The 243,793-nt window shown below is 43.3% G+C and overlaps 1 protein-coding gene across 2 annotated transcripts; it reads right to left on the bottom strand.

Annotated features, from left to right (window-relative positions):
- Positions 1-202: 202 nt before the first annotated feature.
- Positions 203-113,026, bottom strand: SMAD3 (SMAD family member 3). 2 transcript variants are annotated; one of them, XM_073304419.1, is made up of 9 exons: positions 112,887-113,026; positions 25,261-25,454; positions 24,266-24,400; positions 23,391-23,465; positions 21,100-21,150; positions 13,453-13,665; positions 11,793-11,930; positions 8,955-9,099; positions 203-5,262 (listed from the first exon to the last, which is right to left on the bottom strand). In XM_073304419.1, the coding sequence occupies exons 1-9, from the start codon at positions 112,931-112,933 to the stop codon at positions 5,139-5,141; spliced, it is 1,122 nt and encodes a 373-aa protein (XP_073160520.1). In that variant the 5' UTR covers positions 112,934-113,026; the 3' UTR covers positions 203-5,138. The 2 variants fall into 2 exon arrangements, with proteins under 2 accessions (XP_073160520.1, XP_073160519.1); XM_073304418.1 differs by lacking the exon at positions 112,887-113,026 and adding an exon at positions 105,181-105,744.
- Positions 113,027-243,793: the final 130,767 nt, after the last annotated feature.

Raw genomic sequence — 243,793 nt, 5'->3', positions numbered from 1 at the left:
ACAGTGCAATGCTCCGGAAGTAGGTGGTTGCCTCGGTACTGTGGACACACTCTACCGACTACATGCACTTAGAGCATTTGTGTGGGGACACACACAATCGACTGTATAAAAACGCTTTCTACAAAACTGACTTCTTTAAATTCGACCTAATTTCGTAGTGTAGACACACCCTAAGTACAATGACATCTACTTGCTAAAGAGCCTTGTTTTCAAATTAAAGTTTATTAAAATGACAAAAATAGAAGTTTCACATATGAAAGAAGAGGGCATACATGGTACAGGCCTTTAGTAACAACAGGTGAATAATGCTTAAGCTAAAGCACATAGGCAGCTGAACCATTCATTAACATACAATCTCAGGGTAAGAAAATCTAAATACTAATGCAAACGTGCTCATAGGCAGCTACAAAAGGGGGGAATAAGTCCCTCCAGAAACAAAGAGATGGGCCTCCTCCCGCCTCAAGATGGAACAGGCTGCAATGGTGCAGATTGGTCTAGTAGTCACAGATGGGAGGAAGCAGAAGATTAACCAAAACATTTACTGAGTAATGCTTTCTTTCATTATTTTTAAAGTCTCATTTTGTTGTAAAATAATCAAACTAGAAGACCTGAAGAGCGCAGTGCAATGGCCCATCTGTGTATGGCATTTATTGCTAAAAGACAAAAGAACAGCCACCCAAACAAGTGCTTCTGCAACATAAACTGAAGTAAATGGAACAAAAGTCAATGTATTGTTTAATTTGCAAGGGTCTGCTGATCATTTCTTGGACAGATGTCTAGCTGCTCTCACATCAGTAACATCCTAATTATTAACAATCATCAGAGAGGAGCATATGAGAAACCTCAGATCTTTAATAGGAACCCTTGAAGCGCTCTGTTAAAAATTAAATATTTGATTCATCTGAATATTCAAAGAAAGTAGATAAATATAAAAACATGTATAAGAATATACTGAATTCCTTAACCATACAGCTCAATCAACTACTATATAGTGACTAATAATTTCTCATTCTAGCTTAGACCAGTTTATTCTTGATATTCTATTCCTTCTACCTATCCAGTGCCTCAGAGTACCAGGAGAGCTCACACTGAGACATTTTATTGTGTTGTTGAAGTCCTCCACAGAGCTATGCTCTACCTCCTAGTGCTTCTTCCAGTTAGTAACTGGAATGAGATATGGACATCTACACTAGCTGCTTCAGACTCAGCTATGAAAATCTGTCACCCTACAGTGTCTCTGTACTGTTCCAAGTATACTTCCCTCTAAGAGGAGAGAAAACTGGTCGAATAGAAATTATTTCTTTAAGGTCACCCACCCATCATCATTCCTTGACTAAATGTTTGTAGCAAGAGCCTTGAGAAAAGTTGGAGATGCTTCCAATTCCTCCTGCTTTGCACACACACATACTTTATAGCTGTTGATTAAATCAAAGGTATAGCACTGGATTTTAGTCTAAGACAAGCTAAACACAAAATACACACTGCAATTCAGTCCAATACATTAATAAAAAAAAATTCACCACAGTCATTAAAATCACAAGGCGATCTGTAACGTCTGCCAGCAGCCGTGCCCTTGTGTATGGCAATGCCAATTAAAAGAGAGTCAAAGTTCCTGCTAATGACTCTGAGCTTGTAACAAAAATGTATGAAATCCTGGTAAACTAGCCAAGACTACAGCTAAATGAGAGGATATTCCAGTACACATATGTAATCTAAGCTAAGGCATGGTTGACTGCATACATTTGTGCTACATATCAAAGCTACCATAATAAAGTTTTAGAAAATAAGTAAAAAACAAAACAACCCACACATGCACCTCTGGAGCAATGCTGAGTACAATAAGCTACGCTCAAGTGCTACCTTTCAGTAGTGTCACCCACAAATGGCATGATTAAGACACATTAAGTACGTTTCAAACCTGATGGGGAACAAGGTTTTATCTGTACAATATCCACTTGAAACTGTGCAACACAAAACCCTTGAATCACAATGTTTCTCTCCTCCCCTAGTCTTTTCAGCTGTTTAAATGGCACAGTACTCTCTACTTGAACTTAAAAGGTGACTTTAAAACCATAAAGCTATTATGAATTAGTGAGAAGGCGAAGAAAGGAAGTAAGTTAAGATAACTTTTTTCCTCATTATTTTTCTCTAACTGTACTGACTGAGAGATTTGTTTTCTAGTTGAATTCATTTTACAGGAATGATGATGTTGCTAACCACAGTTTACCATCATGATCTGCATACTGCTTTCTGTGCTAAATATTAATAAAGGTTAGCAGGTTTTAACCCTCTGCCAAATAAAACAGATACCTGCTTTGCCAAGTAAGTCCACATGAAAATCAGATTTGGAGAATGAGATTCTCTCTGTGAACTTCATATAAAAAAAGACAATCAGCCCCTTCCCCTAGCTGCTACCCTGCTAACTCAGTTTGGAATCTTAAAGTCAAACTGGATTCTTTCCGTTTTACACCATCACTAGTTATAAAGATTCAACAATCAGAAATTTAAGATGTCAGTTTTGTTGCTAAGGCACCAGAAAGAAGAGAGGCCAGCTTCCTCCATGATTATGTAAGGAGGTAAAACAGGGCTTGTGCAGTGAAATAAGCAGATCCAACTACAGATGCTCAGGGAAGAAACCTGGGGCTGTTTTTACATAGCAGTTTTTTTTTTTTTAACCATAACATCCATTCAAAACAGCTCTGTAACAAGTTCCAGAATAGATCTTTCCATGCAGTTATGTCAGAAGCCCATATCTGCAAGTAAAGAAGCCAACATATAACAAATCAATCCACAATGACAGTCAGACCTATTCTTTTTAAATGGCTTGCGAATACCATATTACTCAGATCCCCTCTCCATGCATGCATCACAGGCATTCATAGTTAAACAAATTCAGATGCACTGCAGAAATACTGAATGACAGAAACCTCCAGTACTCTGATTCAAGCACTGATGCTCCACGAGAGCTCCAGTCAAAGCTGTAGGGGAAGATTCTTCAGTGGGAGCATCAGTCCCTCTGCAAATCTGCTCTGGAATTCTCGGTCACAAGCATGAATTACACACTAGAGGTCATTCCTCACGTTTGATGGAAAGTCGTCCTCCAAGACATCCCTTTATTTGCTAGGAGAAAACAATACTGGCAAGGAACCTCCTGAAGGGCATTTTGAGTGTGAAACTGACAGCATAGTCACTCTCCTGCACATAGGGACAGAAAGCTTGTGTAGCAGGGTAAATCTAGGAGAATTTGTCTGGTATGCATACTAAAGAAAGGTTCCCTTGTAGCCTCCCTTGGTGATGCCTCCAAATACAAAAGTGTGATTTTGTAAACCAATTATTTTGGCCAGTACATAAATGGGTACCAAGGGAATAAGTATGTAATAAAAGCCTTAGTACATAGACAGACCAGACACACGCAGACACCTGAAATGCATCTGTGAAATGGTATCAAAAGTTCCCTGCCCAGTTAGGAGACTTAGGCTGTGATTCTGCAAATGCGCACTCACAAGACTAGTCACATGGAGTTCAAAGGAACTACTCACAATGTCTAAAAGTTAATCGTGTGCATAAGTCCTTGCAGGATTGAGGCTTTATTTATCACAAAGCACTGCAAAGAGCATTCTATACTTCCCAGAGTCAGACATAGATTTGTAATTCACTTTCTACATCAGATTTCCATAGGAAATTCTGAATGTGGTAGGCTTTTTTCCCTGACATTTTGGCACAAACATGTATGATATTTAACAGGAACAAAACGAAACAGATGATCGAGTGGCAAAGAAGTAGTTATGAAATGTGTATGGCAAATTTTAGCTTGTAACAAGCAGTGTGTGTGTGTGTTTTTTCCAGTTGTGGAAGTTATTTCTGCTTGCCATGACAGTCATTACTGGGAACAACTACCATTATAACTGTCAAGTGAGGATATTTAAAAAAAACAAAACAAAACAGAAGAATTTTATAATACACGTAAAAAACACGCTCTCCCCTTATACTTTCTTCTAACAGGCAACAAAACACCTTGACCATAGGTTTTAACAACAGAGAGTATTTCTGTATCTGAGATATTATAGCTAAATTTGTAGAGTGGCATGTGATGGCACTGTATGCTCTAAATCAGGTTACTCCCATGTGCTCTTTCTGAATGTGGCAGCAAGGACTGGGTAGCTCTCCTCTCTAGGGCCCACCACTAAGTTCACTGAGCCCATAACATTTAAAAAGTGTAAGATACCATTCAACATATCGAGAGGATACAATACAGAAGTTCATGTAATTAATGCAAATGGACTACCTAGCAAGGAAGGCTTAACTCATCCAGATGTGGCAAGAGCTCATTGCAATGAGTTACACACACTTTTCTGAGAGCTGCCCTAGCTAATCAATATCACTGCAGCGACATTAAAACAAACCTTAACATTGGTCTTTTGCTTCACGTAAATCCAGTCTCCAAGATTACGATATTAACTATACATCTCATGCACAAAGCCAGGCCTGCCTCATTGTCCGCTGTCTGACAAGGGAAAAACACTCTCTCTGGGGGACTCCTCAGTGCTTTTTTGGAGGAATCTCTTTTGTGAGTGTGTTGTTTTTATTTAACACCTCTGCCCCTCTGCTGTGGTTGGCCCATTCAGAAAGGGCAGACACATGCCTGTCAGGCTGTCGGAGAGCAACACAGAAGCGGGGCTTAGCAGCAACGTTCAATGGTATCTGCTTTACAGAGATGCTATGTTGCATTGGGCTGAAGTTCAGTAACACAAAGAGAAAACCTCCCCCAACCCAGCGAGCACCTGATGAAAGCAGCTTCCCCATGCTCGGAGCTGTACATAGCAGAGGCAACATAGGCACTACAAGGATTTAAATGAAGAATGTTTGCTTCACTCCACTAAAATGGAAGTCCGTGTTCTTAGCATGAAAAATATCAGCTTCAAATTCTTACTCCAATAGCCCATAATATGTGCTAACATAGTTTCAGGGAAGTGGCTTAAAATGAGCACTTCATTTAAAAACAACCTCTTGTTTTTGCAATTGATGTTTTTTCTGATCACGTGAATACTATGGAGAATTTATTTATTATGCTTTTTGCAAAGGGTTAAACTGATTCCATTTTCCAGAGTCCTTGTTTTGCCACTCAAGGAGATGTTTCCTTAAGATACACTGGAACAACGAATGCTTGGAGAACCCATTTGTGTAAGGACCTTGTCTAGCCATTGCAAAGGGCCATTAAGATGCAGTTCAATCCAGCAGGGGGTACTGGTCACAGTCTGCCGCCTAGAAGAATGAAAAAAAGAACAGAACAGAAATGTGACTTATAGAACTTTAAAAATATGAAGAGATTTTACAGCTACTAAAACATTCTTTCCTGCTTAGACAATAGCCCTGCATGTTACCCCAAAGGAATGTCTTTCTTCTCTACAACAACATGTTTTGTGCATATGCTGCCAAATTGTTTTTACAAAAAAATTAAAAACCCCAAAAACCCTTTCCCCCTTCCATATGCTTTATGATCATGGCAGGAGATAACTGCAATAGCATCTACTTACTACTTAAAGATTTCTGAAAGGAGGCAACATTTGATCCTCTAGATAGAAAGGAAGGCTACTGTCTAAATGCCTTTCACAGACCTTGTCTCATAATTAGATTGGATCGAACACTTCACTGTGTGTGTAATTTAAAAATAAAAATAAAAATCAGGACACTCACTCAACCAAAGAATTGGGTTTTAGCAGCTGGTTAAAGTTCAGATATGGCAGAATTTTTGAAAGATGTATGGGGATCTCACCCCATCATCCAGATGACATCTACACCCACTCTGAAGGTGTGGCTTGGTCTGCAGAGAGGGTTCAGACCCATGCATTGGATCTCTGCATTTCCCACCCTTCCCCATTCCACAGGCTCAGGGTCCCTGTAGGTTCAATAATTGGTGCAGTTATGCTGTTTCCAGGGCTGTTGCGGGGAGGAGAAAAGTTAAGATTTGACCAACTGAATAAAAGGAGCAGCTAAGAAGCAGAACTGCCAGGCACTGTACAAATAAATTTTTATTTCACACACACACACACACACACCCCCCTAGACCAGTAGGTATTTCAGAAACACATCATCATTAACCTGTAGGCTGCCACTAACCTGTATCTCCTGAACAATTCAAGAGCAGAGAGGTGGAAACTGTAGTGAGTAGATGGAGGAGGCTTAGCCAGAGCTGTTGCCTAGTGGAACTTCTATCCTGTCCTGCCTCCCCTTCCTCCCTCAACCTGCCCTCCTACTAAGTCTTTCCCCCACAGGCCAAATGCCATTTGGAGCAGGTGATGTGCCTCCACAAGGCTTAAGGGCCATGAAGCAGGGAGAGGAAGGCCAAGGGACGGTGTGGGGGAATCTCTCCTCCTGCTTGAGAGTATCAAGTTGGATTTCAGCTTTTCACCAAGGGAAGGCTCAGGGGGCTTGTTCTGGGGCCAGGAGGCAGGTGCAGCTGTTGCAGAAAAGAAGGAAGAAGAGGGAGAGGTTGGAGATAAGCGTACTCTATTTCTCAGCTTAGAACCCATCCTCAGAGTTTTAAGCGTTAATCGTTTAAGAGGAGGAAGTCAAAGCCTCAGTGGCCTTGGGAAAAACTGCTGCTGAATCAAGACCCTAGCTGGTGTTGGGGTAATCTCCGAGGGGCTGCTAGATGAATCACGCAACAGCTATTTGAGCTGCAGAATAACAGTGAGGAGACCCCTTCTTCGTTGCCTACATGAGCGAGAGCTGCAACCTATTCTATCTATGAATGTATATCCATTACCCTCTGGTCTTAAAATGGAGACACTGCCTGGAAGGCACCACACCCATTTCCAAATCAAGCATGGCTGACCAGAGTTGGCAGCATACTGTTTGCTGCCACAAGAGTGGGTGTATTGGCAGGGTTTACTCTGTGCAGTGGCCCAAGGGTGAGTCTTTTTTTACTAATGGAAGTGTCCTGAGCCACCTGGACAGAAGGATTGCAAGGGAGAGTGGAACAACTGTCTCGCTCATTCTGACATTTCAGTGAAGCACACATCCCCTTCATGGCCAGCATGAAATTAAAACACTCTCACTGAAGTTAAAATGGAACATTTGTCCGCTCCTCAAACACTGGCTGAAAAGGGCATGCCAACAAATAGCTCAGCACCATTACATACAAATCTATTCTTTAGCATGCTGTTTCCCCCCATCCCCAAGTCTATAACATCATGCTTTATTTTGACACTCTATCAAGACAATCAGACTTCACTGACAGCATGTCAGCTTGAAGATGGATTTCAGTAAGTTAGACCAGGGATGCCTTCTGTTGCTTTTTGGCTTGCCTGCGTTAGGCTCTGCTGTTAGAGAAGAGCCTGTGTGTCATGGCCTTCTTATGCAATTGCCCCCCTGATCGCTGGAACACAAAAACACTCAAACATCCTGCCAACAGATTGCTCAACTGGTTAAGCAGCTAAAGCACAGATTACTAAAACAATGCTCTAGATGCAGCTTTCAATGAGATTTTCATATGAATCAGTTCAACAAATAACTGTGCTATGACAGACAATTAGATGTAATTTCTCGTGGCACGGAAGCAAATGTTGGGCTTTGCTACAGTAAATGTGAGCATAGAGTTTCACTGACTACAATACTCCAATGAGATAGCCGACTTCCAGTAAGTCACGCTCATCTGGATTTCATTAGTGACCATGGCCAGGAGCCACAGCTGAAATGGTCTGGCCTGGGTGCAGAAGATTTAAAAACAAAATGGACTCCAAACATCTGGAGAGATGAAGGAAGAGAGTAACGTGAGAGGCCTGGGCTCCAGCTGATACTATAGCATCACCCCACCCCCCATTGCCACCCAACCCCTTCTGCTGCAGGAGACTGTAAAGAAGAACCAGCCAGGCATGTCTGCAAGCATATCCTGAGATGGTAAATATCACCACAGAATCTTTAAATAAGGCTGCAGATTTAAAGGAACACCATCAAATAATTATTTTTAAGAGCAGATCTTGTTTTAATCCTTTGCATGTTGTTCTGTCACAAAACAATCTTTATTTTCTGACAAATTTCATTTCCCCCATTTGGCATTAGCAAATATTGTCTTTCCTCCCTTTGTGACTTACGGAGCATTTATAAGCTCTGTTTGCTTGATAAATGCAATGCTACTCAGGATGGCAGTATAAGCTCTGGCATTTATTTTTAACCTGTGCTTTCTGTACGAGTACTGTAGTATTAGGAAACACCACACTGTATGTCCTAACTACAGTGGTCATTATTAATTTGTCCTCTCAATACTCCTTTAAGTTATGGAAAGGACAGCAAACAGATCAGTAATTACAAGGACATTTAAACAACTGCCATGTGGCAGGCAATGAGAATGGGGCAAGAAGAATTTGATTTTACAGTAATTTTTCAACGACCCTAACCAATATCTTAAAATGTAAATTTCCAAGACCATCTGCTTTCAATTTAATCCCACAAGTCCCTGACAAAAGAAATGTTAAGGCTAAACCTAATCCACTAATAAATGCTCACAATGATTCTGCTCATTAGAAACGCCAGCCATCAAATTTAAATCTAACTTCAAGAAATAAATAACTTATAATTTTTCTTACAATGTCCATCTGGATTCACCTACAGTTAAGCTCCAGTTAGAGATCCTGTACTGTCCAACACTGTAACCAGATACACATCCTCCCAATGAGGAATGGTGCAGCTTATACTATATTGGATTGATCTGCTTTTTCCTCTCATTTCTCCAGTTATGGAAACAAAATTAAAACATTTGAAAAACACATTCTTAAGAAATGCATGCTATCTGCTTTAATAAAACTACTGCTGGCTTAGTCTCCTACTCTAAAAGCAGCATATAAAGACCTTGTTGAGCACTCTGACTCCCAAAATCAAGGACTGCAGCATGCATGATTTGTGGTAATAAGCACAAAATGTGCTGTCTACTGAAAGATGAAGACAAAAGATCTGACCTGTATTCAGCTCCCCAGCCCTTGACAAAGCTCATTCGGATTGTGCACATTCTGGTCAGCTGATACACAGCCTCGAAACCCTGATTCACAGACTGAGCCAAGAGGGCTGCAAATTCCTGGTTGTTAAAAATCTTCAAGTTGCACCCTGTCAGGAACATGACAACATGGCATTAGTGTAACTAAATTAAGAAATCCCCTTTCTTTCTGCCTAAGGAAAGAAACCACTTAACTCTGCTCTCCCCATCCCCAAACCATATTACGTTATGGACAGATTGCATAAATAAGAAGCAAACTTCTAAAAGAAATTAAGTTTGGTTATAAATGCAACACCCCCACAATTCAACCCCTAAAAAAGTAAGGAAATACCAAGTTATGGGCCACAATGCTGAACCCTACTGCCCCCTCAGCATGTTTATGTTGATGAAAACAGACTGCATCACCACATGGCACTTCCTTCTACCTCCAAAGGATAAAGAAGGTGCACTACACAAAGCACATTCATCTCCTCTGCATTACAATGCAAACCTTGATTACAACCACAACTCTTAATATTTGCTAATTTTTCTGACAGTGTAATTAAGGAATTAGTAGAAATGTACAAGCTAAAAACAAAAGAAACCATAAAAGCTGAATTTAGATGGTATCCATTAGCAGAAGTCATCACCACCCCATCCTGTAGAGAGCCAGTTGCCAAAATAGCTCTTGCTGTCAAAAGTCAGATGTCAGGACTACACTATATAGTTTGGTAGCAAGTACTATAGTTAAGAATGCGGAACTGTTTCAGTTATAACACTCTTTTCACTTGTTCATAACGTTCCAAGGATTTCCCCTTTCAAATTGAAATTTTCCATGATTGGTCCCAGCTGAAAGCTAAAGAAGAATCCATTCAGCGGGTTTTGAGTTCTGGGTAGTTGAAAAATAACAAGTTTCCCAGAGTAAAACATTATTGCCACACTTTTTTTTAAACCCAGAAAACTTAAGTGCTGGACTTAGAAACTTGGCACATGACTAGTGTTCATTTGGGAGTATGTCCAAGTTTGAAAAACAAATGCTTGGATCAAGACGAATTATAAGTGATTAAAAAAAATGACGCTTGAGCATGCTTTGTGAGCCTGACCATAACTCATATTGTCATCTGTTTGGGGATCAAGCCATTTTTGCTGGGAGCATGTCCACATGTAGGGGCCCGGCGGCTACAGGACCTGGCTACCCATTGGTTGAGTCTGTAAGAGTTCCACTGGGAAAATCAAGGAACAGGCCATCCTAGAATAAATCTTGCTCGAAGATATATGGCAGCTTGTGTTCAGTAAGAGGAGAAGCTTCAGAGAGAGCAGATCTGGGGGCAGGGAGATGCTCCATTAAAAAGAGAGAGAAGAGCCAGGAAAAGGCCAGTGAGGAAGCCAGGCAAAGCACATACAAAGAGGTCCTGGAAAGGAAAGACAGGGCAGTTTGTATTACGGGCAGATTGCCCAGTTGTTTAGGGTTCATGGACTGGAAACCCATAGCATGTAGTGGGCATGAGTTCCCCCTATGCTGCAACTCTCTGAGGCTGTTTGGAGGTCAGAAAAGGCTGGACGCTGAGCCCAAGAGGAGGGCTAAAGACCGTGGTGGAGGAGTGCAGACCTGCAGAGGAAGGTCTGTGCCAGACACAAGCCTGGAGCAGAAGATTGGGTTGTGTTTGCTTATGAACTTCAATTAATTTTGGAGCCTGTGACAGAACAAGGAGTAATGGTCTCAAGTTGCAGTGGGGGAGGTTAAGGTTGGATATTAGAAAAAACTTTTTCACGAGGAGGGTGGTGAAGCACTGGAATGGGTTACCTAGGGAGGTGGTGGAAACTCCTTCCTTAGAGGTTTTGAAGGTCAGACTTGACAAAGCCCTGGCTGGGATGATATTCTATGATTCTAGTGGACTCTTGTGATTTAGCCAGAGGGTTAAGTCACCTCAGCAACCTAAAAGCACTGGAAGCTGCTGGTGAACTATCTGAGAAGGGAAACGGAGGCCACGGATGGGCCCAAAGCCACATCAAGTGTGTGAACCCTCCAACAAAAACCCTATCTCAAGGGTGGGCTTGCTCATTATTTCCAAATATTATTTTCTAGATACTTTTGCCATAAAAATTTTATTTTTGAAAAAGCTTAATATGCTCACACCCTGACTTAACTAACGCAACCCACCCATGTATATCTGACACAAGGTTTATAAATGTATTTTTATTTTCTAAGTAAAGCCTATTAAAATCCCCCTGTGACTTTTCAGTAGGTTTTAGATAGATATAAGTACTACAACCAAGACAATGAAATTGCCTCTTATGTGGTTTCCCTAGAAGAAGAACATAAAATAGAAGTAGGAAAATAACAGAGAAGAACATAGATGCATGTAAATTAAAAGGATTTTCTTCATATATTCATTCAGCAAAAGGTTTAAAAACATTTACTACTACTATTGTATTACTTATTTGTACAGTACCAATAGTTTGCAAAGCACATCCAGACTAGGAGCCCGACTGTGTTCTTGCTTAAACGAATCAGAATCTATTTAAGGTACCTTACACATTTACCTTTATGAACCTGGACACTGGTGATGATGGCTGGATATACAGTAGAAACTCTCATAACAGTAACTTTACCCTTCATGCTATCAAGGAACACTGCTGAAGTTGTGGAAATGGCATAAAATATGTTTATAGTAATCAGAAACCTAAAACCAATAGTATTTATCAAATCCAGTTCATTTTGTTGAATAGCTCAACTTCTGTATGCAGAGCTCCCATTCTTCACATGTAAATGTTACACAGGACAGTGCATACAGCATAAGTGAGTAAGGCTAGGCTTGGTTACCTGGTGGAATCTTGCAAACAGTTGCGGGGTGCCAGCCGTACCGTTGGTTACAGTTAGGAGACTGGACAAAAATGGCACTGTCGCTAAGGCACTCGGCAAACACCTCTCCTCCAATGTAGTACAGCCTTACTCCTCTTCCTAGAAAACACATGGCACAGTTTCAGTTTAGTCAGTCAGCAATGAAGCATGCAGAAAACATTTATCATCTTCAAAACCTCAAACATTTGGAAGAAGAGTTTTTAGAAATCTGGTTTACTTCTGAATCAAAAAGGGAGGAATCAAGCAAGGTCAGTGATGATGGGAAAAGAACATAGTAATTTTGTTTTCAATGGCTGTTGGGAACAACAAACTTCCGTGAGGACTTCAAGCTGAGAGAAGTGGAAGAGCAATTTATGAAGCCAGAAGTGCATTCTCCAGCCACATGATCCTTTGCAGCATGCACTGCACAAATCCGCCACTTTGAGAAATGCCTCCCCTTAGCCACTCCGATATTCTCCATATGAACATTTCATCAGTTCAACATATGGTTTTCAACCTCCTCCTAGAGTCACCACAGATGTATGGCACTATTTTAATTGATTTAGAATAAAATTATATAAGGCTTCTCAACCGTTACGTTTAGCCTGAGATAACATTCACTATATCCTGATATAAAACGCTTTAATTCCCATGGGAAATACATAAATGAATATAATAAATACAATCTGAGTTGAAAAATCCTAAGTTTCAGGTATCAGTCTATGTAACTCTGATAAACCTTTGCTGTGCTCTCACACTGCTAGTGTGGAAACTTTGCATTCAGTCTTGCTTGAAGCATATGGAACCTGATGAACTTAAGGATTAACTTTAGACTCTTGGGATTTCTCACATCAGGAACCATTTTAGTAATGAAAAAATTAAACACCTGGTAAGTGAAGGAGCCACTGGTTCTGCCCCAGAGAAGGGTACAAAGAAGAATAAAATCTGGTCGAAGAGGGTTTGCTTTTCTGGCAGGAGGTAGGGAAACTAACTTGTACCATTAAGTCGCATTCGAAGGGCCTAATACTGCCCTCATCAGTGTAAATGGGGAAAACTCCACTAACTTTTACACCAGTTAACCAAGGACAGAATCGGGCCCTAACTTGCTATTTAACATTCAGCACTGTCAGGACCTGAATCTCCTCTTGCTTTCCATGGTGTAAATCAGGAATAGCTCCACTGAAGGAAATGCAGTTCTACTGCTTTAAAATGTGTGTAGGTGATGGATTATCTTATAAAAGCCTAGATAGGGCCCATTGAATCAACGGCAGTCTTTCCATTAATTCCAATGAAATTTGGATCAAGCCACTGCTTTCTATTCATGAGGGAACAGGCATGAAAGAGTAAAAACACAAGAGATCTCTCATAAAATTTAGAAATAAATTTCTTATCGATAGATACAATTCAGCTTCTATGATGTATAATAAATCCATTCTAAAACATCTTTTTATTTTACTGTTGTAACATTAATTTTACTTTTATATTATGGAATTTTAATGTGTTAAAATAATGAAGATACTTAACTAAAACTGATCAAGTTACACAGATGGCTGATTTTAATCTTCAGCACTCTGTATCCAACCCTCTACACATTCCCCTCCCACTCAACAGATGGTAACAACAACAAGAAAATAGGCATTACCAATGTGTCGTCTTGTGAGCTCCACGGCTGCGTTTCGGTTCACATTAGACAATAAGCCAAGACAGAAGCGTTCTGAGTTAGAAGGGTCGGTGAAGCCATCCACGGTCATAGAAGGCTGTGAAGCATGGAATGTCTCCCCTACTCGCTGGTTGAGTTCATAGTAGGATATAGAGCACCAGAAAGCTGGCTCGCAGTAGGTAACAGGCTGCAGATCTGCACAAAGCAAAAGAAAGAAAGAAATCAGAGAAGTCCTTTGAAGAAAATGAAACATTTAAGAATATTATTCAGCTCCACTGCCTGTGTTTATTTAACAACCAAGCTTTAATTACTTGACAGATTTTAATGGGTTGCAGCAAGAAAGTTACATCAACCCCAAAGCAGTTGGCATGCAGAATAATCACAAATAGCCAACACTACCACTTAACTGACTTCATCTTTACCACCTATAAAACTGAACTCACATAAACAATGAAAACACAACGTTAATTTCAGGTAGCTACTGTGCCTTACCTAAAATCAACGGGCTAAATTCTGCGCTCAGTAAGATGGATGTAACTGAGCAAAATTTTGGCCCACTGGTCCAGCTTCTGAGTTCACTGGCCCTAGTTTTAAGCCTGTCTAGCTCCACTATCTTCAGTGGAGACACTCCTGATTTACACCAAATGTATGTGGAATCCGTGTCAAGGTTACTGGGAATACTTATTTCTCATCATTCTTCTATCTGGAAAGTTGTAAAAGGGAAATCTACTTTCCTTAACAGATAACAAGTCTTTGGTTTTAGTCTTGTGGCAGTGGTTTGATTCAGCCGGTGGGCCCAACTGAAACTGGTTGCACCATCTTATTGCACCGAGTCATTTTGAAGAGGACAGTACTAAATATGCAAGAGGGGTGTGATTGTAAGAGTAAAGAAATTGAAATTCTTCTACTCCTGCTAAAGTCAATTCCAGTAACAGTCGATAGTAATTTAATCTCCTCATCCCCATTCTAAGCAAGTGAGGATATCTTCAAAACACCCGATTGCTGCTCCTTAGTTGGGGAGAAGATTTAATAGTGAGCAACAGAAAGCACCATCTTTCCAGCTCCTACTGCTAGGTTCCCCCCTATGGTATTTCTTCAGTGCTCCAGGCACAGGGTTAGAGACCACCAGCTCTGACAATCAAAGACAGGCCCCACCTCTCTTCCTCCTCTCCTTGCAAAGACGAGCAGCCCAAGAAGATAAGTTCAGTGTCATTTCTTATATAAAAGATCTGTTACCAGCTCCTTAGAGAAAATGAAGCTGCTATCCAACTATATCCTGTCCAAGTCCACACTCAGCTATACCCAAAAATGCAGCCTTCACACTAGAACAGTCCAAATGATCCTTGCATTTATCTGAACCAGAAAGACAATACAAGTGTTAACATATCCCAGTAAGTGGGATACAGATGTGAGGATAGCCACATACCTCAAAAACACCAGCAGCACCATGTGGAACTGCTCCTCCTCCACTGAAATCAATGGCAAAATTCCTACCGAGTACAGTGGCAGCAGGACTGAGCCCTATTTTATACTCCTCTAAACCAGAATGAGTACCAGTACAGATGCAACATTCTTTCACTGTTTCAGGTATTGTGTAAATAGCGCCCTTACTTTCCTGAACATTTAATGTGTATCCTCACCACTCAGTGGTGGGTCTCATATTAATAGAGTACCAGACCAGGAGACTTGAGTTCTAGTCCCAACTCTGCCACTGGCCTGCTAGGTGACCTGGGCAAATCACTTCTCCCCACTCTGTGCTCAGTTTCCTCATCTGTAAAATGGGGATAATGATATTGGCCTCTTTCGTATAGCGTTTTGAGATGTACAGATGAGAAGCACTAGATAAGAGCTAGGTATTATTACTCTGCTGATTGTTGTCCTCTTCTCCCACTTCCACAGAAGCCAGCACCAGTTATTGCAGATAGTCTGTAATAACTTGCACTGTAATAACTTATCTCCACAATTTTTGAGGGGAAAGCGTTCTCAGGGCACCCGACAACCTGCTGCTGGTTTCTCAGGAGATGTGCTGTCCAAGTGCCACAGCACGCCAGGAATCCAAGCAGCAATGTGAAGGCAAAGGTCCGCTCTGCGAAAGCCACTTGACCCCAGCAAATCCCAGCCAAATCCAGGAATTTTGGAAGGGTGGGAGCCCATTTTTATCTTTTTCTATTGAGGGGCAACCTATGCTCCCTTCAGTGAACAAATTAAAAGGAAACTACTTCCCAAGCTAAGGCTGACATTTCTGCTCTCCTAGGTGGTGTATGCCTGCCTGCATAAGGGAAAGTGAGGCCCAAAGGAATCAGAGTGTAACCCTCAAAGCATAAATTAATAGAAAGTAATTCCATAAAATAGAGTATTTACATACTTACGGGGGGCCCTGGCCTCAACTGACGAGATTTTTATTCCATAACATTCTTATGAGCATAAAACTTAGGTTTCTTCAAACTTAAAGCAAAAAATCTTTGAATATTTCCCCTCACATGTTCACATGCCATTGTACAAATCCACGAGTCATCAAGTACAATACATGCTGTTCCTTTTCCACCTCTGCCTTTTTCTGCTATGTTACTCATTTAACTACTACACTGGGATTGCCATGTGTCAAGAGTGTGTCTACAATTTTCACCGATTAGCAGTTTTGGACTACGGCACCTATCTGTGAGTGTTGTAACCATTCTGACAAATGTATAGCAAAGAGCACTGCTAATCAAGGTAAATTAGATCATGCTCATTTGCTTTAAAAAAATCTATGCTTGCTCTTATCCAAGAGCAAACATTTCTAAATAAGAGTCTATTAAGTTTCATAAAAGCAAAACAAGTTTTTAGCCCGGCAAGCGGTATCTTCAGAGTGATGCTGCCCTTGGGTTGTAGAAGCATCCTCAACCTGTGGGACTGTATATACTTTTGTGGTACTTTCCTTCAGCAACCACCTCCACTTGGGTTGTGTCTCAAGGGGACTGCAGGTCCCCACTGAGGAATGTACGGAAATTTCACTTTCAGCTTGATTTGCAATTTGAGGAAAGACAGAAACCAACAAACTCACCACTCATGAATCTTGTTGGAAATGCACTAGTCTCTAAGAAATGCAGCTGAATGTTTAATGATGCTGCCTTCCCTATGATTGTGGCATAAGGCTTAGCCTAAGTTTTAAGCCACCATGGAAAGAGTGAGTTACCTCTTGAGTTAGAAGTGGTCTGTATGTATCATTTTGATTTTTGTGGATTTGGTGCTCACGCAAGTAAGGAGTTGTAGTAATGCTAGAGCCACACAGTGCCCACAGGGACTGTGCAAACAGCTAAATAAAGGATACATCGTAACCAGGTAAACCCTCCTTCTATCTTCCATGCACGGCACTGCCAATCCATTTAAACTCTGATACACAAGATGCTTGCTTTTTCCTGTCCCAGGTCCCTCTCATGAAAGGATCCCTATCATGCTGAATCATGAGGTCAATAAATGTCCCGAGTACTGGGATGAGACCCATCCAACTTATTCTCCCATAATCTCTGAGCTAGACCTCTAGCAGTATTTCTGTTGGCTCAGCTGCAGAGAACAACTGCAGGCTCTTTACATCAATCTAAGTAAAAATATAAAGTGAATTGATACAACAAATCATTTCATGCTATTCCCAGCACTCACCCTGCAGTGAGATCGGTCACTGAATTTATCTCCGATCTTATTTCATCGAAATTTGGTGAAGTACTTGATACAACAAGATGAAATGAGACTGGTGGCTCCTTTCTGAAAATTCTTGCATCAAGCAAGGAACAGCACTTGTAATGTATGCTCAGAGCAGCTAGCATTCCTCCTGTATATACTACACAGAGCTTGCTGGAAACCCAGCATTTATCCCACTCCAAACTTTGTGGGGGAAATGGCCATTTGAAACGTCTGGTCCAAAAATTTCACTTTTCCACAGCAAATATTGAAAATCAGTCAAAACAGAAGTTTCTCAAAGGTGTGAAAAGGTTAAAAAAAACAAACAAACCCTACATTTTTTCATTCTGTTTTTCAGTTGGAAAAAAGTGTGAAAAGGGGTTTTCCCATCACCCTTTCCTCACAATTTTAATGTAGGGGGGCGGGGGGAACTCCCGAAAATCCAAAAACTGTCAATTGAATGTTTAAGTTTCTCAGTTCAAAAAAAAAAAAAAAAAAAAAACAACCTGACATGAGATGACAGTCAAGGCAAAAATTTATTTAATTTTTGAAATACTGACTATTCATTTAGAATCTACCAGTAGGGAAAATTTTATCAAAATCGATATTTTTCTGTGGAAAATTTCAACCAACTAATGATATTCAAGAACTACATTAAATTACAAAGATGCTGGCCAGGAAGGTCTGTACTGGACTAGGGCAGGTGAGCAGAAAATATTAAAGGCCTCTTATTTCAGATCCTAACATTTAGATTAGTTATTTTTCTTTTGTAAGGCAACACCATCACTGGATTCTCAGATGAGACAATCTCTGCCAGAAATTCTGTATTTTAATCCATATGTACCAGTTATGGCTGCAACATCTCTAACTTCATCCTTAAAGCAAGACAGAGAGAGAAAGCAAGCGAGACTGTGAGCACACTCTCCTCATTATCACTACATTCTATAACCACTGAACTTTCAGAAAGGCTTGGGAATACCACTTTTTTTTTTTTTTTATTTTGAGTAGCAGCGTTGCACCACAGAAACCAGCTGAGGCCTGTATTACTAACTCATCTGACCATATGGTATGTGGTTATTTCACTTGCAGTGTGTGTCTGTGTCAAGCCTCTTGTAGAGCCAACACTGAGGAAGAGGACAATGGATTTCCAGTATACCAAACTCCTAGATAACAATATGCATATCCAATTCTGGCCCTTTGCTGTATAAACTCCCTGACCTCAATCTGAATATCTACAGAGCACCAGAAGCCATAGATTTGTTTTGAGGCTTTTTTTTTAGTTTAAATAAAAGAAATAGGAGATCACTTGGTATTCGTAACTTTCACTAAAAACGTGTGCTTGACAACTAAACCTTTGAACCAAAAAAGTTCTTTCAAGTGGACTCCTTGCCAGGTGCACTCACATTCCAAAACATTCCCTCTGATCTGGAGAGACCATCTGCAGTGCTGGGAGAAGAGAGTTCAGTTCCCATGGCCCATTCAGTCCTTGGCTTGTCTGCTGACACGGTCAGTTGAGGGAGGAAGTGGGTTGGGTTTTTTTTGTTTTTGTATTGTCATCTACCCTGTAACCACCACCAACTCTTCATTTTGGGCAGATCACCCAACAGCGTGTAGATGGCAGCAAGCTTTCCATCACTACTGACACAGGACAGGTTTGATCATCAATGTGTCATTTCACTTATTTTAAAATTACCCACAACTCAACACCCCACAATAAACTTTAAAAAAGATATGTATTTTTTGAAACCTCCACTTGCCAAAGAACAACAAATGTTCATCTTGTAACTCCTGGCTGTGTCCCTTTCATTTTATTTCAAGTTATTACACTTTCTGACTCCAATTTCAGAGACTACAAACGGATTACTTGTGGTTAACATGCTTTGGCTGCCCTTGTTTAGTCTTTGCTACCAGACACCACATTAGACATCCTACAGACCAACCAGCCAAGCAGCACATTTTAATAACCATTGCCTTTGTTGGAAAAAACATGCACTGAAGCCTGATTCCTAGAGACTCCTTACTCATTTGGGTGAGGTGATTGCTATCTGCAGCAACAAAAAGCAATCCGGATTGGGGTTTTTGTTGTTGTTGTTGTTTAAAATGTTGATAAGAAACATGGGAAATCCCAATTGACTCACAAGCAGCACACTTGAGCATAAAGGATGCAGTCAAAAAAACCAAACACCCAAAAAACCCCTCTTCCCTCTTAGGCTTTGACAGTTAAGCCAAGAAAACTGTTAGTACCACCCAGATATATATATAGCACCCTCTTTTAAAAAAAAAAAAAAAATTGACTAGCCCGAGACATCCAAAAACAAGCCAGCCAATGCCTGAAATTCTGAAGTGCTGTCAAGATACTCTGTGCCAGGGCTGTAAGCATATGTAAGCTTTGTGGCTGTGGCATTTTAAGAGTAATCTGAAGTAGTCTGTGCCTACTGGCTTAAGTAACATTTAGAGAATGGATCCTGCAGTATGCAGGGTTGTAAGGGTTTTCTATGAGGGTGACTGCTCAGAGTAATTTCAAATGGGGTGAGCTCAACAATATGGTTAGATCTGACCCCTCTGTCAGTCTGCATGAAAATACAGAGCACCATCAGATACACATTGAAGAGATAATACAAGTTCAGAAATACATTCTCAAAATCTACAAGGCTTATCTCAGGGAATTATACAACCCTGATCTCTACATCTTTAGTTTTCCTCTTATTTATTATTTTAAATATCTCTAGTTGACAGGATGAAAACAGAACCACTGATGTGTTGGTATAATGCAATGGTCTGGACTATGCTCTTGGTGCCTACAGATGAGCCCAGGGCTGCAGAGACCTACACTGCTGCCTAGGTCCCCAGATTGAATTCGGCTGTTCTGGCCAGTGCAAAGGGCCTGCCTTAAGCCCATCCCTGTGTTCAGGTAGAAGGACATACACGGGAACCAGAAGGCTTGCATCAGCAACATAATGGTCCCTGACCTCACCTTGTGCGTCCATGGAGAGGTCAGCTACTATCTGGCCCTAAGCTTTTCAGTGCAGGGACTGTCTACATCTGATAGGAGTGCTTTGCACCCTGCAGGACCAAACCAACAGAACAACTGATCCGGTACGTGAGCACCATGATATCGACAGTCATCAATTCAAGTATATTGAACTCACTTCTGTAATCTGCCTCTCTCGTATTTTAAGTGCTTCAGCACGCCACCTGCTTTTTAGCCTACTACTGTTTCTTCTTTCCACCCTTTCCCGGTCTCATCTTCCCCACTGTGCCCTTGTGCTCTCCAAAACTCCATCACTCAACATCCCATTACCAATCTCATCCCCTACTCAATTATCCCAATACACAAAATTTATAAGGAGAGTCGGGTGGCTAGGGCACTAGCCTGGGATCTGGGTTCAGTTCCCTGCTCCATCAGACTTCCTGTGTGACCCTGGGCAAGTCAGTTAGTCCCTCTGTGCCCCAGTTCCCCGTCTGTATGATAGGGATATTCGCACTGCTTCACAAGGGTGTTGCGAGGATACAATTAAAAAGATTGTGAGGCACTCAGTAAGATAATGGTGGTCAGATAATCACCTTAGATAGCTAATAAGCAACTAAAATTATATAGGTGCTTTCTAGAAGAGAAAGTTTAATTTAAAACACCTTTATTAAAATAAGAACCAGCAGGATGCATTCCTGGCAAACCTGGGTGATCACCAGATCATATTTTTGTTATAGCCCTCACACTCATTCACCCTGGCATTACCCCCCCCACCTTTTTTTTTTGGTCTGTCACTGCATCTTGTTTTATATCCAACCCTATGTTGTAAGCTCAGATCTCTGTACTAACTTTGAGCTATCGTGAATCTCTGTTGCCATAATAATGGGAATTAGCACAAAGAAGCATTAAATAATGCCACAACATCAGTAATGTCATCATTAATATATACTCGATATGCCAAGCATTATAATTACACACGGTTATGAAGACAGCATACTTACCCAGATTATTATGTGCTGGGGACATAGGATTTGGAGATAAATTTGGAGAACCTGAAAATCAAGATGATGATGGTTAAGCTGGTAACTGCATAGAAAAAACAGTAAAACAGAGACATCAGTGCTGACATGGGTTTTTGGTTCTAAAGATCAAACCAAGGGCACTTATGTTTTTGGTTTGAGACTACTGTGTTTGCTGCTTAAACCCAATGGATATATATGAAATATGTAACAATCTTGGAATTCTTAAGCATCCCATGCCCCAGATGAACTTCATTCTGTGATCTGGGAAAGTGAGACTTGCAGTTTCCTCCACAGCCAATTATTATTTATACAGGCTCAGAGATACTATCATTATGATACAAAGTAATATTGCTAAGCATCTTCATGCTGCTCCAGGTCTTCATTTACAAGAGACCCGATTTTCAAAACTGTGCACGTAGGCATGTGTGCTTCATTTGCATATGCCATTACTATGACTGCATGTACCATCATGGTAACTACACACAAAGGTAACTACTTAGACAACTACAGCTTTGATTTTCTGTTGCCCTGCACCTTATGTATTTATTTACTCTCGTGCAAAATTATTGCAAAGTGAATGTAACTCACTATCATAAGTATGGTAGCATGTTATGCTCACTTTGCCCTGGTGTAAATTCCCATATAGGTAAAGGCCATGGAGAATCAGGTGATCAAAGGTAAATCTGCATGCACAATTACCAGAGAGTTGTAGGCTTTATCATTCTAATTCTGTATGGAAAATATGCACATTCATTTTGAACATCTGAAAGAATTTGTTCCAATAAAAAAAGGAGGCATTACACTGGAGCTTTGCAAGAAAATATGAAGACTTGGCAGGTATGAGAGCACGTTGCAGAACCTTGCCTTCCACTGAGCTCTGTTAGCTTTTTTAAAAATCTGTGCTTATAAAAAGAACAAAGTCCATGACGTTTGAGGGAGTGGAGGACCCGCAGAGAGAACAGATATAGCATTTGAACATAAACTGGGCATTTATGGTATCTTCTCGGCCAACTCTGTTCCAGTATTTTATCCCCAAAGGCCCTATTTACAGTCCGGATGTCAACCACAGTACCAATAACTGCATGCACAAAAATGGATTGCGTCAGTAGGCTCACGTTTGATATGGACAAACAAACCCACGCTTGCCTTCCTCCATGTGTATCGTGGAGAAAGGCTATAAATCTGTCATTCCTCTTTTAGAATCCCACATGCACTCTAAAGTCCAAAACATTCACAGAAAGGGAGCCGACTGTGTGCACTATTTGCATTAACTAGGCCCTGCACTCCTATCTTTGTTTGAATGCAGCCCATATTTGTGTATTTCTCTTGTAAAGCAGTAACCATTTTAACCAGAGATGTGTCTTTGCTTTTCAACCACAGCTTTTACAAACTAAGGGATGGATTCAGCAACTCTTATTCACGAGGGTAACTCCAACATCAACAGGATGTCTTGGGTAAGGATTACTTATGTGAGTAAGGACTGTAGGCCCTCATATGTTTAACTACCTTGTGTTCATATATTTTAGCACAAATTCCAAGAGCAAATAATCTGATACACAGTATTTGTTTAAATGCCACAGAGAACCTGAGAAGAAGGGGACTGATGGTTTACAGGGAAGCACTTGCTAAACACTTCTTTCTTCTTTCTAAAGAAAGAAGTCTCTGAACGTTTAAATATTCATGGCCCAATATTCAAAAACACTTACTTGGCCATTTGCAAGGGCAAACACTTGGTCTAATCACACCATTGCTTGCAGTGAACGTGCTGACTGGGTAAACGATTTGTGCATGCATGCATTTCTAATAATAAGGACCCAGACTAAATGCTGACACTAGAACTTCTGACTGCAAGGAAAGGTGGAAGGCCAGTGGTCAGTGTTCCTCTCTTCTGCTTACTAGTGTCTAGCAGCAGGTGCTCTGGGGCACGGGAGTGCACGGTGAACCTTTTTCCAGTGGGTTTAAGGCGTGTTATACAGTGTAGGCCATCTTGCGGAATCCAAACTGCATCTGTCCTGCCCTATCAGAAAGCCTCCAACCACAGTCTACTCATCAGCACTCAAAAGAGAAGCCTAGATATAAAAATGGCCCCAAAACCACAATCCTCTACATGTTATAGTGTAACAAATAAATATGCACTATAATAACATATTTAAAAATATAGGGTCAGATGCCAAGGCCCTTAGTCAGGGAACTCGCGGTGGCATAAGAACTAAGTAAGAGTCTCAGGATTTGACCCAGAAAGCTACAGGAAATGGCCAAAGATGACCCACCTGCATCCATGCTGTGGTTCATCTGATGGTCACTGGTTTCTCCATCCTCACTCAGATAACCTGGAGGTGGTGTCTCTGGAAATCAGGAGATTAAGTTGTCATTAGAGTTGATTGCAGAGTTCATACATTATCAAAATTAATTTCTCTGACCTCTGTTCATAGCAGACCAATGAAATACTTTATCAAAGGGGAGGGAACACAAGAAGGTGAGTGGAGGCCTTTTTACGGTAACGGAGCAGATGGTCAGGATTTTAGTTTCAAATAAAATTTCACAATGATTTTGCAGTTTTCCTTCCTCCTGTTTTTCTCTTTTCTGAACTGCACCTTCCTGGACTGCCAGTATAGCTGAGCTGTAGGTCTATAACACACCCTTATGCAGTTATACAGTAAGATACGCTAAATAGCTTTTTCAAAGTCACAAAAGCTTATCCAAATGTGAAATGGCTAAATTTTGTCTGAATATGAATTTGTTTTCAGAAAGTTTTCTCAACACTAGACTCTACAATGTATTCTAAATCTATCCCACCGAGGGGGCAGAACAGAATGTACAGCAAAACATTTAAGCAGCAGTACGTGTGTTTTTGGCTGATAACAACGTTGGTTAATATACCACTGTGCTAAAATCAGAGATTAAGAATGGGTTCTGTTTACCTCCAGATCTGAACACAATCTGGTTCAGTCAGTTAGGGAGCCCAGGAGTTCTAAAGGTTAATGAGGAGGGTAATGATGGAATGGAGAAAAACAGAGCTCAGCCAATGCGCCACATAACCCTTGGGGCCTAATATTAAACCTACAGGACATATGTATCAGTCATTTACTGGGCAATAGATCCTTTCTTCACCCCCTTTGTTTGCTAGATGAAGGCCATACAGTACCTGGAATGTAGTTGCTTTGTGGCTCAATACCTGCCGGGAAGTTAGTGTTCTCTGGAATGGAATGACTATAATCGTCTAATGGCGGGAACTCTGCTGGAATCTCTGTGTGCCTCGGTACCAGCACTGGAGGTAAAACTGACCACATGAAAAGAAAACAGAGCAGGACAGTGACATTAGCAGCAAGTTTATAACATGTCACCTTACATTGAACCAACATGAAATACTGGAAAATGAGGAGAAACCCACTTCTTGGAATAACACTCTTACAAATGCAGATAACTCCAATTACCATGCAAGTGGCTCCAGGAAAGGCTAGTGGTGAAATATTACTGTCTATTAGTAAGTGCTGACAAGATGTTTGGTGCTGTATATGACACAAAAATAAAGACAATCCCTGCCCTGAGATACTAGCAACCTAAGAGAGACAAGATACACCGAGACAGAAAAAGAAAATTCTAAGTTAGAGCAGAGTTATACTATTGGTCTCTGTATAGAAATCTAGGGCTGTTCTGCTGACTGACACTGAAAGATAGCAGCTAGGTCCTATTAGCTACAACTATGGATATAAGAGTGTTTAAATCTCTAGGAGGCACAGGGAGCAATCCTTAGAAACAGCTACTCTCATCAGCAAAATCTGGCAGGAACTTTATTGTTATTTAAGTAAGTACAGAACACCCCTGGAAGAGAATTAAAGTTTGGACCCTATCTATATGCACACACAAATAATATGTTTGGAGCTTGGCACGAATGCAACCTGCGTAAACTTATATTTTGTTGATTTGTGTGTGCTGAACTTTCCTTCTCCATAAATAAAGCTGTAGATAGATGCATTATTTCACCACAAGAAGTGGGAGGGACTCAGGGAGGGGGTAGCTAATAATAGAAACCTTTTGGTTTTAAAACACCACTCATGCTATTTTTATTTTGTCCTGAAACTTTAAACAGACTCCTGCCCTTGCATGGAGAAGCTGAAATATCCAGAATGTCCACAATACCTGGTGTCTCCACTCTTTGGTAGTGATAGGGGTTGACACAGACTTCATCTTTCTTCATGTTAAAGGCATACTCGCACATCTCCATGGCACGCAGCTCATGGTGGCTATGAAGGTCTGGCCAACGCCATAGCCGGCAGTAGATCACATGGGGAAGTCCTTTACGATGGGATACTTGCAACCGGCCATCTAGTGATCTGCATTAAGAAAATAATGATGATAATGAACATCCGTGTGTTTTGCTTTTCCTCACCTCAGAGATGTACAGCATTAAAGAAAACCAACAAAAGTCGACAACCAGCCTGGAACTAATGTATATGTAAAAATACACCCAGATTATTGACCAGGCTCTGGCAAGTACTGTGCAAAGGTACCCAGCAGGAAGGCTGCAGCTAGCAGCAGAAGAATGAAAGCTGCCCTGATCTGGCTCTCCTCAAAATCCAGAGGCCACTTCTCTGCAACAGGAGCTGCAAAGAAGTATTCTGGGACAAGGCCTAGATATGTAAGGAAGTCTAGGGATGTGTCAGTTTCTCTGACTCAGAAATGGCTTTATTCATTAACAGTCCTGGGGCAGATCATTCATGCTCCTGGCAGGAACTAATTTGGGGGAGGCTGCTGCCTACCAGAATACAGCACATGAATGGTGCTTCTGAAGCATGCTTACTTGCCCTATTGAAGGGACTCTGGATAGCTCTAAGAATTTGGCCCTACACATGTAAAGACCATATGTTTGAAAAACATATTAATGAAAGGTTATAACTTTTAAAAAAAACATAGAAAGACATTGTAGTCTATTGCATTGTAATCATCCACAATGAAGATGCAGAATAAAATTAATACAGGCACTCACATTTTTAAATGGCAACAAAAAGTGACTGTATGCCAATTTCCCACACTTAAGATGCCTAATTAAAAAGGGAGTGGGAAAATGAAACCAGAAGACCTACTCCACAGTCTGTAGGTAAGAACATGAAGCATATGTTTAGGGTTTTTTAAAAATTATTATTCCTACACTGCATTGACCCCAAAAATCTAAAACAAACAATTGTTTTCCCACTAAATCTTCTGTCTGGGTTCAGGCAGTAGTGATCTCCCCCCACCCCCCAAAAAGAGTTATAAACTAGTCTAAAAAAACAGGGTGGAGAATGGCAGTCCAACAAGACTCTTCCCAACAGAAGAGCTAGGGGGACTGTTATAACATACACACACCTCTTGTAAACATCTTTATAACAAAGAGTGATGTGACTAATACTGGCTATAGCTGACGTGCACTTCATTTAGCAAGGAAGCAGAGCTCACAGGTTGCAAATAACTGTATGCAGAAAGCATATAAGGAATCTGTACCACCGAGGGGCCTGCTCTCACAGGTTATAAAAACACTCAAAACCTGTGATTATGTTACAGCCCTGAAATATGGCTTAGAGCCCATGGGGTTTATTTATAGTATACACACATTTCTTTATGGTGCTCCTCTGTTATTATTTATGGATCACACATTCTCTACGTGCAAAAATAGAGCAAGGGTGTATCCCACTCTTTAGATTTTTCCATGAAGGGAGGTCAAACACTTGAATATCTGGCATATTTTCCAAATCTCCTCTCAGGCTGAGTTTTGCTGCTAACAATCTGCCCCATTCCTTCTTCGAGCATTTCAAGCAGGAAACATGATTTTCAGGTGAAAGACTCAACAGAAGGCCAAATATAAAATGTTTCTGAGGAAACAGGAAGGACTTGCATGTCAGCATAAAGGGTTCTATCAAAACGCAAGTGACTGGTGACCAGGGATGGTATTCGGGCACGCTGGGGGCTTGATGGAAGAGAATTATTAGAAAGGGATTTATCCAGCAATGCCCCTCTGCCATGTACATTGGCCAAACTGGACAGTCTCTACGTAAAAGAATAAATGGATACAAATCAGACGTCAAGAATTAGAACATTCAAAAACCAGTCGGAGAACACTTCAATCTCTTTGGTCACTCGAGGACAGACCTAAAAGTGGCAATTCTTCAACAAAAAAACTTCAAAAACAGTCTCCAAGGAGAGACTGCTGAATTGGAATTAATTTGCGAACTGGATACAATTAACTTAGGCTTGAATAAAGACTGGGAGTGGATGTGTCATTACACAAAGTAAAATGATTTCCCCATGTTTATTCCTCCGCTCCCCCACTGTTCCTCACACGTTCTTGTCAACTGCTGGAAATGGCCCACCTTGATTATCACTACAAAAAGTCCCCCCCTCTCCTGCTGGTAATAGCTCATCTTACCTGATCATTCTTTTTACAGTGTGTATGGTAACACCCATTGTTTCATGTTCTTTGTGTATATAAATCTGCCCACTGTATTTTCCACTGCATGCATCTGATGAAGTGAGCTGTAGCTCATGAAAGCTTATGCTCAAATAAATTTGTTAGTCTCTAAGGTGCCACAAGTACTCTTTCTTTTTCCAGATTCTAGAGCAACGAGTTCAACAAAATCTACTTTACCTAAAGTTATAGGGTCTGACCAGGTTTCCAGTGAGATAAATGGGAGCTTTGGCATTTATTTCAGTGGGAGCAGGATTAGATCTTTATTCTCCATCTACCAGTTGATGATAACGTGGAAAATTTCTAAGTCAATATCAACAAGTTCAAAATAATTATTTTTGTACAGGAGGAGTTTATTTATTAAAGTTAAGCAAAGAAACAAGGAATTAAATCAGACCACTTTTTTTCCCACTTCCTTGATACTGACAATGTATAAAAAGTCAATGTCTGCTAAGAAGGACAAAGTTATTTAGTGTAATTCATCACATCTGGATGGGGGCAAAGGACAGAGGGGGGGGAAAAAAGCACGTAGATTATCCCAATCATCCAGAGTCCCACAGAAAGCATAATCCTGACACACTTTCCAACAAGTCCCAATCACTGTTGCCATCACAGCAGCACAGACAGAGTTAGATTGACATTAATAGCTGTCTGCTGTACAAACTGAAGGGGAAAGTTAATCCATCTGTTTCCTCATGTGTCTTAACTTCTTCAGCAAGCTTTCAAAGAAAGAGAGAAGGTCTAACACAGAGCATGCACCAACTGGTGAATGATTGGTGAACAAGGATCATTCTCCTATACATTTGTCAGGATGGGACAGACTTTTTATACCTAGAAGGAGAATTCTTCAATCAGTTGAAGGAAAGATTAATCTCCTCCCAGTACTCCACGTACCCTTGGTAAAAGGTGCTGAGGGAGATAGGGGGAGGGGAGGTGAAGCAATGCAAATGAGTTGGCCTTGTATGTCTTACTCATTTCCTGGATGCCATGTGAGAACACATGCAAACTTTCACAGAGTTTCCAAATATCCAACAAGAACAGCCAACACAAATCAGGAAAGCTGTGAACAGCTTTTCCCTGTTGCTTCCCCTGACTGTCTGTACTTATGTTCCCATTGTGGCAGTAGAGCATGTGGTATACAAGAGAGGATGAAGATGCAGGGAGGAGGTTAATTTTATTTATTTTTAAATCAAGTATCCTTTACCCCATACATGGGCCACTGGATTTTATCACATGTTAAATGAGATACACACTTGTGTATCATTACATGTACAGTGACTGGTAGAGGGATTGAACCTGGAACCAAAAGCCTTAGCCTTTGCTATCTGACTAAATGAGTAAGTCTGCCAGAGAACACTAAGGCCTTGTCTATGTTTCCAGGGTAAGTTGACCTAAGTTACGCTACTCCAGCCATGTGAACAACATAGCTGGAGTTGACATAGCTTAGGTCGACTTACCGGGGTGTCTACACTACACTGCATCGGTGGGAGGCGCTCTCTCATCGATAGAGTGACCAGACAGCAAGTGTGAGTATAGCTCCATTGTGAATATGTGAAACAACAACAACAGGTTAAAAACAGTTAATTCACAGTAACTTCTTCTGAAGTTCCATATTTTTGTTAGATATTATGCAAGCTGTAGAAAGTGTGCTTGGTATCTGAAGTTACTTGCAATGTGAGTGCTATTTCTGTGATAGAAAAGGAGGAGAGATGGACCAGTCAAGGGTCTTATCTAAGGAAAACCTTTTGAAACAGAGCAGAATACATTTTATTTCAAAACACAGTAATAATGAAAGGCGATAGAGGGAGAATTAAGATTGCACAAAACACTCTTATGGGTTAATTATATTTTCATTCTTGTGAAATCTCTCCTCAGCCCTCTCTGTAAAGGGATTTGGGATGAGACAGCCCCACTTATGTCTTCTTGGGAAGAACTCCAGCTGGGTGGGAGGGCAGCCTTGCTTCTTCTGTTGCCCCATCTAAATTCCCCTAAGACAGCTGATACTGGACACGGTCTGAGACAGGATACCAAACTAGAGGGACTGATCCAGTATGCCAATTCCTATTTTCTTATGACTGAGGGGTTTACTGGGCTATAAACATGTTGTTCAGTAAGCTACCACAATCTGCTTAGCACCTCACCAGGTGATGCACTGGAATGGTCCAAATAACAGTCATTCAATTAAATCCTTCTGCACTGGTCTAAAGAAATATACTCAAATATACCTTTGGCTTCCATTTTGTTTATCTCTAGTTTATTATTTATTACTAGTTTTCGGCAGCACCCATAGCGTGCTAGGTGCTGTGCAAACATAAAAGAAGGCATGAGCCCTGCACAATAGGATAGAGGCAATTCTCACTACCAAAAGAAGCAGGACTGAGGAGACTATTATATCCTCCCCTCAGTGCTTGGGTGATATTATGATGCATGGTGGGGAAGTGTTACATTTGTGACCCAGACGGGAGGAGTTAATCATTAGGATTTCTATCCTCCTGTGACAGGTTTCAGAGTAACAGCCGTGTTAGTCTGTATTCGCAAAAAGAAAAGGAGTACTTGTGGCACCATATGCCCTGTATGAGTCTTCTCCCTGTGCTACTTTCATCCCATTCAAATGCACCAGGACACAGATAATGCTATAATACATCCTCAAGCATTTCTCAAAGATGCTCCCTTCTGTAAGAGGGTTGGAAGAAACACATGGTGCCAACCAGCAGAAGCAGATGTCAATAGAAAAAGGCAGTGGCTTTTGGAACAGCTAACTGCAATAACACAAAGCCTTTTGTTTTTTAGCTTGCTTATTTAACAATGCTTTCCAGCATAGGTGGTCTGCAGTCTGAGGCATTCCTGGTTTGTACTAAGTAGAGTTCTGCTTGGTTGATATGGAAGGATATTTAGAGGCTGAAGCACTGAAACCGAGGCAGTAACTGGAACATGGGAGCCTGATTACCATACGCAACAGAAGTTTACTGACAACCCAAGTAAGCAGATCTCTCTCTCTCTCACACACACACACACACACGCGCGATCTCTCCACTAAGCAGGTGCCAAAATCTCCCTCCCTGCATCCTCACCAGTGACCTTTCATAAACTATAACCTCAACTCTAAGGCTGAGATTTTCCAAAGCTGCCTAAGGCATTTGGACATCCCGTTTCTATAAAAATGAATGAGATCTGGGCAGTCAAATCTCAACCACAGTGGCCATTGTCATGGCAAATATATTCTCAGCTGAAATGAAGACAAGTGTCCATCGTAGCCTTTCTCCAGTTCTCTGCGAAGCTGCTCCCCCATCTTCCATTTAACCAACCTCTGTTGAGCAGCTCTCCACTTGTAGATCGACTTGATGCCAGCCGGGATACAGTTCCACACTCACGGCTACTTGACAGGATCTTCTTTCAGTGCTCAAGCTCCTTAAATGAGGTCGTAATGTTGGGTGATTTTCTCCAACTGCAGTACCATTTCCTGTGGCAGGAAATTATGTTTCCTACCATTGGCTGCAGCTGAACCTGTGAAGTGTCCCAAAATTGCGTGCTGGGACTAAGCAGCAAAGGATGTGGAAACAACAGTCTCCTATGACGCAGACATTTCATAGGTGGAGCTTCATGTGGTTGTTCCGGGCCGTTGCCCAAGAGCAGCACATTTTGGTTTACCCAACATAGCCAGTGTGTATTCAGAAGCAGCAATATAAGAATAAGTGAACGTGATACATGTGAACTTGAGAATGGACTGAGATGTTTCCCCCATGGACCATATCAGTCATCTAATAATCAGTCATAGGTGGTAAAATACCAAATGAGATCTAGATTCCAGAATACACTCATTACATTTGTATGCTTGAAGAAGAGCATAAATTACAGTCAACACAACTGCCCAGCAGCATCAACAGAAGTAATATTTTAGACTACACAGATTTAAGAACGACCCCATCCTTTTTATGTTGTTCAGACTCCCTTTTGTTACATAACTGAGAAAGTCTACTGGACTCAAGAAAGTGTTACTTCAAACTGTATCCAAGCTATTTGCTGCCCAAAGAGTACAGGGCAGTAACGAGAAAACACTAAAGAAAACACCTAAAGCAAATATTTTTCACATCCCGCTATAGCTTTCTGCTGACTAAGCAGAGAAGTAAACTCTGCAAAAGTTGAGCAGTGAGTAGGAGAATGTTGCATTGCAGAATGGGAACTTGGTTTGGAGGACTAATGCATAAAATGTGGTTGTGCTATTAAACTGTTCTCTTCATTGTGAGATGCTGAACGCCCTCTTACCCCCTGAAGTCAATGAAAACTGAGCATGCGTCCCACCTCACAGGAGGACTCAGCACCTTTCAGGAGTGGGACCTCTGTCATTTCCACTTTTCCTCATTTAGCATTTTCAGGTTGGTCTTTAAAAAACAAACAAACAAAAAAAAAAAAACCCCAAACAACACACACCAGACTGGATTATTCAATCCTTTCCCTCAACCATCTACCATACAATTACTGGTCATGGCAAATTCAATCCCTTTAAAGCAAACAAAAGTCAGCAATGCTTAGTACTATACATGATGCACAGTTGTAGTGAGATTACTATCAGGGTGGCTAAATTCAAAATTTGGCTTACCTTAAGTCCATCCTACACAACACTCCCCCTCCTTGCAAAACATACTCTAATTTGCAAAGTGCATAACACTTTTATATCCATTCCCCTCATTTTCCAAAAAAGCCAAATGCTTCAATACTCCTTACAACAAATAAATACAAACCAAATCTAACTGCCAAACTGTACAATAACAAACCAGTGTGCATGTGGAATGAAAGGGTAAGGATGGAAAAAGAAAATTGAAGAAAAATTATTTAAGTCCCAAGCTTCCAAGGGGTTCTTATTAAAAACAGCGAGCAGAAGTCTGTTTTTAAAATGACAAGTGGATTGTCAGTATGCTTTTAAAATGCACCATTACCAAGAATTATATCTACAGGTTGTGTTTTTCTATTAAGCACCAAATGTGATAAGTAGCTCCTTACTGACCACACACCTGGTGTACTCCAGGAAAGTAAGTATTTATTCACAAAAATCTGGCTTTTGTTTGCAGAGAACTGAAATAGCCATAGAGTTTCACAGAAAAGTTGGATAAAATCTCAGCTTTCCCTGAATACTGGCCAAATGAGCAACACTGAATGAAAAATGACCCATGCAGCACATTTGTAATTCAAAAGTTGATCACTTGCCATTTCTTTCTCCTCAACATGTGATTCATCTTAACAATGATATTACTCAATTTCTAGAAATGGGAGTAAACGTATTCTGTTAAGGGTTGCAATGTTGATATATTATGTGTGCACAAGCATATAGGAATCCAATACTAAATTAATACTGCTTCTACTTAGCACTTCTGACTACCTGACAAATATATAATTAATCCTTATCACATCTTTGTGGGGAAATTACGTATTTGATAGTCCCATTTCAAAGATGTGAAAACTGAAATGACGGAAGTTAAGTGATTTTCCCAAGGCCAAATATGAGTCAGTGTCAGAGCCAGTATTAGCTCTCAGGAATTCCTTACACTCAGTGCTGTCCCAAGATCACAGCTCTCTTTCTATAACCTCAGAGTTATTTCATCCTGGTAACCATCTCTCTTATCTGCACCTATGTATATCTAAAGGCATGTCTGCATGCACAGCACTGCAGCGGCACAGCTGCACCAATATAGCGTGTCTACTGAAGACACTCCATTCTGACAGGACAGAGCTCTCCCATTGGCATAATAAAACCACCTCCATGAACAGCAGAAGCCATGTCGGTGGGAGAAGCTCTCCTGCTGACCTAGCACTATGCACATGAGCGCTTATGTCAGCATAACTTATGTCACTAAAGGGGTCGTTTATTCACACACTGAGCAACATAAGCTATGCCAACATAAGCTGTAGTGTAGCCATAGCCTAAGAAATTCCCGTTCCTCTTGCTCTTCCCACTGAACATTCCCTCCTTCTGAATCAGAAAAAATATCCAAGGGGTAAATCCAGACCCACTCATCTGACACTTCATGTACATTGTTGATCTGTTAAATGTTCTTCAGGTACTAAGCCTCTGAACATTACCAGTCCTTTTAAATTTGCTGCAAAAGGCAGTAGAACCAGTGCAGTTAGTGGTGTGAGGTGGTGGCAGGTGACCAGGGGCAGCTCTACTAATTTTGTCACCCCAAACAGTCGCCACCAAATTGCCACCACCGCAACAGCGGCGAAGCTGCCGCCAAATTGCCGCCCCCCTAGAAGAGCACCCAAAAGCCGCCGCGGGACACAGACTGCTGCCCCATTCTCAATGCTGCCCCAAGCACCTGCTTAGAAAGCTGGTGCCTGGAGCCGGCCCTGCGGGTGACACAGTCTAGAGCCCCCTCAGGATTACTGCCCCTTCGGGCTGTCACTGTGCAGTTTTCTGTGGGTCTTCATTCATCTCACTGTACAGCAGAGGTGGGCAAACTACGGCCCGCAGGCCACATCCGGCCCATGGGATCGTCCTGCCTGGCCCCTCTCTCGACCGGGGAGGGTAGTCCCCAGCCCCTCCCCCACGGTCCATCCTCTCCCCCAGTCATGCGGGCACTCCCAGGCTTTCAAATAGGGGTGGATAAGGGACGGAGGCCAGGCTGTTTGCGGAGGCACAGCCTTCCCTACCCAGCCTTCCATACTGTTTCGCAACCCCAATGTGGCCCTTGGGCCAAAAAGTTTGCCCACCCCTGCTTTACAGGGTCATAGCCAATGGGTGGCACAACTAGGTGTATCATCTGGCCATGAGATCCTGTGCAGAGGGAGTGCTACCTACAGGGGCTGCCATACTAGAGGCAAAGATTTTGACCTCACAGCAGTTGCAGCCTGCTTGACACTACAGGAACAGTCAAGCTGGCCTTTGCATATTTTATCTCCCAGAGTCTTCATTACCCTTTGAAACGTGCTAGTCTTGATTTTTGAGATTTGGTTCTTGTTTTTTCTGGTCAACAGTTAACGAAGTACAACACACAAAGGTGATGTCAGGATCATATTATGACAGCATGAGTCATTTATTAAGCTCCCAGCAATGCTAAACACTTTAAAAGGGGCCTTGGGACCATATTTTTCAATGTCCAATTTCAGATTCAGACATCAGTATGTTTTTAGGATTACCATAAACTGTCTGTCCATTGTTACTTTGTTAAGTTTCCCTCAATTCATCTTCTGTTGTGCAGATGTTTGACCACTGAGCTTCACCTACTTGTTTTCCGTGCTGGCATCCATTCAACAGGCTATTCTTAATTTAATTTTATTTAAGGCTGTGGCTATATCTTGCTCATTTCACTACCAGATGGTTATATCCTAATAGTTTTTCCTCAGTACTATTTATTAATCTCTTTATTATTTGTGCCAGTTTGGTACGCAATGTGCTACACCGGTGGCATAAGGTGACAGCCATACATACCTTTCTTTCCCTTTTAAAGTATGGATTATATGTTTATCTATTGTTCCACCTTCCTCCACTGCTAGACAGCAACATCAGACAGACATAATCTAGGGATCCAATCCTACATTCCTTAATTAGCATCTTTGGGCCTGATGCTGTATTAGGGCTGATTAACTATGGACTCTGGCTTTGAACTTCTCAATTATTAGACCTATACTCTTCCTGGGTTGAATTCATTGTCCAGTAGAATATATACTGCAGGGAAGATTGTAGATCTCAAAATATACCATTAACCTTTGGGAATGTGGGGGACACATTTCCCAAGCAGCGCACAGAGCTGTAGACACTCGGCATCTAATGAGCGCAACTGAGAACTATGCAGTTAAGCCAGCACACAATGCTTTTGAATTTGCCCCTTGCCCACTGTTTTGTAAATGGTTCTCACTTGCGGCAGCCCATGGTTGCCAATTATTAGGAATCAAGAAAGTTAACAAACCACAAAAGCTTTTCATTGCAGAAAGCAAATTTTATTTCACCCAGTAAGTGATCATTTTAAAATCAACCATGCTCTCCACAAGTAGAAATTGGCAGAGTAAGGGAAGAAGGTGGAAATTGTGTCCAGAAATATTTAAAAGGTTCCAATTTTAGTTGTTTTCTTAAACAAAAACAACAAAAAACCCCCAAGATTTTAAAAATATATTTAAAATATCAAATAAAGGACAACTAAAGAAAATGCAAACACAAATTTCAGATCTCCATCTACAGTCCCTTGCGTGGCTGAACTCCCCTCAGGCAAACCTGACATTTAGTACATTTTTCCAATATCTTAACTTTAGGTACAATACTTCTGAACAGCCCTGGTCCTTTTACTGTTTTGACTGTTTTTATTTACTAACCTCTGCACCAGATTCATTTAAATTTATTTGTATTTCGGCCTGATGGTGGTTGAAGTGGGGAGAACAAGACATTGTGAGAAGTTCAGTCTCTCAAAAAGGCATATCCCTCTTTGAAAGCACGTTAATGAATGAGCCAAAGCTTACCATTACCACCCCAAAGTCATGGGTCTAACGCCAGTCTCAAACTCCTGAAAGTATGCACTCTCATCCCAGCTGTACCAGCAGGCTTATTCTTTCAAAGGAGGCTCCAGGCATACTGATGGGTGCGTTTGCAGGCCATGAAGAAAAGTTTCATAAGGCAGGGGAAAAAAATGTCAAAATGACTCAAAGCATTTTGTATAATACTTGGTGCATTCAATGCAAAAGTCTTTAAAAGGAGGGCTGTGTAATATGCCTACACAATAACACTACCTAGCTGACAAAAATTTAAGGACCAGATCTTAAGCTGCTGTAAATCAGCATGGATACAATGATTTCCAATGCTGCTATACTGATTTACACCTACTGAGGATCTGGCCCTAAAATTTCTGACTATTTAAACACCAAGTGGCAAATCTTCAGCTGGTATAAATTGTCCTAGCTCCCCTGAAGTCAATAGAGCTAGGAAAATTTATGCCATCTGAGGAGATTTCCCTAAGTAGTCAGAAACAAAACAGAATACAAGGATTAATATGCATGCTAAGCACTGAAAGAAATTACTACATTGCCTAGTTTTCAACTGGTGGAGAAAATTGTTACCTCAAAAACACACATGCTGTTTAAAACAGAAAGGATGAGTGGGTGATTAGCAGTATCACTACAATTACAATTTTAAGGCCCTGGACCATTCTCCTCTACTTGTTCAATTCCCACTGTTTTCAATGGGAACTTCAAGGCTGAGAGCAGCATATGGTTGTTAGGAACTGACTCCTCAAATAAGTGTTTGTGTTCTACCAAGCTGGAATTTATCCAACCTTTCCACTGGAAACACTTTGGTGGTTTTGTGCAGAGAACACGTGCTTTAGAACAGAAATAACTAAAAATGCACTATGCAACAGCCTCTATCTTTTTTGGATTAGTTTGAGGCTACTTGAGCTTCATTGGTGTTATTTTCTTTATTATATGGTCAAAAAAAGCATCACAGCTTTCCTTTCAGTTTGAAAAGTAGGTATTCCAAAATGTGATGTTCTGAGCCAAACTTTTTTCTTGGACTGAGTAACAGATCAAGGGTAAAATTTTCAGAAGTGCCTAAATCCAATTTTCAAGAATGACTTATGCATTGAGGAGCTTATATTTAATTGAAAGTTAATTCATCACTCAGGTGCCTTTGAAAGTTTTACCCCAAATCTCACCTGCTCTAAATTATCCTGGTTTTCAAGCAGCTTTAAAAAGCAACACAGATGTCCAACTATCTGCATAATTCATATTAACGAAAATGCATCAGAAACATAGGGCTTGATCCCACTTTTGCATGTACTTAACTCTACTCATGCAAATAATCCCTTTGAGCTAATGGAACTATTCACGAGTTACAAAAGCAACTCCCTGACCATTTTAATGGAATTAGCTTGCTTTTACAACAGTCAACAACTTGCTCTTTTTACCAAATTTAAAAAAAAGTGATTACAGAATCTTTAAAATGAAATGACTAAGCAGTTTTCCCCCAGCAAAGCAAGAATCAGACCAGCAGTTAACCACCTCTTTCTTCTTTTCCAAATGAGTTTTCCCATCTTCCAGCTCACTCTGGTCTTCACCAAGTTTTAATGAATCAGTTTTGGATGAATCATTTCCTGTGTGTAGACTGCACGCTTCATCACAGAGAGGATTCTCACAGACTTCCCTCTCTGGTCAGATAAAGCAGATGATAAAGAACTCCCTCTCACTACCAAAACAAGCCTTGAAGTTTCCAAAGAGTTAAGAGCAAATGCCTACATGTATGAAAGAGCAGGGAGTGGGGAGGTGAAAAGGCCAGTTGTGTTAATTTTACAGCTCCAACTTCCTCAATTATGACTCACCATCAATGCAGGAGAAATCTAGTTTCACAAATAAACGTAAAAAGTGCACTGTGTAAGGGGAACGCTGCAGCTCTCAGATGAAAAGTCTTGTAACGAGTCCACAAAAGTTAACCTTTTAGAATCTCTTGCCTTTGTAATTACTAGTGAGATGTGGGACTCAAGACCACAAGAGAAAAAACAAAGAATCTTTCATAATTTTTTCTCTTACAGCTAAGTATTACAGCACACTTCTAAAAGCAGGATGTTTTTAAAACTCTAGCAGGATTTGGCAAAGCTCAATGTATAGTAATGAGCAAGGGTATTTTTCTTACGAGAAGGAACTGGTAAATTCCTGGGAGAAGGAGCTGTACAGAAAGTCTATGCAGGGGTGAGGCTTGCGGAAGGTAGAGTTGAGTTTTGTGAATTATACTTGTATATGGAAACAGACTTCCTAAAAATAAGCTGACTATTCAATACTTGGGTAGTGTTATTTTCAGGAAATAGGTGCATAAAATTTCAGCTGAAATGGACACATTTTCCATAAATAGCTGCTTTATCAAAAAATAGAAAAAAAGTTAACTCTGCTTACCTGAAAATTTCCTTTCCTCAAGAGAGAAGGTTCACAGATAATGGGTACTTCACCCTGCTTTCAGCTTGGGGGCAGAACCACACCCTCAGTCACTGACAGCAAAGAAAGGCCCTCAGGTACCTCCCTAGTTGAGATAATTATCCTTACTGTTGAAGTTCAAGTCTATTTTCCTAAATTAGAGAGTCTGTGGAATATACTTAGATGAAAAAGCATAGTCATTTCTCCTACTGCAGTGCACAGAAAAGTTCCCCTAACGAAACAAACCCAAATCTTTGGATGTCAATTTCCATCTCTATTCTGTTGTCTTCAGGGTGGGCTGGATATTTGGACTTTGTTACTTGAAGAAAGGAAATTTTCAAGTATGTACACACATATTTTTCTACTCTTCATTGTGCAAAGGGTGCAGAGATCCATCCAATGGGGTTTTTACAGCAGTGTGACTCCATGGTGGGCATCCAAAATCTTAAAGCTTCAGCTACTGAGTTATGTGAACATATGAGAATATCAGGCCATATCTGCACTGGAGAGCTTTTATAGTGGAACAGCTGTACCAATGCAGCTGTGCTGCTGTAAGATCTTCCATGTTGCTGCTCTATGCCAACAGAAGAGAGCCTTCCGGTTCACATAATTAAACCATCCCCAACGAGCAGCGGTAGCTATTTCCACACCATTGTCCACACCGGTCCATCTGTTGGTGTAACTTATGTCACTCACTTGTGTCATATCAACAAAGGGAGCTAGTGTAGACCTAGCCTTAGCTTTCATTGGTGGATGGGGAGGAGTCAGTTACTAGCTCTAACGGTTGCAGAGAAAAAGAACGAAAATGTATCCCCTGTGTACCCTAAAGGTTCAAATAGCAGAAAGATAATAAATGTGTGGGGTTTGTTTTCTTTCAAATCTCATGATTTTTTAAACCAATCTCAATTTTGGGGGGGGGACTGACTTCTGATTTGGTAACATTCGAGGTTGGCAGCTCTGTAGTTGATCTTTGTGTAAACTCCCCATTGACAGCAGTAGGAGTTCATCTGGGGCAGGAGAACAGATAAGTTCATGGAGAATATTCAGACAGACCAGATGGATGAGGTAATATCTTTTATTGGGCCAACTTCTGTTGGAGAGAGAGAGAGAGAGAGAAATTTCTGAACCACACACAGCTCTTCATCAGTACTCCCAGCATCATCGCAACTGCAAGATGGAACATACTGTTTGCTAAAACAGTAAGTTAGCGCATATTGTACGGGACCATTCAAGGTAGAGTGGCCTACCTCTGTAATCATAGGGCAAATAGAGAGGGTTAATGGGTTACAGATTGTTGTAATAAGCCATAAATCCAGTGTCTCTGTTCAGTCCATGATTTTTAGTGCCTAGCAGAATAATGAATTTAAGCTCCGAAGCTCATCTTTTGAAAGTGTTGTGCAGGTTTCCTTTGAGGATGAGGACTGATTGGTCAGATGTAGACTGATTGCTCTGTGGAAAGTATTCACCCACAGGTGATACGGCATTTTTGTCTTATTTTCCAGTGTACATCCATTTGAGACTGTAGTGATTGTCTGGTTTCACCCACATAGTTGTTATGGGGGCATTTTGTGCACTGGGTGAGGTATGCTCCCTCACCAACAGAAGTTGGTCCAATAAAATATATTACCTCACTCACCTTGTCTCTCTAATATCCTGGGACCAACATGGCTACAACCACACAACATAACAATTCATGGATGATAGGCTATTAGCCAAGATGGTCAGGGACACAACCCCATGCTCTGGATGTCCTTAAATCTGTGACTGACAGAAGCTGGGATTGGATGACAGGTAGGGTGGCCAGATGTCTTGATTTTATAGGGACTGTCACGATTTTGGGATCTTTTTCTTTTGTAGGCTCCTATTACCCCCCACCCCCGTCCCAATTTTTCACACTTGATGTCTGGTCACCCTAATGACAGGGGAGGAATCACTCGGTAATTGCATTGTTCTGTTCAATCCCTCAAGTATCTGGCACTGACCACTGTTAAAAGACAGGATACTAGGCTAGACAGACCATTAATCTGACCCAGTATGGCCATTCTTATATTGTACCATACATAGCCCTGAATTTATACTTCAGCCCATGGACCATAAATTATAAATAGAATTTGACCCTCTCCCCTAAGAGTCTGACACTCCTGATATAATGTATTTAAAGCAGCAATAAATTACATTTCATTGGGTGACAAAATGCAACAGATCAAAGAAACAAAGAAACGTTCACTTAATGTTGTGCTTTCTGTTTTATGCCACATCAGTATATCCTGGCTTATTAATGCTTAAACGCTATTGAGCCCAAACACAAGGAATTTCAGCATGAAGGGTCCTACCAACCACTACAGAGGTTACACATGTACATGAGGCAGGAAACACAGAAAGGGGCTTTCATACTATGAAAAATTCCCCCTGCTTCTGTGGGATTGGGGGAGGGAAAAGCACTCCATCCTCAGGAGTTCAGCCCCCCCAAACTGATCCATCCTTTAAGAACTATAGGGATTCGGGGGGATGCTGCAGAAGCAAACAGTTTCTGTGTCTGCATTGCCTCAGCCCTCCCACTCCAAGTCCTCTACAGCTCCTTGGCATCCCTCCTCCTCTAAAGTCCATGCTGCTCAGGACCTCCGTATTACCCAATGCCCAGAGCCTAATTCCAAGGCATTGCGGAGAGGGAGGAAAAGAGGGAAGGAGGGAAGAAGCAGGTATATTTATGTTGACATGGGCATTAACAACTTACTGGAAGAATTCCCATGAGGAGCCTTGACCATCTCCTTGCCCCCTTCCACACACGGTATTCCTTTATCCATTGAACCCACTTACACTAGGCTTCCTCAGAGTCAGCAAAGATGACTGACTATAGAAGGACTAATAAAAGCTAGAGCGAGGCATTCTCTCTCCCACTTCATTCTACCCTCACTTCCCTAGGCTCTAGATCCCTTGCTGCATGGTAGCAGCGGGATCAACAGGGCCACACACTGAAATTAACAAGGAGTATTGCATAAGCATTAATGAGATGTACAGAACTGCACCATTGGGATGATCCACACCCGTCTTCCCCTTCTTGTTGGGGACAGGATACTGGACTAGATGGACATACTGGGTCAGACCAATGGTCCATCTAGCCGAGTATCCTGTCCCCGAAAGTGGCCAGTAACAGAGCTTCATGGGGAGTGTACAGAACAGCGCTATTGGAGTGATCCACCCCTGTCTTCCCCTCCTTGTTTCTGGCAGTCAGAAGATTTAGGCTCAACCTTGCATCACTGACCATCTTGGTTAATAGTCATTGAAGGATTATCCTCCAGGAAGTTATCTAGTTCTTTTTTGAACCTAGTTATATTTTTGGCCACCACAACATCCCATGGCTATGAGTTCCACAGTTAATTGTGCATTGTGTGAAAAAGTACTTCCTCTTGTTTATATTAAACCTGCTCACTATTAATTTCATTGGGTGACCACTAGTTTTTGTATGTGAGAAAGGGTAAATAACACTTCTCTATTTAGTTCTGCCACACCATTCATGATTTTATAGACCTCCATAATAACCATCCCCCCCATTTGTCTATTTATTAAGCTGAACAGCTGTAATCTTTTTAGTCTCTCCACATGTGGAAGGTGTTCCATACGCCTGATAATCTTTATTGCCCTTCTCTGAACCTTTTCCAGTGTCACTATATCATTTTTGAGAACTGCACACAGTATTCCAGGTGCGGGCACACCATAGATTTATATAGTGTTTATTTTCTATCCCTTCCCTAATAGCTGCACACTGAGCTCAGGTTTCCAGAAAACTATCCACAGTGACTCCAAGATCTTTTTCTTTAGTGGTAACAGATGTGGTGCAAGATGCAGAATTTCTCAAGCTCAGAGTAACTAATATGGAGAATGAGGCAGGCGATGAGGGGCAGGAATAATATTCTATGAAAACATCAAGGCCTGGGCATATCATTAGAAAATTAAATCCATCCTTGTAAAGGATTTTGTCTTTGCCAAGGGTGTCAGCTGATATCAGATACAAGGGATTAAGAGGGAACAAGCAACCAGAAGAGTTGAGCTCATCAGAAACAAAATATCCCATATTAATGCAAATGTCATTAGTAATTAAAACCCAGGGAAGAGCCCATTAAAAAAAACAAATACACACACATAAAAACAACCCCCTCCCCTAGTCCCACCACAAAGAGCCACTGCCCCTCCCATGCCCACCGCGCCCCTGCAGACCGACAAAGGCAAATTTTTCCTAAACTAAATGTTTTTCCAAACTTTTCCATGAGGCCTCCACACAGAACAGCTGAAAACATCAACTGCATCAAAAGTCAGACAGACATTTGAAGCAGCTTTCTTGTTGTCATCCCCTCCCTGCCAAACTAGAGGAATATCTTTTATTAGACCGATTTCTGTTTGTGTAGCTCAAAAGCTTGTCTCTCTCACCAACAGAAGTTGGTCCAATAAAATATACTACCTAACCCATCTTGTCTCTCTAAAATCCTGGGACCAACACAGTTACAACTACACTGCTTAGAATCAGAGGAATGTTATTTAATACCTGTACTGGGAACCTCACTGGATGAATGCTTCTAACCAGGACTTTCGAAAGCTTGCTGCAAAGGAGAAGGGGAAGCAGACTCACTGGTAAATATTAGTTTGTACTGAAAAAGCCAGAGCATGTTTTAAAACTGCTTTTGATTTCTGTGCCAGCTTCACATCATTCCCAGTCAAATTTGGCAGGGTGGGGAGACATGGGGGAAATGAGGATGCATGCCATAGGGAGCAACACTGACTTGGCTTGTCCAGGAAACTGGCAGCCCTACCGGCAGAATTATAAAAAAAAAGTTTAACATCCCAGAAATATGGACTTTTCAATCCCCCTTCCCCTCCATTTTTTAAGCCCTTTTCCTTTGATGCTCTCCAGCCACAGCTCCATAGGAGACAGAGGGGAGTTAATACAGCTCAGAACTCTGTCCATAGCCAGTCCGACGGTCATGTGGAATTGTAGCTGGGTTGCAAGCAGATGGTGCTGTGGAGTTCAATTAATTCATCCTCGGTTCCTCTATTCCTACTAAACTGCCCAGGCAAATCCTCCACAAACAGGGTCCCATAGAGGTGGAATTCCCATCTTAGCACAGGCAACCTTCGGGGCTTTAATGTTGCTAAAAGATGCTGGACTGACAGCCTATTTATCCACACAACAAGTACAGTATGGGCTGTAACAATACAAGACTACCCTTCCACGGCCTCAACCTGAACCTGAAAGGAGTACACATAGTGGTATGGGTTCAGTCTCCATCCCTGTTCATTTGGCAATCGCCACATTGACTGCCAATTACTGCCAATAGTGGTGGTTTCCACGATGTTGACCCCGTCCTCTGAGAATTAGACACTAACCAAGCTCATTTCACAAAGAATTACCAAACTGAATTTAAACTCCTTAACCATCCCCTCCTATTTACTGCTTATCCTTCAATCCTTGGGAATCACAAAATACTTTGTAAACTAAACATGTATAAGAATCAATTAATTCATTACCGAAACACAGTCAAGTCTGGGGTGGAACCTAGAACCTGTTAAACAGCCTATAGAAACACTATGCAGCAATTTAGGGCACAAAGTGAAGAACACAACCACTGAAACCGATTGAAGCTGGAGGGGAAACTTAGGAGGCAAAATATAATTACTCAAGATGAAATTTAGACAGGAGCCCAAGGCACAATGTACTTCTCCTAAAAACACCAGGAGGCACATCATGGCAACAAGCAATTAGAGCCCTATTTTTACATCTCATTTCCAGCAGCACAGTGCACTTGCTAGGTCCCTAGTTCAGCAATGACTCAGAGGGAGAGTGCCTCTTACTGAATCACCAAGACCACTTCCCTGGATGGGAAATCTCACTACCCACACCTCCCCTAAATAATGACCAAGGCTGTCGCAGCTTAATTTGAGATACACAACGTACATGAGGGAATGCTATCTACACACACTGCTTTAATCTCTTCTCATTTCTACATTGTTAAACGAAAAGAACTGAATTGACATATACAATTAAAACAATAGGGAAACAATGTGCTGGTAGTGACAAGCTTATGCACAAATATTTGGGCAAAGAAGTCAAGACAGCTTTCCCACCCCCAGTGACTAAGCCTTTGGTCCGCACACCCACTCAACCCTCAAAAACAGCTCCATGAAACAAACTTGCTCATTCTAAAATACACACAGGGAATGACCAGTCACACCTCCTCCTCACAGCACTAAGTCTATTTACTAAGAGTCTACACAGACTGTCTGCTTTGCAAAAAACAGAATCCAACTCTCTCTCTCTCTCCCCATGAGACATTAAATGCTAGAAAGGGTCCAAGTCCTTCGCCCCTTCATTTTCTTTATTCCATTCCCTAACCTCTGAGTTCACAGACTCTGCAGAATTGTTCAATTACAGGGTGTAGTCCGAAGAAATTATGTCAAGCACCCAGCGCTCCGAGGTCAGCCATGACCAGGCTGGCTGGAAGGGGCATAGACGATCGAGGAAAAAGCAGGGGGGTGGATTGTTGGCAGTGGCTGGGGCACCGTCCTCGAGCACCTCCTCAGAATGCCCGTTTCTGGCTGCTCTGGTCTCTGGAGGGCCCAGGCTAGGCAGAGGAGCGAGAAGACAAAGGGTGCCGTTGCTTAAACCCCTTGTCTCTCTCCTTTTTGTAGGAGCTGAGGGACACCCCATGACCTTGACGGTGGAGGCCAGGATGGCTTTCTAGCCTGTTGAGGGGTGTGCAGGCCCAAGGACCAGAGGGTGGCACAGGAGTCTTTAAGGCTGTGGAGCGTGCATCGGTTGCTCTGAGAAGAGCCCTGCTCCCTCAAACAGGAGATCCTGAAAGGCAGTCTGCATCTCCTGGGACAGCCCAGAGGACTGTAATCAGGAGCTGCACTTCATGGCCATTGCAGAGGTGACCACCCTGGACATAGCTTCCCAGGTCATCTGGAGGGCGCCTCTCGCCACCACTTTGCCCTCCTTCAGTAAGGTGGCAAACTCCTGGGCTTGATCCTGTCGAAGGCCCTCCTTTAACTTGCTGATGGAGTCCTCCAAGCTGAAGTTGTACCTGCCTAGCGGGGCCTGATGGTGAGACACCCGAAATTGCAGGCTGGCTGTTGAATAAATACTTCTTCCAAACAAGTCCAGCCTTAGCATCTTTATTTTTGGCTGTGTCACTGGCCTGGCCCTGCTGGTCTCTTTCGTTGACAGCAGACACTACCAGGGACCCTGCTGCTGGAGGATGGGTGTACAGATATTCAAATCCCTTTGCCGGGACATAATATTTCTTTTTCTCTTTGTTGGAGATAGGCAGAATGGACGAGGGGATCCTACCACACCAACTTGGCAATTTTCAGGACCACAGGATGGATGGGCAACGCGACCCAGGCCAAGTTGGAGTAGGGTATGACATTGAAGACGTTGTCAGACTCCTCCGCTAGCTCCTTGACCTCCAAGTTCAGGTTAGCAGTCACCCTTTTGAGCAGGGCCTGGTGCTCTTTGAAGTCACTGAGGTGGTGGGGATGGGATGGGAGACGCTGCTCGTTTGTGAGGGGCCCACCACCGCCTCATCCAGAGAGGACGAAGATGACTGTACCGCAGGGGGAGGGGCAGTCTCCCCTTGTCTGCCAGAGGACGGCTCATTGGGCATCGGGGCCCGCTGCAACGTTCCCACAAAGGACTCAGCATTGTGCTCCGATGCCAGTGGCAGTTTGTCCGATGCGGCCCGAGAGGAATGGTGGGAATACAGGACTGGCATGACGGGTACATCCCACGGTCTCCAGTACTGCTACTGAGTGGGCCACTACCCCTGCTGCCACGCTGCTGCAGCTGGGGTCATGCCCATCTTGCGGGCTGTTGGCGATTCGCTTCTCCTAGGTAAACGGCTGATCTCTCCCTCCGACTCGGACCACTGCCCTTCTGGCGACCAGGGCAGAGCTGTAGATGTCTGAGTCTGTTGGCTATCCCTCGCTGGTGACTGGTAAGGAAAGGGTGAGGAGTGGTGCCCGCCCAAAGAGCGGTACCGGAGAGTCGGAGACCGGTGCCACGACCAGGAATGATCCCACACAGAGGGGGAATCGAAGCCAGGGGACCACTTAGGCCATGGAGATCTGTGCCACAGTGATCTCTGACGGGAAGCCCAGCAGTATTGTGGGTACGGGGATTGACGTCGTGCCTCAGGCGTCCCATGCTCCGTAGGTGGCGACCTTGGTTAGGGACCTGGGTCTTCTAACCAGAGACTGAGGCTGCAGCACCAGGGTCCTAGGCTGCAGTGACGGGGATCGACGCCTGCGGTCCAAGGACACTCCGTTGCCTTAGATGGAGATCACCTAACCGGCTTGCCCTTTGAGGTCTGGGCCTTAACCGGGTCTACTGCCTGGCCTGGTGTCTGCAGTACCAGCTGGCCTACTTGCTCCTGGGCCGCCAGTGGCCCTACAAGGGGCTGGGATCCCCTGCCACTCCTGGGAAGCGGATCCCTGGCTGGGCTAGGGGGTCCAACCACAGCAGTACCTCTGTGTAGCTCTGGGGCAGCCACGTGGCCTAACAGGTCCTTTGCCCAAAGCCCCCTTATTCTGTGGTGCCGATGGGACCTTCAGCTTCAGCCGCTTCTTGGGCGCCAGCGAGGGGGAATGATGCCAGACGGATTCTAGTGCCAGCGGTGGCTGTGTGCCAACACAGATGTACTAAGCATGGAGTCCGATCAGGAGGGCTCTGAGGCAGAACAAAACGCAGCCTCTGGGAGGAGGGCCCTCAGCAGAGATCCTGCTCCTTTTGAGTTCAAGGGCAAGAGTTCTGGCAGATCCTGCACTTGCCTTTTCTGTGTGACTCCCCCAGACACTTCCAACTGCTCTCGTGGGGGTCACTTATGGGCATCAGCCGGGTACACGGTGAACACGGCTTAAAGCCTGGGGAACGGGCATGCCCCAGCTGGGACTCTAACTACTAAAACTATTATCTAACACTTAACTTAATGGTTGAACTAAGTATCTAACAACTAACTACAAAGGAGACAGAACAATGGGGTGAAAGAACCACTAACGCTCTTGCAATGCAAGATAAGGTGCTCCGACCAACTGTCAACCAATTGTCACGGGTGGTAAGAAGGAACTTAGAGGGCGTTCGGTCAGCAGTGCCTGATACACCAATGCATGAGCATGGCACTCAAGGGGGCGCTGCAGCCAACCCTACGGATACCACTAAGGCAAAAGTCTCTGACGACTGTGCACCTGGATGCACATGCACACTAGAACAGAATTGACAGAAGCAAGCACTCAAAGAAACAGGAGTTTGACTCCAGCATGCACAGGGCCATAATACGATGACCCAGGTTACATACAGTGCTGGAAGTTGTTAAAACTCCCAAGCTCCCAAATTTTTCAAACATTGTTCACCTCCTGAAGTTTTCCTGGGTTTCTCATTCACTCTCCCCTGTCCACTCAGTCTGCTATCAAGTTTTGATACATATTTCTGCACAACATTTTTTTCGTTTTTTAAATAAAAAGTATCAGACCAGTCCTTTCTTTCACAACAGCTAAAACATTTACCATCTCATCGAATCTCCTCCTCCTCTCTGGCACACCAGATTACTGCTTTGCTCCCATCAAAAACACAGCTGCTAAAATTATCTTCCTGACCCTTCAAACAAACACCCCATCTCATCAGTCTACTACTACTACTATCTTCCCTGAGGTATACATTTTAAATACTGCTCAAGACCTCGTCTTCAAGGCCCTGAAGAACTCTGCCATGCCCCATGTCTGAGATCTCATCCCTTATTGTGATTTCTATCCTCCTCACCCTGCTGAGGATACTTATCGTGCTCCTCCTCTTAGTTTCCTGTTCCCACTCCTGCCTTTGTGACTTCTTTCATGGTACACCAATGCCCAGAACACCCTCCCAACCCCAACAAGCCAGACTCTCATTCGTGAACTTGTTTCTTCTGGGATGCCCAATTAAATCAAGTGCCAGCTCCACTACCAACCTGACACAAGAGAAAAAAAAAAAAAAAACTTAACACATGCTGTGGTTGCACCTTCCTCTGGGTCTCCCAGTGGCTCTTATCTTGTATCATTTAGACTGGAACGCTCAGGGGGAAGGATGGTCTATTCCCCCCACCCTTTACAGGACATTGCCAGCAGTTAAATAATTAATATGAATAAAAAAAGCAATTGACATATAGTTGAGCCTATGCAGAAAGGAAGTGCATGTCCTCTTTCAGCCAGTTTAAGTCATTATTCCTGCACAGCTCTGTCCCAGTGCTGTGTCCACTGAAAGCTCCTGGTCTCCCACTCACAACAGTAACACAACTTCCTCAGTGTCCAATTATCTATGAATTTATATGGCTCCCCACCTCTGCAGTATCTGATCACTAACCAGATATTTCAAAACAGATACAAAGAGTTAACTGTTATTTCTGTTCCTCTTTCTTCTCAGTTGGTAGGAGAAATGGCTTCATTACTTCGTACGGTTTTACTTCCATATATATTGTGAAAATATAATTGAGGGACAGAGTTCTGAATGTCCTGAGCTTAGTGGATCACATTTCTCTCTCTCTGCTGCTGGCAAGTTCCACAATTCTGGCCCAGTTCCTACACAGAAAGAGGACATGTCCTACCCAGACCGTTGTAGCTCATGTACCGAACCCCTTACTCCAGCTCCTATTGTACTTCAGTGAAGTAAAAAAGTGGGGAAGGATTGCATTTTGGGTCTCTCCCCAACTATAACGAAGATGGTGCATGGGGGGGGGGGGAGAGAGATGTGAACTGATACAGTAACAACAGACAGACAGACGTTTATTATAATTAGCAGCACCATCCACATTTGCCACTGCTTCATAATTCTGTGTGTTATGCGGTTGGCCTGAAGAATTCATCAGCAGTCAGCTTACCACAAACCCAATGTGTGTAAGACGGGGCCATGGTTTTATTAAAAGCAATGCAGGGCTTGTTTCTATAAACACTGTCATGTAAAATGTGGTGTTACTGCTTAACTGTTGGCTGAACCTCAGACAAACTGTTAGATGAGGCAAAACACAGACCATCAAAAATTTGCACTCAAATATACTATCACCAAATATTTTGTCATATTAGCAGTACCCTAAAAATGTAACATACACAGATATCACAGAGACATGACTGCGTATATACTACCCATTCTCTGTATTCATAATATTACAATAAACATACTTTGCACTTATGTAGACCTTCCATAATGCACAGCACTAATTTTAACTATTGTACACACATGGACCCCAGTCACACAGTGGGCTATTAATTTCTAATAATGCATAGTCCTCCCTAGGGCCAAGATGAAGGGCTATAGCGGAGTCTCTTCTCTGGCCCTTTGCCACTACTCCAGCCTTAGTCCTGAGCAAACACAGATTCTTCTCCCTTTGCTGGAACAGAATTGCATACACTGATGCCCCCCATTTAATCATTTAAATAAATAAATAAACCAACCAACCAACGGTGCTGCCATCTGTTCTTCCTTAAACAAACCAGAACCTGTGGGAGCATCACCTTTCTGTCAGTGACAGAAATGCTGACTCACCACAGCATGAGTCCTGAAAGCAGGTAGCAGAGTTTTAAAGACTTCTAAAAACTAAAATTTGCACAGGGTGTAAAAAGGAAGCTAAGCAAAAGGAGGGCGAGATTACTGCTGACTTCTGCTTTCTCTCTGAAGCACCATTCTATCTGTGCACTAAACAAAGATAGGAAGATGACCAGGCTCCAGTTAATTACATTCTTTCTTCCTCATCCCCACTTTCAAATATGAAAATGAAGGGGGGAAGTCATTATTCAGTGGAAGTCAGGGAAGAATAGAGACTTCTCCAGTTGCAAAGCAAGTTGGTCCCATGGTCAGGACACTAAACTCTGACTCAGTAGTCCCAGGTTCAATTCCTGCTCCACCACAGACTTCCTGTGTGATTCTGGACAGTCATTAGTCTCTCTAGTCCTCAAAGGACACCTGTATTTGTTACAATATCACTTAGGAAGCTCAGGGTTATACTGATCTAGGATCTGTACAAGAAAGACAGTCCCTAACCCAAAGAGGTTATGATTTAAGTTTATGACAAAGTGCAACAGGTGGATTCAATAGACAAACAGGAAGGAGGAGTACACAATATGCTAGAATTAACAAAAAAGGGTGAAGCAGCCCAATGAAAAACGACATCCCCTTATTTGTCAATCAGGTTTCATTTCCATGGCATCTGTGATGATAAACTTACTCAATTTGCTAGTCTTCTGGGGAAATCAGGATAGAAAAGACCGGGGGGGGGGGGGGGATTTAAATGAAAGAGAGGGGAAGAAAAGCTGAGAAAAAATAAATGCAAAAAATTTAAAAGTATATAAAAATAAAAGGAGAGGGAGTGGAAGAGGAGGTTAGAGACTTCTAGCCTCTTCATATGTAATATTGAAGCAAAAAAGAGCACACTCCCATTTGCTTTGCAGATCACCTTATCTATATACATCTATATTTCTCTATCGCCCAACCAGTAGCGTAGCCAGCGGGGGAAACGGCCAGTCCTCCTCTGAGCACAAGTGGCGCCTTTTTAATTTATAGGTGCCTTTTTAAATTTTTTACTCACCCGGCGGCGCCCCAGGTCTTCGGCGGTGTGGGCCTTCACGCACTCTGGCTCCTCGGCGGCACTGGCTTTCACGCACTCCGCCTTGGCGGGGGCCTTCACTCGCTCTGGGTCCTCGGCAGCATTTTGGGGGCCTTCAGTGCCACAGGGGACCCAGAGCGCCATGTGGTGAGTACAAGCCGGTGGCACCGTTTTTTATGTCCGCTGCCCCTGTTCGCGCTACCTAGCTACGCCACTGCTCCCAACCTGCGTTATGCCCGTTTCTTAAAGTTTTTTCTCCCTACATGGGGGGGAAGATAAAATTTGTCTCCACTTCTGCAATTGGATCTAAGGCGCACACCTTTACACCTGTATGAATCCAATCACAGTGGCTGAGCCTTTTTTATTTAGATTTAATCATGTTTTAAAAAAACATGGTGGTACCAAAAACCTCTAGACACTGACTATTGTCTAATTATTGCTACTAATCAGTAGACTATTGCTACTAATCAGTAGCAGCACTGCAGGCACATAAGAGGGGAACTAAGACCCTGTAACATTCCTAGGTGCACACTTACAAAGAAGGCAATAAAAAAATGTAACCTACAAATGACTCACCCACAGAAGCCACTGCTGGCTAAGTGGTATACCTCCATACCGCACCAACTTAAAAACATACTTGCTTCCACAAAACCTCTGTGACTTTGCCGTACATGGGAGGAACAGGAGCGCTGCATGTGGCTGGTTAGATAGAGATGACAAGGCCAGTACCTAAAATACATGCTAGCCTTGCAAATGTACATAATTTCTGCAGAAAAAGTAGTATGATAAATTTTTAGTTGGCAATGAACTGCAACACCCTGGAAGGTGGAGAAAAGCTCCATGAGGTTTTCCTGAACCAAGTCCTGCAGGTGTCCATAGGAAAAGTGCTGGAGGAAGGCCAAAGTCCATACCAGTGGTAGAGGAATCTCCATATGACCAAGACTGTGGCTGGTGCACTCCTGACTCCTAGGCCAAGGTGCGTCCGGTGGCCATGCAGAGTGCTAAGCTGGCACTAGCATTCCCTCAATATTGACTTCTTAATTGTTTTCGGAAGTTATGCCATCTCTTCCAGAGAGGCTGTGAAGCCAGCACATTATTTGTGAAAAATTGGTGTAAAATGCTAACATCGTTACTTCCTGTCCGTGCCTCTTATGTCTGTCCCTAATTTACATGGAAAGGTACAATATGGTCCTCAGTGAATAATTCATAAATACCTACACGGACACTCAAAGTGCCCATTTCAGCAAAACATTTAAGTATGTGCTTCAATCCCACTGACTTAATCTGTGCTTAAGCACTTTCCTGAATAGGGATGGACTTAAGCAAGTGATTAAAATGCTTTGCTCAACTGGGGCATAAGAAACTATGAAATCTTGCACAGTACTATTCCAATAGATAATGGAGCAGATTTTTTTTAAAGCAAAAGATCTTCCTATTATTTTGTTCTCACACACAGCTAGATCATTTCAGTGCTTGAGCAGGTAACACTCAAAAGCTATCAGGAGGAACCATCAGAGAAAGAGGCCATGAATGACTGTTTATAAGCTAATATCCCTCTTCTACCCAATTCTCAAACCCTGACTGAACAAAAGCCAACATAATTCATATTTTGCTTCCTGCTGTAAAGTTCTGGCAACTGTAGATCTAGCATTTGATTGATGAAAGGCAAAGCAGGATATCAAGTGTCACTGACTTGATACACTATATGCAAACCAGCAGTAACTGAACAGCAGAAGAGAGCAGGGGTTTACTTTTCTTTACCTAACTTAGGCTTCATGCACCATCAAATAATGAAAAAAACCCTTCATTTGTAGCAACTCTTTTTTACAGGTCTATATGAATAGAAATCCCTTTAGAACTAATTCATTTGAACGTATTTAATTTTACTTTGTGTCGAAAACTGTATGCAATCATCTTGATCAGGGGTCTCAAACACACGACCCGCAGGCCAGTTATTTTCTGCGGCCTGCCAGCTCCCCGCAGCCCCCCACCCGCCCAGCATTTACCTAGAGCAGCTCCCGGCCCGGCACGCACTGGGGGCAGGGCAGGTTCCCCATTCCTGGACAATGAGAGCTTTGAGGGAGGTACCTGGAGGAGCGGCCAGGGCAACACACAGACCCCTGTGCCCCCCCGCCCAAGGTCCCGGCTGCTTCCCAGTGTGCGCTGGGCTAGACCCGCCCCCCGAACCCCTCCTGCAGCAGAACTCCCTGCCCTGAGCCCCCTGCCGCACCACGACCCCGTGCCCTAAGCCCCCTGCCACACCCCAACCCCGTGCCACACCCTGACCCCCTGCCGCACCCAACACCCCTCCCGCACCCTGACCCCCTGCCCTGAGCCCCCTGCTGCACCCCCCACCCCGACCCCCTGCCGCACCCCACATACCTCCTGCACCCCAACTCCCTGCCCTAAGCCCCCTGCTTCACTCCACACCCCTCCTTCACCCTGACCCCCTGCCCTAAGCCCCCTACCGCACCCATACCCTGAGCCCCCTACTGTACCCCACACCCCTCCTGCACCCTGACCCCCTGCCCTAAGCCCCCTTCCGCACCCCAATCCCCTGCCCTGAGCCCCCTGCCACACCCCACACCCCTTCTGCACCCCGACCTGAGCCCCCTGACGCACCCTGCACCCCTCCTGCACCCCCCTGGGGGCAGGGAGGGAGTGGAGCTGGGGTGGTTATTTCAGGGAAGGGGTTTGAATGGGGGCAGGGAAGGAGTGAGAAGAGGCGGGGCAGGAGCAGGGCCTCATAAAAAGGGTGGAGTGGGGGTGGGGCCAGGGCAGTTGGGGTGGGGGTGGTCAGTGGTGGGGCCCTCGGGCCAATGTACTAGTCCTCATGTGGCCCTCGTGGTCATTTGAGTTTGAGACCCCTGATCTTGACTATAATAGTAATGCTTTTCAAGTTTATTTTAGTGGCTGCCTCAGACATGCCTAAGATGATTTTACTGGCCAACTGAGGACTAATGCAATACACATTCTTTGAATAAATGCATTTCCAGAACTTCAGTCTCAGAAGGTGATCTTGCGAACGAGCAATAAGAAGTGTCTGCTTTGAAGTCTTCTTGGAATCAGCTACAGTTGCTTAACCACTGATCAAATTCTAACAGAAAAGGCTTAGAGAAATGTTACTTCAAACTTAGTTTATCTGCGATAATGCAATATCACTGCACTAAAAACAGAACTCTCTCTCTCTCATGAAGTATGCACTTACACAACTTCTGAGTATTTAACTATGATGTTTGGGGGGGAGGGGTACTTCATCCTGTCCACCCAACTGTTCCAAGAAGAAAACACCCATACTGAATGGAAAAAGGTAACTTTTAAAGTTTTCCCCCTTTTCAAAAAAATCAGATTATCTGCACATGCTAAGGATCAGTTCTGTTACGTTTACTGGCAAAGGATTAATGATTGCTTTGCTCTACTGGGCTGTGTGCAGCAGTTCTCAGTAAATCACTCTCCGTTTTCCTTTCAGCTAGACAGCTCATTCTCCTGTCAGTACACAGGGGATTTCGGCACGTTTGGCCAAAATCAACAACCTTAACCTCAGTCAAAGCTCATTTGGCCTGATTCTCCAATGCCTTGCACCATGAGTAGTCATTGGTACAAAGTGGGCGAGATTCCTGGTCCCTATACTACTACTTTGTGCTGCACAACCAGCATATAGACTGTCTTTATAGCCTAACAGGGCAACAGACAACTAACCCAGCATGAGGGATCTGTAGAAGGAATAGCGGCGCCAGTGTAGCCAGCTCAATTACAACCCCCTTCCAGCCCCAAGCTTTGGGGATGTAGCTGACAGGGAGAACACCTGGAGGGCCCCTGCACTCCAGCAATTCCCAGATGCTGGAAGAACCCGAGAGGCCTATTTGCAATCAGCATAGATTAGAAGCAGCTCTGGATCTGCCCCAAATTATGCTGGGGACCTGGCTGATAGAGAACTGGCAGTGGAATCAAGGTGCTGCAAGCAGCTTCTTTGTGCACCCTTTCCTAACTTGCCCCAGCTCGTACTGTGAGCAGCAGAGATCTGGGCCACTGAGTTCAAAGGTTGGTGTGAAATGCTGCCCTTGTGTGAGTGAAGAGTTCTGATTTGACAGTGTTTCCTGATTAATTGTACAGATGTAAATGACTATATAAAGTGCAAGACAATGGAGAATTAAGCCTAGTATCCTCAATAAAAGCTGCTGGGTACTTAGCACTTTTGAAAATCAGGCCTCTTAGGTGCCTGAAGAAGGAATTAATTAAATTAAGCATTTATTTTAGAAATCTTGACCTTTCTTTTTCCTAGGTTCACACAGGTTGGTTACAATAATAAGGCCCCAAAGTCTACTTCACGCAAAATTCATTATAGAAGACTGCTACAAATACACAAGTTATTTTTATAACATAACATAAGAATGGTCATACTGGGTCAGACCAAAGGTCCATCTAACCCAGTATCTGGTCTTCTGACAGTGGCCAATACCAGGTGCCCCAGAGGGAATGAACAGAACAGGTAATCATTAAGTGATCCATCCCTTGTCACCCATTCCCAGCTTCTGGCAAACAGAGCGGGGCGGGCAAACTTTTTGACCTGAGGGCCACATCGGGTTTCCAAAATTGTGTGGAGGGCCAGTTAAGGGAGGCTGTCTCCCCACAGACAGCCAGGCATGGCCCAGACCCCGCCTCCTATCCAACCCCTTCCCCTACCCCCACGTCTCGCCCCCTGACAGCTCCCCTGAGACTCCTGCCCCATCTAACCCCCCCACCGTTCCCTGTCCTGACAGCCCCCCGGGCCTCCTGCCCCATCCACCACCCCCTGACCACCCCTGGGCCCCCCCCCCCGACTGCCCCCTGCCACCTGATCAAACACCTTCTCTCATTCCTGACTGCTCCCCTGGGTCCCCTGCCCCATCCAACCTCCCGTTCCCTGCCCTCTGACCGCCTCGACCCCTATCCACACCCCCGATCCCTGACCACATCCCTGAACTCTCCTGCCCTCTATCCAACCCCCGCTACCACCTTACCACGCTTCCTTGGGCACCGGTGCTGCAGCCGTGCCACCCAGAGCACCGGGTCAGGCCACGGCTCTGCAACTGCGCTGCCCAGCCGCCCAGAGCATTGCACCAGCGGCTCAGTGAGCTGAGGCTTCAGGGGAGGGGGAACAGCAGGGGAGAGGATGGGAGCTAGCTTCGCAGGCCAGAAGCTCAGGCGCTGGGCAGGAGGGTCCTGTGGGCCACAGTTTGCCCACCTCTGGGCTACAGGCACCATCCCTGCCCATCCTGGCTAATAGTCATTGATGGACCAATCCTCCATGAACTCAACTAGTTCTTTTTTGAACCCTTTTATAGTCTTGGCTTTCAAAACATCCTCTGGCAAGGAGTTCCACAGGTTAACTGTGCTTTGTGTGAAGAAATACTTCCTTTCGTTTGTTTTAAACCTGCTGCCCATTCATTTAATTTGGTGGCCCCTAGTTCTTGTGTTATGAGAAGAAGTAACACTTCCTTATTTACTTTCTCCACACCAGTCAAGATTTTATAGACCTCTATCATATCCCCCCTTATTCGATTATTTTCCAAGCTGAAAAGTTCCAGTCTTATTACTCTCTCCACATACGGCAGCCATTCCATACCCCTAATAATTTTTCTTGCCCTTTTCTGAAACTTTTCCAAATCCAATATATCTTTTTTGAGATGGAGTGACCACATCTGTACTCAGTATTCAAGCTATGGGCATACCATGGATTTATAGATAATTTTTTAAATTATCTGCCTGATTTATTTTGGAGGTAGGGGAAAGGGAGATATTAGATAGGAGTGTATATTAAAATTTTTATTTACATTTATTTTGTTCTGCTCCTGTAGCTCAAAGAGACTCCATACTGTATAAAATATATTTCACAGGAAGTAATTTCATAATGTGAAACAATTTATGCAATGACTTTTTATTTAAAACTTTGAAAAAAATAACTATGGTTTACTACATATTCGTGGTCCTTTCAAGGAAAAAAATATCATTGCTTTCAACATGCATTATGGCACAAGAATGGCCCACCTTACAGATCTTAATAGATCTCAAGTGACCACATTAAGGCCTTCTTTTGCTTTAAGTTCTTCCCTGCCCATCTGAGAAGCTAACATAACTGAAGAGAGAGTCAAGAGAATCCACATCCGTGTCAATGAAGTTTCATTCAATTTAGGAACTTTCCGACTAGTAAAAGCGGAAAGGGCTGGGAAAACACTAAATAAAGGAAGCTGGAGTTGGTACAAGAGCAAGAAGGTACCAGGCAGAAACTGGAGTAGATCATGGCAACTGACCCAGAACCTCAGCTGTGGCACGCATGGCTCAACTCAGCACCAGTGGAGGGAGGAGACAGGTCATCTTCCTGTGGCAGCTATATCAGCATTAGGAGCATAGCCCGAAACAACCCCAAACACAGGGGAGAATCTGAGCCATTATGTCTCCTCTTAAAGTCATGTAAAGTTGATTCATCTTGGGATGTTTTATTTACACACAACCAGGGCACAATTCACATACTACAAAGGCTAACAAAGGCTAACTCACTTTGACGACTTCCATTCAGTAACATCAGGCAGACTTCTTGAAGCAGCTCAAAGACAGCGTAAGCACCTCATTTTGAGTTATGAAACTTCATAAAGGAAGCACACACACAAGCAATGGCAGCTATGCCCTCTATGGAACGTTCGTTCTAGTCTGGGACAGGCCTGCTTTTTTCTTCTAAGAATCAGATTAGGTGGTCATGAATTCTCAAGGTGCCCTCTCTGGATAGCAGCAGCTTCCAACCAATGGTGTCTCAAACATTTTCAAGGCAGAAGGGGAGATTTTCAGCACTCCTCTATGAAATGTTACCTGGGCCCTTTCCAAGGTGGAGCTATTGGCTATGCTCCTTGGACATATGCCTTTGCCTCTCTCACTTTGCTGTGGTTTCCCTGGTGTTATGCTTACATGGGAGACTTTTTACAGTAAGTTCACGGGAAATGACATCATCAGCTCTCGGCTCAATCAGTTTAGTAGAAACAGCTGCTGTCAAACAAGCTTTTCTATATATATATATATATATATTCAATGGCTCTAGAGCACCTTAAAATGCAAGTACACCCAAGCCTATAAAATCTCAAAGAACTTCCAGTATAAACATCCAGACACTGATTCATATTCACCCACTGCACCACTAATTAACCACAAGTGGATTTCCTTTAGAGAAGATGTTTACTTTGAACATATTGTCACTGGACATCTCTAGTTCCAAAACAGAGCAGTAACAATGTTTCTTACAACTGATATCTGTGTGTTTGTTGCTATTCTGAAAAATATCAATTACGAATGAATCAGTGTCTCAACTCACACTGAGAGCATAAAGGCTTTCCAGGTGGCTAAAGTCTCTACTAAGAAACAAGAACAAAAAACGAAACAAAAAACATCTCAGAATGACACTATCTTTCCTTCCTATCAGATAAATTACTCCTCCTACTAAGCACTTCATACAAATGATTTCATAAATCCTCACAGTAGCCTTAGGAGGTAGGCTAGTATTACTCTCATTTTAAAGATTAGGAAACTGAGGCACAGACTGTCTAAATGACTCACCGAATCCCTAGTGAGTATCAGCAACAGAACTGAGAAGGTCCTGTTCCTACCACGGGGTTTGTGCCACTGGACCAAACCTCTCTCTAGATGAGTGTTTCCGAGTATGGAGCAGGGAAGGACCATACTAATGAACAGCAGTAATAGCATGTGAGCACTGGGAGGCATAGGTTTCAGAGTAGCAGCCGTGTTAGTCTGTATTCGCAAAAAGAAAAGGAGTACTTGTGGCACCTTAGAGACTAACCAATTTATTTGAGCATAAGCTTTCGTGAGCTACAGCTCACTTCATCCGATGTGAGGAGAGTGATCACTTAAGATGAGCTATTACCACAAGGAGAGCGGGGGGGCGGAGGGAGAAGAAAACCTTTTGTAGTGATAATCAAGGTGGGCCATTTCCAGCAGTTGACAAGAACATCTGAGAAACAGTGGGGCCGGGAAGGGAGGATGTGGGGGGGGGGGGGGGAGAATAAACATGGGGAAATAGTTTTACTTTGTGTAATGACTCATCCACTCCCAGTCTCTATTCAAGCCTGAGTTAATTGTATCCAGTTTGCAAATTAATTCCAATTCAGCAGTTTCTCGTTGGAGTCTGTTTTTGAAGTCTTTTTGTTGTAATATTTCGACTTTTAGGTCAGAGATCGAGTGACCAGAGAGATTGAAGTATTCTCCAACTGATTTATTTCCATCCCACCATCAACCTCAGCCTGGACCAGTTCACACAAGAGATCCACTTCCTGGACACTACGGTGCTAATAAGCAATGGTCACATAACCACCACCCTATACCGGAAACCTACTGACCGCTATTCCTACCTACATGCCTCCAGCTTTCACCCAGACCACACCACATGATCCATTGTCTACAGCCAAGCTCTATGATACAACCACATGTGCTCCAACCCCTCAGACAGAGGCAAACACCTACAAGATCTCCTTTTCTTTCTGGGAGTGATAGAAGAAGCTGCAGTAGTAAAGGACAGAAAAGAGTTGTGGGGAAAGTTGTATAACTCTTGTTCTGTAGCCCCTCTCTCCCCACCACTCCCATTGTAAATATGCCTCCATGGCTGTGTGGGAAGCTGTCCATGCTCCTCTGGCTGAATGCAAAGCAATGGACAGCTCTACCTGTCTCATCGCTGTGTCTTTTGCATCTCCCTGACACAGCCAGCTCTGGTTGCAGCTCACACATGCAGGAAGGAACACAGACTTAGGCAGCAGAAAAGCATGACAGCCCAATCTTCTTTTTGAGAGAGCACGAGTGCGCATGCAGCTAAGTGCAAATGGAGCCACCTCCCGATGGATGGCCATTCTCCCGACATAAGCAGGATGAAACCTTCTAAAAAAAAAAAGGTATCGTTAATAAATATAAATACTAGAAAAACAAAGACTATACAAAGGAAAAGGGACAGGAGGGAGAGAAACAATGGATAGAAAACACAAATGATAGAGCAATTTTGCAGAGGCAGGATGCCTGGGGACAGGAGGATGGCCATCCACACTTTGAAGGTGGGCTCCAGCACAGAAATGGTTACAACAAGGTTCGGTGGTTGTGTACTTCATACTGTGAGGCTGCATTTAACAATCGCTAGAAAGGACCAAACATCACTAATGGCGCTCATGTACATAAACACATACACACTCACTCTACAGGAAGTGAACTTTTATCTTTGAACCACTTTGGCTACATTCCCAACCCACATTATTATTTAGAGTTTGAACTTCAAAGTCTTTTTTCAGGACTAATTAATCCTTTTAAAACAAAAAAAAAACAAAGCATGTTTGGTAAGGGACTTCTAAAGTCAGTAATAAAAACTAATGGCACTTAGAATCATAGAATCATAGAATATCAGGGTTGGAAGGGACCCCAGAAGGTCATCTAGTCCAACCCCCTGCTCAAAGCAGGACCAATTCCCAGTTAAATCATCCCAGCCAGGGCTTTCATAGGTATTTATTAACATGGATGAATGTAAATTCTACCTAGATATTTTAAGTGATTTAGATGTACAGAGAGGATGTGGCTTTCAGGCGAAGTCTAAAGTGTACTGTATTCTGTGAATTATGGTTCAAAACTCCTAATGATGAAATTAATTTCCAGTTTGGATGGGTAATTTCAGGAGACATTAGAATACTTAATGCATTTATTTGTGCAGTGCACATAAACTCTGTCTCCCTTAGGGTACTACACAGTACAGCCAATTATGTTTTTTCTTGCGATATGAAAAATCGCCACTAAATCTAAAAGCACCCACAAGCACACCATAGGGAACGCGTCTGCACTTGCACTGTGCACTAGCTTTTCCCATCTTTATTTTCTACCATTCTAAACAAACTAGTGATTTTGGGATCAGGACTGGAACCAGAGAGCCAGATTCTGATGCCTTTACTCATGCTGAATAGGTCCTTTCTCCACAAATGGCTCCACTGACTTCAGTGATGCTGGTGGAAGTTACTGTCACCGGTGGGGGCAATGGATTCACAGTTAGGCCCAGAAAGTTACTGTGGCAGTCAGTAGAAAAACACAGTCACTGTGTAGGCACTCAACTCTGCCACTGATGTAGGTAGATCATTTCATTTTTTCCCTCCACACACCCCATTTACCCATCTGTAAATTGCAAAATAGACCAGTATTGTTATTTCCAAGTTAATGTTTGTAATGTGGCTGGCGAGTCTTGGATGAGATGTGCTACAGAAGGCCAACATACCCTTTCATAAACAACATTACTACTAATCTCACTGATTTTTTTAAAATGCACCTTTTGAAATGTTCCCAGACTGAGATTGTGTATAAGCACTTTAAGCCAGGAGCAAATTTTGACAAGTGAGTAGAACCATCTCTGAAATATGGGGTGATAAAGTGAAGGCTGATAGACAATAAGCAGAAGTGAACCTAATGGGTGGCACTATGCCAGAAAATTAAAGTATATATTTTTCACTGATGCAAAATATGTACTTCTCCGTGACTGATATCTTAAGAGCATAAAGTAAAAACAACTTGCATTGCAGGAAAAAAAACTTCCTATAAATGAATGCTTTAAACCTCCTCAAATTTGTGGGCAGTACATAGTCACCACTCCTTCTGGGACCTGCAGTCCCAAAGAGCAAGCCTTCCCTCATGTGTGGGGTTTCTGGTTAAACAGTTTATTAAGTTATGTTGTGTCTTCTCTACCACCAAATATTGCCCACATTCTGTTTCTGCAATCAAATCACTCCACTCCTAATAGTGATCTAACTGCTGTGTAAGCTAACATATGGGTCTTATACTACATGCTGCTACACAAGCAAGCACAAGACCATATGTCAAGTTGGCAGTGATCCCATGCAGAACTTCGTGATCTCCCCCTGCCCCCACAAGGTATTTTTCAAACTTCCTATTTCTGCTCACAAAGCACAAGCACAGGCACATTTCACAGTATCGTACCATTATGCAACTCTCTTTGTTTTGCTCTGGACAGCTTTTGTAAAGCTTTGTCATCTCTTGATGAAAATCTCTCTGAGGTGGAATCTCAGCTTTTTTGACTTTTGGTGTCACAAAAACCAGGTTTCTACCAGTATCTTTTGCCGATATAGTAATGTCAGTTAGGGATGTGATTTTTTTTTAATAAATATTTTTAATACTGGCAAAAGCCCAAGTGTAGCTGCAGTTATACTGGCATAGCCTAATCTGCTTGGAGAATTGGCATAAGATAGATATACCAGCAAACTATACTGACAAACATTTTCCTAGTGAAGATTAGGCCTCAGTGGAAGCTAGTTTTCTTTACAAATCCTGAGAACTATACTTCTTTGGTAGCTATTCATTCTTAAATGCAGGTGGATCATCTACGGTACAGAGACAAGTGTTGCACAGGATATGTATTTTACTATTGTTTTGTACTGAATACTTTTGCTTTCATGAAGCCCCTTTTTAGCAGGGGTGAATTAAGAGGAACTAAGGCCCAGAGCCACCAAAATGTCACCCAGACCAAATATCAAGCTGATCTCTTCCAAATTGTCCCTTGAGAGCTTTCCTCTTCTGCCAGTTCCCACCTCAGGAGGAAGCTAAGGACAAAAAGCAAAGTCTCCTCCTAGACCTCTGGTTTTGCGAAGAGAAGGAGCTCTCCCTGGCTTCTTCTCCAACTCCACCAGTGCCAAGGATGGTCCTTCTCTGTAGTAACCAGCAGGGGGCAACTATGAGATTTACACGCAGTACTGTTTGCCAACAGCAGGAAGCACTCTCAACCAGCCTTACATGAAGACTACAGAATCTCGATACATCCCAAATTCTGAGTAGGGACTCCTCTATCCAAACCCTTCCATCTCCCTCCACATTTTGTCTGCAGCCTAGACTTGCACAACATGCACAGCAGGGTCAAGTTAGAAAGCTACCTGTAAGTGGCAGGGCCCAGATCTTCACATGCTACCGATGGATGGTTAATGTGCTACTGCCTACACATTCATTCTCATCTGTAGACCTTCTCTCAAAAGCAGTAAGGGTGAGTTAGGATATGTATTTAACCAAGGCCCTAGTGTACTATACTGCATGCATCAAGATATATGTTGCAGAGCTGCACTGAATTATTCAGCAATGTTAGTTGATTACAAAGTCATTCAGCAGCCAGCAGGTCTATTGGAATAATTCTAAAAATACGTATACAAAAATATAACTAATGTCCATTACTTGCCTGGTAAACCTCTTACTGAGTAATCACTTTCTTATCATCACTCTTATCCTTCCGCTACTTTTCCATTCAACGTATGTCATGCTGCATTTTGCTTGCATGCTCATGGGACAAGGGATGGCAGATGGGATTTTCAAAAGCACCTAGATAACTTAGAAGCACAAGTCACACTGAAAGTCAATGGACTTTTATGCTCCTAGGTCACTTAGGCACTCTTTGAAATCCTACCTCATGTCTTCACATGTTGTGAGGTCCATGGCACATTTCTTGGTGCTTGGGGGGAAAAAACCCTAGCAACCAACAGCAGCAGCCTCCCAGCAGATGGGCCATTGTAACCCCATGCAAAGCAGGGAAGATACCTGCATTCCAGCTCTCTAAAGCCTCTAGTTGTCCTGTGGACTTAAGTGGAACTACTGAGGAGTGTAATGCATGCACCTTTGCAGGATCAAGGTCTAGCTTCCTTAGCCCTGCATGAATGGAGTCTGAGAGTGGAACAATCAAGGGTGAATGGGACACAAGCTCTGGTGAAACTGGAGGATGCAGGACTAGGTGGGGAGGAGGCAGCCATGAGCTCCTGCCATGTAGAACTCCTACATCCCCAAGAAGGGAGCCTCCACTCCTCTGCAGTTTCACAACTTCGTACAGCACGACAAATAGGAGTGCTAGGATGAGACTGTTTTTTAATTTCTGGCCCCAATCAGATAACGAGTGAAGGTTACAAAAGGTTATATCCCTGTCCTATGGCTACTGGTGCAGCATCAGTCTTCCCTGCTGTGCTCGGGATAGCCCAAAGCCTGCAGAGTTTAGTAGATTATGCAGTGTCTTTTTTTTTTTTTATATAAACAGAGAGGGGTAAGTTATGCAACCTTGGGCCCAAGTATAGTCATTGCTTTTGCTAGTTCAGGGCTATGAAGTTTCACAAGCAATAGAGACCATCACTAACAGCATGTACATTTCCCTCCTTAAATCACTAGTTTTGCAATTCTAAAGGATATCTGAGGCCCATGTTGAATCCCTATATTTACTTTACCCACCTTATGAGAACTTTTATACCTAATTACAATACGTAATAATACAGCTCCCTTTTCGGTAGTATCTGAGTGTCTCACAAACACTAATGTATTTATCTCCAAACAACCCTCTGCATTTTAAAGAAGGGAAACTAAGCCACAGAGAGATTAAATTACTTGCAGATGGTCACACAAGGATGTCTACGGCCGAGCTCGGAAACCAAATGCAAATCTTCCAGATCCCAGTCCAGTGCCTTAACCACTTAATCTGCCCAATATTTAGTCGTAATTTGATCCTTCAACGTTCATCCTTTACATGCAGGTAATTTATTATGGGGGAGGGGCCCTACTAAGAACGCTACAAACAAAAATGATGATTTTCTTATTGTGATATATGCCTTATTCCAGCAAGATGAGAAATTCTTCTTTTCTTGCAATGGGAACTCACGGTGTTAAATTTTCACAGCTCAAGAACTGCTATTTGGCACATATCATTTCTGTGTTTCATAGATTAACTCTGTGGGTCTCCCTTTGCCAGCAGATAGCACTGACCCCTCTGGCACTTTCAGTTTTCATTAAAATATTACCACCACTTGTGCACCTGTGCACTCCTTGTCCTTGATTCACAACACTATTTTTATGTGGTTTAATATACAAATATGAATTTGAATGAGTTCACATCAGACTACACACTTGGTATCTTTTATTAATTGCTGTTATCAAAAATAATTGAACTCCCTCCCTCATGAGGACTCTATGCACTTGCTCCTGGGGAGGAGTCCTGAGGCTTTACTCAGAGATTAACTTTGTGGGGGCTTCTGCAACAGGATAAATAGCATGCAATGCCTCCTGATGGAAATGTGTTGTGCAGGGGTGGCCAACCTGAGCCTGAGAAGGAGACAGAATTTACCAAGGTACATTGCCAAAGAGCCACAGTAACACGTCAGCAGCCCCCCGCCACCATTAGCTCCCCACCCTGCTCCCAGTGCCTCCCGCCCACCAGTAGCCCGACCTATCAGCACCTCCCCCTCCCTCCCCGCACCTCCCGATCAGCTGTTTCGTGGTGTGCAGGAGGCTTTGGGGAGGAGGGGGAAGAGCAAGGGCCTAAAAAGCTTTGGTAAAGTGGAGTTCTCTCATGAATCAACCACTCTCTCAGGTTGCCCTAGTATAAAGTCCCAATGTCAAAATCAGTCATCTTTGCACATCCCATTCTTCATCTGCAACTCTGGATCCAGGCCACAGACATATCTCTACATTCACCGCAATCCATATTGTTGGCTGACCTTGTGAGGATTTACATTCATCTTGGTGGCATTTCTGAACTGGACGTGGTGTTCAAGAGTTAAAAACCCTGCCCCCACCCCCCAACTTATATTTTCTGATTTTTAACCACTAATCACATTTGTTTTGGGGGTAGTTTTCTGGCAACACACTGAATTTTAAAATGCTCACTCACTCAGAGAGAGAGATGTGAGGGTAGGGGCGGGGCACTAAAAGAAACAGAGCCCCTGGCACGGGGAAGAATAAGGGACCATAGTGTGTGAGTGGGGAGGAGAAATGGGGAACTCCTGCCATGGTAAGGAAGGCCACACAAAGCTCCTGGAAAGTGGGGGAAGAGGGAAGGAGGGGCACGCAGAGGCCTTGGCATGGGGAGCAAGGGTTGCATCAAGTCCCTGAAAAAGAGGAGGATGTGAGGGTGGCAAACAGGGAGTTTGTGGGGGATGCAAGGGGCCCTGGTGTGTGCAGTGAGCTCAGCCTATAGAAGCCATGAAGTATGTGTTAGTTGAGCCAGACTCATTTCCATCACCTTAGTGTAAATCTGGAATAATGCCATCAAAGCTATTCTGTTCAGTGGGATAACTCCATATTTACACCGGTATGTCACAAGAGATGAAAGTCTGGCATACTATGTTTTTGTCTTTGCAAAATACTACAGTCTTCAATAAAAAGCTTGTTGAAGCCAAAAATTAGGCAACTATTGCTCCTGTGGGAGGAGCAGCAGTAAAAATACAATAATTTTCCAGGTTAACTTAGCATTATTTACAAATTAGTGGGGCAGTCCTACTCTACATCCATATATTTCTTGGTATTGGGTCAAGAGCAAGAATCAAAAAACAAAACAAACACAAAAGCCCAACCACATACACACAAGCCCAAGATGGCAATAGCACCAAAAAAAATCCAAGTTTATCAGAGATATTGAATTAACTATCACCAGAAAGGCTGCAAACAAATTTTAATAAGAAACACATACCATGTTGCATGATTTATAGCTTTAAACTCTAGCAGCTTAGAAGGATAACAGAAAAATACATTTTGTTCATATAACTTCTCTGTGGAGAAAATAGTATATTTTTGAGTGATTTTTGCTTTTCTGACAGTTTATATATATATTTTATAGCTTGTCATGGACATAGCGTACCAGAACAGGTCTTTAAATGCATTCCTTTTAGTACTTTAGGAGTTATACAAGGGATGACTGCACAGGTTAAAAACAGGGTGCCACTGACCTTCCCTTTCCTGTTGTATTACAGAATCTGCAAGGAGTGAATAATGTTACCTAGTAAGAGTGTAAGTGCCTGGGCCCATCAGGGTCAGATAAAGTTCAGTGTTCACTCTCAACTTTCCTGCCTCCGTGGGTTTTAGTCAAATCCTTTGTGTTATTTTAACATAATATTTATAGTTTAATTTCCTTTTTGTGCCTTTTTATTATTAACATTATTGACCTTACTGCTGATATGCAGCACCCATTCCATCTCTCACTAAGCATGGAAGTATTTGTGGATTTTTCCCCTCACTAATTAAAATCCTGCCTCACCAACCCTCTTTACTTACCACAGGAGACCTATGCTTAAGTCAACAGCAAAACTCCCACGGACTAAGAGGAACCAGAATTTCACCTCAGTCTTCTCAAGAAGGATGCTGCAATTTATCAGAGCAGCTACCAATACTTAGTAGCACCAAAAGGTATTCTAAAACTGATTTACTTTGGACCTTAATCTTAATGCTTACACCTTTCATAGTAAGGTAGACCTACGCAAAGTAAACGAGAAGTGGGCATAAAAGCACTTTGCCTAGGTCTAAATGCCTACGGCAGTTTCAAATCAGACCCCTGTGGCAAAATTCTTATCTTACATCAGTTTTACACTAGTGCAATTCCATTAGCTTCAGTGAAGTTATTCCCAATTCAGACAGCTGTGAGAGCAGAATCAGGTCCTTAGAATGCCAGATTTCAAACTTACACAGATGTTTATAGCAGAACAAAAATTTCTCAGATACAAAAAACAAAAGCCTATAATGGAAATACAGACATACAAATACATTTACACTATGTAAAATCTGTAGGAGATCACTGCCCCACACATTCATATAAATATAAAATTCCAGGTATTGAAAATTAATAAAGTTTGGCAAATAAGCAAAAAAAATCTGTCTGTGGTCCACTAACCTGGGAACAAAGGGTGTTTATTAATAATAAGATGTTGTATAATTGTACCTCTCAAGAGATACGTATTTATTTTTTTTATAAAAATCAAGGAAGAATCATAGCTATTATTACAGTTACCCTGGTATTTGCTGACACACATTTAACAATACGAATTCCATATCTGAATCCGAATTTGTTCAATGAGGAGCATCTCCTTTTAAGGCTCCAAAGATGCACCAGTTCAATATCCTTTGGCATGAGGTCACAGACTTTCCATGAACAAAGACACTGGAAAGTTTATTCATTTTTGGATATTACATATTTTTAAAACTATGACTCAGTGGGGAACACAGGCACCAAATATAAGATTATTGCACTGGGGAACACAGGCACCAAATATAAGATTATTGCACTAAACCTCATGTGGTTAATCTCTGAACACATGGTTTTTTGCTACCAAAGAGGGGAGATTTTCAAATGCCATTTAGGATGACAAATACTACTTTGAAATGAGAGAGGTTAGAAACATGGGAAGACAAACTGCCATTCAGCTTAGAAAAGTACAAGCTAATACACCTGGGGAAAAATAATCATAGCTATTCACTGGGGAGGGAAACACCTGGAAAGCAATAATGCTGATAAAGAGGTTTTATGGGAAAATGACCCTTTACAGGCAATGGTTTCAGCTACAGGTTCCCTCTGTGCTACCTCTTAAATCAGCGATAGTATCAGTTCAACTGCTAACATAAAATGGGACAGAACCATTTTCAGCACCATTAGAAGAGAGACCTGGTCCCAGTCAACCTCAATTCTCCTCATGGTATCAGTATGGAAAACAATCTCCTTTTTATACTCCATATTACAGCAGCGAGGTAAACACATTTACCAGCTGGCAGTGGTACCAGAGAGAGAAGCACGCACTCAGCTGGGGTTGGAGTGGTGATAATCGTAATTCTCCAGGCCATTTACCCCTCACATTACTTAGCCATTTAACCCTGTTCACATCCAGAACAAACTGTGTGTAGAGTACTGGCCATTCTGAGTTGGTGGTACTTTACCCTTTGCCCAAGTGCAAATGATTCTCCAAGGTATGGGGCTGTGGAAAAACAGGCCAATTTTTTCTGTGTGAGGGAGAAGGGAAGAGATGCTCCATAACAGGGATCGGCTTACCCAGGCAGGCTGTGTGCCAAAGTTGGCTGATCCCTGCCCCATAATGTTATCATGTGGAGAATAGGCCCATTTGTCCTCCTCTTAAGACACCAAGGGGTTGGGCGGGGGGAAAACTGAGTCCATTAGCTATGCCTGAACATACCAGAGAGGGTTGACAGGCCACTGGACCTCCCACTTTGCTCCCTAAGGAAAGCTACAAACATGGAGAAGCCTACTGTGGGTCTTGCATGGAGATGGTGGGTGGGTGGGTGAAGGGTTTAAATCCTCCGAGTCAAATAAAACTCCTGAAATTCTGAATAGTTAGTCAAAGCCTAGTATCAGAGGGGTAGCCCGACTTCTTCAGATGCATCGAGTGAAAATTACAGATGCAGGCATAAATATATTGGCAAATGAAGAGAAGGGAGTTACCTTACAAGTGGAGAACCACTGTTAACAAGGCCAATTCAGTCAGGGTGGATGTGGTCCAGTCCCATTAATTGATGAGGAGGTGTCAATACCAAGAGAGGGAAAATTGCTTTTGTAGTGAGCCAGCCACTCCCAGTCCCTAATTCAAGCCCAAATTAATGGTGTTAAATTCGCAAATGAATTGTAGCTCTGCAGTTTCTCTTTGAAGTCTGTTTTTGAAGTTTTTTTTTTGAAGGATGGCTACTTTTAAATGTTATTGAACTTCCAGGGAGACTGAAGTGTTCTCCTACTGGCTTTTGTATGTGACCGTTCCTGATGTCCGATTGGTGTCCATTTATTCTTTTGTGTCCCTTCTCTTCATGTGTCAGTATATTTATGCCTCATCTGTAATTGTCACTCCATGCATCTGAAGAAGTGGGGTTTTTAACCCACGAAAGCTTATGCCCAAACAAATGTGTTAATCTTTAAGGTACCGCCGGACTCCTAGTCAAAGCCTGTCACTCATTTTTAGGTATTTTCTCAGCATCAGTTGTACAAGGAATTTAATGCAAGAGCTTCAGATAGAGCTTGATCATTAAAAACTACTGTATTTGTAATAATAATACCATAAAATTCAATAGCATGTACTTGAACCTTCTTGCAGCTGAGAGAGTACCCATCACCCCCCAGAGCCATGTCTTATCTGGGGAACTGTTTGAGAGGAAAAACAATCAAAAGGGAAAATAAGGCACGACCCCAATACAGTGGGGAAGCAGTCTTCTTGGAAACAGGAACTAAATGTTCTACTGTAGGTGGCAAAACCATCTGTGGAAAAACATAACACAGTATATACAGCGAGATTCTTACAACTACACCTTTCCTTGGACGTAACATTCAAAAAGAGCAAGCTAACAAAAATAATGGTCAAAATTTATTTTAAAAAGGGATGCCTAAAGGCAGGCTTCAAGCTGTTCAAAACTGACTAGTAATTTCAGATGCCTCAATTATTGTGCGCCCAAATTATTTTTGTATGCTAAATACCTGCCCTCCAAAAATCTCATGTGATATCTAACACACAGAAACTGTGGTACAAACTGTCCACCTCACACGAAACATTTCTGAACTGAAAATTTTCTTACCTTTTCACTCCATTAAAAGTTTCAGTGTTTTGACTTTTCATCCTGATTTGGGACTAAAATAAATTTTGAAATATCAGAATTTGCCACTGGATGGAAATTCCACTTTTTGATCAACTAAATCACTTAGGTTCTTAGTACTCAGCGGTTCCCATTGGCTGCAGTTTAAGGCCCCTACACAAATGTAGGTGTTCACTGTTGAGAATCTTGGTCATAGATGCGTAGACTGTATCTACACCGAGCTAGCATTCTATAGGTTTGATTGTAGTTTACTTATTATAGAAATGCAATAACAGAAATGAGGTAGCAAGGATGGCAACACGCTTCCAAAAGATATGCCACTTACAAAAGATACTTCCAAACGAAAGATCTGCCATTAAGTTAAAAGAACCGCAGGCTTACAAATGCCACACAGCATATATGTAGCTCTGTTTGCTTGAGCAACGAAATCCTATGCAATTTTTTTTTAAATATGCCAAATCCGTGACAAACACAAGAAACCTCTCTTACTCTGCTGTGACTAACTCTTATCATTTACAAAGTAGCCATTATTCAAGCAAATGCAAATTCAGCAAGTGCTTTTAAAAATCATACACCCCCTAGTAAGAACCGCAAATCAAACAAACACCCACACCCAAGCTGGAGCATGCCACAGCATTCCAGAGCTCTGAACAACAAGAGTCTCTTTGAGTCTATGCAGCTTTTTCTGATTGCTTCTTGCAGCCTTAACAGAAACCTTTGCATGCCACAGAACCAGTGCTGGACTAACAGTATGTGACACCTACCTTCTGTATTCAATATAACTGCTTAAGAGCCTATTATGGCTTTATAGGCTGTCACTTATCTTTTTCTTTTTTAAAATAAAAGCCAGAAAATTAACAAAACACTTTTAAATAAACTCAAGATAAAGTCTTACAAAATGCAGTCTGGTAGTAATGTTAGTGGCGAACGGGAACTTGCATTCCCACTGCACTTCTGACAAATGTGAATATGCCAACTTCTTTGTTAAAAATCTATTGATAGTATAAAAACAACCAACAGGTTTTGCAGGGCCAAATTCTACCTGCAAGAGACATGTGCACAACTGAAAGCAACTGGAGCCTGTGCACACAACTCATGGCAGGATTTTGGAGGAGGATCACCCACACTCCTCTTTCATATGAAATTTAGCACACAGATCATTCATTGATTATTGTGGCAAGTGAGCGAAATTTAAAAGCTGTGGAATGCAACTGCAGGTTTCTCTACTCAGATCTCAAGTCCCTATTCAGGAGAAAAGATACACTGCTCTACATGCCACATAATTCCCAGATGGCTGCTTATCCCGACTTTGCAGAGCGACCTATCCCAGGGAAATGTCTGCCTGCTATGCATGGCCTAGACGACCCCTCCCCCAGTTTCTGCACCAGGAAGCTGTGTTCAGAGCATGTGGGAGGAGAGATGGGGAGGGGAGGGAGGCTCCACATTTCCTGTGTAATACAGATCACTATTTTGTGTTGATTCTATTATCTTCCTTTGTCCCAGTGAGGCCTCACAGTGCTGCTGCTGGAGTTCTAGAAAAGAGGGGTAGGCACAGACAGCTGCACAAGGCTAAAGCTGGACAATTACCTTGAATAAGGCACAGCCAGTGTGGCTGAATAGCCTGTAAGGCTCAGGGACTCCAAGAGCAAGCACCAGCTGCAGAGGTATTCTGGACAGAATCGCATAGCTAATATGCCCCCACAGGAATAGCCCCTTTTCAGGATAAGTAAGGTTTCACACTCAAGGCACTTCGGCCACAAATAAATCCTTAATAGAGAAACTTCTGGCATTTAATCACTTCTATACAGAACATCAAGTTTAGAGTCACTTCTTGATAGCAATTTGCCACTAGCCAGCTGCATGAGAAATCAAGACAATGAATAGTGCATCTTTTGGTATGACACCAAAAGCCCGGTGTTGATTTTCTACACAATAATACATTTGATGAGCTGATGCTTCTCAGGCGTGGTGACAAACACGTTAATGAAATTTTCACTTCCAGGACTGTAGTCCACAGATTAAATCCACTAAGTACAGGATAAAGTAATATGCAACAGGAAATCTAACATTGCTGCTGCTAGGTATCTTTTACTAATTCAGGGACAGTAATGTTTTCCCCTGTTCAGTTTTATTGTAACTGTTCCAGCTTCCAGATCAATATTACTCCATGATCATTATCCAAATATTGACTTACACCAATTTACATAACAGTGTTCAATTCATTTGGGGAAGAGGCTTATTCTTAATCCTTTATCTTCACCATGTCTATGGAACTCACTATCACAGGCACTGAGAAAGTAAAATATTATAGATGGGATTTAAAATAGGATGGATAACCAATAACACTACTGGTTATTCATGAAGGACTAGATAAATACTTAGTCCTACCATGAGTGCAGGGGACTGGACTAGATGACCTCTTGAGGTCCCTTCCAGTCCTATGATTCTATGAATATTGGTAAGATCAACAACCCCATTTTTAGCCATGAGCACTAAAATTAAGGATAAGCAGACTATACGTTTCACAGGTGATTAACACAAGAGCCTGAAAGCAGTTCTCTCTTCTCTTACCCATAGCTTTGCCAGGTGCTTTATGGAAAGAGATGCATGAGGCAAGATACCCGAAGTGGTGAACCAATATTAAAATCCTCTATTGCTAAATCTTGCGTTTCCCTGCAAATCTGATTGTGTTCAACAATCTTTCTAGCCAAGGAAAGCGGACTTTACTCCCTCCAGAACCAAGGCCATTCCTAGATCAGCAGCTGGAAGAAGTTGCTCCAGGACAATATACAAAACTGCCTCATAGATGTGTATGGCCTTCATGATGCTCCCAACCTGCAAGCAGTCCAGAAACAACAAGAGCCAAATTCACTGCTGATGTAAGTTCACTGGGGTTATGCCAACAGAGAATCTGCCCCAGGTTACAACCTGAAGGCAATATTCTGAATCAAGTTTCTATTCTTTAAATAAAGTTTTTTTGGTGTGAATTTATCCAATTAAACACTCTAGCAGTTTAAGTTTAAATGATTCTGAGTTATTCCTATTTTCCCCTCCATTGATCGACTGAGCATCAAGCTCTTACTCCAGATAATGGTATCAAAACAATCAATAGCACTCCAAATAATGTCAGCTGCTGGCTAATTTACACTTGCATAGTTGCCATCTGCTATTTAGTCCATTTATACATAAGCCATCAGGCCAAGCTCTTTAGCTAGCACAGTCACAACAAGACTATTGAAATACTGAAATTTTATCCATATTGCCTATCGTGTAAAGAAATCTGATTAATCCAATTATGGTTTCACTGGCCTTGGTTTTTCAAGTTTTGTTCACATCAACCAGGAAATTATGCTACAGTATCTGTTTATTTAAATTTAGCAATCAGACATGGGGTTCACAGAGAAATTAAACACTCTTTCAGACATTTCAGACAAAAAATTCAGAATAAAACTTGGTTGCGTTTTTTTGTTTTTTTTTGATAGCTTGATGATCCCCATCCACACATCTGCCTGACAGCTTTCTCCACAATTGTAATTTTATTTAGCGTGTATGAGGGGGGAAAGTGCTTAAATTTCATTGAAAACAATTGTCACCAGAGAGATTATTGCTTCTTTTGTAACAGCAAATGTTCAGTCATTCAAAAAAATTCATACTGTAAATCTGCCATTAAAAATATTTTTACAGTACTTGCACATTATTTCCCTTTGAAAAACTTTTATTGGGAAAGTCCTGTGCAATATGTGACAGAAACATGCAGTATGAACCAAATGTTTATACTTCACAGCCAAGTGCATAGCCGATATAGGATAGATGATAGAATTTTATTCCTGGACAGCTACTTTACTAAAACATGCATGGTTACCAGAGCACAAGATGTAAAACCTGAATTTGATCAGAGATAAAAATACAAAAAGATCAAAGATTTGATAAATAGCATGACAAATGATCTCTACAAGACTTGGTGTAAACTACACAACCAATCAGATAGTGCAGCATACAGACTCCCTAACGATGGATCACATTTGTAAAGGAAACATTTGGGACACATGGGAACAAGTTATATTTCACTCTTTAAAATGGTCTATTGTTTAAGAATTAAACAAACCACATCCATATATCTCTGGCATTAAACATCTCAGGCCTGGTCTACATGGGGTGGGGGTGGGTGGGGATATCGATCTAAGATATGTAACTTCAGCTACGAGAACAGCGTAACTGAAGTCAACGTATCTTAGATCAACTTAGAATCACTTACTTCGCATCCTCACAACGTGGGATCGACGGCCGCCGCTTCCCCATTGACTCCACTTCTGCCTCTCGCCGTGGTGGAGTTCCGGAGTCGACAGCAGAACGATCGGGAATCGATTTATCGTGTCTACACTAGATGCGATAAATCGATCCCCAATAGATCGATCACTACCCGCTGATCCAGCGGGTAGCGTAGACATGGCCTAAGTGTCTTGATCCTGCACTGTCCTATTCCTTGTGCAACTCCAAGTATCCTCTGAGTAGCTACTACAACTGTTTATAAACTAGGTCAGAGGTCCCCAAATTATTGGGCACGCCCCCCTGGAGGAATGTACGGGGGAGAGGGTGGCAGGGCCGGGCCAGCCCCACTCTACCCCCAGCTCTGCTCTGGCCCCAGCCGCAGCTTCTGACTGCAGGTTCTACTCCCGGCCCCAGCCCCAGACTCACCCCCAGATGCGGCTCCACTCCCAGCCCCGAACCCAGCCCCACCCCCAGCTTGGCTGCAGCTCCGTTCCTGGCCCCAAACCCACACCCAGCTGTGGCCCCAGCCTTGACCCTCTTACCCCTGTCTGTAACCGCCCCTTCCAGGAGCTGTGGCCTCGCTCCCAGCTCCTGGTGGGGCAGGGAGTATGGAAAGGAATAACGGGGGGCATGCCCACGAAAAGTTTAGGGACCTTTGATCTAGCTATTTTCACAAACTATACAATAAAAGTATGCATATACATCAGAGGCCAGGATCTTATGCAGTGGTCATTTTTATACTCACTGAAGGAGCAATGCACTTAACTTATGGACTGTAACTTATTATTGTCACCTCTCTGCCTAATAGTAGCAGATTTCAGGGTCTTGCAAGACAATTTCCCATTGGAGGAGAAATCAGTAACAAAAAGTCTAGGTATTTTCTGAGAGAGAAACTAAGTTGCACTGTATATACCACTCCTTGAACAGAGGTGGTCACAAACAGCACACAATCCCCCCTTTCAGGGACCTCAGCCCCCACACTAATGCCTGACTCCCAGAAAGGCAACTATGGCCCACGAATTGACTCTAGTTAAGAGGGATTAAGGGAGAGATCAACCATCTTGCTGTTTTAAACAGCTTTCTCCAAAGAACTTGTATCACAAAATTAACAATGCATCATTTCTTCAAAGACTGCATCCTGCACTCACAGAGGAGGAACTTTAAATACAACGTGTAACAGTACCATTTGGCATCTCCTACCATACCATTATTATTAAATATTTATATTGCAGTAGCACTTAGAGGTGAATCATATCAGGGCCTCATTGTGCTAGATGCTGTCCAAACACAGAAAAGTTACAGTTCCTGCCCTACAGAGAACTTCAGGTTCTAATTAATTGCTACAAAACTCAAGCACAACCCATGCTACGGTAGTGTGCTGCTGAGTATCAATAGCAGTTTGACATTCTTCTTTCTTCCCCAAACTGATAACATTTAAAGGAACACTTCATTTCTTTAGTTTTTTAATAAATCTAATGGATATACATTATTTAATTAAATGAGAGACAGAATCTGTATCTCAACAGAATTCTTGAAGACGACACTTCAATGATCAACTCTTCTTCCGATTATCCCATTAACTGGGGTCTGGTCATCATGCACACACCTGTCATCTTTCTGTCCAAGGTGGCACTAAGTTCTACCTGCTTACCAATGTCTTTGATGCAATCCATCCATTGCTTCCCCAGCTTTCCTCAGGGTCTCCTTCCCACCACGCTATCTTCACCTGGTCCCCTTCGTTCATCCTTTCCACATGCGTCCGAACCTGTAATTGTGCTTCCTGTATTTTGACCTACATCCTAAAATTTTCATTTCAAAATCTGTCTTTTCATGTGACTTCTCTTATGGTGCAAAAACATTTAATCTCAAATGCCTGAAGGCACTGAAATCTGCAATCTCTTTATCGCCCATGCTTCTGCACCTGACAGCACTGCAAAGTGCCCCATTGTTCTATACAGTTGGGTTTTTGGTCTCAGTGGCACACAACTCTTCACTCTTTCTTTTTAAACAGGCTTTAAATTTTTGCCCTCTACTGTATTTTACTTAAAGGAAAGTCAGCCTGTCAGTCACAACATAACGTCATGTTATCAATCAATGAGTTATGGACAATTTATTTAAGGCTTAGGGAGCACCATATGCCAATGCAGGTGCTGTATCATTCCAGCTACTGATTATACTTGGTTGTTCTGTGTCAGCCTTTGTTCTGTTACAGGCAATGGCAGCATTACTCCTCTTCGCCAACCTGCTGCTCTGGGCCCCAATTCTGCAAAAAACTTAAACATAGGTGCTGACTCTGTGGGTGCCCCGGGGCTGGAACACCCACAGAAAAAAAATAGTGGGTGCTCAGCACCAGGGCCGTCCTTACCTATATGCAAAGTACACAGTTGCACAGGGCACCAGGAAATTTGGGGCACCACACTTCCTGGTGCCCTGAGCAGCTGCGTGCTGCTCCAGCCCCTGCTCCGACTCTTTTGCAGGGCCGCCACCCCTGCTCCGCCCCACCTCTTCCTGCCCCCACTCCGCTGAGCTCTGCGGCAGGGCCAGGCCTGCACTCACCGGCAGTGGGAAGTGCAGCGACCCGGCGCCACAAACAAGTGAGTGCTCGGGGGTGGTTCCCCCCTGCACCCCAAGTCATTCTCCTCCCTCCCCCGCAGAGGCCTATCCCCCTCCCACCCCCCACAGAGGGGCTGCGGAGGGCCCCAGAATAGGTAGTGACAGCCCTGCTTACTACCCACCAGCAGCCCCACAGATCAGCTCCTCCACCTCTCTCTAGCCCTCCTGCCCAACAGCAGACCCCGCAGATCAGTGGAGTTGGGGGCCTGGAGCAGAGCAGGATTGAGCAACCCCCAGGAATTCTGAAAGTCGATGCCTCTGCACTTAAACACGTGCTAAGGTCTCACTGAAATAAACGGTGCATAAGCCAAGCATGGTCTTTCTGCACACAGTTCACAGAGACTGGTGCTTTCTCCAGTAGGCACATGCATTGTGGCATGCTGAGTGAATGAAAACTGCTTGCAACTCTTTTGTGTACCTGCAACTGCACAGTACACTTTACCTTGCTAAGCGCTTGTAAAGCATATTTCAGATATTTATAATCTTGATGTTTCCTGTGACATTACTACAATATATATTTATTACGTTAAAAGCACGTGTCTAGCTACCAAACAATTTATTTAAGAGTCACTGTAACTTGTCCAAGCAAGTCTTATGTGCTGTGTAATCACAGAGTTCTCCTCAGGGCAACAATCCTAAGCATAGCTTGAAACAATAAGAGATTGCTGTGTCCCAAATTTACCTACTAAAGAAATGCCTAAGCAACTCAACCTTAATAAGAATGCATGCCCTCTCCTTGGACTCCTGCTGAAACTACAACAATTTGATTAAAATCAGAACTTTGGGTCTCTTCTATCTTTTCTTTTTTTAACTCCCCTTTCCTAAGATTTAAGAAATTTAGCAGCTAGCTCCAGCTTGCCCCATCTGAGTTTGTCAAAGATGTGTTCCCAAAACTATTTCAATCCAGCATACAAAGAAGTTTCAAATGTAACCCATCTTCTTCAAATGACTACTACTCACACATCCTTTGGTGCTTATTTTGTCCTTGTCCACTCTTCTACAGCAGTCTGATTCTGTGTGGAATATTTTCTGCAAATACAGAGTACAGTACAAAAAATTCATAGGCCTCCCACAAGAGGATATGAGTCTGCACCCTGATGCCAGGGGAGGGCAGAGGCCAAAAGGAAGAATTATGCTGGCCGTGTGGCACACTGATCCTGCAGAAGGTCCCCTGTGTATACTCTGTGGGGTTTGGCCTCCACAGTTTCGGTAGAGTCAGGCCATGGAAACAGCCAGGATCCATCACGCTCTTTTGCCATTCCCAAAACACAAGGCAAACCAGCAAAAATTAATCTGGACCAAGTCAACAATAATTTGTGCTAGTTAATTCTCTTCCTTCCCCGTCTGTCTCTCCCCCCCCCCCCCACAGGCAGTATACCCCTACCCTACCCTTCCAAACATGCTGAGGCTATTTCAGGAGACACCAGAACTTAAGGGAGACCCTTCAAGAACAGCTGTACTGAAGCGATGCTGCCAAGGGCATAAGGACGGGCACATCGCCTCGAGACAGATGAGTGGGAGCCACTGGAGGCAGAAGACAAGATCCATGCATACCCTTGGGGAAGGGGTTGGTGTTTAGAAACCCTGCCACAAATGGAAGTATCAGGAAAACATTCCATAGTACCAGCTCCTAACATCTTCAGTCCTCCATGCAGGGGAACACGCAGCCCATAGCTTCCACGGTACATTATGCCCTTAAAATGACCAGGTTAGCTATGATTTTTGATTCTGCTTAACTCTCTATTTCCCATATCACATTCCGACAATAGGAAGGAAAACATTGATTGTATCTTTCCCAAAGAGGCATCCGCAATGTTTCTAACGCCAGATTTATACACAGTTTATACTGGTATATCCATGTCCACAACAGGGAGGTTATAATGCACTAACTATGCACTACAGCTAAAGGAATACAACTTTCCCGATTCCTTAGGCTTTGTCTACATTACAATTAGCATCTGATTTTCTTCTTTATGGATAAGCATCACTTAAGTTTGCAATTCCAGTCTGAACAAAGCATTGATTAGTTAACAGCTGCATCAGAACCAGAACCAGCGCACAAAATGCTCGTTTGACCCTAGAAGGTAGCTTTTTTGTTTTAAATTTGCTTGGCAATAAAGATGTGGATTTTAAAGTGAACAACTTAAGTGGTGAACTGCATTTTCTTTAGTGCCCAAAATAAAATTTATATATTAAAAAAAACCACTCAATACATACACACACAGCTCACTGAAAGCCAAGTCCACAAAAGCATCCCCCCTAAAAATATTGAGAGAGCACTAAGTATTAATCACATTTAAAAAAAAATTACTACAAATGGCAAAAAATCACTCAAACCTAAGTAGAGCAATCAGGAATAAAACCAAATAAGTATATCCAACAAATACTTCAGTCAGCAGTATACCCATAAATCAGTTGCATGTTTCAGGAAAGCAACAGCTCAGTACGATCCTCCCACTTAAGCATTTGAGTAAGTTCCATTAACTTTAATTGGACTAATCATGGCCTTGATTCAACTGTCCCACTGAATCTGGCTACCAAGCATGTTTGCAGGATTGGGGTCTTTGCTGATTTGCTTCCAATGGGACTTCAAAAAGGCACAAGGGGTCTGCCACGAGGAGCTCACTGCAGATAAAAATCAAGGAAATCTTAATTCAAATGGAAGTATACCTATGTGTGGTGGCGGAGGGGATGCAGGCACAGAACTTAAGTGCTCTAATGATGTTTGGGGTTCATCGTTTCTCTCTCGCTCCTCCGACTCCTCTGCCCCATGTCAGAAATAACATGATAAAACATGACAAAAATAAATCACAAAGGAAGGAAGAAAGAAAGGGAACTAGTGAAACTAAGTTTTGCTTTTGTTTTAGGTTCGCTGAAACGACTGCCTTCCCTGGATATGGTCTTTGGGTCTTATACCACCCATTGCTATAGCAAAGCCAATCGCTTCAGATATGCAGAAGAACAGAGGTTCACAACCTTTTTTTTTTTTTTTTTTGCTGAGCTCCCCTTCAGATATTCAGGTCCCATGCAATCCCCCTATTTCTAAAAAAGACAGGGACAGGGGATGCCTAGCACCCACCAGGGGATGTGGGTGTGCCTGGCACCCCCCCATGTGGCAGCTGAGGAAGCCTTTTACTCCCTGCAATGGTCAGGTAGCTTTGGCTGCCAAGCCTCCTAGCTCCTTGCCTGTCTCGCTCCCCTACCTGCACAGTAAAAGCAAACAGGGTTGAGCTGAAGGACCAGAGTCAGGGGGAAGGGGGGGGAGAGAGAATGCCGAAAGCTGCATGTTGGGAGTACAGGCCCCCCTGCACAGAACTCTCTCCTGACCTGTCAGGAGAAGCAGATGGGGCTCTGTGCCCTGGGCTGCATTGAAGAGTTGGAGTCAGGAGAGGGCTGTGTCCAGCTAAAGGTGGGGGAAGGGTGGGGGGTGGAGGTTAGTTCACACTCCTTTTACTTGACGACTCCCCACTGACCTCTCCAGCAGAGGAGGGTAACTCCTGGTTGGTGGTTGCTGCAGCTACAACAGTGGTGGAGTGAGATGGGCAGGGAGTCTAGTCCTTGCCACCAAGACCATCCCCACAAGTCCCGTCTGCTTCCCCTAATGGACGGAGCCCCTGGCCACACCAGCCCTTCAGTACAGCCCCATCAGGAGGCATGCCTCACACCCTGAAAACCTCTGTAGTACAGCATCTATTCTGCAGTCAAGACCCCTTCCCATTAATGGAAATTACGCACACCTACTGACAGTAGAATAGACAGCAAGTGCCACACACAGGGAAGCTGACGGGGTAGGGATGGGAATACCAGGGCTCATGCAGCCTTACTATAAAGACAGTTGTTAGCTTCTCCCTCAGGTGAATGGTAGGCCACTCGCTAGACAGATTGCTAAATTCTGATTATGACTATGATTTACACACACACTGTAAATGCCTCCAGATTTCAGATTTCGTGTCTCACAGCATACTATTACTATTAATTATTTGCTAAGAGATGACAGACATCCAAGTACAGTACACAGAAGACAGTTGCTGCTCTGAAGAATTTACAGTCTGAATGCACACAGCTGTACCTTCCATAGCAGTGTCCTTCATTACTGTGCCTTTCAGAGTTGTTTTCATCTTTCTTTTTCAACAGAACACAAATGACCAAACTGTGCAGTCTGTTATATCTACACGTTCAGTGACAGTTCACGTCAGAAGTGTTACAATCAAAGTCTGAATAGTCAGCAAAAAGTACAAAAGTGACTCAGTTCTTATAAAGATTCCCCACACTGCTGATAGCTGCACTGGTGGGAAGTATTTTCAAACATTTAAAATGAATCGCTAATGACAAACGCACCAGGCAGCCATTTAACTTCTGGGGCAGGCACTTTCTAAAAAAGTTATGTCTACACTACAGGTGCAGCTGTGCCCCTGCAGAGCAGTCGCGTTGATGCTTCCTACATCAATGGAAGGTGTTTTCCCATCAGTGTAGATAATTCTTCCAGCAATCTAATTCCGGTTTGAGAAGATGAATCCCTCCATTGACGTAGCCACACCTACACCAGGTATTAGGTTGGCTCAACTATGCCTCCGTGCAAGGTAGACAGGTCAAGCTACATTTTAGTGTAGACCATAGCTAATATTTTGACTTGGAGATAAATCAGAGCCTACTGGAAATAAGATTATCAGGCTAAGCAGGGTTGATTTAAAAAGGAGGAGAGCATGCCTGGGGGCACAAGCAAGTTTGTCTGAACTACACCCCAATAAGTGCTTATACTAATACAAAAAAAAGAAAAGAAAAACATCGCTGCACTGATCTTTTCTTCTTGCAAAGAGGCACATTTAAACAAAGAAAGCACACACTCTGTGGCACCAGATGGTAACAATGTGGTAAAAATTATACTGGGATTCCTGCACAGTAACAAAAAAATGGAGGCATGAAAATGAGCAGATTTTCATTCAATGCTCTAAACATGTAGTATTGTGAGCATCAGATAGTCACAACATATCCACCTTCTCAGTTATTCTTGGCCTCTGACCAAACACAGTGTGGTGATCTAGTAATATTTCAGTTTGAAAAAAACTTCTATAAAGCTTTAACACTAGTCACATTTTGTGTGCATATATTCACAAATATGCAGGTAGTGTAATAGGATAGTTGTTTCTTACACCTAACCTGAACATTAGCATGTGAATAGGCTAATCGGTATAACAGCTGTTACTTAAACTACTGCTGAAACTGCAGAGCCAGACTCTAATATAGAGGAATTTCTTCTAACATCACTTCTGATTTACTTATGTTCCTTAAAGAGGAACTTTGCATAACTGAGTCCTTTGCAGAAACATTATGCAACACCCGAGCATACAATGCATTGGTCTATACCACCTGATGCATGCAGTGTACTAGTATCTGTTGCTTTAAAAAAAAAAAAGTTTAGTTCTTATGACAGGCAATAGATTGGGGATTGACAGCCCTGAAAACCAACCAAGAGAATGAAGCCAAAGTTTGAGGGCTTCTGCCCTGGGCAGGGGGGCTGTAACTTGAGCCCCGCTGCCCACGGCTGAAGCCAAAGCCCGAGTCCCGCTGCCCACTTCAGCCCTGGGCCCCAGCAAGTCTAACACCAGCCCTGTCAACCCCATTCAAACAAGGTCATGATCCACTTTGGGATCTATTGAGATATTATTGGTGTCATAAATATAAAGGGAAGGGTAAACCCCTTTGAAATCCCTCCTGGCCAGGGGAAGCTCCTCTCACCTGTAAAGGGTTAAGAAGCTAAAGGTAACCTCGCTGGCACCTGACCAAAATGACCAATGAGGAGACAAGATACTTTCAAAAGCTGGGAGGAGGGAGAGAAACAAAGGGTCTGTGTCTGTCTGTAGTCGTCTTGGCCGGGGATAGACCAGGAATGGAGTCTTAGAACTTTTAGTAAGTAATCTAGCTAGGTATGTGTTAGATTATGATTTCTTTAAATGGCTGAGAAAAGAATTGTGCTGAATAGAATAACTACTTCTGTCTGTGTATCTTTTTTGTAACTTAAGGTTTTGCCTAGAGGGGTTCTCTATGTTTTTGAATCTAATTACCCTGTAAGATATCTACCATCCTGATTTTACAGGGGGGATTTCTTTATTTCTATTTACTTCTATTTTTTATTAAAAGTCTTCTTGTAAAACACTGAATGCTTTTTCATTGTTCTCAGATCCAAGGGTTTGGGTCTGTGGTCACCTATGCAAATTGGTGAGGCTTTTTATCCAACATTTCCCAGGAAAGGGGGGGTGCAAGTGTTGGGAGGATTGTTCATTATTCTTAAGATCCAAGGGTCTGGGTCTGTAGTCACCTAGGCAAATTGGTGAGGCTTTTTACCAAACCTTGTCCAGGAAGTGGGGTGCAAGGTTTTGGGAAGTATTTTGGGGGGAAGGACGCGTCCAAACAGCTCTTCCCCAGTAACCAGTATTAGTTTGGTGGTGGTAGCGGCCAGTCCAAGGTGTAATATTTTGTACCTTGGGGAAGTTTTGACCTAAGCTGGTAAAGATAAGCTTAGGAGGTTTTTCATGCAGGTCCCCACATCTGTACCCTAGAGTTCAGAGTGGGGGAGGAACCGTGACAATTGGCAATACAAAAATATGCCAAAATATACTGTTTGGGACTTGTAATTTCTTTTTAAATGCATTTGGCTCTACATTTAGATGAGTAGGAGACAATAGCATAGGTTGAAATAACTAGACTCTCCCTGCACAACAGTAATTGTCTTCAAAAATTCAGACTGCATTTGGGGACTAAAGGTTTAAGCAAGAATAAGTCACAAATAAAAGCAAATAAACTTGGAAGATGCTGGTAATAATTCACATAAACCTAATGGAGTTTGCTAAGTCAAGTTGGCTTGCATGTGTCTATTTCAGAATTAGATGTGTCTTGTTGTAGACAGTATGCAGGTCTAAAGCCTAAATCCTTCACTTGTCCAACTGGTACAAAGGACCGAAGAAGGGTGAGGAGCTCTTCCCACTACGCAAAAAGAGGATGTTTCTATAGCACCCAAAAACAAAAGCAGAAGGAAGAGCTAGCTTGTGTGTAAACCCAAACACATCATGCTCCCAAAGGGATGTGATCCGCAGCGTAGGATGTGATCCGCAGGGCATATCTGGCTCCTGCAGCCTGCTACCAAATAGAAATGTATCTGCAACTGCTAGACAAAGGAATACTTTGCTCTTTTAATGAGGTTCACTTAAATGCACCTCTCAGAGCTTGTCTCCACTTACCAGGGGATTGACATGCGGCAATCGATCCACCAGGGGTTGATCACTCTCCCATCCACTCTGGTACTCCACCGGAACGAGAAGGTAAGTCAACGGGAGAGTTTCTCCTGTCGACCCAGCGCAGTGCAGACACCACAGTAAGTCAACCTAAGGTATGCTGACTCCAGCCAAATAATTCACATAGCTGGAGTTGTGTAACTTAGGTCAACTTAGCCCCATAGTATAGACCTGCCCTCAGTGTGGTGCCCTAGCTCACTCTGAGAAGTCCTGGAGCAGAAGCAGCATCCACCTCTGGTTGCTGTGCCTACAGTGATCAAGGATTGATTTAACTTATGGTGTAAGAGTTGGTGAATATCTATTAGAAAAATTATGGCTCAAATAACTCTTTGTTTCAGTGTTGTGTAATAATCGTTAGAATGTTGTTTCTGGAAGACAATGATTTAGTTCAGGAGTGGGCAAACTTTTTGGCCTGAGGGCCACGTCGGGGCTGCGAAACTGTATGGAGGGCTGGGTAGAGAAGGCTGTGCCTTCACAAACAGCCTGGCCCCCTCCCCCATCCGCCCCCTCCTACTTCCCGCCCCCTTGACTGCCCCCCTCAAAATCCCCAACCCATCCAACCCCCCTGCAACTTGTCCCCGACTGCCCCCTTTCCGGGACCCCACCCCCTGTTCAACCCCCCCTGTTCCCCATCCCCTGACTCCCCCACAACCCCTATCCAAACCCCCCGCTCCCTGACAGGCCCCCTAGGGCCCCACCCCCTATCCAACTCCCCTGCTCCCTGACTGCCCCCCCCCCCGGATCCTCTATCCCTTATCCAATCCCCCCGCTCCCTGCCCCCTTACCATGCTCGCAGCCCCGCTGCCCAGCTGGAGCCAGCCATGCCGCCTGCACTGTCCGGCAGGAGCGGCGGGCCCAAGCGCTGGCAGTACAGCCATCTGAGGCTGCGGGGGAGGGGGGCAATAGGGGAGGGGCTGGGGACTAGCTTCCCCAGCCAGGAGCTATGGGGCAGGCAGGATGGTCCCACGGGCCGTAGTTTACCCACCTCTGATTTAGTTAAAGCAATACACATACACATCCAGCCATGCCGGATTGACCCACTACCAGTTTTGGCAGCATCCAGCCCAAAAAATGCATATAGAAAAATATCCAGCCTTGTCAGAGGTAGCATAACATTTGCAAATAATAATTTAGGAGGAAATGTACTTCCTATGATGCTTTGCTTTATCCTTGGTCCCTGAACCTTCAGGTTCTCTTTGATACTTTCCTGAAGTAGCCATTTGTTCCTCAGCGGTCCCTCCTCATCATTTATTGGCGGTAGTATTCCACCATTAAAAAGAACTTGCAATTTGTGATTTGTAAAAATCAAAATTTGGGCTTTCCAAAAGCAGAAATGTAGCAGCAACACCACCACCAAAACCTGTGATTCACCCACCTGTTATCACTGGACGAGATTCCCAAATTCTGATATCAGTTATGTTAGTGTAAATCCAGAATAACTTTACTGAGTTTAAAGAAAATTTACTCCAGAACTTATACAAGAACTTGAAGCAGATTTAAATGGACACCTCAACACTTCTGCCTAAACTATTTTACCTGCTGTCTTTCCAAGTAACTTCTCCAGTTACAGTAGCTGAAAAATTTGAGAAAACATTTATGTCCCCCTACATTCTGAACAGTCAATTTCCCCTGTGGGCTATGGGTCTCTCCCACAGCCACAGGGGATACAAAAACCAAACCAAACCCCACACTTGCAGAAAAATGTGATTTTAAAGCCACAAAAAATCAGCAACATGGTCAGGTACAAAGTAGCTCCTAGCCACTGTGGAAAGGGGTCTCAACAGTGGAGTGGGCCTGGAACACATCTAGGGAGGGGCTGTAAATCAAGTGATCCCTTCAACAACCCTGGAAGAACACCACAGCAGCTGCATTGATCCCTAACCCTTAACGTGTCACTCACTCTCCTAGGCATTATGTGTTGGAGAGGACTTCACCCTATGGTCAACATTAGAGATGGTTGGGAAAGGATTCCCATCCCCTCAGTCCCCTCCAAAAATAATTTTTAATTGAAATTTTAGTAAATTGTCTCTTTTGTTTTTCAATTAAAACCCAAAATCTTTTGACAAAAACTTTAGTGAAAATTTCTATTTAACTGAAACAATTTTTCACCCAGCTCCAGTGAATACACATGGCTTTCTATTATAGAGTATAGCCAACAATGTCCTAAGAATGCAAGTGACACCCCCACCAAACTAGCCCCCCGCACTTCCAACAAATAAAAATACACCACCACGAAGAAATATCAAGCATGTCACAATGCACGTCAGCAGGGGTATATGAGGCAAGAACAACTTCCCATCTACGGTCAACTAAATTGAAAACATATAAGCTTTACATTTAAACACACAAGTTGAATTACTATCAGATTCTTAGCTTTGATAACCCTCCCTTTTTTTTAAAAACTCTGCAACAGCTGACCTGTCACTATAGCAGCAACTCTAGAATGCCATCCTAAAGATAGAGGGTTGAGGGGGGAGGAGGGAAATGGGAACTGAGAAAATAAACAGAGTGAGAAGCACTGTAATATACAAAAAAGAAAAGGAGGACTTGTGGCACCTTAGAGACTAACAAATTTATTTGAGCATAAGCTTTTGTGAGCTACAGCATCCGATGAAGTGAGCTGTAGCTCACGAAAGCTTATGCTCAAATAAATTTGTTAGTCTCTAAGGTGCCACAAGTCCTCCTTTTCTTTTTGCGAATACAGACTAACACGGCTGCTACTCTGAAACTTGCAATATACAACTGTCTCCAGTCAATAGCCAATCAAAGTCTTATAAATGCTATTTTTCTAAAATCATAGCATTCAAGCTTCTATTTTTACTCCCATCTAGAAGCAGTTATAATAGGACTTCCAACCTACAAGTTAAGCCTGCCATGCAAACCAGTAACTTACAAGACTCAACTTTCAAGCCACAGTTTCCAAGGCCTTTGCTTGTTTATATGGGTTCACCTAAGGCTGGCACACCAGAACAGCAACATTATTTCAAAGCACAGAGACCATAAACAAAAATTAAGAACTAAAGAAAGAGGGGAGGAGAGGTTTACCAGAAACATAATTGTTTTAGCCCTAAAGATTGTTTAAAGGATTTTTTTTTCTTTTAAATGGGAGGGTGGTAGAGGGCGTCATCTCCTTCATGGTTATACACACTGTCCCATGTGTCTGATGGCTACACACATTAACTATCCTGAAAATATGTATCCTATGTGCCAATAATCAAGAACAGTACTAAGTACAGATGCAGGCTTGCAAACAGCCCATCCCTTCAGGACACTAGACTTACAAACAAAATTTGCTGGATGTCCTGAAGCAAGGAACATCTATATAATAATGAGACCTACTCATTGTAGGAGATTAGAAAGACTGAGAAGAAATACTTGTAAACCACATAGCAACCATTAAAGTAAATGCTTAAGATAACATTTTAAGAGGGTACTTTGCTGCACCTCTGCTGCTCTCCAGCTATAACAGATCTTCATTGGACAGCCCATGTTGTAATATAATATATATGGCTCCACAGCAACAGAGAAATTTACAAAGTGTTTCTTTTAAAAGCCCCTTGACAAAGATGTTTGTAGAATGGCTACTATTGGCCTTGTATTTGTTACCTTTCCTTCCAATCCTTTTTAAGCCTTCATTTGGTTGTGTACTTGAGGGGGTGGGCAGTACAGCCTTACAGAGGCTTGTATGAACAGACTCTAAAGCATAAGCTCTGTGGCAGACCGCTGTGGTATGATGTGTCTACCAGTTAAAATACTCCATGTGTACAGGAGGTACCGGCACAGAGATAAAACACAAATATTATGTAAACCAGTTAAGATTTACCACTAAACATCTATGGAATTCTAATATTTTCATGGATGTAGCATCTACATATTTTCAAAGAAAGTGTCCAGCAAAATTTAGAACAGCTGCCTTAATACAAAAATTACACAGAAAAACAAACATCTTTTTAAAAGTGTAATTTTTAAACATCTATACATTATATACCCTTTGGAAAACTCGTTCAGGCTTTGAAGTCTGCTGTTCCCTTTCCTTATCCTGCTCCCACCGATTCTAATGGCAAAATTCCCATTGATTTCAATGGCAGCTGGGTTGAGCCCTTCCTACTTTATACTTACCATAGGTCCCATTCCTAACATAAGCACCACTTACGGCATGGCCCAGTTGACTGCAGAATATAATATCTTATGTCTGAGGAATTCAAAGTGCTTTACAAACAGTATTTAATTCTCCCAACATCCTTTTGACATACATAAATGCTATGTATTTTTCCAGACAGGAAAACCGAGGTATAGAGGGGTTAAATGACTTGCCCAAGGTCACGCAAGTCAGTACTGAAGAACAGAAATTCAGTGTTTTCAGCTAAGTCCCTTGGTCTAACTATAAAACATATTCACTCGGTCATAATCCACAAATGTAAAAGCCATTTATGAACTTTTTTTAAGTTTAAAAAAAAAAAAGTGTGATTAGAACCTTAGGACACAAATTTGTGGTTGTTAAAGTTTTGCGAGATCAACAGAACCAGGATTTGGAAAATAGCCTCAAGGATCCTCTGTCTACACATATGCAAGTTATTTATGTCGTCAAGTTCACAGTGATGTTATTGGCAGTTTATACTTGTGAACACAATTTTGTTGGAGACACAAGCTATATTTACTAGTCATATTGCAAAAGCTCTAAAAGCTTTTACTTATGTTTATTTATATTATATTTAGTATCTTTCAGAAGGGATTACTATGTTGCTTTTAGTACCTTTATATAATGATTTTAAAATCAAGTTATCGCCACTTGACATAGCATTGTCATAGTTTTTCAGCAAAGCTCTCCCTCTATATTTTTGGAAAGAATGCATTGACCATAACAGATTGCTACAAAATTCCATAAACAACAACCTTATATGATATCATTAGGCAGGCCAATATGAGGGTGTTCAGAGACATTTTAATCTTAGCCTATAATTTAAGTTCAAGGCTGAATCAGGGTTTCAGCCCCAAGTGGTCCACATATCACAAGATTAGCCAAGCTTGTGAAATTTCCACCACACTGGGCCCAAGAGGTGCTTGTGAGATTTTTGTCCACATCCAAAACAGAACCAATAAATAAGACCCTTCAGGTTTTGAATCTAGCCAAAACCAAAGCCACTCAGGCAGATTTTCACTAAGAACTTGTCAATTTGACACTTAAAAAAAAAAAAAAAAAATTCACAGGCATGCAGATTCCAAGCTCGAGACCAACTTCAATAATAAAAGGACATCTAGCCCAAAATTAAGGTACAATCCATTATGAAGGGCAAGGCAGTGCTGTACCAGTAGACTGTCTCTCAGAGTACTGCAAAGTGGTGTGCTCTTAATTCAGGTTAGCTAACATGGGTTAAAACAGCAGCGAAGGCATGGCAACTCAGCTTTTAACTTGGGTTAGCAGCTCAAGCACAAGCCTATAGGGGAGCTTGGGGTCAAATTTGAGCTGCTAACCTGCGTTGAAAGCCAAGCTGACATGTCTTCATTGCTATTTCAGTCTGAATTAGCTAACCTGAATTAAGGGGACACACTTTTTTGCAGCACAGACATAGTATCAGAAGCACAACTGCCTCCTGGAGCTTCAGTCTAACTGGTCCTCCAAGTGGGTGGCAGTAGTGGGAGTAATTTGCTACACCCCTGTAAAATACTCCTTCTGGTGGGCATCGTTGGGAGGAGAAATCATGGCTCTGTCTGCTCCACATCCCTTTCCCAACTTGTTGCTGGGGGGAAGTTATGGGGGGAGGCTGTAAGTCAGCATCAGCCCCTCCCTGTTCATGGACTGCAATTCTGGGTGGTTTTCTTTGTAGAGGGGAGTCCTTCCTCCTTCCCGCATTTGCATGGCTGTGTAAGAGAATATGGAGGAGGGTGGCACAAATTAGCCCTAAATGGAGCCACCAGTTTCAATCTCCTTGCTTAGCCTTTCTGTTCCAATTCTCCTCTCTCACAGAAGAGAATTAAAGGAGTTAGAAAAGAGAATCAGACCTCCAGCTTTTTGCGAATACAGACTAACACGGCTGTTACTCTGAGACCTCCAGCTGCTTGTCAGCCTTTTATTAGGGACAAAGTACTTTTTAAGCACTGGCATAATTTTTCAGATACTATTACGCGTTGTGTAGTAAACACTCGCTATGCACAACACTCAAAGGGAAGAACAACCAACTCAAAAAAGGCTTTTGGTAACACTTCACATGTGCAGAAACCACAGACACTGTATTTCTATGAAAAACCACTACACTTAGTTTTATGGAGTATACAAAATTAAGATAGTTGTAGCTTGGTTCAGTTTTTCTACACAGCAAATGCTTAAAATGCAGTACCATTCGGAAGGAAATTTTGTAGAAATTGTTTTTTTTTATCAGTTATAACAGAGGCGCACTCAGTTCACAAACATACTGGTAATTCTCACTTTCCAAACATACTGGTAATTCTCACTTTCCAAACATACTGGTAATTCTCACTTTCCAAAGCTGTATTCTATGATGTCCATTTTTTGTATTTAACCATTTTCTGCTGTGAAGATTACTAGTTTAAGTAAACTTCCTGTTTTACGGCTAAAGCAGCCAAAACAGCAAGACAAAATTTACTTTGTTTCATCATAGAAAGATATGGATTCAGTATCTGTTTCATCATCCAATTTTATTGCTGGCTGCAACTTCACCCCTGATACAAACATGTTGACACTCATCAACTGTAATATGATCAGAACAGCTCATATCAGCAACTGTATTCTACAGCCTTTCATATTAGGCATAATAGGGTTATGGACACAGTTTACAACAAAGATTTCAGTACAAGTAGCTACAAACTGTGGTGTAAATTATATCGATAACCAATCCAGACAGTACAACAGCTAAAATGTACAATCTGTTAAATCTCAAAACCTGGGTGTTAAATAGAGATTAGCCTCTAAAAACATTACTAGCCAGGAATATAAGTTATCAAAACCCATTTTATTTACATTTTCTAGAATTATGCATTCCTTTTTATTCTGGGGTGAGTATTGCTGGATTTATAATATTTTTAAAAGAACATCTTCCCATAAAAAGGAGTACTTGTAGCACCTTAGAGACTAACAAATTGATCTGAGCATAAGCTTTCATGAGCTACAGCTCACTTCATCGGATGCATTCAGTGTGAGCTGTAGCTCATGAAAGCTTATGCTCAAAGGTGCCACAAGTCCTCCTTTTCTTTTTGCAGATACAGACTAACACGGCTGTTACTCTGAAACATCTTCCCATGAGGCCCTCTCATAATATTGCAATGTAGTAGAGATGTGAAATTAATTTAAAAAAAAATCAAACCTAATAAACAGGATTTCTTATGGAGTAACATGCTACTAAGCATGAGCAAGGGTGACAGAAGCAGGGTCATGCTGAATAATTACAGTCCCCAAAGAGCACTTCCCATCGGCTTCCTGATGTCTTTTCATCCACCATTCCCTTAGTCACTAATGTCTGTTATTTCTGTATTGAGTTCTTTTATCTGATTAAGGCCCCTTTCTGTAACCCGTCCTCATGCTGGGTAGTGCTTGTTCATGTGGTAATTGCTCATCTAGAGAGGAAGCATAGTTCAGTAGCTAGGGTACAGGCCTGGGACTCAATTCCCTGCTCCGCCACAGATTTCCGTAGCCTTAGGCAAGTCTCTGTGTGCCCATCTCTATCTCACTGGGCTGTTGTGAGCACAAATATATTATGTACAGATATGGGGGCCATATAGGTAGAGTAGAGTAAGACAGAGTAGTTCCCTTGAAGTCAATTCTACTATATGCACAAATAAAGTTAGACATCTATGTGTTTTCAGGATCAGGCCTCTAATGTCTGAGCAGCTCAAAGGGGAAGGGGCCCTGTCTTTATCTCCTTATGCAGAGCCACAGTACTACATAAAATGAGAAAAGTAAGCAGCAGCAAGAGTGTAAATGAACATCAGTCCTGCCTGTCTGAGGCCTCTTTACAATAATTTTAAGGCCTTTTTACATTGCAAAAGCAGAGTAAAGAGGCCTCAGGGTAAATGAGAATCAGCTAAAGAGACTTCAAGCTATCTTTAAAGTAGCATTTACTCAACAATCATTACATTTAGGAAATCATATTGCTTCTTCAGTTACAGAAGAGGTTAAGCTACTAATGACTAGTACAATAGTCCAACTTGCAAACAACTTCAGTGCTGTTTTCGTGAGCTACAGCTCACTTCATCGGATGCATACCGTGGAAACTGCAGCAGACTTTATATACACACAGAGAATATGAAACAATAAGCTATTACCAGCAGGACAGTGGGGTGGGAGGAGGTATTGTTTCATATTCTCTCTGTGTATATAAAGTCTGCTGCAGTTTCCACGGTATGCATCCGATGAAGTGAGCTGTAGCTCACGAAAGCTCATGCTCAAATAAATTGGTTAGTCTCTAAGGTGCCACAAGTCCTCCTTTTCTTTTTGCGAATACAGACTAACACGGCTGTTACTCTGAAACTTCAGTGCTGTTAAGTTTGCACGTAACAAAATGCAATTAGCAAGCATTCGCTAAGTTTAGTGAAGTCAGCCTAGTAGGACTAGAATACCTGGTTTCTGTCCTTACTAGCTGTATTACTTCCCCCTTCATTCCCCTCTCCCCAGTCAGATCCCTTCACTGCCAATCAACACAGTGAGCTTTGGTCTGGAAAAAATTTTTTTTACACAGCACATGAAAGCAGGCTAGGATAAAAGTTAATTAGGACCATTCATGAGCCTTGCTGAAAGGGACTGCTGCATTTCAACCTTGTGTATTTAATTGCTCTCGACAGAGGAACACAAAATATTAAAATTAAAATAAATAAAAAGATAATTTGGGAATAAAATCTAATTTCAATTTAATTCAAGCACTGTTTGGCGCTATTTATTTCATAAAGTACATCATGCAGAATAATGGTATTGTGCATCAAACAGCATTAGAAGTTCCTAATAAATTAACAAGTGTAAATTAATGGCTGCTCAGTCCATTAAATCTTGTTAATTTTATTTCTGTTGCAATAATATAGTGATCACAAGTTTGCATTATTAAACCAATATTTATTAAGAGAGTTCATTTTAATTGGATCCCTGATGTGATAATCCTGTACAGTGCGCATTTCCCGATTTCATCCAATTTTTCCATTTACTTCTCATTATATTTAAATGAGCACAATATTCAAGGTCTTTTCCCTAATACTATAAAAGTTAAGCAACCATTTTAAACTTTACTTCACAAAGATTCAACATTTACTGTTCTACAACATGATATAATCCAACTCTTATGCGCCTTTAAAAAGCTGCTTAAAATGTTTATCTTTTTTAAAAAGTAAATGGTAGAGAATCAAAGAAAAGAAACAACAAAAGGCATGGTTTCAGAGTGGTAGCCATGTTAGTCTTTACTTGTGGCACCTTAGAGACTAACAAATTTATTTGAGCATAAGCTTTTGTGGGCTAAAGCCCACTTCATCAGATACATGCAGTGGAAAATAAGTAGGAAGATATAGACAGACAGACACACACAACATGAAAAAAATGGGGGTTGCCATACCAACTCTTAACAAGACCAATTGATTAAGGTGAGCTATTATCAGCAGGAGAAAAAAAAGCTTTTGTAGTGATAATCAAGATGGCCCATTTCAAACAGTTTACATGCTTACACTGTACAGACAGAGAGGATGATCCTGCAAAGGGAATTTTGCAGTTGATTTTAATTAAAACATGATCTGGTCCATACCTCTCAGGAAAGAACAACTAAACAATGTTGAGAAGCACTGCCTGCTGAAGTAGATATTACTGATACATGGAGAAAGCAGACTTAAGTCCATTCTATTGGGATATTTTAATTTTTGGCTCAATCTACACACAAAGTTGGGCTGATTTAACAAAAGGGGTGGTTACAAATCAGTTTTGTCAAACTAGTCTAACTTTGCATGTGGACACTCTTAAATTGATGTAAACTTAATTACTATTGATTCAGCTTGCCCACAGAAGCAAGCTAAACTGATACAAGACAGTTTTAAACTGAGAAGCATGTCCACACTCAAACATGCAGTGGCTTAGTTTGTGTGTAGACAAGACCTGAGACTGTTAGAAATATTAATGGCACACCAGAACTGAAAGGAAGCCACACTTTTGCAAGCTCACAGATAGCATACACTACAAAGTTGTCCTCAGTTGGTTCCATTTACTGTATTTAGCGTTTAGTTTAGATGATCCTAAGGAGAAGGTTAAGGATACATTTTTGTAAAATTTGCAAGGTCAACTAGCAACACAAAGAACACCCAAACAAGGTTTTCTAGCACCTCCTAAGTATCTTCTTAAGACTAGTACTATTAAGCATTATTCCCGTTTAAATGGTATTTTACACCTAGGTGGGGGAAGAGAGGAGAGAACTGTGAAAGACTTTGTAGTGTAGACCAGGTCTAAGTTAAATCAATGTAAGCTGCCTTGCACTGACCTAGTTGTGCATGCGTCTACACTTAAATTCATTTCCCACCAATATAAGCAGCCTGTTACAGTGATGCCGTTAACACCACCAACCCAAGCAGCGTTGAGACATGGTTGATGTACTGAGGTGGACACACTGCAAGTGTAGACATAGGTAACACAGTGTCAACCCAACAGTCCTCCAGCAGTTTTCCTACAGTGCCCGACACTGACAATCTGGTCATAATTGTGAACTCCACTGCCCAGGGATCACCTTTTAAAACCCTGCAATTTTTTTTGAAAAGCCTTTTCCTGATTGTCCAGCTTCGTGAGCAGACCTAGCAGCTCTCCACTGTTGCATGGAACTTCCCAGCTGATCGTGCCGGCTACCCGCTCCAGACACAGTCCGGCCTGGAGTAAACAGGAGATTTGGGATCTCCTGTGCGTGTGGGAAGAAAAGCCTGTGCAGGCACAGCTATGGATCAGCTGTTGAAATGTGGACATTTATGATCACACTGCACGAGAGATGCAGAAGAAGGGTACAGCAGGGATCTACAGCAATGCTGTGTGAAAGCAAAGGAACTCTGGCAGGCATATCAGAAGGCCAGGAAGGCCAACAGTCAATCCAGTGCTGAGCTGCAGCCCTACCACTTTTACAAAGAGCTGCATGCTATACTTGGCAGAGACCCCACCAGCACACCACTATGGAACCAGAGTCACAGGCACCTGCTGTGAACACAGAGGAGAAGAGGAAGAGCATGGAGGACATGCAACTGGGAGTTCCAGATATGTCACAAGCCAGGACCTGTTTCAGACTCCACCGCAGTCCAGTCAGTCACAGCAGTTGAGCATGGGTGATCCCAATGCAGGGGAAAGAACCTTGGGTAAGTGTGTATATGTTATTTTCCATTACAATGATGTACTGATGGTAAACCCAACTTAACAGGACACAGCTATCGACTTTTCATTCATTTACTCATCCTAGAAGGTGTAGCAGAACAACAACAAGAGGTAAAGGTATCATCTGCTTTTCATTCCCCTGCAGAGATAGGCATGGAAGGCCACATGGCGCAGTTTGTTTGTGTATACAGGTATATCCCTTGAATCCACCTGAGAAATCTCAATTAAACTTTTGGCTGCAATCCTCTCCCGAAGGTTTCTATGGATGGCAGCCTTATTTCTTCCTCTGCAGTATGACAAATTCCCATGCCAGTCAGCAATAATTTCAGCAGCACCATTGCAGTAAACAAGCTAGTAGCATACAGGTCCTGGTGGCTTCAGAACATGAGCAGCAGCTGTGCTCTCTGGGCCTTTGTCATCCTCAGGAGTGAGATATCAGCTAAAATCACCACCACCTGTGGAAAATGGTGCCAGAACTCAATGCCATTGCCCTATACTCAAGAGTTTCACACAACTGAGCAATTCTCTCCTTATTTCCCTCACCCCTGCTAGGCCATAATCATCCTGGCTGGTGCTGTGAGTGGCACTGTGTGCAAGCACTTCAAAGCAGAAGCATCAATAAATATGTCTAGTTTTAAACTTTAGAGGAGCAAGAGAACAGTCCAAGTCTCAACTTTCGCTTTCCATTGTGACCATGGCACTTCTGTGTGCTTTCTCGGTAGCTACTGCCACTGCAGCCTCGAGGGGTTCACCCTCCACATCCGGAGAATGCCTGAGCCAGATAAGGGGGAGAAAGAAGATGACTCAGGGTAACAAGTTCAGTGAGACCCTGTAAACCAGTACTGCATCAGACCATGAGCTCAGGGTCTGGAGAGTGAATATTGCAGACTGTATGGAGAAGGAAAGAGCAAACAAGAGAATGGCCCAGGAGTTCCAGCAGGAAAAGGAGAGAGGAAAAAATGCACCAGGACATAACGGGACTTCTCCACCAGCAAACACAGATGATGGAGACTGTTGTGGACCTACAGGTTCAACAATCACGGACTTGCCTCCCTTTGCAATCTATGGAGAACTCTGTTATAATACAAAAAGAAAAGGAGTACTTGTGGCACCTTAGAGACTAACCAATTTATTTGAGCATGAGCTTTCGTGAGATACAGCTCAGCTCACGAAAGCTCATGCTCAAATAAATTGGTTAGTCTCTAAGGTGCCACAAGTACTCCTTTTCTTTTTGCGAATACAGACTAACACGGCTGTTACTCTGAAACCTGTTATAATACAGTAACTCCTCACTTAAAGTCATCCCAGTTAACATTGTTGCATTATTACACTGCTGATCAATTAGAGAACATGCTCATTTAAAGTTGTGCAATGATCCCTTATAACATCGTTTGGCAGCCACCTGCTTTGTCCACTGCTTGCAGGAAGAGCAGCCCGTTGCAGCTAGCTGGTGGGGGCTTGAAACCAGGGTGGACCAGCAGCCCCCCCATCAGCTCCCCGCTCCCCTAAGTTCCCTGTGCAGCAGCCACCCAGCAGGCTACCAATTGCTGGCAGTTCAGCTGTCCCTCCCCCCAGTGCCGTGTGCTGCTCCTGCCCTCTGCCTCAGAGCTGGTCTCCAGAGCCTCCTGCTTGCTGTGTAGGGGGTGGGAAGAGGGGGCTAGTGTCAGGGTGTCCCCCCCTACCCCTTGCTTACCCCCATCTTCCATAGAGCAGGGGTCCCATGACAAGGCTCAGGACAGAGGAAGCTTCCTGGCAGCAGCTGCCATCTCTGCTTGCTGATTAACTTAAAAAGGCGCTGTACTTAAGAGTGGGGACAGTGTACTTAAAGAAGCAATGCACATCTCTGTGTGTGTGTCTGTCTGCCATTGCTGTCTCCCCTCCCTCCATTTGTGCTGCCTTGTAGAGCGTGAGGCTACATTAACAACGAGTTAACCCTTGAGGGCTCAGCCAACTGTTAGTTCATCATTTAGCAACAAGGCATCACCTAGGAAATATCCACCCTCTGACTTCACCACCTCAGCCTACCTTCACAATCATCATCGCTGTGTACCAGTATTAAATTGTTTATTTAAAACTTAATACACACACACTAATATAGTCTCTTGTCCGGCAAAAAAAATTTCCCAGGAACCTAACCCCCTCCATTAACATTAATTCTTATGGGGAAATTGGATTCACTTAACATCATTTCGCTTAAAGTCGCATTTTTCAGGAACATAACTACAACATTAAACGAGGAGTTACTGTACCTCTCTAGATCCCCCTCCCCCAACATTCCACATGGCATCAGGAGCTGCATCCCTGCCCCTAGCACTCCACTCCAGGGTACATTAAGGACAACCAGTTTCAGATACGCTGACCTGAGAGTACCATAGGTGCCATGTGTGCGCCAAAATGGACATGAATGTTCCTGCCCTTTCTTCATCTCTGTACGTATTAAGTTTTCAATGTATTTGCTTTTAACTTTCACAGAATTTTTTGCAGCATTTTAGTTACTGAATAAAATTCTATTGTTTGGAAAATAATTCATCTTTATGAGACCCGAACATATACTGCAAAATGCCTCGCAGTACTGAAAGCACCCACTTATCTCTTACTGTACAGCAGGACAACTCATATGATCAGTGACAAAATAAATGAATGTAATGCAAGCACCACAAAATTAATAGGCGCATTATAGAATCATAGAACTGGAAGGGACCTCTAAAGGTCATCTATTCCAGTCCCCTGTACTCATGGCAGGACTAAGTATTATCTAAACCATCCCTGACAGGGGATAGTCTAACCGGCTCTTAAAAATCTCCATTGGCAATGTTACATTCACAGATATCACGCCAAGCGCCACACAATTCCTAACGGGTCCCAACAGCAGGGCCAGGTAGAACACAGTACACCATGACACATTACTGTGGCTCTCTGTTAGAGAGCTGTTTCAAAGCATCCCTGAGCAATATAGCTCAGCATTGAGCTATTGTGTCTGGCTCTTCAAACTCAGCAGACAGCCTCTCCACCTATACTCTGGCAGCATTTTTTCCCCCTATGCTCAGAGATGCTATGCAGCACACAGCAGGCAGCTATAACCACTGAGATTATTTTTCCCCAGTGAGATCCAATCTTGTGAGTAAATAACACCAGTGCTCTGTCAATCTACCAAAAGCACACTCAACTGTCATTCTACATCTGCTGAGCCCATAGCCGAATCTTTCCTTGCTTCTGTCGAGATGGCCGGTGCATGGCTTCGTGAGCTGGGGAGTAAGGGGTAGGAGGCCAGGTCCTCCAGGATCACTACTGGCATTTCAACATCACACCAGTGGTAATCCACCAGTTGGGAAAGTAAGTCCCTGCTTGCAACTTTCTGAACAGTCCTGTGTTCTTAAAGGTTTGTCATGCACCTTTCTTGACCAGTGAACGTTGATGTTAGTAAAGCGTCCCTGGTGATCCAACAATGCCTGCATATCCATAGAAAAGTAGCCCTTTCTGTGGATGTACTCTATGGCAAGGTGGTATGGTGGCAAAATAGGCATATGATTTTCAACTATTGCCCCACCATAACTGGGAAACCCCACTGCTTCAAATCCATCCACTAAGTCCTGCACATTGCTGAGAGTCACAGTCCTGCATAGCCAGAGACAGTTAATGGCCCTGCACACTTGCATGACAATGGCTCCTACAGTGGATTTTCCAACTCTCAAATCATTTCCCACTGACAGCATTGTCAGTTTCCACTGTGTGATCACCACTCACTTCTCCTGTCAGTGAAGCTCTCACTCTGGTGTCCCTGCACTAGGAAAATCAGGGCTGGGGCTAGTTCAGCACACAGAGCCACGAATGTAGACTTGCACATCCAAAAGCTATATAGCCATTGCTCATCATGCCAAGCCTGCACTATAATGCAATGCCACCAGGCAGTGCTCATTTCTTGGGCCCAGAAACATCACTCCACCATGAATGCTGCTCTGTGAATGCCACCAACAACTTTGTATTGGTTCTTGCTATGCATTCTGTCCTGCACAAAATCATCAGGTTCCCCACTGATTCGGTTCTTCTTGCAGCTGTGCAAATACCAGAGGCTCATGCGTCCTACACTTGGAACACTCATGACAATAGTGCAGAGCTGTGTAGGTTCCATGCTTCTTTCAGAGATGCAGACAGAAAGAGGAGCCATGAGGGGTTTGTGGGTTTTTTTAAGAAAGGTGCAAAAAATATGGAACATAGATAGCATTATGGAATGGAGAAAATTGCATGATGGGAAGTTGCTCCAAGCCCCCCCTGCATGACTCATTTCTGCCCCAATGTGCATTGCCAAAACTTCCCAAAAGACATCATGCTGGATGGTGGCGGGTTGCACACTGGGAGACCTCTCTGTGGTGCCCTGCACTCTGCACTTGCCACAAGCATTCCTGGTGAGTAAGTACAGGACCAGCACAGGGAGCCAAGTATGCATGCACACAAATAATACACTAACTGCAGCAGCTTTATGCCAACATAGCCTGCGTCGGCAAAAGTTTGTAAACCTGCCCTTATTTTGTTCCATTTCTTTCCAAAAGAAAAAATATCCAGAGTTTCCAATTCAGTCATTACACTCTAGCCTTATATCCGATGAGTTCTAGAAGAACTCACACTCATCCTCTCTTCCCAAATATATTTAAACTAACAAAAACTTACTTAAAAAGCTTGCCTCTTTCACCAACAGAAGTTAGTTCAATAAAATACATAGCCTGCCCCACCTTGTCTCTCTACAATTTAAAGGAATTTATTCTTTACATAGAGGAATCTTGGCTATTGTAAAAACCACTTGCAATGTTAAATAGAAATACCACAATTGGATCAAAAAAGAAAACAGGCACAGAAAGACACACAAAGGCCACCACACTGGAAAGATCTTATATTTTACCACATGCGTGCACAATGAATAATACTCTTGAAATAATAAGGCATTTATTGTCTCCTCTCATACAGACAAATGTCTATACTGTGTGACTCCTAGAAATTAATCAGTATCTGCCACACATTGCAGATTTCCACAGTACACTCACATTTAGTAATTTTAAGAATTAAATGCTTACAATTCACCATAACTCCTTTTGTTTCTAGGACTGACTGTGGAGATGCTTGGCACGTGCACAAACAGTGCAACCCATTCTAATGCAGATCACAGGTTCAGGAACAGACTTATGAACTTGTTGCTCTTCTCCTCAAGGATGAAATTTAAAGTTGACATGTTTGTGTTCTGCAGAGAGTACAGCAAAGGTAGTTGTATGCCATCCAATTCCACTACAACACTCTTTGATTTCAGAGAGCTATACTTACAGCCACCAAGAACTTTGAAAACGTGATGCCAACTGGTGGCTTGTAGGAACAACAGATTCAAACCTATTTTCAGAGTAAAGCAGCAACATCCTAACTTTGAACACGTCTGTGTTCAAGGAAGGTATTCCAGCAGCATACAACTTTGGAGAGGTCAAAAGGACACATGAATGCCCATTCTACACCAGATATTTGCAAAACTATCACAAGAAGCTATCACTAAGTTATCTAGCAAAAGGAGCACGTTTTTGAATAATGTCAGCTTAACGTGAATGGAAAGCCTTCTTAATACCCATTAAGATGCAGGCTAACACATCTGAAGCCATGCTAGATGGCAGTGCTGTAGTTGGGAGGGAGAAAAGGGGAGTGTTTTAGAGGGAAAGCCTAGTGTGCTTAGGGTTAAGTGAATGGAGAGCAAGGGCATGCTTTGTATGACCATATCCGATTATTAATGCACAGATTTCCACCTCTGCACGGAGAAGGTCACCCACATAACACCTTCTCCCTTTCTCAGCCTGGCTGAAGACCTCTGTGGTTGGGGATTCTAATGTAGGAGAAGATGATGACCAAAGGCCTGGGGAGCTATATACATTGCTCCCCCACCACGCTACTAGGAATCTACTTAAAATGAATACAGTCTCAAGCAGAGCCCCCTTCATGCTGTGGAAACTCCCCTTTGGAGGAGGAAGGACAAAGCCTCTTTAAGTAAACTATTCTGCAAGGGAGCAGCACTAGCAGGCCAAGGTGACAGTGGACCCAATTCAGTCAGGGTGGATGTGGTCCACTCCCAATAATTGACGGAGGTGTCAATACCAAGAGAAGGAAAACTGACATAAATGTCCACAAAATGGACACAAAATCAGACATCAGGAATGGCAACATACAAAATCCAATAGGAGAACACTTCAATCTCCATGGACATTCAATAACAGATTTAAAAATAGCCATCCTTCAACAAAAAACTTCAAAAACAAAGAGAAACTGTAGAGCAACAATTCATTTGCAAACTTAACATCATTAATTCGGGCTTGAATAGGGACTGGGAGAGGCTGGCTCACTAAAAAGCAATTTTCCCCTCTCTTGGTATTGACATCTCCTCATCAATTAATGGGAGTGGACTATATCCACCCTGACTGAATTGGCCTGGTCATCACTGGTGCTCCACATGTAAGGTAACTCCCTTCTCTTCGTGTGCCAGTATATTTATGATTCTATCTGTAATTTTCACTCCATGCATCTGAAGAAGTGGTTTTTTACCCACGAAAGCTTATGCACAAATAAATCTGTTAGTCTTTAAGGTGCCAACAGACTCCTTGTTGTTTTTGTGGATACAGACAAACCCGGCTATCCCTCTGATATCTGACATTCTGTGTAACTTTGGGCAAGTAATTTCATCTCTTTATACTGCCATTTCCCCGCCACCCCTTGACCATTTATACTGTAACCTCTTCCAGGCAGTGACTGTCTCTTACTAAGGGTCTTCACAGTGCCCAACACAGGCCAATCTGATCATGGGCTTTATTATTCTAGAACATATTGCAAAAGAATCTAAAGGGGCAGGTTAATCTTTTGTGTTAACTTTTGCTGCAAGGGGCAAATGCTGCCAGGCTTACTCAGGCAAAACTCCTTTTGCTGTCAAGGATTAAGGACTGCAGGATTGGGCCTTGTCTCAGCAGACATAAAAGACTGTAATGGTTGCTGGAGGACTCACTTTAGTGGGTAAAAGTAAATTTGCAGAACTTTAAGAGATAAATAAACCTTAACCTCTGCATGCTTAGCATTAGCTAGAATGTTCTCATTTAATGGTGATGGCTTGTGATGTTTACTCTTTTTGCTGATGATTAATTTTAAACCCCCTTTTCCCAGAAATAATTGAAACAAGTTTCCCCACCCTAACCCTATTTGTTTCCCTGGAATTACAATATATCAGAAAATGACTCCCAATCCTTCCCAAACACTTGTGCTGTTAATTATGTAAATTTCAAGTGATTCCCTTCCCAGTTCTGCACTGGTCAGTCCTTATTAAAATCAGAAGCCCAACACACATAGCAAGTCACATCAGTAGCAGAACTTTTTGGGTTTGAAGCAAATACTTCAAGAGCTTTAGCTGGTCACCATGAGTTTCAAAATTAGGCTTAAAGACAGAGAATCCAGGGTAGTCTCACTAACTACAGTGGAGTCATTCTGAATTTACACTAGACTCTGACCTAGTGTAATTCGGTAGAGAAGAACTGAGCAGATATCGAACAATCTTTAAAAACTGTATTTGTTGGGCTTGGAGGTATTCATCTGGGGGGGAGGGGGAGAGAAAGAGTTCCAACTCTACCCAACTTTTTAAAACTACTTGTTTCAGCGGTTCATACAACTGATGCGGCTTTGTGAGTACTAGCCACTACATATTAAATCATTCTGACAACCAAGAGTATATGGGTGCACATGCACGCATGAAAAAGAGAATCAACACACAGAAGCATACAATTATACACCATTGAACTGTTCTCAGTGAACTTTAATATGTTTAAAAAGCAATGCTGTATTATTCCATAAAATGGAAAGAAAAATGCCAGATATCTGAATAAGCTTACCAAAAAAAAAAAAAAAAATCAGCAATGAAACGTTCTCAGTGATTTGATTTCCACAAAGATAATCATTTAAATACTTGTCCTCTCCTGTGCATTACAATGAGTCCTGTGTGCAATCATACTGAATCAATCTTAAAATACTGCAAAAAGAATTAATTTACATGGAAAAAATTAGTTATTCAATTTACATGACTCCTCCTGCAAACAGCAATCCCATTTCGCTGTGCAAATTGCGTTCCTTTGTTGAGGGGAGGGGGTCAGGTCAAGTTACAACCACCTACTCTGGAAACATGTATCCAAGGGTCCTAAATCACTTCTTCAGGGAAATGTGCGACTGAACATAGCAAGACACCTAAAACTAATTTCTCTCATTCAGAAAGGAAATCAGAGATACTAATTTTAACAGTAACAGAAAACAGAGTGAAACTTTTGGCTATGAAACAGAGAGTATCACCTACGAGTATAACTAATCCAGAATACTTCCATCTTTTTTCAAATCTTAGCTGAAAACATTTTCCCTTCTTAATTTCTGTCTCCGCTGTTAATAGATTGTAGTTCAATTCTGTGATCTCTTAATTTTAAATATGCAAAGTATTCTGGAATAGTTTGTAAGAAAGGAATACAAAACCAAACTTCTATTGGAGTTGACTGGAGAGAAAAGCAAAATTCTCCTAACACAAGCCTGTAATGGTATTGCTTTTCGGAGTACCCCATGTGTATGCTTAACGTCTATAATATCCACACAAACGTGTGTGGGTGCATGCATCAGTCTGCAACTATTTACAGGTACACGTGTCTCAGCCATGCGTGTGCAAATGGGTGTCCATATGGTTATTCACCTCTCAGTGTCCTGGCAAGTAGCTATGTGTGAGTATAAAAGAGAATGCACGTATTTATATGGGTGCCCTTATGCTTATGTCTCTTGTGGGTGTCCATTCCTTACCACGGCACATGAATACATGTGTGACCCTCCATACACACACATGCTTCTGCAAGGACACCCATAATTGTGTATGGATGTAAGTCTCTCTCTCTCTGTGGGCAAACATATATCTCTGCCCATGCCTGATCTGTGCATGCCCCCCTCAGGGAACACAGGTGTCTCTCCATGGGGCCCCCCACGTGTGATGAAGGTGCCTATTCCCACATGTTGTGCCCAGCAGCCTGTGCAGGTCTCTCTTTGTGTGCCCCCCCCCCCGTGTTCTGTGTACATGTTTCTCTCGGGGGGAGCACATATGTCTCCGCATGGGCGCCCCTGATTTGGTCTGTGGGTGGGTGCCACCTCTGTGGCTCTGCGGTGCCCCTGCTCGGCCTGTGGCTGGGTGGATCCCCCCACCCCGGGGTGCCCTCTCCCTACCTAGGGATGGTGATGCACTTGGTGTTGATGTTCTGCGTGGTGATCGCCTTCTCCAGCTCGTCCAGCTGCCCCGTCTTCTTCAGCTTCTTCACCAGGCTCTTCACCGCCTTCTCGCACCATTTCTCCTCCTGCCCGTTCTGCTCCCCCTTCTTCCAGCCCAGCAGCCGCTTGACGATGGGGGGAGTGAACGGCAGGATGGAGGACATGCTGGCTCCCCTGCCCGGCGCTCCGGGAGGCAGCGCCCCACCCAGCCGCTGCCGCCTCCCGCTGCGGGCGGCCCCGCGCTCCGAGCCCGCCCGAGACCCCGCTCAACTTGGCGGCGGCGGCCCGCTGGGCGCCTGCCCGGCTCGCGGCGCGGCCCCCCGGCGCGGGACTGCTCCGCCGGGCAGCAGCGCACAGGGCCGAGGGCAGCGGGGCTGGAGCCTGGCGCCCGGCTTCGCTCGGAGCCCGGCCCCGCGGCGCCCTCAGCAGCCCCGGCTGGCGGCGGCAAACTTTGCCCCGACTGCTCCCGCGTTCCCCTGAGGCGGAGACTCCTCCGGCCCCCACCCACCCCCGCTCTGCGTGTGCGGAGAGGCGGCCGCTCCGGCTCATTCCCAGTCTGCCTTTCATGCAAATCGCCGCCCGGCCGCCCCGGCTCCCACCCCCGCCAGCCCGCCCAAACGCGCTGGCTCGCGCTGCCGAGGGAGGGAAAGAAGGGGAGCAACGGGCGGCCAGCGCCGCCCCCGGCCCCCAACCCGGCACGCGGGAACCACCAAGAGCCAAAGCGGGGGGGCTCCACTCAGTGACCCCCAAACACACAGCGAGCCTGGGGAACATAGGGGGGCGCCCCTCACTCCCTGTGACCGTCCATACACACAGCCAGGCAGGGCAGGGGCTCCACTCAGTGACTCCCCCCATACACCCAGCGAGCCCGGGGAACGTAGGGGGGCTCCCCTCACTCCCTGTGACCCCCGCATACACACAGCCAGGCAGGGCAGGGGCTCCACTCAGTGACCCCCACCATACACCCAGCGAGCCCGGGGAACGTAGGGGGGCTCCCCTCACTCCCTGTGACCCGCCCCCCCCTGCACACAGCCAGCCAGGCAGGGCTGGGGGCTCCCCTCAGTGACTGTCCCATACCCTCCCTCAGTGACCCCCCCATACACCCAGCGAGCCCGGGGAACGTAGGGGGGCTCCCCTCACTCCCTGTGACCCCCGCATACACACAGCCAGGCAGGGCCGGGGGCTCCCCTCACTCCCTGTGACCCGCCCCCCCCTGCACACAGCCAGCCAGGCAGGGCTGGGGGCTCCCCTCAGTGACTGTCCCATACCCTCCCTCAGTGACCCCCCCATACACCCAGCGAGCCCCGGGAATGTAGGGGGGCTCCCCTCACTCCCTGTGACCCGCCCCCCCCCCTGCACACAGCCAGCCAGGCAGGGCTGGGGGCTCCCCTCAGTGACTGTCCCATACCCTCCCTCAGTGACCCCCCCATACACCCAGCGAGCCCGGGGAACGTAGGGGGGCTCCCCTCATTCCCTGTGACCCTTCCATACACACAGCCAGGCAGGGCAGGGGGTCCCCTCACTGACCCCCCCCATAAACACAGCAAGCCTGGGAAACATAGGGGGGGCTCCCCTCACTCCCTCTGACCCCCCCATACACACAGTGAGCCTGGGGAAACACAGGGGGCTCCCCTCAATGACCCCCCATAAACACAGCAAGCCCGGGGAACGTAGGGGGGCTCCCCTCACTCCCTGGGACCCTCCATACACACAGCAGGCAGGGCAGGGCAGGGCAGGGCAGGGGCTCCCCTCAGTAACTGTCCCATACACCCAGTGAGCCCAGGGAATGTAGGGGGCTCCCCTCATTCTCTGTGACCCCCCCATACACCTAGCTAGCCTGGGGAACGTAGGGGGCTCCCCTCACTCCCTCAGTGACCCCCCCCATAAACACAGCAAGCCCGGGGAACGTAGGGGGGCTCCCCTTACTCCCTGTGACCCCCGCATACACACAGCCAGGCAGGGCAGGGGGCTCCCCTCACTGACCACCCCTCATACACATAGGGAATGGGCGGGGGCTCTCCCCATACACACAGCAAATACAAGGAGTGCAGGAGGGTTTCCCTCAATGACACCACCCCACCCATACACACAGTGAGCCCAGGAGTGGAAGTGGGGGTCCTCTCCATTAATCACAATTCCCAGGGAATGGAGGGGGGAGCTTCTCTCTATGATTATTCCCCCCGCCTCCCAAAAAAAACCCCAACGATCCCACAGTAAACCCAGATGCCTGGAAGGGGGATCTCCTCTCAATTACTCACCACACACACACACACAGCGTGGGGATTACTCCTCTCAGCTAATTACCTCCCAACTTCAGAGCATATGAAAGGGTGGATGTTCTACCTTCTCCCTCCCACCCGCATACTCTAGAAAGGTTAACAATTGACCTTCCTCTCCTTGCTCACTCATATGTCCCCACAGAGTGCAAAGGGGGACTTCCTCCCCACCACCCCCTAAAGAGGCAGACTCTACAGAGAGTCAAAGAGGGGGAACTCCTCTCAGTAAAGGTTACACACACACACACACACACAGAGCTAGGGTTTGTTCCCCAATCCCCGACTCCTGGGGCTGAGTGTGGGAGAGTTAGGCAAAACTGTGTTAAAAATCTACACTGAGAATGATGTGGGGGGTTGAAATGTCATTGAAATTCATGCTGCAAAAAATAAACTAATACAAATGACAAAGCCCCTCATGGCCAAAAGGAGAGACACTGAAAACTATAGAGCTGCATGCCAGAACCTAAATAAATAGGCCCCTGATGAAGCTATGTCTTCACTATAAAAAAGACTTGTTTTTACACTGAGAAGTCCTAGTGGCAACAAGGCAGGGTAATTTTACCTCGATGTAGCTAGCTAATTTGGTATTCCACTTGCCCACCTTGCCACTCCCTTTGCTAGTCTCATTATTTTTTTGCTCTAAATCAGACACAAATTGCACAGTTGAGACACGACACCAACGTGCATTCTCTTACATTCGAGTGCCTCAAATTTTGGGTGCACATTCAGGCCAACGTTTCAGAAAGTAGCCCTGATTTAGTGACCCAGTTTTTGGCTGACCAACTTGAGACATCTTGAATGCAGATGTGCTGAGCACCCATAGGTCTTCTTGGCTTCATGCTTGTCTACACTTACAGTGCATGGTGGAGCTGCGTCTCTGTAGTGCTTAGTGAAGACACTACCTATGGTGACAGAAGCCATCCTGTCGACATAGCATGTCTACACTGGGAGTTCAGTCGGTATTGCATTGCTCAGGGGTGTGGGAAACACCTGAGTGACATAGTTGTACTGATGTACGTTTGTAGTGTAGACCAGGGTTAAATCTGGAGTTGTGGTTGCTCAATGCCTCTGAAAATGAAAACAGTTTCAACAGTTGGTCACCTTAAAATTAAGGCACCCAAAAAACATCAGTGGGCAGCCAGCTTCCCTGCTCATTGGTGGTTTTTTTGCCACTAGACATATTGGGCCAAATTCCAAACTTGCTTATTCTGGTGTAAATCAGGAGTAGATCCACTGAAATCAGTGAACCATAACCTGAACTTCACCAGCACTGTGGTCAGCACACTCGAAAAGGAAAAGTATTTTGTCACAAGATGTAGAATTAATTTTAAAGATTGTATAAATATTAAAATTTTATGGGACAGCTTGTGTTAGTTCTGGGTTTACCTGTCAAAGAGAGCTATCTTAAGAAAAATGCCTCTCTGAACCCCTAGACAGTATTTCTTTCAGTATTTCAGAGAGTTTTGGACACTCAGAATGGAAAAATTAACAGAGGAAAATGACAGGATCATCCCAATTTTACATGGTGTGGATATCTTTTCTGGTTTATAAAAAGTCTGATGTCTTAGAGACTACCTCTAGGCTGAAGAAGTATGTCTTTTATAGTAATAGAACAATTGTCTTCGCCTTTTAAAATATATCTTATATCTTGTATTCATACCTCTGTAACACAGTACGGGTGCAGAGGCATCATCCACTGAATTTTGTTCGTACTGAAATGTAAAGATATGTAGCGCAATGTCTTACAACGTGGTAAAAGTTCTAACTCTCCATGATTTATGTATTTGAAAATACCTAAAGTAAGCAATAATATTTTCAGAGATAATGTGCATTTCTTAACCTTTTAATAACAGATTAAAATATTGACAGTCCTACTACAAATCTTTGCCTGGCTGGTTAATTAATAAGGCCTATTAAATTGATAGGAATGGGGTTTAAACTTTACCTTCTAAAAGTTTTAGATTGGGCTTTGAGTCAGCAACAATATTGGATTAACTGCTAATATGAGAAAAAATAGCTCCTCTTCAGCACTCTCTCTCTCTCCCCAGAACGGCTTTTGGCTGCTTTCAAGATCAAGGAACAAATTCTCTGTTCCCTTTGTATCACTAAGGTAGTAAAAACGGAGTTGGGGGAGGGATTGAAATGACCTGGAGTGTTCCAATTTACAGGGGGGTTGGAAAAGGACTACATTGGCAACATTGCATGTAACTAGTTGACCACCGGGGGCGGGGATGGGGGAATTCAGGGGGGATGTAGGGAAATCCCTGGGTCGGGGAGTTCCAAGCAGGCACAGACCTAGGTCAGCTCGTTCCCAAGCGCTTTCCCAGTAGCTACCAAGTGCCATGGACATGTCAGGACAGGGAAGAAACATGGCTGGAGCATGCAGTGCTCTGACTATGCACAGCTGGCAGATGGTTCTTTGAGGACAGCAGGTGCATGTTGGAGCAGCCCCCAAGATGCACTAAACTGTGCTTGGGGCAAGGGAGGGAATCAGGGACTAATACAGTTCTTAATGTCTCCCTCCCCCTTTCTGCTGCATCCAGCTATTGAAACATTAAGTCTAATTTCTTTCTAGTTATCTAATGCCTATCGAGAGAGACAAGGTGGGTGAGGTAATATCTTTTACTGGCTCAGCCTCTCGTGGTGAGACAGACAAACTTTCGAGCTTACACAGAGCTCTTCTTCAAGTCTGGGAAAGGTACTCAAAGTGTCACAGCCAAACACAGGTCTGAACAGATAGTTTAGCATAAATAGTTAGCACGCCCACCTTGTCTCTCTAATATCCTGGGACCAACACGGCTACAACAACACTGCATATAATATCTATCTAGGTACTTATTCATACACAGAAACTTAGCTGTGTAACAGAGCAGAAGGATAATTAAAAGGGAAGTGGGTAACTTTGTGAAGTTCACCAAGAGTGATGTGGTTAACCATGACCATGACAGTATATTGCAATAGATTGCCGAAGGAGGTTCTGTCCAGCTAGAGTCAGTCATTGGATATTGGGGATGACATGTTCAGTGTCATGGTTGGATAAATGACAGACATGCTGAAGTGGTAGGACATGACCAAGGGAGGAATCACTGGCTATGCCTGTCCCAGATGGCAATTTTGATAATTATTTTTAGGACCTCTGGGTGGCCACTGGTAATTCTAGGACTGAGCAGTTGGGAGGCAAGGAATCCATCTATGTAGGTGTGAGGGCACCCATGCAATGGTGAGATAAAGAGATACCTGGTCTCTGGGCAAGGCAGAGCACACTGGTGAGAAGTATGAATTTTTCATGGACGTTACCGTGGACCCCTGGGAAATGTTAGCATAGAGAGGTAAGATAAGTGAAGAAAAGCAAATGGTTTGGTAGTGTTTGTGTGTGCTTTTGAATGAGGCTATATTAGAATGTTAACTTGTAAATAAGAGTTATGACCTTTAACTTTCAATTTCTGTCAAGCAAAATATTATGCACAGGGGAAGGTGTGGGAGCTTTCCATGGTTAAAATAATATACATACCATCTACAGTATAGCATTTATATACATACAGTACTATCTTAGACATGCAAAACAAACCTACAGGAAAATAACTTTTGGGGTGAGTCAGACACAAATTGAGAAAAGCAAGGATATTCTGATTTAACTATTTCTGCGCTATGAAATATACAACTAACAGCACAGACAAGCTATTTCAAGGTTCTACACTATTATTCTTTTCAACATATGAGGAACATATATGTGTCCAAACAAAAGCTGCTTTGTTGGAAGTCAATTGTACTGTGCATCAATATATATGTCTTAATTCAGCAATATATTTAAAGACACACTGTGAGCACAAAAAGCACACCTTTATTTGAAAATTTTACTTTCTATTGTTACAACTAACATTACTATAAGTGAAAGAAATGAAACAAAAAAATGGTTCCACCCTTCCCCCCCAAGTCTGTGTGCTATTGGCATTTGCAATACTTTGGGAATAGACACTTTCACTGCCTCCCCTATGTAGTCCATTAGTCATTTCTTTGTCATTTGCATGGGTCTTTCACACAATAACAGGGTAGAGAAAAATGTTTAAAAACACACGGAAAAGCAATTGTAAAACCACAACAATTGACAGAGGGTGCTAGGGGAAGATGTAGGATCTGAAATACTTTTTATCTTTTTTTTTTAATTGACTAGAGTTCAAAATGGTGGTGTCCCTTAAATTCAGCAAATCTCACAACTCTGAGCATCTACTTGAGCTTGGCTGTGAGGTTCTTTACAAATTTTAGTAGAAGTGGTTCACAAGTAATATAGGTCTTCATACTTAGCCCACATTAGTTAAATCAAAGTTTGCTCAAATTATCTCTCTTAGGCCCCCAACTTAGAAAAACATATCCTTAAATGAGTGGCTACACTGGGACATAGTGAGCAACATGTGCTACAATAGTGCACAGGCAGTTCAAAAGAAAGCCTTTAAAAGTAACATCTTCCAGTCTTTTTCCAAACTATGGACGAGCTTTAAACTAGTTTAGCTGGGAGGGGAAATCATCTGTTGCACGTACCCTTGTATTAGATACAAAGCTGTAATCTCATTTATCCATCAATATGTCAGGATTATGGACCTAACCAATACTAAATATTAATGTACATAACAGACTCTAATGGTGCCAAAGCAACTGTTGAGACAAGTCAGTCAATAATTCAGGTTCAGATATACAGATATGTATTAATAAATAAGTCTGGATGGATTATTTTGTCTTTATAAATGCAGGTTATATGAACTTTCTTCCATTTTGTGCTGTCACACATCAAAGGGCAAACAGACACAAATACTCCAAAATGCACAGAATTAACATAAAAATTGTTGCACAAACCAATGAAAAGTAACAATTCCAACATTTAGTCTTGTTTTCTGTTCTTTCTTTATGTTTTATGTATGGATTTTTGAGCTATATATTTGACTGTCTATGCTATTTTTTAAGTTTATGTTGCAACTTTATCACTATAGTAACAAGTTTATGTTTTGGGTGGCTGGTTTTCGCAGTGACATTCATACGTTAGCCTCTGCTTGCAGATCTTAAGTCTACCTTCTTTGTCACCCCCGAACTTCGGCTGAAGTCACTGGGCATTCAGATGCACTAAGACTGCAAGACCAGCCTTGCTGTAACCTCCGATACTGTGAAGCTTGTTTATAGAAGTGGTTCTCAACCTTTCCAGACTACTGTACCCCTTGCAGGAGTCTGATTTGTCTTGTGTATCCCAAGTTTCACCACAGTTAAGATCTACTAGCTTTCAAAATCAGACATAAAAATACAACAGTGTGACAGCAATTTTTCAGTAATAGTGTGCTTATGTTCCCATTTTTACCATGTAATTATAAAACAAATTGACTGGAATATAAATATCGTACTTACTTTTCAGTGATACTTGAGCCTGTTTTTTCATTTGTGAGCCTTGTCATTCTGGGAGGCTGTGAAGCGACAATAATTACATTTTTCTCCACGTTGAATCTTCCTACTCTCAGGGCCAGTGTTAGGGGGTGGCAAGCAGGGCAAATGGCTCCACACCACAGGGAGCCCCACAAAACTAAGTTGCTCGGGCTTCACCTTCAGCTCCAGGCAGCGGGGCCCGGGCTTCGGCTTTCTGTCCTGGGTCCCAGCAAGTCTGCCGCTGGTCCTGGTGACCCCATCAAAATGAACTTGCAACCCACTTTGGGATCACGTCCCACAGGTTTGAGAACCGCTAATATAATACATAGCGCAGCAAAAACGAGTCATTGTCTGTATAAAATCTTAGTTTGTACTAACTTCACTTTTATATAGCCTGTTGTAAAGCTAGGCAACTCTCCAGCTGAGCTGACGTACCCCCGGAAGACCTCTGTGTACCCTCCCTCTGTCCCCCCATGATACACGTACTGCTGGTTGAGAACCACTGTTTTATAGTGAAGCAGAATGGAAGTCCCAAAGTGTTCCAATGAAACACAGTGTACAAACTGGAGTTTCTGTTAATAATTATCTGTTTGCAGTAAAGTTGTTGTATAAGAGGGTTCTCCTAGCAAATGTGCAGAAATTGTTTCTTGGCATATGTAGTCACATGTTGCATCCCCTTTTCCATTTTTACATATGCTGACCACTACTAGGCTGTGCAGTAAAATGCAGAGCAAAATCTGGAGGACATGCCCACATGACCCTGAGGGGGCAGCAGCTAATGGCTGCGATCAAAGCACTTTGAACAGAAGACAGCAATTTCAATAGAGCAAATTTCCTTGGGGAGGGGTGTAGTGGGTGGGTCTGACAGTTGAACAATAGGGGTACCTTATGTAGAGAGGGCATGCAGCAGGACTTTCCTTGAAGCTGGAATGGCAGGAGGTTCCTGGTGAGAGGATGGTGTTACAAGAGTAATTTATGTCTGTGTGTTACAGGTGGAGTTGGTAGTACTCCCTATTAATGAGGTTGCCCAACACTGCTCATGGTAAGACCCTGTTTTCAGTTGCTTATAACTTTGCAAAACATTAACAAGGCAGGCTGACATTTTTCCATGCCAGGTGTCCACCTCAAGCTTAATACTTTTGGAATATTTTCAGCAAGAATAGCATGACCACTTCAGAGAATGAAGTTAGGGGAAAATATATTGTTTTGTCCATGTTAAAAAAAATTCTGGTGGCCTTGAGAAGCTCTAGCAGGCCCACCTCCCTGTGGTTTGGAGCAGTGACTTGAAATTTGGTGGGGGTGAGGGGGCTTTGGTTCAGGGATGATCCTTTTGCCATCCCTATGAAAATCCACCCAAGTGCAATCAAGTTATAAGCTTTAGAAAACTCACAGTTTGCACATTCTAAGTAGAGATTTCTATTTTAGCAGCTAAAATGCCTGAAGATGATTTAGTTGGGGATTGGTCCTGCTTTGAGCAGGGGGTTGGACTAGATGACCTCCTGAGGTCCCTTCCAACCCTGATATTCTATGATTCTAAGATTCTGTCCTTGTGGAGCATGCTTGAGACTCTTACTGCCCCTAGTGTTGACCAGATTGTGCATGTACTATTCCCCACACAGAGACTGAGCGTAATATGTAAATAGATTCGGTGCCATTAGATAGTGTTCACCTGTAGCATGTTGCCTGGGTTTTGTAGGACCAATAAAATACGTTGTGTGCGCTGCAAATGGCTTTCTCTGAGCAACTCTTAATAGAGGGGAGAGCTTTGCACATGACAGAGGAGGCCTCATGGGGTTGACCCGCAGCATAAACCACAAATGTCTGGGGAGGGCCTAGACCAATCTTTCCAAATGTGTTAACAACCTTGATTTAATGGGCAATTAATTATCTTTAAGGTAAAAACTCTAATGTAGACATACCCATGGAATGGGCAGTATAGAGATGGAGACTGATGGTGCTTAAGGGGTTGATTGTGCCTTAGGATATTGTAGTGCAGAGATGGCGTACTCAATACACCGGCCCATACTGAGGCATCTCTTGCACCTCCTGTGAACACTTGTAGACCCAGAGCTGCTGAGATATTACACACAAATGGCCACATGTTGTCATTCTTTGTTAGTGCACATATTTCCTTGTTCAAAATGTTGCAGACCACCACCAATGAGTTTTTCTTTCTTTTTTAATTTGTAAAGTCCTATTTTTCTGTTGCATGGAAGTTGCTGCTTATGTGACCACAGAGAGAGAGAGAGAGAGAGAGAGAGAGAGAGAGAGAGAGAGAGTCTCTTGTGGTGTGTAATGTGGCAAAGAAGCTATATGCAGAAAAGGAGTATGTCCAGGCTTGAAAGCTCAAAATACAGAGGCTCATTACAGGTATCTCACAAGCTGGATTCCAGCTGCAAACATTTAATCTGAACTGGGGGATTCTTTCCCCATGCCTCCTATTATGAGTGCCTGTTCCCTCTCTGTTCCTTGCTGTTTGTATACTCACCTTCTTGCCAGGGCACATCTGTTTAAGTCTTTTCTTTTTTGAACTGGGCATTCTATATCCAACTGAACTTTTAAAAAGCTTTTTAACATATAAATATTTTTTTCCTTTATGAATGGGGCCCTGCCTTGCTTTTGCAATACCACCTTGTCCACAGCTGCTGGAATATCAGATACTCCAGTACAAGAATACACCTCTTTAAGGAATATTTTTTGTACACAAGGGAGATTCACAGGGAATATTTTAACTGAAAAATCACACATATTGTCAGAGACAGTGTTACTAATTGGCTGCGATCTTAGATACCAGCAATGGGGGCTCAGACCAGAGTACTGGAACTGAACACTCCTGAACTTTGGGAACATTCAGATCTAGATTAAAACCAAGCCGCCTACGTGCCCATCTGTTATATAAACAATTTGTGCTAGAATTGGGCAGAACGCAGGTTCTCTTGCACGTTCATCATATGTACAAAGGAAAGATTTAGGTCTCAGTCTGAATGACTGAAGTCAGTGGGAGTTTTGTTACTGATTTTAAGGTACATAGAGTTTAGTTAGCATTATTTACTCTTTCCTCTAAATGCAAGTAAGCAGCACAAGTAAAAATGTTTGCATTTTAAAGGTGTACTTAATCATTTACCATCCTTTTTAATTTGACCTTTTTTGATCTTAAATGTTCTGGCCTTTGAAGGACAGTTTTCTTAATATCAAACAAGGCTCCTCTTCGTCATAGCAGCAAAAAAGGAGTGTCACAGAATGATTTGCCCATGAGTAATATGTCAATATTTATACATAGTTTGCTTAGATAAGAACAACAACTTGAGGATGTGTGGGAGAAGCCCTGCTTGGCTAGTCTTTGTGGAGCAACTCTTCAAGCACTGCAGAATCCCAAGTGTTGATTTTGCCTGCTGACAGTTCAATGTGTAACTGAAGAAAGTTTCTTCTTTAAGATCAAAAGCTGCGCCACTACCATCCCTCAGCTCTTCACTTCTGCTGGGATTCCAGCGACAGCATGCTGACAGGTTTCAAAGTAGCAGCCATGTTAGTCTGTATCCACAAAAAGAACAGGAGTACTTGTGGCACCTTAGAGACTAACAAATTTATTAGAGCATAAGCTTTCGTGAGCTACAGCTCACTTCATTGGACAATCACAGAGGGAATGCCACCATGCTGGGTGTAATTAATATAAGGGTCGCCTAAGCACAAGGCAATTCTGAGTGGGGGAGGAGGAGGAAATGCACTGGTCTCCTTAATACTTTTCAGTCAGTCCCCTTTAGGGTGTTCTATATGACAAGATGCAGTTCTGTGGGGAGTTGCTCTTCACCTTCCTAAAATGAACCCCTGTTTAGGAGAAAAAGTGACAGGCATAGAAGTTACCCAGAAAGGGACAGAGATTACAAAGGAAACACTCCTGCTCTGTGCGGGGAGGAGAGTTGTTTATTCTTTGTTTGTTTGTTCGGACAGAGATAAGGCCCTTTGTGTGAGGCTCTTTGATCACATGTCTGACACACTTTGAAGGGTCAACCAAAGCATCTCCAGTCTGTCAGAACAGGGAAAAACAATCAAGATGGACTACAAGTCAAATTCACTATATGCAAAAGGGGGATTCTACTTTATATGAACACCAAAGGCTGAATTACCAGCCCAAAGGATTCAAAACCCACGAATCAAGCCCCCAGAATATCATGAGATTGGCTTGAAAATCATGAGATTTTAAAGAACGAATTAATTTTAGGTTCTTTTTTATTTGCCTTTTGGTTTTTGAGCCTGTAGCGTTTGTGTTTCCCAGCTTGTCTTTGCACCCGTGAGGGATGAAATGAAATGAAAGCTGAGATTCTGACATAATTATATAGCTCCAGGAGCTGGGGCTCTAATAAAAACACCAAACAGTGTGAGACTCGCAATAAACTGGCTGGAGTTGGCAATGCTGCAGTGGGAACTGGTGCGACGCAGAGAAAGGAGTGAATTATTGAGATGTGGGGGTGGGCAGGCTAAGGAATACATTGCTTGATATGCAGGATTCAATAAGCACAAAATGCTGAACATATCGTACCATACAAACACCACTGAACCGTGATACTCAGCAGCATTTTATTTAGAGACGGGTAAAACAGCAAAAGTTGTCACTGGATTTCAAACCCTCCACAAAGCTGCAGGCTGCTCAGACATGGTTTTGGTACAGGCCTACTTCCTAATTGTTTCAGATGCTCATTTCATGTCCGTGTTTACAGGGCTCCTCGTAGTGTGTCAGACTGGTGACTTTTAAAACGTTGACATTTTTCTCGTGGATGTAGTACTCTCGAAAGGGGCTGGGATTGCCATCCCCAGAGAAGCATCTGATCTGTAAAATGGAGGTGACACCGATCTCCTTTCTAACGTGGTTTAAGAGCTGGTGATGAAGAGCACTATATAATTTCACTAGGTATTATTATTATTATCCAGCAAAGAACTTAAGCACATGAAGTCCCAGTGAAGTCAATTGGAGCTGAGGACTGGGTGCTTAGCTCTTTTGAAAAATCAGACCACTGATTTAGGTGCCTAAGCATAGACTTGGGGAGATTTCCAAAGGCACAAATGTTTTCAGTGGGAGTTAGGTGCCGTACTTCTATAACTGTCTTTGAAAATCCTTCCTTTAGGCACCTCTTTTAGAAAGTCTTGTCCCCTGTTTAGCTATCAGCACTTATGTCCATCCCTAGGATATCTATTCTGTAGCTGCTGATGCAAGTGCTACTGGTACTGGGAAGGGTGGCGAGGGTTGGGGGTAGAAAAAGATAACGTTAGTTACCTAACAGTTATTTGACTGAGTCATGCAGAACTGGCTTAGAGCAGTTGAAACGGAAAGATGATTAAGCTGAATACTGAGTATATATCCCCATGTGATCACCATAATTATTTCTACAGTCTTGGCTGATTTGACAGGTACCTTTTATCCAAAATCAACCCTGTTTCTTTTTTTCCCCACCTACCACCAAGGTACTAGAGATGTTTGCAGCTTTTCACTTTGCGTAAAATGTAATTTATGCCCGCTGAGTGGGGTAACAGAACCATAGTGTGAAATACAATCAGACCCTCTGTGTCTAAGGCCCTGATTCAAAGCCCAGTGGAGTCAAACAAATATTATAATATTTATCCACCTTTGTAAAACATTTTGAGATCCTTAGATGAAAAGGCAGACCATTACTTTATCATTAAATGACCATAGCATCTTGGTTTACTCATGTATTTTCACATTTAATATCTACTGATATACTTCAGTATCTCTCATAATGCTACATAAACCATATCTTTAGTGGCTTAAGGCACAAAAAGCAAAATATGACCCACTCTGGTGAACTTCAGTCAAGTAAGCAAAATACTAGAAGTAATGACATAGAACATGATGGGTTGTAATAGCCAGTGCAGACATTGTAGCTAGAAAGCTGTAGCTCATGAAAGCTTATGCTCAAATAAATTTGTTAGTCTAAGGTGCCACAAGTACTCCTTTCCTTTTTGCGAATACAGACTAACATAGCTGCTACTATGAAACCTGTCTTTGTCACATGTTTACAAAACATCAAATACATCCATAAATACTGCATATCTTAAAAGACTTAGGTCCTGGTTCTGCAGTCTGATCCATATGGGTAGATCCTCGGCCAGCATGGATATACTGAAGCTTGGCAAATAAATCTGAAATTGTTAGCTCTTCGTCCCTATACAACTCTTTGTGCTCGTATACTGCAACAACAGGTTATAGGTACACAGGTTTACATCAATGTGAATTTCCAAAGAGATTCCAATATTCCTAAGAGAAGAGAGTTTAGTCACGGAAATTTAACTGGACCTAGCAGACAGGATGGGCTAAGGGACAGCCTTTTCTGTCCAGAATTACTGTCGTATCTATAAACGGTCATTGGACTCACTTTCCAATGGTTCCTGGTTAAAGTATGAGATGAGAGATGGGGAAGACTCATATAGCCTAATTCTGGCACCTCAAACATTGGGGGGAGGGGTTTGAGAGTTTAAATCAAACATTATTGAGTTCTGTCCTAAGGCCAACTGGGTGCTGGTTTAAAGTTTGGCATAAATTGGAAGGCTGCTCTAATTTCCATCCTGTTGCCAATGGTCCCTAAGGGGCTAGTAGACCAGCTGGGGTTTATCAGGGTATAGGGGCACCATTCCCCCTACCCTGATAACCATGGAATCATGAGGATGGCAGTACAGGATACAATATGGCTGGCATCTTGTTCTCATCAGAGGGTGCCCCCACATAAGAAGAATTGTAAAGCAGTTGTATCTTCTGGGTTTATGAGAGCTTTGCAGCAGAGGACCAGTGTAATACTGCTACAGTGCAGAACAGGATATTATGTTATGTTAATTTGAACGGATTTACACCAGTAAATTATCTGAGAATTTGACCTTTGATCTTTGCTTTTGTCGGGTTCCAGGTGAGGTGAGTTGCATGTTACTATGCAGTAAATTTTGATATGTTGGGTCTTTTCTCATTATCCATACAGCTTGTACTGCAGAGAACAGTCGCTCTCAAATCTTTCCAGACTACTGTACCCCTTTTAGGAGTCTAATTTGTCCTGTATATCCCAAGTTTCACCTCACTGAAAAACCACTTGCTTACAAAATCAGACATACAAATACAAAAGTATCACAGCACACTATTACTGAAAAATGTTTACTGTCTCATTTTTACCATATAATTAGTTAATAAATCAATTGGAATATAAATATTGTACTTACATTTCAGTGTATAGTATATAGAGCAGTATAAACAAGTCATCATCTGTATGAAATTTTGGTTTGTGCTGGCTTCGCTAGTGCTTTTTATGTAGCCTGTTGTAAAACAAAGCGAATACCTAGATGAGTTGAGGTACCCCCTAAAAGACCTCACCTCTGCATACCCTCCAGGGGTATGTGTACCCCTGGTTTAGAACCACTGCCATAGAATACATATGATGCAAGAAGGGAAACTTAGCAAGTTGAAAAATAATTCCTTAGCTAGTTACGCAAAGGCCCTCCAGGAGATCTATAACTTTAATGGCAAATCGCAACATAATATATAGGTTTCAGAGTAGCAGAATATATACAAATTCTATTCCCCCTTTTTGCATGGTCATGTTGCAACTTGCATCCATTACCCTCTTGCAATTTACTTCAGGCCTTTGAACATTTCAGCTCTACCTGCGGTATGTGAAACTGTGCTCTCTCCTCCTATTTGAACAAAGAGAGGCCTCAAGTGGGGGTGGAGGGGGGAAGGAAAGAGATTTAGAGACAGCCTCCCAGATGTTGTTTCCACAACGTGAGAGAAAAAGTCTTTTGTCTCTACTGTCAGTAAGTCTACAGAACAATTTATCTGATTTGTGCAGGGACTAACATTATGTGGCTTTCCATTGTCTGTGAACATCCCTCTTGCTTAAAATGTTACATATGATAGCGTTGTTAGACCTTAAAGAGACAATGACCCATTTTTCTTCAGAGTAATTAACATTAAACATCGGAGAGCACCAATCAACATTTTGGAAATACAAAACATTATACTTATCTCCAATATAGATTATAAACTCTTCAGGAAAGAGTTCATGCCTTACTGAGAGCCTGTAAAGCACTGCACACATCCGTGGTTCTACGTGATTAGTAAGAATAACTCCTTTTGTATCCTAAGCAATTAAAGGAATTTGCATGAGGGAGCAGATCATCAAAGCTGATTGCTGATGGAGTATTAGGAACTAGGTTTGTTGGAGTGATTTGAAAGAGGAGAGGAAGCGTGCACTCAGTAGGGAAAAGGACAACTGTTCTCATTTTAGGGGGCAGAGTGAAAGGAGTGAAACTATGGGCATGGCTACACTTGTGAGTTAGAGCACATTAAAGCAGCCCAGTGCACTCTAACTCACAATGCGTCCACACTGGCAAGGCATGTAGAGTACTCTGACTCCGTGGCTAGAGCGCTCCTGGTACTCCACCTCGGTGAGTGGAATAACATTTGACGCGCCCCCGCTCGAGCGCTGCGGCGCCAGTATGGATGCCCTGGTCCATTAGTGCGCTCTGATCGGCCTCCAGAAGTGTCCCACGATGCCTGTTCTAGCCACTCTGGTCATCACTTTGAACTCTACTGCCCTGCCCTCAGGTGACCAACCATCAGACCAGCCCTTTAAATTCTCTGGGAATTTTGAAAATCCCCTTCCTGTTTGCTCAGACAGGCGTGGAGTGCTCTCAGCAAATCTTTCCAGGTGACCATGCCTCCACGTCCCAGGCGATCCCCAGCATGGAGCAATGGCGAGGTGCTGGAGCTCATCAGTGTTTCGGGGGAGGAAGCTGTCCAGTCCAAGCTGTGCTGCAGCCATAGGAATTATGAAACCTTTGGGCAGACATCAAGGGACATGATGGAAAGGGGCCATGACCGGGACGCAGTACAGTGCAGGGTTAAAGTGAAGGAGCTGCGGAATGCCTACCGTAAAGCCCGCAAGGCAAACAGCCGTTCTGGTGCTGCCCCTGCGACCTGCCGTTTTTACAAAGAGTTGGACGTGATACTTGGGGACGACCCCACCTCCAGTCTGGGGACCACCATGGACACTTCAGAGCACAGTCCAATAAGGCAGGAGGAGGAGGAGCAAAGCGAGAACGAGGGTGCTGTGGAGGAGGAAGACACCCCAGCACCCCTAGATGCATGCAGCGAGGAGCTGTTCTCAAGACAGGAGGAAGGTAGCCAGTCACAGTGGCTGGTGCTTGGGGAAGGACAAACACCAGAGGAGGCTCCCGGTAAGCAGCTTTTATTTTGGGAAGGAAGTTATTGGGTGCAGGCTCTTGGGGAGAGGAGGGTTAGGACTGCATGCATGCCTGGATGTGGAACAGGGCGTTGATGTGCTCTCTCACATTGGGGTAGTCTGCCTCAGTGATTTCTTCAAAGGTCTCATCCAGAACTTGGGCAATGTGCTTGCACAGGTTTCGTGGGAGAGCCACTGCGGTCCTTGTCCCAGTCAGGCTAACATGTCCGCGCCACTGTGCCGTGAGGGGTGGGGAAACCATTGCTTCACACAGGCAAGCTGCATATGGGCCAGGGCAGAAGCCGCATTGTAGTAGAAGACCCTCCCTTGCTTCCCAGGTCACCCTCAGCAGCGAGATACCTTCCAGGATGAACTCTTGTGGAAAATGTGCGGACGGTGTTCAGTATAGGGGCCCCCTGAAGCTGTTGGCTCTCCCCAAGGCACAGAAACCCAGAGGACAGTACAGCCATGAAAGAATCAGTCTCCCTTGACCCGTGCTTACTCACCATCTTGGGACTCCCGGGGGTTATGTGCGCTCACTTTGAGATGGGCAAATTATGCTATTGTGTAGATTGTGCTTGCCCTCCTTAAGTACAGGGGAATCATTGCTCTGTCTGGTGTGAACAATGCTGCTTCTGTTAAGTGTTACATTTTACCTTTACAGATGCAACCTTGAGATCTCAGTCATCCATGTTATCACCAGCCGAGGGGCTGCAAAGAATCAGGAAGAGGCCACATAGAAGCAAAGAGAACATGCTGCATGAAGTCATGCAGAACTCCCTGAATGAAAATCAAAAAGTGCAGGAATGGTGGGAGAGTGAAAGGAGGGTCTGCCAGCAGAATGCGGATCGCCAGCACCAAAGCACAGAGCGGCTGGTAAGCATCATGGAGCGCCAAGTGGACTCGATCCAGGCGCTCATAGCCATGCAGGGGGAGCACTACCGTGCCCGCCCCCCCCCTTCAGCCCTTGTCCCAAAACTCTTTTCCTTGTGCCTCCATGTCACCTCCAACCCATTTTCCCTAACATCCTGGTTCTTGTCGCCATCAGCTGCCTCCAACACCTGTAGCTTCACCACCCAGCCCTGAAAACTACAACCCTTACCCACTGCACTCAACCCACATTGCCATGCAGTATAGCCATCCTGAAGTGCAGCATTCATTGCACAGCACTCCAAATAGGAAGGCTGAGAATGATAGCAGGACATACGCAAACCTGTGATTGCATCATTCCCCACCCCACCCCCTTGCTGTTTCCCAAGCCGTTGTGTTTCTTTTCAATAAATGGATTTTTTTGCTTTGAAAACATTCTTTATTATTTCATAATGTAAAAGATACCTTAGTCCAGGAAAGCAACAGGCACCGCAAGTCAGTGTATCATACGTAGCAAACACAGATTCCTACTAACATTGGAACCACTGCACTTCACTCCCGTGCAGGGCACCAGACATTACTGGTGGCTTTCAGCCTCAAATTGCTCCCTTGAGGCATCCCTAATCCTTGCAGCCCCGCACTGGACCACTCTAAGAGCCCTGCTCTCTGGCTGTTTAAATTCAGCTTCCAGGTGTTGAACCTCCGAGTTTCATGCCTAAGTGAATCTTTCACGCTTCCCTTCACAAATGTTATGGAGGGTACAGCACGCGGATATAACTGTGGGGATGCTGTTATTGGCCAGGTCCAGCTTCCCATACAGAGAGCGCCAGCTGCCCTTTAAATGGCCAAAAGCACACTCCACAGTCATTCTGCACTGGCTCAGCCTGTTGTTGAACAGCTCCTTGCTGCTGTCAAGGCTCCCTGTGTAGAGTTTCATGAGCCATGGCATTAAAGGGTAAGCGGGATCTCCAAGGATCACAATGGGCATTTCAACTTCCCCTATGGTGATCTTGTGGTCTGGGGAAAAAGTCCCGGCTTGCAGCTTCCTGAACAGGCCAGTGTTCCAAAAGATGCGTGCATCATGCACCTTTCCAGGCCAGCCTGCGTTAATGTCAATAAAATGCCCACGGTGATCCACAAGTGCCTGGAGAACCATAGAGAAATACTCCTTCCGATTAATGTACTCGGAGGCTAGGTGGGCTGGTACCAGAATTGGAATATGCATCCCATCTATCACCCCTCCACAGTTAGGGAAACCCATTTGTGCAAAGCCAGCCACAATGTCATGCACGTTACCCAGAGTCATGGTTCTTCTGAGCAGGATGTGATTAATGGCCCTGCAAACTTACATCAACACGATTCCAATGGTCGACTTCCCCACTCCAAACTGGTTAGCGACCCATCGGTAGCTGTCTGGAGTTGCCAGCTTCCAGACTGCAATAGCCACCCGCTTCTCCACCATCAGGACAGCTCTCAATCTCATGTCCTTGCTCCGCAGGGTGTGGGCAAGCTCCTCACACAGTCCCATGAAAGTGGCTTTTCTCATCTGAAAGTTCTGCAGCCACTGCTCGTCATCCCAGACTTGCATGACGATGTGATCCCACCACTCAGTGCTTGTTTCCTGAGCCCAAAAGTGGCATTCCACGGTGGTGAGCATGTCCGTGAATGCCACAAGCAATCTCGTATTGTATGTATTACATGAGTCGATATCATTGTCAGAGTCCTCACTGTCACTTTGGATCTTAAGGAGTAACTCGACTGCCAAACATGATGTGTTGGCGAGACTCGTCAGCATATTCCTCAGCAGTTTGGGCTCCATTCCCGTAGACCGAAAGGGAAGACAGCGCGCGCAGTACAAAAAACATTGAAAGATGGCGCCAATTGTGGACTGAAGCAGAGGGATTGCTGGGATGCGAACTGATGCATCACAGGGCGTTGGGACAGGACCCAGAATGTCCCGCACCCACCACCCCCTTCCCACCAGCCACAGTGCCAGAATGGGAAGAGGTGCTCTGTGGGATAGCTGCCCACAATGCACTGCTCCCAATGCCGCTGCAAGTGCCACAAATGTGGACAGCTGTCAGTGTGGACAGACTGCAGCACTTTCCCTACTACACTCTATGAAGGCTGGTTTAACTCAAAGCACTCTACATTTGCAAGTGTAGTCATGCCCTAAGAGAGGGAGAAACAGGCAAAAGAAATGTTTAGAGGAGTGCACTATGAGAGCTTAGGTCCCTCGAGGGGATGCAGGTGGAGGCCAGGACTAGGATGCACACAGGAGTGGATTTACATAAAGTTTCTGAGGTGAGGATGAAGAAGAAGAAACCAGAGGAAGGATTCAAGCTGGGGCTGCAACGGTTGAAGGGGAAGAACTGAAGGGATATGTGATGCTCAGGAAGGTACAGAGGAAGGGGTTACAGTTGTTGTAGTTGTCATCTTTTCCCATGATAATCATATCAGGCCATGAAATTCGAGAATGAATTAAACAATTTTTACAGGGGCCTTTTTAAGGGTTCGATCCAAGGTGTCAAACCCGAAGAGCACAACTTTCCTTCCAATGTGTCATTCAAAAGCATGGGCAGGTGTTGACGCCTGCTCCCAACACATCTTCCAGAGAGACTATCTTGGTCCCATCGATATTGATTTTCATTCCTGCAGTGTGCCCTATCTGCACTCCCATGATTGTGGATGTTACTTTAATATCAGGGTATCTTAACTTTGGACCATTTATTTCAGCTAATATTTTCCTTGAAAAGGTGTCAATATCCTCAACTATTGTCATTCCAACTCAAATGTTCAAGCTTCAAACTTTGGCCATATCATCTGCTACCTCATGTCCATATACAAGAATGTGATGGAATCCACTGAAAAACCAATTTATTGCTCCACTTTCTGATCCTCTGTGCCTCCTTATGCATTGCATTGTTGATAGCATTCCAGTTTTTTTGAAAGGAACTGAGGATTACTGCCTGTGAGTCACAAACATCACAACATCCATCTCTCCTTTTTTCTGTTTATTTAGTTCAGTACAGTGAGCATAGCTTTCATTTCAGTCATATAACCTGAACTGATGTATCCTGAACCAATGATCTTTCTTGTACTCTCTCCATTTGGCCACTGGATGAAGACACCATAATCATCATTCTTGAAGGGTTTGTCTGCCGAACCATCAGCATACACCTGAATCTGTTTGCCTTGTGACTGATACTGTTGAATGGTCTTTTCTTTAGTTTTTCTCAGTGTGGCCAAATTTGGGTGTTCCACTGAGGAGGGCTCCAAAAGGGAGATTCAAGGCCAGAAGGGACCACTGTGATCACCTAGTCTGACCTCCCATAAAACATAGAACTTCCCCAAAATAATTCCTAAAGCAGATCTTTCAGAAAAATGTCCAATTTTGATTTTAAAATTTCCAGTGAAAGAGAATCCACCATTACCCTTAGTAAATTGTTCCAGTCGTTAATTACCCTTACTGTTAAAAATTGATGCCAGATTTCCAGTCTGAATTTGTCTACCTTTAGCTTCCAGCCATTGGATCATCCTATACCTTTTTCTGCTAGTTTGAAAAGCATGTTATCAAATATTTGTTTCCCATGTAGGTGCTTATACATTACAGTCAAATCACCCCTTAACCTTTTTTTTGTTAAATTTAAGAGATTGAGCTCCTTGAGTCTATCACTATTACACATTTTTTTTAATCCTTTAATCATTCCCGTAGCTCTTTTCTGAACCCTCTCCAATTTATTAACATCCTTTTTGAATGGTTGACACCAGAACTGGACACAGTATTCCAGCAGAGACAGTATTCCAAGGAGAGACATTTATTAAAATAAAGAGGCTTAGGTGGAGAAATTACTGGGCATACAAGCTTCTTCATGGACTTTACCCTCTGATCATCATCAAATGCTTCCACTTCTTCAATAGTCTTTACTTACCTTTTGAAACAAGGTGATTGTTTCAGCCTTGATTTGGTTTTCTGATTTCTGAACAGACCTGAACAGTGATGAGGTTCAGATAGGGAACAAAGATGATTTCCATGCCAAATTAGCTTTTCTTTTCTAGGATTCTCATGAGGTTGAACATCAGACTCTTCTTCACAAATTATTGTTGGAATAGATCTTACTTATCAATTATCGTGTGAATGGCAGACGATTGCACAACATTGATCTTTGCAAGGTTACTGAGAATAGTATGTGACCAGACGGATGCGGCATATTCAAGTATTGGATTAACTGTTGAACAGGACATTCTTCTCAGTATCCTAACACAGGAATCCAAATGGTGCCAGCAATACAGAGTAGAAGATTCAGTCTCTTCTTTGCTTTGGCTGCCATCTTTCTGACTTGTGGTCCAAATCACCTTAGTTCTGTGTCCAAGGTCACTCCAAGGTATACCAGTTCCTCTCAATGGCAATACCTTCTCTATCAATGTCAGTTACAGACTGTAGTTGAACCTCTTATGGTTTGTGGTAAAGTAGGTGACTTTGTTTTTGCTGAATTCAGCGAGAATTGACATTTCTTTGCCCATCAATTTCCAAGTCCTCATTCAATTAATTTTCCAATACATCTATTTCACAATAATACAAAGAGCACTATCATCTGCATACAGTTGATTTCAAGTAGCCTGACAATCCAGAGTAGTACAGAAGGGAGAAATGCAGCACTGTAAGTGTAGACAAACCCTATGGGAGCAAGTTGGAACAGTACAGAGTCACAGATGCCCAGGCAGGGGAGGTTCTCAAGAGAAAGGGACAGTCCACCGTGATGAAGGCATTTGAGAGGTGAATAAGCCCAGAGAAGAGGTCCTGAGGTTTATCCAATAGGAACCTTGATGAGGATTCAGGGGGGAGGGATAGCTCAGTGGTTTGAGCATTGGCCTGCTAAACCCAGGGTTGTGAGTTCAATCCTTGAGGGGGCCATTTAGGGATCTGCTTTGGGCAGATTGGGGATTGGTCCTGCTTTGAGCAGGGGGTTGGACTAGATGACCTCCTGAGGTCCCTTCCAACCCAGATATTCTATGATTCTAAGAGAGGAGAAGCCAGACTGAGGTGGATAGACAAGAGAGCTGGAGGACAGGGAGTTAAGGCAATGGGGACAGAAAACGCACTCAAAGTGGTTAGGAGGGCGGATGGGGGTATTGGAGAGGAGAAAGGTGAAGTTGAGCAAGGCTTTTTGATGAAAAGGTTTTACAAAAAATGTTTCAAAAATGTTTGGCTAGAAATGTTGCTGTTTGTCAACCAGCTTGTAGAGTGGTCGACTTCTAAAAAAAATCTAAATGTTGACAAATCTTTTTGAAAATTTTTCAATATTTTTCAGCCAGCTGTGTTATTTACATCTGTGTAAATGGAGAGAAAAATACAGCAAAATCAGAAGTCCTCACTCACTCACATCAGCGGTAGAGATTTTATACCCAACTCTACACTCGTTTTGCTCTGATTGTCAGGCGACACAAATTCCAGGGCTGAGGAGAATCAAGCCTACAATATTTAAAGACCTAGAGAAAGAGCTGATTGTATATTTAACAGGAAGTTGAGGAGATCAAAGGCATTTAAAAATGGTTCTGTTTTTAAATGATACTCTAGCTTTATTTTGTTTAGAGCAAGCCGGGGGCCTTCATAAAGAGGATAAAAGGAGAACAGCAACATCTAACAAAGACATTTCCCCTCTCCTTAATAGTCAAGACAACTTGACATCTCAGTCAAGCAAATGCAAACGAACCATTATATGCACTGTTACCAGAAAGGAAGCTATTTTATCCTTGAAAAGAAGACAGATGTTATCTCCTACAAAAGAGGTTAAGTTCTGCAGAAGTTCAGTGCTGTTAATAGATTGTTATGACAACACGCTGTTGCATTTTCTGTGAACAATACATATGTGACTGCTGTATGCTGGGTCAGCTAAGAGAGAGAAAATAGAAAACACAAGAACCTAGTATCTGATACTGGCTGGTCATGTATGCCAATGAGTACTCTTTATTTAAGAGTTAAGGGCCAAACTGTGCCACCTTTACTCTCGCTGAGCCATTCCCAACTCAAAGTACAGGGATGTCTCTGCGTGAATAAAGGTCGCACAATCTGGACCCTAACGAATTAAGATGAAATAATAATTAAACTCTGGAAAGAGAGTCTAAGGGCCTAATCAAACCAGAGTCAGAAAGCCTGATCTGACATCAATGGGAGCCTTTCCTTTGATTTTAAAGGGGTTTTAACCAGGCCTCAGGCCCAAATTAAAAAGAAAAAAATTAAGCACATGCTTAATTCTATCCTTGTTCAGCAAAGCACTTAAGCACAGGAGTTAAGCATGTTCTTCAAGTTACACCTGTGCTTAAGTGTGTTGCTGAACTGGGACCTTAATGTACAAGTTAGCAGAGCAATTCAGTTCCACACTTTGAATATAGCATGCAGACAGTCTTACGAAGCTGAAATCTCAGCATCCATTTAAAATGGGGTATTAAAGATGGCAAATGACAGGATACCAGAGGAAGAAGACACTCTCCAGAGGAGGCAAATATTCCCTCCTTGCATCAGAATGTGGAGCGAACAACAGGCAGTTTCCCATCTCTGGAGCCACAGCTGACGTTAACAAAGTAATTATAGCTGCACCCGCCAGAGTTACTACAGTTAAAGTTGTGCCAACTTTTCCACTGGAAACCCTTATATTCAGCATTTTATAACTAAGCCATAAAAATTTGCCTCAGGCTGAAGGTTGGCATGTAAAACTCCCAGCCCTGCAGCAATATTTTAATATAGTTTCTTCCCTCACCGAAAAACCTGTGAATATTTTTTAAGCTTAAGATTTGCAATTAAAAAATGTTGCCGGGGTTTTTTCTTGGGTGGGGAGGGAGGGAGGGAGAGATGAGGTTTGCACACATATAACTCTAAAAAGGCTTCATACGTTGAAATGAACTGTGATGTCATCCCACTCTTCTGTCCAAAAGGAAACTATACTCTTTCGTTAAAACTTTTCAATGGTCAGGAAATTGGAAAAAAAAATGAACATCAGTCACCATGTATGAGCTCAAGTATCAGAGGGGGTAGCTGTGTTAATCTGGATCTGTAAAAGCGGCAAAGAGTCCTGGGGCACCTTATAGACTAACAGACGTATTGGAGCATAAGCTTTCGTGGGATGCATCCGACGAAGTGGGTGTTCACCCACGAAAGCTTATGCTCCAGTACATCTGTTCGTCTATAAGGTGCCCCAGGACTCTTTGCCATGTATGAGCTGTGACTTTCAACATATATTTTTAATATGCATATGTTTATACTTTCCTAGGGTATCCTCTATCTGAGTATCTTAAACTGATTGATAAACGTTATCTACCCTTTCATCACCAGATCTATCTACCTGGATCCCTCTGCCCATCTGTCGCTACCTGATCTATCTGCCTATCCATCTACCACCATCCTCCCTAGAGCTATCTATTGATCTATCATTGCCAGACCCTAGCTATCTATCAACCCAATGTCCATCTACACTGATCTAGCTACGTACCTAACATCGCTATACCTATCCACCTATCTATTAATCTGCCTAGCTACCTACCTGTCTATCATGCCCTTCCCCTTACTATAACAACTTCTGAGCTGTGTTCATTAGAAGGTATCTGCAGTGTGATTCATTTAGCTTCTGTCTGTCAGAGCTATTCAACACCAGGCTCAGCCAGCTGGCGAATGCATTTTTCTGTGGCTACATGGCTGCCTTCTGTAGTGTGCAGTCGGCACAAGGAGGAAGAGGGTGTCTTATGTTGATGGGTTTTTGTTCCCTGTCCCCTTGTGCAGCTTTTCTTTCATCCTAATTCAAAGGGATAAAGCCCTGGCGCTGGTTCTCCTCCCCACTCCCAGCCCACGGCTGCAGTCAGAAGGGTTATGAGGCTGTGAGTCAGGCCTCGCCTGCTCGCCCACAGACAGCTGCCCGCTGGCTTTGTGGTCTCTGCACAAAACTTTTGTTTCACTAACCTTAGCAAGGCGCTCCCTGTGTTCTCCCTTTGACCAACATTGCCCTCAGTTGCTCTTTCTGTTTTTAAGCTTGTAAATCTCTTTGGCTTTGAGACTCTCCTAGCTTCTGACAGCAAATGTTGCCAATCCCCGAGGAAGAAAGCCCACTTTTCTGTGCTGGTTATCCGGGTGATATGCTCAATGGAGACCTCTGGAGCATCAGTATTGGCCCCTTCTATAAGGCTAGGGTATGCAAAGGATATCCCTGAGTGGAGGAAGAAGGTGCAGGATGCAGGGCTGGGAGACAGATCTAGCCTTCCCCAGCTGCAGGGAGGAGACAAATGTATCTCCTGAGTCAGGATTAAGCACCTGTAGAGCTAAGGTTTTGCCGACTAGCAGCCTTCACTATTAAAAAGAGTATTTGCTCAAGGAGATCACTCATCAAAGGTATTATTTGCCCAAGGAATTGGCAAACGAAGCTCATCTGGGCCATGCAGAGGTGAAAGTGGGCCAGTACGGCGTACCGGTAAGAAGTGGCCGCCGGTACCGACCCGTACACAGCCAACGTTAAAGCGCTGCGTCACTGCCCCTTTTCCTCCCCGCGTTGGTGGGGAAAAGGGGCAGCTGCCCCAGGGCCCAGTGATTTACAAGGGCCCAGGGCTCCTGCCCGATAGCGGCAGTGGCTGAGGACCCAGGCCCTTTAAATCACCTCCAGAGCCCCAGGTGGTGTGGGCTGGGCAGCGCAGAAGGGCTGGCTGCGGAAGGCTGACCCCCAGCCCTGCCCCTTCTGCCCGAGGACCCGCCCCTTATGCGACCCGGAGCCTGGCCCCCATTCCAGTAAGCCTTTTATATTACTTTCACCCCTGGGGCCATGTCACACATCAACTGAAGTGAGATGACCAGCAGTACAGCAGAGATTGAGACATTTAAAACAAGTAACATCCGATCCATCCTCAGAATGATTTGTTCAGTCTGAGCAAAAGAAATTTACACTCTGTGAACACAGGGAATAAATTACGCCACTATTACCTAGAAATCAGTGGAGCTGACTTGATTGACACCAACGCAACACAGAGCAGAATTTGACCCAGATAATTTCTGGACCTGTGTGACACACACGCGATTGCCTCTAAAACCATGTTAGCCTAAATCAATAGAGCAAAATGTCTGGTGACTTGTTCTAATAGTGCATGGGGCCTTTGACATGGTGCTTCTATGTGTATGTACTGTATTCACCAATCACATATTTGCACATATTGTGAAATACAAGCCTGTATTCTAATGAATAAAGGGCTAGACTGTACCTTTTAAAGACAGTCTGGAGTAAGGGGCAGTGGGGAGCTATACAACACCTCTCAGGACAACCTAGGGCTTACACAGAGCTCTTCTTCAGGTCTGGGAAAGGTACTTAGAGTGTCACAGCTAAAAACAAGGTGGACCAGATAAAGAGTTAACACCAAGAGACCATTCAAGGTGAAGAGGGCAGTCATCACCTCTGATGTCCTAGAGGTACTGAGAAAATGGAATCATTTGCTTAAGCTCTTTTCAGGGTGCACTTTACTCTCTCCCTTCTCTCTTTCCCTGCCATGCATCCAGCCAGATTCATTAATCAGCACCAGGTGTGTGGGGCATGGGAGGCTGAGCCATGGATTTGCCTTCCCCCCCTCTTTCACTCTCTCCCCGGGGAGAGCATCTAGCCCTGCCTCAGGCACCCATAGCTAAGATCCAGGTAACCCAACACAGACACACAAAGGTTCTTACCCATGCTGCAGAGGTGTTAGGCCTAGTAATGATCCAGGCCAAAATGGGACAGATTCTGATCACAGTTAGGCTAGTGTAAATCCAATGGAAGTCCACTGAAGTCAGCGGAGTCACTCAAGATGTACACCAGTGCAACTGAGGTCAGACTCTGACCCACTCAGTAGTTTATCACTTTTGAAACAAAACCCTACTGCACTAGTCCTCCCAATCTTGTCAGAGCAGAACTCACACTTTCCTACTGAAAGTTCAACCTAATTTTGGATATTTTTGCCTACATATAAATGTCACTGAAAGCCCAGTTCTAGACCTTTGGTCTTCTAGTTTCACCCTTCTCTAAGCCCTGGGGAGGGTTATGCAACAGGAACTCCATGGTGAATCATCATCTGGCATTGCTGTAAATTAGGAAATGTTTGCTGTGATGTTGCATAAGTTTCTTCAGTCTATCTGTGGTTTACTTTTTCTCTTTCAGAAGAACGTAGTGCTTTTACCTTTCAAAGGGTTGTCTGTTGCCCTAATCTGATCCGGTAAAAGGTTTATCAGAATGTGTTGTAGCTCTGTTTATGAGTGAAGGGTAATGACAGCAATTAGGTTAAGGAAACAATGCAAAAGAAGTGGTGAACACCTTTCTTCAGTACAGTCTTCTGCAGGAATTTCCCATAATGTATTGAATCACTTTCTTTGTCTGCCTGTAACTACTAACCTCATAGTTATTCATTAGGTGCTCTAGACCTGAAAGGATCAGTCAGTCAAAAAAACCACTCAGCTATGATCAAGTGTTCGTTCATGAAGTACAAAGATAGACAGGATCTTGGTAGCAATTCGCCGTGGCTTACCCTGCAAAGTTTTCCAGCACAGCTGCATTGGCTAGAAATGTCAAAAAATCAAAGCTCCAGCTGGTGTAGACGCAACTGCACCAACAGAAGAGTGCTTTTCTCAGCATAGCGAGCAGTTCAGGGAGGTGGTATATGCTGGTAGAAGAACTACTTTTGCCAGTATATCCTGCGTCTCCACTAAGGGGCTTTGCTGGCATAGCTATGCCAGCAAAGGCTGTAGTAGAGACAAGCTCAGTACTGCCAACCCCAAACAGTGAAAAATGTTGAGTCAGACCCCAAAAATCATAAGATTGGTCTAAAACCCACGAGATTTTAAAAATACTAAATGTGCACGTGTGGGGGAGATTATTAGCACACTAACGTAGCCATTTGGGTTCATGCTCTCAAGCTTTTTTCCACAGCGTAAAGGCTAGAAACTTAATATTTTTATTTGTAAACTGAGATTCTCACATTAATCGCATGAAACCAGAAGCTGGGATGTTAAAAAAAGTACCCAGACTCATGATAAATTCCCGAGAGTTGGCAAACACTTACACATTGCTGTGCTTACCTTGCAAAGCAAGGATATAGACTGACAATGGTTATCCTCTCTTCAGAGGTATGGACCTTAATGAAAACCTCAGGTAAACCTCAGATCCAAATACTGCAGCCTTTGTGCATTCACATGCATGTGTGTGTAGGGCAGAGGACAAGGGGGTGGGAAGTGCTTCAAAGAGCTGAACCTGGAGCAGAAATTTTGCAAATGAACTCTGTCATTTTAATTAAGAAGGTCAGATCTCCAGATTGGGACCTCCCCAAGCTATGCACTGTGATAAACCATATCTAGTTTGGAATTCTGAAGCTTGAGTTTCTCTCTACTTCCATCTAAACTTAAATTCCAGTTTAATAAAAGGGGACATCAGTTTAGCATGCTGCTGTACATATTGTTTCATGTTAATTTCTTCGGAGTGAGAAAATGGGAACTTATTCTGCCATGGAAATCAATTATGGCATCAAAAATCCAATTTTCCCAAAACAGTATCCATCAGTTCGCTTGAAGCAGACATTTTTATAGCTAGCCATGTTAACAAATCCAAACTAAGCATCCAATCTGTCAAGGAGAAAAAAGAAGAGTTTACAATAGGAGTATGCCTTGTTCATTAAACTTTAATGCTGAGGCATTTAAAAGGAGAAAGCCATCCATTATAATGTTGGTGGAATACCAAGATGTCAGATTTCCTAGAGAGAATTTTTATCTTGGTGTTTAAATATATTATTGTTAAGGATGGCTGTTACTTTTTCCCCTTCAATGGGATTTTTTTTAACCCTTTAGAGGAAAACTTATGATGTTCCCAAACCAAAGAGTTTAGTAGCTGATCTAACAATATTAAAGTCCATGACAAGAGCTGGCTCCTACAGCTTGAAGAGAAAAGAGCCCATAGGAAGCAAGCAGCTCCCAACCAAGAATTACATACATCTATAATAATTGCCAAAGATCATGCAAATCTCGGATTGGACTATTCAGTCACATGAGAGATTGCAAACCACCTACAGCATAGGCTGCAATTCCCACTGTCTCTCTTAGATGAAAGGGTGCCAACAACAATTAAACCCAAGAGAAGGACACACAATGGCATTAAAGTTAATTGTTACCTCCTGTGTAACCTTCAGTAACAGGGACTTTGGGGATTTGTACACACCATTTTACATGGATAGTTTGGATGGTGTCGAGCCATTTTACATACTATAGTGATATAGAAATAAACAATTTAGGAAACAAATTACTTTAATTCAGAGGAAACCGGTCAGCCTTGGACACGGCTCGAGTTTCAGTTTCGCAGCTGCTTTAGTAATCTCTAGTTTGCAAAGCTGAAGGCCCCTGGAATCAGAGAAATGTAGAATCCTTATGCGGGGCCTCCGCACAGTTACAAAGTTAGAATACTGAAGCTGAAGGGAAAAGCTAAGGGACACCAATCAAGGATGCCAGGCCTAAAATTAGACTTACCAGCTCAGTGCATTCATGCGAGCACCTCTCTCCATTCCTCCTCTGTCTCTTGGCTGCATTTATGTTGAGCTGGAAGTGGTTGGAAACCAGAATTCTTGCTTATTTCAGTGCTGTGTGTGATGACTGACAGACTGGAGGAACAGCTTAATAAACACGCATTGGCTAGAGGTCTGCTGCGTACCAGCATGGAAAGACTTTGATTGACTTCACTGGGCTTTGGATCAGGCCCTACATGAGCAACGTAGTGGGAAACAGTCATAAAAGTACAAGAATGTCACCCTATTTGCAATGAATGCCAGTGACTTATATCCTATCCCCCAAATCCTTCACTGGTCTTGTCTATTTAGGTTATGTCTACATTTACAGTGGCATATAGAGTACGTACACGGTATGCTCCCCAGCAGGGGTATAAACAGCCCTGTAGATGGTGAAGCACTGCTTAGGTGACTAAAAATAACAGTGTAGTGTCCTGTTGCCTCCCCCGTGCCAGAGCCTTTCACTGCCGCTTGTAGGTGTACACTGCAGTGTGGATGCAGCCTGCTTTTTGTAGCTGCATGTACCCTACACACTACCACTAGTGCAGACAAGGCCTTAGACCAGTGGTTCTCAGCTAGGGGTATGTGTACCCCTGAGGGTACTCAGAAGCCTTCCAGGGGGGACATTAACTCATCTGGAGATTTGCCTAGCTTTCCAACAGGCTCCACAAAAAGCATGAGCAAAGTCTGTGCAAACTAAAATTTCAGACAGACAATGACTGGTTTATACGGCTCTGTATACTATAAACTGAAATGTAAGTACAATATGTCTTCCAACTGATTTATTTTATAATTCTATAATTCTAAAAGTGAGAAAGTCAGCAATTTTTCAACAATAGTGTGGCTATAACACTTTAGTATTTTCATGTCTGATTTTGTAAGCAAGTAGTTTTTAAGTGAGGTGAAACTTGGGGGTACGCAAGAGAAATAAGACTCCTGCAAGGGGTACAGTAGTCTGAAAAGGTCAAGAGCCACTGCCTTAGACGCTAAACTCTTTGGGGAAGGGACTGTCTCCTGGTCTGTTTTTGTACAGCCTCTAGCACAATGGGTTTATATCTCAGCTGGGGTGGGACGGCGTCACTTGCTGCTACTGTAATACAAATAATAAATAATAATTTTAATAATCAAATACTGACTTCAGTGGGCTTTGGGGCAGCCACTTAGGAGCACTGACTCTTTGGCTTCCTTGTTTCCTCCTACTGATGAGCTCTTCTGCATCATGAATTCCCTGAGGCGGTTATCCTCACTGTTTGGATGTGCAGGAAGTACCATTGCTTAAGTCTGTTGGCCTTGGGATTTTTTTCCACTGACGTGTTGTAAAATCTGCCTCCACACCCTTCACGTCCCAGTAACATCTCCCTGAAAAGCACATCCTCATTTAAAGGTCAGCATTTGTCCACGAGGCAGTGGAATCTGGGATATGACAGCTCTTTCCAATCCTAAGCATAGTGAAAAGCTGCAGATATTCCTGGGGTCTGTACGTTAGCAAAACAGACATTTTAGTGTGGACCTCTTTAACTTTCTGACAGAAGACAGCTAAAATATTTTTGCGTGAAAAATGTTCATTGATGAAAAATGGCTTTTTAACCAAAATGAAAATGTTTGTGGACAAGTTTTGTTTCTGTTCAAATTTTTCATTCTTTTTGAACAAAAAAACCGCAAACAATTATGAATTTTCAGTTTTCGCTCACTTTTCCACTAGGAAAAAGGGGGGAAGGAAGAGAAAAATATGGAAAAAAACAAAATATTGGCAACCAAATATTTTTCAGGGTTTGTTTAGCCAAAAAACTCAAAATGTTGTCTGAAAAATCTTGAACGAAGTGAACATTTGTCACAGAGAATATATAAGATTTTCCAACCAACTCTGCTTGTGACCTATAATTAAAGAGTAGTCCAAGCCACAAGGTTCAGAACCAGACTTTCCCACAATTCACAGGTGTCTGGGGTTTAGTCCAGCCCATTGTAAAACAGAAGCCAGGAAGCTGAGATCCAGCTCCATCCTTTTACTAAAGCATGAGGGTGTTTGGAGTGGTTTCTTCCTATATATCAAATCTGGCAAACTGATAATGGACATCCTCTTCCGGCATATGAGCATTGTCAGTTCCACTCTGCCCCAGTAGCCGGGTAGCTAATATAGGACAGAATGTGATGGGAACAAGCCAATCCCCCTGTGAGTAGCAACCAGCTTTGCACTGCAGCTGCGTGCTAGCAACTGATGGAAATGAAACACACTTTTTGTATATGATGCTGGTGCCAAAGTCCCATCCACAATGCTGGGGATGTTTAAACTGTATGTGAGTTACACTCCGACTTCCGGGATTGTCTATTGGGAGGTCTTTCTCACTTGCTCTGATTGCTTCCCCTGTGCAGGAGGCAGGGTCAGCTGCATAGGGAGACAGAGCCAGAAAACCTGCAATCAATCATGTCCTCCCTTTGTCCAATATGTAATGGGTCCCCAGTTTGTGGGTCTGCTGTCAGCTGAGCAAATCAGAGCTGTGTCTAGCTAGAGTGGGAAGGCATTCCTGGTGAGGAGGAATGGGATGGATGGGGACCTCTTTTACTGGGACACATGGATGGGACCAAAGTCTTAAAGCCAGCCCTGCAAGGAAAGGCTGCTTCTGCAACCTATGGAGAGACTGGCTTTTTTTCCATGTGTTTGCACAGTGCCTAGTATAAGAAGGCCTGGATCCCATGAGCTACAAATAATAAATAATAACAAGGATAATGCTTGGGGGACAGGGAAATTGACTTTCATTTATTTCTTTGTTTCCTTTAGGCACTACCTTTAAAATAATTATAACAACTTTAAAAAATAAAGGGAAGAAAGAAGGAGGAAAGAAAATGAAAGGAAGTGGAAGGGAATGACACAAAGTAACATGAGCTGTTGAACCTAAACTGAAAAACACCAGACAAGCTAGGGTAAGGCTAAGACTCATGATTTCTGGTTTAACTCATGACGGTGGGAAAGTGGATAGTGAGGAGTGCTGCGAGGCTGCTTCCAATGACTTGAGGTCTTCTCATGCTTGGTGCAGTAAGAGAACCATTTGTGGCACCATCAAGGTAGATATTTCTGTACTAAACATTATGAGCTAGATTTTCAGAAGTGCTCTGCCTGTGGGGCACTGAGCTCTTTTGAAAATCTGACTCCTCCCTTGCTGGTGCTGAGTACTTGCAAATCTGGCCCTGAGCTCGATTAAAACCCCCATCAGGACTAGTTCTGCATGGCCAGTGACCTCAGAAAATCTTTATATTGGCAGGAATTCAGCATTGTTTGTAATTCCTTCTACCAGGTGTTGTTTGTAGAAACGTGCCGTCCTCACCACGGTACCTTATGTGTTAGAACAATTTAATCCTGTGTTTTGGATCCAAACCAACAAGCTATTCCTACAGGCTAATAAAAACACTTATTTTATTTTATTGTTGTTAATATGCCTGAGTGGTTTAAAAGGAATTCCAGAGTCTGATGAAAACAGGTTACCTGCCTCTCCTCTCAATGAGACTGATAGGGGCAGTTTGCCAGGAACAGCTGTTTCTTAATTCCATAGACACTTATCTTGTCCTGACACCATATGCAAATATTCATGCTTTTCTTCAAACATTAATTTGGAAATTGGCTGCACAGATTTTTAAAAAATTGTGGGCACTCATGTGCTTGTGTGTCTAGGCCTCGAGGATGGTGGAGGCAGATGGAATAGAAGTCTGGGGGGGAATTGGGTAGGTAGGTAGCTCTGAACATGGAGACACAGAGGATCAAGAACTACGGGTTCTGGCAGGTGGGTATTTCTTAAGCTAGGTGATGGTGCTTCAAGGTCTCAGGTTGGGGCGGGCACTTCTGAACGTTGGCGTGGTGGTGAATCAAGACCTAGAGACTTACTGGTGAGAATACTTTGAACATGAGGATAGTGGAGAATCAAAGTCCATATGCAGCATAGGGAGAATACTTTACTACCCATTGACCTTTCCAAATAGCCCAGGGCTCTACAGTTGCTTGCAAGGGGAGAATCTTTAGGCAGGCATCAACATATTGGCTAACACGATGATGGCATCCTTGGGAAAAGCACATGCTTAGAGGAACTATTCTGGGCATGACATACACACATCTGTTTGTCACAGCTGTGTAACCTAATCACAGAGGGGAAAAAATAACTGCCTGGCTACAGCTGCGCTTTACAGACCAAAGGAACACACACGTGTTATGTATGCACTATGGACTATATGGTATTCACTAGTCTTTGAAAAGTAGCTGTGCAAGAATAGGACATTTTGGACCTATCTGGCTGACTGCTTCTTCCTGGAGTGCGACAGCAACTGCAAATGGTTGACTGCTTGCCAGTTCCATCTGAGAAGTCATTACTTGCTGATTTCTAGGGCCCAATAGTTTAAATCTTATCTGGCACAAACAGAGGTCTGTTTCACTCCTGAATCCCATTCACTTCAGTGAAACTCCAGCTGCGATTTGTACAACACCAGGTCAACGAACTAGGAGCTGATTATTCAGCTTACAACAATTAACCAGATTTTTTTTCATTTCATTTTAAGTGAAAAGAAATTGGATTCCTTTAATATGGAAAAAATCAAGAAGGATGGTTTTATTCATGCTAAAGAGAGTCGTTAAAAAAAAAAAAAAGACTTCCTGAGCCCGATTCTCATCTTGCTTACACCAGTTATCTGTTATCTTTAACGGAGACTTTCTTGACTTACACGTTAATTAAGATCAGAATCAGGTCCTTTCTCTTTACATGAGCTCAGTTGTTAGGCTGAAAATTAAATACTGATAATTTTCACTACTGAGGACTATTCCAAATCAGCACTTTGCAGCAGATTTAATTAATGGGTAAAATTCTGCACTGGAAAACTTGAAAAAACTCATCTCTTTGGCCTCCACCGACAAAGGACAATCTAGGCCATGCAGCCTCCCCACTCAGCCATCTCAAATCAAATGTTTCTGTTTCGTTCACATGCACCGGCACAAGTTCTCAGCATGACAATTGACTGAATTTCTGTTCATCTAATGGGGGCATATGTACAGGTGGCAGAATATGCTCATTCCAAAGGGCCATCCTGTCACGTACGTTTAGTAGACAGAACTGTTGTTTAGCTGCTTTTGAATCTGGAGGAGCAGGGATGCCATCTGAGCAGTTGCCACAAAACTCTACCCACTTATCAACATGGTGGCTGTGCCCAAGTGCACATCTTGGTGGTAGCGAATAGGCAAAGTGTGTGGACAACATGTGCGTGACCTCTCAATTAGACTGTGGGCCAGATTCTCTTTACAGCAGAGAATAGCCTTATTGACCTCAATGCAGGGGAAAGGGGGGGTCACTCCTGATTTTTAATGGTTTCACCTCTGAGCCAGATTCTGCTCTCATATCAGTGTAAATCCAAAGTAATTAATAAATCACTGGGATTACTCTAGTTTTACACCAGCATAAAAAAGAGCAAAGCGTCTATTATCAAGTTGCATCTTCTGCCTTTGTAACAATCTTAAATTTTTCACCCAAGAAAGTCCCTTGGTGTGGGTGTGGGTGGGATTTCTTTTGAAGATTCCCAGTGCTGGCTGGCTCTCAGCAAAGGTTTTATTTTTGGTGCTCATCCCGAAAACCAAAACCCTGCTCCTCCCTTTGCTCTGACTGCCACTTTTGGAAGCCTGTCTGATGTAAACATTGACCAAAAAAGGATAAGATAGGAAGGGAAAGCTGGGAACCCAGCTTGTGCTGTGAGGAGTGGCTACAGAAATGGTTATGGGCTGTCTCAGTCAGTGTTATAAATCATCATAATTAAGGTTTCTTTGGTGAAGACATGAGATCACTAGTGGAGGGGACCTTGAAATATCTCTGTCTCTTGCTCAGGGCATGACATTTAAGAATGCCCCCGTTAAAGGATACTGTCCTTGAGTAGAAAACACCAGTTAGGGTGGTTAGCACTGGTGATCAAAACAATTCTTCTAGCTGCCTGCCTGTCTCTTACAGACACTCCGGTGGAAAAGTCCTGTAGATTTTACCAGGGATTAAACCATTTTGGTTTGATATAGATTCATTACATGTTACTCTACAAATCTTTAAAATGTAACAGGAGGATCTTTTTAGTGGGTTTATAAAACTCTCTATAGAAATCCGTAGCGGGCATATAATTTTCTATTAAAGTCTAAAGGATGGTTCATAAACAGAGTCATTTAGGGGTGTGATTTTTTAACTCAAATGATTATACTGGTACAATCCCTAATGTGGATGTAATTATATGGGTAGAAAGGTGCCTTATACTAGTGTTGCATATTCCCGGGTCCATACAGAAATAAGCTGTCCCTGTATAAGCACTTCCATGTTGGTCATAATTGTGTTCACTCTAGGGGAGTCGCACACTGGTATAGTGAAAGCAGTTCAACTTGTGTGTAGAGAAGGCCTTAGAAAATTAGTGTGTCGGGGGAGCAGGGACATGGTTCTGACTAAGGACAGCAACTACACTCCACCCCTTACCTGTCTAACGAAAGAAGAAAGAAGGAGCCTGTTAAATCAGAGCTTCACATTCTTCTTTCAGATTCTGAATCGTGCTGTCTAAGGTGCTTTCTGAAATGCATCTTCACTTGATTTCCATCATTCTGCTTTTCGAGTTGTGTTTGAGGCCCTTTTTTGCTGCTTGCGAATCACACACACGCACATGCACACACACACACACTCTACTAATGGCGTTTACAACTTCAGTACTTTCACAACAGGACTGCAGGGGTAATGGAAACGATAAAAAAAAGAAGTCAGCCCAGAAAGGGACTATACCTGAAGCAAAGGGGAATTCCACTGAATTCAGGCACTGATTCAGTACAGCACTTAAATACATGCTTAATTTTTAAGCTCAAGGCCCATCTAAAGTCCACTGACATCCATAGGAGTCTTTCCGTGGATTTCAATGGACTTTGAAGTCAATGTGCTTAAAATTAAGCACGTGCTTAAGCACTTTGCTGAATCAGAGCCTTTGTGACCTGAATAATATAAAAAAGGAGCAATTACCTTTATTTATAGGTCAAATTTCATTTGGCAGATGGATGAAAGGGCCCCAAGTTGTCTACTACTTGGATGAAAGGTACAAAGTATCATTAAAGGCTCTCAAAGTGCTTTACAAATGATAATTAAGGGCCAGGGTCCAGAGTCTCAGGTATTTAGGTTTTTAAGCTCCATTGAAATGAATGGAAGTTAGGAGCCTAAACACTTTTGTAGATCTGGGCCCAGATTCCTTACACACACTGCGATACCTTGCTCCCGGGCACTCCTTTAATTTCAGCGGGACTATTCGTATTTCCTTCAGCATGAGGAAATGTAGCAGAGTCATGCACTCATGTTACCTATCATCTCTGTGTTCTTGGGAAACCAGGGTGCAGTATCCGGACTGTCTGACTCACGAAAGACCCCCTCCCCACCGCAGCCTCTGCTTGAACCAAAGCCGATCAGAAGAAAGACTTACAAAAAGCAATGAAAAGGCAGTGGAAGACACACCTAAACCCCTCTGGACAATGGTGACAGGATTATGGAAATGCCCCTAGCCTCATTTGCATCAAAGATGGAACAGGGAGGCATCCCCATTAACATACAGAATGGGGAGCAGAGATTCCAAGGTAAGACCCACACTGAACTCTGGGACCAGAAAAGCAGGAAAGCACTGCATGATGGGGAATCTCTGCTCCAGATGTTAATGAACCCATGCCTGCACATCCCCAGCTCAGTAGTTATCAGACCAATTCTGGTAATAAATCCTTTATTGGTATCCAAAATAGCAAAGATGCCTAATTGCATTGTGAGCTCCCTCAAAGGAACACCGCCCATAGCCAGGAATGATCAGTACCTATTGTCTAGCCTGAACAAAACAACTTTGCTATACTCCCTTGAGCCATCAGTTTACCCATAAACAAACCTAGTGTTCTCCCTTGAACCGTTGTTCTTTCCCTACAAAAACCCCTACCCATGCTCAAGTAGGTGCTCTGATGCCTGGATCCAAAACCTGCATCCGTTCCACTGGGACTTATCTTCTCCTGACTGATCGTGCTGGGAGCTCTGCCAGTCTCCAGAACTTGGGACCCTCAGCTACCACCACCACCACCACCTGGGACCCCCGATGGAGTCAAGCTTCATGGAGTGGTGAGAACCCAGCTCTTTCTCTCGGTATAGCCTTCTGACCCTGACTTCTGTGATCAGGTATAGTTTTCTAAACCTGACTTTTATAGTCAAATTTAAGTTAGATTTAATATTATAACTGTTTTGTTTGTTTGGCTCCCCTTGCATGGTTATTACCTGGCAATAATAACTTTCATGGTTAAGCTGGTTGCTTCTCTCACTCTCTCTCTGTCCCCCTCGTGGGTGGTTTTTGGCTTCCCCATTCACTCTATGCTCCTCGTACCTAAGCTAAAGATCCCTGCAGCGCCCAGAAATCCTGTGGGGTTTGCTCATCAAGTGGGTTACTACCAGAACAATTGTAACGTGAAAGTGGGGACAGGGACGTGCTGAAACTGGGACATATGAGGATTGCAGTTTGGAAGTGCTGCTTGACCCAGCCTGCTGACCCAGGGGGAACGGGTCAGCTTGGGAGTGCTGATAACCTGGTCCTCTCGGACGCTGTCTGTCAATGTGTGTGTGTGTGTTTGCCTGATTCTGGAGCTTGAAGAACCCAGCCCTGGGGAACCTAGGTCCTACAGGATAGCTCCACTGGGAGGGAACTTGCAGAAGGGAGGAGTAGAGCTCTGTATGAGAACACAAGTGACATGCAGTACATTGATAGAATTACAGAACCCCCCCCACCCCCGCAGAAGAGTAACCCTAATAAATGAGCATACCCCAAAGTAACGGGCAAATCTGGTAACACTAGGTAGCCTGCCCAACAGTGATTGTCCCATTTTACAGACAATGGAATTGAGGCAGAGAAGTTAAATGTTGTGCCCAACTATCATGCAGTGGGTTTGTCTGCGGTAGGATTTTACAGACCCCACAAATCCCCAGTGAGTGCAATGCCCCTGGTAGTAGCACAAGTAGAAGCTGAGGCATAGGGCTCAGGGGTCTGTTTGTTTTTTTACCACTGTGGCAGGTAGGCGAAAACACCTGACCACTGTCTACACTACAGCTCTGTCAGTGCTACTGAGGGCGGCCAGCTTGCCCATCCCCCATCAAATGCAGGCCTGGTCCCTAGATGCACAATCTCACTCCTGTGCAAGGCATAAACTTCAGGTAAACACACACCAATGCCCTAAGGGCACCTCCTGGTGAGTTCCCTCAAGGAGGGAAAGGAATTAGTGTCAGAGCATCCTGTGTGATGCCGAGGAGGCCTCTGTCTGACATACATAAAAGGAATATTATTGTTTTGCCAGTCAAATACTGGGGCTCCAGTGAGAAAGATTTTCCATTTGAAGTGGGGAAAAAGGCTTTGTGTGAGCTCCAGACAGACTGCTCAGACAGAGGGGGGTGTTTCAAAGTACTTGGTTTCCATTTGCACAGCCTTTCACGTTGAACACCCGAGAAGTAGCATTAATAATCCGGGATGGTGGTGGTGATGGTGAGGCTGTTCTTTACCACATGTACACCAAGCAAGTGAGGATCCCTCTTGGGGCATGGAAGGGAGGTGAAAAACCACCTGGGGTATTGCAGTTACCCTTGCTAGACAGAACTTTTTTGTTTTGACAGTGCACTAAAATTGTCCATCTTTTAACGTGACTGCAGGCCTGAAGCTTGACACAGACACTGTATATAAATATACACACACACTCTGCTGGAAATATGTTTGTCCACAAGTTTTGCATTAGCATTTTCCCATTAAAAAAACCAAAACCTCACCAACCACACAAGCATGTGGTTTCAATTCCCGTGAAACACCGCTTCAGAAATCGTTTAGCAACGAGTTTCTCCTGTGTCTGCAAACAATATCTACTTCCAGACTTTCACTGGGTCATATTTTTGCGATTGGCACTAAGCTTTCACAGAAAGGTAACACTCCTTTCCACTTGACAAATTAATTTCATTGCATCTAATTTCTCTCTCTGCCCTCCAAACCCAGGATTTTGTTTAGGAATGCAGAGGTCCATTAACATGATCTTATGGTTTAATTTTTTTTCTTTACATTTGATTATTTGCATTACAATCACGCCTGCTGGCCCCAAACAACACGAAGGGCCAATTGCATTAGATGTAGCACAAACACAAAGTAAATGGCAGCCCCTGCTCCAAAGAACTTGCCCTCTAAATAGATAGACAAACAATGGAAGCGAGGGGAAACAGAAGCCAGAAAGGAGAGTGACTTGACTCAGGCCGCAAAGAAAGTCACGGGAAGAGCCAGGTATAGATCCTGGATCTCCAGAGTGCCAGTCCAGTGCCTTATCCACTAGACAAACACTGCCATGCACAAGAAAAAGAATAATCTTTTAAGACAAGAATCTTCCCCTTTTTAAAAAAGGGCTTGCTAATTTTTCTTCTAAATAAATACATTCAGGGTTTCTTTGTTTTGGTTTTTTTAAACCAGGATCATGTGTGGGAATATACAGACTTGCACAAGCTCAGACACATTTAGGTATTTACTAACCCCAAAAGTTAAAATAACAGGCAGAAATCATGCTATGCTGCCTGGTGTTTTCAGAGCACAAGGTATATCAGGTCCCACAATGTTCTGTTTCTAGACCACAGTGAAGCCTAGACATAACATTATGTGATACAAGAGGTGATGAAAAGGTTTCACTTCAAATTCCCTGGCTTTTGCGGGCTTTAATTAAACTCTGATTATTGTTTTAATTTCTTCTTTGTGTTTAATTTCCTCCTTTTAAAAGAAACCCCGTTATTAAGGTCATATGGATGATCCTCTCCTGAAATTGGGACAGCCTGCCATTGAGACGCTAACAGCCCATGTGATGTTAGTGCTAGTCCATCAACAGACAAACATGCTGTAATGGCTCCAGAAACATTCCAATATTTATTATATTTGTGAATTATTGATGAGCTAGGGTTGTGTGGGAAAGCTCCTTCTGAGTCATTACTATCTAAGATCCTAGTGTAAACATAAACCCAGATTCCGATCTGAGAGCCAGCTGAGCTGGAGTATTTATTTTAAAATGTGTTCTAGTATCATCCCATTATTCTGCTCAAGTGCAGTGGGAGTATATTCTGCAAAGTAAGATTCACAGACAGTGAATTGCCTGAAGAACAACACCAACGGATTCCAGAACCAGGAGAGTCGGTTATTTTTCTTTTCAGTTTACGTTTGCTCATTTCAACAGACGTCACAAAAACTTTGGGGGTTAAACACTTGGGAGAGGCTGAAATTAGGGAGGCCAAGACTCCACCCAAAACTAGCTCGTAACTCCTTTCACCTCCTCCAAAATACCCCTCCCCCCAAAAGACATATGTTACTCGCTACTACATGAAGGCCGAATTAGTCACAGGTGGTTCTTTTCAAAAATACATATGGGCTGAGTCGGTGAACATATGGTCTGATGGCATATTAATAACAGAAATCAGAGATTCCCTGTTAGTCACAGAACAATGAAGCAGATTGAGGAAAAGACACCTTTAATAAAGAATGCCTAATGCACTAAAGAACATGAATCACCCTTAACCAGGTCAATGTGTTCCCAGCCTTGCCTAATAAAATTAGCCATTTATGGGCATTGAAAGATCGTGTTTTTCCTGTCTAGATGCTGGGTATTAACTGGCAGATATCCTCTCCCATTATTATGAGATTAAAGCCATTTTGGGGAGTATATGATAAAGCCCATTTGTATGTTCTGATGAAGATATTTTAATCACTCGCTGTTCCTACAATGATCCCCTTGCAGTAGCTTAGTTGTAACATTAATAATCTGCCTGGATGTCAGAGTCAACCGCAAGCCTGGTTCCACAGTCCCTACTCAATGTCCTTTGACCTCTGTAAACACAGCTATCATGTTTCTGGTTATGGGTCTGTATGCAAATTCCTGTAAGGGCTCAGCTCTGCCATCCTGATTTACACATAACTCCTCATGGGGAGTTTTGCCTAAGTAAGGACTGTGAGAGCAAGCCCAAGTGTAATATTTGAGGATTACTGATTGACCTTCCACATAACTGCACAGATCCTGAATTTGATCCTACAGTAGTGAAAGTGCATTCATGTCCATATGCTGCCACATGATGGCCAGATCTGAATTATACAACTGTAAATCTGGAGTTACACCATTCGCGTCATGGAGTGATGCCAGATTTACACTGGTTTAAGTCAAGATCAGAGTCAGGCCACAGTTATTTCTGTGCCTTCACAGCACTGTATAAGAAGCCATTAGCATACAGAAAGTACACAGTGCATGCACTAATATTTGCTAGATACCATGGCAATCGATGGATTGGATAGATCATTGTTGGAGGCCAGGAACTAAGTTTAGATGTTGACATATGAAAAAGGGATAGAAAATTGATCTTGGATTCCTGGCTCTTCGGCACTTCCGGATCGTGTGAACCAATAAATACAACTTCATTTTGAACAACTTCTTCTATACAAAACACTTTCCAGTCAACTCCAAAGGAGATGGGTCAGGAAGCTGCTTAGAGTTTATGCACTTCCTAATGATCACATCAAGAGGGCCCAGGGTCTACATAAGGGATCTGTAAAGGATTTGTTTACCTTGTCCATCTTTATTCCAGCCCTGCCATTCCTGTCTCATAATGAAAAATCAACTCTCCACTTCTTCTCATGCTCTTCCTTTTTTCTCCTCCCTTTTCTTTTCACACTGTATTCATTCTTATGGAAAGCAAGACAGATTTCCCCTTCTCCCTCCTTGTTTTTTAATTGCTAATTAGGGCTAATAATACACATGATCCTGACCTAGCAATCCCACTCAGTCCTATAGGAAAGTGGAGTCTAAATTCTGCCCTCACTTACTCGAATGTAAACTCATTGATGTCAGTGAGGCTGCTTGGGAGAATCAAGGGATAGAATTTGGCCCACCGACTTTAATGGAGTCACTCCTGATTTACACTGCTGTGAGATCAGATTCAGGCCCTTTGGCTTTAATGGGGTTGCTTGTGATTTTCACCAGCGTCAGATTAGAATCAGGCTGTAAGGATTGCAAGAATTTATACATATCGCTTCTCCCATCCCGGCAAAGAGCCACTCTTCTGCATAACAGGGGTTGGTTTCTTTACTCTGCTGTGATCTCACTTATAACTTGAGTCCTGGGAAAAGCTCAGACATGCTGCGTGCTGGGAGTGGTGCTGTTTAATCCAAACAAAGCTACGAGCAGCGACTGGAATGAAGGCGAAGCAGACGGTTCTTCCTTTGCTCCCAGCAAACCAGATTCATGTTCTCATTCAGTGTGATAAATACTCAGCAAATCCGAGAAGCCATCATGAAATCATTAGTCACAGTTCTCTTGGTGAAGGAGTGTAAGACCACTGCAAATACACTTAACACATTTATCTAAAGAATGCAGCAGGTTGAAACAGGACAGACAGTTAAAGCTGGGGCTGTCCTGGGCATGCCTGCAGCATTAGGATGGATACCTGCAGGTTGGGGACGTTTCTTGAGATATATATTTCCATGACTGTCCTAATACTGCTAAAATCAGTTAACTCTCTGTGCTAAAAGTGCATTCAAAGTTACACATGCCAGGAATCTATACTGATCTTATAAATCCCCTTTTGAGTGGGAAAAATGGTTAAGGATTATAGGGGATTCAGGAAACAATGCAGTCTTTCTTTTGCCCTCTGTCAGCTGCAAAGGCCTGATTTGGGTTGTGGTATAAGGCAGGAAGAAAATGAAAGCTAGCTGTAGCAAATGCTTGGAGCTAGAAACCCAGGAAATGTATCTGATGAAATGCAAAGAACTGAAACAGAAACGAGAGCGCTACCTTTGCCACAATTCCTGTGTTTTACCAGGAAACTGGAGAGAAAGGATGGAATGTGATTATTTCAATGACTTGCTAGGTTTTCTCTTGAGACCAGTGGCAGTTTTTGAGTTGCAAAGTACTGATGGAAGGTGCTGTCTGATCAGACTAGTGACCTATTGGTTGTTCTGTACTCTGCCTTCAGTGCATGGCTCGGCACTGGAAGTGTATTTGATACATCTCCATATGTTCCAATGACTGACACATTCATAATAGGTCTTCTGTTAGTATAACATTAATGGCCACATTCACACGGGCCAGTTTTAGACACTCCTACTTTAGAAGGATTTGACTATATGCTAATTAGATTTTCCAGGAATTTTAGTCAATTTAAAGCCCAAGCAGCTTTGAATGTGCTTAAAAATAAACCAAAATGCTCAGATTAGATCTTCTTTCATCTCGTACCCTATATGCTTCAACAGTCTGATTCCAAACTCACACCTGCTCTTCTCCAGAGTAAGTCCATTGCCTTCAATAGATTTACTTCTGATTTACATGGGGGCGAGAGGAAAACCTGGCCCAATATCTTCTTGTTTGATTCATACCAAGATCAGGGTATTTAGTGGTGAAAATCCAGGTGACTAAATTAGTAAATCTAGCCTCCCCCAATGTATAACAGAGAAACATGCATACAAGATTTGTTTCACTAAGCATCTGCCCTTTCTGTTTTATTGATTCAATCAGTCGATTCAGATGTGCTAAGGACTGTTTACATATATATCCAATGCTAAACAGTATAATCTGATTTCTGGGCATGGGACCTATTAGCAATTTTGGGGTTACATGTGTAATTCCTACAACTCATTAGCCCCCTTCCCATACATCTATGCTAGTATAAACCAGATCAAATTACTCTGGTATGACTGAGGTTGTCAGAATATGAGCTTTATTCTCCTCTCACTAACACTGGTGTATATCCTAAATCACTGATGCTGATGATGTGGCATGGGATAAAAGTGGTGTCAATGAGAGGAGGATAAAGCCCCAAGCCTCTGCATCTGTCTGGGCTTATCTACACCGGGACACTCAGGAAAGCGAAGACACGTTCATGTCCCTGTGGGGATGCTCTCATGCAGAAGCAAAGCGGCTCCTCATGTTCTTTGGCAGAATGGATCACGTGGGGATCAATGCTCCGTTTACCCCAGAAGCTATTGCATAGGTATGCCCTGGGCTAGACCCTCAGCAAGGGTAAATCTGCATGGCTCCATCACCTTGAATGGAGCGAGTTCCATTTCTGCCAGCTGAGGGTCTGGCCCTCTGGTTAGTATATGGCATTGCCATAAGTGGCTCTGACCCTTGGGGAACAGGGTGTTTGCTCAGGATGTTATGAGAAATCCGGAGCAGGAGAAAGATGGTTAAAAAGGAGTCAAACATAGTAAACACACAGTCCCAGTGACAGAACCTACACACTAAACATGGCACCAGAACCAGAATTGGAGGCTTTAGAAACAAAGGCAAATTAGCACCCAGATCCTTTCGGACCACTAAGGGACTGTGTAGGGTCTATAGGCCTCATGGATATTTTCCTCATGGCAGCTGGGAAAAACCCCATGGGTAGGAGAGTTCCAAACTATTCAGCAATGTGGTGGTAGCCCAACACATCCAAGTGGCCATTTTTGGTGTTTGTGCTCCCTCTTGTGGCCACTGCCTCACACTGCACAATTCACTACCCGAGACCATGAAACACTGAGTAGGCAAGCCAGGATATCAGAGCTCAGTGTTACTTCTGAGCCGGTTTGCAGATGGGAATGCACAGCCATTCCACTGACGTACAACCAACATGAACCAACTTGTAGGAGGAGCATTTAATAAGAGGATGCTGATAAGCAAATTTTGTGTGGCAGGCTTAAGTTCACTGCAGATCAAGCATACTCTGTTGAGTGTCAAGTGGTTTCTAGGGGCAGAGGCAGACCCAGCTTCAAAGATGCTGAAAGCAACCCATATCCTTAGGCCTTGCCCCTCTGGGGAAGCTTTTGAGCAGGAAATGACAAAATGGACTCTTGCCTAGGTATGTGTCTCCAGATGAAAGTCTCATGCTCCTAATGCTCCATTATCTGTTGATCCTTTCATGCAGTCAGGATGCTCAGGCCTCTGTTAGTAAAGGCTCTGTTCCGGGTCCTTTTGTGTCGTCACCAAATCAACCTCAGATGAGGGGTCAGGACAAAAACCTCTTCCAGTTGATATGATCCTGCCATTCTCTGAGGAGAAAATCCTCACATAACTCATCGAATACACAATCCACCTACACAACCTTGTTTGTTGAGATCCCCTTAACTTTCCTGATCAGTTCAGTTACAGACCCTTCACGTGACTCCATTTGTCAGGTCCCAGCCTGATCCCCAATATTTGGAAGGGGGATCCATCGGTTAGGGGGCTAGCCTGGGACTTTGAAAACCTGGGCTCAGTTTCCTGCTCCACCACAGACTTCCTGTCGGATCTGGGCCTCAGTTCTCCACCTGTACAATGGGGATAACAGCCCTGCCCTGCCTCCCTCAGAGGTTGTGAGTATAAATCTGTTAAAGATTGTGAGGTGTTTGCACGGGATGGTGATGGGCAGCCAGATAAATATCTAAAATAGATAAGTAGAATACGATACCTCATTCTTCTTTTTATAGTAGAGATGGGCCCTGCCCAAACCCCTAGAACCTTTAACCCCCAATCATTGGGGCAGTTTGGATCCAAACCTCACAGCCAGACCCGATCACCATAATGCGCCGAATCAAAATGCAGGATCCAAGATTTCCCCAAACCTGTATTCACATCTACAAATGGACTTTGCGGCTTGGGCCCATCTTTACTTTCATTGATAACTGGCTTCTAGGTGCAGGGGTAGATGCGGATTGGTCCTTCATAAAGCTAATGTTGACCATACTTAGCATTTGTATAGTGAACAGACCCCCAGTGCATTTCTTTTTGTAGCTTGTCGAGAACTGCAAAAAGGAGCTCACCAATACATGGAAAGAAAACCACTGGCATTTGAAAGTCACTGATACAGTACAGCATGGTGGGTCTCCTGGCAACCTTCCTGCAAATTCTTTTTCCTTTTTTTAGAAACAACCCAATTTATATTATGTCAAAAGATAGCAAAATCTTGTATCTGATTTCCCATAGCAAATCCTGTTACAGACTAAGTGATATACTAGGGTTTTTTTTCTGTGTATTCTTGTGCTGTGTTTGTACCACTGTCTTCTACTAGATGGACTGTTACATCACTCAGGTGAGTGAGACTGTTCTGTCTTTTGGGGTACATTTATCAAAAGCACATTAGTCCCATTGAAAGTCAATAGTACCACACCAGCTTAGGGTATTGATGTCTCTTTAGCAAAGGTGACAATGTTCTCCTCTAGTGGCTAAATCCTATGAACCAAAACTATGGAACGGACATCACTAAAGTGCGTGTGTTTGTACAGCCCTCTCGTGGCTGCAGCCCACAGAGTATAAAAGCCACATTACTACACAGGTTTGAGTAGTTCAACAGTGACAGCACGACCAATACCAATCTCATCAAAACTGTATTTACCCGTTTTTCAGGTTGATCTATGCCGATGCAATGATCTGGGCAGAGCAAGTCTTTTTTATTCAATACCTCCCATCTGCAGATATTTCCCTCTCTGTGTGCCTCTAGAAGTTTAGGTGATTTTGTTTGGAGCAGGGAGAGGTGTTGGGTCTTTTTATGTATGTGTATGTGTGTGTGTGGGGGGGAACTTTTCTGAAGGTGCTAGTGAAATAAATGGCACCGGGGATCTCTTGCTTGATCTTGGTTTCCAAGAAATGGCTGGTTAAGAAGATAATGACAGAAGCTACAGAGGGAGCAGCAAGTAACAGCCAGTGACTGTTCTCTGGGCTGTTTAAGCAGCACATTAATAATCCTGAATGACAGCGCTTGCAGGAGCAGATACACTGAGCTAATAGATATGTTTATATGCAGGAAGGTGGCCATATGCTTTTATGATTGCATTGCTATCCCTTACTGCACCACATATGCTTTGCTTTTGCACCTAATAGATTTCTAAATTGCCTCTTTCTATCTGAATGGTCTTCTTAAGTGTTTCCATAACACATTTTTTATGACTAATAAGGCTGCAATTTACTTAACCTGAACTGTAATCAGAGTCAGACAGGTTTTCATACAAGTCCTAGTCAGAAGTGCTCTGCTCAGCCTTCCAAGACCCCTGCTCCCGCAGAGCCTTTCCTTGTGTCTTGGTTAAATTCCTCTAGGGAGTTTCGCTACCAGGAAAGCAGGGATGATTGTTTCTGTTCCCTGCTTCATTTTCCCGGGGAGATAGTGCCCTTGGAATCTGGCGCAAATAGCAGAGATTCATTTAGCTTTTCCCATTCACGCTCCTTATCACCAGAATATGCACAGCTCTTTCTAAATTCTGGCACTTGGCTGCTTAAAAAGAAACTGCCCAGAAACGTTCAGTCTGTCCGGAGGCAGAATACCAAGGCAGAGTGAGAAAACTCACCTCCCAGCGAAACTTAAAGGGAATCAACAGGCTTGCCTGGGACAGCAATAGAGTGATTGCTTGATGAAGGGAGAACCTGCAGTGAATTTACCCAGAGTGTATGTGATGGGCTGTAAGAGCAGGGCAGTCTGGAAACCTTCTCCAGGATCTAAGATGAGTTACCACACTGAAGTCAGCCTGGTGAAGGAAAACTCTTCCTGGCTGCCCCTCAAGCTTGGGAGATGCTCCTTGTCAACGTCTGCCAAGCCACCTCATTATCCTCCTTCAAATTCTCCTTGGCCGCGAGGCACACAAAAAACTTGACAAGGGCTAGGCTGCTGGTCGGCTGAGACCACCGCCTGTCATGCTGACCAGTTGCGACTCCTTGTATCCCCCTGTCCTACTGTCTTCATCTGTTGTCTCTTATTTTGTACTTAAATCGTAAGCTCTCTGGGGCAGGAGCCATCTTTTTGTTCAATGTTTGTACAGCGCCTAGCACCCTGGGGTCCTGGTCTATGACTGGGGCTCCTAGGGACTATGGTCATACAAAGCATAAATAATAATGATTAAGGTGCTGCTGCAGCAAGGGGCCTATTACAGAGTCCCAGCTGTGACTGTTATCTCATACATGTTTCTTTTGTAGCTAATTATCTGGTATTTGGCCTTGTAGCCCAGGAGACCTTGCAATTTGCAGGTTCTGATCCCCGAGATCCAGGTGAGCGTCTAACTACACCACAGTGCCCAGCCCTGCAAAGGGCTGAGCATCCTCAACTCCCATGAAATCAGTGGGAGCCCAGTGCTCAGTACCTCTCAGGAGACATCAAGCGTAGCTGCTGTGGGACATTTTTAAGACCAACGATTTTGGTGAGAAAAAAGGAGAAACGTTCTGTGGAGCAAGGCACTGAACACACGTCTTCCAAGTTCACCTCTGGCCCATCCTTCTGCTCCACTAACCTGCATGGATTTACTATAGTGTTGTTCAGAAAACAAACCACGTTCCCTGGATCCTGCAATTCTGAGCTGCTCCGGTCAACTTCTATGATTAAAAAATGCATTTATATTGCCCTGTAGGGGCCCTACATTCCCTCCCCCCCCCGCCCATGCATGTCTCAATTAGTGGTAGCATTCATTATCTGAATCATGGAAGCACATGGAGGTCCCTAACACTTCAGGACCACCATGACAGCAGATCATGGGCATCACCTGACTCGACCACGTTCAGTTTTCTATGTAGAACGATGCAGGTTATGGCAAGAACTATCCCATGCTTGATGGTTCCCAGTCCACTGGGCAGGGAACTCTAAACAAGGTAACCCCATGGGACACTACACACTTGGGTCAGGCCCACCCTGGACAATATCTACATAGAATCATAGAATATCAGGGTTGGAAGGGACCTCAGGAGGTCATCTAGTCCAACCCCCTGCTCAAAGCAGGACCAATCCCCAACTAAATCATCCCAGCCAGGGCTTTGTCAAGCCTGACCTACATATTTTATCTGTAAGATTAGCTCATTTTAGAACCTTGCTGGACATGCAAAGCAAACGCCCTGGCTGCCAACCGACTGCTCCAGGTGAAACAGTGTGTTTGTCTGGCTATTGCTAGTCCTTTTTAGCCCCCCAAAGAAGTGCCCTGTATAAGAGATGAATCAGAGGTAGCAGCTGTGGGTCCCCTTGCTATGGTTACAGAGAGGCAAGTTAGTGCCCTGAGTCAGGGAGTAAAGGATGATGAAAGATGAAGAGCAGTAACCAGGAATGTCAGCACCTTTTAATTGAAGGCCAGAGCTGAACTAACTCAATAGAAAATAAACAGTAACTGTACTTCAGTTCCATTTACCTAGATGGGCTGGTGACATTTCCAAATGAAGCTTAAGCCTGCACCACTCTTAGAGTGCAGAAAATGGGGCTAAATGGTAGGAGAACTGAGCTTTTATCTTTATGCTACTCAGAACTATCAAATGGGCATGAATAATGTTGACCACACTGGGGCACAGAGGGGAAATTAACCAGGGGGAATCCTGCATTACACTCATCAGACGCATTGGCCCTGGGGAAGCATTCAGGGGTCTACATATTTTGCAGGCTGGGAATCGGGGTCTAGGAAGCCTCCCTGCATTCCAGGGTCTTGGTGGGAGGACTAGCACAAGCTGGGAAAAGGACCTTGGATCCACCAGCTGCTCCCCACCACAGATGTGTGATTATGTTGCCCTCCAATAGTCGAATTCTGTTATCTAGCTGCACCCATCCACCCCCTTTCCTGATCACCGGATCCGTCAAGTACCTCCATGACCTTACTTGTGCAACTCTCCTCCTCCCTAACCCTTCCCCCAGTCCATCCCAGCGACTGGGTGTCTCTCATCCACATCTTCTTATAGGTTATAATTACAGTGTAGAGCACAGTGTAGGTTGCCTCAGTTCACTAATAAAAAATCTAACAACAGAGCCCAGCAGCACTCCATCATTATTGGGCCAAGATCCTGCAGTCCTTACTCAGGCAAGACTCCCACTTAAGTCAATGGGAGTTCTGCCTCATGAAGGACTTTTGAAATCTACTGATGAGAAGCGCGACATAAGAACTAGGCCTTGTTAGTGTTGTTGTATGCCAGGCCTACCCACACAGCATTTGATGGTTTATACAGGTAACTGCAAAGGTGGGACACCCAGTCTCCCAGAGATATGTCAAACTAGTGGGTAAGTAAACGTGCGCTAAAAAGTTGACTGAAGTTCAGGAAGGCCCAGCCACGCCTGAGGCCTCAATACTTCATTGTTTGCACGTCTTTGCAGACTTTACAAAAAAGAAAGGCCATTTGGACTAAAGACATGCAGCGAGACTCTCTTTGCCTGGGCTGATCAGGAAGTATTTGAATATTGAATACATGAAAACCCCTGTTTGGCTTTCAGCTAAAGGGAACCACTTTGCTGTGGGCCAGTGAAAGAGGGTATTCTAGCCTGGCTCCCTGGGCCAGGCAATAAGGACGGACTTCTGTCTACAGACGGCACTTAGCCCAGATCCAAAGCTCCCTGGAGTCATTAGAAGGAACCCCACTCACTCCAGTGGGCTTTGGACCTGGCCCTGGATGAATGATACGTAGCACCTGCTTACCCTGCCCTTGTCACTTCAGCTGGATAAGGCAAAAGTTCACTCAGCCAGTCCCCTGAGCCCACCAATCACACGGTAACACACATGGAAAGAAAACCCTTCCGGCCCCCCACTGGATTATGTCAGGGGTGGCCAACCTGAGCCTGAGAAAGAGCCAGAATTTACCAATGTACACTGCCAAAGAGCCACAGTAATACGTCAGCAGCCCCCCATCAGATCCGCAACGCCGCCCCCGCCCCCCCCCGGCTCCCAGGGCATGGCAGGTTGAGGGGAGGAGGCAGGAAGGGGTGGAGTGAGGGCAGGGCCTGTGGCAGAGCCAGGGGTTGAGCAGGGAGCGCCCCCCGGCCCATTGGAAAGTTGGCGCCTGTAGCTCCAGCCCGAGAGTCGGTGGCTAGACAAGGAGCCGCATGTTAATGTCTGAGGAGCTGCACGTGGCTCCGGAGCCAGGTTGGCCACCCCTGGACTATGCCTTGCAGTAAGAGCTTTAACTGCCCTTCTGCTCACTTGCATCACTCTCGGTGGTATCATTGGTTAACCGGCAGGCGATGCTGCTCCTTAGACGGTATTCAAACTCTCTGCCACACCAACAGGCACTCGCCTCGTCTCTTGCCTCCCAACAGCACTCGGAGGGTTAATCCCCAAGTCAACGGTGTCACAGTGAAGCAAAGGGCGCCCTGAGCGGAACCAGCGACGTTCCAGCGATGGTTTGTTTGATCGATGCTATAAACTGACAGATTGTTTGGGGACGGGTTTTATCTCAGCCCTCACATCTGTTCTCAGTTTAGATGCCGGGGTACAAGGCTTGTTGTGAATAGCAGGTGCTGCGTGTATCTGGTGAACATTAGGGAACATTCATTTCAAGGCTCTGGAGCTGCCAAAAAGAGTGCCGGTTGGACAGATGTTACTTTATTACTGTCAACTTGCCGTCTTGGATGTTTTAAGGGAACATTTGTTTGTTAAGGAAACACAGCTGTTCCCACGAAACTTCTTGTTTTCTTTCTTTGGCTGAAGGGCAAAGAGAAAGTCCGAGCCACGGAGGCCACGTGTGAGCCCTTCCTGTGTGGGGCTCTCGCTCCCCAGCTCTCTGATAATGTTCTACCCAGCATGGCCTTGCTGGAAGCCTCCTGAACGAGCTCCCTTGGTTAGCGGGTCCCTGGTTCTGGAAGCAAGATCCAATCTGACACATGGATGGGGGTGATGGTGCTGTGGTATAGACAGATGGGAATGCACCATTCATTTCTGGGCTGGGGGTAGGCACTAACGGTGACATGCTTACTCTCTTGAAGCTAAGGGGAAAACTTCTTGAGTGGGGCCAGAGCTGCACCCCAGAGGTGTAAAGGTTCATCGCAGCCTTGGGAGTTAGCGTTCTGTGACGAGGAACCATTATAATGTGGGTTATAGTCCAACGGAGTGCAGCTGGGAACCTTTCATCAGAGACAAATTCTGTGTAGATATCCATCTGGTAGCACCAGGGGGCAAGTGTCAGCACCGAATTGGGCCCAGCGGGCTACCACAGAAGGTGGAATTCACCCCCGGGCAAAGGACCAGCACAAGACCTGGCTGCACCGCTTAGGTCCTGCTTAGTCCCACCCTAGGGGGATGGACGTGATGTATAGTTTTTGCACTGCAGACAGTGTTGAGTTTCATCCTACAAGGTTTACTGTCGAGGTTAAGACTATGGACTCTGGAGGTAGCTGGGTGTGAGTAGAAGACTCACGTCAACGCGGAATGACAGTACGGGCTGTGATTCTGAGCCCGAGGATTGTGGCAGGTGGTAGGAGAAAGCCTTGGAAAACCCACATATTCCCCTGAACCAGGAGGCGGTTGATGAGCTTGTCTGGATTGATTTTCCTGTGCATTTCTTTATTTTGTGAGGGTGGGTCAATCTGACATGGGGCTGGGTATCCTTGAGTCTCAGCACAGCCAAAGGGATGTGAGGGTCCTTCAGTCTCTCGCTGGATCAGGCCTCACCATTGGGCCAGTGTCATCAGTGCACGTGGCGCTGACAAAGGTAACCTTTCTCTGTCCCAAAGAGCGTACAAAGTAAGGGCAAGCAGGCACAGTACAATGGGCCTGATTCTGTAGCACTTATGCAAGCAGAACTCCCACAGACTTCAAAGAGATATTCCCTCCACTAAGGATCACAGAATCCGGCCCAGGGGATCATCTAGGCTGGGAGGTTTGGAAGGAGGAGACTGACTATGATTAAGAAGTTGCTCAAGCATCCAAAACATTTCAGGAAATGGAAAGATCTGAGCCCTTCTAGGCAACGGAAACACTGTTAGGAAAACAAGAAACATGATACCCAGAGGAAGCACTACGCAGATCTTCAATTAGCTCTGAGAGTCTTGCTTCAGATTGCATGGACCCTAACAGCTAATGCTGGATGAGCGGAGAAGGATGTCCTAGGGGTAGAGAACAGGAGCAGGAGTCAGAAAATCTGGGTGCTGTCCCACAGATTTGCTGGGTAGTGTTGGCCAAATCACTTCCCGCCTCTGTGTGCCTCAGTTTCCTCATCTCTACCGTGAGAACAATACATTCTCTACTTTACCAGCGTGCTGTGAGGTATGTGAAACACTTTGGTGTTCTCTAATGAAAGGAAAAGTGTTATTACAAGCTGATTATATAATTTCTGGAGAAGGGCAAGAATCTGTGTTAAAGCTCTGGCTATGCAATGACATCCTTTGAATACACAATGAATAAGGCGATTAATCTTTTCTTCTTAAACAGCAGCGGCATTGCTTAGCGAGGTCCTGGTCTGTTATGTATTTAACCTTGGGCAAGTCTTAAATCCTTTTTTTATGCTACAAATCTGCTTGTCAATAGCTGCAGCTAAGTGGGACGGAAACTGAAAGCCATACAACTCATCAGAGTATCCCTTTGTGAGATCGTCCAGCTCTGGGACATTTGGAGTCACTGAATTACATCGGACCACCCAGTATTTGATCAATTCTGAATTATTACCCTGCCACTTATTAACACATGCTGAATGATTGTCTGGTACAGCATAGATCTTATGATTTCTTGCAAATATTTGTTTTCCTTTATTTTTTATCCGCAAGCTTTTCCACTTGGATTGATCCCAAGAGAAAATGTGCAAACGAGGAGTCAAATATCTTTATGGCTTAAGGACTTATTGAAGGAATTCGTTCTTCTTAATAACATCCCCTTACATTCTGTGTACACATTAAAAAAACAATAAGCTTTATCAGCTAGTTGGAGTAGGAGTCTCTCTTTCTGACATTCTGTGACTGTAACGTCAGTCTCAGAGCACTCGCCAATAGGACTGAAATACTTACATGAGTACTGATATATGTATATTACGTGGGCAGGTTGACACGTATCCTTTCACAAATTGACCTCACAAGGCACATGCACCACCAAAGCCCTAACTAAACGCCGCGTAAATAGCTCTCTCTTGCTGTAACGCTGGAATTTTTAATGTTGGCTTGGCTAAAAATGTACCTCTCAAAAGAAAACAATGCAAACCCATGGAGTCAGGCCATGGATTCTCTGATTAGCCCACAGGTGCAACTCTTTTGAGGCTAATGGAGTTTTGCCCAACGACCTCATGGCTACATTTTCCCTGGCTGTTCAGTTTGGTAATATTAGTTGGCATTTTAAACTCACTTTGAGCCGACTTCATCCCTAGAGTGACTCTTTCAGTGCAGGTTTCAGAGTAACAGCCGTGTTAGTCTGTATTCGCAAAAAAGAAAAGGAGGACTTGTGGCACCTTAGAGACTAACCAATCTATTTGAGCATAAGCTTTCGTGAGCTACAGCTCACTTCATCAGATGCATACTGTGGAAACTGCAGAAGACATTATATACACACAGAGACCATGACACAATACCTCCTCCCACCCCACTCTCCTGCTGGTAATAGCTTATCTAAAGTGATCACTCTCCTTACAATGTGTATGATAATCAAGTTGGGCCATTTCCAGCACAAATCAAGGTTTTCTCACCCTCCGCGCCCCCCCCCCCCCAAACTCACTCTCCTGCTGGTAATAGCCCATCCAAAGTGACCACTCTCTTTACAATGTGTATGATAATCAAGTTGGGCCATTTCCAGCACAAATACAGGTCTTCTCACCCCCCACCCTTTTCCAAAAACCACACACACAAACTCACTCTCCTGCTGGTAATAGCTTATCCAAAGTGACCACTCTCCTTACAACGTGTATGAAAATCAAGGTGGGCCATTTCCAGCACAAATCCAGGTTTTCTCACACACACTCCCCCCCCCCCACAAACTCACTCTCCTGCTGGTAATAGCTCGTCCAAACTGACCACTCTCGTTACAATGTGTATGATAATCAAGGTGGGCCATTTCCAGCATAAATCAAAGTTTAACCAGAACGTCTGGGGGGGAGGGGGGTAGGAAAAAACAAGGGGAAATAGGCTACCTTGCATAATGACTTAGCCACTCCCAGGCTCTGTTTAAGCCTAAATTAATAGTATCCAATTTGCAAATGAATTCCAATTCAGCAGTTTCTCGCTGGAGTCTGGATTTGAAGTTTTTTTGTTGTAAGATAGCGACCTTCATGTCTGTAATTGCGTGACCAGAGAGATTGAAGTGTTCTCCGACTGGTTTATGAATGTTATAATTCTTGACTGATTTGTGTCCATTTATTCTTTTACGTAGAGACTGTCCAGTTTGACCAATGTACATGGCAGAGGGGCATTGCTGGCACATATCACATTGGTGGATGTGCAGGTGAACGAGCCTCTGATAGTGTGACTGATGTGATTAGGCCCTGTGATGGTGTCCCCTGAATAGATATGTGGGCACAGTTGGCAACGGCCTTTGTTGCAAGGATAAGTTCCTGGGTTAGTGATTGTGTTGTGTGGTATGTGGTTGTTGGTGAGTATTTGCTTCAGGTTGGGGGGCTGTCTGTAGGCAAGGACTGGCCTGTCTCCCAAGATTTGTGAGAGTGTCGGGTCATCCTTCAGGATAGGTTGTAGATCCTTAATAATGCATTGGAGGGGTTTTAGTTGGGGGCTGAAGGTGACGGCTAGTGGCGTTCTGTTATTTTCTTTGTTAGGCCTGTCCTGTAGTAGGTGACTTCTGGGAACTCTTCTGGCTCTATCAATCTGTTTCTTCACTTCCGCAGGTGGATATTGTAGTTGTAAGAATGCTTGATAGAAATCTTGTAGGTGTTTGTCTCTGTCTGAGGGGTTGGAGCAAATGCGGTTGTATCGCAGAGCTTGGCTGTAGACGATGGATCGTGTGGTGTGGTCAGGGTGAAAGCTGGAGGCATGCAGGTAGGAATAGCGGTCAGTAGGTTTCCGGTATAAGGTGGTGTTTATGTGACCATTGTTTATTAGCACTGTAGTGCTTGAGGGAATTCCACCATGATTTCAACAATTTCTATCCCACCATCAACCTCAGCCTGGTCCAGTCCACACAAGAGATCCACTTCCTGGACACACCAAGACTCCAGCGAGAAACTGCTGAATTGGAATTCATTTGCAAATTGGATACAAGCCTATTTCCCCTTGTTTTTTCCTACCCCTCCCCCCCCGGACGTTCTGGTTAAACTTTGATTTATGCTGGAAATGGCCCACCTTGATTATCATACACATTGTAACGAGAGTGGTCAGTTTGGATGAGCTATTACCAGCAGGAGAGTGAGTTTGTGTGTGAGTGTGTGTGTGTGGGGGGGAGTGTGTGTGAGAAAACCTGGATTTGTGCTGGAAATGGCCCACCTTGATTTTCATACACATTGTAAGGAGAGTGGTCACTTTGGATAAGCTATTACCAGCAGGAGAGTGAGTTTGTGTGTGTGGTTTTTGGAAAAAAGGGGGGGGGGGTGAGAAAACCTGGATTTGTGCGGGAAATGGCCCAACTTGATTATCATGCACATTGTAAGGAGAGTGATCACTTTAGATAAGCTATTACCAGCAGGAGAGTGGGGTGGGAGGAGGTATTGTTTCATGGTCTCTGTGTATTTAATGTCTTCTGCAGTGTCCACAGTATGCATCCGATGAAGTGAGCTGTAGCTCACGAAAGCTTATGCTCAAATAAATTGGTTAGTCTCTAAGGTGCCACAAGTACTCCTTTTCTTTCAGTGCAATTCAATTGGCCCATTGTTTTACTAAAGGGAAACCAACTTATCCATAGTTACCTTTTTCCTAAACAGGTTTTCTTATGCATGTTACTAACCATCAGTGGTGGGCCAAAGCGGAACTCCAAAGCCAGCCCTTTTTGAACTTCACAGTGGGTCTGCAGCAAACCCACACCCTATGTTGTGCTTTTGGTTCTAGTCAGATCCAAAGCAGAAGGCGCATGTTTATTGGCTCCCTCATGGATGCAGCCTGAATCTCACATGAACAACCATTCTCCTTATAGCTTGGTCCAAAACAGCAACAATCTCACAAAACATGTCTGAGCTGAGGGGCTTGCTTGCAAGAGAGCAGCTGCTTCCAAGCTTTAGGTGCATTGAACCATGGTCCAGATTCAGCCTCAACCCTGACCTCTGGAAGGATGGTCCAGTGGGTAAGGAATGCCTTAGGCCTTCAGAGAGACCAGAGTTCAATTCTCTACTCTGCAACAGGCTTCCTGTGTGACCATGGGCAAATCACTTAGTGTCTCTGTGCCTCAGCTCCCCAGTGGGGATAACAGCCTGCCCTGCTTCACAGGGGTTTTGTGAGGATGAACAGATTAACAAGCGTGAAGCACTCAGATACTGTAGTGATGGTGGCTTATCCTGGAGTGCTCTATTCACCACTGGGTGGTGCCTTCTTCTGGGGATTAGCCCCTCTCAATTCAGCACCCCCCTTCTGGTCTTTCACCTTTGCAGTTCTCCTCTCACACATGGAGTTGCAATACAGCTGGTTTGTGACTCGGCTCTGTAGCCAGGCCTGCTGTAATTTCCCCTTCTGGGCGAGGCTTTCAAGGACCTTCTGTGCCAGCAGTGTCAGGCTGGCCTCATACCCACCACGGCTGGTAAAGGAACTCAGGCTCTCGCCCTCTACTCTGCGTTCCAGGGCCCTGTAAGGAAGAGTTGGTCTGGGACTTCACCAACCCGTACTGCTTACTTCATGCCCTGCTTCTTTAGGCTTCTCCTTCACGAGCCTCCCTAACCAGACTTCTCTGTCTTAGGCCTACTAGGTAAACCTATCCTCATGGGCTTCTCCTCCTCAGGGAGGGAGGCTACAAGCCTCCCTCCCTGAGGCTCTCACTCTGTTGCTGGCTTTATAGATGCCCCACCTGTTCCTCACAGGTGAGCTTCCTTCTAATTAGTACCCTCCACTCAGCCTACGTCTCCCCCATTTGAAGCTTAATTGTCTGATTGGGCCAAGCTGGCCTAATTCAACTTTCTCAGGGCTGGTGTGGGCAGTACACCCCATCACAGGGCTGCATCAGAACCTAAAACAGATCGTTAGAGCCCTGGCCTGATCACCCCAATGCTAACTCATGACACCTGAAGTCCTAGTTCTGACCATGCTGAGATAGTGTGCAAGGAGACTACAGAACAGGGATGTAGGGAACCCTTTTCCCACCACAACAGCCATGCAGAATATTATCAGAGCACACTCTAGGTGGAGAGATTTGTCTGAAAGTAGCTAATGCACTTGCAAGAGAATGGCCCCTGGGATGAGGGGTGTGTCCATCTCCCCAGCTGGCTAGCACACATAACAGTAAGTGCTAGCCCATAGCTGGTAACTACGCTACTTAGAGGAGAAGCAAAGTGTATTGTCTCCCAGCCCATTGTGAAAATCCTGCCCTTTTGTGAAAAGGATGTGTCTGGCTTTGTTCTTCCTTGCATGTGCTGGCTCCCTGCAACAAAGGTAGGACCCCAGCCCTCTGCTTATTAAATTTAAATCTAAAACATCTTTGCTTTTCACCATCCACACTGGCTAACTGCTTTTGGCACTTCACCTATCTTGGGCAGTGAAATTAGACTTGCCAGTTACATGTTAGTTTATGATTCGTTCCTAGTCAGTTTCTCTTAATGGTTCCCCTGCTCAAGTCTAGTGCTGTAGAGTTTAAGATGCAAGAGGAATGTTTAAACTGAAACAGAAAACTAATTCCAGTGACATTCCCCAGAAATATTAAGGAAAGTTTCTATTAATATTATGGATGGATGGTAGAGGTGGGCAAATTTTTTTTGATGAATAATTCGTTAGTGGAATTAACACAAAGGAATTTTCTTTGAAAAAGTCAAAATGTTTTGGTTTGGTTTTGACATGTTCAAAACAAACCCATTCAGCTTTTCATGTTGAAAAGACAATTCATTTGAAAACTTAGCTGGATTTATTTTTTAAAAATTAAAACAAGATAAAAACAACCAAAACCTAAACACAATGAAAAAACGGAAAAAAATTTCTGTTTCAGGTTAACTCAAAACCATTTTTTTTTCAATGTTTTTGGTTCAGCCACCAAACTGGGGGAAAAAAAAATCAATTGTTTGCTCAGTTCCAGTGCAGGAACTTATTCTGCCTAATATGAAAACCACCGACAGCATCGTTGTTCTGAAAGACTGTCTTGAATGCAGATGCTAGCGGCTTTGTGCTTTGCTTATCTCAGGCTGTGAAAACAGGAGCAGAAGGGAAAAATCTGCAGGAAGTATAGTTATACTGTACCGTGGAACGTCACTGTGACAAACAGCAGAGTTACGAACTGACCCGTCAACCACACACCTCATTTGGAACTGGAAGTACACAATCAGGCAGCAGCAGAGACCAAAAAACCCCAACAAACAAATACCGTACAGAGGGTTAAACATAAACTACTAAAAAAATTAAGGGAAAGCAGCATTTTTCTTCTACATAGTAAAGTTTCGAAGCTGCATTAAGCCCAATGTTCAGTTGTAAGCTTTTGAAAGAACAACCGTAACATTTTGTTCAGAGTTACGAACAACCGCCATTCCTGAGGTGTTCGTTACTCTGAGGTTGTACTGTAGAATATGTATATTTATATAGGCAATCGATCAATTTGTTAGATGGTTCTTCAGCTATCCCTGGTATAAAACACAAAGTTCCCTTTGTCTAGAAAAACAATTATTAAAAATATTGAATATTTCTCCCTTGGGAAAACCCTCCAACCCTAACCCTCCCCCATCCTCACAATCGCTTCTCCGGCCTGGCACTAATATGATGTTTGCTGCCCTCACACTGTTCACTCCGCTTGTGTGCTTTGCCTTCCCCCACCCTGTGGCTGTGTGGTCTATTTACACTGTAAGCTCTTCAGGGCACAGACTGCCTGCTACTTTATGTTTGTATAGTACCTAGCACAATGGGCCCCATTCTAGATTGTCCCTTAGGCAGTGCTGCGATAAACATGATTAATAATAATAAAAAATAATTAAAAACACCATTTTAAAATACAGATGGGTCTGAATCTAAATATCAAAACTGAGCACTTGAGAACTCTGAAGGGAGCTGAAATCTGACTGTAAATAAAACCTGATGATAAATGCACTCCAGAACGAAGCTGTATATAAACAATGACCAGTTTTGCAAATAGTTCCTCTCTTTATACCAGGCCAAATCAAAATCCCAGCTGTAAACACTACCCAGTTTGTGGCATCTGAAATCCAGCTACAGATCAAAACCTTGCAGCTCAGGCTCACCACTAGTTTGAAGGACAGGAGAAAAACAAATATTACAAAATATCATATGATTTTTCCAAGCACAAAATATAGCTTGAAAGGCTCACAAAAAACCCCTCAATCCGTGCATGATTTACCCAACCCTAATTGCTATTTTGTTCTGTAAAACCTTATTGTTATTGGGCCATAGTGGGCTGTTGCTTTTTTAAGCAGAGGCCCCACTGGAGTTCAGTTTAAAAAGCAATGACTCTTTGTGACCCCATTGTTACTTTTTTCCTACAAGAACTTAACTCTGGGTCTAAACCACCTGAAAGTGCCCCCTTTAAATCTGCTGGATGTGAAGGAAAGGTTGTATTACTACCCAGAAACCCCACAATTGTCTTTGGCTTCTTAATGTTAAATAAAAGTTGAATTCGGTTTGCAGTTACAGCTGGTGTTGCAGACTTTCAGAACGAACTCTGCAGAACATGAGTTTTATATACTGACTGGCTGAATGGATAATGAAACAAATAACAAAAGTGAAATGCAATTTTGTTTTACCTCCTGGGAACATTATTGTTAGTTTATTCTTTTTATCAGAAGACTTGGGGGGTAGGGGGGAGGAAACGATGCAATTTAACAATATTGCTTTTGTAAACAATTTAAAAATCCAATAACTGTAAAACTTATGACATGTTATTAAAATGTCTTAATTTTCTCCCAACAAGTGAGAGAGCTTTTCCAATCTCAGATGCTATAATTTAATTATACACTTTAGGTTTTTAAGAAAACCATAATTCTTAGCACTGAATACGTTCGATTTAATGTCCTTCTGGTATGTCTAAAGATCTCAGACATCCGTGAACTCAACAGCCTTGTCTGCACTAAACCTTCCTTCCTGAAATATTTCACTGTTGTGAACACCAATGCAGCTCAATCAGTACAGCAACGATGGGAGGCCCAGCATACACGGGGCTCCAGAAGGTCACTGGTGCTTTTGCAGCTGTGACATCTAGAATTGCTCTGAGAAGAGTGAGATGAGACAGTGCATAAAACGCTGGTGGCACCTGGAGCTCCAGCTGTTACTGATTACTGGTGGAGTGAAATCCATGCTGGCACCAGTGGAAATATTTTATAGGAAAATGTCTATGGTAAATGAGACTTTAGAGTCCACTATAAGGGACTGATGGGAAAGTAAATTAAATATAGACCTTGAGAAAGGGAAGTGTAGTTGGAGCACAGAATTGCAAGCCAGGGACTTCTGGGTTGTAATTTTGGCTCTGACCCTGACTCCATCTGTGGCCTCAAGCAACTGACTTATCCTCCTTGCCTCAATTTCCCTATGGGAATGATAAAGCTCACTTCCATACTCCATACTGAGCTCCCAGGGGTGACGGGAGGATTGACTAGTTAATGCTTGTGAAGGGCCCTGAAGATGGAACAATTGTTTTGTTTGTGGGTTCTTGTGTATAATCTGACACTAAGTCATTGATGGGGTGAGTCTGACAGTCTCAGGTGACTCGTTTGCACTGCATCAGCCAAATTCTGCAGAGACACATCTTGGGCAGTATGAGAGATCCAGGGCTTATTTCCACATATCTTAATATCCGCACTCATCCACAGATATCCAGCACTGCTGCCTACTTTTAAGATACTTCCCGTAAGGCCACCCTGCATCGAGACACTGAGCACAATGACACAATGAGCCAGTATATCCTTCGTGCACAAATGGACGGTGAGGAAGTGCCTACTTAGGGACAGAATCATAGACTCACAGGGTTAGCAGCGACTGTAAGGACCCAAGATGCAGGATTTGTTGTGTCTAAACCATCCAAGACAGATGCCTACCCAGCATCTTTTTGAAAACCTCCAGTGAAGGAGCTTCCATGTCTTCCCTAGGCAAGTCTGTTCCACTGTGAGCTGTAGCTCACGAAAGCTTATGCTCAAATAAATTTGTTAGTCTCTAAGGTGCCACAAGTCCTCCTTTTCTTTTTGTCCTACTGTTCTTACAGTTAGGAAGTTTTTACTCAAATTTAATTTAAATCTGCTCTGCTGTAGTTTGAACCCATTGCCTCTTGTCCTGCCCTCTGTAGCAAGAGAGAACAACTTTTCTCCATCTTTTTTATGGCAGCCCTTCAAGTGTTTGAAGACCGCTGTCATACCCCACTTTTAATCTCCTCTTTTCCAAACTAAACATGCTCAGCATTCAGCCCTTTCTCGTGTGGCTTATGTTCCATCTCTTTGATCATCTTTGTTACTCCCTTTTGGATCCTTTCCAGTTTCTCTACATCCTTTCTATACACTGGCGACCAAAACTGGACACAGTTCTCCAGCTGAGGCCTAACCAGCGCTGATTAGAGCGGTACTATTACCTCCTGTGATTTGCATGCTATGCCTTTGTTAATGCAACCTACAATTGCATTTTCTTTTTTAGCAACAGCAGGATGCAGCTGACCCCTGTGAGAATCTTTACTATAATGGGAAGAACCCGTTTAGATGGTTAGTCCTGTCCGTGGTAATGTGTGCCTAGCAGAGTCTGATAAGCGACATGTCCCCGTTTTAGACTGATCTGGCCATAAGGGTATGTCCACACTGCATTGTGAGCCTGGGTCTGTGGGACCTGGCTTGTGGATTCAGTGTTTCCAAGCTCGCACTTGAGCGTCCATATTGCATTGTAAACCTGGGTTTACAGTTGCTGGACCATGGTCTCCCAGCTGTACTAATGCAGCCATACTGGGCTAAGCAGGTCTTCTGACGGGTCTATGGGTTGACCTGCATCCACACTGCAGAATGACAGGACTTGGGCTTGGACCTAAGTCACAGTGGGACTCAGGCTCAGACCCACCTCCCACGTAGGCCCTAGGCCCTGAGTGCTTGCTCACCCGGGTCAGAGTGATTTTTGTGCGGATGGTGGGGAGGGAGGGATGGAGTTTGAGCTCTAACCTGAGTCAGAGCCCAGGCTTAGTGTGGAATGTAGACATATTCTAAGTGACCTGCCCAAGGTCGCACAGCACAACAATGCAGCTCTCCTTTCTGTCCCATGCTTCTTCTCCATAGTAAGTCTTATTATAAAAAGCATTAGCAGAAAAATAGTAACTTTGTCACAAAAGAGTCCATCTCCTCTGCTCTACGTTAAGTCATAAAGCTGCCAATGGTGATGTTACAAACAGAGGAGTAGGATTTTGGGTGGAAATTGAAACCAGGAGCAGATGCACATTTATTGAGCAAAGATCCTGCTTTAATGCAAAAAAGGGTCTCTACTGAAAATACCCAACCAACCCAAAAAACCAACCAACCCCCAAAGGGGAGCAGGGAGCAAAACACATGCAATATGCAACTAAATGGAATATTCTTCACAGTTCATGCAATGAGAAGTCTTTAAAATGCAAAAATAATAAAGCAAAAAGCTTTCTACCCATTCTTGCTGGTGATTTCTGATGCATTTCACAAGGCATTTAGAGGCCTAATTTCCCGCTGACCTCCGCCTTGTGTGATCCGTTACACCTGTGCAGAACACTGCTACATCAGAATGGACACGGACAGCACAAGGTGGTGGAGAATCAGACCTCGGGGGCCAGGTTCTGCACTGGGCAGGGATCAGGAAGTGGTGGCTTCTGACTCACCCCCACAAAGAAACATTGACCTCTGAAGCGTTCCGTCTGACTTCTAACTTGTGCCCCAATTGCCATGACCCCTACGCCCCACTGTGGGGGTATAGAATTACAGGACTCCCTAGCCTGGCTTCCTTTTACCCTAGATTCATAGAATCATAGGACTGGAAGGGACCTTGAGAGATCATCTACTCCAGACCCCTCTACTTGCGGCAGGACCAATAATCTAATATTCACCACCTTCCTTCTATGGCCTGCCCCAGAATGAGCCCTGCAGGGAGGGTTTTGTAGAGGTGGAAGAGAGCTGGCGGAGGTAGGTCTGCACCCGGCATACATGTTCCCAGTGCCGGGGGCATCGTGCCCACCCCACAGCCCCTTAGTGCCAGCCGTCACGGTGACTGTGAATCTGAACCACTGAGTCAAGGGGGTTTGAGCAATCTCTTCACTGCCAGCAGGATAGGGACCTCAGTGGGAGTGGAAGTGCTTCCCACACAAGAACTAATTTAAGGAAAATATAAATGTTAACAAATAAATAAAGGCAAGCTACACTGAACGAGTAATAAGGTACCTTTGGATGTTCATTATGCTGGATTTCCAGACAGTTAAGTTGTTTAATGCATTTCCCTTTGGTCTGCATATCAATCTCTCAGCCTGTCGGAAAATGTAGTATAATATCCTCTGCGTTATACATTATTGCTTAAATGCCTCAATGGCAACAACAGTGACGCTCTCACCAGGTAGGCGCTGTGATTCATTGACAGCAGTGGTGTGTGGATAATTGATTGCAAGTGATTGTCAGCATGCTACGATTATCTCTTTGGGTTGTCGGCAAAACAATTAATAGCAACAAATATAATTTATTTAATTAATCATTTCCTGTAAATAAATGAATCAGAATAAAATAAATCACCACATTGTTTCTAAAAAAATGGCTTCCTTTAAAACCCTGCCACAGGTTGGCGCAATGGAGCTGATGGTGGGGAAGAGACATAGGGCGGAGCAGGGTGAATATTAAGCAGATGTTACACATGCTGCTCCAAACTTTGGAAATGTATAAAGTATCTCAGAGTGTGACTGTGCAGTAAGTAATCTGTAGTTTCAACCCTATAGGGTAGGGATAATTGAGAAGAATGAGCTTGAAGAACAATGCTGGGCTGTCCTAATCCCCCTGGACCTCTCTGCAGCATTCAACACTGTCGACCATGAGATCCAGATGTTTCTCCTGAGAGAGGTGGCAGGGTGCGCAAAAAAGGTTCTGAGTCTTTCCCGGAGGGATGCACCCAAAGAGTAGTGATGGGAAACTGAACCTCTGCCACTGGACCCTTCGCTTGTGGAGTCTCCCAATTCTTGCTCCAGTCCTTTCCAACATCAACATGCAGCCAATGGATGAACTGTTCAGTCAATATGGACTCAAGGGCCAGCAACATGCAGATGACACACAGCTCTACCTATCCTTTGCCACATACAACCACACTGCTGCCACCAAGATGGCCCAGTGCTTGGATGAGATCGGCTCATGGATGAAGAACAGTTGGCTGAAGCTGAACCCGAGAAAGGTAGAGGTAATGCTGGTGGGCAGAGGAGAGCATTTTGAAGAGTCTGCAGCCATGGTGCAGTCTCTGCTGGTTGAAGGGTATACACCGACAATTCGTCAATTCAGTCTGCAGTTGAGGAGTGCTCACATAAGAGAATCCACAAGTAATGCTTTCTACCATCTCCAGTTGGCCAGAAGACTCTGTCCCATCCTGGTGGATGATGACTTGGCCTCAGTCATTCATGCCACTTCTTAGCTGGACTAGAGCAATGTGATATACCTGGGCATGAAGCTTTCAGCACATAGGAAACACCAGCTAGTATAGGACACCACAGCTCACCTCCTCAGCAACACAAGCTACCGCGAACACAACAGACGTGTCATTTACTACCTACATTGGCTTCCCATAGAATTTTGCATCAAGTTCAAGGCCACAATTCTTATCTGTAAGGCACCTATGACCTAAAATCAGTGCATCTAAAAGAGCCTAAGGCTCTTGGGTGAAGACCATGGCCAACACATTTGCTCCACTGGCACAATCGAATTCTCGTTAGTAAGGATAAAACTCATCTGAGCGGGAGACAGAGTTTTCTCAAGGGCTGGGCCAAGTCAGTGTAATGACCCCCCACCCTGCCAGGAACTAAGGACAATCATGAAGCTCACCACTTTCTGCTCAAAGTGCAAGGCACATTTCTTTGACCTTGACTTCTCTAACAGCAACACATATGTTAAAAAACTGCCAAAAATACCCCAGCAAAACAATACACTCCACTTCATACATTTCTCACTCCAAGGAGTGGAGGAGAGAACAAAGGCAGAAAAACACATGACAGATGTTAGTCATGTTGCTTAATGCACTGCTGGAGAGTGCTCAGATTCTACAATGATGAGCATGGTATAAGAAATTGCACAGAATAAAATAGAAGCCAATGGACTATTAGTCATCTGACAGAAGAGCTTTGATGATGACTATCCAAAACGTAACTGTTCATCTCGTAGGATAATGCTTTATCCATCATTACTGTACTTTGTTCCTTGCTTCCAATCTCTTCTCAAGTCTTGTATAGTAAGAAAGTTTTATTTTCATTATTATTCTTCTGTACTAACTGGAGCTAACTTTTGTGCTAGGTACAGTACACACCTGTATATTAGAGCCTCTCTCCTAATTTCTATCTCTCTCTCTTTCACACACACACACACACACACACACACACACACACTTCAGATCAGGAGTCACTCAATGAGTGGTACTTGAGACATTAAGCTTTAAGACTGGGGCAAAACCCGACCAAACAAACCAAGCTGCTTTGAAATTTCAAAAGGTTCCAACCAATCTCCAGTTCCAAACCTGTTCCTCTGGTTTTCATTCAGGCTTGAATCCTGAACTAAAACTGGACTTTGCTGGGAGCTTATAGAAACAGCTTTCTCGCAAGATTTTTGTCCTAAGCTAATAAATTCTACAAGAGCAGCTGATCTTGTGAGATTCTCACCACTTCCTGGGTGTCCCCCCCCCCCACAATCCCCCAGTGGTCAACTAGTTACGTACAACTAGTGTTGACAATTTAGTTGTTTTCCACTCCCCCCCTCCCCGTAAATTTGAACACCCCACCTCTAATTTCAATTATTGGGGAAAACACTTAGATCAAATCCGAACCCAAAGTCTAGCTTTGATATGTTTAGACCTTAAACCTGAATCACACCGTAAATACAGACCTAGAGTCACACAACCTCCTCCACCCATCTCTACAGCTTTCAGTCTATACTTTGTAGTTATACAACTACTTTGCTTTTCAGAGTAATATCCATTAATGTCGGCCACATGGTTGAGTGAAACCAAACGGAGAGTCCTAAAGCATCACATCAAAGCATGGGCATAAGCATTGTATCCCATAGTCCAATGGTGAACACTTCACACTTTCTGATGGAAGAATTATATACTTAATTTAAGTAATTATTGGTGAAATTCTCCTAGGTATGGAGGCACTACTCAAGAACCTCCTCATCAATTAAACTCCAAGGTAAGGCAATGTAGGGAGTAGCTATATGTGTAGAATGACATTGTTATGCTGGAGTGTCTCCATGCTGGGCAGCTGCAGGGGAGCCCTGGAATCTGGCTTTATTTGAGTCCGAGTAGCCCAAAAGCCCTATATAGGGCGTACAGAAGGGCAATAGCCAATGTTTTAGCCCAAAGCTGTGTCCCCACGTAGTTGCTGTCACAAAGCTAGCTTTCTTATGCTTCCTGTGGTTAATTTTACCCCTTATAACTTGCAAGTGAGACTAACACTCAAAGTTACGCTCATCTGAGAGCACACCCGTTTCGTACAATTTCAGGGAACCTTCTGGCAAACAGAAAGTATGGCTCTTGTTCCGAAACCTCAAACCAGCCAAAACTTACCTAGCTGTGGATTTCACTACAAAAATGTTTCACACAATGCCAGTCGTAACATCAGCTGCAGTTAACATGTTTCATATGGGTCCAAGCTGCGAAGGACTGGACCGTCCCTAAAATTCAAAGAGGTTTATGAGTCCAGAGATACAGGCCCTTCTCTATTTATACTAGAAAAAAACCCTACTGGGGTGTACTTTTCAGCAATGAGCCTAAATCAACCCCCTGGCTCTGAACAAAATTCACATCCAGCTGTGGATCCAAACACTTGAGACTGTTTCTGTTGGAATGCCAACAACTGCGCCTACTTAAGTCACTTAATAGATTACCACCCCCAACTCAGGTCACAATAATTTGCCTCATAGAGTAAATTTACCCTTGACCCTGTTAGACTAAGGGGTGTAGATCGGGGAGAATTTGGCCTTTGGAGACAACAATAGGCAGTAGAAATAGAAAATATGTTAGTTTTAAAGAAGAGTAATAAGAAAGATAAATCTCCAGACCCTCTATAAATAATCTGGACCAGAAAAATACACAAGATGTGTCATAGAATGGTAGCATGTTAAGAACGGGGAAAGTTTCTAAAATTAATTTCGTTCATTTTAGTTTATTAAAATTGCTTTCATTTATCTCTCATGTTAAATATTTTATTTTTCCATATTAATGGTTGCAATTTCTACTGTGGCTTGCTTCTGTCATTAACACTGTACAAACTTAATATCATTAGTAGTTTTTCCCTTAATTATGTGACTGGAGAAGAAAAACATCAAAGTTTCCGTGAAATTGGAATAGTATATCTAAATTGCCTCATGTTTATTTTAACATTAACAGTAAATGAAGCTAATGGGCTTTTATATTATTAAAAGCAGCCATTTGTGTCCTGCCTGCTGTAATATATAACAAAGCTTTAAAAGATGTTAAATAATTAGTTATTTAATAGGGATGTGCAAAATAGATCACACAACAGGCAAACTTCCTAGTAACAGAAGTTCCAACTGTGACCCCTTTGTGATGCCTTAAAACTGGGTTTCTCCTAAACACGTCTTATGTCCCACTGTTAATTTGATTGCTTTAGTTTATAATCGGCCCAGAGGGTTGCCCTGCCTTCCAGCCTCAGAGATGCAAAGGAGTCACAGGCCTGGACAGGGTATTGAGAATAATTTCATAAGGATCTATGATTCTATTTCTACACCACCTGGTATTAAAATTCACACGCGCAGCAGCAAAAGGTAGACCCAATACACCAAAGCACCTTAGTTACCTGTGTCATTTTACACAGGGAGGGCTGTCCCGTTGGCTCATCAACATCTACATGTTCTGGACATAAGGAAGCATGTCTGGAGTCAGAACGACACCGGCTACCTTGATGGGCTGATATTTTCCTGATCTTAGGGTGTGGTACCGTGGTGGGGATTGTAGGGTGAGAGACAATAAATGCTTCTTTTTTTAATGTACATTGACCCTACTCACCAGCAGCTCAATTCTGCTCCTAGGGAATTTTGTGGCAATGCTGCTATTGACTTGAATGGCCCTGGATCCAGTCCCAGCTAATTCTAGCCTTTTCCAGAGGTGAGCTTGAACTGACACCCTAGACTCGAACCCCCTGCATTTTGGTGGGGTTCAGAGTATTTCGCAGAGGTCCCCACTTTTGTACAAGGGGTGAGCCAAAACCCTGGATTTGAAGTCCTCACCTATGGTTAGTTTGAAATCTGGAGCCAGACCAGATTTTGCAGCTGAAGCCCATCTCGAATTTGAATAGGTCTTATATATTACAAGTCATCTACCAGTCTCATTCCAGACCAGCTGACACAGTTTCACATTGTCAGTGCTAATGTTGACGAACCAAAGAAACTACTCTCAGTGACAAAGGCTGTATTGTTGGGAAGGAGTCCAAATAGATGGTTGGGGAGGTCTTTTCTCTCACATGCAAAAATGAATGACATTTTGTATTTTGGGGGACAGACACCCTAGGCCAGAATTTCTGCTGCTTTATGCCTTGTGTAATCATTTACACCTGTGCAAATGGAAGACATATTCGAGATAAAACATCAGCAAATCAGAATGGTAGCATTCTGGTCTTGCTTTTTATGAACTACCCAAGGGCTCAGGGGATCAGTGATGGGCTATTCCCCTTCATTTCTAGGTTATGATGCAGTCTGTGGCCTGATGCCCAAAAAAAATCAACATTGAGTTCTGCAGCCAGATTTAAAGGCCGATACCTCCTACCCAAGATGGCTAGAAATGACTTTTGATGTTACTGGTATAGGATGATTCCTAGCATTCCAATACAGCAGTTACTCTAGCTCAGAATACCAGACCTTAAAACCATGACAATATGACGGATGGAAAGTATACTTTACATAACTTTCACAGGTTTCAAAATTAGGTATGATTTTTCTCTTGCAGAGGCCTATACAGTTTGACTTAATGTAATGCCTGTCACTCGTATTTGCATAGGACTACTACTGGAAATCACAAAAAGAAAAGGAGTACTTGTGGCACCTTAGAGACTAACCAATTTATTTGAGCATGAGCTTTCGTGAGCTACAGCTCACTTCATCGGATGCATACCGTGGAAACTGCAGCAGACTTTATATACACACAGAGAATATGAAACAATACCTCCTCCCACCCCACTGTCCTGCTGGTAATAGCTTATCTAAAGTGATCATCAAGTTGGGCCATTTCCAGCACAAATCCAGGTTTTCTCACCCTCCACCCCCCCACACAAATTCACTCTCCTGCTGGTGATAGCCCATCCAAAGTAACAACTCTCTACACAATGTGCATGATAATCAAGTTGGGCCATTTCCTGCACAAATCCAGGTTCTCTCACCCCCTCACCCCCCTCCCAAAAACCACACACACAAACTCACTATCCTGCTGGTAATAGCTCATCCAAAGTGACCACTCTCTCTATAATGTGCATGATAATCAAGGTGGGCCATTTCCAGCACAAATCCAGGTTTTCTCACCCCCCCACTCCCATACACACACAAACTCACTCTCCTGCTGGTAATAGCTCATCCAAACTGACCACTCTCCAAGTTTAAATCCAAGTTAAACCAGAACATCTGGGGGGGGGGGTAAGGAAAAAACAAGGGGAAATAGGCTACCTTGCATAATGACTTAGCCACTCCCAGGCTCTATTTAAGCCTAAATTAATAGTATCCAATTTGCAAATGAATTCCAATTCAGCAGTTTCTCGCTGGAGTCTGGATTTGAAGTTTTTTTGTTTTAAGATAGCGACCTTCATGTCTGTGATTGCGTGACCAGAGAGATTGAAGTGTTCTCCGACTGGTTTATGAATGTTATAATTCTTGACATCTGATTTGTGTCCATTTATTCTTTTACGTAGAGACTGTCCAGTTTGACCAATGTAAATGGCAGAGGGGCATTGCTGGCACATGATGGCATATATCACATTGGTGGATGTGCAGGTGAACGAGCCTCTGATACTGTGGCTGATGTTATTAGGCCCTGTGATGGTGTCCCCTGAATAGATATGTGGGCACAGTTGGCAACGGGCTTTGTTGCAAGGATAAGTTCCTGGGTTAGCGGTTCTGTTGTGTGGTATGTGGTTGTTGGTGAGTATTTGCTTCAGGTTGGGGGGCTGTCTGTAGGCAAGGACTGGCCTGTCTCCCAAGATTTGTGAGAGTGTTGGGTCATCCTTTAAGGTAGGTTGTAGATCCTTAATAATGCGTTGGAGGGGTTTTAGTTGGGGACTGAAGGTGACGGCTAGTGGCGTTCTGTTATTTTCTTTGTTAGGCCTGTCCTGTAGTAGGTAACTTCTGGGAACTCTTCTGGCTCTATCAATCTGTTTCTTTACTTCCGCAGGTGGGTATTGTAGTTGTAAGAATGCTTGATAGAGATCTTGTAGGTGTTTGTCTCTGTCTGAGGGGTTGGAGCAAATGCGGTTGTATCGCAGAGCTTGGCTGTAGACGATGGATCGTGTGGTGTGATCAGGGTGAAAGCTGGAGGGTTGCTGGGTGGGTTGAGGGAACCATTGCTGTGGCCCCTTGTAGCATGTAGTAGTTTAGAAAGTTTAGTGTCCTTTTTCTTTTGTAGAGAAGCAAAGTGTGCGTTGTAAATGGCTTGTCTAGTTTTAGTAAAATCCAGCCATGAGGAAGTTTGTGTGGAAGGTTGGTTTTTTATGAGAGTATCCATTTTTGAGAGCTCATTCTTAATCTTTCCCTGTTTGCTGTAGAGGATGTTGATCAGGTGATTCAGCAGTTTCTTTGAGAGTGTGTGGAAATCAGTTTCCATATGCAGGGTTCAGGAGATGCACCAGGGCACATTGGCGTCTATTTTCCCTCCTACTGTCTGCCGGCATGATGATATTCTGTTGCACGTTTGGCTTCCTTCGTAGCAAAGGGCCAAGCTGGCCTGTCGTGGGCTGTATTCTCCCAGGTCATTAAGTCCAGCCCGGCAGACTGTACATGCCATTTGATGCAATCCTTGTAGCAAAGTTTGGGGTGGCAAACCTTCCTACTGCCTTTTTAAAATTCACTGTACAGAACTCTTTTAGGCAGTCGATTGTTCTCCGTGAGGATGATGTGGCTGACCGAGGTCATTTGCCTTCGCGCTAGCATGACTTCCACGCTGAGCATGGATGCCAGGTGTAGCACTTCATTGCTGGTGATTTTGTCAGACCACCTGATTCCCATTATGCTGAGTAGGTGGCACCCTTGCTGCAGGCAGTTAAATTTTGGGATATGGCGACGATAAAGGGGGCAGGTCCCTAACAAGTATAAACAATCCTGGCTTTACAATCACAGGGTGCAAAAAATGGTGCCTAAAAATATTTTAAAAACTCCCCAAATCCATTCCCTGTAACACAGGTAGCATACACAGAATATGGGGGTTAGGGGTGGTGGAGGTGCTTGAAAGGTTTTTTTTGGCATTTGTTCCGGAGTGATCAGAACACACAAGGCATGAGCATCTCAAATTCAAAGCAATAACAAAAAATGTATACCACTTCATACCACATCATGTATTCCCTCTCTCAATAAAGTTAATGTGATATAACTTGTAGCAAAAATTCCTTAGAATTTAATAGCAATGAACAATAGGATTATGTATAAATTTGAAAATACATATATAATTTAACAGAGAATCCAGAGTAGCAGCCGTGTTAGTCTGTATCCACAAAAAGAAAAGGAGGACTTGTGGCACCTTAGAGACTAACAAATTTATTTGAGTATAAGCTTTTGTGAGCTACAGCTCACTTCATCGGATGCATCTGATGAAGTGAACTGTAGCTCACGAAAGCTTATGCTCAAATAAATTGGTTAGTCTCTAAGGTGCCACAAATACTCCTTTTCTTTTAACAGAGAATGTGATCCCTTCTATAATTTTTGACCCATTTTGTAGAAGTCATATAGCATTCTATTAATTGTAACATGATAGTTGAAAAATTCGAGAGAAAGGTTCTCATTTTCAATTACATTGTAAGACTTTCCATTAGGGACAGTAATGCGAAATGCTACCATTATGCAAAGGGGCAAAGTTACAGAAGAAATTTTGTATTTCCTATATACTCATGCTTTCAAACTCTGTCATAAATAGCATTAATTCTCTGTAATTACATTTGCAAGCATGACATGACACCTGTGCATGTCTGTCTCTCATACTCACACATATCCATACTGCAATACTTGAAAAAACACTGCTCACAACTAGTGTTTCTACCCCACTTCTTTCCATCACAGACACACTTACTTAAACCACTGCAGGGAGCGTGCAAAGAAAGTCAACTCAAGACTTTAGTGCTATTTCAATATATATATATAAAAATTAATAACAATAACTAAATTCTCTGGTATAGCCAGTATCCATAAGGGATGTCAGCCTTTTGTTTGGTAGTGAGAATTGTATAGCCTCCACAGATGAAACTTTGCCTCCTCTGAGTTACAGTGTGAGTGAAACGGGAGGTAAAACCTCAGTACCACCTGTTAGGTACAATGAAGATGTCTGTCTGTCTATCATGGATATTATTGAAACCTACTGCTAGTGAACAGAAGAGCTCATGTTTCATAGTTATTGTTATTAGATGGGTATGTTCCACTATGGAAAACTACTGCCGTCAGACCACAGTGTAACTGTGAAATAGAACTTCACTAAACACAAGTATTTCTAGCGCTGTCAGTTCTAAGGGATCACAGACCTTCATCCCTTACCATGCTAGACACACCTGCCACCTTAGATTTCCACCTCAGAAATAGCTTCCCACAGCCATTTTGGAAGCTTTATTTTGGGAGGCTCAGTGGGATACAGATATTTTCAACTCTAAGTGATGGCACCTGAGGTTGTTCTGCCTCTATCGCATGACCACAATCCAGGGTAATTCAGAGTTACCCTTGAACGGATGCTGAGCTGTTACCAACACTGTGACGATACCAACAAGAAGATAAAGACAAGGGTTAACATAATCCAGAAGCTTGCTGGCACATCCTGGGGATGTGATTTTTTCACGCTTCAAAATTATAAGCCCTGGTCTTGCTAATAGCGGAGTACTGTTGAAAAATTCGAGAGAAAGGTTCTCATTTTCAATTACATTGTAAGACTTTCCGTTAGAGACAGTAATGTGAAATGCTACCATTATGCAAAGGGGCAAAGTTACAGGAGAAATTTTGCATTTCCTACATTCTCATGCTTTCAAACTCTGTCATAATATAATATATTAACCCAATTCTCTGTAATTACATTTGCAAGCATGACGTGACACCTGTGCATGTCTGTCTCTCACACTCACACATATCCATACTGCAGTACTTGAAAAAACACCGCTCACAACTAGTGTTTCTCCTCCACTTCTTTCCATCACAGACACACTTACTTAAACCACTACAGGCTTTCAGATCTCAAGATTCAGTTATAATCCAGACCGTTGCTTTTCAAATGCTATGCAAAGCAGCAGCTGAGGTTGGCAGAATGACTGAAAGTTGCGTCCATATGCACGGTGGTTGGATAGGGTTTGTGAAGTGAGCTTAAGGCCTGAGGCAGGTAGGTGCTGATCTCTGCTTGGGGAGTGCTGCGCGCTCGCCACTTCTATTGCCTTCAGGCAGTACTTTGCAGGATCAGGCTCTTAGGTCCATGTTTTCAAATGTAGGTGTCCCTAAAGCTAGGGAAATGCAACCTAGATGGAGCTACTATAAGGTGGGTGCATAACTGGTTGGAAAACTGTTCCCCGAGAGTAGGTGTCAGTGGTTCACAGTCATGCTGGAAGGGCATAACGAGTGGGGTTCCGCAGGGATCAGTTCTGGGTCTGGTTCTGTTCAATATCTTCATCAATGATTTAGATAATGGCATAGAGAGTACACTAATAATGTTTGCAGATGATACCAAGATGGGAGGGGTTGCAAGTGCTTTGGAGGATAGGATTAAAATTCAAAATAATCTGGACAAACTGGAGAAATGGTCTGAAGTAAACAGGATGAAACTCAATAAGGACAAATGCAAAGTATTCCACTTAGGAAGGAACAATCAGTTTCATGTGTACAAAATGGGAAATCACTGCCTAGGAAGGAATACTGCGGAAAGGGATCTGGGGGTCATAGTGGACCACAAGCTAAATATGAGACAACAGTGTAACGCTGTTGCAAAGAAAGCAAACATCAGTCTGGGATGTATTAGCAGGAGTCTTGTAAGCAAGACACAAGAAGTAATTCTTCTGCTCTACTCCGTGCTGATTAGGCCTCAACTGGAGTATTGTGTCCAGTTCTGGGTGCCACATTTCAGGAAAGATGTGGACAAATTAGAGAGTCCAGAGAAGAGCAACATAAATGATTAAAGGTCTAGAAAACATGACCTATGAGGGAAGATTGAAAAAATTGGGTTTGTTTAGTCTGGAAAAGAGAAGACTGAGAGGGGACATGATAACAATTTTCAAGTATGTAAAAGGTTGTTACAAGGAGGAGGGAGAAGAATTATTCTTCTTAACCTCTGAGGTTAGGACAAGAACCAATGGGCTTAAACTGTAGCAAGGGAGGTTTAGGTTGGACATCAGGAAAAACTTCCTAACTGTCAGGATGGTTAAGCACTGGAATAAATTGCTTAGGGAGGGCGTAGAATCTCCATCATTGGACATTTTTTAAGAGCAGGTTAGACAAACACCTGTCAGGAATAGTCTAGAAGATAATACTTAGTCCTGCCATGAGGGCAGGGGACTGGACTAGATGACCTCTCGAGGTCCCTTCCAGTCCTATGATTCTATGATATTTAGGTACTGTGACAGGATCGGGCCAGATGGTTACAGGAGAATAATAGAAGGCATGGTTTGCTGGCTTTTCCAGCAAGCCATGCACAGCATGTTTCCATCGACACTAACCTCCAGTGTAAACATAACTTTCTGGAGTCACTGCTGTTTCCTGTCCCTCAGGGAAATAAAAATGTGGGCTAAGGATCACTTGGCCTATGGGGCCGTAACATGGGCTGCACATGTAGGACTGGAAAAGAAAAACTGGCCCTGTGTTGCAAACCACAGGAATTTGTCATCTGAGCGGCTTTGAAGAGCTGAGAAATCGCCGTGAGGCTTTACTCCGATGTATGTATTCTAGTTCACACCAGCAATTGTAAGTTTAGCCCAGCACATGCAGCTCCGTTATTCTTTCATCACCCATATGTGGATAGCCGAACTTAAAATATGAGGAATAAATATCTCCAGAAGTCACTCTGAATACCTTGCATGTGGGGGATGTGGATGGGAATGATGCCTGGAATAAGGATGGTAAATTATGCACAATACTTTAGCTTCACTGTTTATTTTGGTAAAAGTGTGTAAGAGGCACAATGGAACAAAGAAAGAGGACTATATCTGCTAGAAATGGGACTGATCCAAAACCTCCCACTCCTGCATTTTGGTGTGAAACCAGGTCCAGAGTCTCCCAGTGACACCTAGTTTTAAAATGGACTGACCCCAAACACAGACTCTGCCCACCACCTGAGCTGTGCGGTGCTCAAGAACCGGGTCAGCGTTCTGTGATCAGAGCTCTCTGCTGAAGTCTGCACCTAGCAATCACTTGGACACCTTCAGTCACTAATAAACGGCGCAGCTACTCCAAGAAAAAAGAAATCACAAACAGATCAGTAGCAGAACCAAATGAGAGCCATGTGCCTGTCTTGTACCTTTGGCAGGAGTTTACATGAGTTATTGTTGCTCAGTCTGCATTTGCCTTCTTATTCCTCCGAGCATTATGGAGGCACCAGAGGCCACTCTTGTCAGTGCTCTTTAGTCCTTTCAGAAAGTGGGACTTGGCCAAGGGAACAAAAGCCAAGGAGTCCTCTCAGAAAACCCCAGCGCCTCCCCCTCCAGCCGCCTCCTCTGGCACGGGAACAATGAAAAGAATGTGTATGTACTCATTGTAACTTCATTGCAAATCCAACCTCAGGCTGAGTGAGGGAGAATAATTACAAGAAAGTGGCAGCTTTCCCTATGCTTTGGAAGGAACAGTTGGGGGTGGCACAGAAACGAATGTAAGGTAATGTAATCATTTACAGAAGATTTGTGGTCAATGAATGTTTGGCTTCTGTCCAAGCGCACAGCCAGAGCTCATTACATTTAAGAAGACTGCAGTGAAAGCTTTCAATGACCACTGTTTGTCTTTCATTTCATCTCACGTCTGACCCCCCTGACCTCAGGGAAGCCTGCTAAGACTTTTCTTTTCACTGGCCAGATTTCAACTGCGGTAAATGTGATTTCTAAATGACAACGCTAAATTCCCTGTGCGCTGGACCTTTCGCTTACTAACGAACCACGGCCTTTTCAACCTCAAGTACCTTAGCGAAGAACAGATTTTTTTTTTTCCACATGAAAACAGCAGTGCTGGGCCCTGGGATAGGGTAACTTAGCAACTCGACCACAGGGATTAGGAAAATTGACTCCAGATCAAAATAAAACACCAGAGTTTCCTGTTTTGAGCCTTTCTGTACTATATTCAAATTATTTATGAAAAGGGTAACAAAAAGGGGGAAAAGGGATTAGGGTCTGAAGTGGGAGCAGAGAATGGATTTCCTCAGCACTGTCCCATATTCTAAATGAAGAGCTAGTAAATTTAACCTTTTGGGGCCTAAGGGGAGAGAGGGTAGTTGAGGGGGGGAGGGAAGAAGTGTTTATAGGCACTGAAAAAAGCAGCTCCCTGACATTGGATATCTCCTGCTGAGATGCAGACTGTTCTTCCACTCCTTTGCCCCTGCGCACATGGAAGCTCCAAGATGATAACAGAGTTAGATGAGGCCCCTCTCTAACTGCGCCTATTGTAAAGCTGGCCAGCACACTGTGTGTGTTGTCACTGTACAAAAGGTACGGTGCCCCCCACTGTGTAGCTACTGCTCTCCCTGGCTGGTTTGGGGGGTGGGCACTAACAGGAATTGCACTGAAACTGACTCCAGAAAACAGTCAAACACTCAGTCTTTTCCAGGAGAGGACTGGCAGAGTTCTTTGCAACCAGGATTCTTGGGCCTTTTCCAGTTAATAAAGAAGTATTGTATTTATCGAAGCTTCAAGGACAGACCTGGAATCTGCCAGACCTCACGAGAGCAGGATGAACTACTGCCATCAGTGAGACTTGTTATCTGCTGGACTCTTGACACTGGGTGATTTTTGCAAGGCGTGTAATTTAAAAAAATACATTTTTATTTAAAAGAAAACAAATTGCAATGTAATATTAATTTATAAAATGCCCTTCACAAGCATCATGGAACCTCATACTGCTAAAACAATGTAAAAGCTGAAATCTGCCTTGGGTTTTCCCATGCGACTTCCACCGACTTCAGCAGAAACTTTTGACAAGAACTTCAGCTGGGTGAACCAGCATCGCACCACTGCTGTCAATGCTGATTTACAGCAGCTGAGGATCTAGTGTGCTGCGTGGTTAGGCAATGGCAGAATTTGACCCAATTTATACCTAGAGAATCAAATCCTCCTCAACAGAAATTTTAAAATCTCATGTGTCTTAGAGTATAGGCCTTTACAGACAGGCCTGACTATCTATATCCTAACACTAGGGAAGTAAGTGGGTGAAGGAATAAGCCCCCTAACAGTGTGTAATTTAGATGGAAAATTCTGTCCTGGTTAGCTGGTGGGTTCAGTTCTACCCTCTGTTACATCAGGTCTGGGCTTGTGCAATTTGAACAGAACAGAGAATCAGGCCTGGTGATAGAGAAAACTATTAGATGTGAGTACACAGCGTTATTACAATACACTTTAACTAAAGACTGATATACCTTGTCAGCAGTAGTATAATAGCAATGCTTGAGGCCCCATCCAAGATAGGTCCATCAATGGCTATGAGACAGGATGGGCATGGATGGTGTCCCTACCCTCTGTTTGCCAGAAGTTGGGAATGGGTGACAGGGGATGGATCACTTGATGATTACCTGTTCTGTTCATTCCCTCTGGGGCACCTGGCATTGGCCACTGTCGGAAGACAGGATCCTGGGCTAGATGGACCTTTGGTCTGACATTCTTATGTTATGTTCAAGATGGTTACCCCATTGTGCTAGATGCTGTACATACCTATGGTAAGTAACAGGCCCTGCCCTGCAAAGCTCACAATTTAAATAGATAAAACCGACAAAGGCAGAAGGAAAGGAGGATTATTATTCCCTTTTTGCAGACACAGAGCTGAGCCAGAGAGATTAAATCACCTGTCCCAGGCCTTAGAGCTGCTCTGCCCTGTGTCCAAGCTGCCTACTGTCACACACTGAGGTGTAGGCAGTGTGACCTAGTGGTTGGCGTAGGAATCTGGCCAAGTGCTTGGAGCTAAATCAGAGGTCAGAACTGGAGATGTGGTCAGGAGACAAGCCAATGGTCAGAGCCAGGCGTTAGGAATCTGGGGTTCAGAGACAGGCAAGGACAAGGGATTGAGTGGAGGAGGTAGCGGGGAGGGAAACAAAGGCTGGATAGGAAGCAGGTCTGGTGCAATCTGCAGAAGTGGTTGGCCTTGAGCAACCACTGGGCTGCTGTTGCTCCCAGGCTTACATAGGGATCTGTTGGCCTTTCTGTCCCATCTGGGAGCAGAGTCACTTAGTGAGGGTTTATTGGGCAGGGAGAAGGTGCCCGGCTTCCTCTCTGAGCCTGATCTCCAGGGCAGCCTTCAGGAGGCCGGGCTACCCCCTTGGGCTGAGGAAGAGACTCACCTGGGAGAAGGCACATTTGTAGCCCAGCTGAGCCTGGAGAACATGACATTGCAGGGGAGGGAGCTGTTGACAATCCCCATGCAGAGGTGTTCAGCTGAGCCTGAGATCCTAGGCGCTATGAGTGCCCTCTTGCCAAGAACAGATTTTCAAAAAGCATGGATTAGCCACTGTCTGCTTTGAAAATCACCCCAAACTGGGCAGACCAGGTCTCTGCAGGGAGCCTGCTCTGAAGTCTCCCCTGTTCTCTCAGAGCTCAACTCTCACTGTGTGTGACCCAGGGACCTCTGGATCCCAAGTGGCAGAATGGGGTGCATAAGGGTTTACAGGGATTCCCTGGCCTGAAGTTTACATCACTTGTCAGAAATGGTCTAGTTAATGCTTAGTCCTGCCTTGAGTGCAGGGGACTGGACTAGATGACCTCTCGAGGTCCCTTTTAGTCCTATGATTCTATAATAATTCATCAAGGGTAGCATGTAAGGACTTTGTTGAGAGCCTATAACCTGCTGGTCATCATCATCATTGCAAAATGTAAGGGTGTTATTTAAAAAATTGTGTCTCTATAGTGGAAACTGTGCTCTTAAGGTATGCACATTAAGACAGGTCACCAGAAGGTGATAAACAGGCGTGGGCGGGGGGAGAGGAGGGTGAGGAAGAGACTATGACCATTGTGTATTGTGTCTTAAAATGGAAGTCTATTTGCATACAGAGTCACCAGCTAATCAAGAGTCACAGTCAACAAGAGATTGCAAAATCTACAGGAAGGAACTCAGCAGTGGGTCCTGTTTACAGCTAAGAACAAAGAACTAGCCTGGTACATCAGGAGAATGCAAGGAGAAACATGGTTTTCTTCACTGAGGAGAGAACTGCCAGCAGGTGCTGTCTTATGAAAGGAGGGTCACAGTCAGCTTGGTTGGAAAATGCTGCAAAGACTTGGGGCTAACTAAACTTCCTTGAAACAATATTTTGTTAATTAAGTCTAGGCTTTAGAATGTGTGTTAAGGTTTTATTTTACAGGTAACCATCTGTTTCCAGTTCTTCTATTTGCTATTACCTGAATCTCTGTTCCTGGTTAAACAAACACGTCCTTGTTTCCTCTATAAACAAACCCAAGTGCTGCGAGGTGAGCGGAGCAGGGATGCTGAGGAGAAGCTGGCAAGCGGAGGGGTTCTGTTCCTTTGGGAACAGTGGATCTGAGAGCGTCCAGAGGACCAGGTAGACGCTCAGAGGTTGAAGTCTGCCTATTGCAGTGCCACGACCTGCAGATCGGGGCCAGCATAGGCTGAGAGAGGAGGGTGTGTGACTGGTGGAGTCAGGGACCTGACCCTGGGTGGGCACAGACAAGGCCCCCTCATGCTAAGGGCAGGTGCTAGAGACGTGCCTCACAGCCCTGGATACCCCCGAGAAGCATCACACCCTGCCATGCTCAACTCCAAAGCAGAGATTTCTTCAGAAAATGCTGTGCCACTTGTGAGTGTTAAGTGCACGGCTGGTGAGGAGGAATGGCAACCTGGACAACACAGAAGCCTTTAGATCAGGGGAATGATGGGGGATTTTAACGTTAAACTGGCAATAAGTTTCGAGTTCAAGAAACCAAAGCCAATTGTGCAGCTATTTGGCTTCGCAGGAAGTAACAAAAACCAGCGACAGGAGAGAAGCCAGGAATATACTTAGAATAGGGCAATAACTGTACTCTGTACTCTGTAAGGAGGGTGGTTCTGGAGGATATAAGGAGCTTTCTTGGACATTGAGACCTGAGCAAGCGTAACAGTCCTTTGCCCAGGCTATCTGAAAGGTCTGAACATGGGCCCTTTGGCATGGCAACACAGTTCGCTACGGCTTGAGCTCAAAGAATAACTTCAGTAGTAGTGCACCAGCCACCAGAAGAGGACATAGCATATGCTCTACCAGGTTCACAAACGCTCAGCTGAGATCAGTGATATTGGTGGACAAGCAATCTTATATACCTTTTCCATACTATAAGGAGCTGTGCAAGTTGGCTGGCATAATGGTTCTGAGTTATAAAATATGTAACTGTGGAAACTATATAACGTACACTACTTGTATTGATTTTTTTCTTTGTAAAATCTAGATGTACACCTCATAGACTCTTAGCTCCCTGGTATTCCCTGCTTTATATGCTACAGTTGTTGATTTACACCGGCACTCTGTGTGCCTAGTTTACAAATAATGAAGTTTAAATCTACAGTTAGAAGTGATTCAGACATACAGATAGCTTGTTTTCCTAGAAGAATAAACAGTACTTGCGTCACCTTAGCAGCCTCTTTAGAGGAAGTGCATCAAACGGTTAGTAATTATTACATAACAAATATGTCATAGTGGGAATCACCAGGTGGTGCTCTTACATAGTCTTACGGGTTCTTATTCTTGTTCTGTGAGAACTGTTCATTCTCTGAAGAAATTCTTGTAGTGTTGTTAGTTGTGTGATGTAGTTGCTTTTTGGGGGGAATTCTGACAAGCAGCAAGGGAATTTGCTCTCTGCCTTCCAAGTCTCTTACTAGAGTCAATGCTTGAGGCCAAGACTGTGAAAAGGGGGATTGCATGTGCATCATTAGTGACCACCTCTGTTCAAGGACTAGCCGATATAGTGTAAAATAAAAAAGATACACTAAGTAAATACCCAGGAAGTGTAAGGAGCCAAAATGAAAAGCTCCAGTATTTGCTACCCCCTCTGGACAGGGATGATAATATAACAACAATATTTGTAGGGCCTTTCTCCACAAAGAATCCCAAAGGCTTTACAAATTATGGATAAAATTCACCCCTGTGCAAAGAGCCTACACAGGGTATATGCATCACGTAGGGGTTAAGTAGGATCTAAGTGGTACCTTGGCCTTTGCGGTCCATCTGCACATGCTGATAAACCTCCCTTTGCATGGATGTACCTACCATGGGAAAGCAACTACCTCTGGAGGGAAAGCTGGTTTAACAGGGCCCAGTAACACTGTGCCACAGGTTTGGAAGAATATAGTGCTACAGCCAAACACACAATGGGCAGATTTTTGAACAGAAAGAGAAAGTACTCAGTGTGGAAGATAGTCAGGACACTCCAGTGATGCGCTGCCAACAATTTAACCAGAGACTTGCGGAAGTTGCCTACCTCTTTGTCTGTGATAAACCTTGTGCGCTCTACAAAGGGAATATACACATGCAGAAGGAGAGTAGAACAGTTCTTCCAAAACCTTTCCCCTGGGCACGTAAAAGAAATGTCTCTCTGGCTGGGAGGATTTAGCTGTATTTAGTGTTCCATCCCTGATAATTTTAACACGGAACTCCTGAGAGCTCCCTCCAAAACACTTGTTATCCCCACCTTGTGAAAGGGTTATGGGACCTTTTTATGACAAGGCCTCAGGACCCTAGTTTTACATCTTATGTGACAGACACAGGAGCAAATTCTGGCCTCTGTAATGCCACTGCTGCATAGTTGTAAGAAAGGCCAAGATTTTAAACATACCTAGTGATTTTGGGTCCCCAATTTCACATACCTTTAAGGGGCTTGATCTCCAAAAAGTGCTGAGTACCCACTCTCTGATTATCAGGTTCCTTTAAAGACTGTCCAACTGAGCACCTAAAATTAAGACCCCCCAAAAGCAGGACCCATTTTTGAAAAGCTTGGGCAAAATTTGTCTGATACCTTTATTACACCCAAGGGAGAGCACAGAGTTCAATTAAATAAGCCTAAGTGATCAAGTTCTTCATATATTAAAATAGCAAGGTAAGCAATACACAGTCTCGGTACCACTGAGCAGCTCTTTATGGTTTCTCCTTATGCCCTAGCTATAAATATATAGGACTAAGTTCTTTCAGTTACACCTCTGCTATTTCCACAGAAGATAATGGAAGTAGCCTGGGTACATCTGAGGGCAGAATTTGGCCCAGAGAGTCTGTGCTAAGGCGAAATAGTATTCCCTCTTCTGACTGCAGAACTGTTTGGACCATTGCTCTCTCTTGTGTTTTTAGAAGGATCAGGTTGTTACAGAGGACTACGTTGCCCCTTTACGACATGTTTTTCCTTGTTAAAAATCAATTCTTTATTCCAATCTTACCATTGTGCATCTGTGATCAAAAATTAAAGTAGGTTTGGGCATTTGATTTTTTGTGAGCACAAAATTAGGTGGTGGTTTTAAGGTGCTTTTTGTTTGTTTTTGGTAAAAAAAAATTATGTTAAAAATGGTGCCTATTTCCTGGCAGCTAATTTGTATGAAGAAAAAACAACAACTAGCCAACAGTATGGCTCCATTTCATAAAATGCTTTCTTAAAGTGATGAGCAGCTTTATGCTAGCTGGCTTAACCTGGCATTAAGCTAGCTGGCTAGCCAGAGATAGCCCATGGCACTGAGCTTTAACTAGAGGTGTATGAATTCCTTTGCATGTTTTTAGAATGTCAACATTATTTAAAGGAACGTCACTTTACACAAATAATAATAATACCTAGCTCTTAATAGTGCTTTTCATTTTACAAAGGATGTCAGTATCGTTATACCCCTTTTAGAAATACAAAGTACAAAAATGTTACTTAAGTAAGCACTTGGTTTCTATTCCTGTTTCAGCTCCTTACTCACTGTCTTCTCTTGGACAAGTCATTAACTTATCAGTGCCTCAGTTTACCCACCTGTAAAATGTGTATCATTAAAGCTGGCAATAGGAGTTTGCAAATAATTTTGACAATTTGGAGATATTTTCATTTTGTAGGACTCTAAAATCAACCCACGTTATGCATTTATTATTATTTTACAGAAATTAATCATTTAGCAAAAACTCATTTACAGTAAGAAAATGTGCCTGGTGGTAGACCAAAAATTTCACCAGTGATTTTGGAAACAATTATGCTCAACATTTTGGGCGGAGGGGGGGAGTCAGAAATACTGCAGAAAAGCTTGTGGAAAATGGAAGATTTTAACAACTTTGAATGAAAAATTTCATTTTAGAAAACAGGCCATTTTTGGACAGAAAAATGTTTGGTGTAAAACATTTCAGCCAGGTCTATGTATAGTTGTAGGATGTCTAAATTTTCAAAAGTGCACGTATTTGGGTCTCCATCTTGAGACACACAGGGTGAGATCTGCCGTATCTTAAAGAGGCCCAAAGTGCTGTCTAAATTATACCAGTCCCTAGCCTCGGTTTGCGAGAAGCTGGGAGTGGGTGAGAGGGGATGGATCACTTGATGATTACCTGTTCTGTTCATTCCCTCTGGGACACCTGGCATTGGCCACTGTCGGAAGACAGGATACTGGGCTAGATGGACCTTTGGTCTAACCCAGTACGGCCGTTCTTATGTACCGAGGTCTGCAGAGCAGCCCAGAATCAGGAGAGCACAATGTGAGCTAAGCCACCATAGCCCATCTTCTCCTGGGCTGCAATTGCTGCGCCTCCAAGAGAAGCCCCCGTGGGTTTGGACCTTGGTTTTTTCCCTTTCTTCTGAGGATACATGGGCATTCACGAGAGGCTTCTACATCAGTATTCCCTCATTCACTGAGAAAAGGGTACTAGGAATGATTAATGTAAAATATGCCTGATCAGAGGAGGAGTCCAACTGCTCCTGTAAAAACTTTCTCCATATGCAGCCAGAGCTAGCTGTGCCTTTGCAGGCATACAACTCCTGGGAGAGTCATCTGAAGTTTTTCCCGCCCCAGCTAAAGAGACCCCTAGCCAGGTCTACACAAGAAAAATCACCCTTTGCTGACTATGGGTTTAGCTCCATTTCAGCTGCACGGTGTTTAAATGGAAGCACAGACCAGGCCAAAATGTGCTCAGCACTGGTTAAATAACCCTGTGGTTAAGACTTGTTCTGAGCAGGTTTTAAGCATCCCTTTCTCCAACAGTCATTGGGCTCCTGCTCTGCTTGCAATTAAACTGTTTGCAGCAGAGCCAGTCTGTGCTGAACCCTTTGCTGACACCTGTTGACAGCCCTGGGTAATTTTCTCAGTGTAGACCAGGCCCTAGAATTTAGTTCAACGCTACTGCAGGGGCTGCAATGCCTAAGGAAGTACCTGAACAACTGTTCCTATTTCCACCCGAGGAGTATTTTTTAAAAATGAGAATGTGTGTTTGATGTGCAATAGGATTATTCAAAAGGCACAGAGACTCTCAAAATGCCTTGTCAGAGCCTGGCTCGTATATCATCTATCATCTAGTCCTTAAGACATATTAAAATGGATTTAAAAGGACATTTTGCATTTTCTCTCTGTAAGGAACACATTACAGAGGCATAGACTTTTGTTTTAATTAAAATAGGTATTGAAATCCTCCATGAAGCTTCAGTGGAATTGTTAAAAACTGCAATTTTCTTATGTGCAGCGCAACCAAATATATTGTAATAGTTATTTTGCAACAAGGCAGAAGTCTTATTAATTTAGTTCAATCAAATCAAAGCTACTTTAATTTACGAAGCAATAAAATCTGTGAGCATCACTTTAGATCAAAGAACAGTGTAAACAAAAGTGGAATGTTTATTTTGTACAATGGTCCATAACTGCATTTATGTGATTTAAAAGCTTTTTGAAGCATGGGATAATGTTACATGCATATAGAATTGTGTGCTTGTTATGGCTCATTACTCTCCACAGAGACCAAAAATCATTTGCTATTCAACTCCTACCTTAAATATTTCCTTTTACATATAATTTTTTCCTCTTGCTTTAAATGGGATCTGTATGTTAATTTTTTTTTTCCAGAGTTGTGATGCAAGATCATTTTCTAAAAGGGATTATAAAATTTTGTACAGTAAAGATCTAAAGAAACTTGAATTATTCGATTTTGGATTAAAAGATTATTCAAAGGTTTCTTCAGAGATAAAGGGATGTGTCCCCTTATCTGGAGCCTGATACTGCAAGGTAATGAGTAACTCAATTAAGCTGAAGGTGCTCAGAACCTCAAAGAAGGCATTCAGCAGAGCTAGGTGATGTTTGTTGGTCGAAATGTCCCCCCCACCCCGATGAAAAATGCTGATTCAGCGACACTCAAATGTTTTGTGAATTCATGCCACTTGCGCCAAGTTGTTTTGGTAAAAAAATCCCCAAAAAATACTGAAAAAATTTGAAACATTTATGTTTAGACATTTTCAAAACAATACATTGATATTTTGACTCAAAATGACTGTTTTGACATTTCCTTTAATTTTATTAACAGACAATCGAAACATTTAACTATGGTTGAAATTGAAATGAAACATTAATTTTGTCAAAATTAAACCTTTTGGTTTTGATCCGCCAAAATTTTAAAAAATTTCCTGTTTGGGTCAACCCAAAATGTTTTATTCTGATTTTTTTGGAATTGCCAAGTTAATCAAAACATCTGATATTTGGACAGCTCCAGCACATAATGGGGAGTCAGAGTCAATTCCCGTTGAAGTCATTTGGAGTCTTTCCATTGGCTCCAACGGGAGTTGGTTCAGACCCTATATGGCAAAAGTCAAAATCTATATTCAAGGAAACCATTGCAACTTATTCAGTATTAGTGATGTAAGATGGTCAATTCTTCTCACATGAAGGACTGGAAGGACTTTTTGGTTGGTGAGAACTACAAGTATCAGCAAGACCGGAAAGAACTCAGTACCTCAAAGGAAATGCTCTGCACCTCTCAGGTTCCAGCTATGTATCTGCAAACATTTTGGTGCAATCATGATGAATGTACTGTACTTTGGAAAGAATAAAAAGTATTTGCATGCTAACAATACTGCGTACAAGAGAAGAATCTCACTGATTAGAAAAGGACAGTCACTCACTTTGAACATGAAGGTTTGCACTGTATTTTCCTGTTAAGAGTGCTGAAAACTGTATATAGGTTCTCAACAACCGTAAAATCCTGCCTGATGTGAGAAGAATGGAGCATCCTGGAAATCGAATGACCTGTCCAAACTGTGAGCCAAATCCCAGTCAGCACTGTAACTAACATCAACATATCATATTCCCTTTGAGAAGGATCTGTTTCTCTGTGGGTGAGGATCTTGAGGGGAGATAGGACTTTTTTTTTTAAAGCCTTTTTTCCCCATTGAAAATCTAATTCTGACCAATAAAACCCAATGAAAAATGTTAATAAACATTTGGAGTCTAATCCCCCAACCCATTTTTTTACCCACATTTTGTCCACATTCCAAAAAATGTCAAATTAAAAAAATAATTAAAAGTATCAATTTTTTTTTTTAATTCTTGAGCCACATTCTGCAATGGAGTCCCTGGATTTACACCATTGTAAAGGAGATTGGAATCTGGCATGGCGAGTTCAAATTAAATGGCAAAACCTAATTTAATAGCTCTTTTAGCACTTGGACTACACAGTCGCATACCTAGCCATTGTTGTGTATTGCCTCTATAAACCTAAAGTGGTCTCAGTCTTAAAAACACTGCCACCTCTCCGATGTATTGAGGTCTGTGAATGAGCAAATTTGTGTAAGTAGTCTATGCCACATAGTACGTACCCATTGTTTTTCTAGTTCATAAAGTCCTTGCACATTTCTCGCTCTTACTGACATTCATACAGGAGTAAAGACAATTAAGGTAACTGTAGAATAACTGTAAATAACATGCAGTAAGAGTTATGTGACAAGGGCAACAATAATTGCTAGCTTCTTTGTTTTTTATTGGGAACAGCTCACTGGGAGCTATCTGATTGGTCTGTTTGACTGTGTAACAACCCTGCTGATGTATGCCTTGCCCTTCTTAGATTCTCTTTCTTGGGGCTAGTTCTCTAGAATTTCTTGAAGACTCGATTTACCTGGCTTTTCATCACGTCTTTTTTTGCCATCTCTGCCGACTTGTCTTCTTGCTTCTACTTCTGGGCATCTCTCTACCGTTAAGGGGATTCAAACACTAAGCAAATCAAAGGCACCAGCACTTAGTGTTTTAATAACAACACCTGTAAGCACTTAGGTTCCCTTCAGGCTTATGATCCTATTATATATATCATCCTCTGGCTTACCAAAAAGGAAGGAGTGCTTTACGAACAGAAATACGCCTCAAAGCATGAAAGGTTTGAATACAGAGTATAGTTAGATTTACTCATAAAGGGCCAAAATCAGACTTCAGATAATGACAGGAGGATCCCTGCCTGTGAAGTCAATGGGAATTGTTTGTTCACATCTGAGAGCCAAATCTGTCTTTTATAGAAAACTTATTGATTAGGCAGTGATCAAACATTATAAATGCTTTTGTAAAACTAGTGAAAGGCCAAGACAACTCTGCATCTCAGTCACTCCCCAATCTGGGAATATGGAGCCTTGTGCAAAAATTAGATTGCCCTGCATTTTTAATAATGTGTTAAAAATGGTGTATTAATTACTGTAGCCACCTAAAAAGCCCAGCAGATATTCTTTTTCACCTGCCGACTGACTTGTTTCCTGCATGATTCATCACATTTTATTTACAAAGGCAAAAATACAATGATTCAGCTGACCTGTCATACTGTCCTTTCGGTACATCTATCAGCGTTTAGCTCTAGGTCACACAAAGCTGGGAAAACCTGTTGCTTCTAAGTTTATTTAGTTGTGAGCATTCCTAGGTGCAGAAGCAAAGCATTTTTACCCCCATCTTTCTACTATATCCCATCTCTGTCATTCCTTTTAATTCTACGTATTTGATGGCAAATAATGCATCTAAGAAGAATTTAATATTATAAAACCTAGCTCAAACCCTTAACAAGGATATGTTGAGATGTAGTCTGATTCAGAGTCCACTTAGGTCAGTTGTGTTTTCATGGACTTCAATGGGCGGTGGCACAGGCATTGACTTAATAATTAGGCCATATTCTGCTCTCAGTTACACTGGTGTGAGGGAGGGTAGAAATTGTCCCAGCGTGTGCGCCCATCAACATGTGTGTGGGTGTGTAAAACTTCTGAACCTTAACTCTAGTGGAAGATCTCGCTACTGCTACAGAAATGATATAGCTACACATATTCTATAGATCAAATGCAAAACTACCAGGCCCTTTATCATGCTGAACATTGTAACTGGCCTTTTACTTATTAAACGCACAAGGAATTTTTTTTTCCAATTGTTCTTGAATCTGGTACTTTTCTTGTTGCTATTTAAGATGGCTTTATAAAAAGAGGAAACTTCAATGGCAGCAGATGGCAGATAAGTAGGAATGGTAAATAGTTTTAATTACTGCATAATGTAAGTGAGACAATAAAGGGGAGAGAGTGGAAGCAAGCTGCTGCCATGGCAGCCTTGAAACTGTTGCGGGACCCAATTTGTCTAGAAGGCAGCATGTGTTGCTTTTAGTCTTAGGAGGGCTTTAAAAGAGAATGCTGAAAAATATTAATTGCATGGCTCATCTGCCCATCCATCTTCACAACCGAGTAACACGCTTTTTTAATTTCAGGGGAATCGTTTTCAAATGGGAATCATGCAAATGAGTATTTTAGCTATTCATTTGTTTTACTGCAAGCGCTTTGTGAGCAAATGGCCTACAGCTTGCAATGAATTAAAAGACACGGGCACTGGAGACCGATTTTTAATACAAAGTCTTGACACAGAGACGACCCCGACCGACAACACAGAAAATGTTGGCATAGCAACTTTGGGCATTTTCATGCAAATTGGCTCCTATATAGATGATACGAATGCAATGTTTTCCTTCAACTAATCATCATAAAATTAGTTTCACTATATTTAAATGCCTCTACTTAATGCATTATATCCATATGCATGAAATTGCCTCAGCTAATGCAGTACATAAAATGCCAAAGATACAATGAATAGCCAAATTGCAAGCAGTTATGTTATCTCCCATAAAAACTCGTTTTTTGTTATTGAATGTGTGGGCCCCAAAGGCATCTATCACAAATTGCTATTAACACGCACACACGTGCACGCAAAACACCCATGTTTAAGTAACGTTAAGGTTGTTATACAATCTAACAAGCCAACAAATTTAAATTTAAGGCTGGTGCTCCATTTGTTGCTGGCTCTGTTGTGCCTAGGTATTATTGTTCATGCTTTTATATATATATAAAAAATTGTATTATTATCAGGCCATATATATATATATATATATATAGTGTACTATCAGGTGCTATATATATGTGTAGCCTGATAGTACAATCCTTACTCTTAGACATAGTCCTATTGATTTCAAAGGGACTACTTATGTGAAGATGGATGATGGTGGTACCATAAGCCTGATCCTAGAACCCTTAGGATCAGGTTTATGGTACCATCATCCACTGGTCTGGGATTCTTGCAATAATCAGGTCTGATGGGTTAAGAGGAGGAAAGAACCACCACTTTGAATTTCTTTGCTTTTGTTGGATTTTGGTCATAACCCTGATATTAACATCACTATCGTTCTTAGTGTGTAGATTTTATATTATATATTTAGTTGAAAAGTGGCTAGGAAAAAAAAATCCATCAGGAAGGTGTGACTGTTGACTGGTCTGCTCTGTTGCTACAACTGGTACATCTGTCCTCGTCTTGGAATAATTTTTTAATGAGGGCTTTTCACTTCAGTTTGGGTTCTTCACATTTTTTCCTGTGCAACCCACATTGAAAGCAATGGGACTTCTGAGCGTAGACCAACTGCAGGATGGGCTAACATGTTCCTATCCTCTTTCCATAACTGCAGCTCCCATGGATGCTGATGGGAAATGCACATGCATATGGTGAGAACAGACTCCCGGGCCCCAGATGGGCACTAAAATACTATGCCATTTTTGTTGTACAAAAATCTATATGGTGGCTTGGAGGGGATTTCTTTTCTTGGCTAAATAACTTCGAGTTTTCTATTCCCTGCTCCACCAAACAGAATCACTAGTCCACAATAGGGGCCTGACTCTGCACCTACTTAAACCAGGAGAAAGGAGCCTATTGGATCAAGTTCTGTGTATGGGTGACTTGTTTGGTTTTGGTGCTAAAAAAATAACTATCTGACATGCTGTAGGAGCACACTTAGCATGGTCCTTGTGTTCATATCACTCCTAAAATGTGTCATATAGTTGGGACTCAGAAGAATTCATAGCATTTGGTTCACATGATTCACTCTCACTCAAACAGAATAGAAAGAGACATCTTCAAATGAGACATTTTCCTTTGGAGAGGGCTCAGTTCAGCACCTCCACCACTTTCCCAGCTAAAAGTGTCAGGCATAGGGGAAGGATTAAAGGTCACATTGCAAATATATACTGGCCCCTATGAGATATTGGAAACAATAAATCTTTAATAAACCTTCAAACCATGTAAGAGAATGTCTGGGGAAATCTACACTAGGAAATGCTCATTCCATCAGATCCTCCCACTCGTAGAAAGAACGCAAAGGGAGATTAATGGTGAAGTTGCTCTTCTACCCCTGTAATTACTCAAAGGATGTTTCCTCATATCTTTGACCTCTGATGGTGTGTGTGGGAGTGGGACGGGGCAGTGCAGTCAAACTGGAACATCATACCCATATTTCTGGGAATAGCAAAAGAGCTGTTATTTTTAACTCAAATTTATAAAAGACATTTCTATGGGATGTAGTTTGACAACAACCTGTTTTTTTGTTGTTTTTTTTTAAATGAGCCAAATCCCACAGTTCTTATGAAGGACCCAGTAATGCTCCCATTTGAAGCAAATATAAAAACTCCCATGAACCTCATCAGGGCACAATCAGTCCTTCCTCATTCTACAAGAGTTGGGGTAGAATGCTCCAGGGGAACAGGGAGCCACTCAACAGCCTCTTGGCCCTGGAGAGGAGAGAAGCTGGCAAGACAGGGGAGTAGAGAACCACTGGGACATGGAGGCCCATCTGTGGTTCGCTGCTGTGTGTCAGCAGCTTTTGGCAGGCCTGACACATTCACTACACCTAACATACATTGTCATCACAAGCTGTACCTAAAAGGTGTCATGTAAGATATAATTGGAAAAATAATTCCCTGAGCATTAATCTTCTTACAAGGTGTTTACAAAGGGTTATGAATAAGTGCTAGCATTGTGTTCTAAAATGTGTCAGGAAAGCAACGCGTAAGTGCAGTCTGCCCTAGACAACCACATGGGTATTTGCTGGTCATCAGGCACAGACAATGATGGCCTATTTACATAAAAGGCAAACAGTCATCAACCTAGTGAGTGGGGGATATAGCAATTTGTGGGGGTCTGAACCTCAAATGATATGTAATTGAATCGACCGATTGTGCACAATATTACTGTATTATAAAAGTGTAGTGAGTAAGAGCTTTTCTGAAAGCTAGCGACATACTGGTGATGAATATCGTTGTAAAATGTCTGTATTAACACTACATGAGTAAACATAGATGCTCACTGATACGCTTTAAAATCTGTGACCACAGACAGGGAGAAACATGTTTTCCCCCAGACAAGAGGGAAGGCAGCTAGCTATTGACCTATCTCTAATGGAATTTAGCTAAGTGACACCAGAAACAACGGAAGCCCAATTTACATACGAATCAGCAGGGGGCTGGGGAGTCCCCAGGAAGGGAAGAACAGGAGGAGGTTGTCCTGAGTCTGGGGACATATATGTTTGGGAAGATATAAGAGAGAGAAGCAGCCATCCTGGCATCCAGCACTAGACAGATACAAGGGGCCAGGCTCTTGCAAGCTGAGAAAGATGGTCCTTCAACCAAGGGGGTTGAAGTCTCTGGGAAAGGAAAACTGGTGAGGAACCTGCCTTGAGCAAAGATTATAAATTTTTGAAGTTACGCCTCAGCCATTAGAAAGTGTATTTTAACTTTAATTTGCTTGTAACCATGTCTCCCTTTGTTTCTTTTACTTGGAGGAGATACTCCTCTGGCCCTCACCAATCAGAAAATGAAAGCCTCCCTTAACATTAAAGTAATGCAATAAAGTGAAAGGGGAAAGAACAAAGGTCCTTCCTTTGACAAGGGATCAAGTCAGTAGCAATAGGCCAAACCATTGACTCTTGTAGCGGGCCAATATCTTCTTTAAGAATGAGGGAACATCCCCTCCATGTACTCTGTTCCCTGTCTTTCCTCTCACGGGGGCCACGTACCCCTGAGGCAGCAATAACTCCCAGGCTGCAGTTTGGGAGAAAAGAGGAACTGTTCCGGGGTCCATGACTTAAAAACAAGATTGATCTTGATGGAGAGCTCCTGGGCTGCTCCGTCAGTGAGGGGGACTTGGGTGCATGTTTGCGTGTTCGTTCTGCCATCTGGCAGAACTGGGCTCCACCCTCAGATGACAGGCCTGTCAGTCTTTGGGCAGGGAGCCCCCATTCACTCCCCCCATCTCCCACACCAATGTACTTGGGAAGGTGGCCACTTGCTGCGCAGAGCGGAGGAGGCGCTGTCCTTGCCCAGAGCCCCTGTCGTCATCCCTCAGCTGGGTGAGGTCACAAATTACACCCCTGGGAAAAGAGCATAGTTGGGCAAATATAGACAATGGTGCTACCTGTTGTCCAGGTTGAGCTCCCCCACAGAAAAAGAACTGATCGCTGAGGCCACCAAGCCCGGCTCTGCCCTGTTCAACCAGTGCTCTCCACTCCGCAGACACATCAGCTCCCAGGGGTTAGCCCTATAGCATCAAGGGTACACGTTCTGTTAGTAACTACAGGAAGCACTTCTTACTTTACCCAGGAAATGGACCCAAAAACGTGGCAATTTCTGTTAGCACTGTAACATACATGACATCCTATTGATCTGCTCAGGTAGTCATTTAATGGAATCTGGCTGACAAAGAACCAGTGCGTTTTTAGGTCTTTTAAAACCTTGCTTCAGTGTGAAAATAGGAGCAACGATATAATGAGATTTGATTTATAGTCTATATTTGTATAAGAAAATGTATTCAGAATGTCCTTAACACCAAATCCTCCTCAGCTGCTGCTTTATAGACTCGGGTATCTTGAATCATAAAATGATTCCTGGTCAAGTGATATTTAGCATCACTCGACATACCTTGAGCTAAAGCTCATAATGAACACAAGAATAGATCCAAAGTATTAAACAATTAATCAGAATATATAAAAAGTCAAGGTCTAGCATATAACAGATTGTTTTTACTTTGCATTGTATGATCTGCCATTGACAACTGATTTATAATATGTTTAGCTCCATAGAATGCAATGAATCCTTTGTATATATTACAGTCACTTTTCCAATGAAATTATTACATAATTTTGCTGCTGAATTAATTATACAAGAGAAAACACATTCATTAGGGGCCTGATCCCAAAGAAATTAATGGGAAGACTTCCATTGATTTAAATTGGAGTTGCTTCAGACCTTAAGAGAATAATGCTGTAAATATGTATCTTTGTAAGCAAGCAAACATAACCCAGAATAGTTGGCTGCCTATCTCTGAAATATTCTCAGATTGTAAATTAACTAATCTGATTACAGTGTCCAATTTTAGAATACTACAGCTGTGTCTCCTTGGTGGTTTGGTGCCATTTGCACAGAGATAAAACACCTTATCTCATCACTCAAATACTAATTGTCAGATGATTTAATTAAAGTATATTCTATTTCCCCCAAGTTAGTTGTATTTCATATTGCTCTAGTAGGAGTAATTTGCTGAAACTAAGCACGGCAAGTCACTGTGAAGTTTTACAGGTGCAACTGAAGAAAAAAAAGCCCCAAACCTTAATCAGCACCAGAAACTACAATGGTTGCCACTAGAGCTTGGTGAGCTATCTCTAGTAAGCGATTCCTTCAGCAAATGCTGCCCTTTTTTTCTGTTTGCAAATTATCTGCCAACAGATTGCTTTTTATTAATTTGTTGGTGATTCACGATTGCTCGATGAACACTTTACGCAAAGGCATTTTAGCAAGATGATATCGACCAAGTTGATTTCATCACCATTACCTGGACACACCCAACACAATTTTTCTCAAACACATTAGCAACAAGTATTCACAAGTTGCTCACTTTCTGCAAATATTCTTGCAAGCAAAAAATCAATCAATTGCACATACAAATGTTCATGGAAAATGAAGAGGTTTGGGGACCGTTAAAGTCAGTTCACATTTTCTTATTCACACAGATGTCTGAGAATAGCACTTTCCAGTTCTTGCCAAATTTTAATTACTACAATAAAAACAAAACAACATTTATTACACACTGGCATTTCTCCTTTCTTGAGGTATCTGTGGTGTTTACTACACTTTGATATGAGATACAGCAGATACTGTAGCAAAGACCAATATCAGTGTTGATATTTCATGGTGACCACTATATATCTTGCTTGGCTTTCTTAGTTACTTTCTCTTCTCACCAACACTTTCTATAAAACAATCCCGACCATATGTAGCTATCAGGACATGTATCTGGACACCCATCACTCAAAGGGGTGGATTGCAGCATACAGGGTAGAGCAGCAATGGATTGCACTAGCAGGAGCTCAAGGGAGTACCAGTAACCATGGTAACTGCATCTCCCCTGCAGCAGCATCCACTTCCTTCTGTGCCTAGCCATCTCTGCAGGGGCTGGTAGGGAGGATATCATGGATTCGATTCCTCCCAGCCTCCTTTGGTTTGAGAGGCTTGAGTAGCTGGGATATGTCTGTTTTCCTATCTGAGCTCAAACTCCGAGCTCTGAGGCCCAATAGATATGGCGTGGAATAGGATTTCTGAAGGTTTAGGAGCATAAGTCCAATAAGTCATTCAGTGAAGCAAGTTTGAAAATCCCATCCAACCACAGACTTCTGCAGGCCCAGGGCAAATTTTATTAACTTGCATAGGGATCTTCCCCATCATCTGATGGCCTGGAGGACTCCTGTAAGGAGATTTGCATTGGCACAGCTGAAGGAAACTGGAAATGATTTCTTGTGGGAGGATGGGAATTTCCCCATTTGTACCATTCTCCATTGATGGCCCTGTCACAGGAAAAATAATCCGAACATTTACGGTTTTGCTTTCTACCAGGGCCAACAATTTGTCAAGCTGTTAATTCACTTCATCTTACTATTCACAAGTAAGTGCCTCCAAGATATAGGCAATCATAATTTTTATTACTAGTTATTGTAACACTGAAGTCATATTCATCTCCATTTCACCCTTGAGAGCCACACAGCATCAAATTAACATTGTAAGCAAAGCAAGATAGATACACCCCGGTATCTATTGCTGTTCTTGAAGGGTCTTGCTTGTAACTGATGAAAGTTATATTTACAGCAGTTTGGCTTACACTCTTCCATGGCTACCGAATAGACTCAAATTTGTGTTAGCTGTCAGAGTCAGAGTGCTCCCCACTCAATAGAGCGTAACAGGAACATAACATGGGCACTAGCTAGTTCATTAGGGTCTGATCCAATGCCCAATGTAGTCAATGGAAAGACTTCTATTTACTGCAACGGGCAGTGAATGGTGAATTCCCGGTATCCATTTGCCTGATAGAGCCTGTAAATTCAACTGAGCTTCCACGCAGCTCCAGGAGAGCTTCAGATCAGATGTCACATCAGCAAGGTTTACTCTTCATTGTGTAGTTGTGTTGTAGGCTTCATTGTGTAGTTTCTCTTACTGCAAATATGCTCATTTTTTTTTCCTTTTTACTGCTGTGGCATGAAAACCTATATTTATGGATGCACAGTGAAAATATTCAACAGTTTGATTTTAAAAAAAGAATGTAAAGAATTTCACTTTGGATCAGTATGAAATACATTTTAAAACAAGCAGTTTACACCTAGAAACATGATTCATGAAGATGTATCAGCCCTAGCTGAATTTGGTAAATACAAGTTAGTTTTTTTTTTTTTTTTTTTTTTAAATTCTGATACTGTACTGGGTGACAGATTTTCAACTCTATTTGAACAAGTTACAAATGATCAGATTTATTCCCCAATATAATAACTGAAGATGTCCCTTTCTCACCCCTCTGAACCATCTATTCTACACACAACCATGCAAATTCCCTTTTCTGGTATGTGTAGGTTGCACAAAAATCTTAGAGTTATGACAAGGCAAAGACACGGACTAATTCACGTTTCCTCTGGCTGCAGAGACTCTGTTTTAGAATTTACCAAGTCTCAGATCTCTTGGAGAAGTTTGGATTCCTCTCCCTGCAACAACAAACACTGTACTCTGAAAACATAGGGAGGCTGAATTTAGAGATGGGCCTGACCCAGAGCTGGGAGGTCAGTACAGAACAACTGGCTGATGCCTAAGGCCCATGCCTTCCAATGCAGCAGGAAACTGACCTGTTGATGGTACTTGCTGTGGTGTGATTTGCTTACATAATGGTGTTTGACAGAGGTAAATTAGTTCTCTGAGTGCTGCCCCCACAGCGCCCCCGCACTCTCAATGCCAGCAAGGTGTGAACGTTTCAGTGATGGTGCCCCCTGTCATCTTCAGGTGTGTTCCCAAGTGCCTGCATGTTGACAGCTGGACAACTCTGGACATTTCTGAGTGTGGATGGGAGCTGTGCGGGTGCATTTGACTGTAGTTTAGACTGAGCCCTACAGTTTTGGTGGGTGGGGTGAGACTTACATTTTCACAGTCTTCAACCCCAATTTTTTAGGATTTGGGAGAAAAATCATTTCGGGAATGTCCACACTCAGCTGGTACTTTTGATTGTTAGGGTCTGTTATGGCCATAACACTGGCAGCTCAATTGGATGCCCAGCTAATCCATGTAAGGGGTGGTAGACCTTCATTTTCAGTGGGAAAATAGGGCCCTTCTCACTCAGTCCAAACCCCACTGGGGACACTGCAGAGGTCAACTCACAGCCTGCAGATTTCCCTGTTGGGAACATGAAAGCATTTGGAGAAATGATGTGTCCACACTGAATCCTGCTGGTTAGTCTCACTTCTGCTCCATATAGCCCACAGACGTTTACTATATGGTACCCCTAAATTCCCTGGAGAGATGGCACTGGAGCAATAGGATGTCAGAAAAGGAAAAAAATCGGGTGCTCGTAGGCCATGTGGAAAAGGAGGGATGGAGGGTGGTTAGCTGAGGAGTAGATTAACAGGATCTTTTCATAAAAGGAAAACGGGCTACCTCAGTGCTGGCCTCTCCCACAGAAGCAGGGGAGGGATGACCACATCTACCATTCCCCTTCCCTGCTCCAGGGAGCGTCCAGGTACCTGACAGATGGTTTTATTTTGTGCATTCACAGAGATGTTTGGGAGCCCCCTCACTTCACCACATTCTGAGCTTAAGACTGTGTCAACCCTCACCAATGGGGAGTTGTTTATTTGACTGTGCTTTATAGGGATGAGTGCTTCTGTTAGGTCACCTGAAAGGCTTCTTTCCTCCTGAGACTACTGAAATTCAACCTTTCTAGCCTTGTCTCACAACAAATCATCTTAAAACCTGGATACGTCCCGGCTGTCCTATTGTGTACTCTAAGGCAATGATGACATCCTTCTAATGAAAACGTGCATGAACCTGAAAACATGCCTATATCAAGCTTAGCCAATTGCCTTTCACTTGTGCAAGTTCTATAGCGAAGGCTGACACAGGTTTCTCATGCAATTCCCTGTAGACAAGTGGACTCAGTGCTGGCATGCCCTCTCCTGGTGGGGCAGGGTGTAGAAGGTTTTCCTTGTCTAGTAGCACGGGCTGACAGCTGCTCTGGCCCTGCAGTGGTCCGTGTCTTCTCACCACTCAGCCCACCAGCCAAGCTGCCACTGTGAAGTCTCACTTCTTGTGGGTGTCACTGGCTCGTCTAGACGGTGTCCCACACAATGCTAATTATCAACTTCTTCCATCTATCCTGGGCTCGTCTGCATGCCACTCTTCTGTCAGAGTAGTGGGTTTTCAGGTTTCCCCACCCCAGCGTCTCGCAAGTGAATGCAGAACTCCGCAAACAAACCAAACCCAGCTAAAGCAACCTCTGCCCATCTGAGCTTGAGTTTTTAGTCCTGCTGGTTTCTCCCTAGCTCTCTGTTTCTGCTGCAGAACACTGACCGTCAAGGCTTCTTCCCTGGAGTCTGGCCCCTTTCGCAGGGTCTACCAACAGTGCCACCTCCTTTCCTACAGCTTCCTTGGGGGTCCTTTTGCAGAGAGAGGGAACCCTGACCTTCTCCCTCCTAGGTCTTTTCCTGCCCTGCAATTCCTACTATCCTACCTACTGTACATCTCGATTTTACTTTCCTTTTCCTGGGAGGATCTATAAATTCAACCACCTTCCTTACTAATTCCACCTTCAAATAAGATGTTGCATTTTCTTATTTACACAGACTGATCGGCATTAACAGTGGGTAAAATTGACACCAACTCCCCACACCCTGTTTGATGTGATACAACCTAATCAAGGTCAAAGAATTAAGCTTGTTCACTTAACTGCTGAGCTGTATAGCGTGTGTGTCCAGTCGAGTTACTTAAGGCATAATTCTATATCTAGTAGTTCATTAATTTTTTTTGCCAAAATGGGAATCATTTATGCTTATCCTCAACTAAATAACTCAGGTCATAAAAGGTAATACCATGGGTAGTAGAATGTAAACACACACATTCTACCTCAATAAACATGCTAATTTCCAGCTACAATATTCACAAGTAAAATATCCATCACACAGACCCTGTTTGGCAAAGGCAGCAGCCCTCATCAGTCAATGAAGTAGGCGCCTGCCAGTTCACTGCAGGAGGCAAATAGTGCAACTTAACTCACTTGATGATGCCCTTGGGGGGAAAACATGAGCTTCATAAATGAGTCTGGAAATGTGATAAAAGGATAATCTTGCATAAATGAGTCTATATCATCATTACCTGCACAAACAGAAAAAGGCCGAGATTATTTGAACAATGTAGTCACATTTAATATAAATTAAACCATAGAAAAACTCAGCTCAGGCCACATTAGCCTGCTGACTTCAGCCCACAAATTCCAGGGAATTCTCAGCTGAGGCTGGTGCATTGCCCTTAATCCATCCCATTCTGCCTAGTTCCTGCAGCACCTGGGGTATGTACCAGGGCATAACCCTTCTCGGACCCTGCAAACGTCTAGACACAACGGCGCAGCTGAAGCAGACCACCACTATGAACGTAGTGAAGCTGGAGAGTCACACATCTGTATGGCCAAATTCAGATTTGATGCACAGCAACTCCATTCACTTCATCTATTGACACCAGGTCTGAATTTGGCTCTTAATATCTCAATACAGCTTTGTTGTTCCATTAAAAATCAAAGAATGAACAAACAATCCACCAAAACAGCAACCACAACAAATGGGAATATACCAGAGGCAGCATGCCAAGGGACCTACAGAGTTTCAGAATAAAAGATTATACCGAATAGCCTTTTATACCAAAATGTGTATTATTGGGGCTATAGTTTCATCCCACTTTCCATTTGTATGCTTGCAAAATTGTCCCTGTACTTTGCAGGTAGAAACACCTACTAAGAATTCCAAGAGCACATGTGCATGTCTTTTCAATAATCTAACACCTCCATGAGAACAAGCGTTGCATCCATAAAATGCATTGGCCCAAAGTTTGTGCATGAAAAATTTCACTTGTGCACAAAGCGGACACAGAAATCCAGCCCATAATTATAAATTCAAAGCACACACCTGTGTACGAATATGAATAGTCTGCATTGTTTTGACTATTTTATCTAATGAAAGCCAAATTTGTGCCCCAGAAGCAGCTGCAGAATGGAGCCTAGACTGGGCTGTGAAGCTGTCAATGGACTCTTAAGTGGATCCTCAGTGGAAAGGATCCATCTAACAGATGGGGAAAGAGCCACCTGACCCCAGCACTTCCTGCCTTGATCAGACCATAGACTGACCACATGCACAGTGTGTTCTTGATGTCCCAGACCAGGGGAGGGCAGGTTTCCTTCCTGGCTCACAGATGGCAGAGAGGGACTGAAGGAGGAATACAGCCCAAACACTTCTTGGGCTTGACAGCTGAGAAATTTAGCTCAGCCAGGGAGCAGAGGTGAGGGCTAGCTGTGCTGAAAAAACCCAACCCCATTGCAACTGGAGATCAGACGAGAGTTCCACCCTACATACACGCACATGAAACAGGGGCAGGGTATGTGGACCTAGTCCCTCTCTCTCTTGGGAGGATGATGTGGGTGCTACTGTCACCATAGGGCCCAGCAAGGAGACGATTTAGCTGGCCCCATATGAAAGCGAATCAGGTGAGCTCACCACCTGCTTGTGGAGTGGGAATGGTTCCCTCCTGCCCAGACTGTACAGGGTCCAACCCTCTCGTGTGAGGCTGGTTTATACAGCTGGCTGGCACTCAACCACCACGAGTCAGCTCCTTTAATGAACATTCACACTGCACTGGAGCTGCTGCTGCAGGAGTATGTCTGGAAAACGGTACAATATTTGCATGGCCTGGGGTCCCATGGCCAGGGTGAAATCCCAGAGGACCAGTTAACTTTGTGAAAGAGAGGCTTTTAAACAGCTCCTCAAACCACAATCTTGGCCATTTAACTTCTTCCCTAAAAGTGAGTACCATGTCACTTCAGATCCTGCCCAGGCCTTCAGGGGATTTCCTGCTTTGTAACATAGATTCCACTGAGCTACAATGAACACCACACTTCCTTCCTGAAGGTCAGGGAAACCTAACTAACAAGAGGGCATAGTCCTGCTCTTGCTGAAGGCAATGGAAATTTTGCCATTTACTTCAATGGGAGCAAGCTTGGGCCCAGGGACTTCACGCCAGGAGCAAACTGTCTACATTTCATTATAAAAACCAAACCGATTTTAAAGTTACAGGGAAATAGAAAAGCATTCAATTATTTTTATTCGTCACCTTGATTGATCGGTCCTTCAGCCCTTGTATAGATTGCGCCCATCACAACACATCTTCCATTCTTCTCGTATCCTGGCCTTCCCTCTTCATGTGCGGCCATGTCTTTTCACAATAAAATCTTCCCATCTCTTTGGAGCTCGGCCAAGTGGTCATTTCAGTTCCCGTGGATACCACTCGGTGACAGCTGCAGTCCATTGGCTGGCAGTGAGCCTCGCTATATGCCCGGCCTATCGCATTTTACTGTGCCTGCTCTCAAGGACGATGTCCTGCACTCCACTCTGCTGTCTGATCACTTCACTGGTGACTCGGTGGCAGACTGAAAGTCCCAGAATTCTTCATTCCATCGCCCTCTCTGTGAGTTGCTGCTCCTCTGTCTTCATCAGCGCCCATGTTTCGCTGCCATACAACATTGCTGGCAGTCCTGTGAGTTGAAGAGGCTGGCGCGTGTTGCCTTGTTGATTTTTCCTTGGAGGGCATCCTTGATAGAACTGAATGCACACCAACCTGCTTGCTTTCTTCATGAGAGTTCACCTTCCTGATCATGGCACATGCTAATTTCTTGGCCCAAATAGAAAAGGAGTACTAGTGGCAACTTAGAGATTAATCAATTTATTTGAGCATAAGCTTTCGTGAGCTACAGCTCACTTCTTCTATTTGTTCTCTGTAGTCCTCTGTAACCAATAGAAATGGACAGATTCTTTTTCCCTGGCCTGAGACCTTGCACAGCAAAGTTAGGCCTTGAGCTGTTTTTCTGCTCGAAGTCTGTGGTGGGAATGCTGCCCTTCAGTTCCAGAGGCACAAGTCAGTTACTATAATATATCCTCAACTCTTCTTTTTCTCACCAAGAAGATATGGAGGTTGACTCCGACAGAGCAGTGGTTCTCAAACTTTTGTACTGGTGACCCCCTTCACATAGCAAGCCTCTGAGTACCAACCCCCCTTATGAATTAAAAACACTTTATTTTATGTTTAACACGATTATGAATACTGGAGGGGAATCGGGGTTTGGGGGTGAAGGCTGACCCCCCGTGTAACCTTGTGACTCCCTGAGAGGTCCTGACCCCCAGTTTGAGAACCCCTGCAATAGAGGAACTCTCGTGTGCAGTCTCACCAAGTTACGTCCAGAAGTATTTGAAAGCCTGTAGGACAAAGCACAAGGCTATCAAACCCCGGATGAATTCTCTGCTATTTTTGATCCTTGTGCTAGATCTCCAACTTGCTCCCGCTGAATCAACAGCCCAGCTCCCACTTATTTTCACCTTGTGGGTTTGGGCCTTAGAGAGCATCCTTCTGACCCCATTTTCACATTGGCACTGGTGCCCTTTGCAATAGTGGAGAGGCAAAAACACTTTGCAGAGGCAAAAAGCTTCTGTTTGCTGAAGCCTTGTAGAGCTGCATGCTGCTATTTGCTGGTGTGTGTGTGTGTATGTATGTGGGTGTTAAAAGAGAGTTTCCAAGCCACCAGTGAACACTCTTGTTTCTCAGCCAGTTGCTTTGGTAAAATGCCTACATGGCTAGCCAAATAAGACTAGTACTTTAAAGAAAGCCGTATCTTCCATTCCAATTTTCAAGTGAAAACACTGAGCCTGCAGGAAGAACATCCAGTGCATTTTGGTTTAAATACAATGGGCTGTCAGCTATTGTGATCCCCCTAAAGACATTAGACATCATCACTTTTCAACAAAGCACTTTACTCAGAGGCAGTGTAATCTAGAGCAACAGAGCGGGAAAATCAGGAGGACTCATGGATTCTTTCCCTAGCTGCTGCTCTGATTTGCAGAATCAGCTTTGTAATGTCTCTGTACCTCAGTTTACCCAAGTGCAACAATGCCGGTCTCACACGAGAGCAATGAGAATTAAATTTTAAACATTCTGATTGATTTTAAAGCACTGCTACAAAACTACACACATACCATAATACAAAAGCACCAAACTCTTTGCAAAACCAAAAGGGAGTGCAGCTCTACTTTCTAGTACTGCCCGGGTGACCCCATGTACAGTAATTCTCATTCATGTTCATAATTGTCACTCATGAGATACTCATATACATCAACTTCTGTGATGGGCATGGACCAATCTTTTAACAATGGAAGACGACAGTTTTCCATCTTCTTAGTGTCAGGTTTTTTTTGTTTTGTTTTTGTTTTTTTTAACCAACAGACAATTGCAATACATTCCAATCCCTATTTCAATAGGGATTTAGGCACTTAAGAGTCTAAATCTCATTGACAAAGTGCCTAAATCCCTTTTGAAAATTAGACCGGCTCCTAAGTCAGTTAGGTGTTTTAATGCTGAGCACAGCAATGCCTAAAGACCTCTAAAAATCTGGGCCTTAGCTGCTAAGGAGTTAACTGTGATTTTAAAATATGAACATTCCTGCTGCTGGAGAAAAAAGAAAGCTAATAAATAGAGGCGCAGAAATCGAAGTTGCAAGTCTTGGCTGAGACAGGAGGGTTCTGTGCCAAAGAGTGACACGTTTAAGCTTGTGTATAATTTTAATCTACATGTTTAAAATACTTTTCTCTGTTCTGTAATTTAAGGGTTTGCAGGAGGGGGCGAAATTGTCATTATTGAAAACATATATTTCTAATCTCCAGAAGCACGGTCCATAAAGTTTGCTGGCTAAAAGTGATGTGTGTTGAATAGTCGGAGTTGGAAAACATGACTCATAAGAGCGACGGAGGTATAGCATTTGGAAGGATAAAATGAAAGCCTAGCATGGCTCTCTAGAGAAGAGGCTGAGTCTTTGAAAAAAGCCCCGCAGCTGGGTATTTAGAGAATATGGACAGCCAACATGAGCCCAGACTCGGGATGTTACAGGCACAGAGCTGGACCCTAGGCAATGCAGTCAGTCAACCAAACTAAACTGCCTTCCAAAGAAGCAGCTCATATTAATGACCATTTATCCTATTCGTTCTTCAGGGAAAGTTCAGGGTCAAATAGGTTTCTGCCAGGATTTGTAACATCACAACCAACTCAAGAAAACCTGCAGACGTGCCGGAGATGATTTTTTTTTTTTTTTTGCTACTGTTTATGGACGAAATGACCTTGATTATATTCCACTGCTGCAGAAATCAGCCCTCCCCCCACTCATTCGACATGGGCCCCCAGTGAATTTGGCGGCACAGAGCTGGGAACCTGACTGAGGGTGAACGGAAGCAGAGGGAGGGACCCACTAGAGGTGTGCGAGAGATGGCTGCTTTGAGTGGGGGTTGGACCAGATGATCTCCCAAGGTCTCTTCCAACCCTAATCTTCTATGATCTCAGTGCAGAGCTAATTCACGGTTGTGTGAGGCTGGCGGGTCAGCCGCTCAGCACCAGCTTGCCTGCTGCGCTTCCCATCACAACAGTGCAGATAGCCTCTGTGCACCGCTGCCCCAGACATGCTCAGGCTCCACCCCCCTGCTGCCTGCCCCCTTTGGGGTCGTGCAGGGAACGGGGTGCAGGTGCTGAGCATGGAGCCCGTTTCTCTGCACCATGAGACTGCTGCCTGAGCACCCACGAAACACACGTGAACATCAACCCTCCCATGGGGAAGTATTGCCTCTCATCAAACCCAAAGTTTAGCTCTTCAGTGGAAGCTTTCCCCAGCCTGGGTGAGACTGATAATCCATAGCTAACATCAGCTTGCTCAGCTGAGGAAACATGGACTAAAAAGTTATCCTAAAATGAGGAAAGTAGGCGAAGGGACGTGGCCATAAAGGTACCTCTCTCTTCCTGGAGCGGGTGGGTGACATTGCATCAGACATCCTTTATAGTCTTCTTTGGACCAGCTCCTGCCTTCGGTTTCACCCCTGCAGGCCCATGAAAGCACATGACCTAAATCCTGCAGGAAGTTAGGATGTGGCTCTTTATAATCTACAGAATAGGCAGCCCAGTAGCAGCTTCTCCTCACCAGAAATTCCCCTCTTTTCTTACTTCACATTTTTTACTGGTAATTTTTAATGCCTGTCATAGCATTAGTATTGTAGAGACCCCAGCGTCCGCAGGGACCAGCCATTGTTTACAAACATCTAGATTTTAGGAACTGAAATAAGAAGCCTCATTATCAGAAGGGCTGAGTGGCTAGAACTCGCCGACAGCTAGACTGGTGGGGAGAGTGGGATTGGGTGGTGACAAAAACCAGCTGGGTTCCTTTAGATTTTCCACCTCCCCCAGCCCAAACTCCCAGGAAGCTGCCTTCAGGGCTGTGATGGGCAGTGCCGCTTCAGTGAAAGGTTCTGGGATGGAGCCCTGGCTTCCACCATGGGAGCCAAGCAAACACCCTTTCCAGGGAAGAATTCATAGGAAACACCAGGAGTTGAAAGCCACAGTCGCAGCGAGCCCTTGAGACAGTTCACCCAGAATGATGCAGGGAAGGAATGGACGGAGACCGCAAGAACAGGCCATTGAGAGGACAAAGCAATTGTTTGAAAAAGAGTGGTTGATGCGTCCTTTGACTAGGATGCCCTTCCCCTATTACAGTTCTCCCCAACTGTCCCCTGAGAGCCTCTCCCATCCAACTGCAGCTGGAGCCCCTGGGACTTTAAATCTTGATTTAAAGGGCCCTGGTATTTAAAGGCCCTGCCTCTTCCCATTGAGGCCACGCCTCTTCCAGTTGAGGCCACGCCCCCTGCTCCGGTCTCCGGAGTACCGGTTAGTCCTTTAAAGTTACTTTCACCCCTGGGTTCAACCATCAACTAGCCACACAAAGCAACAGCAAAAGACGGCAGCCCCGGCTGCAGAGGGATGTGGTCACAGGAGGCAGCGACGCACTCAGGGCGGCGGGGGAGCTGACGCTGAAGGAGAGCTGTGGAGCAGCAGCAGGCAGCCGGCGTACCTGGGCAGGCGGCACCAAGGTCAGCACCAGGACAACCAAGAATCTCAGCCCTCCGCTGCCCTGATGTAGGAAAATCAGAAGAAACAAGCTACCAGAGCAGCGTAGAGGATCAACAGGGCGCGGCTCAATAGCATGAAGTCAGCCACCGCATGGAAAGAAGTCCCCTACCAACAGCAATGACACAAACAAGAAGCTGGCCCTGCTCCCTCCCATGAGCTCTGGGGGGAACTCGGCTGCCACCTCATCCACCCCTGAGCAGGCCGCGTGCCAGTGAGGCCCAGGCCAGCCCCTTTCAACGTTGGTGCGGGTAGTGGGATAGAGTGGCTGCTGCCCATTCGCTTGTGTATGGGGCGGGATGCCCAGCCCAGAGTGGGGGAGTGGCCTGGCCACAGCTGAGCACAGGACAGTGACCCAGCCCCACTGGATCTGCCTAGAGCGCCTTGTAAGCTGTGGAATCTGTCTGCCTTCCCTACATCGGCCTGGCCAGCCCTCTCTCCACTCTTCCCTGCTGCCTGCATCTCCCCGCCAGGCTGGCAGTTCTGGGTGGCCTCACCCCCTGCCCCCGGCTGGCATACCCCTGTTCCGGCAGCCCAGGCCCACCAGCTTGCAGGGCTCAGATGGCATCCCACTGACCATGTCACCCACCCTGCTATAGTGAGCTATGTACTAGTCCCCTCTGACCCCTGAAAGTCAGCAAACGCGAGCACAAAAAAACACAAGAAGAAGAAGTTGTTAAAGGGAAAAATGTAGCAACCTGCACAGAACTTGGAGGGAGGAGTACAGGTTTCAGGAGGCACCAGGAAGTCAGTCAGTGTGCACATGGCTAGAATGCTAGCTGCAGTTGCAGCATCTCTGTCAACGGTTCTCTTAATAAAGAGCCAGTTTAGTTTTACAAGCCTGGAGTCCTCATGTTATCACCCAGCATGCAGGATAATGGAAGTCTCCTCTCCACATATGAAGTGTTTGTAGGAGAAAGCGGGGCCTTTGCATTGTAACTTCTGGATGCAGAGACCCCATGCCAGATTCTGATTTCTGCTGCACTGGTGTCAATCTAGAGGACCTCTACCAAAGTCAAGGGAGGGGTACCCAGATCAGAATCTGGCCCCATTTGCAGAAAGGCAAGCAAGCCGTGAGAGCGCAATAAAGAAAGTCTGCCCATCCTTTCTCAGTAAGGTCACTGACTCCACTATCTGCACCAACTCTCAAGAATGCTGGATCTTGAATCATGGTGCAGGTAATTCTTAGGTCAGGTACTTCCAATATATTCTGAATATGTAGCCAGCTGGAAAATGAAAATGTTGCCGTGTAATCCTTATTCTACATCTGCAGGTGTTTTTCCCATCCAGTTAATTCTTTACACCACGGAGCAGACTTCAAGAGAAACTGTTCATTCCTTTGTCTTGGGCATTCACAGTTGATAATTCTACTTGCTTAATCGAGGCCATTTGGGAAAGTTTTCTATGTGCTATTTCTTCAACTGGTCTCAAGGCAGAGGGAGTTACAGTTCATGCATTTTGCAGATGATTGATTAATGCTGTGTCCTCCTTAAGCTCATGAAGAGTTGCTGGAATACAAGATTCAAAGACAATGATCTGTTTTCGCCACCCTTTTGTATTTAAAGGGACACGGTCACTCAAAGTTGTGGGGAAAAAAAATTTGTTTTAACCTAGCCTCCCCCCAGAGTCTGTTTGTGAAGGTCTTTAAATGTGTGCTTTTCTAAACCAGTGGTTCAGTGCCTAGCATAATCTAACTCAAAGCGGGGGGTATCCACTATTAACAACCCTGCAATAAGGAGTACAGCTCCTTAGGGTGGATACAGAGAACCTTGTATCTCTTCCCATGCATCAAATGCCCCAACAATAACTATGTGGGTGAAACCAGACAGTAACTACACTTGAATGAACTCACACAGAAAGATTATAAACTTACCATCCATAAGGGAACATTTTTCACAAAGCATTCACTCCACATCTGACCTTTCAGTCCCCATCCTCAGAAGAAGCCTGCGAAAGGCGAGCCTGGGAACTTAAATTCATAACTCTGTTGGACGCTAAAACGAATGGACTGCAGAGTTGTGAAGTGCCCACTTCATTTTAAGTGGTCTACTACAACATGCGTGAACCCCTTAGGCTTAACCATCTGTCCCACCTTGTATTTAGCTGTGATACTCTGATCACCTTCTCCAGACCTGAGGAAGACCACTGTGAAGCTTGTCTCTTCCACCAACAGAAGTTGATCCAATGAAAGATATTACTTCATCCATCTTATCTCTATCTCATATCTTAGGACCAACACAGCTACAACACTGCAAACCAAATATCTTGTTTGGCGGCAGATACATGCTGATCTTTTCTTGCTACCATAAACATATAAGCCAGCTTTGCCCAGCCACTTTCAGAGGTCCAGATAATGGAGAAAAACAACACTTATGTAACTGAGCAGACTTTACTTTCGTGACGCTAAGGTTGTGTGCAACAATAATTTTCGAATGACGACAACTTTCGAATTGAGAGATGGGTTCAATTCTCTCAAAGGACCCTGCACTTGTGCTAGGATGTTTCTCTAAGTTTGCTGTGTAAGAAAGGAAGGACTTGAGCATAGGAGTTTTCTTACTATTCACAGCCGCTGTCAATGGGCTGACGTTACAACAGCACAGAAGGCCTCTGACTTCCTTTGTGGTGTGTGAGTAAGGCACTTAACCTTTCTTCTCCTCATTCAATACATGGCATTTCTGTTTGCCTTACGAGTCCCTTGCTGTCTGGCCCAATCTCTTTGTGACCTCTTAGTTTTAAAAAATCCATTTTTGTAGTGTTCCGCAATAGCTATTGCTTGTGATGCTCCTTGAGAACCAGCTGTTACCTCTCTAACTAGGTTCTTATAGGATTCCCATCATTGCAGTGTCTGAGCTCCTGCCACATGGATATTGGCAGTTAACGTACAATTCAACTGTGCATAGATTATTGTATGGAGAAATCGGCCCCAGCCAAAACCTTGCATCCGAAGTTTGGGGATGTTTGGATCCAATCTGAGTTGTGCAGCTTGGGCCCATCTCTAATTTTATCATTTCTGTAGAAATAAATTATGGACTTAATTGGAATTTCTGATCTGACAAATCTCCTCTTTCCTCCCACCCCTGTATAAATATCCCTCAGCACTTATTTCTCCCTTTACCCCTAGCTCATCAGATTTTCCCATACTGGGATTCTAATATTTTTATTGCAATTTTATCCCATCTGTCAGGGAAAGGCCCTCAAGGAAATAAAGCTATTCAGGGACTAGCACATGCAAAGGACTCCACTTCCTTCTTTGCTCTCGGTGGTCCAGGGCTTCTGGAGTCCATGGTGGGTCGATAGCAACTCCGAGGGGAAATATACACATTTTCTCTTCAGCATTCAGAGGAAATGTAAGACCGCTATTAATTACCATGTAAATTACTATGTGAAAAGCCTCACTCCCTTCACACAAGCAACCCAGAAACTTGATGCGCATGCCCTATACATAGGCTTGGCAGAATTAATTTTTATATAATTTTGACAGATAATATTGATTCTTATTTTTGAGCTTTTAAGATTCGTATCGATTTAAATTGTCACAGTTGTTTGGCATTAAGGGCTTGAAGGATTTTTCCACCCTCCGATTTTTATCAATTTAAATTTTCACAGTGGTGCGTAGTTATGGGGGGCTCAGACAGTAGACAATGAAATTCAAAAAGTTACAGCTTTATAAACTGTTAACACAAATTATCAACATCACATGTCAAAATATACAAAGTAAATTCCTTAAATCGGCAAATAGTACCTGTTTTTACTCTTCATTCACTAGTTCATTTGTAAGAAGCCAAATTCAAAAGTTCATTTGTAAGAAGCCAAATTCACTGGATTTTGGCTCAAGTTCTCAAGCAGAATTTTTCGTACTTTGTCTATTTGTATATTTTGATCATAGATGGAAATATTTTTTTTAGAAGGCTTGTGTGTGTGCAGTGAAATCAACACTTAGTGATAAAAACTTAATCCTTCCAAATCTAACTATACAACTGCACATTCCACGTCTGCCCCATGCTTTGAGATGGATGCTGCTCTAAGCAGGAAAAGCATATGTGCATCTAATAATAGTTTGCTCATCTACTGTGATGTTCTTCCACGGACCCCAGAGACGTTAACAAACAGTCAGCAGTTGAGCTTCACAGTACAGGCCTGTGAAGTAAGTGAGATACAAATACCCATTTAGTGATTTGGAACTTGTTTCCCCATTCTTGGTCTTCCAAAGCCAAATTTAGGTGCCTAACTCAGACCTAACCTACCCTCCTTAGGTGCTCTTCTAAATCCCATCTGCATTTGTAGCTGTCTAAACAGCTCTGTCCATCTGGTGCCCTGCTCTGTTAACCTCCTGGGCATGCTGCGGTGCCCTTTTTCTCTCTTGTCTAAAGCTATTAAAAAATCGGTGGGCTGAGGTACATATATTTGTGGGCAGGCCTCTTTGTTCTGTCGTTCCTATTTTTGGATAGTCCCCAGAACACTGGCTAGATGGCTATAGCTGCATTTTAGAAATCTGAATGAATGCATTCAGGTGAGTAAACTGAGGCAGAGTGGTGAAGAGACTTGCGGTAACTATAGTCTCCCACACGAGGCCATGCAAACATGAGAAGAATTTAGCTTAGGGACACTGGTTACCAGTACACGGTCTCTAACCACATGCCCATTTTAAGGTACAACAGGGGTGGGATTTTCCAAAGCACACAGCCTCGGCCTAACTCAGCTCCCATTGACTTCCGTGGGATCAGAGTTAGAACAACAGTGAGCACTTTTGATAATCCCTTTATTCCCATGCACCTTCTCAGAAGCACCTGCTGTGCTTCAATTATTTGGAAATTGGAGACACTAGAGAGGGAACCTCAGCAAGTTAGAATCAGCTCACTTTTGGGGTGTGCTTGAGATGGCCAGTAGCTCAGATCTATCTATAACTCCATTGTTTTCCACCCCTTGCACAAACGGATCCCGCTGATTTAAATGGGAGCCATTTGGAGGCACCCAAAGGCTTGAGCTTGAGCTATGTAGGAGACATAAGCTAGTTAACTGTGTACAGCAGAGCAGAGGGGCCTCTGACCCCAGGGTAGCCTTTCATCTTATGGATAGTCTAAGGAATTTAGTTGAGGAAAGTCTGGGCCGTATCCTGCCATCCCAAGGCAGAATCTCAAAGAGGGGGACAAACCTTGTTGAGCTCCTTTTGTATATTCCCCTCAAGGGTCACAGAGGGGAGGGAGCAGCAGGCGTCACACCCGACCCAGTGGCAGTAGTGTAGTCAGTGATGCCTGACTCCCCCATGGCGCCATCTGGAGTCAAGCTGCGAGTGGATCTTCCCAAGGGACTAGAAGAGCTACTTCTCTGAGAGGGGTTCTGCAGGCAGGGCAGGAGCTAATTCTGTTTGGAAGAGCATTAGCTCTGGCTCAGAGCATGCAATAGAGTGTTGCAGCTTCCCCACCTCCATCCCCCGCCAGCAGATCCCATCCTGACCTGTGGAGCCCCAATCCTGCAGCTTTGGGGTTGAAGGGTTTGTGTGCAGGGGCAGAATGCTGCTCCCCTGCGTTCTGAGCCCCACAGCTCAGTTCTGTGGGCCCATCCCCTGGGCTTGAATTACTGGAAGGGAGAGCAATATTGTTCTGGGAAGTGCTAATCATAGGACTTACTTGTCAGCATGAACATTTAGTTTGAGGCAAGCTGGGGCGGTGCATCTACCCCGCATTAGCCTGACGTGGACTAACTGTCCATGTGGACCTTGCTGACATGCATGAACAATTTGTTCATGTGTTTTGAGCTAGTCCTTTGTCAAAGAAGTTCACACCCCAGCTTGCTGAGAACTAATTGTTCGTGTAGACAAGTCCCACACAAGTCATCCTGCCACACACATTCAACAGAGAATTTGACTGGCTGGATGCGGTATGGATTGAGAGTAGAAAACATGTCTTCTATTAAAAATTATGTAGTTTTTAAAACACCCAATACAGAACAGAAAAGAAAGGAATGCAATAGATTAATTCATGGTTTTTAGAGCTTTTCCAAGAACAAAAAGAATACAGCAGGGTTGAGAAACATATTTTTAAAGTATCATCCACGTAATTTGTTCAAAAGCCAGAGCAGCTCCATGTGGGAGCAAAAGTCTCTAGGTTCTCGAGGGTTTTCATTTAAAGATGATAGGACATGGGGGAAAAAATAGGTTGGAGGTTAATTAAAGACCCCTTCATAATTTTCTAAGCATTAACTTTCTTGAGAGCAGTGTGATCTAGTGGACAGGGCAGAGGAGTGGACACCAGCGTGCCAGGTTCTAGTCCCAGCTCCGTTACTGACCGATTGTGACAACTTGGCAAGTCACTTGACCTCTGAGAGTCTGTTTTCTCTCCCACCTTTGACTGTCTTGCCTGTTTAGACTGTAAGGTCTGTGGGCCTAGTACTGTGTGTCCGTACAGCACCTAATACAACAGGACCACTAATGCTACTAGAATACTAAAAATTACCTCTTTTAAACTACAATGGTACCAGCTCCTTTGGATGCTATTTTTGGATGAATGTATAACAACAAGGTCTGATGCAGATTGGTGAATAGATTGTCTGTTTAGGGAACATACTCTATAACTGATCCTGCATTCTTTCCACAGGGAAAATTCTCAGAAATCTCTCATTTGAGAAAGGATTGGACCCTATATTTTACACAACACTGAAATAATAGTGCCAAACAAGGGAATTCTAACACACATGCTTCTTAATCTTTAATCTCAGCACAAAACCATTACCAAGTATCTAGCTATTTCTGTCATTTTTCTTAATGAAAAATTAGTGAGCATAAGGAATAACTTGTCAAACTATAGGGGACCATTTCATGCATGACATACTTTTGCAGACGTTGTAAGAGCAAGAGAAGCCAAAACAAATAGCAAGAAGTTTTTTCATTGCCTAAAGTTGAATATGATTAGGATAAACTGCAACCACATTTCGAGAAATTTACATTCTGGCAATAATCAGGCTATTTCAGCTCTCAGATCAACCTCCCTTTTCCAAATGAAAATCAAATTCATTATTATATTCTTCCCCTACATATAGTCTTTTGCATTAAGCTATTTCCCCCTTTGCCCCCCTGTTTAAGTGCGGAGGTGAAATGAGCTCTCTAATGCAGTTAATAATTCTGGGTATCTCCCACAGCCCCTACTTTTATTGCTTCCCATTTATGATTTGTTTCCTTCTTAAATGACTTTTTCTTATGGAGCTGAGCCACGTTATGGCTGAAATGGACCGGATATTTATCCATGGAAACTGGGGGTATGAATGATCTGAAGACAAGCTGACTAAGAGAGAAGTTGTTCAAAGTTAGTATATCAAGAAGTGTTCTTGCAATAGATGAATTAAGATGGCTGTAGTAGGGCTATTTTTTAAAAGCCTAGGGCTTCATTTGTTTTTTAAAAATGAGCTTGCCTTTCGCTGTGTGATTGATCCGATAGATACTTTGTGCTTCTAGCACTTTCCAGATGAGGATCTCAAAGCACTTTACAAACATTTATCCTCAGTGGCTAAGGTTTTATTAACAGATGAGAAAGGGAGGCATAACAGTTTAAATGACTTGCCCAAGGGTGCCTAGGACATCTGTGGCAGAGCCTGGAACAGAACCCAGCTCTCCTGATGCCTAGTCAAGCACCTTGCCCATGTGGCTTGACCAAAGTGCACTCCCTGAAACGAGCTGAGTGGCAGCACAGACCACTGATGTGATACTGATTATTAATAGCAGGATGGACTCCTTCCTTGGATTAGATTCACTGCTTTTCCATGCAATCTACAAGGTTTGGGTTTTGCTCTGGAGTGACTTATGAGCAGACCAGAGCCTTATTTGAGCTCTACGCTGATGTATAGAAAAAACGATGTCACAGACACAGGATCAACGACTCGCGTAATCAGAATACAAATGGCAAAATCCATGTGAGGGAGTGTCCTGTAGCTTCCAATTAAGCAGTTCAGTTCAGCCATGCTCCTGCAGTTCATGATTCACATAACAGGAGGAAATATGATGTGACCCCTTAAAGGCAATGGACCTTCAGCAAGCTAGAGCATGCAGCTAGGATTGCTATCTGCATCATTACATTCATAAAATTCTTTTGATGGCAGTGCTCTGAAAAGCCCAGATGTGAACTATTTCCTCGCCTTTTAAAACTCAGCTCATTAGTGCTATTTTACAACATGCTACAACCTAACCTTATTGATTTTCCCATCCTATTACTCCCCTCCAGTGATTCTGAACCATAAACAAGAAAATTGTCACCAGAACGGTCTACATTCCTGCCTCATATAGATTATGGGGTCTCTTGTAATAGCATGGCTACATGCCCCTGGATGGAGGGTGAGAAAGGCATGTCAAACCTAATCACACAGGAGAGGTACTTCTCAAATTATATATTTTCCTATTTACACTTAAGATTCTGTGCATTAACTTTCCCTTTCCTGGATGAGTCATTAAAGAGAGGTCAGCTGATTAGTGCTGAATGGCCAGCATGCGGCATTCAAATTAACTGGGCCCGATTCTGATTTCACACCCATGTAAATCAGGAGTACATCATTTCAGTCAATGGAGTTACACTGCTGTAAATCAGAGTCAGGCTCCTGTCTTAGAATCTAAGCTAGAGGCAAAGAAATCTTTGATGATGTTATAAACAGAAGTATTAGCCATCTGTACTCAGCAGAATGGTGGAGGGTGCATGGGCAGGGATTTCCGTACACCCCCCATGGGGGTGTTTATCCCCCTGAATTTCCCCAACAGCCCCCGGCCCCCAGTTTTGTGAACTAGTTACATGTAGTGTTGCCAATTTAGTGATTGTCTGGAAATTTGAATTGAAGTTAAAACATTAACACACACTTTAGAAGCATTTAAAGTGTATCATAAAATAAGTGTATCTGAAAAAGTAGAATAGATTTGGAAAGTATGAACATAGACTAGCTTCCTTATACTGTTGTTTTTATGACCATGTCAGTGCATTCATTTCGGTGATGTTGGGAAACCTAATAATTTCAAATTATGATTTGTAAGCAAAGTCTAAATGAGCTCTCCCTGACAGCTAGTGATGAGCTGGATGCTCGGGGGAAAGGCTTTAGGATCAGATTGTATTTACATTCACACCTAATGGACCTAGGTATCCAGCAAATAGAGTTGTGTTGCCCAAGTGATAGATACTGGCTGAGGTTGGGTTACAAATCACTTGAATGCGGGGGTGTGTGTGTGTGTGTGTGTGTGCGTGTGTGCCTAATGAAATGTTGTTATTCTTATTGTAGGAGTAAAGGGCAGTAGAACTGTACTTAGCCTGTGCTGATTGAGGGCATCAAGAGAGAGGGTGGGGACAGGTGTTTTGTTTGATGGTCTGCCTGAGTCACAAGTACTAGCTGACCTGCCCCTCTCCACTGTTTAAAGACAGAGCTGATAAGGCTCCACAGAGAGTCTTTTGTTCTGTTAAGTGACCACTGACAGCTGAAATCAGGTCTAAGTGCTTAGGCCTGCTGTGGGACAGTGTTTCTGTGGAAGAGACGGCCCAGCCTGTCCTAGCAGCAAGGTTCCCCCACTGAGAGCTCAGCTGAAATCACTGAGAGTTGGGTGGAACCTCAAAAGACCACCTCACAGAGGTCACAGTGGCAGGTGGTAGCAAAAGGTGACTGCGCAGGGCCATTGGCAACCTAGCGATGGAGTGAACGGTGGCACAACGAACAACAGTGGCCAGAGTGAACAGTGAGCAGCTGGAGGAACGAGCAAGGTGCCTTCTTGCTCCCCTCCTGGGAGGTGAACTTATGTGAAAACATCTCTGACCTCTGAGTCTCCACTGACCAAGGACGACACCGGTGAGTGTTAATGAGGCTGTTACACAACACAGTTCATGCAAACAAACATGGCTGTGGCATCATACTTTCTATTTAGGCAAGAGATACCACACACTGTAAACTGGATGCCAATGTTAAGTGCATTGTCACTTGTTTATCCTGAAGCTGAACACTGGTTCCGAACAAGACCAGCAAATGCCCACTGTCTTTCTGCAAGAAACTCAACTGACTGGCTAGACGCATGTGGTGCAAGACACAACAGTTGAAAAAATGAAGAACTCTCACTGCATTCAGATCATTTGCATACATGGCTGATGAATGCGACAGTGCAAACGGGCATCAAGTATTAAATCATTGTGCACATTATCTTGATGTCAGGGGTAGGCCAGTACATGCATTTCAAGATGTTCAAGTTATAGAAGACAGATTGGCTGCATCTGTGACAACCCACATCTTAGAAGAGTTACATGCTTGTCAGCTGGACCCCAAACAGATGGCTACTTGTGCATTTGATGGAGCTGCAAACTTCTCTGGAAGACCTGGTGGAGCACAAGCTTTGCTCAGAGAAAAGTGTAACCCTAATCTCTCCTATACACACTGCAGAGGCCATCTACTCCAACTAGCGCTAGTAGGAGCTACAGACTCTTCAAAAGACATTAAAAAAGCTATAAATTTAATGTCTTCATTATATTTTTTTTTTCAGCAAGAGTCCAAAAAGACTGAATATCTTGTAAAATATAGACAATACACTGGGACTGAAGTTCAAATTAGTCCAACCTGGGAAAATCCTCTGGCTTTCTCATGAGCGATACTTCGCTGTTGTCTTAAAATTACTCCAGCCATTATTACTGGCTTTGGAAAGTATCTACCAAGATGGGATGGATCTAAGTAGTGAGGTTGGTGGATTCCTTTTGCTACTATGTTCAGAGAAGACTATTGTCATTCTCTCTCTTGTAAATCTACTGTTGAAACCACTTGGGTCATGAAACAATGCCATCCAGGCATCTGCTACAACAGTAGTAGATCTTTGTCCAGCAATAGAAGCTACATTTGGATCAATCAGAGAGCTATCCATTGAAAAAGTACTGGAAGAAGCAAGACTTCAGTCCAGAAATTGACGAATGAAGGCATTTATATTGAATCCTTAAGTGAAGAGGACCAGAAGTGTTTGTTAAGACATCTGAAAAAGTACACAGACTTGATTCTTAAAAATCTACAACAGCGACTTCTAGATTCTACTCAACCTCTACGTAGCTTTTACAGATCTCTGTCTTATAAAACACCGACAGTTGAGTGGAGTAAGGCACTACCAGCAATGGGGCTGCCATGTGCTCAGGACAGAATAGAGAATTTGAACACAGAGTGGAATATCATACAACGAATGAAGATTTGACTTCAACTTCTTTTTTAACATCACTAGTGGCTCGACCCGATCTTTGTGTTCTGTTTCCTGGGCTGAAAGAAATAGGAATTAATCTCTTGCTACTCCCAGTCACAATAGCTACAGTTGAGCGTTCTTTTTCATCATTGAATAGAATTTTGTGTTTTGAAAGAAGTCACCTTCTGCCTGATCTTGTGAATGAACTAATGAGCATATCAATTGAAGGAATGGAAGTACCGGACAAACGAGAAGCCACCAAAGATGAATGCATTGCATTCAAGAAGTTCATTAACAGAGTTGTGCAAAATTATAACAAAAAACCAAGAAGGATGTAGACGTAGTGGTTCATAGAAGGCTTGAGTAGCCAACTTTAATTTGTGTGATGATTTTAAAATCTAATAAAATGGTCATGAAACATTTTTCAGTTTTTATTATGGTGCCATACAGCCCACCTTCACCTCACGGTCTCACCCCTCATCGGCCCTGACCTCCCCACCCCCAATTTCAATTCCTGGGGAAAACACTGTGCATAGGAATGGCTGGGCAGAGCTTCTTTGGTGTCTCCTTAGGTGAGGCAGTGCTTAAAAGAATACATAGATAAGGACTAAAATCCTGCAGTCTTTACTCGGGCTAAACAGCCCTTGAATGAAGAACTACTGCTGGGTTTGACCCAACTGCACTTTGCATTTTCATGGCATGCTGCCCTCCACCGGATAATCTCAGAGTGATTTGAAAACATTTCTGAGTTAACATTAATGGGTTTTAATGAACAGGGAAGGAATGGTACAGGACAAGGCAAGGATTATGAAGGAACTGGTGGATTCCAATGACAGCTGAAAGAGAAGGCAAAGCAGACATAGCCAAGTGTGCTCGGAGCCAATTCCTAGCAGCTGGTTAAGATAATGGTTCTGTCCCAGGTAAACCCTGAGAAGCCTCCTCTGAAAGGATCATACCACCACTAAAATCAGTGAAGGCTACCAGTTTGCAGCCTGATATCCTAATAGGACAAATGCAAAGATGTGTCCACCTGCAGGATTCCCATCTGCAAATCAGGCTTTGAAATGATCTTTGCTCCCTGTTTGCAAAGGAACGAGGTCCCTAATTTTGCATGGTAATCACTCACCATGACATCGTTGTCATACTCACAATACCATACCGGTTTAGTTAAGTGGAGCTGAATCTGTAATGTGCCTATGTCAGACATATATTGAATGGAGCACATCTCTGGTGTGGCTATTGGCATATGATGACAGCTTGATATGGAGCATTCTGCTAAAGCAGGAATTCTGTAAAACAGACGTAGCGGTCGTGTAGTTTTAAATAGGGGTGGGGAAGTAGGGATAGGAGAACAAAAGAGCATGGACACAGGTAACTGCCAGATTGGTTCTGACCAGTGTTCCATCTAGTGCAGTATCCTCTCTGACATTAGCGAGTACCAGATGCTTCAGAGGAAGGTCCAAGAGGACCTTTAGTGGATCATAATGGAATAACTGCTCTCAGGAGAAATTGCCTTTTAACCTCCATTTTTTAGTGGTTGATTTATGCCCTGAAGCAAGACAGAAAATGGCATAGAGAGGAGAAATAAACATACATGGAAAGATCACAGAGAAAAGAGACACAAAGAGATCAAGAAACTGAAAAAGAATGTCTGAAAGAAGAGGGGAGGGACCAAACTCTCATCTCAGTTCCATCTTGGAAACTCCATGGGAGTTACTCCAAATTTTCACGAGTGTAACTGAGATCAGATTGTTCTTATGAGTCTGGGGAGCTAGAGGTTGCGGGTAGGGTTTGAACGCAGCTCCCTTGCAGCGCAATAAAGCATACTAGGCCAGCAAGATGCTTTCACTGTATACAATGGGTTACATATCCAAAACTGATACCCCGCTTTCCAAATGTGCTACAGATGATTGGAGGGCAGGACTGAGCTCCATTAAGGAGTCTGACAGACTTCCCAGGCTTATCACAACCTTGGAAAACAGAACTAAATTAGGTTACTGAGATGAGTTAGATTTTTTTTTTGGCCTTAGGCCATGTCTACACTTACAAGCTTAGAGCAACCCAGGCACTGATACAGCCGTGCCACTGTGAGAGCACTTGTGTAGCCGCATTATGCCAACGGGAGAGCGCTCTCCCGTTGGCATAATCAGACCAGCTCACCAAGCGGTGGTAGCTATGTGGGTGGGAGAGCGCCTCCTGCTGACATAATGCTGTGCACATGAACGCATATGCTGGCAAAATTTGTCACTCAGGAATGTGTTTTTTTCACATCCCTGAATGACAAAGGTTTTGCCAACATAAGTGCTAGTGTAGACATGGCCTTAGTGTCCTTAGTTTAGAAACAACTGAGCAATCTCTGTTTTGGACTAGGAACTCTAGAGCCAGATACTTGGTATTAAATATCAGTATCTCCTCACCTCATCTATTTTGGACCCGAGCCAACTCCCAACAGTAGATCCCAACGGAGACCTACAGGCGTTACATCAGGCCCTTAGTTTATGGTTTTATCTTTTTCCAAACACTCTTCTGGACAGCGCTGGGGAAGCAGCTGGTTTTTGCCCATTGAGGCAAATACTTTTTTTTTTTTTAGTATCTTTTTCCTGTAAACATTATTTCTTATTTCTCTGAAGCATAAGCACATTATGTGAATGATAATGATGCAGTTCCACTGATTGAGCAAGATGTTCCATACCATTCTTTTTTAAGTGGCTTCTGCATGTACAGTTCTGTTAGTTTAGTAAATAAGAATCCACCATGCTCATAAAATTTCAACACAGCCATGCATGATGGTGCCATCTGCTCCTTGTTCAGCGAGACATCACTTCATGGCAATCAACAGCAGTAAGGTACAATTCTCGGTGATTAACTCCAGTGGCAGTTGTTAAAAGGTTTGTTGCGGTTGCAATAGGCAGAGATATAGCCGGGTTCTTTTTCAGTGTAATGAGGATATTTGCTCACTTTCAATAGCTCCAACATTCTTTCAGTCATTTTCTAGATGGCATATTTCTGCAGTGGGGATGCAGGTCTGAAGTCAGAATATGGACACAGACAGAAAGATTGATTGTAATTGACTAAGCTACCCCTTAGCTCACCCATGATTATAATTACGTTAAATTACTATTTAATCGTTTTCACATCATCTTTGACAGTACGTTATTTTTGTAATCTTTATTTAAAATAAACTCTTTTATGTCTCATCGCTGAAGCCCTTCTCTGTTTCCCTATGTGCTTTGTGTATTTGGAAATCAGTTTGTCTTAATTATCTTGAGGCTGCTGTATCACTTGCATTATTACCAGAAGATTAGAAAATAAGTAGCTCCCCCAAAAGGACTTCTACGTGAACAAACTTCCTGCTTAGAAATAAAATGAAGTCTAACCCTTTTTTAATGCTAAACACATGCTGTAGCTTGCCTCTTGCTAGTCCTATCCTGATGCAATGGCAGAAGAATTTGATGTTGCACGTTAAAACTAAACTTCAGTTACTTTTCTTCAGTTTCCAAGATGATCTTTTCTAACATCTGTTACTAAGGGAAGAATAGAATAGATAGGAAACTATGTCTCATTTTGTTGGGGGCAGAAACAAAGAACATGTATACAAGTAAAAGACACTTTCACTTCAGAAAGGTTCATTATGTTAATAGCCATTTACTGTAATTCGTCATTGCTTGTATATGGCAAATAGAATTTGAGACGGGTTCCCTTGGGTGTAGCCTAGGACTTTGGGACTGTTGTGCCCCCTGAACTCTCTCCAGCCTGGGCTGTCTCTCACAATGCCTTGATAGTGACCAGCAGCAAACCCCGCCAGGCGCTGTGATCACTCAGCACAACTGCAAGTGGAGCCCCACGCCCAGCTAGATTGCATGAATGCTCCCAGAGCCACTCATGAATCACACAGAGCCAAATCCCCCCAGCTCCCAGGAATATACTCTTGCACTGCTCAAGACGAGCAGTGCAAATTTATTAATTGGTTCACCACTTCATCAATGGAAAGTGGATATACACCAGCCTTTGCAAAACCTGAGCAGATTTGCCACACACTTCATACAAACTCACTGGTAAAAAAAACAGTAAAACAAATATATTGACTATAGAAGATAGATTTTAAGTGATAGACAAGAAGTCAGAGTTAGTTACCAACCAAAATAAAATACAAGCACACAATCTAAACTCTCAACTCTATTAGACTGGGGAACAACTAGACTAAGCAGTTTTTCTCACCCCACTAGATATTGCAGTTCATAGTACACAGAAATCTGGGCCAGTCCCCTCAGCTGGAGTCTTCAGAGTGACCTTGTTGCTTGCAGCATAGGTGAGTGAAGGAGAAAGGCCAAGCATGTGGCCACTGTGTCTGTTTTATACCCTCAGTCCATGTGCTTGGTTGAGCAATTCCCCTGGTGTGGCCTCATGTAGGTAAGTCATTGAATTGTAGTTCCCTTGCTGGACAATGGCTGTGATGGATTGTTTAACACCCCTCCTGGGTATTGGTTACTTTCCTTGTTGTTGCCCCTGGGGAGCTAATGTCTGGCTGATTCCCCAACTTACAGCATGTTTTAATGGACAACCATACAACACAATTCTCATAACTCCATATGCATTAATGATATAGAAATGACTTTCAGCAGATCATAACCTTTCTCCTGATAACTTACAAGGCATGCTTTATATGTAAGATCAGGTTTATATAAAAATGAGGAATATGGGGTTTATGGTATGCCCCCCCAAGGTATAGACTGTCACAGAATTCATATGCATATGGATAGTTGGGCTCCAGATATGCTCCCTAAGTTGGGGTTTTGTTTGAGGCCTATTTCTAAATCCTTCATTAGTCATGAAGATGAACATGTTCACAGTATTTTAGCCATAGAGCCTTAGTTTATTGTACCAACCTTCCCAGGGTTGTAATAGATTCTGAGCAGCGTTTTTTTTTTTTCTTTTTAATACAATGAGGTGTCAGGAATCCATAACCCCGCATACTTCTCATGGCAGTTATGGAACAATTAAACCTGCTTCCTTATATGTAGGGAATTCTGTGCTTGAAGAGGGACGGTTGTATCCCAATGGAAACATCACCTCTAGCAACCTATTCAGGCCATCTGAAAAAGCGTATCACTGCACAGGAAGAAATCATGGTACTTGTTTTCTGAATGCCAGTTTATTTACATGCATTGATTAAATCTTCTGTATGGGAAAGGAACTTTCCATTTCAGAGACTTAATTGTTATTTCTTGGTTTTCTGTCCATTTTGGGGAGTTTCACTCTAAGGAACAAATGATGAATTCATTTATTGTTCTCAGTAAAAAAAATAATCCCTGGTTCTGTAAGTAATTTGCTTCTAATTACATAATTACTTTATTATGCAGCATTAGTAAAAAAAAAAAAGAATCCTTGAGGTTTAAGAGGGTTTAGCCCATAATTACTTGTTTTAATAAAAAAGGTTGGATTCACGTCATAATTGTCATAAAACTCGAATTTGCAAAAAGTAATGTAAGCCTTTTATTGCTACGGCTGCAGAATAAAGTATTTTTTCAATTAGTACTAAATTATTTACAGGGCTGACTCTTCAACTCATTATTTAGAACAAGTAAAACCCACTAGGCCAGATCTTGCCCTCAAACTAGAGTGACTCCAGTGACACCAACATGGATGTGAAGCAGGGCAGAATTTAGGCCACTGTATATTACCAGAAGTCAGATGACAGGCATAATTGCTAGGGGGACAAAATACAAGTCATGGGGCCAATATCTACTTTTGACTTGCATCCCATGCAACTCACTGAGTTCATTCTGACTTCAGAAGGAGGTGCTGGGTTGTAACTCATTGCTGATTTAAATTCATGGAATTGCTGAGGTGTCAGGTGGGTATGGAGCAGGTTGTCTCCCCAGAGACTAACCAGATGTCTTGGGATCTGTGGGGAAATGCCATCATTTTCTGTACATCTCCTCAGGGGATGTTTTTCACCCAGGCAGTGAGGCTGCCCTCTGTGCTGCTACTCTTCATGGTAGCATGGCTAAATTAAGACCTCCTGTTCTTGACTTCCCTGCCTGTATCATATGTGCTCTCAGAAGGGACGAAGGAGGCCTGGATCAGGCTTTTGAGAAAGTTACAGCTGATCAGGTCATTAGTAACTTCAATAGTAAGTCTTAAATATGTCTATGAGTTAAGCAGGAGCGATGCTGAGACCCAAACCCTCCAAACGTGTGCTGTTTACACAGAGAGGAGTGTGTATGTTCAGAGGAGGAACAGGTAGAGACTTGATGACCTTAGGTGCTTACCAGCCAGTTTTGAACAATATCTGTGTGTGATTCATCCCCTCCATGCCTAACTTTTAAACAGCAGATATTTGCAAAGGAGGAGTCTCATGCTGCCCTCTGTTGTGAAACTGTTGTGTCTGTGTAGATTTGTTCCGCTGGGTCATTAAAGAGCACCCAAATGTATTTGAAAAATTGAGTCATAGTGATATTGGCTCACGACATGACGACATCACAATCATTAACACACCCAAGTCATGGTGTGAAAATACAAAGGTCATGCTGCTGTGTCTTGGCATGATGATTACAGTCGTGTGACGCTCATGTCATTTTATTTCACAGAAAAGCTGGGTGTAGGGGTGGGAGGAGGTTGGTTTATTGGTCTGTTTTTGGAGATAGTTGCCCTTCTATCTCCTAAACCTTAAGTGGAGGGTTCAGATAAACCTCTGTATCTCAAAAGTAACTTCTAACAAGTGATTTTTACCTGATATTGCATCGTAACCATGCATCCTGCTACAGCATCCAAAGTTCATACCTGATTCACAAGAAGGATCAACAACCCTAGTCAATCTTCTGATAAACCTGGCCTAAATTTCATGCTTGAAACCCAAACCTGAGTGACAGGCAAATGGTGCCTGGTTTCAGGTTTTCTTATGAAAGTATTGCTGAGCCTTAATTTGAGGTACAATTCATTTGTCTAACAGGATAAATACTAGCACAAGGAAGCCCTTTGCTGGAATTCCTCCAATGCACATTGTATCCTAAAGCATTCTGTAAGTTTCTAGTCTTGGGTTGAGAATACCCTTTAAAAGCTTTGTAAAGGCTACCAAATCTCTGTGACCATCTTGCATTAACCCACCAGCCCTTTATTATTATTCATAGATAGGGATGAGCATAAAGCTGTAGGTATCTCCTCTCAAAAGGGAGAAGAGAGAAAGTGTCATTTTAAATTTTACAGCATGGGAAAAATGTTCACATATAGGTTCCAGTTCAGTAAAAAATGACACAAACATTAAAATTTTCAAGAGAGTTAGGTACCTAGGTTCCACTTTCAAAAGTCTAAGTGTGTTGAAAGAAAATAAGACTTTGGCTCTTAGCTCACTTTTGAAAATGGGACTTAAGTTTCTGATCACTTAAGCACTTTTGAAAATTTTACACAAAAATCTCAAAAGCAATTTCAGATGTCTCCCAAGATTAATTTCCCGACAAATTCAGTCTTTTTCTTCCAAATTGTGACCCAAAATACATGAATCAATACTGACAGGGAATTCTAAATGGGAAACAGATTTTAGTGTTTAAAGCTTTCTTTTAAAGAAAAAAATCTTCCTTGCTGGTTGGAGAAGGAGGGGCAACAGATTTTTCTAACTGCCATTTATTTATTTTTAAAAAGGATGTCTTGTGATCGGGATTTTATGGGACTGTTTTGTTACATCACGAGAAAAGACAGCATAATAAAACTCATCTCATCTTGAACTCTCTTGTTCCGAAGCCCCCCGGTGAAATATAGATCATGAGTGCTCCCTTTAGAAAGGAGATGACATGAAGTATTTCAGAGGTAGGCTTTGATTGGTGATTTGGAAGGGAGCCAAATCCACCCAATCTAAAGCAAAGGAAGTTACCTAATGAAGTCCTATGACCTGAACCTATCCTTTATTGTTCAAAATAAACTGCTCTTGTGTTGTTTAAACATTCTGCTGTCAAAATCTGATGATTCTGAAACAGAAATGACCTCGGAGAGACACGCGGCTGGAAAATTTGGCTCAAGCAGTTTGTGTAATTAATGGTCCTGTTCCCAGAGAGAGACAATGATGAATCTCTATGTGCCAGGCTCTGTGGGCAGGCCTAATTCAACAACCCAGTCACACTTGTCACCCTCACTTCGAGCTGTATCAACAAGCCTGCTGGACTAATGAGCCAAACTTAAACAGAAAATGACCTCATATGGGACAGGACCCCAGTCATGAATTTGCTCTTTGTTGGTTCAGCAGCATCTCATTGACATGTAGCACTAATACTAAGTCCCAGCAGCTGCTAGAGTTCTGCAGAACTTTGTAGCATCCCCTTGCCTAATTTTTATATATAGTTTTGTTTTTGTGCATGGCTCGCATGTTAAGAAGACCAGCTTGACGACAAAGCTAAGTGCCCTATAATAGAAGGCGGGGTGGGGTGGGGTGGGGGGAGAAATTAAAGCTGTCTGGAAATGTGTGGGTAATATTCACATACATCTTTTAAAACTAATGATAAAATTATCCAGTCTCAAATATTTTTTTCCTGGGACTGACTAGCTCTTGAAGGTGATAGGGGATATTAGCTTTTTGTCTGGCTATGGCCATATAAAACCAAGGCACGTTTCTCCACGCATGTTTACAATAGCAGTTGACAAAGAAAAAAATCTGCAAGATACTGCTGGTGTTTATTGAAAAGCATTGTAAACAAACAGGAGTGATGCCTGTCTCATTCAAATCCCTCCTAAAGATCTAGTTCTGCCAGCTTGCCCGTAATAATAGGAGTGTTTACACTAAATAAAAGTATGTTTGCTAAAAATAATTAAAAAAACTACATCTGAACCCTCAAGTTTAAGGTCTACCTAAAGTGAATAAATAGTCATTGCCTCTCTGTGAGGTCACTCATTTAGGTCCCAATCCCACAAATATTTACTCATATGTTCAATTTTACATGCCCATGCATAAGTGGTTGCAGAATCAGGGATGGAGACTGTAAGCTTTTCCGAAGAGGGACCTGGTTTTAAATGGTTTCTCTGAAGCACCTAAATAATGAATATTTTCAATGAACTCAGACTGAAGTCTACCTCTCTTGATTTCTCCCCTGGCTTCCCACGGGTCTCCCATCTCATTCTCTCCACTGACCAGGACATCACATTTAAACTTTTTGTCTTCTGCAACTTCTCTGACCTTTATCATGCATGCACACACCTGTGTACTCTAAATTTTTCCCCTTCTGCTGTCTCCCTGGGTTCACCCAGTTATTCCCCTTTCTCATTCATACCCCACAATTTCATGTATTCCGTAATGATCTCAAGAATTGAGATAAAAAAAATGCATTAAAAACAACTCCAAGTGATTTTGCTTCTCTGGACTTCCCAATGCATCCTGTCTTCTCTAGGTCTGCTTAAGTCCTATATTTTCCACTCCATGCATCTGATGAAGTGGGTTCTAGCCCACAAAAGTTTATGCCCAAATAAATTTGTTAGTCTCTAAGGTGCCACAAGGACTCCCCATTGTTTTTACATCTTTTAAGATATTCTATGTGAAAGCCACACTAAGTGTTCCCCTAACTGCCCCATGTGGTAGGTGAGAAAACATGTGAGAATTTGAAGGAATTAGGGGAACAGATGCTTAAACCAAAGTCAAGACAATTTAAGGGCTAGCACCCATTCAAGATTACATGGCAATCACCAATATGAGTTGTGACACAAATGGATAAATAAATATAACCTGGTGAGATACATATGAGGAGATGTTTTATTTCTCTCTGCTAAATGTGCATGTGAAGAACAGAGGTTTAATTTGGTCAGGAGTTGTTATATTTTTGAACTGATGAGTTCAGAAGTTGCTTTGGTTTACAGGGGAGATCAGCTGTCTGAAAATTAATGAATAAATTCCATCAACAGGCTAGCAATTGCTTGCTCGGTTGATAGGGCAGTGACCTAATGCTTTTGTTGGCACTTCATTTGATGCTGGAAACATCTGTATATTTATAGATTCACAACACATCCTCCTCCAAGGCTATTTCTTTTGCTTTTCAGGTATGATTCCTTGTCCTGACCTAAAAATGTTTTAGAGGTTGAAAAACGGTTGCAGTCAGTCTGCCACAACAAGCTTTAAATATGGATGAAGTATGAATTCCAGGTCAATATAAAGGGTCCTACAACATGTTCTTGCAAGATTTTGGCCCAGGTGGGTGGAAATTTAATGAACCAAAACTAAATTATATATATACACACACACACATACACACACAAGATTTCCACCATACAAGGTAGAAAAAATCTTGGGAGATAACTGGATTTCTGGGGAACTTGATTTTGGCTACGTAGGTTTAAAATCTCACGAGCGCTCTCCTGGCAGCGTATTTACTCCACCTCGGCGAGAAATGGAAGCAATGTTGGTGGGAGAGCATCTGCATTGCTCGGGGGAGGAGGGAATTTTTCACACTCCTGAGTGATGTAAGTTATGTTGACTTAGGCTGTAGTGTAGACCTGCCCAAAGTCTGCCTGGGAATCTCCATGTCTTACTTTGTATTTCCCAAAAGACATGGAGCTGACTTTACCAGGTTACACAGGTGGGCAGTTTTACCATCAAGACCACCTTGGAAAGACAGACAGACAAATGTACTGCATGCAATTACTGGAAAAAGGTCGGTGGGTTAATGGATGATCTTTGTTTACTAGTCGTTCATCCACCTGGCTAAACTTTTCTTTTCCTAAAATTCATCTGTGTGCTGAGGATTCCACTGTTATTACTGTGTATTGCAGGCTCAGATTTTATGAGATGTCTGTCATGTGCTGTTAATTATGCTCTTTAGATGCACAACAGCCTGGCTAAAGTCCACCTTCTAGAACCAACCTGACCAGTTATCTAAGGGAACGTCTACACTGCAGCTGGGAGGTGTAATTCCGAGCTCATGTCAAAACACTGACTAGTTTTGATCCAGCTAGCAGGCCAAAAATTGCAGTGGGGCCATGGTGTTGTAAGTGGTGGTTTGGGGTAACTGCCCAACCATGACGCTATCCTAGATCCTAGGTACGTACTTGGGTGGCTAGCCTGCGCTGCTGCCCATGCCTCTGGGACCACACTGCTATTGTTTAGCTTGCTAGCGTGGATCCAAGTATGCATATGTTCATCTGACCAGACAGCATGAGTGAAAAAACGGGATGGGGTGGGAAGTGGGGTAATAGGTTGCCTATATGAGACAAAGCCCCAAATATCGGGAGGCTCCTGATAAAGCCAGGACATCTGGTCAGGCGACCTGAGCTGGTTATTACACCTCCCAGCTGCTGCTTACCCTCAGAGACTAAATATTTTTACATGCCCTGAGGTAGTTATTTTCCTAATACCCCCTTCTCTTAAAATACAGAGGTACTTGAGAATGCTCTGCAGCAATGTAATGTAGAGAGGCGTGATGAAGTGGAAACTTTTGGTGTAAACAAACTAATTTAATGGAATTAAACCCACTTGCAGCATAAAATAATTTGGCCCCAATAGACATTAGACATGGTGTCCAGCTACAATGACAAATATACACTTCCCAATACTTTGACCTTACTGCTCCAATTGGGCTGGATTCTGATCTCACTTAGGGCTTCTTGCCATGAAGATCTGGTTGAACTGAATGTGAGTTTAAACTGATTTAATTACGCTAGCTGCGTGGACACTTATTTCAGAGTAAACCAGGCTTATGATGATTTAGCTTAAGTTGATTAGAAACAGGTTTAAACTAAATTAAAGTGAGCTGCTCATATTGAAATAAGCATTGCCACATGGGCGTTTGCACCAGTTCAACTAAACAAGTGCAAGAGTGTGTGTGAAGACAAGGCCTTACATTGATTTTACAATGGTGCAACTTCATTGTCTTAAAAGGAGTTACCCCTGATTTACACCAGTCTAAGGAGATCAGATTCAAGATTTATCAGAACTGCATACTTTCAACACAACTTTGTAGTGCAGAATGCTGGGAACTGACAAAGTCTGATATGTCCAAACTGTCTTCATCCCATACAACCTGCCTCAGAAAAATCCTCCATATCTTTTGGCCCAGAACAATCTCAAACCAAAATCTATTGACACAGTGCAGCCAAAAGGATCTGAGCCCCATCATTGCCAGGAGGCGCTGGAGATGGATCTGTCATATGCTTCGGATGGAAACTGATTCCATCACCAGAACAGCAGTAAGATGGACACCTGAAGGCAAGCGAAAATGAGGCCGCCCGCAAACAACACGGCGAAGAGCTGTGGAAGCCGAGCTGAAAAACCTGGGCCATAGCTGGGAACCATGGAAAGACTTGCCAGAAACAGGCAGGCGTGGAGGAGCTTCGTCACTGACCTAAACACCAGAGGTGTAATAGGAACATGATGATGAAGATGAAGGAGATCACAATCATGACTTTTACTGTCTTCTATCACACTATCACTGTTTTCATTCACTCTGCTCCTCCTCTCTTCTCCTTTACACACACACTTCCAACAATCCATCCTAGCCGCTTTCTATCTTCAGCCACCATAGCCTCACTTAACCGTTATCCAGTCTCATGTCTGGTCTATGTTTAATTAATACCTTGTCTTATGCACAAATTTGCACCAGTTTTAGTGGGTCAGTTTTAAAACACTCCTTTAGCTATTAATTATTATTAGTAGTTATATTACAGTAATCCCAAAAGGCCTGGGCCCCCTTGTGGTCGGCCCTGTACAAGCATATACTAAAGAGATGGCCTCTATCTAAAGAGTTCACAAGCCAAGTACAAAACTGTAGACAACAAGCTCTTCTTCAGGTCTGGGAAAGGTACTGAGAGTGTCAGAGCTCAATACAAGGTGAAAAGGATTAACATAAGTAGTTAACCCATATTTCAAGGGACCCTTTGAGGTGAAGTGGCCCATTAACACCCCTCCAGTCATAAGGAGGAAGGAAAAAGGGGGGAAATGAAACTGGGTGGGGGGAGGTTGTTTGAGGATTATAGATTGGTTTAATAAACCATCAAGCCAGCATCTCTGTGTAGTGGATGAGTTTTAGGCTTCGTCTACACCAGCACTTTTGTCAGCAAAACTTTTGTCTGCCAGGGGGTGTGAAAAAACACGCCCCGACCAACTTAAGTTTCGCTGACAAAAGCACCGGTGTGGACAGCACTGTGGGGAGAGGAGACGCTCTCCCAACAACATAGCTATGGCTGCTTGTTGAGGGTGGCTTAATTATGCCAATCGGAGAGCCCTCTCCCGTCAGCATAGAGTGGCTACCCAGGAACCCTTACGGCGATGGAGCTGTAAGGTCTGTAGTTCAGACATAGCCTTAGTGTCTAGCAAAATTATGAATTTAGGCTCCCAAGCTCATCTTCTGAAAGCGTCGTGCAGGCTTGCTCTCAGGATGAGGACTGAAACGTCAGATATCGAGTGATTACTTTGTGAAAAGCGTTCACCTACAGGTGATAGGGTGTTTTTGTCTTATTTTCCTGTGTGAGTTCATCTGAGTGCGTAGTGATGGTCTGGTTTCACCCACATGATTGTTAGTGGGGCATTTAGGACATTCGGGTGAGGTACACCACATGTCATGATAGGCACATGTAAAACCCATGGATCTTGGGAGGCGAGTTGGGGGGGGTGTTGATCATTGTAGTAGTGGGGCTATGTCTGCAGGTTTTGCATCTGCTGTTCTGGCAGGGTCTGGTGCTGCTTTGAGCGTGTCCCCCTTGGTCTGTGGGGAGCTGCTTCCGATGATGAGCTTGGAGAGGTCGAGGGCTTGTTTGAAGGCTAGAAAAAGGGGTCCAGGAAAGATTTCTTTCAGAATAGGATCCCCATCAAGTATGGGTTGTAGTTGTTTGATGATACCTGTATGGGTTCCAGTGTGGGGCAGTAGGTGACAACCAGGGGTGTGTGGTCAGAGGGGATTTTATTTCTGTATTGAAGTAGGTTCTCACTGGGTATTTGGGTGGCCCATTCTATTTTACTTCTCTAGTGGAGTGTCCTTGCTTGGTGAAAGCAGTTTTGAGTGTGTTAAACTGTATATGCCAGAGACGCTTGGTTTAGGTCTTATTACAACAAACACCCCCCTCCCAGCTGCCTTTCCCCCGCCTTCCTTTTCCTCCCCATGACAAGGGGTGGTGACAGGTTACTTCACCTTGAATCATCCCTGATTATGCTACTTATGCTAAACAATCTGTTGCACCTTGTATTGAGCTGTGACATGGAGTAATTTCCCAGACCTGAAGAGCAGCTCTGTGTAAGCGTGAACATGTGTCTCTCTCACCAACAGAAGATGGTCCAATAAAAGATATTACCTCAATCTCTTTGTAAATTTACAGAGCTGTATGAATGATTTTTCCATAATGTATCTACACATACACAGTTTAAGTCATATGTCAATAAGGAGTTAAAAGTTGCAGAGCAGTTGTTCACAGGCAAAGACATTGCAGGTCTGTGGTTAACAATGTGTTAATTTGGTAGTTGCCTTGGATCAGAATTAAGCACTTTGGATGTAATCAGAACCATGGTAAGCACTGAATAGAAATGAAGGCAAGTCAAATGTGTAAGTTTGTTTGCTGTAAATGGTTACATACAGTCATATGTTCATCCTACCAAACAGACTAAAAGACATGGAGAATGACAATGGATAATTGTAGTTATCAAGCAGACATTGTTGTATGTGGATAATTAGTCATGTAGTATCCCAGGTCACTGACCGGTTAAAGGATCCTATTTCAGAACTTTTATTTACTTTGCCAGAGAGATAACCTGGATGGTGTTTTATCCCAAACATTAGGACTACCTACTGCTTGAGCACACAAGTCTCTTGGAAATTGCTTCTTGGCACTCAAGGTCTGCCAAAGGGACCCTTGTGCTATCCTGCTGAGCCTTGAGGTGTGATTACAGTAGCGGAGGATGCAAAGATAACTTGTCCTGTTGCACGTTGCTTGTTGTTTCCTGTAGCACCCATGCCATCTTGTGAAATGTCAACTCTCCAAGGACAAACTGGGCTTGGCCAGGTCAGGGCTTGGTTGGGAGGCCTCCAAGGAGGCACCTCGGGCAGCAGACTTCCCAACCTTTCTCACACCATGACTTCCCTCCCCACCTAGCCATAAAGCAAAGAAGGGTGGTCACAACTGTCTGAAACCTGTTCACAACCTGCCTTGGGGATTGCAATCCCCAACTGGAGTACAATGATCTAGATGGTGTTGGTGACCTAGTAGGGGGCACTCCTCTGTGATTCACTACTGAACTCTGTGACCCAGCCTGGCTTCAGAGGTCCATCTTTCACATCACAGTTACGGCCCTGAAACTCTATTTAGGATCCAAAACATAGACAGCCTGATTTTCAAGTCCGCTGAGCATGTGGAATGGCCTCACTGGGACTTGTACGGTGCCTAAACGTGGATTAATTTAGGCACTCAGGTTTGAAAGCAGTAGCCATTCATTTTTGGCTCTCTTGGAGAAGTCGGAAAAGGCTGACTTCGCAAACAAAACCTGGGGGCTCCATTTTGACTTATTTGGCTGTGCAAGGCTTTGAAATCTCCCTGCTTGGCTCTGAGGGCATCCAGGAAATCTTTAGAAGCTTTGTTGGCTCACACCTCAGAGCTACAGTCCATTACAGGTTAGGAGGAAAAATATTTAGGGTTGTATTTGGAAACTCCTGGCAGGATTGTGACAGAAAAAAACTTCAAACCAATTTTTCCCTTTACTGACTCCATAGGAGTATACTGGAAACAATTATAACTGCCTGCCTCGATCATCCATTACTGAGATTCTCAACACTCTAGCTAATAGCAGTTCCAGCAAATCCAGAACCAGCATGTTGCAGCTATTGAGAAGTAGTACGTGACATGCAGAGAAGGCTAAAAAATATGACCTGTGCCAAAGAAATGTTGCTGATGGAACATGGGAATTAGGAACAAAACCAATTGTTGCTGGGTTCCCTGTGACCCCAACCACAGCAGCATAACCAAGCTGAGACACTGCCCTGGTTTCCACTTGTTGTGTCTGATAATTAATGTATGAATTGAATCCACAGCTGCCAGGTAGGGAGTCCAACTTCCCCTTTTGCCTCTGCTTGGCTACTCCTTTAAGTCCACGGTGTGCGGTGAATGTTATTCACCTGCCTAGCACTGAGCACAGGGGAGGTGCATTGGCTGAACACCTAGTTTGAAGAACAGACCTTTTTGGCCATCCACCTCTACACGAGGGCAGCCGCTGCAGAGGATGAGCTTTGTCTGAACCAGGGCAAAACCCTGTAAAACCAAGATTGCATCTTTTCAGACTGAACGAGATGGCTGAAGTTTCTGTGAGGTGGGGTTAACAGGTTTACTGCACTTGATAAGACACTGAGCAAAGCTGCAATTTAATGACTCATCCTGCAGCTACTCAAGAGTTGTAGGGTGCTTCCCTGTACCCTCCACTCCACCACCCCCGCCACTTCAGGCCCTGATTCAGGCTAACAATTAATGCACTTGCCTCTAAGCATAAGATGCTTGAGTCCTCTTGGCCTCAATGGAACTTAAGCATAAATATGTGCTTAACTTTAAGTTTGAGTGCTTTTCTGAATCAGGGCCCCAGTGAACAAATGGAAACCTGCCCCACAGATCCAAAATGGGGAGCAGCACAGAAAGGGGCTGTGCAGGTCATATCTTCCTTCCAACCCTACGGAAGCCCTCTTACAGGTACTACATGGGTTGCCATGATAAAGGACTTTGAGCTTCCTTCGGATTGAAAAAGACAGCACTTACAACATACCCAACACCCCCTAGCACTATGTGAGGGGATCAGTTCACTACCGACACAGAAGAGTGCTACCTACTGAATTGCTAACGTATCTCCCTGTAGCACATAGATGTCCCTTAGGAATCTCCTAACTAAGTACTGACCTTGCCCCTTGCTTAGTTTTTGATGGGCTCAGAGCACAAGGTGATATGTCTGCGAGGGGAGGCTGACTACTCAGACAGTGGGATGCATAAGTCATACCAAGCTATTAAAAACAAAAGGCTTTGTTGAGCATATTCCTGTTGGCATTTGTTCATCTCCGTGTTCTCTCTTTTACCCCAGCAATGCTCACTAAGTTAAATAGATTATTTGGTTTTCATTAACAAGCACTCAGACAACTAACGGCCAAATGCTAAATTCTTATAGAGAGTGTTCATTGTTTCTTTAAGCATGTTGCTTATGTTTGGCTTTCAAGGACATGTACATACTTATCTGTTGTTAAAAGGCACACTAAAATGGCCGAGCAACTGTACAGCAGAAGAGAAAGTGTCCATAATCTTTTATTAGCCCCTAGAATAATAGCACCTGAAATTATTTCCTATTATCTGGTCTAGTGCAAGATGTAACCATAATGGGGATAGGTGGTGCTTTACTGCCATCTCCTTTTGTTTAGAAGTCTTGTTGAAATTTAGAATCATGGTAACTTACATGTTAGCTGAAGCATTCTCTGTATTACTTGGTTGAGCTGTTGGGTCACTACAGTTCCTTGAATTTCCACCATGCTGGCTTAGGTTATGAAAACTAAAACTATAAAGCTGGAGAATTTAGTGTAGTATTCTCTCTCCATTGTACACTACTAATTAACATAACAATTCTTCCAACACGTTCTTATTCCTACTTTATTTCACAAAAGATCATGAAATGGTTTCATCTTGGTCACCAAAAAAAAAAGTAATCACCCAGCCCAGCTATATTAATCTGTTTTTAAAACACTTCATTTGTTTTTAAAAACCCATGTTTTAGTGCTGAAAGGTGAAACTCATTTGGTGCACCAGGAAGAGAATGCAAAATCTACATGTTTGTGCAGTGTGAAATATGGTCTGCTTTCCACACTAGCTCCAAAAGGCTGCATTAAAAAGATTCCTTGTGCTAAAAAAAGTGTTTTGGGCCCTTCCAGTTTAATCTGAAAGGTTTTGGGTTTTTACAGCCAGGAAAACAGAGAGATTACAGAGAAAAACAAGAAAAAGAAAATAGTAATTTTAACGTTTTGAGTACAATTTGTTGTGCAGAAGTCTTTGAAGTGTCAGACAGAAAATAAGGCATGTGTTGGAGAAGCAGAACACATCTGGACTTTAGAAAGACCTTATTTATAAGAAATTAGTTTTGAAAAGCTAGCTTCCTGACAGCAGCTGCAAGCAGGAACATGTATCCTATAATTCAAACATTTGAGTATTGGTTATTTAACTCTACTGCAGGATGATACTTGGGAAAAAAAATCATTGTTCTACTCAAAGTTAATCGGTCTGTTGCTTTAAATACATTCTCTAAAGAAAGTTGTTGTGTTTGTCGTAACTAATGAAAAAATCTGGAGGCTAACAAGAAAAACTGCTATTTTTTAAAAATCAAGGGCTGAATTCAGCGACAGGCGCAGGCTGGCAGAATTGTATGGTTTATTTCAGGTACTTCACTGCACTCCCATGTAATAATGGAGGGGTTGAAGAGACTGTCAGGCTAATGTAGATTTATTTTCTCAAAGAGTAGATAATGTGTATAAAAATTGGACAGATTTTTACTGTATCCCTCTCCCCCACTCTTTCTATGTGGCTTGGCCTCTCAGTGGGGCAGGGCGTTATCACCTTGACCACTGTGCATGCATGCAATAGCCCACTCGCGGTCCCTTCATTACTGGGCTTTGAGGCAGAGGCTATGTCTTCCTTTGTATTTGTGCAGCTCCTAGCACAATAAAGCCCTGATCAGGCCTGGGGCCTTTGTGCACGGTTGCAACACAAATCATCATCATCAGACTTTCACTGGCTGAACCTACCTTAGGACAGTTACCCAGCAACTACTGAGCGTGGATTATACCTTTTTGTGGGAGTCAGATAAGTCATACAAAATATTTTGAATGATACTGAAGGTGTGATTGACCATTCCAAAGACTGCTTAGTATTAACATGCAGTGGAGCAAGTATGTTAACTCGATGGAGCAGATTTCACTCACTCAGTGAGGGTTATATGCAATGTAAATCAAGGCAGAATTCAACCCTTCAGCCTAACTTAATGTAGGAGCGTAATGATGTTATGC

This window comes from Lepidochelys kempii, chromosome 10 (assembly GCF_965140265.1).
Source record: "Lepidochelys kempii isolate rLepKem1 chromosome 10, rLepKem1.hap2, whole genome shotgun sequence".
Classification (NCBI taxonomy): Eukaryota; Metazoa; Chordata; order Testudines; family Cheloniidae; genus Lepidochelys; species Lepidochelys kempii.
This window is presented reverse-complemented; position numbering and strand designations above follow the sequence as displayed.

Coding starts and splice junctions, on each gene's coding strand:
- SMAD3 (XM_073304418.1), bottom strand. CDS start 105,386: ATGTCCTCCATCCTGCCGTTCACTCCCCCCATCGTCAAGCGGCTGCTG. Junction 24,401..25,260: donor CCAAAGAGTGGAGACACCAG/GTATTGTGGACA, acceptor TCATGTGGTCAG/TTTTACCTCCAGTGCTGGTA. Junction 23,466..24,265: donor ACAAAGCAACTACATTCCAG/GTACTGTATGGC, acceptor CCTGATTTCCAG/AGACACCACCTCCAGGTTAT.